This window comes from Pipistrellus kuhlii, unplaced genomic scaffold, assembly GCF_014108245.1.
Source record: "Pipistrellus kuhlii isolate mPipKuh1 unplaced genomic scaffold, mPipKuh1.p scaffold_m20_p_1, whole genome shotgun sequence".
Classification (NCBI taxonomy): domain Eukaryota; kingdom Metazoa; phylum Chordata; class Mammalia; order Chiroptera; family Vespertilionidae; genus Pipistrellus; species Pipistrellus kuhlii.
The window spans coordinates 167258887-167547244 of record NW_023425404.1 but is presented as its reverse complement, the minus strand read 5'-3'; the positions used below and the strand labels follow the sequence as shown (position 1 = coordinate 167547244).

Sequence of the window (288358 nt, the reverse complement as noted above, 5' to 3'; positions counted from 1 at the left end):
CAACCTTGGCGAAATGGGACGCTGCTCTAACCAACAGCTACCTGGCCAAGGCTCTGGCATTCCTTTTGTGTGTAGTAGTTGCTGTTTAATAAAAGTTGCTGTGTAATTTTTTCTATTAGGCATATAATAGATCCTTCATTAAATTAGACTGTGGGGTAACACATTTATAGAGTTTAGGGTCCTTTAATTCTCAACACAGAGTGACTACTGAGCTAACACCAAATAGTGTGTTGGTGATACATTTCAAATTGCTAAAAACATTTTAAAATTGTTTATTCAGAAATATATATATATATATATATATCACTACTATGTTGCAAAAACTCAGACTTGAATGGAGATTTTTTTTTAATATATTGATTTTTTACAGAGAGGAAGAGAGAGGGATAGAGAGTTAGAAACATCAATGAGAGAGAATCATCGATCAGCTGCCTCTTGCACACCCCCTACTGGGAATGTGCCCACAACCAAGGTACATGACCTTGCCCGGAATCGAAACCGGGACCTTTCAGTTCGCAGTCCGACGCTGTATCCACTGAGCCAAAACGGTCCCGGCTTGAATGGAGATTTTATGTATAAGTCCCTGAGGTCAGATGCTAAAGTAATGAAGAGTAGCCACTGCCACTTTAATGTGAAAAAAATCCTTAAGTACAGAAAATGACAGAATTGCCTAATGTAATGAGGCATTCATTAGAGTTTTGCATGAGATTTAAATACTTCTGAAGGACCCTACATTGTTCATCTAAAATAGTTACCATAGAAAATCTGGCAGGATTTTAAAACACAATTACTCCATCTTTTCTTTGAGCTACTAATTGGGGAAGGAAAAAAAAAACACAGAAAAGAAAAAGAGACCATATTAAGTTTGTGCTTGTTGCTTCACTCAAAAATAATAACTTGTAGTAGGCTCAAGATTTTAAGTTCTTTTTCTTTAAACTATTCTATTTCTTTAAACTATTTCTTAAATCTAAATTCTTACAGATTAACTTTTTTACTGATTATAGAAGACAAGGATAATAACTCTTGCCACTCAAAAATGTAGTGTTGGAGTGCTGAGTATTGACTGTGAAGGAGATCCATGTAATTATCCCAGCAATTCTGTATGGGGGGGAGGAGGATTGAAAAGTTAAAGAATGGTATTGTGCTTCATAGAGGAAAACCCTTCACAAATACAGTATTTGTGTTGTTGTTTTCTTAAAAGTTTCCATATCACCAGTCTTTAATGTATTGCAAAAGTTGAATAATATTAAGGAGGAAAAGAAAACTAAGAAAAATTAAAAAGATAGTAGTTATTGGCTTCCAGAAAAACAAAGTTGTTCAATAATATAAATATCAATAACTGATTTAATCAAAATTATGATTAACTGCCCTGACAGGTTTGGCTCAATGGATAGAGTATCGACCTGCAGATTGAAAGGTCCCCGGTTCCATTCCAGTCAAGGGCATATACTTTGGTTGCAGGCACATCCCCTGTGGGGGGTGTGCGAGAGGCAGCTGATCGATGTTTCTAGCTCTCTATCCCTCTCCTTTGATCCCCAGTAGGGGGCATGAAGGAGGCAGCCCATCAATGATTCTCTCTCGTCACTGATGTTTCTATTTCTCTCTCTTTCCTCTCTAAAATCAATTTTTAAAAAAATTTTTTTAAAAAGAGAAATTTAACAAAAGTTATTCTGAGACATACATCAGTGCCCTCCAACACCTCATATAGTGTTTGAGAATATTTATTTACTGATTGTTTTTTTTTCCTTAAGAAGTTCCCTTTGACTTAGTTATTAACTTTGAATGCAAGTTTTGGTAGCTATTCAGCAAACCTTAATGAGAGTTTAGAGAAGAGAAATAATGTTGCCACCGAGGCACAACAAGTTAGTGCACTGGCAGTTGCACTTTCTACCCGCCTCTTATGCCGAAGTGTCAAATGTTGATTCTGTGACACACTCCCTGTATCAGTCAGGGTCTAGTCTGGGAAACACAAGACTCACCAGGCATTGCACCAAAGAAATTTTACTATAAGAAATTGACCAAACCAGTATTTGGGAACTGAAAACAAGCAGAAAGGGAACAAGGAGGTAACACACAGAGATGGTAACTTCAGGATGTAGGTATCACCTCTAGGACAGAGGGAGCAAAGGATCAGCATTGTCAGAACCTAAGCACCTAGAAATTTGGAGGAGGCACCCTGGAAAGTTGGGGCTCAAACCCCTGAGCAGGGGTGCTGCCCGGCTGGTGCTCATGGTTCTGAGGAACACGATGAAGCAGTTCTGAGGATGTGAGACAGAGTGAGACTGGCACTGCCAGGTGGAGACATTGCTGGGGCACTGCTGACAGGAACAGCAAGCGTCCAGGGAGCAGGTCCCTTCTCCACCTAATTTTACATCCTCTGGGCAGAGCCTTCGGAAAGCCAGCTGGCAGAATAGAAATGAGTTCCAGCATCACCGAGTCTGACATGCAATAACCTAATGACTGGCACAGCTGCACATCCCACTACCTGACATCAGCAACCTCAGAGCTGGGGCAAGAAGACAGCATGCTGTTTTCAATTCCAGCTGGCACCACTCACAGCTGAGTTCTGGCTAATGTCCTGTGTGAGGCCAAAGGGTAAGGTTGGAATTGGTGTGAATAATTTTGAGTCACGTAATCTAGGTTCTTTGAACCAAGGTCATAAAGGAGAGATGGCTTCTTTTGCTGAAGACTTTCATCAAAGATTGATGGACATTCATAATATTTCCTCAACTTTGTTGGACTTCTGTTGCTGAGTAACACACATGCTTGCTTATAAACCTCTGATGCATCAGGGACACAAACTGAAATCTGACAGACTCTGGTATCATGCTTAGAGTTGGCTTCATAGGAATTTCAGCTTCAAAAAGAAAGCCATTTCTGCCCTGACCAGTGCATCTTAGGTAGTTGAGTATCGTCCTGTACACTGAAAGGTTGACAGTTAAATTCCCGGTCAGGGCACATGCCCAGGTTGTGGGTTTAAGGCAGTCAATTGATGTTTCACTATCACATTGATGTTTCTCTCTTTCTCCCTCTCCCTTCCTCTCTTAAAAAAAAAAAAATTTTTTTTAAAGAAAGAAAGAGAGTAAACCGGTTTGGCTCAGTGGATAGAGCATCGGCCTGTGGACTGAAGGGTCCCAGGTTCGATTCCGGTCAAGGGCATATATCTGGGTTGCGGACATGTCCTCAGTGGAGGGGGTGGGAGTGTGCAGGAGGCAGCTGGTCAATGTTTCTCTCTCATCGATGTTTCTAGCTCACTATCCCTCTCCCTTCCTCTCTGTAAAAAAAAAAAAAATCAATAAAATATATTTTTTTTAAAAAAGAAAGAAAGACATTTACTCCCCAAGATAGATTTGCTATAAATGTATGTGGATGTGTGTTGCTGCCTTTATATTATTTTGTTCCAAACAATTGATATTACACCTTGGAAATATTTTGTGCTATGATGCTTTTCCCATAGCCATGTAGAACAAGGGTTAACAAATGTTTTCTGTAAAGAGCCAAAGAGTAAAACCTTTGGACTGTGCAAGTCATTCCAGAGTGTCACAACTTGTCAACTCTGTCACTGCTGTGCAAAAGCAGCAGGGACTCCAGTCTATGAGTGAGCATGGCTCCAGGACAGCTTTACAGAACAGGCGCTGGGCCACATCTAGACCACGGGCCATCGTTGACTGACCTCTGGCCAAATGTGCCAAACACAGATGTCCAATGCTGATGATCGGCTTGCTTGTTAAAGGGAACACCAAGGTGAGCTAGGAGGTGTGTTCTGCCGTCAGTCCTGTGGTTGGGTTTTCAGTCCTTTCTTAGGTACACACTGCTGCCTTAGGTCTCCACAGTTCAAAATGAATGAAAACTTCCTAAGGTGTCTAGGCAATACAAAATTTTGTCAGCTCTATTACCTGGTCACTTCATTCAAAATCATTGTTTTGAAGAAAAAAAAAATCATTGTTCTTTTATGCTGAATTATCTTACTGATTGTGCCTATGGAGATCTTTTAACTTCAGTTTTCTGTCACTTGCTGCGGGTCTGCCTGTGAATACAGGTGCCAGCATGTCTTAAAATTACCAGAGATAGCTATCATCTGTGTGACATAGCAAACATCTAATCGCCAAACATCTGTTTTTCTTGTTGTCCTATAAATTTCCCTCCTCCCCCTGGAAGCCCCATGCCCCTGTCCCATTTCTTACAATGGCATATAAGCCTAACCTGACCAACTTGCTCTTGGGACTCATATTTTTTTTAATGAGGCTCTTGTATGTATGTAATTTATTTTTTAAATATATTTTATTGATTTTTTTACAGAGAGGAAGGGAGAGGGATAGAGAGCTAGAAACATTGATGAGAGAGGAACATCGACCAGCTGCCTCCTGCACACCCCCTACTGGGGATGTGCCCGCAACCAATATACATGCCCTTGACCGGAATCAAACCTGGGACCTCTCAGTCCGCAGGCCGACGCTCTAGCCACTGAGCCAAACCAGTTTCGGCATGTATGTATGTATGTATGTATGTATGTAATTTAATTTGTTTTTCACCCTAGCTGCTTTGGTTCAGTGGATAGAGCATCAGCCTGTGGACTGGAGAGTCCCAGGTTCGATTTCAGTCAGGGGCACATGCTCAAGTTGCAGGCTCAATCCCCCAGTGGGGGGCATGCAGGAGGCAGACAGTGATCCTCTCTCATCATTGATGTTTCTATCTCTCCCTCTCTCTTCCTCTCTGAAATCAATAAAAAATATATTTTTTTAAAAAGAAAAACAATGTTTTTCTTCTGTAAATCTGTCTTATGTTGATTTAATTATTAGATAAGCCAAAAGAACCTGAAATAGTAGATGAAAATTTTTTTCCTTCTCAACTGAGGCCTTTTTGAAATATTGGTAGGTACTTTGCAGGGTCACATTTAGAAGTTTACAGAGCCTTGGCCGTTTGGTTCAGTAGTTAGAGTGCTGGCCTGAGAACCAAATGATCTTGGGTTCGATTCCTAGTCAAGGACATGTACCTCCTTTGCAGGTTTGATCCCTGGCCCTTGTTGGGGTGAGAGTGGGAGGCAACCAATTGATGGGTCTCTCTCACGTTGGTGTTTCTCTCCTCCCCCCCCCCCCCACACACACCCTCCCTCTCTCTTTCTCTCTGGCACCCCTTCCTCCCTTCCACTCTGTCTAAAAATCAATGGGAAAAATATTCTCAGGTGAGGATTATAAAATAATAATATACTTGATGGGGTGACTCAAGATTGAGCATCGACTGATGAACCAGGAGGTCACAGTTCAATTCCCAGTGGAAGAGTGCAGAGGCAGTGATTGATGATTCTCTCTCATCATTGATGTCTCTGTCTCCCTCTCCTTTCCCTTCCTCATTCTGAAATCAAAAAAATATTTCAAAATAATAGTAATAATAACAGAAATTAACAAAAAAAAATCAAAGAAAAAAATGTCATTTCTTAAAAATAAGTAGGAATAGGTTTTTAGTTGTTGTTTTTTTAAATATTTTTACTGCTTTCAGAGAGGAAGGGGGAGGGAGAGAGAAATTTAAGCATGATTTTTGCAGAGAGAATCACTGATAGGGCTGCACCCTATTAGGGATCGAACCCGCACCCGGGCATATGCCCTGACCAGGAATTGGACCAGTAATCTCTTGATTCATGGGTTGATGCTCAATCACTGAGCAATATGGCTGGGCAATGTCATTATTTTTTAATAATCCATCCCTACTATCCAAAAAAAATATGTTCCTACCCATTTTATTCATTCATCCATTTCACAAATAATTATAAATGGCTATATATGCACTGTCCTAGGAACTAGGTTTAGCAGTGTACAAACATACTAAAACCCCTTGGCCTCGAGAAGTTTACATTCTGACTCTACCCGTTGGGCTCAGTGGATACAGTGTTGTCATGTGGACTGAAGGGTCTTGGATTCGATTCTGTGCCTCAGTTGCAGGCTTGATCTCCAGCCCCAGTCAGGGTGCACATGGGAGGCAACCTATTGATGTGTCCATCTCACATTGAAGTTTCTCTCTCTGTGTCTCTACCTCTCCCTTCCACTCTCTCTAAAAATCAATGGGAAAATCGCCTCAGGTGAGGATTAACAACAACAACAATAAAAATAATTCTAGTCTATCAGTGTTGTTTGAAAAATAACTAAAAAAATGTTTATTTGAAATAAAACCACAAGCAGATGCATCGTTCACTCATTTGAAATAACATATGCGCTCTCACCACACTTCAGTTTAGCTACAAAAGTGAGACTAGGTGCTAAACTATATTTGGTGGTGTCTACTGCCATCCAGTGGAAATGAATTGACATTATAACAAGTGCCTCATTTATGTGGTTGTTCTCAAAGTGCTCTAAATAGACATTATTATGCTAGTTCGTTTTGACTTTTAAGAAAAACTTCATATCACTGGGCTTACTATGATCCAGGCACTATACATGATCTTATTTATTCCCCATAACAATCTTATGTGATACATATGTATTGCCTGTGCGGTGATTACATTTACAGATGAGGAAGCTAAGGCCAAGAGAACTATAGAAACATATTCAAACTCTTATAAACATATTCAAACAGATTATGAGCAGGATCATCAGGTTTTAAACCCAGGCACACATCACTAATATAAATCATCATCATTATTCTCTTTGTCTTCATTATCATCTTCACTATCACAAAGTGTTGGGATTATATGCTAGGCATTTTCCTAAGCCCTTTAAAGAATTACAGTAACTTAACCCTCATAACAACTCTGCTATTGTTAGTTATAGTTCCCATGTTGTTCATTAGATTCCCAGAACTTGTCCATCTTATAACTAGAAGTTTGTACCCTTTGACCAGCATCGCCCCATTTCCCCTACCCTCACAAACCCCCAACCCTAGCCACAACAGACCCCGTTCTATGCTCTGTTCCTATGAGTTTGGTTTTATTCAGATTCCACATTTAAGTGAATTCATACAGTATTTGTCTTTATCTGTGTTGTTGAAGCCTTGATGGAAGCATATCAAAATGAAAAACAAAGAACAACCCATGCTAAGAGACTAAACAAGGTCCATCTGGTTTCTCAACGAAGAAGCTACTGATGAATGTGATGAGTACAATTTCTGTGAGTAATGGAAACTGACAGTGGATTTCATAATGTGGGGAATAGAGTGGAACTAGCTATTCCTCTTTTTCTAGAAAGACAGAGAAAAAAACAGTAGCTATGGCCGATGAGAGGGGGAAATGAAAGTGAGGCAAGGAAGATGACAGACTATGTGACACTTATTTGGTTTGGTTTGGTTTGGCATGGGCAAGACCCAAGTCTATGATTTATGCAGAAAGGGAAGGGTGTGATGGGAGACTTCTCTTCTAAATATACAAACATGTGTACTGAATGTCAACTGTGTGGCCACTCCAGGGATAAATATGACACAGTTTCCAGCTTTAAGGATCTCACAATCTTGAGTACTAAAGGACCTGTGTGGCTCTCCCTGAAACCTTGAGAAGGTAGTAAACTGAGCATGGATTAGTGATGAGCAATCTTTCTTCCATGAGGCCCAATTTGGGAAAGACATATGGTGTGTGTGTATATATATATAGTCCCCAGTTTTCTTTGCAATTATGTTTAAGCATTCTTTTTCATTTTTAATTTTGTTGTTCATTTGAGAGAAAGGGAGGGAAGGAGAGAGGAGAGGGAGGGAGGGAGAGAGAGAAAGAGAGAGATCAACTTGTTGTTCCACCCACTCATGCACTCATTGGTTGATTCTTGTCTTTGCTCTTACCAGAAATCAAATGCACTACCTTGGTATGTCGGGACGACACTCTAATCATATGAGCTACCCAGCCAGGGCTTAAGAATGTTTTCTCTCATAGCGTGTTGGCCTGCAAACTGAATGGTCCCGAGTTCGATTCCGATCAAGGGCACTTGCCTGGGTTACAGGTTTCATCCACAATGTGGGGTGTGCAGGAGGCAGCCAATCAATGATTCTCTTTCATCACTGATGTTTCTAATTTCTCTCTCCCCCTGCCTTCCTCTCTGAAATCAATATATATATATATTTCTTATATATATAATTCAATATATATATATATAATTCTTATATATATATAATTCTTATATATATATAATTCAATATATAACGTATATTATATATATATTTATTTCTGTCACTGAAGGGTCCCCATTTTTTGGCTAAAATTCAGGGAAGAGATTTGGCATCAGAAAGCCATCACTGACCAGGAACAATCACAAAAACTCTAGCCCTGGGGGCAAGGTCCCACTCTACAATGGATTGTCCACTGCTAGGCACCTGGGGCTTTCCAACCTGGTGACCTTCTGTGCCTGGTGGCAACTGGAGGAGAAGGGTTGCTGACTCAGTGGGAGCACAGGCCACGGTGGAGTGAAGTGACAGAGTGCAGGGCAAGAATGAAGGGGACAGGGATGCCTACGTAAAAGAGAAATTTCATCCTCCCCTATCTCCGCTCAGCCTAAAACCAGTTGACAGAGAATAAAAGGTTTGAGCCCCACCCAGCCCATCCTCTGAAAGAACTCACCACCACATGAAGTTGCTGTAGAGATTTCTGGAAGAGTTGAAGGTCAATCCTTGTCCAGTTCTGGTCCTGAAAGGTAACTATTATCCCCTTGTATCTCATTCATATGCAAATATTCTGAAGCACAGCAATCAAAGAACTAGCCCTGGGGAGTCAACAAGATTAAGACAAGCAATGAAGATGCCCCTTGCAGCTTTAAAAGGGCCTAGGAGATGCAGAATCCTGAAGATTCAGGGATGTCTTCTGCCACTTGGCTTTCTGGGAGTTCACCCCACCTACCCTTGGGCTAATGCTTCCCCTATTCTCAGAGACCTTCTTCCTCCCTGGGACAGTCTGGACCATCTCAAAGCAGCCATGCCCAAATGAAGAAAGAACAATTCTACTTGCTTCTTACAAGGGTGAGTGTTGACACCACCACAGATGGTGAATTGCTGTAGGCAGTTAGACAAGAGCAGAGTAAGGAGAAAGATGGACCAGATATAGAGGTCACAGGTTGGAAAGCTCCAGGAGCCTAGTAATTGTAGGGTGGGGCCTTGCCCCCAGGGTGACCTATCCCCTCCTACCTTACTGCTGATCTTGCAGTTTGGACCCGGAGACCTTTCCTCCATAGAGATTGCATCTAGGCCTCAGTTGTATTTTAGCTCCAGGTCCAGAAAAGCAACAAAACCAGCCGTGGCTGACCTCAGGACCAGCTACATTGAATAATGACCCCTGCTCTGGTGCCAGCCAACCAATCAGCGGAGGCCACACCCTGAAAGGACACACCTGGAAGGATACTCAGTATTTTATTGAGATCTTTCCCTGGGGCTGGCTGGCCTGGCTTAGTGCTTGAGCTTCATCCCATAAAGCAGGAGGCCACGGTTTGTTTCTGTGCCCAGGTTGCAGCTTCATCTCATTTGGGGCATGCAGGAGGCAGCCAGTCAATGATTCTGTCGTCATTTATGTTTCTATCTCTCTCTCCCTTTCCCTTGAGAGAGCAGGGCAGGGCGAGGCGAACTCCTGACTAGAAGCCTGACTCCACTGTAGGGCAGGGCGGAGTTATTCTCCATTTTGTGTAACTGGACCCTAGCCCTCACCCAACCAATCAGGGTCAGCCAAAGCAGTGGCATCACCACCGGAGTAAAACCCCCAGGCCGGGCTAAATTCGCTTTCTTCCGCCATGCTGCCGGCATGAGTGGGAGGAGCCCTTGCTAGCATGGAAGAGGCTCTTTTGTTAATTGCATTGGACTGGGCTCCCTGGTGGTCCTTGGGGATCATGAAGTCTGGGCATAACACCCTTACTTCTCTGAAATCAATAAAAATATATTTAATAAAATTATATATATATATATATATTTTTTTTTAATATATATATATATATATTTTTTTAATATATATATATATATATTTTTTTTTTTTCCTGGAACCTTTCCTTACATCTCCATCCTTCCATCCTTAAAACCCTTAAGATGGAGGACCCTGTCCCTCTCCCTTCAAGGAGTATGCCCATGCCTTTCCTTTCCCTCTCCATTTCCCTTTTCCTTCCCCTCCCCACTCGCTGGGCACATGACCAGTAGTTTCCTCTCTCACAAGCTCCAAAGGCCCTTTCTTTACCTCTAGAACTTTTTTCCTAAGCTCATTTCGTCTAGGAATTACTTTTTCTACCTCTGAAATTTACTCAATGTTTTCTTATAGTTTGGATCTGGACTCTGAATTATTTCCTAGCCAGAACCCTAGTACCGAGGTTGCTGAGCCCAGGTTTGGTCTGACCTCATGGGTCACATCACATGGATCACATCACATGGGTCATACACCTGCCTACAACACATTCAGAAGTGGCTCTTCTGGAGAATGGCCTTCTAATGGTCCCATCCATATGAGAAGCCCAACTATGTACTGTCTTCAACAGTTTTCTGATACCTTAATAATTAAGGCTCATGCACCTCAGCAAGGTGGGTTAAAAACTTTTATTTTCTTGAAAGTTTCCTGCCTGCAGCCACTCCTCAATCTGGGCAAGCTTCCCCCCCTCATCCTCCTCCTCCTCAGCTTCCCAAGCTCACCTTCACCTCTAGAAATCTACTTGCCAAGATGCACAACCTCTGCCAAGCCTGGGCCCTCCCAAGAAACAGGTCTGAAACGTCACATTCTCCAAAAGACACGCCAAGCCCTCGTGAATGACTTCTTTCTCTTCACTTCTATGGTAAAATGTGCAAAATGTCCTCATTCACACCGTCATTCAGAAACTATTTATGAAGGCTTATTGCGTGCATGCCTGAAGGTTTTGTAAGCTACACCAGCAATTCCAGGAAGGATAAAGTAGACAGTCTTTCCCAAGGAGCTCTAAGTTCAGTGAGGGAAGATGGCATGTAAACATATTACTATATGGTAGGTGCTATGCTCAGGTCCCAAGTACCACAAAAATCAACCCAGATTTTGGGGTCCTGGAAAGGCTTTCTGGAAGAGGATTGGGGAGGGTATTTCAGGCAGGTGAGTGTACAGGCAGAGGTGTGGAGAGAGGCCCTGGTCTAGGTAAGGAATACCAGTGAGTCAGCTGGGCTGGAGGGCAAGGTCAGGCGGGGCACAGGAAAGGCTGGATGAAGCTGGAGTGGAGAGCAGAGGCCAGAGCATGAAGGATCTTTTGAGCCCTGTTAAGGGGTTTGTCCCTTGATCTTTCAAGCAGACAGGCCATTTAAGAAAATTATTCTGGCTGGGCCGGTTTGGCTCAGTGGTTGAACCTCAACCTAAGAACCAAGAGGTCATGGTCCCATTCCCAGTCAGGCACATGCCCAGGTTGCAGGCTCCATCCCTATTGTGGGTAATGTGGAGGTAAGATTAGCAAACCAAGGCCCCAGGGCCCTTCTCTGTGGGAAGTGGGGCCCTGAGGTCCCAGTCTGCAATCCGGATCTCAGCACAGCCACAGGCATGGGAGGTTAGAATTCTCAGGTGTGCATTACATGGAGGAGACAATGACTTGGGAGCGGTGAAACAGGTCTCTACACTGTTATGCAAACTCTTCCATTAAGTTTCTGTCTTACCCTAATTGCAAACCCAGACGAAGACACTATAAAGAAAGAGAATTACAGCCCAATATCCCTGATGACTATAGATGCTAAAATTCTCAACAAAATTCTAGTAAATCGGATCCAGCTTACATTAGAAAGATGTAATGACCAAGTGAGATTTATTCCAGGAATACAAGGCTGGTGCAATATCCGAAAATCAATAAACATGATACATCACATAAACAAACTGAGAGACAAAAATCACATAATCATATTAATTGATTCAGAAAAGGCATTTGACAAAATCCAACACCCTTTCTTGATAAAAACTCTCAGCAAAGTGGGAATAAAAGGATCATACCTCAATATAAAAGCCTTATATGACAAACTTACAGCTAACATCATACTCAATGGGCAAAAACTAAAACCATTTCCCTTAAGAACAGGAACAATACAGGGATACCCACTTTCACCACTCCTGTTCGACATAGTACTGGAAGTGCTAGCCATAGTGATCAGATAAGAAGAAGAAATAAAAGGCATCCAAATTGGAAAAGAAGTAAAATTGTCATTAATCACAGATGACACAATACTGTACATAGAAAATCCTAAAGACTCCATCAAAAAACTACTAGATTCAATAAATGAATACAGCAATGTAGCAGAATACAAAATTAACACACAGAAATCTACTTTTTTATACACTAATAATGAACTCACAAAATGAGAAACAAAAAAAACAATCTAGCCAAAACCGGTTTGGCTCAGTGGATAGAGCGTTGGCCTGCAAACTGAAAGGTCCCCAGTTCATTCTGGTCAAGGGCATGTACCTTGGTTGTGGGCACATTCCCCGTTGGGGATGTGCAAGAGGCAGCCAATCGATGATTCTCTCTCATAGATGTTTCTAACTATCCCTTTCTCTTCCTCTCTGTAAAAAAATCAATAAAATATATATATATATTTTAAATGTAGAAGCTATGGCCGAAACCGGTTTGGCTCAGTGATAGAGCATTGGTCTAGGTCCCAGGTTCAATTCCGGTCAGGGGCATGTACATTAGTTGTGGGCACATTCCCGTTAGGGGGTGTGCAAGAGGCAGCTGGTCGATGTTTCTCTCTCATTGACGTTTCTAGCTCTCTATCTCTCTCCCTTCCTCTCTGTAAAAAATCAATAAAATATATTTTTTAAAAATAAAATAATGAAAACAATCCCATTTACCATTGCAACAAAAAAAAAGTTAAGATACCTAGAAATAAATTTAACCAAGAGGTAAAGGATCTGTACTCGGAAAATTACAGGATGCTGAAAAAAGAGATAGAGGAAGATTTAAACAAATGGAAGAGTATACCATGTTCAACATCATTAAAATGTCCATCCTATCCAAAGCAATATAGAGATTCAATGCAATCCCCATTAAAGTACCAACAATATACTTTACAGACCTGGAACAAACGCTCCAAAAATTCATCTGGAATAAAAAAAGACCCCAAATAACTGCAGCAATCTTAAGAAAGAAGAACAAAGTTAGACGGGTCACAATACCAGATATCAAGTTATACTATTGTAAAAGTCACTGTTCTTAAAACTGCCTGGTACTGGCATAAGAACAGCCATATAGACCAATGGTACAGAACAGAGAACCCAGAAATTGACCCAAACCATATGCTCAATTAATACTTAGCAAAGGAGGCAAGAAAATCTAATATACTCAAGAAAGTCTCTTCAATAAATGATGTTGAGAAAATTGGACAGATACATGCAAAAAAATTAAACTAGACCAACTTACACCATACACAAAAATAAACTCAAAATGGATAAAAGAACCATAAAAATCCTAAAAGAAGCCATAGGCAGCAAAATAGCAGACATTTGCCAATGTTATCTCTGATAAAGGTTTAACCTCCAAAATTATAGGGAACTCATACAATTTAACAAAAGGAAAATAAACAATCCAATCAAAAAAATGGGCAAAGGACCTAAATAGACACTTTTCAAAAGAAAATATACAGAAGGCTGAGAGACAAATGAAAACATGCTCAAAGTCACTAATCATTCAAGAGATACAAATCAAAACAACAATGAGGTAGCATCTCATACCTGTCAGAATAGTCAACATCAACAAATCAACAAGCAAGTGCTGGAGAGGATGTGGAGAAAAGTAACCCTCATGCACTGTTGATGGGTATGCAGACTGGTGCAGCCACTGTGGAGAACAGTATGGAATTTCCTCAAAAAATTAAACATGGAACTCCCATTTGACCCAGTAATCCCACTTCTAGGAATATATCCCAAGAAATCAGAAACACCAACCAGAAAGAATATACACACCCCTATGTTCATAGCAACACAATTTACAACAGCTAAGCTTTTGAAACAGCCTAAGTGCCATCAGCAGATGAGTGGATTAGAAAATTGTGGTACATCTATACAATGGAATACTACGCTGGGGTAAAAAAGAAGGAACGTTTAACATTTGCAACAATATGGATGGAACTGGACAGCATTACGCTAAGCAAAATAAGCCAGTCGAAGAAATAAAAATATCACATAATCTCACTTATTTGTGTAATATAATGAACAACATAAACTGATGAACAAAAATAGAACCAGAGTTATAGAAGCATCAAACAGTCTGTCCCAACCTATGAGGGAAGGTGAGGGGTGAGGGGGTAAGAGATCAACCAAAGGACTTGTATGCATGCATAGGAGCAAAACCAATGGGACATAAATGGGAGGGGTGGGGTGAGAGCATGTGCTGGGGTGTGGGCGGCAGGGGAGAGGTCAATGAGGGAAAAAGGAGAATAATGTAACACTTTAAACAATAAAGAATTTAAATTTTTTTAAAAAGCAAGCACATCAGTAGACTGGTGCCAGTCACACAGTAAGCCCTCAGGAAGTGTTAACCAGTTGGGATAGTTCACAGAGAAAACCTGAGGATGCCCTGATCTCACCTCTCAACATGAGATTGTGTCAGCCACTCAACCCTGAAGAAGCAAACTACACGGGACATCTGAAGTCTCTCTGATGGTGGTCTCGGCCTCATTCCTTCCCTGTGAGCCTCACCTCCCTGTCTAGGTCCTGGTGTCAAAGCAAAATCCCAATCCCCAGGCTCCTCTCCAAACCTTCATATAGTTCAGGGGCCCCTCCTCATCCTCTTCCGGGACCAGGAATTGCACTCAGTTTCCCCACAGATCGGCCCTTGTCCCAAGCTGGGACAGGAGAGAATAGGACAAAATAACCTGATGACCTCTTGAGTCAGGAGTTGACATGGAGCCAGGGTGACTGTGGATCTGCGCCTTTTTTAGAACAAAAACACTTTCCAGTGTTGTCTTTGCAGTGCAATGCAAGGTCAATATTGGTTAGGAGATATGAACTCTGACCCTGGGATGTCCCCCCCTGCATCAGAAGTTAAGATTAGCAAACCAAGGTGACAAGGCCCTTCCCTGTGGGAAGGGAGGCCCCGTGGTCCCAGCCTGCAGGCTGGACTCTCAGCACAGCCACCAGGTGTGGGGTGTTAGAATTCTCAGGTGTGCATTAGGTAGAAGAGACAACAGCTTGGGAGTGGTGAAACACACAAACTGCTACACAAACTCTGCCATTAAGTTTCTGTCTTCAGTACCTATATTTCCCAATTTTAATCTTTCTACAAGTTCCCTAAGTGCAAAGGGGAAAAGGAGCCCCTTTTTCATATTTCCATTCTCAAAGTTTGCCCACCACTGGATTAGAGCATTGTCCCAATACACCAAGATTGTGGGTTCAATCCAGGGTCAAGACACATTTAAGAATCAACCAATGAATGCATAAATGAATGGAACAACAAGTCAATGTTCCTCTCTCTCTCTCTCTCTCTCTCTCTCTCTCTCTCTCTCTCTCTCTATATATATATATATATATATATATATATATATGTATATTTGTATATGTATATCTTTTTTCCTCTCAAAGTCAATTAAAAAGCAAGCATACATTTATTATCTCACAGTTTCAATGTGTCAGAAATCCAGACTTCACTGGCCTCTCTATTTCAGGAGCTATCACAAAATGTCAATCAAGGTGTTGATCAAAGACAACTCCAGGTTCAATTGGACTAGTACCATCTTCAAGTTCACTCAGTGGTGTTGGTAGAATTCAGTTCCTTGTGCGCTATTGGTCCGAGGTTTGCTGTCAGTTCCTTGACAGGCAGCCTTCTCCATCGGAGCAGGCATAAAAGAAGAATAAAAAATACCAGTAAGATGAAACTCACAGAAGGAAACCAAAATGTCCCCCCCAAATATGGCCCTTTGATATAAAAATTATTTTGAACTGAAGGCAATTTAGAACAAATACTAGAAAACCCCTCTGCCCTCCCTGTATTTGCCTAAAAGTAAGACTAGTTAGTAAAGGTATCCCTCTTTTCCTTTCAGGAAGGACAAAAGTTTATCAGTTCATACTTGTATCACTTGGAGATGGCTCCTCCATAAGACACTTTACTAACTAGTCTTACTCTTCCATTAGTTTCCTACATATTTACCTTCCTACGCTTGGAAGGCTAAAATGACTTTTGTCCTATCATTCCTCTACAAATTTATAGCTCTTCCTGGAAGGTACTATATAGACCACAGTTATAAGCCACCTTTTTAAAAAATATATATTTTATTGATTTTTAGAGAGAAAATAAGGGAAAGGGAGAGAAAGAAACATCAATGTGAGAGCTAACATCAATTGGCTGCCCCCCTGCACTCGGCCTACTGAAATCAAATTTTTGGATTGGAACCCAAATTCTTAGTCCACCAGAATCGAAGAATAAATCCACAAACAGAAGATGGTATGGCAAAGGTGGAAATTTACTAAAGAACAAGTACAGACTCCCACGTGGGGAGGCGGAATGGGTCCCACGGAGTTCCTTTTCCCTATGGCTTATAAAGGCTGCAGATCCTGGTGCCTTGCTATCCCCTCTGATTGGTCACTTTTCCCTTACACTGGTTACTATAGTAACTGCTAGGCTCAAAGGTTGAACCTCACACAGGACAGGTGAGGTTCTCCCTCCTTCCTTATTGATTTCCTATTCCCTTTGGGCTTTCTTCTTCTTCTGGATGAAGGGCTTCTTCCTCTTTATTTTGTAAACATAGACCTTTTGCTGTTCCCAGCTTCCTCATTCTATGGAAATGTACCTTTCACAGCTTTTCAGCTTCCCTATTCCAGGGAAATATACCTTCTGCTGCTCTGCAGTCCTGTGTTCCTCCATTAATTTTGTCCCCTTAATTTCCAAAATTTCTAAAATTTCCTAAAACCTGTCTTTTTCACCCCAAAAAATTCCTGTTTCACTACCAGGGATCAAGCTTACAACCTAGGCATGTTTGTGCCTTTGACTGGAATTGAACTGGAAACCTTTTGGTGCATGGGACAACACCAACCAACTGAACCACTTCAGCCAGGGCCTAAGCCGTGTCTTTGACTTACTCTTTTCCTGAGTCCTTCCCATGTACACATAAGATATTGACATTAATATCTCGGTTTGTTTTTCTTTTGTTAACCTGTGCCTTTATTACAGAGGCTTCTGCTGAGAATTTAGAAGCAAAAGGGTTTTTTTCCTCTCCTACAGTAACCTCGTGAGAGAAGTTTCAATCCATCACTCTTGCCATATTCTGTTCCTTAGAAGTGAGTCATTAAGGAGAAAAGTCCAAGGGTCACTAGGAGCCATGTGAGAACTGTCTGCCGCGCTTATAAACCGTGATCCTCAGACACTTGAGCAGCCATTTCAGCCTTGCACAGAATGGCAAAAAGTTGAATTGGCTGATGTGCCTGTTGTTCCCCACGGAGACAGAATAAGGGACAATCTGCCTTCTTATTTTAGCTCTCATGCGATAAATAAGTGTCCTTTCCAAGATCTATTTAGTTGCACATTGTCCACATTTTTGTGTGTTTTTGCTGGTGATTTTTCTGTTTATGCCCCCCCCCAAAAAAAATACAAACAAATAAACAAAAAAAACACACACACATACACATCAAGTGCTAAGTATTGCCTATTGTTCCTACATGAAAAAAGATTGTACCAAAACCGGTTTGGCTCAGTGGATAGAGTGTCTGCCTGCAGACTGAAAGGTCCCAGGTTGGATTCCGGTCAAGGGCATGTACCTTGGTTGCGGGCACATCCCCAGTAGCGGGTGTGCAAGAGGCAGCTGATTGATGATGTTTCTAACTCTCTATCCCTCTCATCGATTTTTCTAACTCTCTATCCCTCTCTCTTCCTCTCTGTAAAAAAATCAATAAAATATATATATATATTTTTTTTTTTTTTAAAGAAAAGAAAAAAGACTGTGATGAACCTTAAGGAGAAAATACATGTGCTAGATGAGCTTCATTTGGGTATGAGTTATAGCATTGTTGGACATAAATTCAATGTTAATCAATCCACAATATATCTATAATAATAAAAAGGTGATATACTAATTACACTGGACAGCCGAATGACCTTCCAGACGAAGCTGGGGCTGAGGGCTAGGCAGGCAGTCCTGCAAGGGCCAAGCCCCTTACACAAATTTTGTGCATCAGGCCTCTCGTCTATAAATAATAAAAGCATAATATGCTAATTAGACTAGACATCCTTCTGGACCACCTTCCGGATAAAGCCAGGTGGGTGCCAGAAGGAAGCAAGTGCCAGAGGGAAGCCTATGTCCTGGTGCCAGAAGGAAGTGAGTGCCAGAGGGAAGCCTATGTCCTGGTGCCAGAAGGAAGTGAGTGCCAGAGGGAAGCTGGTGCCAGCAGCCGGGGGAAGGAAGGCCTACTCTTGCACAGATTTCATGCATCGGGCCTCTAGTATTAAATAAGATCTCAGAATTCTGATATGTAGAGTATGTCTGTTATTAACCTATACCGTCTGTCACCTTCAAACCCATTAAAAATTACTTTCCAAGTACCTTGTGTCCTATTTGCCAGTGGTTTTGAAAACTCCATGCTGAGCTTTGTGATGTGAGGATAGAATTCTTCAAATTACATGGCATCTTTGTCAGCTGGCTGCTGTTCGGTTCTGCAACAGGGGACACTAGAGGAGACTTGAAGGCAGGAGGAGGAAGCTGGAACTTTGGCCAGCAATGCCTCTTTGCCCTGGCAGGGCCAACAGCAGATGCCCAGAGCCTCCAGATTCTTTTCCAGGCTCCCTAAGCCGCCCCCTAAGCTACTCCCATTGAGTCTCCTCGCTGCCATAGTAGCTCTCCTGGAGTAAGGTAGCTGCTACTGCAGGCATTACCTCGGAGTCACCACCTTGCCCCTTTGCTTTTCAGTCCTTTACTGTCTGAATCACTAATTTAATTTCCAAATAAAATTCTCTCTGTAGAATTACCTACTATGGTTTCTATGTTCCTGGACCTTAACTGATATATAGAAATTCTTTAACTTTTTATTTTGAAATGATTTTAATCTTCTAAGAACAGTACAGAGAAATTTTGGATACCTTTTATACCCTTAACTCAAATCCATCCTTTGTTTTTCATTGAGGTGAAATTCACATAATATAAAATTAACCATTTTTAAAGTGAGTAATTAGTGTCAATAGTACATTCACAATGAATCCATCAAATTTTGACATTTTGCCACATTTGCTTTATAATTCACTATATATATGTATACATATTTATGCACTAGAGGCCCAGTGCACAAAATTCATGGCGGTTGGGGGATGTCCCTCAGCCCAGCCTGCACTTTCTCCAATCTAGGACCCCTCTCACAATCCAGGACTGCTGGTTCCTAACTGCTCGACTGCCTGCCTGCCTGCCTGATTGCCCCTAACCGCTTCTGCCTGCCAGCCTAATCACCTCTAACCACTCTCCTGCCAGCCTGATTGATGCCTAACTGCTCCCCTGCTGGCCAGATTGCCCCTAATTGCCCTCCCCTTGCCAGCCTGGTCACCCCCAACTGCCCTCCCCTGCTAGCCTGGTCACCCCCAACTGCCCTCTCTTTTCAGGCCTAGTCCCTCCCCACTGCCCTCTCCTGATGGCCTGATCGCCCACAACTGCCCTCCCCTGCCAACCATCTTGTGGCAGCCATCTTGTGTCCACATGGGGGCAGCCATCTTGTGTATTGAGAGACAGTCAATTTGCATATTACCTCTTCATTATATAGGATGTATAATTATGCATGCTTATTTTTTGTCAACCATTTGAGAGTAAGTTGCATGCACATTCCTTTACTCTTACTATAATTACGTGTACTTCTGAAGAACAATATGTCAGATAGAGCCATCGGTACATTACATTTATCTAATCTACAATCCATAATTTGATTTTGTGAATTGTCCCAATAATATCCTTTGTAATATTAATTTTCCTATTAGTGCAAAACCCAGTCCAGGAAGACATACTGAATGCAAATGTTATGTCTGTTTAGTCTCTTTTAATGGGGAACAGTCCGCTTTTCATAACATTGACATTTTTAAAAAATATATTTTATTGAGCTCTCTCGGGTCCTCATTTCCAAGATGACCAAGAAAAGAAGGAATAACGGTTGTGCCAAAGAAGCCCGAGGCCATGTGCAGCCTATTCGTTGCACCAACTGCGCCCGGTGCGTACCCAAGGACAAGGCCATTAAGAAGTTTGTCATTTGAAACATAGTGGAGGCTGCAGCCGTCAGGGACATCTCCGAAGCTAGTGTCTTCAATGCCTGGGCTTCCAAAGCTGTATGTGAAGCTGCACTACTGTGTGCAAGGTAGTCAGGAATTGGTCTCGTGAAGCCCGAAAGGACTGAACACCCCCACCCTGATTTAGGCCTGCACCACGACCTCCACCAAAGCCCATGTAAGGGACTAAGTCTTTAAAGAGTGAAGAAAAGTTCTCTGGGGGAAAATAAATGGAAGTTGTATTTCAATATATATATATATATATATATATATATATATATATATATATATATATATTATATATATATATATATCTTATATATATATATATATTATTGATTTTTTACAGAGAGGAAGAGAGAGGGATAGAGAGTTCGAAACATCGATGAAAGAGAATCATTGATCAGTTGCCTCTTGCACACCCCGCACTGGGGATGTGCCCGCAACCAAGGTACATGCCCTTGACCAGAATCGAACCTGGGACCCTTCAATCCACAGGCCGACGCTCTATCGACTGAGCCAAACCGGTTTTGGCAATATTGACATTTTTTAAATAGTACAGGCCAGTTATTAGAATTTGGATTTCTCCTTGATTAGAATCTGGTTTTATGTTCCTATAAGAGATTTGTGTCCTTTTCAGGGTACCACAAGATGTCTTGTCTGTCTCTGATTGGTGATGCTGATTTTGATCATCCCCTCAAGGTGTCTTCTGGTTTCTTCTATGTATACTCTTTTGCTCCTTGCAACTCATAAGCAATCTGTGGAGAGACACTCTGAGACCATAAAACTATCTAGAAATTTCATAATATCTACCTTCTGTACAGTTTGCAGTTTGGTCTTGAATCTTCTCCTAGATTTTTCTTTGATTCAATGTTATTGTAAAGAGAGCTTTAAAATGTCCAGGTGTTAAGGTGAGACATATAACTCCACAATTTTTGTTATTTACTATTTCATCAAAGGAAAAACAAATCATATTATTTAAAAAAAAACTATTGTTATGGGTTATGCTTATTTTGTTATAGCTTAATTATCAATCTTTTCAATTAAAATTTACCCTTTGAAATGTTTTATGTAGTTCTAAACACAATTGATACAAACAGCATACAGTGAGGTCTCCATCTTACCAGCTACTCAGTTCTTTGAAGTATCAATGTTACAAATTTCTCTGTGTTCTTCTAGAGATAGTTTTTATACATAAAGCAAAAACATATACATCCTAGCCCTACCCCCATACAAGTAGACTTTTGTCTATACTTTCCACACTGTTCTGCACTTGGCTTTTTGGTTTATCAATATATCATAGAGGTCATTAAATATCAATACATTAAATAGTAGCTCCCTAATTCATTCTGTTGAGTGAATGGTATTCCATTGCACACATGTTGTGTGATTTATTCAACTAGACATTTGTTGACATTTAGATTGTTTTCATTCTTTTTTGCCTTTTTATAAACTATGGTGCAGATCAGAACAACCATTTCATATATCAGTGCATATGTACGTATGTTTATCATAGAAATTCCTGGATGTGACATTTCTGAGTCAAAAAGTTTGTGATTTTGTGCTATAATTTTGATAAATGTTGCCCATGTGTCCTTCATCGAAGTTCCAGAGGGACTATACCAATTCATCAGGAATGCATTTTAGCACAAATGTCCCTTATCTCCTCGCACCATATGCAATGACATGAGAAAGGAAATTTGAAAATAGTAAGCAAGAAGATTCTAAAGGAGTGGCTTTTCCAAAAATGGTATATTTAATATTGCAAAATATAATTCTTAGATTTAAAAAACATACCTTTAGATGAGGCTGGAGTTTTAGTTTAATTCTTTTTTTTTTTAATATATTTTCTTGATTTTTTTTTTTTTTTTTTTTTACAGGAGGAAGGGAGAGAGATAGAAAGTTAGAAACATCGATGAGAGAGAAACATCAATCAGCTGCCTCCTGCACATCCCCTACCGGGGATGTGCTCACAACCAAGGTACATACCCTTGACTGGAATCGAACCCAGGACCTTTCAGTCCACAGGCTGACACTCTATCCACTGAGCCAAACCGGTTTCGGCTTTAGTTTAATACTTGTACTTACAAAGACTGTTGTCTCTCCCATTCTGAAGTTGTGCTATTTGGTTTGATTTTTTACTTCACTGATGCACATATTTCCAACTAAGTACAAACTCAGGAAAATAGCAAATAGTCCAGCTGTTGTACAGACATAAACCCGGGCAGTGGGGAAGAGGAAAAGGGTGGCTTCTCCTGCAGGTTTTTACTGTTCTTGAGGTACTTTTCTTGCCCAAATAAGAAGGAAAATTATTTTCCAGTCTTAAATTGAGTGCCAAAATTATTCTTGGAATTGTCCCCTTAATCTGTCAGTTTCGTTTTTTTCCCATGGAGGCGTGATAGAGATGACCAAACCTTCCCCGTCGGAATCAGGGTTGGAACTTGATTGCTCCCACGGACAGCTGGTTTGGGAAAATCCCTTGCAAGGGGCTAGAAACATCAGTGAGTCGGTGCTGGGATCTGAGAGTCTAAGGGTACATGTGACTTCAGTCTTTGTACAGTGCTGTTGGCTAACAGAGGCACAAAGGGATTAATTATCTCCAAGGATTTCTCAGGAACAAGAAGACTGAGTAATCAAATTCCAAGGAACTAAACTCCTCAGCGTTGGTCTCCAGCCTTTTCACTCTCTTTCCCAGTCTGGTCTAGTCATGAGTATGGGCTTTGGAGCACTTCAGTTCTCACACAGGCTTTTTGTCCCTCGCTGGCTCAGGATGGCAGAAATATTAACCTCCCAGATTGGGGTGGTGAACACACAATACAATATACAGATGATACATTAGAGATGTGTACACCGGAAACCTATATAATTTTACTAACCAATGTCATCCCAATAATTTTTTTTTTTTAAGTTGCCCTGGCCAGGTCACTCAGTTGGTTAGAGCATTCCCAATAGGCCAAAGTTGTAGGTTCCATCCCTGGTCAGAGTACATACAAGAATCAACCAATGAGCCAAAACCGGCTCAGTGGATAGAGTGTCGGCCTGCGGACTGAAAGGTCGTGGGTTCGGTTCCAGTCAAGGGCATGTACCTTGGTTGCGGGCACATCCCCAATGGGGGATGTGCAAGAGGCCGATGATTTTCTCTCATCAATGTTTCTAACTCTCTATCCCTCTCTGTAAAAAATCAATAAAATATATTTTTTTAAAAAGAATCAACCGACGAATGCATAAATAAATGGAGTAACAAATCAGCATTTCTCTCTCCTCCCCCTTCTCTTTCTAAAAATCAATAAATACATATTTTTTTAAGTTAGCCTCTCAAAGGCAAAGGGTCCTCACCAATAAAACTGTGGGTCAAAACAAACAAGCATTCTACCTTCTTTGTGGTGTTAATGTGAGGATTAAGGGAAGTCAAGTGTATGGGCATAGTGCCTAACACCGTCTTGACAAATAAGCCTCAGTAAGTGTTAGTTATTTTCCTATTATTCTCTTTCTACCCGTTTGATCAATGCCTAAAACTCATTCTTCTAGAGCTTATAGTCCTGACCACTATTAAATTAGGGGGGGGAAATCACTTACAGTAAGGCAATCTCAGTGGAAACACCAGGCTTAGTCTAAATTAGAATTCATATATTTAAAAAATATCCATTCCTTTCTAGGTGGTAAGGTTCCAAAGTCTCAAAAATATATTTGGCAGTGTTGACAGCCACATTATTAATAGAAAATCCATAGCCCTAACCGGTTTGGCTCAGTGGGTAGAGCATCGACCTGCGGACTGAAGGGTCCCAGGTTCAATTCTGGTCAAGGACATGTACCTTAGTTGTGGGCACATCCCCAGTAGGATGTGTGCAGGAGGCAGCTGATCGATGTTTCTCTCTCATTGATGCTTCTAACGCTCTATCCCTCTCCCTTCCTCTCTGAAAACAAATCAATACAATATACAATATTTAAAATAAATAAATAAAAGAAAATCCACATCTTTGAGGGTAACTCTGGCAGGTGTAATCAAGTCAAAACTATAGCTCATATTGAAATATTACACAAACTTACAAAGCCATTTAGATGCAAGTGGAGTTTTTACAACAATCAAATCGAATTTCCTCCTTTCTTTCCTCTCCCGGAGCTTATAAAAGGCATCTCTCAAGAACAGGAAATGGTTTCTTGGCTCGTTTGCCTCAGTGGTTAGAGCGTCAGCCTGTGGACCAAAGAATCTCTGGTTTGATTCCCAGCCAAGGGCACGTACCTCTATTGCAGGCTTTATCCTGGGCCCTGGTCAGGGTGCGAGTGGTAGGTAACCAATAGATGTATCTCTCTCACTGCAATGTTTCTCTCACTCTTTTCTCTCCTCTTCCCCTCTCTAAAAAGCAATGGAAAATACCATATATCCTCACTGAGGATTTTTTTAAAAAGGAAGAATAGGAAATGGTTTTAGAAAAAATTACAACTAAACTACAGAACAACCATCATTCAACACTGCCTGAAATCTAGCTAAACAAAAGTCTTACAACGAAGTGTTACCAGAGAAATTAGGGGGTCATATTTCTCATCTTGGAATACTGCTGAAATAAGCATTTTCAGAAGCCCCCCTGGGAGAATGAGATGGTAAAAGACTTTATTTTCCAGGGTGCAAGTCCCATGCTCCTAACCCAGTCCTGACAAAGGTGCAGCAGCGGTTCCAGCAGAGCCAAAAGTACAGCCAATGACCAGACTTCCCTCCATGCAGCCAGGTCCAGCCCAGCATCGGGTTAACTAAAGTCCATTAGTCCGTTGTGTGGCGTCTGCACGGCTGTGAGCCACACGGGAAAATGCAAGGGAGCATGTCCCCTGCAGCAGCGTCCCAAGAGGGTCGAGAGAGAAGGGAGCGAACTTCCTTTGTTCAGAAGTTTAAATATTCAGGTTTCCTGCCTTTGCAGTGGCCACACTTATTCTGGCCAATTACCTGTTCCCGGGTGTGGTTGACAGACAGGTAAGCGCTTTCCCACATCACTCAGACCTTGCTGGGCATGCGCCCAAACTGCCTTTGTCCAGCCCCTTCCCCATCAATCAGTGGGGAACAGACTTGGAGAGTGTTAAATTAGCAAAGCTGTAAATAGCATGCCTATATTATCTGGTCTTCTCTTTATTCCTTTCCTATTAAATAATAACAGGGTTATTAGAATGGTATCATAAGGATATACTAGTATAGAAGCCACATCGAGACTGCATTTTCAGCCATTTGTCTGTCTTTGGATCCACCAGCTTCTAAAGGTGCCACAGTCTGCTCAGCTGGTCCTGTGTGCCAGTGCAGATGCTCCCAGGCTTCCAGAACCTTCCAAGAGCAGCAAGAAGCATTTCTCTAGGCAATGTGTTTAAATGTGAGCCCAGTTAGCCACCAGGAGACCTTTTTGGTAGTTATCTTCTTTCTCATAGGTCTACATCTCTGGCCCATTGCTAAAGTCAGTGAGAATGTTAATTTTGTGCATAATTCCACAGGGAAGTACTTAAAATGAACAAAGATGATTTTCATGAAAGTGCTCATATTTTATTTTTTAATCCTGGATAATTTTAACATATCATCTGACTGGCAAGTCACCTATAATAAAATATAAACTGAAAATAGGGGGGAAAAAAAAAAAAGTAAGGAATGATTTTATTGTAGAGTAGAGGCCTGGTGCTCAAAATTCATGCACTCGGGAGGGGGGTCCCCCTACCCTGCCTACATAGTTCAGGACCCCTTGGGGGATGTCCCTGTAGGGACCAGGCCTAAGCCAGCAGTCGGACATCCCTCTTGCAGTCCAGGATCTCTCGCTCCTTATTTGCTTGCTACTCCTTACCAGTTGACTGCCTGCTCCTTATCACTTAGCTGGCTGCTCCTTAGCACTGCCACAAAACAATGCCTCTCCTGCCACCTCTGCTGAGCTCACCAGCCTTGAGCCTAATTTCCTGCTGAGCTGCGCTCCCCCTGTAGAAGTGCACTGACAACCAGGGGGCAGCTCCTGCATTGAGCATCTGCCACCTGGTGGTCAGTGCACATCATAGCAACCAGTCATTCTGGTCATTCCTCCATGACAGTTGCTTAAGCTCTGGCCTCCCTTTGTGGGAGACAACCCAGCTGATCAGGGGAAGGCACCAGCCCCATCACCCCGCTGCTGCAGCCACTGCCAGTTACCACAGCCACCAAGGTGTTTTCATCAACACGGACCTTGGTCCCTTCACCATGAAAAAATGACAACTTTCTTTAGGCATTTTCAAGATGTGTCTTTCATAGGATATGATCTTTCTTTCTTTCTTTTTTTCTTTCTTCCTTCCTTCCTTCCTTCCTTCCTTCCTTCCTTCCTTCCTTCCTTCCTTTCTTTTTTTCTTTCTTTCTTTCCTTTCTTCTCACCTGAGGATATGTTTCCATTGATTTTTAGAGAGTGTGGAACAGAAAGGGAAAGACAGAGAGAAACATCAACGTGAGAGGAACACTTTGATTGGTTGCCTTTTGCATGAGCCCTACCTGACCTGGGCCCCAGCCAGGGAGAAACCTGCAACTTAAGTACATGCCCTTAATCAGAATCTAACCCGGACCTGTGGTTGGCAAACCTAGACATTATCCACTGAGCCAAACCGCCTAGGGCAGGATATGATATTTCTTATCCCCTACAGCAGTGGACCTTCGTTTTTTGTTTTTTTTTTCTCCAGGTGTGTGGTGGAAAAGCCCTAGATCACCTTTTTTGGATTCTTATACCCAAGTTACTAAGAATATTACCAGTGGCATACAGGGAGCTTAGCCAATGAGCAGTCAGAAAAGGTGTTTCCTCTCTAGTTCACACCTATCTCCTCCAATCTCCGCTCCACCCCTGCCAAGGCCTAAAGCCTCTAGCTCTGGGCAGGGGACCCCCAGCTGGCTCTGAATCGCCCGGCTCTGCCAGCGGCCAAGGCCAGCAAGGGCAGGCGGAAAGTTTGGCTTCCTCCATTGCTGGGGAATCCCAAGCCTCCCTCCTGCTCTCTATGGCCACTGCCATCTTGGTTGGGTTTATTTGCATATTTGCTCCTGATTGGCTGGTGGGCATGACTTGTAGGTGTGGCTTAAAATGCTGGTATAGATGTAGCGGAGGTATAATCAATTTACATGTTACTCTTTTATTAGATAGGAAAGACTTTGGAAATTCTCTGAAACTTAATGGTTTCCAGATTTTATAAATACAAATATACAGTAGTAAATTATTTTACTCTAAACTCTTTATTTATAGGTATCTGACAGGGACCAAATTATTTAACCACAATAGCAGAGATTGGCTAGCCTTTCATCAAACCTCTTTTCTCCTCCTTTTAGGCTTGCAACGAGGCTATATTTATCAACCTGCCACTTAGGTATGCCAAGAGGAATGTAGTCAAAAGTGATATGTGCCATTTCCAGGCCTGGCCTATTAAAACTCCCATTCATCCCCCTATGTGCCCTTGAACCCTTCCAGCTGACAGGAAGGAAGAGGACTCCCAGGGAAACCTTGGGAGCCACATTTTTATATGGAAGGAGCCTTGATCTCCTAACTACCTGATGAGAGTAGTTAGGAGAATTGCCCAACCAGGAACATCAACATTAGACTGCTTTGAGAGTGAAGTAAGCTTTTTTTTTTTTTAATTAAGGTACTAAGATTTGGGGTGGTTTATTTCTTATAATAGCTAGTATTACCAATACAGTCTTAAACACAAAATGCATCTCAAAGACCTCAAGTATATTTATACAATTCCCCTTCTTCCTCTTCCTCTTCCTTTCTTCCTCTCTCCCTCCCTTTGTTCCTCTCACTGTCCCTCCTTTTCTCCCTTCTCCACTTCCTCCCTTCTTTCCTTCCCTCCCTTCTTCCTTCTCCAATACTAAATAATGCATTCCTTCTAGGCATACTCTAGGCACTGGGGATACTGGATGAACAAAACAGACACATCTTTGGGGGCAACAGCCAATAAGCCTGGAAACAATATTGTTTCAAGCACTGATAATTACTTAGAAGAAAACAAAAAAAGAATAAATGAAGTCAGAGAGTGACAAGGAGGATCTTTTAGACAGGGTGATTAGAAAAGGGCTTTCTAGGGAGGTGGCCTTTTACCAGATATCTGAATGATAGAAAGAAGTTAATCATAACAAAGATCTGAAAAGTCAAAGATCTCTTAACAACAATTTCCCTAGAAGCAATGATCTGTAAAAGAAAAACAAAGCTAACAACAGTACAAAGACAAAAAATGAAATGACTCAACTGATGAGTCAAAGAGAGAGATGAAACTCAAACCAGATGTATGTATTCCTAACCTGACTTTGCTCTTGTCAGAAATCCATAGCCTCATTAGTAAGCTCTTCCACTTTTGGCTGACTAGTTCCATACTTCTCAGTCCTTCAATCTGAAGTTTTCCCATGCATTCAGGCAATATAGTAATATGCCAGGTTCTCTCCTTAGACACCTATAAACACTATCTAAATGAAAATAATGTAGGAACTCCAGCAAGTTAATTAAAATATTTTTTAATATATTTTATTGATTTTTTACAGAAAGGAAGAGAGAGGGGCAGAGAGCTAGAAACATTAATGAGAGAGAATCATCGATCAGCTGCCTCTTGCAGCAAGTTATTTAACCTCTCCTGTCCTTAATTTCCAAATTGGAGACAGTTCTAGGAACTAAGTTACTGCATAGGTTTGTTCTGATGACACATGCCATTGTACACATAAAATGCTGGTATAGAGTAGGTGCTAAAGAAACATTTCATTGAGGTGAAATTAACCTGCACACCATTCAGAGTCCAAGTCTATCAGATATCCAACCAAGTCTATGTTCCTAATAAAAACAAGGTATTCCTGCTTCTTTAGGATCACATTTCAATTAAATACTGATTTGAAGGGGAAGTATAGTCTTCCCATAACTTTGTATGCATGGCAATTGGCTTTGAGTGAGGGATGCTCACTCATGAGCAGCTGACCTGAACTACCCACCTGGTTGTCTGGGCCAGGACCACCCTGGGCCATGTCCTGTACCACTCCACTGGGCACCATGCACATAGAATTGTGAGTCATAATCCCTTTGTGAGTTTGGAAATCAATCTGTGTGGCATGGCCAGCCTCTTTTCAAATTTTTTATTGAAGTACAACCTAAAAGCAGAAAAATGCACACCTCAAAAATGTACAGCTCAATATATTTTTACAGGATGAACCAGCCTGACATGAAGAAACAGAGCATTGTTAGTATTTGTTAACGTAAAAAAACCATTGAAACCTGTAAGGAATTTTTTTATTTGAGCCAAAATGTCAACATATGCTAGGAAGCAGAATCTCAACAAATCCGGAGAATGGCGCATTACATTTGTATTTATACATTGCAATCAAAGGAGGGACATAGGTGGGTTACATGAAATTCATTGGTGATAGATTAAGGAGGTAGGATAAAACAAAGTGGGGTGGTGGTGAGGGGGGAACCCCTGGATTGGATAAAAAGTAAAATGATGGACACATACTTAGGTGGGTGCAGGAACAATGAACATGATAATGAAGGAATTTGTGGTATCAGTCCTGGAGCCCACCACATTTGGTTGTGCCCCAAGGACTCCAGAAAAAGGGAAGTTACAAGTTACCCAGGCATTTCAAGGTTATGTTATCATAGATGCAAAAAAACAGATAGGCTCAGTTAAGGTAAAGGTTGACCTTGTCAGTGAAGATACGGGCGTAGGATGTAACTGCCCACCATAGCTGCTTTTAGTTAAAGTTTGATTTCAGACCATCCTTTGTGGTTCCTTTAGGTCTCTGAGTTTGCAAGACCGCCATGCAGGCCTCCCCTGAGCTTGTCAGGTCAGCATGTGGCCCCTTTCGTCCACACATTTCAGAAACCTTCCTCAGGTGCCCTCCCAATTGCTGCCTCCCACCAAAGCCAACCACTAGCCTGATTTCTAGCACTGGAGATAAGTTTTGTCCTTTGAGAATCTATTTACATAAAGTCGTATGGTGTGCATTCTTTCATATTTGCCTCTTTTGCTCAGTATTATATTTGTGAAGTTCACCGTGTTGTTGTGTGTATCAGTAGTTCTCACTGCCATTGACTATTCCATTGGATGAATATGCTGCTATTTATCTATTGTACTATCGGTGAACATTGTGTTGTTTTCAGGTTTGAGCCATTACAGAGCGTGGTCTAAAAGAACAGTCATGTCCTCGTGCTCACAGATTTTATGAGTCAGGAATTTGGAAAAGGCACTGTGGAGATGGCTTATCTCTACTCTGACGAGGTCTGAGGTCTGGGGCCCTGGCCCTGGCTGAAAAGACTCCATGATGGGAGGGGGTGGGGGTGGGGATGGGGGAGTTCATTGATGGTGACGTCAGCACATATCTGACACCTGAGCTGAGAGCACTCTAAGACTAAATACTGCCAATTGGGTCACCTATATGTGGACCCTCTGGGAGTGTGGCTTCTTCCCAGCATGGTGGCCTCAGGACAGTTGCCTTCTTGCGTGGTGGCTCAAAGCTGCAAGCATGAGTGTCCCCAAAAATGAGGTAGAAGCTACATGGCTTTTTCTGATATAGGAGAGAAATAAATATATTTTCCCTCTACCCACTTTACGTTCATTGGTTGGGCTCTGCAAATCAGACTGACAAAAAACCCACGAAAGAGAAAAACATGCAGCATTATTTACAATAGACAAGACATGGAAGCAACCTAGGTATCTATTGATAGATGAAAAGATAAAGAAGATATGAGATATATGGAATATATATTAGACTGAATGGAATATATTCGCTGATTAAAAAAGACTGAAATCTTGCCATTTATGACAACATTGATGGACTTAGTGGGTATTATGCTAAGTGAATTAGGTCCGACAGAGAAAGACAAATACTGTATGATTTCACTTATATGTGGAATCTTAAAAAAAAAAAAAGAAAGAAAAAAACAAAATGGAAACAGACTCATAGATACAGAGAACAAACTGATGATTGTCAGAGGAGAGGGGAATGGGTAGATGGGTGAAAAAAGTGAAGGGGAATAAGAGGTACAAAATTCCAGTTGTTATTAAATAAAGAAATCATGGGAATGAAAATATACAGCACAGGGAATATAGTCAATAATATAGTCACTTTTATGGTGACGGATAATTACTAGACTTACCATGATAATCACATTGTAGGGTATATAAATATAGAATCACTGTGTTGTACACCTAAAATGTAACATGATATTGTATCCTAACCATACGTTAATAAAATAAAACTTAAAAAGAGAAAAGCCAGCCAAAACCGGTTTGGCTCAGTGGATAGAGCGTCGGCCTGCGGACTGAAAGGTCCCGGGTTCGATTCCGGTCACGGGCATGTACCTTGGTTGAGGGCACATCTCCAGTGGGGGTGTGCAAGAGGCAGCTGGTCGATGATTCTCTCTCATCGGTGTTTCTAACTCTCTGTCCCTCTCTCTTCCTCTCTGTAAGAAATCAATAAAATATATATATTAAAAAAAAAAAGAGAGAAAAGCCAACAAGTTTATTAGCACACACACATGGGGAACACTCTGTGATGAGTAACTCAAGGGGTTATTAGGACTTGGGCTTCTTATTAACATCTTAACAAAAGAACTATAAATTCTTAGAGAGTGACAAGGCAAATAAAACGGACTTCAAGTGTTAGGAAGGCAAACTGTGGGAAGGTAAATATATGGGAGAACTAGTGGGAGGTAAGGGCCAGTTTTAGCAGGGTTTGCTATGGTGCCATCTCCGGCTGATAAGGTCTGGAGTTGTCTCTACTGATTTACTGCCCTTCTTCTTGGAAGGACAGAGGGAGGACAGCTTTACAAATTTATGTCCTGCATTTAGCCAAGTGGAGAGAAGACAGAGAGCTTTTATTATGGCTTCCTTTTTCTCAAATGCCTTCAGCTCAAAAGAATCATAATATCCAAGTGGCTTACTTTGGGATGACATATGCTGCAACCCTCCATTGGCTTGACTTTGAAAGTCACACAGCATCACTTCCACAGTTTTATTTAGTACAAGTTTTATTTGGCCACATGCTTGCCTACGTTTGAAGGGGGGACACACACAGCCTACCTCTCCTAGTGAGGACTCCCTACATTACATTAAAGGTACGTGTATCAGAAAAAAGAGACTGTTGCCCTAACTGGTTCGATTCTGGTCAAGGGCATGTACCTTGGTTGTGGGCACATCCCCAGTAGGGGGCATGCAGGAGGCAGCTGATTGATGTTTCTCTCTCATCGATGTTTTTAACTCTCTATCCCTCTCCCTTCTCTGTAAAAAATCAATTAAAAAAAAATACACACACACACACACACACACACACACACACACACACACACCATATTTTCCGGCATATAAGAAGACCCCCTAATTTTACAGTTAAAACATAGGCCTAAAACTATGTTTTAACTGTAAAATTAGGGGGTCATCTTATATGCCGGAAAATACGGTGTGTGTGTGTGTGTGTGTGTGTGTGTGTGTGTGTATCTGTGTGTGTGTATGTGTGTATATATATATATATATATATATATATATATATTTTTTTTTTTTTTTTTTTTTTTTTAAGAAAAGAGAGATCTTTGCAGAAAAGAGAGATTGTGCGTGGAAAAACACAATCTGCCCAACTGCTATGACCATTCTTAGACATTTATTGTGACATATGTACATTTACGTTGGGATGTACCGTGGAGTACTGTATATGTATGTGAAGTGTATATGTATGTGAAGCTTCAGTAGGCAATGCTACATTGTTTGTTTGTTTGTTTGTTTGTTTGTTTGTTTTTAGTTTGTGCCAATTTATAATCCTGACAAAAATTGTATGAAAGTTCCATTTTCTCTATATCCTTACCAACAATTAGCATTAGTTTTTCTCATTTTAGCCATTTGGCTAGGTATACAGTGGTATTGCATTGTGGTTTACATTTGCATTGTCCTGATGACTATTGAAGTTGAGAATCTTTTCATATGTTTATTGGCTATTTGAGTATCTTTTTTTGTGGAGTACCTGTTCTCTACTGGACAAACAGGAAGGGTTGACCAACCTACTCTTTAAAAAAAAAAAAAAAAAAAATATATATATATATATATATATATATATATATATATATATATATATAATTGATTTTTTAATAGAGAGGAAGAGAGGGATAGAGAGTTAGAAACATTGATGAGAGAGAAACATCCATCTGTTGCCTCTTGCACACCCCCTACTGGGGATGTGCCTGCAACCAAGGTACGGTGCATGCCCTTGACCGGAATAGACCTGGGACCTTTCAGTCCGAAGACCAATGCTCTATCCACTGAGCCAAACTGGTTTCAGCGATCAACCTACTCTTGCCACAGTTTGGGATGCTGCAGATGAGACACCTTCAGAATACGCTGTGGAATCAATTAAAGCCTCAGCTAGGTTGCAAGAGCTTCACAGTTCAACTTCTTCTGCTCAATCCCGTAGTTCTTTCACAGGTGCTGATCCGAGGCCTAAAGCCCTCCCCAGTAACCAAGCAGCATGCAATTCTCTTTCCAAAACACAAAGTACTCTATGTCTGTAGTAAGTCCTAATTATAAAATGCCTTTTTTTGCTGGGTGTCAATCCACTGGTAGAGTAGATATAATTTTTGCCCACGCAGTACTCTCTTCCATTAGTGACAGCATCCTGCTTCTTCTTCTTTTTTTCTTTTTTTTTTAATATTTGGAGATTTAAATATATTTTTATTGATTTTGTACAGAGAGGAAGGGAGAGAGATAGAGAGTTAGAAACAACGATGAGAGAGAAACATCAACCAGCTGCCTCCTGCACACCCCCTACTGGGGATGTGCCCGCAACCAAGGTACATGCCCTTGACCGGAATCGAACCTGGGACCCTTCAGTCCCCAAGCCGACGCTCTATCCATTGAGCCAAACCGGTCTTGGCTGCTTCTTTTTTTTTTTTAATTTTTAATTTAATTTTATTGATTATGGTCTCACATAATTGTCCTTATTCCCCCATTCCCATCCCAAACACCTCCCTAGATATGCCCCTCCCCAACCCCCATTGTCCATGGTCACTGGCTAGGCCCTTATGTATGCACACAAGTCCTTTGGTTTATCTCTTCCCCCCTTACCCTCATCCTCCCTTACTTTCCCTCTGAGGTTTGAGAGTCTGGTCACTGCTTCTCTTTCTCTGAGTCTGTTTGTGTTGTTCATTATTTCCTCTAGATGTGTTAGACATCCTGCTTCTTTTGGGAAATGTAACACTCCTCCAACTCAGATCAGAGATTCAATTTAAGTTCCTCCAATTTAAGTTCCCTATCCTCTGCCAACTTCCAATAATCATCACAGGAATAGACCTGTGACTCAAACAGACCAATTAGAATCCTTTCCTAGAATTTTTCTATTCATCATTAGAGAGAAGAAAAAAAAAAGAAGAAAAAAAAGATCTGTTCAAAGGCTCCCTATCCAGAGAAGTCAAGCTTTCCTGCCACTCCCAGTTTACATGCATTCAGTACAAAAACATCACTGAACTCTTGCTACTATTATACTTATAGATGCCACTATACTAGCACTGAGCCTCAAAGATAGAATGGTGTGCCACCTAGACCTTTAAGTGCGTTAGTGTTGTAGTGGGAAAAGCAGACCCATAGATACACAGTTACAATATGAAAGGGCAGGTGTAATGATAGAGATGTCAGAGGGCCCCTAAGAGGGGAAGTGTGTGTCAGGAGACTCCAGGAGGGTTTCAGCAGAATATGCATCAGTTTTCCAGGTGTGCTCTTTCAGGAATGTGGTCTCTACAGATTAGTCAGCACCAGGGCAGGGAGCCATTAGTCATTGCAGGTGGTCCTGGTGTTGCCCATCAGGTTTAGCTGCTTTTCTGGGCCCGAAGCTGAAATAGAACTGAGACTTAGATATTATCTGTAGGGAGGTGACCTCTGTATCTGGCTGTAAATTTCTCAGTTTGTTCAGCTATCTGTCTCAGTTTCCCTATTCCACTTATCTTGGCTTACCAGCCTGTCCCATAAGTGGATCCTTTAGCCACATTAAGCCTTCAGATGAGACTGCAGCCCCAGCTGACATCCTGACTGCAACTTCCTGAGACTTCCAAGCCAGAAGCACCTAGCTAAGGTGCTCCCAAATTCCTGAAATTGTTTCAGCTAGTTAGTGTTTATGATTGCTTTAAGCCACTCTGTTTTGACATATTGCAGAAATAGAGAACTAATACCAAGGATTTGTCTTCCTCCTGACTCCTGAGGTAAATATTAAGAAACCACCTGGCTGGTGTGGCTCAGTGGTTGAATGTCGACCTATGAACCAGGAGGTCACAATTCGGTTCCTGGTCAGGGCACATGCCCAGGTTGTAGACTCGATTCCCATCTAGGGCATGCAGGAGGCAGCCTACCAATGATTCTCAACATTTATATTTCTATCACTCTCTCCCTTGCTCTCTGAAATATGTATAATGGACTATAGCCTAGGTTTTTTGGTAAGTCATTTATTTGAATAAGAAATACATAAATAAATAAAAACTCACTGTAAAAGAGTCAAACAATAGAGAAATACAGAGATCAAACAAGAAAATTCCCTCACATGAATTCTCTACCCTCCTCTGTCCCACATCAACTGTCCTTGGAGGAGGTATTGACATTTTTGTGTACACTCTTTTAGCTCCTTCTCTGAGGCATAAGTGCCTATTGGCTGCTTTCTTTATCATTTCTTCAGCACCTTATGAATTTCTCTAGCATTTATTTCATTCCATTTTATATTAATGCTTTGCTGTTTTCTTCAGGGACAGCTTCATGGGTTTGCAGTCTGAGCAGTCACATGGGGCCCTGAAATTAGAAGGAGCCTTTGCTTGATTTAATGCTCTGTTGTCACTGTCTTGAAATTCTTTTTTTGTTTAATGTACTTTTATGGATTTCAGAGAGGAAGGGAGAGGGAGAAAGAAACTGAAACAATGATGAGAATCATTGATTGGCTGCCTCCTGCATACCCCCTACTGGGGATCTAGCCTGCAACCTGGGCATGTCCCCTTGACAGGACTCGTACACAGGACCCTTCAGCCCGCAGGCCGATGCTCTATCCACTGAGCCAAACTAGTTGGGGCTGTCTTGAAATTCTTAAAGACATTTTAACAAAGAACTTCACATTTTCATTTGTCCTGGGACTGGTTTTCAGATTTATCTTCCACACGATTATAAAGATAGGGGTCCATGGCCGCGATCCTGTGGTGATCATCCTGGATTTCCCCGAGTACCTTGAGAATGTCCACATGTAACAGTAAACATTTGTGAAAATGAAGAGTAAGTTTCTTATCTCTGAAGGGCCCTTTTCATTTTTTTTTTTTTTTTTTAGTCATGCACAGATATCTTTAATGATGATCAACAAACACAGAATAATCCAGAATTCTTCTTCTTATGCTTGAGCCTCACTCTCTCTCTGATTTTTTGCATGCTACTCTGAGCTTCCTTTGTTCCATGGAAGGAGCACAGGAAGAAAAAGGTCTTTGTTTTTCCTTTAGAGAGATCTAGAATCACATTCTCAAGGAGCAACAACTTCTGCCTCTTGCGGCCTGTAAGTCCCATGTTTCAACAATATCTGTACTCAGAGGAGGACTGTAAGCCAAGCATAAAGAAGAAATTCATGTTTTCAGGCAAGCAGTCAGTAGGCGCAAGTGAATATACAATGGAATCTATCACTGTGATTCTTAATATTTTGTCTTCTGCCCATAGTTCAGCCGGTGACATTCTGCTCGTTTCAGGTGTTCAATGTTCAGTGTTCAGTTTCTGTCAGGGGAAGATTGCCATGACTTCTTGAAAAGAACACATTAGATTTCAGTTTGTTCTAATGAATGATATGGGATTTTTGGACTGAAACACACAGTGTTCCCCTGGGCAGGATCCTGGCTTCCCCAGGCTCTTTGTCTGACTCAAAGAATGAAATCACGGACAGAAGATGGTAGAAATTTATTTAAAAAAACGAGCACAGTCTCCCACATGAAGAGGAGGAAAGAGTCCCTCCGAATCATTTTTTCCCAGGTTTATAAGGGCTGCAGTTTTTGTGTCTCAATGTCCCCTCTTATTGGCCACTATTCCCCTTTGGTTTGGTCACCAAAGCAACTCCTGAGCTCAAAAGGTCAAACCTCAGGTGGGACATGTGTGGCTCTCCTCTCTTATTGTTTTACTAATTCTCCTTCTCTGAATGAGGGGCTTCCTTCCCTTTATTTTGTAAATGTGTCTTTTGCTACTTCCAGCTCCCTTGTCTTGTGGAAATGTAACTTCTGCCTCCACCAAGTCCCTTGTCTTATGGAAAGGTAACTTTTTGCAGGTTGGTAGCCTGTGTTTTTTCTATGGACCCCTTTGATTTTTTTTTTTTAATACGTTTTTATTGATTTCAGAGAGGGAGAGAGAGATGGAAATATCAGCGATGAGAGAGAATCACTGATTGGCTGCCTCCTGCATGCCCCTCCTGGAGACTGAGCCCACAACCCAGGCATGTGCCCTTGACCAGAATCAAACCGGGAACCCTTCAGTCCATAGGCCGATGCTCTATCCATTGAGCCAAACCAGCTAGGGCTGGACACCTTTAATTTTTAAAAAAATATATATTTTATTGATTTTTTACAGAGAGGAAGAGAGAGAGATAGAGGGTTAGAAACATCGATGAGAGAGAATCATCCATCAGCTGCCTCTTGCACACCCCCTATTGGGATGCGCCCACAACCAAGGTACATGCCCTTGACCGGAATCGAACCTGGGACCTTTTAGTCGGCAGGCTGACACTCTATCCACTGAGCCAAACCGGTTTCAGCAAGAACACCTTTAATTTTTAAAAACCTGCCATTTCACTCCTAAAAATTCCTAGTTCATTAACTTTTTAGAACAGCTTTTTAAAATCAAATTTTCTACTTTTAGAGTTTGGATGGTGGTGGAGGGAGTGAGCAAAAAAGAAAAAAAAAAAGAAGAAAAAGAACTCATGGATATAGACAACAATGTGGTGATTTCAAGGGTGGAAGAGGATAGGTGGAAGTGGAAGAGGGCAAAGAACGGATAAATGGTGATAGAAAAAATAAAATTTATTTTTTTTTAAATGTCCTACCAAAATCGGTTTGGCTCAGTGGATGGAGCAACGGCCTATGGACTGAAAGGTCCTGGGTTCGATTCCAGTCAAGGGCATATACTTTGGTTGCAGGCACATCCCCAGTAGGGTGTGTGCAAGAGGCAGCTGATCTATGATTCTCTCTCATCGATGCGTCTAACTCTCTATCCCTCTCTGTAAAAAATCAATAAAATATGTATTTAAAGATAGTTTACCATTTTTTAAGCTTTACCCACCAAATATTTTTTTAAAAAATTCCCCTTTTTATATTGTTTCTTAATTTTTTTTTTATTTTTTTTTTTTTTTTTTTTGCTTTTAAGAGTAAATCTTCACTTGGTTGGCATGTGGATCAGTGGTTGAGCATCATCCTATAGAGTCGACCAAGAAGTCATGATTTGATTCCTGGTCAGGACACATACCCAGGTTGCTGGCTCGATCCCCAGTGTGGGGCATGCAGAAGGCAGCCAATCAATTATCTTCTCTCATCATTGATGTTTCTATCTCTCTTTCTTTCTTCCTCTTTAAAATCAATAAAAATATATATATTTTTAAAGAGTATATCTTGCAGAAACCGGTTTGGCTCAGTGGTAGAGCATCGGTCTGCAGACTGAAAGGTCCCAGGTTCAAGTCCGGTCAGGGGCATGTATTATACATTGGTTGCGGGCACATCCCCGGTAGGGGGTGGGCAAGAGGCAGCTGGTTGATGTTTCTCTCTCATCGACGTTTCTAGCTCTCTATCTCTCTCCCTTCCTCTCTGTAAAAAATCAATAAAATATATTTTTTTAAAAAGAATAAAGAGTATATCTTCTTCAGTTATTTCATTTATTTTTATACCTTTAAATATATATATATTTTACTGATTTTTTCAGAGAAGAAAGGAAAGGGATAGGGAGCTAGAAACATTGATGAGAGAGAAACATCTATCAGCTGCCTCCTGCACACCCCCTACTGGGAATGTGCCCACAACCAAGATACGTGCTCTTGACTGGAATCAAATCTGGTACCCTTCAGTCTGCAGGCTGATGCTCTATTCACTGAGCCAAACCGGTTTTGGCGTATTTTTTATACCTATTTTTTTGTTTTCCTGTCTTTCGTGGGGATTCTTCTATGGTTATTTTAAATGGTATAAACCATAAGTTCAGAATAGAAAAAATTTAATAAAAAAGTAGATGTATCTTAGCATTTAAAGTAAAATATTTTCATTATTCATTAAACAAATATCTATGAACTTCCTACTAGATACAGGCATTTTTTCAGACAGGGGGAACACAGTAAACAAGTTCTCTGCCTTCTGGAGCTTGCATTAAGATGGGAGAACAGCCCTAGCTGGCTTGGCTCAGTGGATAGAGTATTGGCCTGCAGACTGAAGAATCTCGGGTTTGATTCCAGCCAAGGGCACATGAGTGGGTTGTGGGTCTAATCCTCCGTAAGGGGTGTGCAGGAGGCAGCTGATCTGTGGTTCTCTCTCATCATTGATGCTTCTATCTCTTTCCCTGCCTCCCTTCTTCTCTAAAATCAATAAAAATATATATTTTTTAAAAAGATGGGAGGATGTAACAATCAACAGAAATAAGGAGAGGGTGATTAAGTAATAGAATATTTCATCTTAGCTAGTTATATGTATGATGAAGAAAAAATACAAATTTGGATACTTTTTTGTTAAAGCTTTAAAAAACATTTTTTTTCTTGATTTCAGAGAGAAAAGGAGAGGGAGAGAGATAGAAACATCAATGATGAGAGAGAATCATTGATCGGCTGCCTCCTGCACTCTTCCTACTGGGGATTGAACCCACAACCCAGGCTTATGCCCTCGACCAGAATGGAACCTGCAACCCTTCAGTCCCCAGGCCAACAGCCTATCCATGGAGCCAAGCCGGCTAGGGCAAGGCTTTATTTTTTTATAAATAGTGAAACATTCCTTTGTAAGTGAATCTTCAGTGAAAAATGCGCTGAGTGTGTGTGGGAAAGAAAGACTAGCCTGGATATTTATTGATATGAAAAGATCTTTAGATTACATTATTAAATGAAAAATGGGAGTTGCAAAACAATAAGGTATGGGGACCTCAATTTTAGGAATATGTAGGCCTATTATACCAAAAAAAGAAAGTTGAGAAATAGATAACACTAAAACAAAATGAGACCATTTGAATTTGGGATCTATTTTCCAATATCAAGAGGGGGAAAAAAGGGTGGGGGGTAAGGGGACTCACTTAATTCTCTGAGACCATCAAAACATCAGCTTTATCAGATTTTATGGTTAACTGGGAGAGGAATTTTTCCTGATGGCCTGGAGCCAACACTGACAAACATAATTGACAGGGTGATAATTAACGCGAGATCTCTGGTTTGCTTTAATGTGCTTGCTGCCCTGCCTGCTTCTGTGGTCAGAATTTCATACTACCTGCAGCAACGCTTTGCACATAGTAGAGACTACATAATCATTTGCTGTGAGCTGGCAGGAAGGAATGTATGAGCTTACTGTGAAATGGAAAACAGATGTGACCACTTTGGAAATGTAATCAAACAGCTTTTGAGGTACTGGGAAGGCGCGTGTTTGCAAACCAGGAAACACCCAACCCCAGGAAGCAGATGCTGGTAGGCTGTTGGTCAAAACATCTTTTTCATAGAAAGCTCTAGGCTCTCTTTCTCTCTCTCTCTCTCTCTTTTTTTTTTTTTTTTTTTTTCTTTTTTACTTCGGTGACTTTTAAAATTTTTCTAATCTGTCTAGGGAATTTATTTCTAAAATGACATTCTGAGCCACTGCCTCCATTCACAGCAAGCTGGGTTTTGCGATAATTGCCTTTGATGTCTGTTCTGTGGCCTTTCTTCCTCCCCTAACCTCTGTCGCTGTCAATTACCCTGGGAGGCCGCCCACACAATGGAGACTATTGCCTCAGTAACAGCTGTATCAGCACGACGGCTGAAGCCTGCACAGAGAGCTCAGCCTGCTTCCAAGGGTTTGCTCACACTAAAACAGACGATTTTCCTTTCGACGGGGTATGCCCAGGGTCACGTGGTTTTGAGCAGCAGTTACATCTCAGAGCTCCACTGGATCCTAAGCTGCCTGTACTGTAGGCAAATTGATTCTTTTTTTTTTTTAAATTGATTTCAGAGATGATGGGAGAGGGAGAGAAAGATAGAAACATCAAAGATGAGAGAGAATCATTGACCAGCTGCCTCCTGCACACACCATAATGGCGATGGAGCCTGCAAACCGGGCATATGCCCCAACTGGGAATTGAACTGTGACCTCTTGGTTCATAGGTCTACGCTCAGTGACTGAGCCACGCCTGCCAGAATCGAACCCAGGACCCTTCAGTCCGCAGGCTGATGCTCTATCCACTGAGCCAAACCTGTTTCGGCTCAAATTGATTCTTAATAGTTCGAGGTTGCAGCTGACAAATTCAGAGGACAGGTAGAAAGAGGAGGAGATCTTGGCTATGACGATGGCACTGCCCTAGAGGTTGTCTTCCATAAACCATTTCTACCTCCCACACCTAGAAACCTTTCCTTATAGGATTAGGGTATTTTAGGCAGTGCCAGAAAAAAACTTTTAGTGAGTAAAAGTTATGGACTGTACAGATCCATTTAATCGTATCTCCTTTAAGAGGTATTATCAGTCGCACTTTACTGATGAGAAAAATGAGGCTTCCTTAGGGTCTAATCTCTGATCTCTTGACTCAAGGAGCTTTGAGGGAGGGGTGGGGGGGATGGGACTCAAGATTACTGGCTTATTTGGGGCAGAATGCTCAGTAAATGGCATCAGGACTTTGCTTCATAGGGATGGGCCTAACATAGTCTAATCCAACATATGAGTTGAATTAGGTTGGAGGAAAATGCTCACATTTAATGCATCCTGATTCGGGGGAAATAACTGAAATTTGAAGACTATTGGAAGTATTATACCTCATTATGAACGTCTTACCAGTTTAACAGGTGTCCTGATTCCCAGCCCATCTCACCTCGATGGTTAGCAAGGACCAGAGGCGCCTTTTTCAGACCCTCGCTCTCCAGGTTTTCCCTGTTGGCCGTTTCCCAGTAAGGTACATTAAAGATGCCAGCCATACTGGATAAAGTCATACTTTGGGTTTCCACTGCCTTCCAGAATCATTACATTTCAGATATGACAAAACAGTGAAAGTTATGCCCATCGTCATGAACTCAATGTCTTTCTGAGCCCAGTCTTAACAATCTTTAAAATCAACATGTTGTTGGCCCTGGTTGAGTAGCTCAGTTGGTTAGAGCATCTTCTTAATACCCCAAGATTGCAGGTTCAATCCCTGGTCAGGACACGTACAAGTACCAACCAATGCATGAATAAGCAAGTAAAGCAAGAAATCAATGTTTTTCTATCTCTGTCTAAAAATCAATACATAAAAATAAATAAAATTAACAAATTGTTTCCAACAAATGATATTCAAGTCAAATGTCCTTTCAAACCTGACTGTAGGTAGAAGTGGTTTTAAAATTTCTATGTAGCCAAGAAGTTCACAGAGAGTAAAAGGTAGTTTCTCATTTAAAAAAAAAAAAATTTTAATGTGGGCTAGTGGAAGAACATATTGTCATAGAGAATAATAAATTGTCTACAAACTATGTAAGACGTGTTCTTTACAAATAGAAAAAAAATTTTAATGACTATAATTGATTCTGGAAGGAAAAAATATATATGGCAAGAGAAGTCATTTAACCTCTTCTATTGGACCTATGTCATTGGACATGACTTTGTCCCAGGCCAAGTCTAAAATACTGTGTCCTTTCCATGGTCTTTCTTTAAATCAAACTTATCACCATGAGATTCCAGCTGTATGAGAAAAGTTGAACACTTAAAAGGAGCTGAGCCCTAGTTGGTTTGGGGACTAACGGGTCCTGGGTTCAATTCCAGTCAAGGACACGTGCCCAGGTTTCAGGCTAGATCCTCAGTAGGGGACAAGCAGGAAACAGCAGAGTAATGATTCTCTCTCACTGTTGATGTTTCTATCTCTCTCTCCCTCTCCCTTCCTCTCGGAAATAAATAAATAAATAAATATAAAAAGGAAATATTTTTTTAAAAGGGAGCTGAAACTTTGTAGCAAGTCACTTGAGTAGGTATAATAAATGTCACAATTGGGTCTCAAAAGAACTGTTGGCCCAGAAAGAAGCTCACTACAGACTGATTCATTTGCCTCTCAGCATAACCATTATTGCTTGTCTCATTTTAGATTCTTGTAAGTATATTTCCAGTAGGACATGATCTCACTCATCTAGGGGAAATGGTGAACAACATAGACTGATGAACAAGAACAGACCCAGAGATAAGGAGCCATGGGTCAGAGTGTTGGACCTCAAAGGGAGGGTGGGGATAAAAGGGAGAGATCAACCAAAGGACTTATGTGCACACATATGAGCCTAACCAGCGGTCAAGGACAATAGGGGGGTGGAGGCATGGGTGGGGAGGTTGGGGGATTGGAATGAGGGGTTGAGGACAACTATGTGATACCTTAACAATAAAGAAATTTAAAAAATAAAAATAAATGTCAAAATTTTATTTTGAATTTGTAAATATACTTTTGGAAACCATTTATTTACATGGTAGGTTTAGTTTTAATATGTCCTATTTCTTTGCAAAAATTTCTTGGGCCCCAAAAGTCTCCCTAAGCTCCTTTCAGTGCTTCTTAAATTTTAATGTGCATGGGGAGCTTGTCAAAATGCCACTTCAGACTCAGTAGATCTGGGTTGGGCCTCAGAATCTGCATTTTTCACAACATCTCAGGTGATGACAATGTGCTGGTTCATAGACTAAATGAAGCAATACTGTGTTTTTAAAATATTTTTTAAAAATATATTTTTATTGATTTCAGAGAGGAACGGAGAGGGAGAGAGAGAAAGATAGGAACATCAATGATGAGAGAGAATCATTAACCGGCTGCCTCCTGCATGCCTTACACCAGGGATTGAGCCTGCAACTCAGGCATGAGCCCTGACAGGGAATCGAACTCTGAGCTCCTGGTTCCTACTGAGCCATGCCGGCTGGGCCATAAAGCAAGAATTTAGACCATAGAATTCTGAACACTCACTGGAACCAGGTCTCAAAAGCAGGAACCAAATAGGTTAATAAAGGTAGACTTTTCATAAGAGGTCATTTAAGAATGAAAGATATATTAATATTAGGTCTAGTAATAATTAATGTCGTTTTCTAATACTTTTTAAAATCAAATTTATTTAAACAATACAACAAAATTTAATCAACAATATAGTTGCCGTTGTTTTCTACTACTTGTGCCCAACGCTCAGGAAGCATTTTAATCCCTCTGTTGTAAAATTCTTGTGATTTTGATGCAAAAAATTCGGTCAATGCATTTTTGAGGCATTCTTCATTATTAAATTTTTTTCCAAGATGAAAGTTTTGCAAAGAACGAAACAAATGGTAATCAGAAGGGGCAATATCAGGAGAATATGCAGGTTGAGGGAGAACTTCCCATTCCAACTGGCGCAGTTTTTCAGCAGTGATTCTTGCAGTATGCGGTGGTGCGTTATTGTGGTGAAGAATTACGCCCTTCAGATTAATCAGCACGGGTTCTTTTTCTCTTAAAGCTTGGGCTAACCTTTCCAATTGGGCACTATACACTGCACTTGTAATGGTTTGGGTAGATGGTAAAAGTTCATAATGAAGAATTCCTTTAAAATTTCACCAAACACACAACATCACTTTTTTCGCATGCAAGTCAGGTTTTGGCATGGCCTGCGGAGCCTCATTTTTGTCCAACCATTGAGGCCGCCTTTTCAAATTAACATACAGCACCCATTTTTCATCTCCGGTAACAATTTGCTCTAAAAACGGCAAACGGTTTTGACGAGAGAGGAGCGAACTGCAAATCGTGACTCTTTGATTATGGTTGTTGTCGGTCAACTCATGAGGAACCCATTTTCCAAACTTTTGGACTTTGCCAAGTGCACGCAATTGATTGGAAATTGTTTTTTGGGAACAATTTAAAGTTGTTGCAAGCTCTTGTTGGGTAATTTGAGGATTTTGCACCAAAAGAGCTTGAAGAGCTTCTTGATCAAAATTGGACACACGACCTCGACCACTCTTGTCATCTAACGAAAAATTTCCCTCGCGAAATTTCTCAAACCAACGCTGGCATTTTCTGGCGCTAACTGCATCTTGACCAAGAGCAGTACAGATGTTTTTTGCAGCCTCACTTGCTTTTCTTCCTAATTGGAACTCATAAAGCATGCAGTGCCGAATATGCTCTTCATCCGCCATCTTCTTAGCCCTAGTTTTGCAACAAAAACCAAACCAAACACAAACTTTTTCAAGCAAAACTTGTTAATTGCACTTCACACGTTCTGTAGATACCACGTGTTTGAAGGTTATGTCAATACAAGTCAACGCCAAGCAAGATTTTAAACGAATGTTTTAAAACGACATTAATTATTACTAGACCCGATAGAAACTATCCCTAAAACTGGACTTTTTGAGGCCTTTACGATGGAGAAACATTGACAGGTTTTAAATAAAAAGGGATTTGGTCAAATTGGCTTATTATCACTCCTTTCCTACTAAGTAAGCACTAAACTTTGGTCCCAGAGTAGATATGAACAATACACAAGCCACCACTGGAGAAAGTAGCTACCCTGTTTCCCCGAAAATAATACTGTGTCTTATATTAATTTTTGCTCCCAAAGATGCCCTAGGTCTTATTTTCAGGGGATGTCTTATTTTTCCATGAAGAAGAATACAGTACACATTTATTGTTAAATGAAAATAAAGGAAATTTATTATCTGTATACGGTATGGTAGTACGGTAGTTGTCAACACAAACCAGAAACTGTGAATCCTACAGTATCAAGAATTTACTCATTTATTCAATGACAATCATGTCATCATCTTCTGGAACATCATTATAATAATCCAATTCCTGAATTTCCTGGTGAATTTCTTGCTACTCCATTTTTTTCAAAATCAGTGGACCAAATCTCTCATGTTTAGACTGGGGGGGGGGGCTTATTTTGGGGGAGATGCCTTATATTTCACTCAGAAGGAAACCTATAAGTAGGTCTTATTTTCGGAGGATGTCTTATTTTCGGGGAAACAAGGTAGATAAGAGAACAACAAAGCCTAGACAAGTCCTGATCTCTCCATCTCCCTCCTGCCCTTGCTGTCCTTAAGTGCAAGTTAACATCAAGAAATTCCATCGAGCAGAAGATAGGAGGTACAGTTTTTGCTCAAAATATAGATGATCTCAAAGCTGCAAACTCCCAGGCCTTTACAGTTTTGCAGAATTCAAGAAAAATTCTTTAAGGATGCTTTCCGGCTTCCATAACAAAATGCAACATCTGTTCTCTGATTCTTTCTGAACTTTGGCTTCTTTGTAAAATGTAGTATATCCTCACAGGTCATCATGAGAAAAAAAAAAATCATGGAGTCCAGATACAGATCAAGTCACCTCAATAGGGATTTCTCCTGGGCCTTTACTAGGCCAAGCAACTCCTCTGGGTTCTCATCATCTATATTCATGCTTCAATCATGACACTTAATACCTTGTATTTATGTCTCTTTAATAATTTTCTTTTTAAATTTTTTATTTATTTCCCTGACAGGTTTGGCTCAATGGATAGAATGTTGGCCTATGGACTGAAGAATCCCAGGTTCGATTCTGGTCAAGGGCATGTACCTTGGTTGCAGGCACATCCTCAGTAGGGGGTGTGGAGGAGGCAGCTGATCAATGTTTCTAAATCCCTATCCTTCTCCCTTCCTCTCTGTAAAAAATAAATAGAATATATTTTAAATTTTTTTAATTTATTTATTGGCTTTAGAGAGAGAAAAAGAGACACCTCAGTTTGTTGTTCCACTTAGTATTTATGCATTGACTGGTTGATTCTTGTAGTTGCCCTGACTGGGGATCATATCTGCAACCTTGATATACTGGATGATGCTCTAACCAACTAAGCTACCTGGTCAGGGCAATAATTTTCTTACTTAAACTAACTCCTTGGAAATGATAATAATAAAGGTAACATTTAGTGAGCACTTGCTCTGTGCCAGGCATTTTCTGTAAGACTTTTTATCTCTATAGTAGTCTATGAATTAGGCGCTATTGTCTCTAATCATTTTACAGATGAAGAAACTGAGACTCGGAATTGTAGTAAGTGCCTAAGTGAGAAACTGTCACAGCCTAAGGAGACATGATGGCTAAATGTAATGTGGTTAGGATTCTGGAACAGAAAAAGGACAATAGGTAAAAACTAAAGAAATCTCAGTGGACTATTCACTATGAACTTCAATTCATAAAGATATATAATAATTAATGAACCCATAATGGTTCATTAACTGTAACAAATGTGCATTTTAATATAAAATGTTAATAATAGAGAAAACTATGTTTTGGGGGAAGAGGTCTATATGAATTCTGTCCTATCTATTCAATTTTTCTGTAAATCTAAGAATGTTCTTAAAAAAATAAAGTCTAGAAACAATTTTAAATGCTTTCACTGTAAAAAAAAAAAAACCACAAAAGTTATTTGCTATAAACACTGAGAAAGCAAAACACACACACACACACAAAAAAAAAACAAAAAAAAAAACAGGATGTTTGTCGTTAGAGTCTATAAAACTCCCAAGAAAAGGCTCTCCTGAAGAAATCAGACACAAGATGAAACTTAGAACTTGAAAAGGAGTTGGCCAAGAAAAGAGAAAGTCAGGATCCTTCTAGGCAAAGGTCACAGGGAATTCTAAAAATGTGAGAAAATTAAAAACAAGTTCTGTGTGGCTACAAGAGCCCTAGGCAATTGCCTCAGATAAGCCTTGGATTCCCATAGCAAGTTAAGGATTTTTAAGATTATTTATAAAGCCAAAGGAGAACCATTCATTCAATAATCAATATTATCAGCTACTAGTGTATTAGGGGAAGCTCTGCTAAGCACTGGTCCTAAGACAATGAACAACACAATAAAATCTCTGCCCTCAGGAAGCCCCGTGACTGGAAAGGGTAGGAGAGGGTTGAGAGAAGATGGAGGGGAAGGATTGAGCCCTGAAGGGCCTTACTCAGCAATAGAGGTTTTGAGGCAAGGCATGGCTTGACCTTTGGCATTATTTATAAAACCTCACTTAGGCTATAAGCTATTCCCCCACCTCAGCCAAAGTGAGCTTTGCAAACATAATCTCAGAGCTGGTTATTGGGCCATAAACTCTCCATTGTTTCTCCTTGCACAGCAATGGAAATCCAAACACCTAAAACACTTAAAGTAAATTAAGCACTAAAGAAATTTTAGCAAAACATGTCCAGCTGGAAAGAAACTATGTCTGATTTGTTATTCAAACAGATTTCTACCGACTGTGTTAAAGTGTGAATAAAAAGAATTCCTCTCCAGACTAAACCAGGCATCTCCAAGGTCACTCTGAAGTGATCTGCTTATGCAGACCAATGTTCTTTAGTTTATCTATTCTACCAATCTCTTAGATCCATTTAGTGACAACCCTCCTAAAAAAAAAAAAAAAAAAAAAAAAAAAAGCTTTTATTGTATTCCTGAAATTCCTGAAGTTGCATACCACAGTACACCAAACATACCAGTTTGCGAAACATCTTAATATCTTCCATACTGACTTTTTTTTATACACCAAGATTTGGCCAGGTTTATGCTTGAGCAAATTTTGCTATAATATTTATAGGAAACACAACCCAGTGAAGATGTTAAGTACATGTATGTCATTTGATTAATATTCTGTAAGATTTTAGTTTTGAGATTGTGTATTTCTGTACTGGCTACTGCTTTCTTTTTTAATGAATTGTCTTCTTTTATTTATTGGTTTTTAAATTTTTTAATTTTCATTTTTTTAGAGAAAGAGAGACATTAATTTGTTATTCCACTTACGTATGCATTCATTGGTTGATTTTGTATGTGCCCTAGTTGGGGATTGAACCTGGAACTTTGGCATATTGGGATGACACTCTAATTAACTGAGCATCCAGCCAGGGCTTTTTGTATCTTCTTACAACTTTGTTTCTGATTAGTTATAAATTACACACACACACACACACACACACACACACACACACACACTATCACAAATTCTAATTTTATTAAACATATAATTATTTAGTATTTAAATTCATATATATAGAAATTAATAAAATAGAAGTAAATTGTAGAACTACCATAAAAAATAATAATAGTCAATGATAGCACTAAAACTCTCTTTGGGTGTGAATGACCCATTTCATTTTGACTTTTTTTTTTTTTAATATATTTTATTGATTTTTGTACAGAGAAGAAGGGAGAGAGATAGTTAGAAACATCAATGAGAGAGAGTCATCGATCAGCTGCCTCTTGCACACCCCCTACTGGGGATATGCCCACAACCAAGGTACATGCCCTTGACCGGAATCAAATCCCGGGCCCTTCAGTCCCCAAGCAGACTATCCATTGAGCCAAACCGGTCCCGGCTCATTTTGACTTTTAATTCAAGATGACTTTATACTTGCTGGCATTAAAAGTGATTATTCTGCCGGGACCGGTTTGGCTCAGTGGATAGAGCGTTGGCCTGCGGACTGAAAGGTCCCGGGTTCAATTCCGGGCAAGGGCATGTACCTTGGTTGCGGGCACATCCCCAGTAGGGGGTGTGCAAGAGGCAGCTGATCGATGACTCTCTCTTATCAATGTTTCTAACTTTCTATCCCTCTCTCTTCATCTCTGTGAAAAATCAATAAAATATATTTAAAAAAAAAAAAAAAAAAAGTGATTATTCTAACCCTAGCTGGTTTGGCTCAGTGGACAGAGCATTGGCCTTCGGATTGAAGGATCCTGTGTTTTATTCCGTTCGAGGGCATATCCCTCGGTTTCAGGCTCTGCATGAGGGATGCAACCAATTGATGTGTCTTTCTCACATCAGTTTTCTCTGTCTCTCTCTCTCTCTTCCATTCTCTTTAAAAATCAATGGGAAAAAATATTTTTGGGTGAGAATTAAAAACAAACAAAAACTGTAAGCAAATAAATGTATTTTTTTTAAAGTAAGTATTCTAAAAAAAAAAGTTTTTATTGAATGTCAACTATAATTTGAAAAAAAGTTATGCTGTCATTTCACAGTTTAAATAAAGAAAAAGTCTACCTCCTTCATTATAATTCCCACTCCCCTCTTTGCAAAACAAAGAGCTTGCCCAGATCATACCTATTTACTAACCCACCTTAGGACCAACAACTGCTCTGCTCACAACCCGTTCTATGAGTGGGAAAACATGGTGACTCCTGACCACAGGTCAAGTTAGTCTGGGGCAGTGGTCGGCAAACTCATTAGTCAACAGAGCCAGTACAACGATTGAAATTTCTTTTGAGAGCCAAATTTTTTATTTTTAAAAATATATATATTTTATTGATTTTTTACAGAGAGGAAGGGAGAGGGATAGAGAGTTAGAAACATCGATGAGAGAGAAACATTGGTCAACTGCCTCCGGCATACCCCCTATTGGGGATGTGCCTGCAACCAAGGTACATGCCCTTGACTGGAATCGGACCTGGAACCTTTGAGTCTGCAGGCCGATGCTCTATCCACTGAGCCAAACTGGTTAGGTCAAGAGCCAAATTTTTTAAAAGTAAACTTCTTCTAAAGCCACTTCTTCAAAATAGACTTGCCCAGGCCATGGTATTTTGTGGAAGAGCCACACTCAAGGGACCAAAGAGCCACAGTTTGACGACCACGGGTATGGGGCAAAACAAGTGGGAATGTCAGCATCTGAACATTCCTAAAAGGTCACTGAGCTGGTTCCTTACTGCACCCTCCCCACAGGCACAGCTCTATCAGAGGCTCATTGAATGGATTTCCTCCACAAAGCCACTCTCTTCTCCAGTAGACACCGGCTTAGGGGCCCTTTAGTGGATCCCATTGGCTGTTCTCCCATCCTAGCATTTCTAGAAATGCATTGTCCCGTTTCCCTTACTTTTCAGTCTGTTCTCCCCACTAAACTGTGACCTTTTTTTTTTTTTTTTTTTTTTTTTTTTTTTTAATCTCTAAGGCCTAGCAAGGAACTTGTTGCTTGTCCACAAATATTTATTTGAATGCCTATTTTGTGTCAGGCACTGTGCTAAGATGTTGGAATTACAATGATGACCAAGGTAGAGGAAAAAAGATACTATGGAATTTATAGTTTGGTAAGGGAGATCAGTTGTTACATAAATATATAAGTAATGAATTCATTAAAATAGTGTTTGGGGCCATTGCATCCAAACACCAGGTGCTAACAGAGCACATACAGGCTTAGTAGGACTGGATCTGGTGAAGGATGTGATCTTTAAGTGGATTCCTGAAGAGTGAGAACAAGTTGCCGAGCAGAGTTGGTCTGTGTTGGGAAGGGGACGGGTGCCGAATTGGAATAAGGCACTGGGGGAGCCTGACACTGGAAATGGCCATTTTGGTGCAGTTGGTGAAAGAAGGGCCTCAGCCCGTAGGCGCCTCCTGATAGGCCTGGCAAAGCAGCTTGAACACTGCCCAGAAAGTTGGATTTGTAAAGCCACTCGAAGAAGAATGGAATGTAGAGGAACAGGAAAGGACAACAGGAGATTAAAACAGGAGATAACGGGATCTTGTTGAGTGTAAGTTGACTGAGTGACTAAACTTTAGAATCTAAGTTTGGAATATCAGACCTGGAAGTCCCCAGAAATTCCATCTAGGTTTTATATCTCAGTTAACAAGGAAATTGAGTCCCAGGTGGCACTATAAATTATTCAATGCTACATAGCTTAGTCATGGCAAGACTAGGACTACAAACCAGTTGTGACTTCTGTCTCTTTCCACCATTTCTCATTGACCATTTTATGTGAAGCAGGTTTTTTAATTTTTAAAAAGTCATGCTTTACCCCTTGCCGATGTGGCTCAGTTGATTGAGCGTCTTCCTGTGTAGCAAAAAGTTGACCAGTTTGATTCATTGTCAGGGTACATGCTCAAGTTTTTATCGGCCTTTTTTAGGATATTGTTGAATAACTTTATAACTGTAGTTTTGAACTCAATGTCCAATCTTTTCTTTTCCTCCATTTCCTTCATTTGTGTCCTTCCTCTTGTCTGCATTTTAGTTGTTTCCCTGATTTGATGGAATGGTTTTGTGTGCTAGGTGTTCTGGTAGAGCCCAGTAGCACAGCCTTCTTAGTTACCTGCGGTGGACAGTCTTGGTGTAGCCCTTTGTGGGCTGTGTGTGCAGTCTTGTTGTTAAGCTTTGTTTATTGTTGGTATCACTGGGAAGAGTTGATCTCCAAGCCAATTGGCTGTGAGGATCAGCAGTGTCTCAGCTAGGAGGGTTTCCGTACTCTGCTTGAATGGGGCGGGGTCTCAGGGTGGCGCAGACAATCTTTGGTTCCCTGTCAGTCTTGCTTTAGAAAAGTCCTGTTCATGGTGAGTTTCGGAAGATTGGTTGCAGGAGCACGCACCTCTTTGGTAAAGGCGCAGACAAGCTTTGGATTCTGGCCAGTCTCTCCTTAGAGAAAGCCAGCCTCTGGGAGAGCTTCTGTGCTCAGCTTGGATGGGGAGGAGTCTCGGGTTGGTGCAGACAAGCTTTGTTTTCCCTTCGGCTCCTCCCCAAGTCCCACAGTAATGGCCCCTGGCTTCACACACCTCAGAGAGATCTCTGCCCACTGCCTGACAGTCTGGCCTTTCCCTGTCTGGGGCCGTCCATCAGAGCAATAGGGTGATTCTGTTTTCCTCTCGAACAAGAAAGCCAGCCTCGCGTTAGCTGTCCGCCCTCTCCACGCCGGAAGTAAGCCAGTAGTGAACTCAGCCCCCCGGCCCACTCTGCAGACCAGGAGTACTCCAGCAGAAATTTCGGTTCGGCCCTCCCTCTCCACACACCAGGAGTAAGCCAGCACCTTTTCTCACGCACAGTTCTCCATACCTTCACAGTTCCTGAGGTTCAGCGTGCCTTCTCTTTCCTTCCAAGATGGCAGAGCCTCCTCTCAGCTAGCCGTCCAGTGCTTCAGGGCAATGCCTCCCCTGCTTCCCAGTTCTAAATTAAATTCAAATTTGTTGTGGTAGGCTGCATTCGGGTGACTACCCTATGCCACCATCTTGGTTTCTCTCCAGCCTTCTATATCTTTCTATTATTGAGACAATAATCGGTTTCTGGAAGATCACTTCCCTCCTCTTCTGTTTTCTTGAAACATCAAGGCCTAATGTGAAATAAGAAACTTAGAAGAGAGTCCTTGCTGGTGTGGCTCAGATGGTTGAGCATCATCTGTGCCCCGAGGAGAGATCAGAAGCTCAATTCCTGGTCAGGACGTGTACCCACATTTCCTATTTGATCTCTGTTTGGTGTGCATATGAGAGGAAGAAATAGGGGGCAACTGATCTGCTTTTCTCTCACATTGATGCTTCTCTCTCCTCCTCTCCCTTCCTCTCTCTCTAGAAAATCAATTTAACACACACACACACACACACACACACACAGGAACTTAGAAAGTAAAGAACTGACATTCACTGAGCATTCAGTATGTGCCAGGTACTCTTCTAGGTGTTCTCCATCTGTGATCTCATTTTGTCCTCACATTAGCCCTGTTAAAACGGCATTATTATTCTGAATCACCAGATTAAGAAAGGCAGGCTGAGCGAGGTTCAAGAATTTGCCTGAGGTCTCATTCTAAGTGGCAAAGCCAGGATTTCCACCCGGGCCTGTCTGACTCAGCTTATACTTTCTCCCCAGTTATCTCTTTACTTCTCAGACATATATTGTTTTTACTGCAATTATAGAAGGTGAGGCTGAGGTTTCAGGGCAGGAGCCTGTTTATATAGAACCTCACAAGGAAAAATAACATCCTAGAGCAGTAAGGATCAGATGGAAATATACTGCAAGCCACATATGTAATCTAAAATTTTCTAGCAGCTGCAACTGAACATAGTAAAAAGAAACAAGTGAAATTGGTTCTTTAAACTTTTCTATTTAAAGTATTTTTAGATTCACAGGAAGTTGCAAAAATAGCACAGGGGTATTCTGTGTTCCCCCTTTCACATTCCTTCAATGAGAATATCTTATATAATTATAATGTCAAAGTAAGGAAATTGACATTGATATAATCCACAAACCTTATTCTGATTTAATTAGATTTACATGCATACAAAACTGTTCCATTACAAGAAAGATCTCTTTTGTGATACCCCATTATACTCACAAGCCACCACCCTGCATCTCATTCTTTTTTTTTAATATATTTTATTGATTTTTTAGAGAGGAATGGGAGAGGGATAGAGAGCTAGAAACATCAATGAGAGAAACATCGATCCGCTGCCTCCTGCACAACCTCTACTGGAGATGTGCCTGCAACCAAGGTACATGACCTTGACCAGAATCAAACCTGGGACCCTTCAGTCTGAAAGTTCAACCCTCTATCCACTGTACCAAACCAGTGGCTCATTCTTTCTTAAAAATATGTTTTTATTGATTTTTAGAGAGAGAGAAGGGAGAGTGATAGAGAGAAACATCAATGATGAGAGAGAAACATCAATTGACTGCCTCCTCCATGCCCTCTCCTAGCTATTGAACCTGCAACCCAGGCATGTGCCCTGACTAGGAATCCAACTGGATTCTGTGGTTCCGGGTCAATGCTCAACCACTGAGCTACACCAGGCCAGCTCACTCTTTTTTTGTAATTGAATTTATTAGGATGACATTGGGTGATAAGATTATATAGGTTTCAGGTTGTGTGTTCACCACCCCAAGTCAGGTCTTCATCTATCACCATTTAACCTCCCTTGATCCTCTTCTTCCTCCCCACAACCTTTCCCTCTGGAACAGCATAGATGGATCTAATGAGTATTATGCTAAGTGAAATGAACCAGGCAGAGAAAGACAGATACCACATGATTTTGCTTAAATGTGGAATCTAATGAACAAAATAAACTAACAAACAAAATAGAAGCAGACTCATAGGTACAGAGAACAGACTCACAGCAATAGGCTATGGAAGGAAAGACACCATACTGTTATCTATGAAGTTTGTTTGTTTGTTTGTTTTGCTTTGATTAATCCCTTCGCTTTTTTCAGCCTGCCCTCCAACCCCCTTAGTTAGACGGACAAGAGCCGAGCAAGGACGGTGGGCCAGGTACAGAAGAAGGTCACCAGGGCGGACAGCTCTGCGTGTCTGGCAAAGGACAATTGTAGGGTCCGACCCAGCCCCCAGGGTGTCTTTCCTCCCATAGCCTATTGCTGTCAGTCTGTTCTCTGTACCTACGAGTCTGCTTCTATTTTGTTTGTTAGTTTATTTTGTTCATTAGTTTCCGCATTTAAGCAAAATCATGTGGTATCTGTCTTTCTCTGACTGGCTCATTTCACTTAGCATAATACTCATTAGATCCATCTATGCTGTTGCAAAAGGTAAGATTTCCTTCTTGATTTATGGCCTCGGAGTACTCCATTGTGTAAATATACCACAGGTTTTTTATCCACCCATCTACTGATGAACACTAGGGCTGCTTCCCAGTATTGGCTATTGTCAATAATGCTGCAATGAACACAGGAATGCATATATTCTTTTTTTTTTTTAATCAATCTTTATTGTTCATATTATTACAAAGGTTCCTCATTTCTTCCCCCCTCCACCAGGTTCCCACCCCACCTTCTGCCCTTTCCCCACTCCCCATTGTCCTCATCCAGAGGTGCACAGTTTATGTTCAGTCTCTTCCCGCTTCCACCACTCCCCTTTTCCCCGAGAATTATCTGTCCACTCCCCTCCCGTATCTCTGATTCTATTATATTCAACAGTTAATATTGTTCATCAGGTTTTTAAATTTCCTTGTGTGTTTTTTTAATTAATAAACTTTTATATTTTTAAGAATAAATTTTAAAATCTAAACCTTGTTTTTTTTCTGCCCTGGGAACTGAGAAGCAAACTTGTTTACATGTAAACTTGTCATTAGGCTATCAAAAGGCGTAGCCATTCAAATGTAAATGGACACATTGTTTAAAGATAACTGCTGGCTGGAATTGGATTACCTGTTCTAGGTGGGAAAGGCTTGTCCTCCCCTTTCTCCATTGAAATTAAGGTATTAGCTTTAAAACCTCTTTTTGGCAAGAGACCTTAAACTTTCAGAACTTTAGATTTTTCAGGTAGAAAATCAATTACTTAGTATTTTCTCAAATCAGTAATACCTCCACATGCCCAAGGATACACTTACATGCCCAAGGATACACTTCACACAAAAGACACATCCAAATAGATCAACCAACCTCATCCAGACCCCACACAAGGCACTCAGAAATCAACACCCCAGGGCTATAATAACTCAACACATCCAGATCTAAGCCTTCATCACTTGATTCAGCAGACCCTCAAGTTCCCCCAAGTTTCCAGCCATGTCTGAGAAGCAAACCTGGGGCATGGGCAGGCGAGGAGCGAGCTGTTCTGGGCCCGGCTGCTTCGGGCCTGGCCTCTGTTGCTCTGGTCTACTCCACAACCAGCTGCTCCAGGTCTGGCCACTGCCGCTCTGGGCCTGGATGCTGCTGCTCTGGGCCTGGATGCTCCCCACCTGGCTGGGCTGCTCCGGGCCCGGCTGCTTCAGGCCTGGCCGCTCCCGGCCTGGCTGCTCCGGGCCTGGCTGCTGCTGCTCTGGGCCTGGCTGCTCCCAACCCAGCTGCTCTGGGCCCACCTGCTCTGAGTCTGGCTGCTCTGGGCCTGGCCGCCCTGGGCTTGGCCGCCTCTGCCCCAGGCCTGGCTGCTCCAGGCCTGGCTGCTGCTGCTCTGGTTCTGGCTGCTGCTGCTCTGGGGTCTGGCTGCTGCTGCTCCAGGCCCGGCTGCCACTGCCCTGAGCCTGGCCACTCTTGGCCTGGCCGCCACAGTTGCAACATTCTGTCTTTTTTTTAAAACACATTTATGTTACAATGTTGGCTGCTGAGTTGAGTTCTGTCTTAATTTTCGATTTTTCACGATTTTTTTTGTATTCTTTCTTAAGTAATTTTACTCTCTTTTGCTATAACTTGATTTCTTCACATTGAAAACTTCTTCGGTTTCTTCCTCCTGGTCCTGGAAGCTCAGCAGGTTGGCCTGCCGTGCCCCTTTGTCCTCCGCGGCCTCCTGTGCGGCTTCAGCCTGTTGCCGGGGTCGGCGCCGCCCAGGAAGCAGCCCCCAGCCTCAGCTCCATGGCCCACGATCAGCGGTTGAGGGCACAGCAGCACCTCCCTGCGCGCCCCCCCCCTCGCCGGGGCCCTGTCGCCTGGCTCCTTGATGGTGCCCAGCTTGCTGGTGCCCGGCAGCAGCTCCCACTCCTCATTGTGTTCTTCCCAGGCTGGAGCTTTTGTCTCCTTCCTGCTAGGGCAGTCTAGCATCAGAGTCAACAGACCATCCTCTGCGCGCAATGTGCGTGACTCCGGGGGCTCTGCTTTTCGCAGCTCCCCTGGGATTCCGCCTCACAGCCCCGTCTCCCTCTGTTTGAGCCTGGATCCCCAGGGTCTGGCCTAGAACTTGGGTTCAGCGCTGTTGATTCTGGGGTTCAGCAGAGTCTGGGGCTTTTATTTCCTTCCTGCTAGGGAACACCAGCAAGGTATTCAGCCTCCCCCTCCTCTCCGGCTCCGTCTTCTCCGTGCGCGCGCAGCATGTCTCCGTACCTTAGGCTTTTACAGCTCCTCTGATTTTCCTTCTGGTTTTCTCTTTCCTTCTTGTAGAATTTTCAGTCAGTAGACTTTCTGTAACTCTGGGCAATGTCCATTTTATATTTTAGTTGTATTTTATTGAAATTGTTGTGTGCGGCTGCGGTTAGGTGTTTACCTGTGCAGGCAGATAGGCGAGTGGTTGGGAGCCAACAGTCCAGGATTGTGAGAGGGATGTCCCACATCCCTCTAGGGGTCCCAAATTGGAGAGGGTGCAGGCTGGGCTGAGGGACACACACACACACACACACACACACACACACACAAATTTTATGCACCAGCCTCTAATATGTATACTGAGTGGCCAGATTATTATGTGTTCAGAGATCATAATAATATGGCCACTCTGTATTTGGGCCTTAGGCACCTGACTCTCCATTTCCCTATGTTTTGATACAAGCCACACCTAGCTTTTTTTTTTTTAATTTTTTTTTTTATTTGATACATCAGCACAGCCAGCACCTGCATTGCCTTGCCCCACTCCCACATTTTATCTCTTTACTCTGTCCTTTGCCATTGTCCTTCTTCCCAAATTTTTCCTTCATATGGTGTATAGACCATAAAAGGTCACAAATGAAAAAGATCTTGGGGTCCAAGCTTTTATTTTAGAGATGAAAGGAGAGAGGTCGGCAAGCAGTTGACTTGTCCAGGTTTGTACAACTAGTGAGGGCACAGCTAGAAGTAGAATCCGGAGGCTCAGGTTTCTAAACAGCCTGGTGCTCATTCCACATCTCTCAGACTCTTCAGTCTTTTCTCTTCTTTTCTCTGGCCCCAGCAGCCCTGCTTCCTGAAAATATATTTCAAAATAAAAATTTAATTTAAAAATAAAACACTGAAGACCTAGCACTGACCTATCTACAAAGCTCAACAAAGAGAAAAGGGTCTTGTTTCAAAAGACAGCTTCTAGCACCCTTTCTCTTTTGCTAATGAAAGGCAAAATGCTTCCAGTCTGGTCGCATAGTGCATAAGAAGTATATTCTCTCCCATGTCTTTCTCACTTGACTGTAAGAACCTGGAGATAAGGGTTATCAACATGATCATAATTCTGACACAATCACAAAATCAAACATCTGACAAAGCGTATCAACCTAGCCCAAGCTAAAACCAGGCACTGGTTATATCAGTAAATGTTTCTTGGATGAGTGAACATGTACATTTTTCTTATTTGTCTTCAAATTATCACTTCACATACTAGAATGGCTAAAAGTAAAACAGTTGACAATATAAAGTGCTGATAAGGATGCTGAGCTGGCCGGGGTGGCTCAGTAGTAACTGAGCTTTGACCTATGGACTATGAGGTCGTGGTTCAATTTTTGGTCAGGCCATATGCCCAGGTTGCAGGCTCAATCCCCAGTGTGTGGTGTATAGGTGGTAGATGATCAATCATTCTCTCTCATCATTGATGTTTCCTTTCTCTTCCTCTCCCTCCTCTCTGAAATCAATGAAAATATATTTTTTAAAAAGATGCTGAGCAAATGGAACTCTCATAAGTTACTGGTACAACCACTTTGGAAAACAGTCTTGCAATTCCTTTTCTCTCTCTCTAATTAGCCTAATTTTTTACAAAAAAAAATTATTTTTCACCCATTAGATTTAGAGAAGAAGGGGGAGAGAAAGAGAAACATCATTGATCTATTTTTTCCACTCATTCATGCACTCATTGGTTGCTGCTTGTATGTGTCCTGACCAGGGATTGAACCCACAACCCCAGCCCATCCAGATGATGCTCCAACCAACTGAGCCACCCCACCTAGGGTCTTTCAGTTTCTTATAGAGACGCTTAGCATATAATCTAAGCATCCCATTCCTAGATCTTAACCTAAGAGAATTAAAACTATATGACACACAAAGACCCTGCAGGGAAGTGTTCAAAAACTAGGATCAACCCAAAAGTCCAACTGGTTGAATGAATAAACAAATTTTAATATGTCCACACAATAGAATAACAGTGTCAGGGAATTAAAACTTTCCCTGAACTCTCTTAGTTTAAGTGATTGGGTCCTGGGAATCAAGATGACAAAAGACAGATTAGCAAAAGATAAAATTTCGGCACCATATTTTTGTTAAGGTATATAGATGTTACACACACACACACACACACACACACACACACACTGTCTCAAAGGGGAAGTTAGAATTTGGGGTCATATAACGACTTGATAAGGTCAGTGGAGAAGGGCACATGTTAAAACAAAGAACTTGTTTTTTATTAGTTTTGTGTTTATTTGTTTTTATTATATTTTTATTGATTTCAGAGAGGAAGGGAGGGGGAAAGATAGAAACATCTTGATGAGAGAAAATCATTGATCAGCTTCCTCCTGTATACCCCCTACTGGGGATCAAGCCCGCAACCCAAGCATGTGCGCTTGACTGGAATCAAACCTGGGACCCTTCAGTCCGCAGGCTGACACTCTATCCACTAAGCCAAACCAGCTGAGACAAACAAAAAACTTCAGAAGTGAAGGGAAAAGGAGAAAGAACATTTATGGAAAAACAATGACGGGAAAGATAACTGTGCCTCAGGAGAATAGATAGGAGATATAATAGTTTTGTGACAAAGTCTGGTTAGATGTAGTGTGAAGACTTCTCATCTCATGATAGGAGTGAGTCATCCCTGCTTGGAAAAGGGATTTATGACAATTGGTTTCCTTTTAGTTCTTTTGGGTGGTTTTGCTTTTAGGAAGATAAGAGCTTTCAGGAACTCAGATGCCTTCTACTGAAAAATAATAAGAGGTATTTTGGACCCTTCCAGTTACAATAAAAAGGAACTAGCTACTAATACATGCAACTATAATGAATCTCAAAAGCATTATGCTAAGTGAAAGAAGTCAGATACAAAAGGTCACTTACCTTTTAATTCCACCTATATAACATTTTGTGAAAGGAAAGTTATAGAAACACAAAACAGATCATCAGTTGCCAGAGGCTGGCAGTGAGGGAAGGAAACTGACTACAAAAGGGCACAAGGGAATTTGGGGGGTGATGTTAGTGAGCTATATCTTGGCTACAGTATAGCTATTCTATAAACTTCTCAACATTCATAGAAATCAACAATTTAGCCGTAGCTGGTTTGGCTCAGTGGATAGAGCGTTGGCCTGTGGCCTAAGGGGCCCGGTTTGATTCCAGTCAAGGGCACGTGCCTCTGTTGCAGGTTCCCTGGCCCTGGTTGGGGTGAGTGCAGGAGGCAGTCAATCTATATGTCTCTTTCACATTGATCATTGATATTTATCTCTGTCTCTCCCTCTCCTCCCACTCTCCTAAAAATCAATGGGAAAGTATCCTTGGTTGAGGATTAACAAAAAGAAAAAAAGAAGTAAACAACCTAAAGGGTAAATTTGATTGAATTGAGAGTTGTAAGTCTGACTTTAAAATGATAACTGTAGACAATAGAAAGTAGTTTGTGTGTGTGTTGTGTGTGGTAAGTCTTCAAAATCTACGATAAAATGTTATATCTGAAAATGATGATTCTTCTCCTGATAGTCTACCGATTTACACTAAAAAGTCACTTAAAGCTGTTTTATTTAGCAGATATTTATTAAGCACCTTCTTTGTTAAAGGTACAGGGTTGTGTAGGGTGGGAGACAGATAAAGATGTATAAAATGGGTTTTGACCTTGACTAGTTTATAATCTAGTGGCAGGAGGGGGCGAGGGGAGGGGGAGGGGGGGGAGAAATACCCTACTTAATAAAAGCACAGGCAGTGCTTTTTAGAATTTGGAGGGGAAATTGCTTCCAGCTAGGCACAGTTTCAAAGAGGAGGTGGAGTATGTCTTCCAGGAAATTAAGCAGCCCGTGCGCACAATTTACAAGGAAAGATTTCAAAGTCTAGACACCAGTTACCTTAAGGTTATTCCTAGTGTGTCATTTGGGAAGGGAAACTCGTCCTTGGCTGAGAGATAAAGAGGCAGGAGGAGGGATGCAGGAAAGAAAGTCGGATAAGCCAGGAAGGCAAACCAGCTGGAGTTGGAGCAAATGGGACTGAAGATGAAGTGCATGGCACAGTCAAGGACAGACACCCTTACAATACGGGCTCGGCTTGCCCTAAGAGACCGTAAATAAGCAGTGATGAATTTCCTCAGAAACAAAACCAGAGCACTGCAATCTCTTCACCATGGTGGTTGTCACACAATCTAACTTTAGCCAAGTCAAGCATATTGAATTGGATGAAGATAAAAATCTAAATTCCTATGCTGTGCTCAGAAGAAAGCATGCGTTCCATAAGAAGCTAGTCTGCACGTAATCTGGAAACAAGGAAAACGAAGGGGGTGGAGGAGTGTCTGCCCAGAGAGGACTGAAGCACTGAATCTGACAGACAGAAATGCATTCTCTAGGTTTCAGACAAGGATAGTTTACTCGGATTTTCCGTGGCTTAGAATAGATGTCTAGATGAGTTTACCTCCCCTGACTGTGGACAGAAGAGCGTCCAGACCTGTAGAGAATTCTTAGGAGCTTATTTGAGCCAAAACTGACAGTGACTGCCTGGAAGTAAGATCGCAAATGCTTCCAAGAAGAATAGTTTTGCAGTTTATTTTATTTTATGTATTTGAAATGAAGGAGGTTAAGGAAGGTTACCAGGGATGAGAGAAAGTAAGGCAGGGATTGAGTTACAGAGTAGTAATCAGAATTAGGTACTCTCTTGAGGATGGTCACGCCTTAGCCTTCGAGAGGTATTACTTGTGGCATTTCAAAGGTGTGTTAACCTAGATGCCCAAGAACAATGGGCAGGGCTTGCTTAAGAACCTTTTACTAAAGAAGTCATAGGCCCGAGGCATAGCTACACTCCATGACCTGTCCAGGAATTTATGATTTATTGCAGCAACTTTTTTGGCCACATGACATTAAGCCCATGCTCACAAAGCAACTTAATAGTTAATAATATACACCGCTTCCCCACGCTTTGATTTAAACCACAATTAAGTAATTTATTACCCTAGTCAGTGTGGTTCAGTGGATAGAACGTTGGCCCGAGGACCAAAAGGTCTCGGGTTCAATTTTGGTCAAGGGCACATAGTACCTCAGTTGCAGGCTCCATCCCCTACCCTGGTCAGACCCCGTGCAGGAAGCAACCAATCGATGTGTCTCTCTCACACCTATGTTTCCCTTTCTCTGCCTCTCCCCCTCCTTTCCACTCTCTCTAAAAATCAATGGAAAAATATCCATTGTGAGGATTAACAACAACATCAACAACAAAAAGTAATTTATCAACTGGTATTTTAACTTTTTCATCTCCTACTATTTCCTCCCTCCCACATCTCCTACACTCTTTCCTCCTTCTCTCACCCTCACTCACAGGGCTCCACCCACACACTCCAGGTATAGTTTGATCTCAAGGATTTTGTTGATGTAATTAAATTAAGGATCTTGAAATTAGATTATCTCGGTGTATCCCAAGTTTATTCATAAGATTCACAGAGGACAAGTTAAGGTGAAGACTGAAGTAGAGATTGGAGTGATATGGCCACAAGCCAAAGAGCTGGCAACAATTGGAAGCTGGAAGAGAGAGACATGGAATGGCTCTTTCCCTAGAGCAGTGTTTTTCAACCTTTTTTGGGCAAAGGCACACTTGTTTCATGAAAAAAATCACGAGGCACACCACCATTAGAAAATGTTAAAAAATTTAACTCTGTGCCTATATTGACTATATATAAAGTAATTCTCTTGAATAGGAATCAAATAAACACAAAGAAAGTATTTTATAATTACTTTATTATGAAATATTAAGTAAACAAAATAGTGAAAAATTATAAAATTCTTGTCTTGTCTGCACCTACGGCACACCAGGCAACATCTGTGCCGCAGAACAGCGGTTGAAAAAATGCTGCCCTAGAGGTTATTCAAAGGAAGACTGGCCCTCTGACACCTGATTTTAGACTCCTAGGCTCCAGAACTATGAGATAACACATTTCTGTTGTTTTAAGCTATTCAGTTTGTGGTCATTGGTTAAGCAGCCTTAGGAAACTAAAATACTGCATAATTACATCTATGTATCATCTCAAACAGACATAATTGTAGATATAAAGAATAGATTAGATGGAGTCAAGTTGTTAAGAATGAGATATAGCCGAAACCGGTTTGGCTCAGTGGTAGAGTGTCGGTCTGCGGACTGAAAGGTCCCAGGTTCGATTCCGGGCAAGGGCATGTACATTGGTTACAGGCACATCCCCGGTAGGGGGTATGCAAGAGGCAGCTGGTCGATGTTTCTCTCTCATTGACGTTTCTAGTTCTCTATCTCTCTCCCTTCCTCTCTGTAAAAAATCAATAAAATATATTAAAAAAAAAGAAAAAAAAGAATGAGATATAGCATAGTGACCCAGAGATTCCACTTCTGGGAATATATCTGAAGAAACCTGAAATACGAATTTAAAAGAATATATGGAGAGAAGATTTAAAAGAATATATGGAGAGCCTGCAAGATGGCTGCACAGGACACTTGTTTATCAACTACCAAGTTATAGGCATTGGAGGTAAAGATCAATTTCTCTGCACTTCTGGAGCTTGAGTTCTAGTAAGGGAAGATAAATATTAAATAAGGTAAATAAAATACATAACGTATTAGTGATAAATGCAAAACAAACCAGGGAAGGAAAGAAAGATTAGATATAAAGATGTGTGTGTGTGTGTGTGTGTGTGTGTGTGTGTGTGTGTGTGTATTTAGAGAGGTACTGGATAGTCTGAGAAAAGGAACAGCAAGCACAAGACACCTGAGTTGGGAGAGTAGTCAGGGTTCAAGGAGGCCCTTAGTGCTGAAAAAGAATAAGAATAAGGGGAGAGTAGTTCAAAATACGGCCTGGGCTCTGGGAGAAGGCAGAAAGGAGCCCAGCTCATTCTGAAGCTCCCTTGTTCACCTTCTTCTTCTCAACACTACCTTCATGGCTGAATAAGACACAGTGTGTTCCAGTTATCAGAACCCAGAACAAAAGGTCAGGAGCCAACTGGCAGCAAGGGTAGTTGCTGCTGCATTAAATAGACCTAGACTGGCCCTTAAATCCTTCTGTCTTCAGACATTATCTTGAAGCCAGTGCCTCAAGGCTTACTGACGGATCTCCAGGTAGGGCAAAAGAGAACTACCAAGAGAAGAAGAAGAAGGAGGAGGAGGAAGAGGAGGAGGAGAAAGAGGAGGAGGAGGAGGGAAGAGGAGGAAGGAAGGGGGAGAGAGGGAGGAGGGGGAGGAGGAGGGGGGAAAGAGAGCTATAGAAAAGAAACTAGAGAGGCCAGGTTTAGTGAACTTTTAATATATACGATTGTACTAGGAAATAACTGCACATGATTTGAAATTTCAAATAGAATAAAAAGCACCATAGATTTCTAAGTTCTTGAGAATTTTAGACATCACTAGTTCAAGCTCTGCATCCTACAGAGAAAACTCAAAAGAAGTTATTTCTCAAAGCAACACGGGGAAGGAGAAAGAGGTCTCTAGCTTACATGGCCAGTGCAATTTCTATTCTATCACAACGTTTTTACCCTCATGGTAAGCTTCAGAGAAAGCGAAATTATTTCAGTTGTGTTTTCAGTTCACTATTGACTAAATGAGAAATAGAAATCGAGCTCAGCGGAATTTCAGGGCCACAGTTCCATCACTGCAGGGTCAGTTCCATTGGCAGGAAATTCCTGAAGGTGTGGGCAGAGACAGGTTCTCCTGGAAATGTAGAGAGAATGGGAGAAAGGCCCTGTACATTGGTCCTTGACAGATGTGGAACTGAAATCTTTCAACATCAGGATGAAGACGTTGTACCTTAATTTTGAATCTAATAAACCTTTCAGATATCATATTTAACACAGAATTGAACTTCAATGTAACATTAGTGCAGTTCAGTCAGATTAAGTTCTTTTTTTTTTAAGTGTAAAGTTTTTTTTTTTTTTAATATATATTTTATTGATTTTTCACAGAGGAAGGGAGAGGGTTAGAGAGCTGGAAACATCGATGAGAGACATACATTGACCAGCTGCCTCCTGCACAACCCCCACTGGGGATGTGCCCATAACCAATGTATATGCCCTTGACCGGAATTGAACCTCGAACCCTTGAGTCCGCAGACCGACGCTCTCTCCACTGAGCCAAACAGGTTTTAGCTAAGTGTAAAGTTTTTAAATTATGTGTAGCACTGACAGAATTATTTTAAGTTAATAAATTTTTATTTAAGGAATTTCGCATGTAATTCCTCCCACTGCCTTAGTTCCTCCTGAGTTTGAGTATTAATCCCTTTAAAAAAATTTTTTTTTTTACTCAACCAACAGTTGTCATGTTAATCAGTTGGGCTTCTTTGACCTCTACTTAAATATGGACATACTTTAAAAATTTCCCACCTAGCCCTAGCTGGTTTGGTTCAGTGGATAGAGCACTGGCCCGCAGACTGAAGATTCCTGGGTTTGATTCTGGTCAAAGGCACATGCCTGGGTTGCAGGCTCAATCCCAGTGGCAGGATATGCAGGAGGCAGCCGATCAATGATTATTTCTTATCATTGACTAGAGGCCCAGTGTACAAAATTTGTGCACTCGCGGGGGTAGGGTACCTCAGCCTGGCTTGTGCCCTCTCGCAGTCTGGGAACCCTCAGGGGATGTCTGACTGACGGAGTGGGCCCAAGACTGCAGTTGGACAACCTCAGTGCTGCTGCAGAGGTGGGAGAGGCTCCTGCCAGCCCCACCGCCTCGCTCATCAGCCTTGAGCCCGGCTTCTGGAAGAGTGGAGCTCCCCCTGTGGGAGTGCACTGACCATCAGTGGCAGCTCCTTCATTGAGCATCTGGCCCCTGGTGGTCAGTGCACGTCATAGTGACTGGTAGTTCTGCAGTTCATCAATTTGCATATTAGCTTTTTATTATATAGGATGTTTCTATCTCTCTCCCTCTCCCTTCATCTATGTAATCAATAAAAATATATTAAGCTGAGCCAAAACCAGTTTGGCTCAGTGGATAGAGTATTGGCCTTTGGACTGAAAGGTCCCAGGTTTGATTCCGGTCAAGGGCATATACCTTGGTTTTGGGCACATCCTCGGGGGAGGGAGGGGGGGAGAGTGTGTGTGTGTGTGTGTGTGTGTGTGTGTAGGAGGCAGCTAATCAATGTTTCTATCTCATTGATGTTTTTAACTCTCTATCCCTCTTCCTTCCTCTCTTTAAAAACTCAATAAAATATATTAAAAAATACATATATATTAAAAAACAATTCCCCACCTATAATCATTGAGACCAAGTTTCTTCTAGGAATGTAGTTTAGGGTTAGAGTTAGGGTCAGAGTAGATAGAGCAGCCTGGTTTTCAATTTCAAACACCCTTTGAACATCAATAAGTTCACTCCTAAACTATCATACTCTAGAATAGTACAGATTTTTGGGATATACTAATACCTAAGATTAAAAAAAATTGACTATTAGTCTTTTCATAGTTTTAGCAGCTGTCTTTTTTCTTCCCACAGATCTAACAAATAGTTTTGTGCATGCATAAAGAAAACAAAATATTTCTCTATGGTATGTTTCCAATGGTGCAGGTCTACAGAAAATAAGCTTTTTTCCAAATAAAAATTAAAAAATGGTTAGGAATAAGAAGCACATGAAATTAAAAAAACTACATTTTACCAAATTTAAACAATAAATCTCTTGAGAATAATATTATTTAGAACATATATAATTAAAATTTAAAAAGTGATGAATTAAATATGTAGGAAATAATCCGTATTCTCAAAATAAGAAAACCAAAACTCATTCATATTTTTAAAGTATTTATCATACAGAAGATCTTAAATTTTGGATGCAGCGAGTAAAATACAGCCTCCTGCAAAAACAATTAAGAATTCAAGTTCTCCCGAGGAAATTTTCTATTGATTTGTAACCTGGCCTTGAATTTGACCTTGGTGTTCATGTCATAATAATTTGGGTCACCCTGAATATGCCATCTTTTGAACAAGGGCCTCTGCTAATTTTAAATGAACCCAGCTGCCAATTTGCATTCTTCTATTTGTATCACCGTAATTCACAATTAATAAAACATTTCCAGTAAGTAGTAAGAAGAAATGAAGGACATTTCTAGTAAGTTTAAAAATACATGTTTCATTTTTATCTTTTTGGACATAAAAAGGAAAAGAAAACAGTTTATGTCATTGAGAGCTTTGATAGAGGCCATGCAACCTCAAACTAGACAAGAGAGAAAGAGAGAGAGAGAGAGAACAGAAATTTAAAAAGAATAAATGTAGAAAAGTTTAGGCCTAAATTATTATTTTTTTGGCTCTTTCTCTTTTTTGCTCTTGTACTTTCTGTGTTTCCCTCCTTTTCTCTTTGATCAATGAAAATTAATACTTATCAAGTTTGATTCATGGGGAGGGCTTGTATTTCACAGTAAGTAGTAATCAAAACCTTTGGGTGTTGCACACCTTAAGGCCTACATTCCATCTTGCATCTGACGCTGAATTTGTCAATAATATATTGTCAGATACAGGAAATTTAGGAGTCTGGGAGTTCTTTCATCAGAGAAATAGTGAAGGAACTTAAAAGGAAAGAAACTGGGGAAACCAGGGTAGAGTTAGGAAAGTCCTAATAGATGGGTTTTCGTGCTTGCTGTTGTTTTGTTTTGTGTGTGTGTGTGTGTGTGTGTGTGTGTATAGAATGTTTCTTCACCTACTTTCACTTGTTGAAATTCTCCAAGGCCAGATTAGAAAACCTACTACTAGATCCTTTTAGTTAGGAACCACCTTCCTACTCTGAATCCCTATTTAGCACTTGCTGCTACCTCTATTATAATACTATTGGCAGTCCAATTTATCTGCCAGTAGAGAAGATTACTCAGGGCCTTGAATGCCACCCTAGGTGGTTTATGGGAGCCATTAGGCTTCTGAGCGCAGGCATGGTTTAAAGCAGGGGTGTCGAACTCAATCAGAGAAGGGGCCAAAATCTAAAATCCAGCCTAAATCGCGGGCCGAATGGTTTACTGAACAGTCATAAACTGTCATTGTGATGGAAACGCAGCGGAGTGCAGTGATGACAGCGCGGTGCGGGCCACATTGCAAGGCCTGGTGGGACAGATTTGGCCCGCGGGCCTTGTGTTTGACACATGTGGTTTAAAGTATCAAAGACAGACTAAGAAGGCAGTTCTGGTGTAAACTGAAGGAAAGGGGTGCATAAACCTCCCTCCCACAGTTCTGTGTGCCAGGCATGATGCATGGTCACTCCACAAAACGTGGGAAGCCAGGCTCCTTTCTGACCCATGGTCACCAGGCAGCCTCCACGTCCTCCTCACCCTTCCTTACCCTCTGTAATCTGAGGGCAACATCTGCACTGAAGTCGTGCTCTGAAGGCTCCGCAATGACCTCCTACATCTACGGATTTGTCCGCTCATTAACTCATCTTGTTTGGAGTCTCTCTCTCTTCTCACAACTCAAGAACTGACTACATTTTTTCCCCCTCGTGTACTGTTCAAAACGTAGAATGCATTTTTTACTGTGGAAGCTTAAAAAGCCGAGTTTAATTAGTCAAGTGGCTATGGGTGGAGCCTTGGAAGAGATTAGGAAGGGTCTTTTCGAGCGCTTTAAGACTTGAAAGGCGAGTGACAATAGTTCTCAAGGGTCTGGGTTAAGCCTGCAGATTTCTCTTTGAACAGCTCCATTCTCCAGCGTGCACGCCCGGGCTGGGGGCTGACTTCCCCGTTGTTTCTGTAAGAAGAGATCCAGGAGAGCTGGGCTTGCTTTTTATTTACTTTTCCCCCTTCTTTTTTGACCTAAGGGCCGAGCAGTGAGGGTCCCGGGGCGGATGAGGTGGGGTTGCCCCGCTAGGCTCACCCCATCCCCAGCCCCGCTCAGGCCCAGCACTCCCGGCCAAGGGGCGGGGCGCGCCCAGCGGCCACGCGCGCGGGCGGCGAGGGGGCGTGTCCGGCGGGCGGGCGCGCGCGGGCGGCGGAGGGAGCGTGTCCGGTGGCGGAGTGGGCGTGTCCGGAGACGGAGTGGGCGTGTCCGGCGGGCGCGCGCGGGCGGCGAGGGGGCGTGTCCCGCGGGCGGCGGCGGCGGCGGCGGCGGCGCGGGCCGGGTGCGCGGCGCAGCCTCCTGTGCTGGAATGTGCGGCTCCCGCGAGCTTGCGGCGCAGCAGCAGCAGCAGCAGCAGCAGAGCGAGCGCCGCCGAGGCCCCGGACCCCAGACCTCGGCGGCGGCGGCCGGGACAGCAGGGCGAGGAGAGCCCGCGGCCTGAGCGCTCCGCAGCCTCCCCCACCCCCCACTCTCGGGCCTTCGCGGGCCCCGACGCCCAACTTTTCCACCCTCCCTCCCTCCCCCCCTTCCTCCCCCGAAACTCCTGCAACAAAGAAAAGTAGTCGGAGAAGGATCGGCGACGCCAGGTCCGCAGCCCCTCCTGGCCGAGGAAGGCCGGTAAGCGCGGCGCGGGGCCGGGGGGCTCGGGGCGGGTGAGGGAGGGCCGGCCGGCCGGGCGGCGGCGGGAGGGGGAGGGCGCGGAAGGACGCGGAGCGAGGCGCTGTCCAGGGCTGATTTGCAGATACTGTGGCTCCGGCGGCGAACGGGGGCGGGCGGCGGGGCGAGATCGGATTACACCGGCGCGGGCCCCGGGGGGCTGGGCCGGGGGGCGTCCGGGGGGGAGCGGCGCGGCACCGGGACCCCCTCCCCACCCCGCCGCGGCCGCCGCTGCCCCCGCGCGGCCCGGGCGCCTGCGGAGTCGGGTGCGGAGGCCGCGGGCGCGGCGCTGCCTGGGGCCCCGGTCCTGAAACTTCCTCCTCGCCCTCCCGCCGCCCCCAGGGCCCGCCGCAGCCCCTCGCCGCCCGCCGCCCGCCGCCCCCTCCCTGCGCGGCCTCTCCCTCTCGCCGGAAGGCGCCGTGGAGCGCTGCGGGGCGGGTTGAGTCAGCCCGGGGCCCGGGCGGCGCCGCCAATGGGGCTGGACAGCGATTTCTGCGCTCGGGCCGTTTCCCCGCCGCCGCGCTCCGCGCCGGGCCGCCTGGCCTCCCGGGGCGGCGGGGCCGGGGCGCGCGTCCTCCCGCGGGGCGCCGCGGCCGAGTGAGTCCGCAAACTTCCGGGGGGCGGCGGGCGGGCGCGTGGCGGGGGGGGGCCCCCGGCGCTCGGGGCCGGCGCCGCGGAGCGTCTGGGCCCTCGAGGGGCGGAGGGCTCGCCCCGGAGCCGGGAGAGGAGAGGAGAGGAGCGGAGCGGAGACGCGGGCGACGCGGTAACTTTCCTCTTCCCTTTCCTCTCCCCAAACGCGGGTCCGAGGGCCGGGGAGGGGGCTGCCCTGGGGGAGACGGGTCTTGGCCCCACGGCGCCCCGTGTTGGTCCCCCCTTCCCTTTTTTGAGGGGAAGGAGAGGGGGGCCCAGAAAAGGCTTCGGGACGGGGGCTGGGGCCAGCTCCCGCCAGCGAGTGTGCAAACGTGTGCCGCGAGCGGGGCGAGCCGAGAGGAAGCGAGAGTTTGCAGGAGCCGCTTTGTGTTGGGTATTTGGAGAAAATGGCCGAATGCCGATTTCAGCCGGGACGCCGCCGCCGGGCCGCGCTGCTGGCGGCGGCGGCAGCGCAGGAATCCGTGCCGCACGCCGGGGTCCGGGGCTCCGCCGGGACGGCCTTCCTGGCCAGCGTTGGGGTTTCTTTAGGGGGGTGGGAGTTAGGGTTTTGGGGGGACTGTTAGGAAAGCCGATGTTTGGGTAAATGCCGATGTTTGGAAGCCTTGGGACTGGAAGGAAGCCTTTGCCCTCGGTTTGTGTTCTGTGATGGCATTCGAGTCCCAACTTTTGCGGGGACGTTAGAACTCAGCCCCGTTCGCGTTCATTACGCTTCGGGTGAAACGGATTACTTCTTTTTTTGTTTGTTTGTTTGTATTTTGGGGTTAAACTTTTTTCGTTCTTGCCACTTTTTTTTTTTTTTTTTTTTTTTTGTCTAATGTGCAAGAGAAGACCTACTTTGAGCCTATAGAGTGCCTTGGGAATGGGACCTGGTTTGAGACGAGTTAAAAGGCCCTGCTGCCTGTTTTCAAGAAGGTGATCTTGTAATGGCTTCCACTAGGCAAGTAGGCCAGGGCGAACACAATGCAAGAAAGTTGCTGGTGGTCGAGCTGGGTTGTAGGATGATTTTAAGGAGGTGGTTTGGAAGATTATTTTTCATTTGTGAAGTTTTGAGTACACCAGACTTACTTTTTTCGCAGGGAAAATAGGGTCCGTAATTTTTTCCCCCTCCCCTCAAACAGGTCAAATCAGCAAGAAAGTAAGAAACAAAGTAGTACTTTTACTCCTCTGGAGTTAGTTGAGGGAATGTAAGTTTCAGTTCAGTTGACCCGTGTATTACAGGCTTCTACTTGCTAGCCATATTTGCCTGGCTTTTGGATTTCTCTCTTTTCTGATCAGACCATTAAATGTTGAAGGCGGATTTGGGAGGCTAGTTTTTACTATTCACCTATTGAATTTAGAAGTAAGTTTAATTAACATTAAAAACGAAAGCTTCCGTTTTGTTTGTTTTTTGCACCAGAAAAAAAAAAAGTGCTTGCCAGTGGTAGACCTAGTACTTGGTGGACCTAATTATGTCACAGATTTGATAAAGTTTTTCAGAGGGGTAATAGACAATATTTTTTCGGTTATGCAGTAAAGAATTTGAAATTAACAAAAAGATTTTAAAGGCTTCTTTCTAGTAAGTTGATGGAATTCATTGAGTTTAGAGATTATATTGGAAATGTATTTTTTAAAAGATATGGCGAATTATGGTAACGTTTTGGTTTTAGACCAGTAAAAGTTGTGTTTAAACGGGTGCTTTTGTGTTTTGTCTTGTTTCTAATTCAGAATACAGTCATGGCCACCCAGGTAATGGGGCAGTCTTCTGGAGGAGGAGGGCTGTTCAACGGCAGTGGCAACATGGGCATGGCCTTGCCTAACGATATGTATGACTTGCATGACCTCTCCAAAGCGGAATTGGCTGCTCCTCAGCTCATCATGTTGGCAAATGTGGCCTTAACCGGGGAAGTCAGTGGCAGCTGCTGCGATTACCTCGTTGGCGAAGAGAGGCAGATGGCAGAGTTGGTGCCTGTTGGGGATAACAACTTCTCAGATAGTGATGGAGAAGGACTTGAGGAGTCTCCTGAAGTCAAAGGTGGACACAGTGGTCTGGAAAACATGGAACTGGAAAGTTTGGAACTCAGTGTTGCAGAACCACAGCCTGTGTTTGAGGTCCCAGCTGCCCCAGAAGTTTACAGCTCAAATAAAGAGCTTCCTCCCGAGACACCTGGAGCAGAGGACAAAGGCAAGACCTTGAAGACCAAACCCTTTCGCTGTAAGCCATGCCAATATGAAGCGGAATCTGAAGAACAGTTTGTGCATCACATCAGAGTTCACAGTGCCAAGAAGTTTTTTGTGGAAGAAAGTGCAGAGAAGCAAGCAAAAGCCAGGGAGCCTGGCTCTTCCACTGCTGAAGAGGGAGATTTCTCCAAAGGCCCCATTCGCTGTGACCGCTGTGGCTACAATACCAATCGATACGATCACTATACTGCTCACTTGAAACACCACACTAGAGCTGGTGATAATGAGCGAGTCTACAAGTGCATCATCTGCACATATACCACAGTAAGCGAGTATCACTGGAGAAAACACCTAAGAAACCATTTTCCAAGGAAAGTGTACACATGTAAAAAATGCAACTATTTTTCAGACAGAAAAAACAATTATGTTCAGCATGTTCGAACGCATACAGGTAAGAGGACCTTTGTAGGCCATACTTCAACTCACCTCCGATAGTTAATTGAGTGGGTAATTAACAATAATACTAAAAAAGGGTGGGTGGGTGGGTGGGACTAGGTTCAAACCCTGATTGGATTATTTGCTGTCTTTGTGACCTTTGAACATGTTATTTATTCCCTGTGCCTCAGTTTCTTCATGGAGGTAACTATACTATAGAATTAAGGGATCTAGTGAGGAACACAAATCAAGTACTGACTGTTATATGGAAGAACATTCAAGAGAAATTTTATCAATGTTCTTTCTAAAATACGTACTCTTAACAATTTGGGATAGACCATTTAGCCAGATGAGACTACTATTTTTGTTAGAAGATGTATTTAGTTGGGAGTGAATACATCTAGATGCATACAGTAGTTTTCCAAAGGAATTTTAGGACTTTGATAAAAAAAAGAAAAAAGAAAAAAAAGGGCTGAAACTGGTTTGGCTCAGTGTTTAGAGCATCGGCCTGCGGACTGAAAGGTCCCGGGTTCGATTCTGGTCGGGGGCATGTGCCTTGGTTGCTGGCACATCCTCGGTGGGGGGTGTACAAGAGGCAGCTGATCCATGTTTCTCTCTCATCGATGTTTCTAGCTTTCTGTCCCTCCTCCTCTCTGTAAAAACTCAATAAAATATATTTAAAAAAGAAAAGGAAAAAAGTAACCCTTGCATAATCACATTTATCAGAGCCTCAAACTATTTAAAACATTTGACTTGGGGTATTGAGCTCCTAAATGGAACAACTTGTCCCCAAAACACAGAAATGTGAGAAGTTTTTAAAGCATTGGTAGCATTATCACTCAAATTATTTTCTTAAGAAAGCAACCACATGTGGAAAATGTAACTATTTTTCAAATAAAAAGTAATGTTCAACTTATTTGAACTCACAGGTAAGAGGACCTTTCTAATTTATAAGTAAGTGCCTTCTTTCAAAAAAAGTGGGACAATCTTAAAAATATGAGCAATTGCAAATATCTCAAAATAAAGAGAATGCTACACTGCACCAACATATACCCATCATCTATACCCAACAATTAAAAATATTTTGTCACATTTTGCAATTCATTTAAAAAAACAACAACAACAGCTTTTTGAGATATACTCTACTGCCACACAATTCATCCATTTAAAGTTATGGCTCCGTGGTTTTAATATATTCACAGTGCTGGAGAGAATTATGCCAGGTGAAGTTAGCCAGTCAGAGAAAGGCAAGTACCATATCATTTCACTTAATATGTGGAATCTAATAAACAAAATAGAAAACAGACACCATGATAATTACCAGATGGGAAGGATAGTAGGGGAAGAAGTGTGGCAAGCATCAATGCCACAAAGTAACAGTACAAGAAGGGCAAGGATTCTCTGAATGCGCAGGGAAAGCAGCGTATGACAGGAAGTAGAGTGGCTATGGTGGGCAGACTAAGCCGATTTTCTGAAAAAGGTTAAAACTATAATGAAGATTGTGCTGAGGTTTGAATGTATTGAGCCCAACTGCAGATCTCAGAATGCTGGCTATTAAGAGATGCAAGCATTTTGAATTGGGAGGAGAAAAGAAGAGAAAGGGTCAAGTGATCCAGTTCTAAGCTTCATATTTTGTTTTATTATATGACAATAAAATCTTGATATGTTCACTTCAAAAAAAAAAAGGTATGGGGATGAATGGTAATGAAAGGAGACTTGACAGAGGGTGGTGAACATAATACATTATACAGTTGGTATATTAGACCTGGAACCTATATAATTTTATTAGCCAATGTCACCCCAATAAGTTCAATTAAAAAACGTATTCGCAGTGTTTTGCAGCCATCACCACTATCAATTTTAGGACATCTTCAACCAAAAAGAAACTTTCAGTAGTCACTTCCCATTTTTCTTCAGTACCTCTTAATTGTTGGCTTTCTCACGTGTTTTTTTTTTTTTTTTTTTTTTTTTTTTTTTTTTAATATATTTTATTGATTTTTTACAGAGAGGAAGGGAGAGGAACAGAAAGTCAGAAACATCTATGAGAGAGAAACATCGACCAGCTGCCTTCTGCACACCCCCCACCAAGGATGTGCCCGCAACCAATGTACATGCCTTTGACCGAATTGAACCCAGGACCCTTCATTCCGTAGTCAGACGCTCTATCCACTGAGCCAAACCGGTTTCAGCTCACGTTTTTCAAATAGATGTAACTATAGGTAGTTAATTTTAAAAAACATTTTTATTGATTTCATAGAGGAAAGAAGAGGGAAACTTCCGTTAATGAGAATTACTGATTGGATGCCTCCTGCACGCCCTCTACTGGGGATTGAGCCTGTAACTCGGCTTGTGCCCTGAGGGGAAGTGAACCCTACCTGACTTACTGGTTCATAGGTTAATGCTCAACCATTGTGGCCAGGCTAGTAGTTATTTTAATTTATATTACATTTTCCTGGTAAGGGTTGTTACATTTGAGGTCTGATTATAGGTCTGAACAATCTAGTACTGTACTCTTGGGTCATAAATGAAAAGGGACTATTGGGATGCTGTTTGGTTGTAGGAGTTGTCTCTGTAGAACTGAATTCCACAAGTAAAAGTGGGACACTGGGGAGGTAAATTGATGTTGCATTGCGTGAGTGGTAGATTTTAAACTTGGAGATGAAATTCCATTGAAGGAAAGAAGCCTGCACAAGATTTCTTTTTTTTTTTTTTTTTTTTAATATATTTTATTGATTTTGTACAGAGAGGAAGGGAGAGGGATAGAGAGCTAGAAACATCGATGAGAGAGAGTCATCAATCAGCTGCCTCTTGCACACCCCCTACTGGAGATATGCCCGCAACCAAGGTACATGCCCTTGACCGGAATCGAACCCGGGACCCTTCAGTCCCCAAGCCGACGCTCTATCCATTGAGCCAAACCGGTCTCGGCTGCAGCAAGATTTCTAAGCCCCAGAAGATTGCTTTTGCATTTAAAGTTTTAAAATCTGGTCAAGTAGCCCAGCCCGTGTTGCTCAGTGGTTGAGCATTGACCTATGAACCAGGAGGTCATGGTTTGGTTCCTGTTCAAGGCACATACCTGGGTTGCTGGCTCGATCTGGGGTAGGGGGGAGTGTGTGGAAAGGACATGCAGGAGGCAGCCGATCAATGATTCTCTCTCATTGGTCTTTTTTTTTTTAATTTAATATATTTTATTGATTTTTTTTTTTTTTTTTTTTTTTTTTTTTTTTTTTTTTTTTTTACTGAGAGGAAGGGTGATGGTTAGAGAGTTAGAAACATTGATGAGAGAGAAACATTGATCAGCTGCCTCCTGCACACTCCCCCATGGGAATGTGCCCGCAACCAACGTACATGCCCTTGACCGGAATTGAATGTGGGACCCCTCAGTCCGCAGACCAACACTATCCACTTAAGTCAAACCAGTTTCGGCTCTCCACATGAATTTGAGGTTGATATTTTCACAATAAGATTATACTTTACATAGCTGACACTAGTTGTGTGGATTTCACATTTTATTGTTAAACCGATTTGGTCTTTATATTTTCTAAAAAGATTTTTCCATCCTATTACCTTGTGATTTTTATTTTATTAAATTTTTTGGAAAATTTTTATTTGAGCCCAAACTGATGACAAAGACTAGGAAGCAAGATCTCCAGGGCTTCCTACCTTGTGATTAAAAAAAAAAACAAAAAACCCCCCCACACAATTTGGTGGTATATAAATGGAAGGTACATAATTTGTTTATGTAAATTCTGAGAGTATCTCTGCTGTTAAATGCATGGCTCTAAAAATTGTACTTATGAAAAAATAAATTTAGTGCTGAACAGTAGAGATAAGGAATGACAGCAGAATCACATTTCTAATTTTTCATAATGTAGCTGACAGTAGCCTAGTTTTCAGAGTAAGTGGGTTTCTTATTTTATTGAGTAATAAATGCTGGGTACTTTATTCTATTCTATGCTAATCTTCAGAACAATCCATTAGTGAAACGGGTTTGCCAGACATTAGCCTTTGATTACTTACTGAGAGGAAACTTATTGTTTAAAAGCTTGAAGTGCTGGGCCCAAGGTCACAAGAGATTCAAAATCCCAATCTCTCTCTCTCTCTCTCTCTCTCTCTCTCTCTCTCTCTCTCTCTTTTTAATTTCTTTATTGATTTCAGAGAGGAAGGGAGGAGAGAGAGAGAAACATCAATGATGAGAGAATCGTTGATCGGCTGCCTTCTGCACGCCCCCTACTGGGGATCAAGCCCGAAACCCAGGCATGTGCCCTTGGCCAGAATCGAACCTGGGGACCCTTAAGTCTGCAGGCCGATGCTCTATCCACTGAGCCATGTTGGCTAGGGCAATCCCAGTATTTTTATAGGTAATTAGTATAGTAGGGGCTGAGGATTGTTTTCATTAGAGTAAAAAGATTTTTAATTTTGTGGCTTAGGTATTTAACCAGTTCACAAATTGTACTTTATTTTTTATTTTATATTTTTATTTTTATTTTTATTTTTATTTTTTATAGAGAGAAAGGAAGGAAGAGAGAGATTAATTTGTTTCACCCATTTATGCATTCATTGTGCCCTGACTGGGATCAAACCAGCAACCTTGATATATCTGGACAACACTATAACCAACTAAGTTACCTGGTCAGGGTCACAAATTCTACTTTAAAAGATGACATTTTTGCCTGTATGTGTGACTGAGAAATCATTGTTTTGTAGATTGTGCCTATAGTATATAGAATTGCCCAGATAGAATCAATCTATTTTGTTATAAAGAATTTAAAAGAAAATTATCCTTTATTGACTCTTCATGTTAATCTACAGTAGTATTTAATTTTTATTTCGTTAACTTTTAGAATAACAGCTTGATAGAATTTACATATCATACAATTCACTATGGATGGGCCAGTTCTGGACATTTCATATATAAGGTATCCTCAAAAAATGTACACCCACTGAATGATTGCCACATAAATTCTTATGGGCACAAAATGTTTTTTTAAAAAAATTTAAATTCTTTATTGTTTAAAGTATTACATATGTCTCCTTGGGTGCACAACATTATTCATCAGTTAATGGGTGTTTGGATTGTTTCCATTTTCTGGCTATTATGAAAGATGCTACTATGAATATTTCTCGAACAAATTTTTGAGTGGACAAAAGTTTTCTTTTTTTTTTTTTTTTTTAATTTATCTATCTATGAAATTGCTGTGCCAAATGGATAACTATTGTTTACTCATTTGAGGAACTGCCAATTATTTTCTGAAGTGGCTGCATTAATTTTACAATCCCAGTAATGTATAAGGGTTCCAATTTCTCCACATCCTAGCCAATATTTATTAACATCTGCCATTTTGATTGTAGGCAACCAAGTGGGTGTGAAATCTCGATCTTATTTTGATTTTCATTTCCCTCATGGCTGATGATATTGTGCATTTTTCCATTTTCTTATTGGCCATTTGTGGATCTTGGATCTTCTGTAAAGAACTACTTTTAATATTTTAAAAAACTATCTTAAAATTCTTTCAGATAAATTCTTTCAGTCATTTAAATCTACGCTATGAGTTATTTACAGCTAATCTATAGCTACCAGTCAGTTACAGTTGAACAGTTACATTTACATTTCTCACTTATCACCACATTCTTCATTTTTGTTCTGTTCCTTAATTTTATTAGACACGTATTGCTATATCTTACTATGTAGACAGAAAGTAATAACTGATATTTATTGAGGGCTTTATATGTGCCAAAACACAGTGTTAAGTACACTGCATGTATTAAATTCTCACAATCCTAAGAAGTAAGGGTACTGTTACTTTTCTAGTTGCAGAAACTTCCTCAAGGTCATAATTATTATTTTATGGCCAAAGAGTAGATGAAACAAATTTTCAAACTTAAAAAAAATGTTGTGGTTGACAACCCACACTCAAAAACAGACACATTTCCTGTCTTTGTGTCTTAAATTCTTCAGTAGTAAATCACTGGCCTCTCATCTTCACTTGTTCTGTCCCTATGGCTTTATGAATAAACTTTGTTTTAACACTGCATTTCATAACAGCTGAATCTACCACTGGAAATTTTTAGCTAAACACAACAAAATCCCTGCTCAAAAGCATTCTTGCTTTAAACTATAACAATTTCAAATGGTAGATTTATCCTTTTTTTTTTTTTTTTTTTAAATTGATTTCAGAGAGGAAGGGAGAGGGAGGGAGAGAGAGAAACATCAATGATTAGAGAGAATCATTGGGATCGAGCCTGAAACCTGGGCATATTTCCTGACTGGGAATCGAACCTTGACCTGGTTCAAAGGTTGATGCTCAACCACTGAGCCACACTTGCTGGGCTAGATTTATCATTTTTACAAAGATTTTTAAAAAGCTAACCTTTAGCTGTTTTGGCTCAGTGGTGGATAGAGTGTTGGCCTGTGGGCTGAAAGGTCTGGGTTCAATTCCCTTCAGGGGCACATGCCTGGCTTGTGAACTTGATTCCCAGTAAGGGTCATGCAGAAGGTTTCTTCTCTTTCATCATTGATGTTCCTGTCTCTCTCCCAATCCCTTCCTCACTGAAGCCAATAAAAAAAAAACATTTTTAAAAAGTTAGCTAAAACAAAAAGAAAAAAGTTACCCAAGCCATAGCATAAAAATATTTGGGTAGATTTACTTTAAGGATAATTCTAAATAAAAAAAAAAATGCTCCTTGATGCCTTATCAAGAGAATTTCTCAGTAGTTAACATTTAATATAGTCTGGCCAGGTAGCTTCAGTTGGTTACCCAGCCTGTTAGGGCACAAAAGAGAATCAACACAATGAATGCATACAAAAATGGAACAACAAATTGCTCTCTCTCCCCTTCCTTTCTCTAAAAAAATCAACAACTTTAATGTAATAATATGTAGTATTTCTGTGAAAATTAAAAGTGCTTTAGAATTCAGAAAGCCAGTGAGTGTCAGCAAAGTTGAAGTGATGTAGTTATGTAAACCTTATATGAAATAACTTACTTTTTAAAAAAATATATTTTTATTGATTTTTTTATAGAGAGGAAGACAGAGGGATAGAGAGTTAGAAACATTGATGAGAGAGAATCATCAATCAGCTGCCTCTTGCACACCCCCTACTGGGGATGCGCCCACAACCAAGGTATAATACATGCCCCTGACCAGAATCGAACCCGGGACCCTTCAGTCCGCAGGCCGACGCTCTATCCACTGAGCCAAACCGGTTTCGGCATGAAATAACTTACATTTTTAATATATTTACATAAATTGACTATGTGCCAGGAATAGGAAAATAATTTTTGTTAGAAAATACACAGTATTGGTTATTATATATATTAGTGAGAATTATGCTTGCCTTATTTTATCATATTAAAAACACTAATTATATTTTTGCAGGAGAGCGCCCATATAAATGTGAACTTTGCCCTTACTCAAGTTCTCAGAAGACTCATCTAACTAGACATATGCGTACTCATTCAGGTTGGTAAGAAATGGGAACTTTTCTATCATTTATAGTAAACTACCATTATAAGGAAGTACTAGACCTGGAACTGGGTAATTATTTATGATTACATTTTTAAAATATAATTTAGAAACTAGTTAAAAATCAGTATTCTACTCCTGTGGAGTTGTATTTAAAGAGGAAATTCTTAGTGAGTCCATAGATGGAACTCCTATAAATGTAAATGTATGTGCACTTTTCTGGGAGGAGAGTCTTTAATTTTCATTAGCTCTTCAATAAGTTCAGTGACACACAAGTTGAACTGATATCGTAGACCATGGCTGGTTAGTGCTATTTGAACACTCCTACTTTCTCATATTTTTTCTTCAACACAGTATGACACCAAATTTCATAGTGTGTGGTTGCCAGGGTCTAGGGATTCCTTCTGAGCCTCTCAGGTCTTGAGTTTGGATTTGTTCTATTTTGAAAGTTGATAAGGCTTTTCTGAGGACTTATCAGAAAAGCCTACCTTTAAAGAATTATACATAACCTGAGATATTACAAAAGCCTACCTTTAAAGAATTATACATAACCTGAGATATTAACTTATTAGCCTATAATAGATCAAGTTCAGACAGTAACAAGTAGGAGATTCTTGTACTACAGTACAAGATCAAGATCACCAACCAGAATTGGACCCGATTATCAAGCTGGCCGAGTTAAAAGTATTAGCATAGGTGGTCTTGTGATTGGTAGTCATTTCATTTTGGCCATGATTGACCCTTGGTGAACTGCCATGTCTCTTCAGATTTAGAATATACGTATATGTACCCCTGTGGGCAAACTATGCTAAGTACAATTTTGTTGTTTACAAACATCTATGTAGACCAAGCATGTCAAACTCAAAGGCTAACATGGGCTAAATAAGTTTTAAGTTTTTGTGGGCTGCAAGAAAACAAAAGCTTCAATTTTCATAGAAACGTAGGTTTATTTTGATGGACACATACTGAATACAAAAGGCTGAAATAAATGAGTAATCATTAACAAAACAATAGAACATATAAGTAAAAATTAATATTTTTTCTTGAACATTAACCAGATACTGAATAACTGCACAAATTAAAAAGCGTAATGCAAATAACCTGTTTTTCTTGTTTTCTGAAAGCAAAATATTTTCTGTTGTGCACACCAAATAAGACTAATGATGGCAAACAGCTGCTAAAATATTTGCTGCTAGTATTAGTGGAGAGAAATGCTGCACTTGTGTGTAAGTCATGTAAGGGATATGAATGCAACATTATTATAGTAGATAGTTATTAGCAACATTGTAGTTTGTTATTGATAATTATGTATAACAGGATATTGTAAAAGTTAAGTTACAAAATTTTTTAAAAAATGTTTTTTACATACTGTTATATTGGCTGGACCACAAAAATATTCGTTGTGGGCCGTGAGTTTGACATGGTTAATGTAGATCTACCACCCTTAAGTTAACGGTTACTATAAATCTATGTGTCCAATTGGGTAGCCACGAGCTGCATGTGGTTATTGAGCTTGTGAAATGTGGTTGATTTGAATTGAGTTGTATAAAATTCAAACAGTATGGAGAAAATGCAAATACTCTTTTTAAAATATTGATTACGTGTTGACATAATATTGAATATATTAGGTTAAAAAGTAAATTCATTTTTACGTTTGTAATGTGACTACTAGAAAATTTAAAATTAAATATGTTGCTCACATTTAAAATATTTATATATATGTTTTTATTGATTTTAGACAGGAAGGGAGAGGGAGAGAGAAACATCAGTTATGAGAATCATTGATTGGCTACCTCTTACAAGCCCCACACTGGGGATCAAGCTGCAGCTTGTGCCCTGTCTGGGACTTGAACCATAACTTCCACTCATAGGTCAACACTCAACCACTGAGCCAAGCTGGTGCTTGCTTGCATTTTATTGTTATTGAATATAGCTGTCTTATGTCAGTGATAAGACTGATTATAGCACAGATTCTGATTTGTGTAATTATGAAGGGGTCACATAGTATGCTTGCTAGCCTTTCTTGACCCTCTATGCTTGTCATGTTAATATATTCTTTATGCCTTCTAAATTCCCAAAGCTATCGAGATGGATCACTTAACCAGAACCTGGCTATGTTACTTTGCAGCATTTCCTGGTTTCTTTCTTTTTCTTTTTTTTCTTTTTTAAAAAATATATTTTATTGTTTTTTTTACAGAGATGATAGGAGAGAGAGGGATAGTTAGAAACATCGATGAGAGAGAAACATCGATCAGCTGCCTCCTGCACACCCCCCACTGGGGATGTGCCCACAACCAAGGTACATGCCCTTGACCGGAATCGAACCCGGGGCCTCTTAGTCCGGTTTCGGCTGGTTTTGTTTTTTGAGGGTAACTTGGATGATATCTCAAGCTTTGTTGAGGCTTAATAGACATATGTCCTATTGGTAGACAGTATGCTCTACCCCTTAAATAAAACATTTAAGAGTTAATTTATATAACTATCCTACCTATATAATAAAACCCTAATATCCAAATTGACCGAACAGTGGAACGACCAATCGCTATGACATTCACTGACTACCAGGGGGAGGACACTCAATGCAGGACCTGCTCCCTGGTGGTCAGTGTGCTCCCACAGGGGAGCACTGCTCAACCAGAAGCCAGGCTCACAGCAGAGGTGGCAGGAGCCTCTCCTGCCTCCGTTGTAGGCGGATAGTAAGGAGCAAGGGGTCCCAGACTGCAAGAGGGATGTCTGACTGCTGGCTTAGGCCTGATCCTCCCGTGGACATCCCCCAAGGGGTTGTAGGCTGTAAGAGGGCACAGGCCAGGCTATTTCCATTTTACAAATGTGGAAACTAAGGCATTGAAGAAATGTGGCTATTTTTCTTGTAGGATGCCTGCCTTCTGGATTTGTCCTTATTTGATTTTTCATGGTGTCATTTAGTTTTTTCTCTTTCCCTGTGCCTTATATCATTTATAAGCCAGAAATTAAATGTAAATTCATGATGTAAAGTCATATATCTGGTTGACCCGTACTATTAGAATGACAAAGTGTTTGTATCTTCATTGAAATAGTTTTGTCATTGTATAAGTATCTATGGTGTTTTAAGAATTTTGCCTGAACAATTTTGAGTGTGCTAACTTGCTTTTGGATTTTCTTTCTATGTGTTTTTTTTAATTGTTTATTTTTAAGTTTTTTTTTTTTTTTTTTTTAATATTTTTATTGAATTCAGAGAGGGAGAGGGAACGAGAGAGAGAAACATCAATGATGAGAGAATCATTGATTGGCTGCCTCCTGCTTGTCCCCTACTAGAGATTGAGCCTGCAACCTGGGCATATACCCTGAATAGAAATTGAACCTTCACTTCCTGGTTATAGGTTTATGCTCAACCACTGTGCCACACTGGCCAGGCTTCTTTGCTGTTCTTCCTGAACTATTCTTTAAAGCAAACAAACAACTATACCATACTTCATCTTTTAAAAATATGTTTTTATTGATTTTGAGATTGGGAGAGGGAGATAAACATTAATTGGCTGTCTCCTGCATGCCTCCTACTGGGGATTGAATCCAAAACCTGGGCATGTGTGGACTGGGATTCAAACCAGCAATCTTTTGGTGCATGGGATGGTCAGCTGACTGAGCCACACCAACCAGGACTGGATTATTCTCGATAAGAACATGTATAACTTAATAAAAAATTCTTTCCCCCTTTGAATTTGCCATACACCTATAAATTAATTTGGGAAGAATACAATAGGTAATCTTATACATTTATAAAGGTGAAAAACGGGTAAATACAGATGGGGCAAAAGTAGGTTTACAGTTGTTTTGTGGAAAATAATCTCTATTATAAAAATCCTTTGGCCCTGACACCATCACAGTGTCATAACCAAAGACTGGTCACCAGAGGCTACATGCACAGCAAGGTGCACGTGGGTGGGTGGGACTTGACTCTGGGTCCTGCATCCATCCATCCTGGTTGCGGCGAGAGTCAGTCTGGGTCTGGTTCTCATGCGATATGGCACACTGGGCTCTGGTCCTGTATCATAAAAGTCTAATATGCAAATTGACCCAACAGCAGAATGACCCGTTGCTATGATGTGCACTGACCACTAGGGGGCAGACACTCAACATAGGAGCTGCCCCCTGGTGGTCAGTGTGATCCCACAGGGGGAGTGCCACACAGCCAGAAGCTAGGCTCATGGCTGGTGAGTGCAGCAGCGATGGCAGGAGCCTGACTCCTCCGTGGCAGCGGCAGTGCTAGGGAGCAGCGAGCTGAATGATAAGGAGTAACGAGCAGACGGTAGGTAAGGAGCGAGGGGTCCTGTACTGCGAGAGGGTGTAGGCCAGGCTGAGGGGCCGCTGTGCTCCCCCTCCCCCAACTCACCCCCAGTGTATGAATTTTGTGCACCAGACCTCTAGTAAGATAATAAATAATAAATACTGTGTTTTGTGAACTCACAACTGTAAACCTACTTTTGCTCCACCTTATATTACTAGAATTAGAAAAGGGAGTTAAGTTAAAGACTTGGTACAGGGCAAGGGGTTTTATATTAAGCTATAAAATTGGGTGAATAGGTTTCTAATACAAGCAGGATTTTATTACAATAGAAAGAAATTGGAGCAAGTAAATTATGCTGCCCTCAAATTTTAAACAGATTTCTACATCTTCCCATACCTTAACTAATGCTTGCTGTGTAAATACCCTCATTCACTAGGGTTTTCAAAATGGGGTTGTTTTCCTATAATTATCACAGATGTTTATACAGAGGTAGGGTTTATGTGGATAGGCAAGATATGATGATTCCACCCTTCCCCCTAATACTAAAAATTTAACCAGTTACTACAGGTAATGTATATAGGGTGCCTGGCTAACTCCCCATGCTAAGTGTTTATATGGCTAAATTATCTAAATATTAGATTAAGTGTATACCTGAAACCCATATAATTTTATTAACCATCAAGTCACAACAGTAAATTCAAATAAAATTTTGAAAAAGAAAAGAATATTTTATAGATGAGGAAATGAGCCTTTAGAGAGTTTTCAATACCATACTCAAGATCTCACAGAAGCCCATATTTGATCACCTAGATATTCTTACTCCAAAACAGTTCTTAACTATTAGGTCACCTATGTTTGCCTATTCTTGTCTGTATATGTAAAATAAATGCTTGTCTCCATTGAGGTGATTCACTGGAGAGAGAACAAGATACGGCCAAGCACTATGGAGTAATGTAGCATTTTGTAAAAACCTGTTTACAAATTTGTTAGTGAACTAACATGGAAGAGTTGTCCAATTAGCTACATGTCAAATCTGATGTACTTGGATACGTATTTATTTCTGTGATCAAGTGTTTTATCATCAGACATTTTCTAATCATGTAAAGCATGCCATCTACATCTACATTGTTTTACTTAATGTCTGAATAGCTTTGCTTCATGAAAATATTAAGATGTTATATGAATTTGAGAATGTTTGAGAGATGAATTTTTATAAATGTCAATTTCCGTTTTTCTACTATGCATTCCATTGGACCAGTGGGGTATGGATACCACTTGGTAATATTTGCTAATGTGTGATCTAGATGGGTATGTATTCAGGTAGAATATGTTACTCTTATGCCTTTAATTTGGGGTTACGGGTTGTTGTGGTTCTGTGATGTACCTGTGATTATTACTTTGTTTGCTTTTTTTTTTTTTACATACCATATCTATTTGTATGCTCCTTCAAATTTACCTAGTTTTTTTTGGCCGTTTTTAAAAAAGGTGGGTAAAAACCAAGGAAAGATTTCTAACGAGGCTGTATTTTTGCTTTTAAATAGCATCTTTGGCATTGGGAAAATTTGCTGAATGAGGTTTGACTCAGCTTTTGCCTTGATGAATAAAAGGGTTAAATTTAAAGGGGCAAAAGGCCATTTGCTTCCTGAGGCTAACACAGTGTTGTTGTTTTTTTAAATATATTTTATTGATTTTTTACAGAGAGGAATTGAGAGGGATAGAGAGCTAGAAACATCCATGAGAGAGAGACATCTATCAGCTGCCTCCTGCATACCCCCCACTGGGGATGTGCCTGCAACCAGAGTACATGCCCTTGACCAGAATCAATCCAGGACCTCTTAGTCTCCAGGCTGACACTCTATCCACTGAGCCAAACCAGTTTCAGCTAACACAGTGTTTAAAATTTGTATCAAAGGTCTGGGAGTGTAGCTTAGAGTATAAGTTATTTCTTTGAAGTCTCAAGACTTATCTTTAAAATATCTGAATTTTATATTCCACTCCATTAGACTTTTTTTTAACTAAACATAAAACATTTGAAGTTATTTTCTTTAAGAGTCCTTGCTCCAAAATTGAGAGCTGAGCTTGGCCAGTAATTGTTGTGTATTAACAAATATCTGCTCTTTAATAGTTGTCGAGAGCCCTACGTTAATGAAATTTTTAGGTGATGATGGCTGACTGTGAGATAACTATTTCTTCGTTTAGTTTCACAATCAATGTCAAGGGATGGAGAAAATATACAAATAAATATGGTAAATGTAAAGTGCATGAAATAGTCTTTTCAACATATAGTTTTTGTGGGTTTTTTTTTGTTAACATAATCCAATTCCTTATATTTTAATGATCTTGAATTCATTTCTTAATATGTCTTCAACGTCTCGTTTACTTTTAGGTGAGAAACCATTTAAATGTGATCAGTGCAGTTATGTGGCCTCTAATCAACATGAAGTAACTCGCCATGCAAGACAAGTTCACAATGGGCCTAAACCGCTTAACTGCCCACACTGTGACTATAAAACAGCAGATAGAAGTAACTTCAAAAAACACGTGGAGCTACATGTTAATCCACGGCAATTCAATTGTCCGGTATGTGATTATGCAGCTTCCAAGAAGTGTAATCTGCAGTATCATTTCAAATCTAAGCATCCCACTTGTCCTAATAAAACAATGGATGTTTCAAAAGTGAAACTAAAGAAAACCAAAAAACGAGAAGCTGACTTGCCTGATAACAGTAATACCAATGAAAAAACAGAAACAGAGCCGATAAAAGTAAAGGGAGATGTAGCAGGAAAGAAAAATGAGAAGTCTGTAAAAGTGGAGAAAAAAGATAATGCTTCAAAAGAGAAAAAGTCTAGTAATGCTTCAATCCAGGTGACTACCAGAACTCGGAAATCGGCGATGGAAGCTAGAGAGATGGATGTGCATTCAAGAACCAATTCAGAAAAAAACTGTAAAACCAAGAAAGGCAAAAGGAAGATGGAAGCTGAAGCCCATTCCTTACAAGATCCTGTTAATGATAAGGAACCTGTGACAAAAAAGAAGAAGAAGACAGAAAGCAAACCCAAAAATAGTCAGGAAGTACCAAAGTGTGAGAACAGAGTGGAGGAGAATAAAAAACAGAATACTTGTGTGAAAAAAAGTACGAAGAAGAAAACTCTGAAAAATAAGTCAAGTAGAAAAAGCAACAAGCCTGCTCAGAAGGAGACTGTTCAGAGGGGGCCTGCTCAGACAGAGCCGCTGCCACCCATGGAGCCGTCTCAGGTGGGGCCTGTTCAGACAGAGCCGCCTCCCGCACAGCCCGCTCCCATGGAGGTTCCGATGGAGGCGCCGCCTGCCCTGGAGCCTCCTCCTGCCGTGGAGCCGCCGCCTCTTACAGAGCCTCCAGTTCCCAAAAAGTCTCCTCGAAAAGATAATAAAAAGGAAAAGTCTAACGTGCAGAGTGAAATGGCAAGGAAGGAGCAAGTCCTTATTGAAGTTGGCTTGGTGCCTGTTAAAGAGAGCCAACTTCTAAAGGAAAGTGCAAGTGCACAGGATTTCTTACCACCGTTGCCAAAGGAAAACCTAAAAGAAGAGGAGTCAAAAGACCAAAAATTACTCACCGAATGTGAAGGAAGTCAAGAAGCCCCCCTTCAAAAAGTAGAAGCAAAAGAGGCAAGTAAGAGTCTAGCAGTTGTCAAGGAATCTGTCACTATTTCATCCTCAGAACAAAACTTGAATAAGCTAGAGGGTGAAACTTCAGATGGTAAACATCAGACTGACACTAGGCTTTGTGAAAGCGATATGGATACAGATGAGAACACAACGGAGAATCTCCCTGGGAAAGACTCAGCAGTTGAAGAATCAGTTTCACCACTGCTTCCTCTGCCAACAGAAAAACCAGAAGCAGTGTCCAAAACTGCTGTAGCATCACCTCCTGTTACCATGGCAGTGAATGAGTCTCAGGAAATGGATGAAGATGAAGGTATTCATAGTCATGATGGAAGTGACCTAAGTGATAACATGTCGGAGGGTAGTGACGATTCTGGATTAAATGGGGCCCGGCCAGTTCCACAAGAAGCTAATAGGAAAAATGCAAAGGAAGCCTCTACAGTCAAGGTGGCAGAGGGAGATTTTGTTTGCATCTTCTGTGACCGTTCTTTTAGAAAAGAAAAAGATTACAGCAAGCACCTCAATCGCCATTTGGTTAATGTATACTTCCTTGAAAAAGCAGCTAAAGGGCAGGAGTAATTAAACTTTGGAAAAGGCTTCAATTCTTAGTTTGTGAGGTCCTATCACATTTTATATACCTTTAAACTAGTAGACAACGATTTAATTTTAAAATTGCTTTAATTGGTGTCCAATGTTGATTTTAAGTGGCACTCTTTTTCTTATGACTCTACCTATTGTATCCATTTTAGCAAATCCAAGGGAGTTAGTGTACTAAACCAGCAGACACCTAAATCTGTTAGCTTACACATTTAATTGAAACTAGAAGGCCAAGGTGGCATAGCATTTTATTGCTTTGTCTATTATAACTTGTCAGTTTCCCTCTAATGTCTGTCTTCCTATTTCAGTTTAGTTTATTCTTAGTTTCTTCTGTAGCTCTATAAAAATTGGCATGCTTAAATAGCAAATTACTTGAAGAATTTGCCTGCTTTATATACAGTTAGCACTTTAAAAAATTTTTTAGAGATGAGAAGAGACATTCAAATTGAAGAAAAATTCTCCAAGCAATGGACATTGTTTCAGTCCAGGTATTTACTCCTGAGTTTTGATCAATATTTCTTATTTGTGTATGTTAATCGTCATAAAAACAATGATTTTGGTGTTTCTTTTATTTTTAATTTTGGTGCTTTAATGGCTTAAGATATTGCACATTGTGTTTTTTTTTTAACCTATGCAGTTAAATTTCTTCCTAGTAGTAAAGTAGCATTTGTGTTGAACAGTAACACTTTATACATATATATGCATGTTTATTTTGTCCTCTTTGGAGGGATGCTTTTAGTTTTGTTTGCAAAAGGGCAGTTTTTCTTTTGCTGCAGTTATCTTTTTTGCAGAATATTATTAGTGTGTGCAAGTTGGTGAGCAAATGAAACATACAGGTTCAAGTCATTGATTTTCACATCTTATATCTATACTAGATCTGTATTTCCTATAAGTTATTTATTTTAAATGGATGTAGTAAATTCACAGCTCTCAACTTGACCTTTGCAATAAATGAACCACTAGAATATATTGATGGATTTCTCTCTCAAATACCAACCATAAGTAAAATTTATTGGCCTATTTTAGTATACTACTACTTAAATGTACAGTGTTAAGTCATATTTTTGAGGAAAACCTTCTTTCATAGATGGTTGGTATCCTATGGCTACTCAGATGGGTAAAGAATTGTGACATTTGGGAATTATAAACAGAGACATAACATCTTCAAATTATACAGAATATCAGTTGTGAGATTACAAAGCCATAATAATTATACAAAAAACTTAGATGAGAAAAAGTTAGTATGAGTGCTGATAGACCAGCCACAACTTCCTATGAATACAATGAAAAAGGCTGGTGAACCTTAATTACAGTCCAAATTTAAAAATCACACTATCTCAGGGATCTCCACAAACATGAGTGGGTTTCCTGGCTGTCACTGTGACAGCCTCTTTGTACAGGTGAGGCCTCAAATGAATTGCAGCTATCTTGGTGTTCCTACTCTTTGTAGGAAAAAATGTGTACTCCCAAATTTATTTTGTTTTGATAGGTTCTTTGGCCAGTCGCCAAAGAATATGAAAGAATCCAACAGGATTTTTTTTGTCGATAGTAGTTATTCATTGCAGTAAAAATAAACTATGATCCCAATAGAGAATCTTAAACAATTCTGATCTTCCATTTCCTGTTCTGAAATAACCATTTTATATTTCATTTATTTTCTTCTCTCTGGTGATCTCTTTGAGGTGTAGGTTGCAGAGTGTGGTAGTGCAACATGAAAAAAAGATTAGGAAAAGCGTTGATGAAGTGTGGGTGGAAAACTTGTTAAAAATCTAAGAGTGAAGTTTGAGTTAAAAGATATTTGAACTTTGAATTGACTGGGAGGCCAAAGATTCAAAGAAGATGATTCTCTCAAGACAATAGGAGTAAATTGTGTGTTAATAGTGTGTTTTGTGTGCATGAATGGAAATTTGTAAATGATGTTGAATTCTAGGTGAATTCTTGGCTCCGACAATCATTGTCAACAGAAGATCAAGCTGCAAATATTTATGTTTTAAAATTTAAATTATAAAGCTAGTTTAATCTTTCTAACAACTAGTTTTGATGTTCATGGGTACATTTTATGTAAGTTACCTTTTACATTATATATGAAAAGATTCATGTTAAGTACAGATTGGAGATTAGGAATCAATTTGGGGGAGAGGTTTTTGTAGATTCTTCTGTACTAAAGAAAAACATTTGACTTCTTGGGGATTGACTTATTTTCTTATCTAGTTTTAAAGATGAGAATGCTAAACAAAAATATGAAGGAATTTAAAACCCCTTATTGTTAAATTGATCCGTGAAAACATTGTTATTAGAAATTGAGTTGGGCTTCTCAAGCCTTTCTTCCAGAAAACAAGAACTTGATTGTCAGGCCTATATTAGGTTCTGAACCCTAATGCCATGTATTTGTGCTTATTAAAAATTGTTTTAGTGAAAAACATATTAATAATACGAACTTCTGGTCTAGTTGGGAGTTCTTCCATTTGTAAAATGTGATATTTGCATGAAACCGAATCTTTGTGTTTTCTCCTCCACTGGATAGAATTTAAGCTAGACTTCCCTTTTGATAAAGGAAAAAAAAAAAAATGAACAAGTTATTTGTAAATTGATGTCTAGTGACTAGAGATAAACTTGAAATACTAGAATACATTATAAGCCTAATCCTAGGTAGTCTTATGAAAATGTATCTCTTAACTATCTTTTGAATCTATTGTTTTCAATATATTTTAAGTTATATATTTTTTCCTCTTTTTCAGAGCTGCTTCTTTCAGGCGCTTTTTTATTTTATTTTATTAAAGTATAATTTACAAGGGGCAACATTTTTTTTTTTTTTTTTTTTTTTAACAAGGTTTCTTATAACTATGGCAGGATGTTTTCACTAGTCTTCCAAGGAGGGTCATTTTATTTTTTAGAGTCACTTCTAAAGTCCTGTGGTCTTTAACTTAGGGACTATTTTTTATATGAATGCTAATATTTAAACCCAAGTAGACCTCATTACATGTCACCCTATGAATGTTGACAATGGAAGGGACTACCTTGTCTGTAGTGTATCAGTTCTGGACTGAAAAGCTGGGAAAGGAATATAATTTTCTTTTTTGCATAAGTCAGAAAAATAGCTAGTGTGTGGAGTTTCCTTCTTGACCTCAGCAGATAAACAGCTAATAGTGTTAGTTCAGATTCAGGAAATTATCTGAATCCTGGTTTGTGTAGATTTATAATCTACATGCAATATTAACTAAATCAAATACCTTTTCAGTTTCACATGTATACATAGACTTTCCCCACTCTTTTTAGCATCCATTAGTTAGATATTGAACTTTGTAAACTGGCATTGAAAAATTGCAACACTGTTTTTGTTGTACCAATTTTATAAACTTACAGTGCAATACGTGTTATTTTTTCAGACAAACCAAAGGTTAATTTCTCAAGGTTCTTGCTGCCTGCTTTTGCAGCTTTGGAGGATCTTTTATATACATTTGTAATAGATGAAAAATAAAACTGCAAATCTTTTTCTCTTTCTTTTTTTTTTATGTTTAAACTATGTACCAAGTTTTTGGTCGAAATCATGTAAAATAAGTTAAACTTAAATTGCATTCTATTAACCAATATGAGTGTATTTCTGTAAGCATAGTTATGTTGAAATAAAGTTTTAAAAAGCATGTTATGCCTTTGTTTATTATTGGTACATCAGGTATCAAGGAATCCAGATTTATTGTGCTGAAATTGCAAATGTATTAATAATTTTCTAAATTATATTTTCCAGACAACCCATATTATCTAAAAAGGTCATAGTCAATCTTTATTGCTTGGGGTAACAATCTAGTGGATGGTAGTTCAAAGCATATTTTCCTGTCTCTGGTTTCTGGAAGGTGGAGGTTGTGAGAAACAATGAGAGGACAATTCATAGAAGGTTTTATGTAGTGATAAGTGTCCTGGTGCATGAATTCATGCATATTGGAAGAAAATTCATTAGAAGTATTTTAATATCACTATTCCCATCTTGCTAATGAAAAGAAAATAGGATTCTACTGAGTCTCCTATCTCTACCTACTCCAGGACTTTGATGAGGATCAAATGAGATGAGGCACGGGAAAACACTTCACAGACATTTGGTTAAATTGCAAAATGTTTGCACCTGGCTATAAAGAAGGTCAGGTTCTTGAGCTGAACAAACTAGGATACCAGTCACTAGGGAGAGAAAGCTGGGTGTTGCTAGGTAACGTCATTATCTGGCGCCCACAGCAACTGTAGGCTGGGCTGTGGGCCACATTTTGTGCCATGGGGTCTTGGCAGCATTGGCTGCAATTTTGGTGGGTTGTTGCTCGAAGGTGATGGCAAGGCCTGTGTCCCACTTGGGTAAACTGGGACTTTTAAAACCATTGGATGTGGGAAAAATTGTTGAAAAACGTGACGATCTGGTCCCCTTACACTTGCGGGGAGCCAAGTTTTGGTCCATGGTGCCATTTATTTTAAAATGGCCAAAGCCCATCATGGCTGCTCTTAGGCTGAACATCTGCCCCCGGTGGTCAGTGCATATCATAGGCACTGGTCAGATGGATGGACACTTAGCCTTTTATATATAGAGATTCCTCCCCAACCACAGGTCATTTTAAGAGTGCACTGCTTCTGCTGAAACCAGTTTGGCTCAGTGGATAGAGCATCGGTCTGTGGACTGAATGGTCCCAGTTTCGATTCCGGTCAAGGGCATGTACATTGGTTACGGGCACATCCCTGGTGGGGGGTGTGCAAGAAACAACTGGTCGATGTTTCTCATCAACGTTTCTAGCTCTATCTCTCTCCCTTACTCTCTGTAAAAAATCAATAAAATATATATTTTTTTAAAAATGTGTCTAAACTTATAAAAAATAAAAAAAAAAAATGCACTGCCGAAACTGGTTTGGCTCAGTGGATAGTCAGCCTGCGGCCTGAAAGGTCCCAGGTTCGATTCCGGTCAAGGGCATGTACTTTGGTTGTGGGCACAGCCCCAGTTAGGGGGTGTGCAAGAGGCAGCTGATTGATGTTTCTCATCGATGTTTCTAACTATCCCTCTCTTTTCCTCTCTGTAAAAAAAATCAAAATATATTTTTTAAAAAGAACAAAAGTGCACTGCCTCTTCTCAGTGACGGGACTGGTATTAGTAAATTTTGACTTAAAAATAGGAAAGGATGCATTGAAAGGAAGGTAATTGAGATATGCTGTGTTCATAGAGTGCCATGACACTATTTTTGCTGTATTTAATGGAACTTGGAGAAGAAAATGAAACTCAATAGAAAGTGATAGACCATTTTGTTAGGAGGATTTTGCTGCTTTTGTTAATGGGGAAACACAATGGAGCTTATGTTTTTGTGAAGTTGAGAGAAGAGGAAGTTGAACCTCGCTGGCTATGCAAAACAAAGCTACTGGATTTGCATTCTGTCCTGATGCAGTGAGAGACCTGGAATATCCTGAGTCAGAATGGCTATTTTATTTTATTTTTTATTTATTTATTTTTAAAAATATATATTGATTTTTTACGGAGAGAAAGGGAGAGAGATAGCTAGAAACGTCGATGAGAGAGAATCATCGACCAGCTGCCTCTTGCACACCCCCTACCAGGGATGTGCCCGCAACCAATGTACATGCCCTTGACCAGAATCGAACCTGGGACCCTTCAGTCCGCAGACGGACACTCTACCACTGAGCCAAACCGGTTTCGGCAGCATGGCTATTTTATATTTGAATTGATGAGAGTTATTCACTCTCTTCTCCCTCCTGTAAGATTCTTTAATACCTAAGCAACAAAGCAAAATTAGTTTCTAAACATTTATTGACATAGTAGAATCAATGACAAAGAGCTTGGAAGTTTCTGTTTGATCAAGGGTATATGGGGAATTTATCTTAAATATAGAAATGTTATAACTGATTTGGTTTGTTTTCAAGGAATCAATGCTTTTAACCCCTTGCTGCTACTTTCCTAGAGGCTAACCCCTGGGATGTTTACATGTGACATTCATTCTCACTTTTTTCTCCCTATGTCTCAGGGTTTGACCCTAGTATAATATTAGGTCTAGTAATAACTAATGTCGTTTTCTAATACCTTTTTTAAATCGAATTTATTTAAACAATACAACAAAATTTAATCAACAATATAGTTGCCGTTGTTTTCTATTACTTGTGCCCAACGCTCAGGAAGCATTTTAATCCCTCTGTTGTAAAATTCTTGTGATTTTGATGCAAAAAATTCGGTCAATGCATTTTTGAGGCATTCTTCATTATTAAATTTTTTTCCAAGAAGAAAGTTTTGCAAAGAATGAAACAAATGGTAATCGGAAGGGGCAATATCAGGAGACTTTGCAGGCTGAGGGAGAACTTCCCATTCCAACTGGCGCAGTTTTTCAGCAGTGATTTTTTTTTTTTTTAAATATATTTTTATTGATTTTGTACAGAGAGGAAGGGAGAGAGATAGAGAGTTAGAAACATCGATGAGAGAGAGTCATCCATCAGCTGCCTCTTGCACACCCCCTACTGGGGATGTGCCCGCAACCAAGGTACATGCCCTTGACCGGAATCGAACCTGGGACCCTTCAGTCCCCAAGCCGACGCTCTATCCATTGAGCCAAACCGGTCTTGGCTCAGCAGTGATTCTTGCAGTATGCGGTCGTGCGTTATCGTGGTGAAGAATTACGCCCTTCCGATTAATCAGCGCGGGTTCTTTTTCTCTTAAAGCTTGGGCTAACCTTTCCAATTGGGCACTATACACTGCACTTGTAATGGTTTGGTTAGATGGTAAAAGTTCATAATGAAGAATTCCTTTAAAATTTCACCAAACACACATCACTTTTTTCGCATGCAAGTCAGGTTTTGGCGTGGGCTGCGGAGCCTCATTTTTGTCTAACCATTGAGGCCGCCTTTTCAAATTAACATACAGCACCCATTGTTCTTCTCCGGTAACAATTTGCTCTAAAAATGGCAAACGGTTTTGACGAGAGAGGAGCGAACTGCAAATTGTGACTCTTTGATTACGGTTGTTGTCGGTCAACTCATGAGGAACCCATTTTCCAAACTTTTGGACTTTGCCAAGTGCACGCAATTGATTGGAAATTGTTTTTTGTGAACAATTTAAAGTTGTCGCAAGCTCTTGTTGGGTAATTTGAGGATTTTGCACCAAAAGAGCTTGAAGAACTTCTTGATCAAAATTGGACACACGGCCTCGACCACTCTTGTCATCTAACGAAAAATTTCCCTCGCGAAATTTCTCAAACCAATGCTGGCATTTTCTGGCGCTAACTGCATCTTGATCAAGAGCAGCACAGATGTTTTTTGCAGCCTCACTTGCTTTTCTTCCTAATTGGAACTCGTAAAGCATGCAGTGCCGAATATGCTCTTCATCCGCCATCTTCTTAGCCCTAGTTTTGCAACAAAAACCAAACCAAACACAAACTTTTTCAAGCAAAACTTGTTAATTGCACTTCACACGTTCTGTAGATACCACGTGTTTGAAGGTTATGTCAATACAAGTCAACGCCAAGCAAGATTTTAAACGAATGTTTTAAAACAACATTAATTATTACTAGACCCGATGTATTGAATATAAAATGCTTACTCTATTTGAGCATGATCAAGTTGTATAATTAAAAAAAAAAAGTTGTATAATTCATCTGGTTGTCCTGCATGTCTTGCAAAAGAGTGGGCTTTTAATGTTAAAGTAGTATATGGGCTTTTGTGTCTGTTATGATATCCTTTAGAGTCAGTATGTGCACTGTTGTTTTGTTTTTTTCCAAGCACCTAAAACAGTATTGGTCCTTAGTAGGGCAAATACTTGTTAATTGCATAGGCCAAGAATTCTGTGTAAGATGTATATCTTTGTTTCAATGAATAAATATAGTAGTGGTAATTTTACTGTATTTTTAAAAATATATATCTAATTGATTTTTTCACAGAGAGGAAGGGAGAGGGATAGAGAGTTAGAAACATCAATGAGAGAGAAACATCAATCCCCCAATGGGGATGTGCCCGCAATCAAGGTACATGCCCTTGACCGGAATCGAACCTATGACCATTGAGTCTGCAGGCTGACGCTCTATCCACTGAGCCAAACCAGTTTCGGCAATTTTACTGTATTTTTAAATTTCTGGTAATGCAGATATCCCTTGGTTCATAGATTAGGGTATTTTTTCTGGATGTCTTAACATTGACAAGGCGAGAAGGGTTAACCCAAATAGCAGAAAATAGCAAAAATTTTAAGAAAGAGACTTGAATAAACTTTATTTTGAGGCGGTTCAAGCTTATAGAGAAGCTGAAAGAATGGTCCCCTTAAAGTCTTGTGAACCCACTTGGATTCACCATTCTCATTTACTTTCTATATGTATTACCGAACCATCAGAAATTATTGCAAGCATACCCCTTCCTCTTTGAATATATCAGGTTGTATCTCCTAAAGATATGGGCATTTTCTTGCACAAATCAAATTCAGGGCTTCTAAGATTGGTGTATCATTTTAAAAAATATATATTTTATTGATTTTTCACAGGGAGAGGGATAGACAGAAATATCGATGAGAGAGATACATCGACCAGCTGCCTCCTGCATACCCCCCACCCGGGATGTGCCCGCAACCAATGTACATGCCCTTGACCGGAACCCTTGAGTCTGCAGACCGACGCTCTATCCACTGAGCCAAACCGGTTTCAGCTAAGATTGGTGTATCATTTAATATACAGTCTGTTCGAGTTGTGCCAAATGACTTAATACTAAACAATTTTCCTGTTCCTAATCACCCATTGCATTCAGTTGTCATATCTTTCCAGTTTTCTTTAATTTGGAGCAATTCCTATTTTGTTCTTAATGACAGGAGTTTGAAGAGTACATGCCTGATGTTTAAAGAATGTTCCTTAATTTGGATTATTCTGATTGGTCCCTCATGCTTTTAGTTATGCATTTTGTCACAAATACTAACCTTGGTTCATTGATTACATAGAAGGCACAAGATGTCAGTTTATCCCATTGTTGGTTGTGTTAATTTCTATTTGTTTAAGGTGTCCCCCGGATTTCTGCACTGCAGTTATTTTTTCCCTTTAAAATTAATATTCTGTGGAAGAATATGTTGGAACTCTTATTCCTCAACAAAGCAAATGATCTTAATTTTTTTTTTTTAATCCTTACTAGATAATATTGTTTCCATTGATTTTTAGAGGGAGGGAGGGAGAGATTGGTTCCCTCCCACAAGTACCCCTACCAGGGCTGGGATGCAAATTTGCAACTTAAGATATGTACCCTTAACCAGGAGTCAAACCTTTGACCCTTTGTTGCACAGGCCTAAGCTCTGACCAGATGACCAGGGCAAACACAGTGCTTTTTGCCTGGCTCTTGTGCCTTCCAGATAAGCTGGTATTCTGATTGTTCCCTTCGCCCTGGAGACTCAAGTTCTTTTCATGTGTATCCTAACAATCATTTCACTTTTCCCCAAGTTAGCCAGTTGGGGGAAAGGGGATACCCTTTCCAACTCCCTAAATAAGACTTCTTACAGTCTGTTAATATACTAAAGAATTCTTTCTTATGACCAAATACTTTGGAATGCTGGCACATTAAATTTCTCTCTGCTTAAGTCATAGCAGTACTATAACATTTTTTAAAACTGCAAATGGATATTTATTAGTGGTCAAGATCTCCCCACCAGAAGAGGAAATTTTAGAGAACAATAACCTACTTCTTTTGATTTTGAAATATCACACCTTTTTCTAATTTTTTTTAAAATCACAATGTATACACTTCTACATTTTCATAAAATTCAAATAAAATCCATCTTGACTAGCTTTCTTCCTCTTCCTCTCAGTTTTTTACCTCTTACTCATTAGCTTCTTTAGAGTTCACTACTGTTGATGGTTTACTGGTAACTGTTTACCTCCATGTGTATGCATGTTGAAATGCATGATTTTTATGCTTTTTAGATAAATAAGGTTTTGATATCCTGCAATTTGTAAAATTTTTAATTTGAAGGTCATTCTTTATCTACTGCATAATTTCTATATTTAGGGATGTATTATGGTTTAGTCACTTTAATTCAGGCGTCTTCAAACTATGGCCCGCGGGCCACATGCGGCCCGCAGAGGAGTCTGATCCGGCCCGCCAGGTTTTTTGGGCAGTGAGCGCAGCCGAGGTGTTATAGTAGGAATTAGTAGTTCATATAGTCCGGCCCTCCAGCTCTCTGAGGGACTGTGATCTGGCCCCCACTTTAAAAAGTTTGAGGACCCCTGCTTTTCTGACATCCTTATTGCCAAAATTTGTTGACAATCTGGAAGTATTTGTGGAGTGGTTCAGAGGACCCATAATTCCTTAAAGTAAACCTTACAAGTTAGTTTACGCTTGTGTTATTAAGATAGAACTTGCAGATTTGCCAGTAGTAGTCAAGTCTTAGACTCTGTTTTATTTTATTTTTTATCACACAGAAGATGTATAATTTGGAATATTTAATTTAGTGTTGTTTAAAATAACAGTGAATATGCCGAAATTGGTTTTGGCTCAGTGGTAGAGCGTCGGTCTGCGGACTGAAAGGTCCCAGGTTCGATTCCGGTCAAGGGCATGTACATTGGTTGCGGGCACATCCCCGGTTGGGGGGTGTGCAGGAGGCATCTGGTCGATGATTCTCTCTCATCGACGTTTCTAACTTTCTCTCCCTCTCCCTTCCTCTCTGTAAAAACCAATAAAATATATTTAAAAAAAGTAAAAGAAAACTATGGTACATCTACACAACAGAATACTGTGCTGCTATAAAATAACAGTGAATAACATGTCCAGTAGCTAACGTTCACCATAGGTTTAGTAGGGGAATAGCACCTCGGCACTTAACATTACTGGGCTGAATGAATTACACACACACACACACACACACAATTTTTTATTACTGATTTTCAGAGGAAGAGAGGGAGAGAGAGATTATATCAATGATGAGAAATGGCTGCCTCCTGCACACCCTCTACTGGGGATGGAGCCCACAACCCAGGCACCTACCCTGACTAGGAATCAAACTGTGATCTCCTGGTTCATGGGTCCGATCAATGCTCAACCACTGAGCCACAACAGCTGAGCCCTCATAAATGGTGTAGTAGATCACAGTTTGATACAAAGTAGAGGCTCCTACGTGAGCATAAGCTACAACCTCACCTGGAATTCAGCCATGTCTAGTGGACCAGTGTGGGGAAATCCAATGCACGAAAGAACAAAGATTTTTCTGACAAGATACAGCTTACCTTAAAATACTGAGAATAAGGCAAGTTAACTCAGGAGAAAGCATGGGTCCTTGGAGTTAGAAGTAGCAGAGGTAACTATGGTGATTGCTGTACCTGGAATCCTGAGAGGCAAGGGCCGTAATGGTCAGAAGCAGTGTTAGAAGCACCGAGAACCTCTTTTGTAGGGACACTAGTGAACATGATAATCCTCCTGGTCAGTAATGACAGTAGATATGGGAGGCGACATTGCATGTGGCTGCTCTGTGCCCTGTGCACATAAGTGGGAAATTCCATTAAAGGGAACTATTTGGGAGGAAGAAAGTGGCTCATTTCATGAAGAGTAGGCAGACCTTAGTCATGAGTCAGGTGAGTCATCTGGGGATTCCCAGTATTGGGGAACATTTTGTATGAGACTGGAGAGCCTGCATTAACGTTACGAGTAATCCTAGATGTTCTAATTACATTATGTGAACTTAGACCCCTTAACATCCCGAAAAATAGGTTATCACTCCCACCTTGCTTCCTAAAGACCAGCTGCTTGATGTCACACAAGTAGGAAGTGGCAGGCCTGCTGTCACTGACAGATTAAGTGAAGAATATAATGTGGGGAAATGGATGCTAAAATAAAAGGAAGGACAGGATGGTTGGTCTAAGAGATTTCAGCCTAATCTGTTTTTAATTAACAAGGTTGATTATGTTAACATGATACAGAGGGCTCTCTTTAAATAACCTTCCCTCTGTAAATAGTCTTCCCTTGCCCTAACTGGTTTGGCTTAGGAGATGGAGCATCAGCCTTTGGACTGAAGGGTCCCGGGTTCCATTCTGGTAAAGGGCACATATCGGTTGCAGGCTCATGGCCCTGGTTGGGGCACACAGGAGGCAACCAATTGGTATTTCTCTCTCACATTCGTGTTTCTCTCCGTCTCTCCCTCTCCCTTCCATTCTCTCTAACAATCAATGGAAAAAATAGCCTCAAGTAAGGATTTAAAAAAAAAAAAATAGTCTTCCCTCGATCACAACATCTAACCAGTTAATATTTAATAAAGACCTTAAGAAGCTTACCAGCAGTAATATTACACCATTTTCAAATAAAAGTAAACTAGAGTAAATCAGCTGTGCCTTGATTCTGTTTATGACTACAACTGAATATAAGCTGGCGTTTTTAAACAACAAGCTATATTAATTATGAAGTAACTGTTTGAAAATGTTAAGAACTGGATTTACCTGAAAATGCCCTTGGTTCTGAGTCTGCTGTATTGGCATTGTCTCTTCTGATCAATTTGATTAGAGTATCAGTTGAGTTGCAGACACAAGAGGTTTATGTGTCTGTCTCCCAGAATTGATAGGTCGTGGTGGAGACATACCTAATTGAACAGGATATCCATTCTAGACAGCAGCATAGGTGAGAGCAACAACAGCCTTGACATGGTTGTGTGTCTGCTTGGAATCCACCAGACAGACTGATTCCCTTTCTCCCTCCACCTGCGCCCCCTCTCAACTCTCCCCCCCCATCCCCCCAACACACACACACACACACACACACACACACACACACACACACACCTCCTCCTGTAAACTGCACTAACACTGGCTGGAGTGCTGGCTGATAAGCAGATGGCTTATTGGCAAGCAGCCCAAGCAGATAGAGGCAGAGGATAGACTTATGTCAGGACTTTGGTGAAAGCCAGAAGGACCCCTTGTGGAGGTAGGTCCCCTGGATTTGCTCATATAAATGGGAATGTGCTTTACAGTAGAGCCTGAAAAATCAGTATATCCCCAGATCCCAAATTCTGCAAGAACATTTGGTCACTTTCACTAAATGTCAACTAAGTAGTTTTTACAAAGTTAACAACTCTATAAAAATATGAAATTCATATATATTTGAAAATCTGTCATGTTACACCTTTTTACCTCATTTTTTTCCTTCACTCTCCTTCCATTTTGATTTCACATTAAGTTGGTGAGGACAATTCAGTTTCTTTTTGGGTTTCAATCTTTTTTTTGTTTTTCACTTCCAAACCATGTCACCATCCCTCTTCCTTGGCTGTGGAGACAGGAAAAAAATATCTAGGGCCTCAGCTTGGATTCTTCCTGAAACTCCCATCCTTTTGTCCTTATAGAGTAAACTTTTTAAATTAAATTTATTGATTTTAGAGCAAGAGAGAGAGAAACATCAATTTTGTTGTTTCACTTATTTATTCATTGGTTGATTCTTGTATAATTCCTGATGGGGGATTGAACCTACAACTTTGGCATATCTGGTTAATGATCTTAACCAACTTCATACCTGGCCAGGGCACTTTTCTCCCCTCCTCTTCTCTTTAAATTTATCAAAGTAAGAATTTTGCAGCCTCTTCCTTCTTTCCTGTCTCATAGCTGCTCTGCATCTGATTCCTGAGGTAAATTTAAATTAGCATCATATTTCTTTTTTATTTTTAATTATGATTTTATTAAATTCAGAGAAGAAGGGAAAGAGAGAGATAGAAACATCAATGATGAGAGAAAATCATTAATCCGCTGCCTCCTGCACGCTCCCTACTGGAGATTGAGCCTGCAATTCAGGCATGTGCCCTTGACCTGAATCGAACCTGTCCACTGAGCCAAACCAGCTAGGGCTACTTATCTTTTCAGTCACCTTGTGAACAAGCCTGAACTAGCCTATTTGAGGACGAGACCCTAAATAGAGTAATGGAAAGAGGCCCGGCTGTTACAGCCATCCCAGCTAAAACTGCTGACATGGAGTGAGGGCTGCAAATGCATGTCTTCAAAGAGCAGAACCACCAAGCTACCAGCAAGCCCAGATTACACTGCCAAACTAAAGAATGGGAACAAATAAATGCTTGCTTCACATCACCAAGTTTTGGAGTGGGTTGTTCCTCAGCAAAAGATACGGATGCAAGCTTAATTATGCCCTCAATCTAGTTAATAAAAAGCATTTCCAAGTAAACTAGCAACTGCACCTAGAAGTGACCTACACCATGCCAAAAAGAGTTAATGGGTAAATGGAACTGTTAAGCATTATTTTCTTTTATTGATCAGTTTCATTCAAGTTCCTATGCTAAAAACTTTCAGCACATTTCTCAGAATTAGCTTTCTATGATAGCTTTACTCTGTGAAAAAAAATTTTTTTCTTTAGTGTTCCAATAAAATAATAAAATAATACTTTATCTGGCGTTTTAAAGGAGAGTAGTCTCCATTTCTCTAATTTTCACCCTATTGAGTATTTAACCATAGAGTTTAAAGTCAAAGACAGGAAAAAAAAAAAAAAAAAAGATACATCTTTTTAGGCCAGATGTGAAATGCTGAGGAAAACTGGAGATAATAGAAAGCTTTTCTTGGGCAACCAGGATCCTCTTTCAGTGAAAGTCTGATGTGACAAGGAACAGGAAAGAGCAGGAGAGCTACACAAGTAGGAGAGACAAGGCCATTTAAACAAGGTTTTTGAAGCTATTTAATTTGCCAGCACCAGTTCTTCTAATTCTATGTGACCAGGAGGGCCAGGATTAAAAATCAGTTTATTTTCTCTGATAGTCTAATGGTATAATACTTTAGATGTTTCCATTCCAAATTTCCTGTATCTTATAATTTTTTTTTTCTTTTTATAAAGTTTCCACTGAGCCAAACCTGTTAAGGGCAGTGGTCAGCAAACTCATTAGTCAACAGAGCCAAATATTAACAATACAACGATTGAAATTTCTTTTGAGAGCCAAATTTTTTAAACTTAAACTTCTAACGCCATTTTTTCAAAATATACTCGCCCAGGCTGTGGTATTTTGTGGAAGAGCCACACTCAAGGGGCCAAAGAGCCACATGTGGCTTGTGAGCCAGTTTGCTGACCACTGGGTTAGGGCTTATAATTTTTTTTTTTTTTAAAAGAAGGACAATACATCTTTTCCCTTGTTTTTTTTTTTTTAAAATATATTTTATTGATTTTTCACAGAGAGGAAGGGAGAGGGATAGAGAGTTAGAAACATTGATGAGAGATAAACATCAACCAGCTGCTTCTTGCACACCCTTCACTGGGGATGTGCCCGCAACCAAGGTACATGCCCTTGCCCGGAATCGAACCCGGGACCCTTCAGTCTGCAGGCCGACACTCTATCCACTGAGCCAAACCAGTTTTGGCTTTTCCCTTGTTTTTAAAAATATTTTCATTGATTTCAGAGAGGAAGAGAGAAACAATGATGAGAGGGTATTATTGGTTGATTGCCTCCTGGATGGGCCTCCCACTGGGGTTAAGCCCATAACCCAGGCATGTGCCCTTGACTGGAATCGAACCTAGGACCCTTCAGTTCACAGGCTGACACTCCATCCACTGAGCCAAACCAGCTAGTGCTACAATTTTATTTTGCAACAATTTTCTTTTTCTTTTTCTTTTTTTTTTTTTTTAAAGACAAATTTATGTCACAGAGGTAGTCATGATCAAATGGGATAATGTGGAAAACATCTCATATTTAGTACATGTTCAGTAATTAATAACAGTTTCCTTTTTTTAAAACTATATTTTCATTGATTTCAGAGAGGAAGGAAGAGGGAAATACAGAAACATCAATGATGAATCACTGATTGCATGTACACCCCTACTGGGTATTGAGTCCACAACCTGGGCATGTGCCCTTGACCAGAATCGAACCTGGACCCTTCAGTCCGCAGGTTGACGCTCTATCCACTGAGCCAAACCATGTAGAACAGGGCTATAATTTTCTTAATCAGAATTGTAGGTCAGGATCTCCACTCATGCTGTGATCTGTCCGTGGTACTTGGCAAACTCACTAGCAAATGTGAAAAGATTCCCAGACAGCCATGAAAGTACAGTCAATTTAAAGCTATCTGAGGTGGGAAAGCAGTGTGGAAATCACACTGAGACATTTGTTTAGGTTTGGGTAGCCCTGGTAAAGTAAGACTGCAAGGATATAGCAAAACACACACACCTTCCCAACTCTGTAATTTTTAGGGTGGAATTGTATATGGTAGGATTCGAAGGAAGCTAAAAAGACAATTAAATGGAAAAAGACAAGTGGCAGTTACAGTTGACAAGAAAATTGTGTCATTACATTTTTGAAAATATTTTTTTATTGATTTCAGAGAGGAAGGGAGAGGGAGAGATAGAATGATGAGAATCATTGATTGGTTGCCTCCTGCATGCCCCACACTGGGGTTCAATCCCACAGCCCTGGTGTGTGTCCTGACCGGGAATTGAATCATGACCTTCTGGTTCATAGGTTGACACTCAAACACTAAGCCATGCTGGCTGGGCTCATTACTTTTGAAGGTCTTCAAAGTGAGCTACCTTTCTTTTTTTGAGATAACATGTTTCCCTCCTGAGGTTGAAAAGTTCTGGCCTTTAGACTTGTGATGGGTTCAGAGAGGAAGTACTGTACAGTGGTTAAAAACATGGGTGGGGGCTGACGGGCTTGTTCTGTATTCTGATTATTAAATGAACCTATACAGATATTAAAACCCATAGGACTATATATCAAAAGGAAAACAAGCCAATTTTACTGTATAATTTAAAAAACCCACATGGATGCTGGTTTAAATCAATCACTTATTAGTTGTGTAACCTGGGGCAACTTATTTGTGTCTCGTGTGCTCATCTGTAAATGCAGGTAATAATACATCCTGCATGGGGTTGTAAAGATTCAGTTAATGTATGTAAAGCACTTTGAATAGTTCTTAGCTCAACACAAGAGCTAGCTACTATCCTATATAATAAAAGTCTAATATGCTAAGTGTCCGGTAGACCAGTCGGCTGTTCAACCAATCAAAGCATAATATGCAAAGGATATGCTAAGGCTGCTCAACTGCTTGCTATGACATGCACTGACCACCAGGGAGAAGATGGTCTGATGGGTAAGTTAGCTTGCTGCTGGGGTCCACTGATCAGGACTGAGCGAGATGGGCCAAACACGCTCTGGAGCCCTCATGTGGTCCCTCCCTGGCTGGCCAACCTCATGTGTCTCTTCCGGCCCTGATGAGATTTCTCGGCCTGGCCTGCATCCTCTCGGAATCCAGGGTCTATTGGGGGATGTCAGAGAGCTGCTTTTGGCCCAATCCCACAGGACAGGCAGATGGGCCTCACTGGTGCACGAATTCATGCACCAGGCCTCTAGTTACTATATAAAAGAATAATAAAATATGTGGGCTATCATGATTATTGAAACTATGAGTAGCCTGAAATATAACTATCATGAAGTACTACTGCCTTTATGCAAGAAAGGAAGAAACCCTAGAAAAGTGTAATTGAAATCTGTTCTGTTGCTATTGTCCAAGGAAGACATAATCTAACCAATCAATCAATCAAATTCCCTCATTCTCCTAATTCATTTATTCATGTATTCATTGAATGCCCATTTTCTACGGACATTCTGAAAAGAAACTATTTGGCAGGCTTTCACTGATAGTGTGTTCTTTAGCACATGTGTGTGTCTTTTTTGTGTGGCCTTAGTTTTCTCAAATTTACTTCAGCTACTGGCCAAAGGTACTGACAATGTCTGTTAGTAAGCATCATACCTATTGCATCTACCAATGAAATATTAAGACCCAATACATTCTTCCACTAGATTGATTCTGAGAATTATTTGGGAAGTAAAAGGAAGCTTTTGAAAAGAAGAAATTGCCCTAACCGGTTGACTCAGTGGATAAAGTGTCAGCCTGTGAACTCAAGGGTCCCGGGTTCGATTCCGGTCAAGGGCATGTGCCTTGGTTGCGGGCACATCCCCAGTGGGGGGTATGCATGAGGCAGCTGATTGATGTTTCTCTCTCATCGATGTTTCTAACTCTCTATCCCTCTACCTTTCTTAAAAAATCAATAAAAAATATTTTTTTAAAAAGCAGAATCAGGAGGTTCAAGCAATGGTTGTGTGTTTTTTTTTGTGTGTGAATATATATATATATATATATATATATATATATATATATATATATATTTTTTTTTTTTTTTTTTTTTTTTTACAGAGAGGAAGGGAGAGGGATAGAGAGCTAGCAACATCAATGAGAGAGAAACATCCATCAGCTGCCTCCTGCACACCCCCCACAGGGGATGTGCCAGCAACCAAGGTACATGCCCTTGACCGGAATTGAACCTGGGACCCTTCAGTCTGCAGGCCGAAGCTCTGTCCACTGAGCCAAACCGGTTTCAGCACAATGGTTGTTTCAAGGATGATCTAGATAAACTCAGAAATATTCATATCATGAAACTCCTTTACTACATATATTTTCAAAGAGAAAATAAGGATGCTCTTTGACATGAAGGGAAACCATGAGGCATCATTCCTAAAAAGATGTTTAAGTATTAGTCTTGAACCATTTCCTACTCACTACAGGGCATCGGTGGGGCAGACATGACAGAGAGACACTAAGAGCAGGCAGAGGTGCTGTCTATTGGAGTCACATGAGTCTGAAGTCTTGTTTTTAATGTTTAAGCATTACTCTTTGACAGTTGAGAGAAAACAATCCCCCAGGGAGAAGGAAAGCAGCCAAGACAAAATGGAACAGTCTGAGAAAGAATGGAAATGATTCTATGGCTCCAGGAGGCAGAGCCAAGTGGGAGGGGAGCCAGGGTAAGTGCTCAGAGGCTGTCTACGAAACAGCTCTCCCAGCACCGGTGACCACTCAGTGAGGCAGTAACAACGCTGCCACGGCTGGCACAGCTGAAGCTCCAAGTTAGTCATCTGCAGAAAACTAATCTTGATCTCCATTTTGAAGACGTGTCTGAATGATCAAAAAACACAAGCGCACAAGCTTGCATGTGTACTCCACTTCTTGGTGGCCATGGGAAGTGAGTGTCGAAAGGAACAAACAAATTTAGACTCTGGGGAAATACACAGTAAAGCTTTAAAGATCAGTACGGCTTGCCATTTATGGTGATTAAAAATACAAAATGAGTTAAACTTAATTTTGTCTCAGTGACCTAAAAGAATACTGCTGCTTTAAAGGGGGGAAAGGAGGTGTAACTTTAAAAAATAAAACTGACTTGAGCCATGCCGCGGTGGCTCCGTGGGTGAGTGTAGAACTATGAACCAGAACCAGGAAATCACGGTTCGATTCCCAATCAGGGCATATGCCTGGGTTGGGGGCTCAATCTTCAGTGTGGGACGTGCAGGAGGCAGCCCATCAGTGATTCTCATCATTGGTGTTTCTATTTCTCTCTCTCCCTTTCCCTCACCCTCTGAAATCAATAAAAATGTATTAAAACAAAAAAACTTCTGAGTTTAATATTACATTGGAGTAAAAAAGCTCTTTAGTGGCACATACTTTGTCTCTTTAGGTGTCACGAATACAAAGAGGTGACATATTGAACACCACAGGGCTGCAGAGCCAAGTAAATGACCTAATAGAAACTTGCTTTTTAGTCACTCAGAACAACCTATTCTGTGGAAGTGAGGGGGCTGTCCTGACAGCGTCAATGATTACTGATTCAAGGGAAGTCTTGATACTCCTACTAAGGGATTAAGAAGTATCAGTAAACAGACTAAAGCTAAGAAACCAGTATAATAACAGAATTTTCTTAAAAGCACAATCCACTGTGTAAAAGCACAATCCACTGTGTAACTGTGATCTGGGCTGCGTTAGGCTGGCAGGATATGAAGTAAATTAATGCCAGATCCCAGCAGAAGTCCTTGACCGTCTAGGCATGGTGTTTTTTGTGTGAGGTTTCAGAACCACCCATTTCCTGCCTTTTGACTGAGAATCATAAAAGGTTCAGACTGAGAAAAATCTGCCATTTCCTCACTTTATAGGTGAGACAATAACTAGGGATACAAACTTATTTAGTAGTGTTTGAAACTCCTAGCAAAGCACCTTGGAACACTTTAATATATGCCTCAGTCAGACTTTCTGAAACAAAAGCATTGAGTTTTAGAGGCAAAAGACCTGAGAATATGTTAATGTTTACAAATGGAATCTTTGGCCAGCTGGTGGGCTAATGGTCGTGCATGGACCCATGAACTAGGTCATGGTTTCATTCTCATGCCTGGGTTGCAGGCTTGATCCCCAGTAGGGGGCATGCGGGAGGCTCTTGATCAATGATTCTTATCATTAATGTTTCTAACCCTGTCTCCTCCCATTCTCTCTCTGAAATAGAACAAACAAAAAAAAACCAACAAAAACCCTCACAAAACTTTAAAAGCCTAGACAGAAGAAGAGAGAAATGTTTTACTTTTTGAAATATATACTTAGAAGTTATCAATGATAGCATCAGTTTTTAGGTTCTGTATTTCTCTGTAAATGCCAATTTTACAATATTTCCTTCATTTTACCTAAAGAGTCAGGCCTAAGCTTCAAACTATGAACAGTAGAAAGGAATATAATGCTATAATTGAACTTTTAAAATTCAATTTTACATTCTGTCCATAATGAAAAACTAGAGCCCTGACCAGTTTGGCTCAGTGGACAGAGCATCTGCCTGCGGACTGAAAGGTCCCAGGTTTGATTCCGGTCAAAGGCATGTACCTTGGTTGCAGGCACATTTCCAGTAGGGGGTGTGCAGGAGGCAGCTGATCGATGTTTCTAAGTCTCTATCCTTCTCCCTTCCTCTCTGTAAAAAATTAAAAAATCAATAAAATGTATTAAAACAAACAAAAATAATGTTCTCTGTCGATGTGTATCCTCTAGCCCCCTTTTCTCTAAGGCAGCGGTTCTCAATCTTTCTAATGCCGCAACCCTTTAATTCAGTTCCTCATGTTGTGGTGACCCCCACCCATAAAATTATTTTCGTTGTTACTTCAGCAGCGACCCACAGGTTGAGAACCGCTAGCAGGGTCACCTAAGACCATTGGAAAACACAGATATTTACATTACGATTCATTAACAGTAGCAAAATTAGTTATGAAGTAGCAACAAAAATAATTTTATGGTTGGGGGGTCACCATAACATGAGGAACTTTATTAAGGATCGAAGATTTTGAAAGGTTCAGAGAGAAGGGGGCTAGAGGATACACATCGAAAGAGAACATTGTGCTAAATCTGAGTCAACAGGAAATTCATGGATCTGACCGCAATTCAAGCCAATGTATCCCACTAGCATTTATCTCAACTCTGGGATCTGGGACATGACTCGCCAATTGTTCATTGTATTTAGCTAGGAATAATAAAAAGGCATAAACTTCTGATTAATGTAATATTATACAGTATATACAAATGTTAAAATAGTTAAATTCTCTGACAGTTGTAGAATAGACTATGGTTACTAGAAAGTCACAACTTGAATCCTTCTGTACTAAGATTTTTCAGACACTTTTAAGTCATGTAAGGTAAACCTCTGCTTGCTCTCGTGTCCATTCTCCTCTTAGGTAATAAAAATGGTCCCTATTTCCCCCTACATCTTCCGGCTTTCTTGTGGGTGGGTTTATGGCAATGTGACTGTTGATCCACCAATGGTCTATGTGAAACGAAGGATGCAACTGCCGGGTTTTGCCTGCTTCTGTTAAGCAGGGGAGCTGCCGGCTCTTCATCTCTGTTCCTCTTCCCTCTCCCTGGAAAAGGATGGCCACTTGAACAAGCACCAGAGACCTAGAGATGGGAGCCATGTAGTGTCTCACCAACTGGATCCTTGGATGACTACAAGGTACAGAGCCACCGACTCACTTGTATCTTATTTTGGAGAAATGGATTCTCTGCCACTTTTTCATATGCCAATTGCTAAGTGGTTCTCTCATTCAGATTCCAAATAAGAAATGACATCTGGTCTCAATAAAAAAAACAATAGTGAGAGAAACTTGAATGTAGCAGAACTCCTTTTTAGGCATATTTGGGTCACACATGCATACATACACCCTACAAAAAACACAAATAGGCATAGTTCTGAGTAGTTAAAAAGGATGGGCGCACAGGGCAGCTTTATTATAGCTATATAGTTAATATCAGCATGAGCAAGGTCAACTTCATATTTTCATGTTTTTCTTCTTCTGCAGATTGCACACAAGAGAAGGAAGCTTCTTGGTTTTATAGGCCACAGTTCCTTTGATGCGATCTCCTTTGATGTTAACGATATGTGGCAGGAGAGGTGGCCGGACCGTCAACACTGTTCCTTGAGGTGTATAGGCTCGGAGATGTAGTCTGTCTTTAAATTGAGGCGTTACTGCAACCCAACCTATGCAGGCACGCAGCAGAACACAATATGGTGTTAGCAACTCTCTCCCCTTGCCCCCACTGTCACAATCATGCAGTTGGGTTTCCCACATTTGGAGAAATCACAGGGGTCAGCACATCTGGAGTGCAATGGATAAGCCTCGCCCTGGGAAGACCACCTTTCATGATCATGGTATCTCCCTTGCCAGGTATATTAGTTATCTTATCGAAAACACTAAACTAAAGCTTAAAATGGAGCCTGGAAGAGGCTACCGTTCTTCCTTTCTTTTCTTTTATAAAAAAATATATTTTACTGATTTTTTACAGAGGAAGAGAGAGGGATAGAGAGAGAGAAACATCAATGAGAGAGAAACATCAATCAGCTGTCTCCTGTACATCCCCCACTGGGGATGTGCCCGCAACCAAGGTACATGCCCTTGACTGGAATTGAACCTGGGACCTTTCAGTCCGCAGACCGATGCTCTATTCACTGAGCCAAACTGGTTTCAGCAAGGCTACTGTTCTTTCACTCTGCATTTTAAAAAAGCATCCCATGCATTTGTGAAAGGTACAAATTTATTTTCAGAGAAGGTTGCATTTTATGAATTATCTAGCATGTATATCTTTTTTTTTATTTTTAACTTATTATTTTTTTAAATATATATTTTGTTGATTTTTTTACAGAGAGGAAGGAAGAGGAATAGAGTTAGAAACATCGATCAGCTGCCTCTTGCACACTCCCTACTGGGGATGCGCCCGCAACCAAGGTACATGCCCTTGACCGGAATCGAACCTGGGATCCTTCAGTCCGTAGGCCGATGCTCTATCCAATGAGCCAACCCAGTTTTGGCTAGCATGTATATCTTAAAATACTCACCTTATGTTAAGATACATTTCCTCAAAAATACAAAAAGGCTACTTCATTCATATTAAAAAAAAAAGTGCTTGGTGCCCTGGCCAGTATGGCTCAATTGGTTGGGCATCGTTCTGTGCACCAAAAGGTTGCCAATTTGATTCTGGGTCAGAGCAGATGCCTGGGTTTGGACAGATCCCCAGTAGGGGGCATGCAGGAAGCAGCTCATCCATGTTTCTCTTTCACATTAATGTTTCTTCCTCTTTCTCTCTCTCCCTCTCTAAAATCAATACAAACATTAAAAAAAAAAAAAAAAAAAAAAGTGCCTGGTATAAAATTACCTGCAGAGGAAAACTTGATGTCAGCCACTGCTTCCGAATTCTCAAGTCCTTCTTTTAATGTGATGTCTTCAGCAACAAGAGGAGGAAATTCTGCCATTCGCTCTTTTCCACCCATTGGAACCTTTCATTGAGATAAAATGAAGATGTTTGGAAGTACAAATTAAATTCCCTATAGCGCTAATATAAAGTAAAGCACTGACAAAGGTAATTTTGTACATGATCAAGAATAAAATCCTTTTAAACATTAATGGTTGAAAAAGCCCCAAATCACTTCTAGTTAAATGAAAAGCACAGGAAGCCTATAGTTCCCAGTGTCAAGGGTCACATGTGGATGGTGACTCCTGATAGCAAGATCTGCTTTATTAGTTTACACTATTTTTACAGCCCCCTATACAACTCTACAAAGAGTAATGTTGGGAAATTAAGGCAACATCATTCCAAATACTTTAGCGCTTAAGAGTCCTGTCTGCCCACAAAGATTAACCCCTGCCTCATGACAAGTCAAGATTACACATATAAAGATTCAGTGTCTATGCTTACAGATGTTTCCATAATTTGGAATTGACTGGATAGTAATCTATTTATATAAAAGCCTAAGTGACCAGACAACTTGCAGACTGTCCGGTACCTATGACACACACTGACCACCAGGGGGCAGATGCTCAACGCACGAGTGGAAACCACAGGCATGGAAACATGGAACAGACTGATGAATCTCAGAGGAAAGTGGGGAGGTGAGAGGGCAGGAAGAGATTAACCAAAGATCTTATGTGCATACTAGAGGCCTGGTGATCCCTTGGCCTGGCCTGGGGGGATAGGGCCAAAACTGGCATGGTGCATGGATTCTTGTACCAGTGGGGTCCCTTGGCCTGGCCTGCAGGGATTGGGCTGAAACCAGCTCTCTGACATCCCCTCAGGAGTCCCGGATTGTGAGAAGGCACAGGCCAGACAGAGGGACCCCACCGGTGCACGAATCCATGTACCGGGCCTCTAGTTTATTAATAGATGTCTCTGTGTTTAGCAGTAGGGACACAAAGATAGATGTTAGAGTATAGTCTCATGCCCCAAGGAAATCAGAAGGTGAAAATAATAAGTAATCTAAGTGCAAAGTAAGAAATGTGATGAGAGGCATAGTTTATGTATCATGATTGTGGAGGCAGTACTGACATTTTGGACCAGGTAATTCTGTGTTGTGAGGGGCTGTCTTGTGCACTGCAGAATGTTTAACATCATCCTTGGTCTCTACCCACTTGATGCCAGTAGCACCCCCCAGTTGTGAGAAAATCTGTAACTTCTCTTCACTCAGCATCATCCAATACAACTTTCTGCAATGATGTGACTACTGAGCAGTTGAAAAGTGGCTAGTGCAACTGAAGAACTAAATTTTAACATTTATTTAATTTTAACTAATTAATTTAAATGTAAATAGCCACATGTGGCTACCATATTGAACAGTATTGTCGGGAAAACACAGCTCAGTAGTTATTCTAGGATCAGTCCAACATCCCTTTTCTTTTCTTTTTTAAAAATTTTTAAAAAATATATTTTATTGATTTTTTACAGTGAGGAAGGGAGATAGAGAGCTAAAAACGTTGATGAGAGAGAAACATCGACCAGCTGCCTCTTGCACACCCCCTACCCGGGATGTGCCCGCAACCAATGTACATGCCCTTGACCGGAATCGAACCTGGGACCTTTCAGTCCGCAGACCGACGCTCTACCACTGAGCCAAACCGGTTTCAGCCCAACATCCCTTTTCTTAAAGGGTGCACGTCACTTCCTAGCCAAATCCTCAAGGCGAACAAGGTGAGGGGAGAGCTTGCTGACTGTATAACAAAGATGGTTCTAACAAAGGCTTTCTTAGCAGAGCTGTGGGACTATCGCGGTGCATGCTAACCTAACCATGCCATCAGCAGAGTGTGTCGCCTTACCTTGAGTAATGTGTCACCTGCGTGCTTCTGATATATAGCATCTGCCTTCTCCAAGCAGGTAATGTGCACAGGAAGGAAGTTGGAAGCAACTACTGTAAACCATGCTGACTGATTTCCCTTAAGAAAGAAAGAAGTTATTTTACACAATGAAAAACTTACAAAACCAGCAAAAGGCACAATTAAAAACAACAAGAACACAGCTCCCTTATAAGCATATTAATGTAATAAAACTATATTAATGCCTAAGAATAAGGGTACAATATGGCAGAAGCTGTGCATTTCAACAATTGATGTAAAACTATAATTCCTTCTCATAGGCTTATTGATAATTGTTTAAAGAAATGGTAATTTTATTTTTAAAATACATTTTTTTTTAATTTTTTTACAGAGAGGAAGGGAGAGGGAGAGAGAGTTAGAAACATCGATGAGAGAAAAACATTAATCAGCTGCCTCCTGCACACCCCCTACTGGTACATACCTTTGAATGGAATTGAACCTGAGACCTTTGAGCCCGCAGGCCAACGCTCTATTCACTGAGCCAAATCAGTTAGGGCAATGATAATTCCATTAAAAACAAAGGGAAATATTGTCTGCTTCAACTGTCACTGTTTAAAAAATTAACTTTCTATGAGCTTCAAAGAAATATATAAGGGTTTTAAGTGTGTAAAGATAAATTTCCAATAAATTATGAACAAACACCAAACCCAAGAAATGTACTAAAGCAATGGCCTGGAAATTGCAAAATGTGTTGTTGAACATATCCATGTTTCACTTTCCTTGTTCGGGGAGCAGTTCTATAGATACTCTAAAATCCCCAGAATGATGCGATATAAATGAACTCCAAACAAAACCATATGTAAAAGCATACATAACATGGGATATAAAGAAGTATGTACTTTATTTAATGCATATTAACCCTGTACTTAAAGGTTTGACCAATGATTTCCCCGTGAAACAATACCACAGGATAGGGCCAGTATCTTTTCTTAATGCTAAGCTGTATGGGGCCTGAGCATCCTATTGAAGATATAGTTTTAAGCCCAACTACTATATTTCCCCCCCATTGATTTTACCAAGTTTTTAGAATGGGTATTTAAAAAAAAAAGAGAGAATAGTATATCAATGCCCCACATAGTTATGATCAGCATTTTGTCAATCTTGTTCATAAATCTGCTTCCTTAAAATAAATCTGAAAACTGTCACACTTTTTAAAATTGATTTCAGAGAGGGAGGGAGAGAGATAGGAACATCAGTGATGAAAGAGAATCATTGATTAGCTGCCTCCTGTATGCCCCACACTGGGGACCAAGCCTGCCACCCAGGCATGTGCCCTGACCAGGAATCCAACTATGACTGCCAGATTCATAGGTCAACACTCGACCACTGAGCCACACCAGCTGGGCACTAAGCAACTTTTTAATGATACAGACTTCCCTTACCTGCAGAAAGTCTATGCGTCCTAAGGCACCCAAAAATAGAACCATTCCAGGTTTAAGCACAAAAGTTCGTGGAATAATGGAGTGTGTTGGCAAGACAATATTCACTTCTTTTTCTGTTAGAAGTTTTAAAATCTGTGAATTAAAGGGCAGATATATTGGAAGAATTACTTTTATAAAGATATATGATTTACCTAAGAGATAAACAGTGATGAAAGAAAATATTCCAGACTTCACAATAAACCAAAGTATATTATAATTTGCTGCACATTACTCGTTTCACTACTTTATCTTGAGTAACGACAAAATAAATTTATGAGATTTTCTTTCTTATGTCAGCAGAATCCCCCTAATGTCAAAACTGGCACGAACTCAAAACAATGATGATTCAATTCTAAAATAGAATTCCAAGGCTTATAGGGAGCAGTAGTTTTTAGCCAAAGGTAAGGTAATAAGTTATCTTATGTCCTAGTGGCAAGTATGTACAAGTTAAATGCAAAATGGTCACAGCATTTTAGGAGCAGGTTAAGAGCTTAAACAAGCTCTTCCTAAATTCTGGTCTTTGCCAAAGCTGGTTTGGCTCAATGGTAGAGCGTCGGTCTGCGGACTGAAAGGTCCCAGGTTCAATTCCGGTCAATGTCATGTACATTGGTTGCGGGCACATCCCCAGTAGGGAGTGTGCAAGAGGCAGCTGGTCGATGTTTCTCTCTCATCGATGTTTCTAGCTCTCTATCTCTCTCCCTTCCTCTCTGTAAAAAATCAATAAAAATATATTTAAAAAAAATTCTGGTCTTTAGTTTCCTTATTTCCCCCAAATATTCAGAAAGTTATGAATCCTCTGGCTTCTAAGGATGAAGAGTTCCAAACAGACTAGAGAAAATAGAAAAGGAAAGCCAGGAAGTACAATATTCCGGAACCAAAATTTGATTTAACAAGAAAAAGAATAGGGAAGGTAAAAAAAAAAAGGGAAAAAAGAAAACTTTTGTGAACTTGCTTAAAGAAATAGAAAGTATGGGCTACCATCCTGGCTAGGTGGCTCAGTTGGTTGAAGCGTCCTCCTATAAGTACAAAGTGGTGTGTTCGATTCTAGGGCATATACCTAGGTTGTAGGGTTCAATTTTCCGTTAGGGCATGTGTGAGAGAGAAGCAACCAATGGATATTTCTCTCATCCTTCCTCTCTCTAAAAAATTTTTTTTTAAAAAGTGATACCTAGAGAGGCTCACAAGAAAATACATAAGATGACTGCAATTAGTTTTCCCCAGCATTTGTGTTTGAAAAGCATATTAAAAGCCACTTGCAGCCCAGCTGGCATGGCTCAGTGGTTGAGCATTGAAATTTGAACCGGGAGATCTTGGTTCAATTTCTAGTCAGAGCTCATATCTGGGTTGTGGGTTCGATCCCCAGTAGGCGGTATGCAAGAGGCCTCCAATCAATGATACTTTCTTATCATTGATGTCTCTCTCTCTCCTTTCTTCTCTCAACTAAAAAAAACTACCTGCAGTAAAGAAACCTTTAAATTCTTTTTAGACCCTAAGACTTTCATTTCACCACAGAATTTCTTGGTTCGGTTTGGGAAACTGATTTAAGGCATCAAATAAATTAATCAAACAAAGTGACACTAGAAGCAAAGTACCTTAAACACCTTAAAGACCCTTTATATCTCAACACTTAAGTGTCTGATTCTGCTGGGCTAGAATATTTAGCAAATTCTTGCCTTTCTGACTATTTGACAAGTGAGTATGACTAAAGTAACTGCTATTCTTTTTTTATTTTATTTTAAAAAAATATATATTTTATTGATTTTCTTCCAGAGAGGAAGAGAGAGGAATAGAGAGTTAGAAACATTGATGAGAGAGAATCATCGATCAGCTGCCTCTTGCACACCCCCTACTGGGGATGTGCCCGCAACCCAGGTACATGCCCTTGATCGGAATCGAACCCACTACCTTTCAGTCTGCAGACCGACGCTCTACCACTGAGCCAAACCGGTTTCGGCAGTAACTGCTATTCTTGACCTGATTCTAAAAGGGAAACATGAGTTGAAGTTAAAGTGATAATACAATTCTGAGAATGAAACTCTTAAGTAATCCTGATGAGGCAAAGGAAGGAAAAGTACCTAAGAAACCAATGTTGTTTCACAGGGAGATACAGAGATTACAGAGATAATTAGGTGAATTAGATTTTGGTCAGTAACCAGATTCAAAGGAAGGTGATTAATACATCTGCAGTAAGGCTGTATCCTGGATGTACACTCGAGTCAACAAATGGACGATGATCATTCATGATATCAAAACTGTAAATAAATAAAAAGTGAGACTTAAAAAGTATGTAGAATATAGGTTGAATTTAATGATAGGATCAAAGCTGCTCAGGAGATACTGCAATTGGATTAAAAAGATGTACAAGGGGCCCTAGCCAGTTTGCCTCAATGGACAAAGCATTGGCCTGCAGACCAAAGGATCCTGGGTTTGATTACAGTCAAGGGAAAGTACCCTGGTTGCAGGCTCTTCCCTGGCCCGGGCCCTGGTCAGCATGTGCAGGAAGCAACCAATCGATGTGTTTCTCTCACATCCATAGCTCTCTGTCTTTCACTTTTTTTTTTTTTAAATATATTTTATTGATTTTTCACAGAGAGGAAGAGAGAGGGATAGAGAGAAACATCGATGAGAGAGAATCATCGATCAGCTGCCTCTTGCACACCCCTACTGGGGATGCGCCCGCAACCAAGGTACATGCCCTTGACCGGAATCGATCCTGAGACCTTTCAGTCCCCAGGCCTACGCTCTATCCACTGAGCCAAACCGGTCCCGGCTTTCACTTTCTTTAAAAAAAAAAAAAAAAGAAAGAAAAAAGAAAAAAGAAAAAAAAATCTATGGGAAAAAAATGTACAAGGGGAAGACAGGTAGAATTAATCCTGTTCTAAATTATGCTGAAATGAGAGCACTCATACAAAAAATTCCATTATTTTTATTTTTAAAATCCTCACTGGAGAGATTTATTGACTAGAGAGAGAGGAAGCGGGACAGAGAGAGAGAAAATACAGATGGGTTGCCTCCCATATGCACCCTGATCAGGAATAGAACCTGCAACCTTTTTGGTGTATGGGACGATGCTCCAACCAACTGAGCCACCCGGCCAGGGAAAGAGAAATCCCATTCTTAGAGTCATACTTTTAACAACAATCACAAATTAGAAAACATTCTTAAACGGGCCTGGTTAATGACCAGCTATCTCTCAGAGAGAAAATGTAGAAAATAAGGACAAATAACCTGGATTATGTCAGCATAGAAAATATTCAATGTTTGTTGGATGAACTAATGAAAGAACATAGGGAGGAAGAGATAGGACGTTATACTTTAAAATATTTCAAAGTTTTGAGGAACAACGGGTACAAGTTATAGGAAGACTGTTCAGATCAATACAAAGAGAAGGTCAAAATCACACAGGTTACCCTGGGAGGCAAGATGACATTGTTTCAGCTGATGAGGAGTCACTCCTTACTTCAGTTCAAGCTTGGTGCCCTCTGATGGATATGCTATAGAGGTACTTCAAGCATGAAATAGGTGGCTGGACTGTAGTAATATTTATAATTTCTTCCAACCTCAAAATCTAAGATTCTATAAATGTCTCCCTAACTAAGGTAACAAGCACAGAAACACAAGTAGGGTGTCAGTAGCAAAGCCCAACAAATTAAATATAGAACTTGATGGCATATAGTTTCATCCCTGAACCATTTCCATGAATGAATCAAAACTGAGTCTATCATGAAAATATATCTCCTTTTTTTGTGTTCTACCAATTAAGACAGTACTCATGCAACTGAAAGTTAATGTTCTTACAGTTCAAGTGCCTAACAGTTGAAGAGTGGATAAAAAAGCTGTGGTACATTTACACTATGGCATACTACGTAGCTGTAAAAAAGAAGGAACTCTTACCCTTTGTGACAGCATGGATGGACCTAGAGATTATATTATGATAAGCAAAATAAGCCATTTAGAGGAAGATAAATATCACCTGATCTCTCTTATACGTAGAATCAAAAGAACAAGATAGGACTAGAGGCATAAATAAATAGAATAGACTGACAGATCACAGAGGGGAGGATGGGAAGAGAGCAATCAAAGAATATATATGCATATATGTATAACCCATGGACACATACAATAATGTGGTGAAGGCCTGATGGGAAGGGGGGGTGGGCCAGGGTGGAGGGAGGAGGAAATGGGGGACATCTGTAATAGTCAACAATAAGAGAAAGAAAAGAAAATTAATGTTTTCAAAACACATCAAATACATACACAATTTTCCTTTGTAATTCCGGGGGTGTCATAAAACCAGTGGGCATCTTTCACATCTTCTGGGGTCAGTTCTACTTTTTTGGTGGAATTATCTGCAACCCTAACAGGTTCATTTCCCATGTCATAGGCAAGTGAATCAGCATCAAACTCAAAGTCAGCTTCATTCTTTTGTTTTTCTGAATATAAGAATGCAGCTTCATTCTTTTGTTTTTCTGAATATAAGAATGTTCTTCCAACTCTTCCTAGAATAAATTATATTGAAATAATTATTACTCCTTTAAAACCTTTGACTCCAGAGAGATAATTAAAAAAAATTTTTTTTTTATTGATTATGATATCACATAATTGTCCTCATCCCCCCATTCCCATCCCAAACCCCTCCCCACATATGCCCCCAACCCCCTGTTGACCATGGCCACTGGCTAGGCCCATATGCATGCACACAAGTTCTTTGGTTGATCTCTTCCCCTTACCCCCACCCTCCCCTACCAGACAGATAATTCTTATGTTTGCATCAAACAAGTTACTTAAACTATGAGGTATGAAAGTAAGACTACAATGATATATAGCTTTGGTTAAAAAAAAAAAAAAAAAAAAAAAAAAAGGCAGTGGGAGTTGGTGGGGGGTGGAGACATAGAAGCATTGACATAGAAGCATTGAACAGACTGTCCAATGGGACGGCCGGGAAGCGGGAGATAAGAGATCAACCAAAGCACTTGTATGCATGCATATAAGCATAACCCATGGACACAGACAGTAGGAGTGGGGTGGGGAGGGGTGAGGGCATGTGTGAGGGGGTGGGAATGGCTGGGGAGAGCTCAATGGGGGAAAAAGGAGATATATGTAATACTACACAATAAGAATAAAAATTAAAAAAAAAAAAAAAAAGTCAGGGGCCCTAGCCGGTTTGGCTCACTGGATAGAGCTTCAGCCTGTGGACCAAAGGGTCCCAGGCCGGATTCCAGTCAAAGGCACTTGTCAGGGCTCATGCAGGAGGCCACTAATTACAGGCTCCTCCCTGGCCTGGTCCCTGGTTAGGGCTCATGCAGGAGGCAACCAACTGATGTGTTTCTCTCACATCAGTGTTTCTCTCTGTCTTTCCCTCTCTCTTCTACTTTCCCTAAAACTCAATGGAAACATCTCCTAGAGTGAGGATTAATAACAACAACAAAGGCAGCTGGAGTCACACTCTTGCATTGATCAAGTATGTTCCTGGCTGTGTACATCGGGCATGAGGGAAATTACTGTAAATCAAACTGTTTTTAGTAACTGAACGTTGAAAAGAGATACCAGGAAAAGGGAGCATCTAATTTACTGCTGCTGCACGGAGTCAACAAGTGTGCTGGTCTGCAGGGAGGGGCCGTATCTCAGTGGAAGTGGAAATGCTTTTTCTGCTGTATTTCAGGTTGCTCAACAAAGAATTTTCGCATAGACCACACGAGAGTTTCTTGTAGGAGATGCTTACCTACTACATAAGCATGCTTTTTTAAGCGATTAAGTTGGTTTTTTTCTAGCTGACTAAGATCTTCTTCAGCTTCAGTTGCATATCTTTTCAGCCTTTTCCTCCTTTCAAACATTCTGTAAGGAGTTGGGTTGCAAATAGGAAACTTCAGAAGGTTTAGTGTAGTACCTGAAATACCAAAACGTATCTTTTAATAAACTTGCACAAGGGAATATGGGGCAGAAAAGTAACATTTCTGAGGAGCTACACACTGAATTGGGTACTGTGATTTATTTCACTTAACTTCATGACAAAATTATTCTTATTTTTTAGATAAGGAAATAGGCTCAGAGACTGGCTTACAGGCTCAACCAGGATGTGAATCCAAAATCTGCAGATCTGATTTTTCATTTTCACAAACTACCACCCTACATAAAAGCACTGATTTCGAAGGAAAAATGAGGCAGTTTTGTCAATCTTAAATACAAACAGGGTCAGAAAAGGACTCATTTTGTAATTACAGGAGTTTCTTAAAACCATAAATTCGAGCCCTATCCAGTTTGGGTCAGTGGATAGAGCATCGGTCCATGGACTGAAAGGTTCCAGGTTCAATTCCAGTCATGGGCATGTACCACAGGTGCAGGCTCAATCCCAAGTCCCAAGTCTGGGCTCATGCCAGAGGCAACCAATCAATGTTTCACAATGACGACTCTCTCTCCCTCCTCCCTTCCACTCTCTTAAAAAAAAAAAAAAGAAAAATCAGTGGAAAAATATCCTCAGGTGAGGATGGACAAAACAAACACACCACAAAATGGACATTTCTTTCAACAAAGCCACACATCATCTTACTGCATTAGTTGAGTTATTCAAAGGTTAAAGGTATAGAGTAAGTATACTGATTTATAACACGAATAAACTCAAGACAGTGGAGGTAAGTGTAGAAAGTCAAAGGACCTCCATGCAACCATCCAGAGTAAAGCTCCAAGGGAAACCTCAGAGAGAGCAGGAACTTCGTTGCCTCGTTTATCTCCAGGGCCTAGAACAGTGATGGAACATACAAGATCTCCATAAATATTTCTATTAGAAAATGACTGGCCAAAACCAGTTTGGCTCAGTGGACAGAGCATCCGGCTGCAGACTGAAGGGTCCCAGGTTCGATTCTGGTCAAGGGCACATCTCCAGTAGGGCGTGTGCAGGAGGCAGCTGATCGATGTTTCTCTCTCATTGATGTTTCTAATTCTCTATCCCTCTCCCTTCCTCTCTGTAAAAAAATCAATAAAATATATTTAAAAAAAAAGAAAAGAAAGAAAATAACTGCAACTACTACGTTTCCTGGCACTATGCTGACCCAGAAGAGAGGAGTTGTTAGAGGAGGGAGAGAATTATTAAAGGGAAGGCTACCGACGGTTCCTGGTGGACTTGAAGCATCTCGGAAAAAGAGTGGGATCTTGGCCCAATGCCAATCTCTAGGCATTTAGGGGGCGGACCTCCGAGAGAGAGCTCACCCGGCCAGGAGGAGATGGTGGCTCGGTCGATGGCCTCGGCGCCCTTGGCGATGCAGTAATCCGACTCCAGGAGCGTGTTGAAGAGGGTAGACTTGCCGGCGTTGGTGGCGCCCACCAGGTAGACGTCGCCGCGGTAGCGCCAGGAGCGCTGCAGGGCGGAGATGAACTCCTCCACTCCGTACCCGGTCTTGGCGCTGATGAGCCGCACGTCCCGGACCACAGGACCGGCCTGGGCCGGAGGACTCGAGTTCTCTTCCCCGCCCGGCGGCCCGCCCCTGCCGGGGGCCCGCTGCAGCCCGGCGCGGGCACAGTCGTCCCACAGCCGCTCCCGCAGCCGCTGCAGGTAGCCGGGGGCGTCCTGGGGCAGCAGGTCCACCTTGTTGCCCAGCACGATCAGCTGCTTGGGGCCGACCAGCGCGGGCAGGTCGGGCAGCAGGGCGTCGGGCAGATCGAGCAAGTCCACCATGTAGAGCACCAGGGCGGGCCCGGGCTGCCGCAGCGCCGTGCTCACCAGCTCCAGGTACTGCTCGCGGCTCACCTGCAGGCGCAGCGCGCGCCGGTGGTGCACCAGCAGCCAGCAGCGCTGGCACACGGTGCGCGCCAGCCCGGCCGCCTGCGCCCTCGCGCTGAGGAACTTCTCGCTGGGCAGGTAGCCAGGCACGTCCGGGTCCTGGCAGTGCAGCTCCGCCCCGCAGCCGGAGCAGCTCAGGCCGCTGGACGGCACGGTCGGGTCCGGGTGCCCTACGACCGGGTGCACCCGGAGCCTGGCGCGTAGCTTCTGCTGCCGCCGCTCCTCCCGCCGCTGCAGCTTCTGTCGTTCCTCCTCTTCCTGCCGCTGCCGCAGCTCCCGCAGCTGTCCTTCCACGGTCGGAGCGGCCTCGGGCTCCGGCTCCAGGACGTATTCGGGGAACAGAAAGTCCTCCTCCATCTCCATGTCATCCCTTCCTTCGTAACCCGCAGTCGCCGTCGGGCCCCGAGGAAGCCCGTGTCGCAGGCCCGATGCGTGCTGGAAGGAGGTGGGGGCCGCGCATCTCCTCTCGAGGAACGGCTCCCGGAGGCCATGGCGCGTTACCGTGGGAGCAGGTCCCTGAAGGAAGGGCCTGAGCAGTCTGCGGGCGAAGCGTGCAGGCAGCATGGGGAACCTGGCCCCCGAGCCAAGGGGCGGGGCCAAGGGCGCGCACGCGCACTGAGGCCCGAGATGCGCGCGCATCCATCCTCAGGCAAGCCCGGGACTACCGAACGCGGTCATTGGTCAGCCGCCACACCTCAGCTCCGCCTCCTGCCCCTCATCCAATCAGGGCTCAGGGGCTTGAGAGCCCGCCTAAAGCTGCGACCAAGATACCAGGGCCTGGATTGTGCTCCTGGGGCTAAGTAGGCTCGTGAAGATTTTGTCACTTTCAGGCTTCTTCAGCGCGCCACCGGTGGCGCAACCCGCCCATAGTCACGTTTCAAAAAAAGCATTGATTTTTGGCTTTAAAAGTGCAAGAACTAGAGCATTAAATGCTGCGGATTTTCGGCGCAATTTAAAAATTTTAATTAAATATTGGATTTTCCCCCCCCAGATGTCATTACTGGTGACACAATATTGAAAAACAAACAAAACCGTCATTGGCTGGAACCTATTCGCAAGGCCGTAGTTGAGGTTCCCGCTATCACGTGTAGGAGGCGTAGTCCCACAATCTGCGCCTGCGCATTTCTAACCGTTACCAAGCTAACCCACAGTACGCCCATGCGCGCGAACATTCCGTAGGCTTTGTAGGTGGCCTTCGGCGGAAGACGCAGAGTGTTCTGGGAACGCCGGATGCGGAAATCACTTTGTCTCACGCTCCGGGCGCCGGTGGTAGCTGCGTGCGTTTTTGTCTAATTTCCAGAGCTAGCACTTCGGGGACGGTTTGCCACCATGTATGACGCAGACGAGGGTAGGTGACCGCGGAGACCCATCTAAGGGGGACATGTGGGGGGACTGGACGAATTGAGGATTTGCGGACTTTCCCCAAGCAGCCGGCCATACAGGTGTCCCCAGTGTTGTTTCCCATTTACCCCAGGACCAGAGCGGGAGGGCGCAGGGAATGTAGCGTTAATGTTCCCGGTCGGGGCGACACTTGTGTTTTCACTGCTTGCTTCTTGGTGAATCATGTACATACTATTTTCTCGTATTGAAATAGCGTGCACAACCATACAGTCAAAGTCCGTTTTGACTTTGAAGTAAAAGGCTCTTTTTAAAATTTCCCTTAAAGCCAGAGTTAATGGATTAATTGGAGAGTTGAATTTTTGAGCGTCAACCTGTGCCAGACAACCTGTGCTGGGGCTGGCATTGTGTGTAGGGCGGGAGTGGGAGTAGGAGTAGGGGAGGGAGGTTTAGTTTGGCATTCTTTCATGCTGTCATATGTTTAAATAATTTTTCTTAAAAGATGGCCTTCTATCTCAGTAAAACTTCTATCTCAGTAGAAAAGAAATCCAGAAAAGAGTTTTTAGCTTTATTTTTTTGAGAAGGTAATATATTCTTGTGTCTCAGAAGCCAAAAAATATAAAAGTGTCAGGTCTCTTTCTTGTCCATCACCTTCCTGTATGAACCTCCTTCATGGCAGGTAGCCACTGTCCCTCGATTATTTTTTTTTTTAATTTCTTTACTAAATATATTTTATTGATTTTTTTACAGAGAGGAAAGGAGAGAGAGAGAGAAAGAAACATCAGTGATTAGAAGTGATTAGAGAGGCTCATTGATTGGGTGCTTCCTGCCTGTCCCATACTAGGCATCTAGCCTGCAACTGGGCATATGCCCTTAACCGGAATTGAGCCCAGGACCCTTCAGTCTGCAGGGCGACACTATAACCACTGAGCCAAACTGGCTAGGACTAGATACCTTTTTCTTACCCCTCTCCCCATGTGTAGGGATCAGTAATTCTATTCTATTTAAGAAGAGCTTATTAAATGACTTTATTTTAGATATGTATTCAATTTTGAATTCAAAAGTTAGAATATTAAAAAAATAGCTGAAACTTTGGTTGTGGGCACATCCCCTGTGGGGTGTGTGCAAGAGGCAGCTGATCGATGACTCTCTCTCATGACTCTCTCTCATTGGTGTTTCTAACTCTCAATCCCTCTCTCTTCCTCTCTGTAAAAAATCAATAAAATGTATTAAAAAATACAGTACACTTATTATTTAACATAAGAAGATGAGAGATATGTTAGACTTGATCAGTGCACACTGATTTTTCCAAGTGCCCTATTCAAATTATAATTGCCCCAACATTTGGCTGCCTAAAAGTTAATATGTTATGGATTGAAGTGGTCAGGAATTTGGGTAGAGCATAGTAGGAATGACTTGTCAGCTCCATGTCAGTAGTTCACCTGGGAAGATTCAAAGGCTAGGGCTGGATGATCTGGAGTGTTTACTCTTGTGTCTGGCACTTAGCTTGGAAAGACTCAAGGACTTGAATTGCTGACTGGAGCATCTATAAGTAGCTCTCCATATGACTTAGGCTTATTCACAGTACACAGTTTTCGAGTACTAGGACTTAATGGCAATTGAGGGCTCCAGAGGAAAGTGTTTCAACAAACAAGGTGGAACAACACTGTCTTTCTGACCTAGTTTCTAAAGTCACATAACATCGCTTTTGCTGCAGTGTTTTAGTTTTCAGAGAGTGAAAAAACCTGCCCAGATTCAAAGGAAGGAAACACAGCTGGTGTGGCTTGGTGGTTGAGTGTTGACCTATGAACTAGGAGGTCATTGTTCAATTCCCGATTGGGGCACATGCTCAGATTGTCAGCTTGTTAGATACCCAGTAGGAGATGTGCATGGGGTGGCTGATAAGTGATTTTCTCACATTGATGGTTACTATCTTTTCCTTTCTTTCCCTTCCTCTCGAAATCAATAAAAAAAAACAATCATATATATAAAGGGAAGGAAATATAGACCCCTATATCTTGTAAAAAAAACTTGTGAAATGTGATTGTGGCCATCTTTGGAAAATACAGTTCATGTAATTGACCACCTTACCTTAAGGTATTGCCCAACTATTGGAACTGTTTTCTGTCTCTATACCTTAATCTTTGACCCCAGTCCGAGGACTGTGAGCTTGCTCCTAGTCACCTACATAGATTCTATTAATGAATTGAATAAGATGAGAAACTTACAGATTCACACACTTATGCTGAACCTTTGTAATGAGGCCTCTTTGTGAGTGAATACCTGTGTGTTGTACACCTATGTGTACATAGATATTTACCCGTGTGTGTTATATCATTACAATTTAATTAATGTAATAGAAATTTTAGAAGAGTGAGGTAGAAGGATTGCTTTCTTAAATGTGTTTTTTATTGATGTTAGAGAGGAAGGGAGAGAGAGAAACATCAGAGATGAGAGAGAATCATTGATTGGTTGCCTCCTCTGTGCCCCACACTGGGAATTGAGCCCACAATTTGGATATATGCCCTGACTGGGAATGAAACCATAACCTCCTGGTTCATAGGTCAACACTCAACCACTGAACCACATTGGACAAAAGTATTGCTCTTTATTTAGCAGATTGTTACCTTTGGAGCATGATATTAATTAGTAGGGTGAGACTATGATTACTGTCTTTGTATAACAAGTTTGTGGAAACAAGACTTATACATACATGTTAATTTTTATTCCAGATATGCAATATGATGAGGATGATGATGAAATCACCCCAGATTTGTGGCAAGAAGCATGCTGGATTGTAATCAGGTAATTTAAGGCTAGACTGAATAAGCTTAAAAGGTACTATAACCTATAAAGGGATTTCCTGCTTATTCACTTATTGAAAACTAGATGTTCTGTATCAATGTGCTACATGAGAGCCAGTTTCTTTCTTTCTTTCTTTTAAAAAAAATATATTTTATTGATTTCTTTACAGAGGAAGGGGGAGGGATAGAGAGTTAGAAACATTGATGAGAGAGAAACATCGACCAGCTGCCTCTTGCACACCCCCCACTGGGGATGTGCCCGCAACCAAGGTACATGCCCTTGACTGGAATCAAACCCTGGACTCTTCAGTCCGAAGGCTGACGCTCTATCCACTGAGCCAAACCTGTTTCGGCCATGCCCCATCATTTAATCTTCATTCATTTGCTGAGTATTTTCACTTGAATGACTATCATATCATCTTTAACATATTCAAAATAGAACTAATAATCTTTAACCTGAAATTGAAATGCTTAATACATCCCATATTTTAGTCATTAATATCTTCTCTCTTATTCAAATTAGAGTTCTTATTTTTGTCTTTGGCTGGATTTTTTTTTTTATTCAATAGTTTTTGTCCTGGCATTTTTTCCAAGAAATATTTCCAAGAGTTTGGATGAAATTTATCTATAAAGGACATTTGTAAATTTTTTTTTTTTTTTACATTTGTAAATTAGTGCTCTCTTACTTTTTATTATCATTCTTATGTTTGCTTTCCTCTTTTAATCTTGATGGTTGAAAGTATTACATAGGTCTTCTTTTCTTCCCATTAACCTCTTCCAGCCCTCTCCCATCCTCCCCTTATGTTGTGCTTTAGTTATTTTACTCATATGTATAAGTCTTGTTTCCACAAACTTAAGTTATACAAAGACAGTATTCATAGTCTCACCCCTTTTTTGGATACTTCATAGTATCTTGTGTAGAGATGGGCATATAGTGGTTGGTATTTAATAACTGTTCGTTGAATTTAATATAATAAAAATGGGAAAATATATTAGAAAACATCACTCACTGTTTTGTAACTAATTATGAACTCAAATATTTTCCTAGTTCCTATTTTGACGAGAAAGGCTTGGTCAGACAACAGCTGGATTCTTTTGATGAGTTTATTCAGATGTCTGTTCAAAGAATTGTGGAAGATGCTCCACCTATAGACCTACAAGCTGAAGCCCAGCATGCTAGTGGAGAAGTTGAAGAACCGGTAAGATAATTATTCTAATAAAGTAACATAAGTAAAGGAAGACTGTTGACATGAAATTTCACTTCTCTCACCTGCCTTAAAGGCTAAAAAAAGTTAGTTGGTGTTTTTAGCAGAGTACTTATAGCATCTTCAATCAGCTCCTGATTTATTCTTATAACTGGAGAGAGGCATTTTTGCAAGTATAGTTGACACTTGAACAACATGGATTTGAACTTTATGTGCCGATGAAATACATGTGTTTCTTTCATTCTTGTACACAAACAATGTAAACTTATAGTATTGATAAATGCAGTGCAGTACTCTAACTGTATTTTCTCTTAACATTTTCTTTTTCTTAGCTTATTTTATTGTAAGAATATTGTGTTTTTGGTAATGTTTCTAGTCAACAGTAGGCTATTAGTAGTTAAGTTTTGGGGAGTCAAAAGTTATAAGCGTATTTTTAACTGCATGGAGTGGGATGTGGGTGTACAAGGGTCAACTAGAATCCAAAAGCCCAATCTTATAAAACCCCTTTATCGGATAATAGGTATTTGATAGTTGGGAAAAGGAAATTTAGAAATAAGATGAAGCAAGCCAGAAATAGTCATATTTCTTCAGAAAAAAACACTTTTTTTTCCTTTCACAATGTAAGGAATCAAAGAAAAATTATTTGAAGGACTTTTTTTCTTGATTATTTGTTGAATGGAATGCATTATAACAGTATAAGAAATTATAAAGGAAAATCACTTAAACATATTAGCTATTTTATTTTTTCGAAGTTCCTTAGTCTTTGTTGAAACAATGCATGTTTTTAGCATTGTTAAAATCATAGCGAAGATATAATTTTAATACTTTGGATTTACATGAATGATTGTAAGGAAGTATATAATCTAAAATAATGACTAGTTTTTCAGTGGTAGAGAGTCAGTGTGAAAGGCCTCGAGATACAGGTAAAACTGAGAAAGTGAGACAGGGAAAGCCTCAGATACAGAGGTACACTGAGGGAGAGGTTATTATTTTTAGTCTTTTTCTCTAGTTAGCTCCTAGGAGCTGATACATTATTCTCATTCTAGTTGGAGATGCTATAAAGATCTGCTGTTAAGAACAAAAATAATAGGCTCTTCAGGTAGTGTGCTGGAAAAATAAGCATAAAATGCTTTTTTTATACTTAAGACATCTTTATTTTTAAAATATATTTTATTGATTTCAGAGAGGAAGGGAGAGGGAGAGAGAGATAAAAACATCAAAGATGAGAGAGAGTCATTGATTAGCTGCCTCCTACACGCCCCATACCAGGGATTAAGCCCATAACCCAACCCAGGTATGTGCCCTGACTAGGATTCGAACTTCGACCTCCTGGTTCATAGGTCGACGCTCAACTACTGAACCACCCTGGCCAGGCCATTTTTTCTTTATTGTCTTTGCAAAACAAGAGAGAGAACAATGTAATTTAGCATATTAAAGTGTTAGTACTGTAAATACTGTTGGAGGAAAAGATCTCTGAAGCTGGGGTATCAGAACTTGGTGGAAAAAATGGAGAGACTTAAGCTGACCATGAAGGGCAGGGTAGAATTTAACTTAGTAGAGAAAAGATACGTAGGCATTTCAGCAAGAAAATGCTTGCTATATTTGGTTTGAATATAGTATGGGGACCACCACAGTCAGTGTATAATTTTTTTGTTTGTTTGATCTGTTTTTTGATAGGTATTAGTGGAAAATAAGATGGAACCAGATGGTCCCAGGCTTTGGATATCTTTGGGTGACATGGGGCATTGTTGAAATATTGTCAAGTGAAGTGAATATAGCATTATTTTAGGAAGATTACTTTGGAAATGGTAGGAAGAGATTGGAAGCAGGTAAAAATCTTGGAATAGCCTAGGTTTAAAATAATAATGGCCTATATTAGGGAAATGGTGGAAATAAGGATACAGATACAGAGGTGCACTGAGGGAGAGGTTCTCAGAGAAGGAGAAGATGGATGGCTTTCCTTTGGTTCATTATCATCACTGGTTCTCTGCCCTTTACCTACTCCATTTTGGGAAACTTGAATGTCAATAATTTACCTTCAGTAGTTTGGTTAGTCCCACCTTCCCCTTCTCTGAGATTTGATTTAGAGAGAAACTTATTATCCATTTATTTCTGGAAGTTCTCCTGGATCTTGCTTTATTGGGGAGCAATTATATCTTTAATTGAAAAAAAATTTTTTCTGCCGAGACCGGTTTGGCTCAATGGATAGAGCGTCGGCTTGGGGACTGAAGGGTCCCGGGTTCGATTCCGGTCAAGGGCATGTACCTTGGTTGCGGGCATATCTCCAGTAGGGGGTGTGCAAGAGGCAGCTGATTGATGACTCTCTCTCATCGATGTTTCTAGCTCTCTATCCCTCTCCCTTCCTCTCTGTAAAAAATCAATAAAATATATTAAAAAAAATTTTTTTTTCTGCTGTGGACTGAGCTACAGTCAACTAGAGTTGGTAGTTCTGGTCCTTCACATAGAATAATTAGAATTTTTTTGAAGTTTAATTTTAGAATTAAATTAGGTGCATTCTTTTTTCTGGTGTTCTGTTCATTAGAGGACAGCTCTAATTGTATGAATTTACCTTTTCTTTGTTTTCTGGTAACTTTGTACTTCTGACGCTAAGGACAGGGCACATGAGACTATATATATATTTTAATACAAATACTTTTTCGTTGTTTTATAAAAACTTAGAGCACATGATATGTCCATAGTCTTCATTTACTTATGATACATTAAGTCTTGTTTTGTTTTCTGCCTTAAGAATGTGATTAAGTATAAAATGTGACATCTTTGGAATATGAATGTTGACTTTAGAGAGTCCCTGTATTAGAACAGTGGGTTAATTTTGCCAGTTTCTGGAGCCTTTTCTACTAAAAATGTTAATTGAAAAAGAATCATTAAAACTTTTATGGAAAAAAATTATTTATCCTCTGTGATTTCTTTGGTTTTATTTCAGCCAAGATATTTGCTGAAGTTTGAACAGATTTATCTCTCCAAGCCTACCCACTGGGAAAGAGATGGTGCCCCTTCACCAATGATGCCAAATGAGGCCAGATTACGAAATCTCACGTAAGATTGTTTTTCCAGCAACTGGTAGTGAAATACAATTCAGAAAATGTAATTTTTAACTAGTTGAGAGTTTTAGCAAATAACCACTATTACTAAATTGTGTTCTACTTTTATTTTTGAAGGTATTCTGCTCCACTTTATGTTGATATAACAAAAACAGTCATTAAAGAAGGTGAAGAACAACTTCAGACTCAGCATCAGAAAACTTTTATAGGAAAAATTCCAATTATGTTGCGTTCAACTTATTGCCTATTGAATGGCTTAACAGATCGTGACCTTTGTGAGTTAAATGAATGCCCCTTGGATCCTGGTGGCTATTTCATTATTAATGGATCAGAAAAGGTATTGTATTAATTTTAAAAAAATTGACTTTAGAGAGAGAGAGAGAGAGAGAGAGAGAGAGGCAGTGAGGGAGGGTGGGAAGGAGTGAAAAAGAAACATCGATTTGTTGTTCCAACAAATTCATTGGATGATTCTTGTATGTGTCCTGACTGAGCAGGATCGAATCTGCAACCTTGGTGTGTTGGGATGATGCTCCAACGAATTGAGCTATCCGGCCAGGGTTAGTTGCATTATTTAAAAAATTTTTACAGAATGGTGATTAAAATTTGAAAGTTGAAATTAAAGAGTAAACTTATATACATAATAATCTGGAAATGGTAGTTGAAATATTTAGTGTGGGTGTCAGTTAAACTTATTTATTTTATTTAAAAATATATTTTAATTGATTTCAGAGAGAGAGGAAAGGAGAGGGAAAGACAGAAACATCAACGGTGAGAGAATAATTGATTGGCTTTTTCCTGCACACGCCCTACTCGGGATTGAACCCACAAACGGGGCATGTACCCTGACCAGGAATCAAACCCTGACTTCCTGGTTCATGAGTTGACTTCTTGGCCGGGCAAACAAAAATTTTATTTAGCTGTATTATATAATATGTCCTATATGGTCTGTTTGGGCTTACACATTTCTATGAAGCATTTATACAAAATGGAATTTGTAAAATTTAAGAATTGATGTTTCAGTGAGCCTATATAATTAAATTAAGATACTATTTCACTCTCCTTTCTATTTCAAGGACCTTGTGGGTTTTATGGCTATAACTTTTGTTATTGTCTATGTAGGTTCTAATTGCTCAAGAAAAAATGGCAACGAACACAGTCTATGTGTTTGCCAAAAAGGATTCTAAATATGCCTACACAGGAGAGTGTAGATCATGCCTGGAGAATTCTTCCCGACCCACCAGTACTATCTGGGTTAGCATGCTGGCAAGAGGAGGACAGGTATGGACTGGGATATGATGTTTGAGTTAATTCCTTTTTGTAGTTTCTCAGATTGCATTCTTAGAAAGTTTTTCTTGAACATATCATCAGTGTTACATGATAGACATTGTATTATTTACTTATTGCTCTTTAAGATTACTCCAATAGCAACCAACATATATAATTTTGTAGTTTCTGTAAGTGCAGACTCGGTGGTGTGGCTTAGCTGGAACATCTCTCACGAGGCTGCAATCATTGTGTTTTCCTGGACTGCAGTCATCTTAAGGGGTAATCCTGTGGTTGGTGGCAGCATTCAGTTCACCATGGGCTTTTGAACTGAGAGTCTCAGTCCTTGTTGGCATTTGGTTGGAAGCCTGTCTCAGTTTCTTGCCACATGGGTTCTCTCTATGCAGCAACTGACAACATGGCAGCTTGCTTCATCAGAGAGAGTAATCGAGAAGAGCCATATAGTGTACAAACAAGGTGGAAATCAGTCTTTTATAAAATAATCTTGGAAGCAATATCCTTTTTTTGTTGGATGCAAGTCAGTATCCTCAGCCTCGTACTCAATGGGAGGGGATTGCACAGGCAATAATAGTAGTAGGCTGGGATCGTCAGGGACTATCTCAGAAGCTGCCTATCATAGGCATGTTACTTAATGTAATCTAATAATAGGTAACATTTCTTGAATATTTGCTATGTCATTTATGTTATTCAGATTGCTTTATTTAATCTTTATAACTATCTTGGAAAGTAGTTGTACTAGTAATTACCTCTAATTTTATGTACATTTAAAAATATATTTTTATTGATTTCAGAGAGGAACGGAGAGGGAGAGAGAAATAGAACATCAAGGATGAGAGAGAACCATTGATTGGCTGTCTCCTACATGCCCCCTATGGGGGATGAGCCCCAACCCGGGCACGTAACCTTTACTGAAATCGAACTTGGGGTGTAACCTTTACTGAAATCGAACTTGGGGTCCTTCAGTCCGAAGGCCGACGCTTTATTCACTAAGCCAAACTGGCTGGGACTCATGTGTATTTTTTAATAAATTCTTATTTTTTTTATTGTCTAAAGTTTTACATATGTCTCCTTTTTCCCCCAATTTACAACCTCCCTCTGCCCCCCAGCCATTCCCACTCTAGGCAAGCCCCCAGCACCCCAGTGTCTGTGTCCATTGGTTATGTTAATATGCAATGTGCATTTTTTATTAAACTTTGTTTTTAATAAGTCATACATGCATGTTCAAATAGTTCAAGAATCACAAGAAAGGATATACTATAAAAAGTATATCAAAAGTCTTTGACTCCCAGATCTCTTCCTCATACGTAGCTGCCTTTGATAATTTTTTATGAATCAGTTCAGAAACAGTATTAATGCAAAAAATACAAGTGGGAGCATACCACATACACTTTGCTGTTATCTTACAAAGATAAACAACTTGAAGATTAGAGAGTTTTAACTGCCTGAAGTTAAATAGAATGTGTTAATTGAAAATGTTTTTATTAAATGGTGGTGGAATGGGGCCCCCAAAAGACCCCCAAGTGGTTGTGATATGCATTTATTTGCGAGAAGCATTGGCCTTGGTTGTGGAGGACAAAGATAAATGCAACGTGTTAGAGAGGATGTCATGTCAGCTATGGGTAAAATAAACTAATTAGAGGCAGAGAAAGGAAAATCATCTGGATTTAGTGACAGGTTTGCTATAGTATGAGGATGGATTACTTATTATTTCTCTCCTGAGGTTCTGGATAGAATAACTTTCAAGAATTTATTTATTTTTTTAAATTGATTTATTTATTTTTAAAATCAATCTTTATTGTTCATATTGTTACAAAGGTTCCTCATTTCTTCCCCCCTCCACCAGGTTCCCACCCCACCCTCCACCCCCTCCCCAACCCCCGTTGTCCTCATCCATAGGTGCAGTTTATGTTCAGTCTCTTCCTCCCTCCCTTTCCCCGATAGTAAATCCCTTTTCAGATAGTAAATCAGTTACTTAGCATTTTCTCATATTAATACCACCACATGCCCAATGATACATTTCACACAAAAGACATTTCCACATAGGTCAACCAGCCTCATCCAGGCCCCACCCAAGGCACTCACAGATCAACACCCCAGCGCTACACTAACTCAACACATCCAGATCTAAGCCTTCATCACTTGATTCAGCAGACCCTCAAGTTCCCACAAAAGTTTCCAGCCATGTCTGAGAGGCAGCTGTGGGGCAGGGGCAGGCGAGGAGCGAGCTGTTCTGGGCCTGGCTGCTCCGGGTCTGGCCTCTGTTGCTCTGGTTCATTCCACAACCAGCTGCTCCGGGTCTGGTCTCCGCCGCTCCGGACCTAGTTGCTATGGACCTGGCTGCTGCTGCTCCGGGCCTGGCCGCACCCGACCCGGCTGCTCTGGGCCTGGCCACTCCCAGCCTGGCAGCCGCTGCTTCGGGCCTGGCCACTCCCAGCCTGGCAGCTGCTACTCCGGGCCTGGTCGCACCAGACCTGGCTGTTCCAGGCCTGGCTGCTCCCAGCCTGGCAGCCGCTGCTCCGGGCCTGGCCGCACCAGACCCGGCTGCTCCGGGCCTGGCAGCTCCCAGCCTGGCAGCTGCTGCTCCAGGCCTGGCCGCACCAGACCCAGCTGCTCCGGGCCTGGCCGCTCCCATCCTGGCAGCCGCTGCTCCGGGCCTGGCCGCACCAGACCCGGCTGCTCTGGGCCTGGCCGCTCCCAGCCTGGCAGCCGCTGCTCCGGGCCTGGCCACTCCCAGCCTGGCAGCTGCTACTCCGGGCCTGGCCGCACCAGACCTGGCTGCTCCAGGCCTGGCTGCTCCCAGCCTGGCAGCCGCTGCTCCGGGCCTGGCCGCACCAGACCCGGCTGCTCCGGGCCTGGCAGCTCCCAGCCTGGCAGCTGCTGCTCCAGGCCTGGCCGCACCAGACCCAGCTGCTCCGGGCCTGGCCGCTCCCATCCTGGCAGCTGCTGCTCCAGGCCTGGCCGCACCAGACCCAGCTGCTCCGGGCCTGGCCGCTCCCATCCTGGCAGCCGCTGCTCCGGGCCTGGCCGCACCAGACCCGGCTGCTCTGGGCCTGGCCACTCCCAGCCTGGCAGCCGCTGCTCCGGGCCTGGCCGCACCAGACCCGGCTGCTCCGGGCCTCGCCGCTCCCAGCCTGGCAGCCGCTGCTCCGGGCCTGGCCGTACCAGACCTGGCTGGTCCGGGCCTGGCCGCTCCCAGCCTGGCAGCCGCTGCTCCGGGCCTGGCCGCACCAGACCCGGCTGCTCTGGGCCCGACTGCCCCGGGCCCGGCCGCTCCGAGTTTGGCCGCTCCCAGCCTGGATGCTCTGGGCTTGGCTACTGCTGTTCTGGACCTGGCTGCTCCCAACCCGGCTGCTCTGGGCCCGGCTTCTTCGGGCCCTGCCACTCCGGGTCTGGGTGTTCCTGGACTGGCCTCCCTGGGCTTGGTTGCCTCCACCTCAGGCCTGGCTGCCACTGCCCCAGGTCTGGCTGCTCCAGTGCTGGCTGCTGTTGTTCTGGTTCTGGCTGCTGCTGCTCTGGGGCCTGGCCGTTGCTGCTCCGGGCCCGGTTGCCATTGCTTTGTGCCTGGGCACTCTCGGCCTGGCCGCTGCTGTTCCAACATTCTGTCCTTTTTTTTTTTTTTTTTTTTTTTTTAACGCATTTATGTTGCAATGTTGGCTGGTGAGTTGAGTTCTGACTTAGTCTTTGAATTTTCAAGATCATCTTTGTATTCTTTCTTAAGTAATTTTACTATCTTTTGCTCTCACTTGATTTCTTCACATTGAGAACTTTGGTTTCTTCCTCCTTGTCCTGGGAGCTCAGCAGGTTGGCCTGTGGCACCCCTTTGTTCTCCGCAGGCTCCCGCGCTGCTCCAGCCTGTTGCCGGGGTCGGTGCCGCCCAGGAAGCAGCCCCCGGCCTTGGCTCCATTGCCCGCGCTCAGAGGTTGATGGCTCAGGGGCACCCCCCCCTGGGGGCCCCGTTGCCTGGCTCCCTGCTGGCTCCTGGCTGGCTGGTGTCCGGCAGGGGCTCCTGCTCCTCGTCACGTTCCTCCAGTCTGGAGCTTTTTTTTTTCTCCTTCCCGCTAGGGGAGTCCAGGATCAGAGTTAAGAGACTGTCCTCTGCGCGCAGTGCGCGCGACTCTGGGGGCTCCGCTTTTCGCCACTCCCCTGGGATTCCACCTCACTGCCCCGCCTCCCCCTGCCCGAGCCTGGGTCCCCAGGGTCTGGTCCAGGACTGGGGTTCAGAGCAGTCTGGACTGAGGCTCAGTGCCGCCGGAGGCTTTGTTTCTTCACGCTAGGGTAATCCAGCATCAAAGTCAACATTCAGTCCGACTCCAGGGGCCCTGCTTTTCGCTGCTCGCTTGGGATTCTGCTTCACAGCCCCATCTCCCCGGCCGGAGCCTGGGTCCCCAGGGTCTGGCTCATAACTGGGGGTCAGCGCTGCTGGTTCGGGGGTTTAGCCCAGGCTGGGGGTTTTATTTCCTTCCTGCCTGGCAACGCCAGGCTGCACCCAGCCCTCTCCTCCTCTCCGGCTGCGAACTCTCCGCGTGCGTGTGCGTGCGAGCACACAGCATGTCTCTGTACCTTAGGCTTTTTTTCAGCTCCTCTGATTTTCCTTCTGGTTTTCTCTTTCCTTCTTGTTGTAGAATTTTCAGTCAGTCGACTACCTGTAGCTCTGGGCGATGTCCACTCTACATTTTAGTTGTATTCCATTGAAATTGTTGTGTGCTGCTGCTGTTAGGTGTCTACCCGAGCAGCCATCTTGGATCCTCCTCCTCTCAAGAATTTATTTTTATAGAGACTTTATTGAGTTCATTTTTAGACAAAATTTTTTTTTGGTTTGGGGTGCATCTTGTAGGCATTATTTCTTAGTGTTTGAAAGAAATCTATAATGAAACAAATAATGGACTAAATAGAATAATTGATAGAATCAGCCAAATGGTAGTTGGAGATATGAGGGATGAGGTTACAGGAAAAAGATCAAGATGAAGATTTAGGTATCATTTATGAAAAATGGTTAACTGGACACCCATGAGATGGGATGAGGTTTCTAAGGAAGGAGGCCTGAAGTAGGAGGAGGAAGACAACAGAAACTGTTATTAGAGGGATATGATAATGTAGGGTTTTGAGGCCAAGGGAGGGTTGAATTTGATATTGAAGGAAAGTAATGTGATTAAAATTGAGAAGCCACATCGTTGTATACCAGTGTAGAATAGTAACTTTTATTTCATTACTGTGTGTGTGTATGTGTGTGCAATTAAAGTGAGAAAGAAATTGGAAAAAATGAAAGCTTGTGAAAGAAGCTGTTTGTTTATTCACCCAAGAAAATATCACACAGACCAGCTCTGAGCTAATACTTCTTTCTTATTCTGTGCTTAGCTTTTTCAACATTTGTCTGTCCATATCTTTCTCTCTCCTTCTCTTTTTTTCATATTCTCTCCTTTTGAGCCCTTCTCTATTTCTTCCAAATATGTTTTATTTTTGTTTCCTTGGTGGATGGAGAGGGTGAGGGGTCAATGTTCATGTTCTTTTGCAGCCAAAAGCCATTTCCAGATACAGTATTGGGTAATTCTGAGAAAATCTTGGCAGGCAGACAGTAGAGAATGGAATTTTTTTCAGGTCTAAATGACCAGCCTGTCCATAAAATTAGTAAATCTGTTGTAGTGGCTTTGAAAAGCAGCCATTAGAGTATAAGAAGCATGCTTCTTTTGAAATCCATAAGTGATGAGCATATATGTAAAATGGTTCTCCTGATACTTTTCTATGGCTGGGATCTCTGTACACTCATACTCTAATGTTATTTTTTCCAGGGTGCAAAAAAGAGTGCTATTGGTCAGCGCATTGTGGCAACTCTACCATATATCAAGCAAGAAGTTCCCATTATTATTGTGTTCAGAGCATTAGGTTTTGTGTCTGACAGAGATATTTTAGAGCATATTATTTATGATTTTGAAGATCCAGAGATGATGGAAATGGTAATGTATAAGCAAAATATATTCATAATGTTTTATAAGAGGTTTAAAGTTACTGACTGTTGCTAATCTTTTTTTTAAAAATATATTTTATTGATTTTTTTATAGAGAGAAAGAGAGGGATAGAGAGCCAGAAACATCGATGAGAGAGAAATATTGACCAGCTGCCTCTTGCACACCCCCCACTGGGGATGTGCCCGCAACCAATGTACATGCCTTTGACCGGAATCGAACCTGGGACCCCTCAGTCCGCAGGCCGACGCTCTATCCACTGAGCCAAACCACTGAGCCAAACCGGTTTCGGCACGTCCCACTTTTTAACAATTTGTCCCGAGTCTTTCCAAAAATCGGGACTTTTTTAAACTGCTGCGGGACGCCAGACAAATTGTTAAAAAGCAGGACTGTCCCACCAAAGGCAGTCTGGTCACTTTAGTGAAATTGGAACTTTAGAATGTTAGAAAAAGAGTGGAATTTAGAAATTATTTTATCTAGCTTCTTTGTAGATGAGGAAACTTATTACATGGCTGCTCAGATTGCAGAGGTATGGAATGCAGGGCTCCATAGCAATGTGTCTTTAAAATATTATCTTACAAAAAAACTGAGTGTTTTTATTTATAGGATAAAAACTTCTTAAACCAACTTTTTGTTGTTGTTTTTAAAACATATTTTTATTGATTTCAGAGAGAAAGGGAAGAGAGATAGAGAGATAGAAACATTGATGAAAGAGAAACATCATCAATTGGCTCTGACCCCATGTCCCCTACTGGGGATTAGTAAGCCCCCAACCCAGGCATGTGCCCTGACCAGGAATCAAATTGGTTTTCTTTTTGGTTTATGGGTCCACAATCAACCACTGAACCATACTGGCTGGGCCCTCATAAAATAAGGTTTAAAACCAATCTGGTCCATTTATTCTTAGGTTAGTGAATTTTGATTTGACTATTAAACTTCTCTAAATTGATTTTAGATATTTGGAAGGAGCTTGTTTTGCCATTACTTATTAAAATGTAAATAATAAACACTATTCTTTTTATAATGGAATTATTTATATTTTTCTGGAAAGTGCTGATCAATGGATTTTGTTAGAGATCTCTAGATATCTGAAGTGTCTTCAAGGTCGATAAGATTTTTTTATTCCTTAATTTTCTAAAAATATTTGTATAATCAATTTGGTTCATCGGGATAGTTAACATCTTATAAATTGATGTGAATTTTAAAGTAACTTATTTAAATTATCTGATAGGTTAAACCTTCTCTTGATGAAGCTTTTGTCATCCAAGAACAAAATGTTGCACTAAATTTCATTGGCTCAAGAGGGGCAAAGCCTGGTGTCACTAAAGAGAAAAGAATTAAATATGCAAAAGAAGTCTTACAGAAAGAAATGCTCCCTCACGTTGGTGTCAGTGATTTTTGTGAGACCAAAAAAGCTTATTTCTTGGGGTATGTTAACTTCCATTGTTTTAAGTTCTTTGCAAAATATATATCTGAGATAAAAATTTTCTTAAAGCCCAGAATGTCAAACATGATGTTTGCAATATATAATTTTTTTTAAAATCCCAAAACCATGTGTTTTCTCACCTTTTTTTTTTTTTTTTTTTTTTGTTAAAGGTATATGGTGCATAGGTTACTTCTAGCAGCTTTGGGTAGAAGAGAATTAGATGACAGAGATCACTATGGAAACAAAAGACTGGATCTTGCTGGACCACTACTTGCATTCTTATTTAGAGGGTAAGGAAAAACATTATTAAAAGTAGAGAGATTTCACTTTAGATTGACATTGTACATTGAAGGGCTGAATTATCTTGGCATTCATATTGGGTGCATATGAAGTTAACTATGTTCTCTTTGCCACTTGCCCAGATTTAATTTTGCTTCATATCTAAGAATTTCAAGTTTGTGAGGACAATTTATTATAGTCCTTACATTTTCTCTATTCCTCTGGTAGTTTTGCAAGACATTTGAAAAAGCCGGATTACTGCTTTAATTTTTGGAGGTTGATATTAGAACTTTCGTTATTTCTGTTTTATATTTTATAAAAACACAAAGGCTGCAGGGAACTCTATCAAAATATTAGCAGTGGTTTTCTCACAGTATTAGAGTCATATGTGATTTCTATTTTATTTTAAATGTTTTTATACTTGCCATAATGAACATATATTTTTATAATTAGAAACAAGTTTTTTTAAAAATAAAATATGTAGGCAGTTTAATAAAAAGATGTTAGCAATGTTTTATACATGTTCTGTTATTTACAATTTGCAGATAAGTATTTTTCAAATTTATTTTTGTTATCATCCCACTAAAGAACCTCTTGACACTTTCCCCTCCATTTGCTCTACCCATATATTTTTATGTTCTGTATGTGCATCTATGCTTTATACATAAAAGGAGTAATAACTCTTCTGTCTCTCTAATCCAACCACTTCTTGTCCCCTTATGGGCAATATTGTCCCTGTTGAAAATGTATGCTGTAGACCTTCACATGTTTAAAACAGTACCATTTTATTTGGCAGCATGTTTAAGAATTTACTTAAAGAAGTACGGATCTATGCACAGAAATTTATTGATCGAGGAAAGGATTTTAACTTGGAGTTGGCAATTAAAACAAGGATTATATCTGATGGCCTAAAATACTCCTTAGCTACTGGAAACTGGGGTGACCAAAAGAAAGCTCACCAAGCCAGAGCTGGAGTATCTCAGGTAAAGATGCCGACTGTGATTACAGGCCTGATTGCAAAATGTTATGGGACTAACAGATTCTTTCATTCGTTAAATATGGGTTATTTTGCTTCCCCCCTCCCCGCTTGGTCAGATGTAGAACATTGGAGACTTTTGAATTATGAAAATGAAATTTTTCTTTTTTAAAATACTTTATTGTTAAAAGTTATTACGTATGTCCCCCTTTTTCCCCATTGACCCCTTCTAGCCCACCCCTACTCCCCCTGAAATTTTTCTTAAATTAGCTACTATTATTACTAATAGAGACTTAGAGTTTTGGCATGCATCAAAATAGTTAATAATATAGAATAGCCATTTGGAAGGTGAGATAGTTCATGTTAGTGAAATTTTTATGTCTTAAAAGCTTTATATTAGAAGTTGACTGAGGAAAATAAAACACTGATTTCTTTGTCGGCTGGTCCTTTGTACAGGGACTGCAGTAGCTACTCTTAGATGGAATAATAGGGAATGTTTCACAAGGCACTTTAGTTTTTTCTATTTATTTTTCATAGAAGATTGAAAATCTACATGCATATGTCTAGCTTTATGGAACTTTTTCTTTTGGATCTTGGCCTCTGCCTTTCTTTCTTTCTTTTTTTTCTTTTTTTTTTTTTTTTACTAACCTGTATCACCTGGTTAATTTGGCATTCAGACATCAACTTCAAATGCTTGATTCCTAGAAACCCAGAGGCTCTGAGAAATAGCAAAGTTAAGTTTCTAGTTCCTTTTAACTTAGCAAGGATTTATTGAGTATACTTGGTGTTTGTGATGCTAGATTCACAAACATGAATGAGATACTGTTCTAGCTTTCAGAGGAGACAGATTCATCTGTATACAGCCTACTAGGCTGTGGGCTGCATTATGATAAATGCCATGTTGCCAGTTCAGTTCAGTGGATGGTTATTGGAACTTTTGATGAGCCAGTCACTGTGTAACACACTTGAGTTGCACACATGAATAAAACATGATCCCTGATCTGCAGTAATTTGCCATCTGTACTCATAGATAGATGTAAACATAGTTGCAACATGGTATAGTAAGTATTATAATGAAGGATGTGCACAATCTACTGTGGGAATGCTGCAGAAAAGCACTTTATGCAGCTTGAGAGGGTGAAAAGTCTTTAGCAAGTAACACCTAGCTGAATCTTGAAGGGTAATTGGGAAATAGTCCAAGCCTGGGAGGAGTGGAGAACCAGTGGTTCACAGGAAACTTGGAGAAAATTTCTTGATATCCTGAACAAAGGGATGGAGAAAGGAGCGAGTGAATGTAGGAAAATCTCCTTATTGGATTTAGAGGTCTCAGGATGGATTAGAGATGTCTGCTATAGTCAAAGGAATGTGATTGGATAGCATTTAACACTCACTGAGTGCATGATGTATGCCAAGTGCTGTTTATGTACTGGGATGCAACAGAGAATAAAATAAAAAATCCCCACCCTTGTGGAACTAATGACCTAGTGGTTAGAGACAGACCATAAAGAAAACATGTGGTATGTTAGAACTATATGTTAAATATTTACCATTCCTGTTTAAGTTATGGGAGTTATGGGGGTGAACAAGATTATCCAGGGAAAGATGGAGAAAGGAGGGATGGGCTCCATTTGAAGCTCAGTGGATTATCTGTAAAAATATGACTTTGCCTCATTCTAGTATTTGCCAAAAAATGTGATAGTTTTACAGAAATGCCCAAACATTAAAAGATTTGCCATTGTGTTGTATAGGTATTAAACCGTCTGACATTTGCATCTACTCTTTCTCACCTGCGTCGTTTAAATTCTCCAATCGGTAGAGATGGCAAGCTGGCAAAACCAAGACAGTTGCATAATACCTTGTGGGGAATGGTGTGTCCTGCTGAGACTCCAGAGGTAATGCATTAAAATTTATGTTCAGAACAAAGAGTCTGCCAATAATTATATAGGATAGAATTATTTTTCAGAGTGAGTTTTTATGTAATCATGTAGTGTGGTTTAGAACTAAGATAATTTTGTTCTTAGAAAGTAGAAGTAAATCCTGAAATCAAATTGAAGGAAAAGTGTCTATGGAAAATCGTTTTGGTATTTACGCTGAAGCAGTGTGGCTAATACTCTGCTTGTCATTTTAAGGGCCATGCTGTAGGACTTGTGAAGAATTTAGCCCTGATGGCTTATATTTCAGTTGGATCTCAACCTTCTCCAATTCTGGAATTTTTAGAAGAATGGAGTATGGAAAATTTGGAAGAAATTTCTCCTGCAGCTATTGCTGAGTGTGTATGATGTAATTTTTAAAAGAGCTATTATTAATCTTTGGTTATAGCGTAATATAGAGTTACTAAATGCAAACTTCTTTTGGTTTTGTATTTTAGTGCAACCAAGATTTTTGTTAATGGCTGCTGGGTTGGAATACATAAAGATCCTGAACAACTTATGAACACTCTAAGGAAATTGCGGCGTCAAATGGACATCATTGTGTCTGAAGTAAGAGTCTTTCATTAAGAGGACAGACAGAAACTCCCGGATTGGAGAGGGCAGGGCGCAGGTCGGGCTGAGGGACCCCCTCTCCCCCCACCCCCGTGCACGAATCTTGTCATATTTAGGTGGATATTGAAATGTTTTGGGATAAGGATGGATTAAAAAAAAATCATTAAAATATAGTATGTACTTTTTCTCCAAAATAGGACTTATGCTTTTAGTGTACTGTATTAGGGATATGGCTCAGACTTTTGATTCTCTCAAATCTACCCTTGGGGTCTGTTTAGGTGAAAGTGGACTTGAAAGGAAACTACAATACACTTAAGCCAATAGTTGGCCATCGTTTTACCCAGCAAAGCAGAGAAGAGAGTTTTGTGGCTCCAGACTTTCCTCTAGAAGGCAGACACCCTAGGTTTTGACCCAGGCACCAGGCATTTTCACAGCTTGAAGGCAGGAAGAGCATGTTTCATTTGAGGGCAGGCAGGGCTAAGAGAAAGCCTAAGAAACAAAATTGGCTGTATTTTTATGATTGAGAACTTGGTTACCGCCATGTTTTTCTGCTAAGAGCCTCCTTTAGATGTTCTGTAGTCTCTGAGGTAAAGTTAAATTCCTCATGCTTTTTTAGGCCTTTTTACTTTCAATGGACCCATACCTTAAACCTTGAATATTTCTGCTCCCTGTCCCCCAATGGCTCCTCAAAAACAGGCTGAAGAGAGAAAGGTTGCTTATTTTTTCAGGTAAATCTCACTTATTCTGTAAAACATATGTTAACATCATCTCCTTCAGGATACATTACCTGATCTCCCAGTTTGACTTAGATCAAGACATACATTTTCTATAAAGGCCAGATATTAAATATTTCAGGCTTTGTTTACTATACAGTGTCTTTGTGTATTCAACCCTACTGTTGTAGTGAAAAGCAGTCACAGACAAAATGGGAATGAATAAAACTTTATTTACAAAAGCAGATGGCAGGTGAGGGCAGATTTGACCTGTAGGCTGTTTTCTGACCCCAACATTAAGATATCTGACTCACACACTATGCTATTAACTCAGAGACAGGAAATATGTCTTACTGTGACTGTTATTTTCCACTTTGAGCATGGTGCCTGACATATAGTAGATTTTTTTTTTTTCTCCAGAGAGGAAGGGAGAGGGTGAGAGAGACAGAAATATCAATGGTGAGAGAATTATTGATTGGTTGCCTCCTGCACACCCCTTACTGGGGTTTAAGCCCGAAACCCTTGCACATGACCTTGAACGGAATTGAACCCGGGACCCTTCAGTCCACAGGCTGATGCTTTATCCATTGAGCCAAACCAGCTAGGGCATATAGTAGATCTTGAAAGTTTGTTGAACATTGTAAATGGACCTGTGTAGGCACCTTAGAAGTTGTCTGGTACTTTTTCTTTTCTTTCACATTTTCTGATAACCAGAAGTTCCGATTTTACCCATTTCTAACTTGAATCATCTATTGGGCTTGTTCGGCTTTCCTGTCAGTAGTCCTCTGTATACCTATAAAAGAACACCTGTTTCCTTTGGAATGTAAGATACTGTTTGGCCTTTGGGAGGACACACTCACTTTATGTCCTCCTGGTAAGTTAATAGAGCTATATTCTTCTAGGAATTCTCTAAGGATTCAAGGCAGTGCATTGAAAGCAAGGTCTTTTCTGGGACTTGAGAATGCCACTCATCATGTTTTGGTCATAGACACAATGTTTCTCCTCAGATTGTTTTCTAAGGACAGGAAGTGGGTTAAGAACTTGGAACATTTTCTTTTTATTGGCTTTGACTCTAGTTTTGAGGAACTTGATGTTTTTGATAAAGCTTTTATTATTTTTACTATTGTTTTAAACCGAGTAATCCAGATCTTTTCCTTTCTTAAACAGACCCAATCTTTTCTTTAATAAAAGTATCCAGATGTGATTTCACTTTTTAAAAGTACTTTTGTGGAGAAATAATAGCAATCTGTGTTTCCATTTTTCAACTCATTGGCAATTTATTTCATGGTTGACTTCAAGATTACTACTATATATTAGATTTAGGCAATTCACTTGAAAATCTCTTTTCCTTTTGACTTATTTTTAAATAAATGTATGTGTACTTCAAGTTCTGCATTGCTTTTAATAATTATGTTCTTCATTGATAATTTTTTATATTGTCTGGGAATGTATTTTTAGCATTATTCAGTAGAAATATAATTTGAGGTACATATTCATTTAAAATTTTTTTAGTTGCCATATTATAAAGTAAAAAACAAATGAAAATAATTTAAATAATATGTTGTTTGACCAGGTACATCTAAAACATTAAAATTTCAACATATATTCAAAATGAATATTAATGAAAATTTTTACTTTTTTTTCTGGTATTACCTTTGAAATGCAGTGTATAGTTTATACTTATAGCCTATCTCATTTCCCATTGGTCACATTTCAGGTGCTCAGTAGTCACATGTGGCTAGCAATTGACTACTGCGTTGGATGGCTAGACTGTAAGCCATTTGTCTAATAGGTGACTGGGAGGAGTCAAGCTTATTCCTGGGAAAGTATTGTCAAGGCAGAGTGATACAGGGCTGGTTATTGAAAGGTTACAGAGTGAAGTATATGTGATTATCAAAGAAGCAAAATAAAAAATTGTCATTTATTAGTGTTTGTGATACCTGAAAGTTTTTTTTTCTTTCTCTGAAACAGTGTTTTGTTTTACTTTATCTTGCATGACATTATTACCAGATGGTGTTGTTCAGGTCTATAATTACCAAGGTTAGACATTTGTCCTTTATAAAATTTTAAATTATACCTAACCTTTTAATGTATTAAACAATGGATATCTGTTAAGATTTGTCTATTTTATTTGACAAGTGGGTACTTCAGGAATTTATTAGGAGCTTTATTGTATTTTTAGCTAAGCCTTAATGATAAAGAATATAACAGTCCATTTGATTTTTGTCTTTTTACATCTAGGTTTCAATGATCAGAGATATTCGAGAGAGGGAGATTCGGATCTACACAGACGCAGGTCGTATTTGTAGACCACTTCTGATTGTGGAAAAACAAAAGCTTCTGTTGAAGAAGAGACATATTGATCAATTGAAAGAAAGAGAATATAACAACTACAGGTAAGTACATGCAGTGAGAAAAAAGTTGAGATACAATTCACATACAATAAATGTGAATGATTTTCAAGTATATAGTTCATGGTTTTTAGTATATCACAAGATTGTGCAACCATCACCGCTATCTAATTCCAGAATATTTTCATTGACCCAAAAAGAAACTATTCATGAGCAGTGATATTTAAAAATATACATATTTTTTATTGATTTCAGAGAGGGAGAGGGAAAGAGAGATAGAAACATCAATGATGAGAGTGAACCATTGATCAGCTGCCTCCTGCACACCCCACACTGGGGATTGAGTTCAAAACCTGGGCATGTACCCTGACCAGGAATTGAATCCTGACCTTCTGGTTCATAGACTCCTAACACTCAACCACTGAGCCATGCCAGCTGGGCGAGTGATGTATCCTCTCTATCTATATATATATAAAGCCAGTGAATCGTAAAGCCAGAATGACCAGTCGCTATGACACCCACTGTGGCCAGCAAATCAGCCTAACCAGAGGGTGGGGCTGGTGGCCAACCTCCCACTGCCCCTCCCCTTGGCTGGCTTGGCCCACTATGATAGGCCTGCACTGCAGCCCTTTCCCCTGACTGGCCCTGCCCCTTTTTGCACCCCTCACCCCAACAGGGGGCAGTGCCAGCCGGATAACCTCTCACAGCCCCTCCCCCAAGTTGGTCCCGCCCCTGATTGCCCCACCCCAACGGGATGGGGCTGGCTGGCCAACCTCCTATAGCTTCTTCCTCCCACCCCCCACCTGGCCCCACCCCAGATCTGCCCCCATGTCCTGATCAAGGCAAGGCCGGCTGGCCAACCACCCATGGCCCCTCCCCTAGGCTGCGGTCCCCTGATGGGCACCCCTAACCCCAATTTAGGGCGGGGCACGCCAGCCAATTACTCATAGTCCCTCCCTCCAGCCAGCCCAGTCCTGATGGGCCTATTTGGGACTAGGCCAGCCAGACCCCACCTGTGCATGAATTCATGCACTGGGCCTCTAGTTCTAGTAATAAGAAACCACAATCTCTTCTATACTTTTGGGATACTCTTTATTAGGTAGAATGCCTAGTTAAAAGAGTTCAGGAATTAAGAGAATTCTTTTTTAGTTGGCAGGATCTTGTGGCCAGTGGGGTAGTGGAATATATTGATACTCTAGAAGAAGAAACAGTGATGCTGGCAATGACTCCAGATGATTTACAAGAGAAAGAAGTAGCTTATTGCTCCACATATACACACTGTGAGATTCACCCATCAATGATTCTTGGTGTCTGTGCATCTATTATTCCATTTCCTGATCATAACCAGGTTGGTAGCCATTTTTAACTTCTTATTTGTGAGGAATTGGGGGTAGTAGAATAAAAGTTAGAGATTAGTCTGTAGTTTTACTTTTTTTCCCATTTTTTTTTTATTGATTATGATATCACATAATTGTCCTCATTCCTCCATTCCCATCCCAAACCCCTCCTCACATATGCCCCCACCCCCTTGTTGTCTATGGCCACTGGCTAGGCCCTTATGCATGCACACAAGTCCTTTGGTTGTAGTCTGTAGTTTTTAAAGAAAAGCCTTTTAATGAAAGGCTGTGAACTCCTATAGAATTAGCATTTAACATGCTTGTTCTTGTGTTTCACTGTTAGAAGCCATAATTACCTGTTCCAAAGGGTTATCACTTACTTACCTTTCAGAAACCCCCCCCAGAAACTTTACCAGTTCTTCTGATTTATGTCATTACCTGTAGAGTATATTCTTTTAGGAATACTTACATTTTTATTGACTCTGCTGTTCATTTCTATCTTTAGTCCCCTAGAAACACATATCAGTCTGCTATGGGTAAGCAGGCCATGGGTGTTTATATCACCAACTTTCACGTCCGCATGGATACATTGGCCCATGTTCTCTATTATCCTCAAAAACCGCTTGTGACTACACGCTCTATGGAATATCTACGATTTAGAGAGCTGCCAGCAGGTTTGTTCATTATGTACATTTTTTTAAGGCCCTGTCATGCTTAAGGCACTTTTCTGGGTGCTTGGGAAGGTTAATAAGATGCATACGACATAGTCTCTTTTTCCACGGAATTTATGATGTGATTGGAAGCATGAACATAAATAAAAATGTATTTACATCAAAAGTGTTATAATGGGGGTACAGAGTCCTTTGGTAGCACAGAGGAAGGGAATGTGTTTTCTTATTGAAAATCTAGAGCCAATTTCATGGGGAAGGTAGCATTTTAGACTAAAGTTGATAAAAGGATATTTGAATTTGAGAGAAGGTTTCAGCAGGGCCTAGATCCAGGAACACCTGAGGTATGGGAACAGTCAGTAGTCACATCCTTGTAATATGACGAAAGTATAAGTGCATGTGAGGAAAGCTTGGTCTCACTGTGGAGGAGAGCAGGTTGAATTTCATTTTGAGAATGAAGACCCTTTTGAGCAAGGAAGTAATACAATTAGAACTATATTTTAGGAATATCATGTGGCATTCATCTGAGGAGTAGATCAGAGTCAGATACAATATTAGCACAGAGATAATTTAGAGTTTTTGGCCTCTAAGTGAGAAATGGTAAGGTCCTAAAGAAATGAACAAGACTAAGGGGTGATACAGGTTAGAATACACTTGATAGGACTTGTTGACGGATTGGATGTAGAACAATGAAGAGATGGTTCCTGGCTTGGGTGAGCAAGGAGAGAGAGGTACTACCGTGTTTCCTCGAAAATAAGACATCCTCCAAAAATAAGACCTAGCGCATGGGAAGATAAGACAACCCCTGAAAATAAGTCCTAGCGCAACTTTGGGAGAAAAAATTAATATAAGACACTGCCTTATTTTCGGGGATACAGGGTATTAATAAAATTGGCGCAGATCAGAAGAAGGAAGAAGTTTTAGAGGTAAGATAAATTCAGTTTTTGACATGTTGATTTTGAGTTGCTACCAGAGTATCTAAGAAATGACCTTCCAATAGTGAGTTGCAAACATGGTTTTGAAGAAAGTCAGATCTAGAGCTGTTAAGTTTTTGATCTATTAATGGTAAGTATAGATTACTATGAAACTGCTGAGGTTAAATTCAGAATTAGAATACAGCTAGAGACAGAACTTTAGGCACCAGGAAAGGAAATCGGGAGAGGGGTTTTGAGACATAGCTGATAAAAGAGGAGAATCAGGAGTTTGCCAGAGGAGATTTCTCAAGAAGACTGGACTACAGGCAAAAGGGTGCTGAGAAGGCATGTGTTGAATATCTAAGGAGACAGCATAGTTTGGCACAATTGTCTTGATGGTATTATTAATAGAATTTTGTCTTTGGGGGTAATCTTTATTTAATAAAGTGTACCTTGTAAGTAGTGACTTTTAATTAACTACAATAAAGGATCTAGCATTTTAATAACAGATTCTCACAGGTTAGTATTTTTAAAGTCCTCCACAAGGGGTTACTCTTGTCTAGAAAAACAAAATGATAGGTTTTCTACAATACACTCATATCCTTGGGCTTACAGTGCTGTGTTTTCTTCAACATTTAGATACTAGTTTCTTTATATCTAGAGAAGAAGAGAAATATAACTAAAGGGTTGGATTTGAAATAAAATGTTCCTTTGGTACTGAGATGAAGTGTTGAGGGCATGGCTGGTAGGAACTATATGCCTTTTAGTTCTGTTATTATTTCATGCCTTAATCATGTTATCTATTTTAAAAGCTTTTATTTTGAGATAATTTCAAACTTAAAGAAAAGTTGTAAGATTAGTACAATTAGCCCTAACCGGTTTGGCTCAGTGGATAGAGCGTCGGCCTGTGGACTCAAGGATCCCAGGTTCGATTCCGGTCAAGGGCATGTATGTACCTTGGTTGTGGGCATATCCCCAGTGGGGAGTGTGCAGAATGCAGCTGATCAATGTTTCTCTCTCATTGATATTTCTAACTCTCTATCCCTCTCCCTTCCTCTCTGTAAAAAATCAATAAAATATATTTAAAGAAAAGATAGTACAAATAGCTCCTATATACTCTTCATCCAGATCTCCTACTTCACATTTTACCACATTTGCCTTATTCTTTCCCTTTCCCTCTCTGAACTATTTGAAAATAAGTTGTAGACACGAAGCCACATCACTCTTTAATTCTTCTGTGTATGTTTCTTAAAACAAGGATGACTCCATACTGCAGTCTTAAAAATCAGGTGGTTAACATTGATACCCCTCTAGTCTGCAGTGCCTAATGCAAATGTTGCCAGTTGTGCTCTTAATGTCTTGATTGGGTCTAGGATCTAATTTAGAACTGTGCGTTGCAACAGTTGCATGTCTCAGTTCCTTAGTCTTTCCTTGTCTCATGACCTTGATGTCTGTGAAGAGTTCAGGCAAATTACTTCGTACATTATCTCTCACATTGGGTTTGACTGTTTTCCCTCATAATTATATCAAGGTTATGAATTTTTGGCAGAATTAGCATGGGAGTGATGCTGTATTCTCAGTGCATCAAAGAAGGTCCTATAGTGATTTTAACTTTTATCATGTAGTCAAGATGGTATGTGTCAGGTTTCTCCATTTTTCATTAAATAAAGTATTTTATACTTTTAGTAAGTAATAAGTCTTTTGTGAGGATACACTTTGAGGCAATGTAAATATCCTATTTCTTGTCCAACTTTCAGCAATTAGCTTACCATGATGATTGCTGCCAAATGGCAATTTTCTAATTCCATCACTTCTCCCATTTGGAGGCTGAAATTGTTCCAGATTTTCCAGTGGAAGCTTCTTCAAGATAACTCCTCATTATTCTTTAAGTACTTCCTTACATTTTTCCTCAGCTGTGCTTTCCTCAGCTATTTCTCCTTTTAGCGAGGATAGTATGTAGAAACCAGAATTTGGGTGTGAGGTATGCTACATGTTATTAGAATGTCATACAGGTTCTCTCAGCTGACAGAACTAGGAAAAAATATATATACATATGCCCCATACACACCCTATTTTCTACTTTTTAAAAAAAATGTTTTTATTGATTTCAGAGAGAGGAAGGGGGGGTGGGGGGAGAGGGATAGAAACATCAGTGATGAGAGAGAATCATCAATCGACTGCCTCCTATATGCCCGCTACTGAGGATCAAGCCTGTAACGCTGATATGTGCCCTGAGTGTGAATTGAGCCATGACCTCCTGGGTCATAGGTCGATGCCCAACCACTGAGTCATGCTGGCTGGGCCTTTTCTCATTTTTATATCTCTACTTGCTGGGGTTCTTGTTCCAGCATTAAGAAGGGTTCAGCAATCTGAAGAAAGGCTGTGTGTAACTGAAGTAAGAGTCCAGAGACAAAAGATAATTTTAAAAGGCATTGAGGGTAAGAGGAGCTTTAATTATAGGAGCTAAGTTCTCCTTGTCTCAGGACCCCTTGCTTTTTATTAGCACAATTTGTCCTAAGGCAAGATGGAGCTATATACTTCAAAGGCCAGGATTTCCATATAGATTGGGGAATAGCCTATGGCTGTTTAGGTGTTTGGACAGTAGGAGACAATAGCATGTAGATTAATATGCCCTGAGCTGTCTGGCAGCAAACAATCATCTATTCAAATCTTTTTCAGTTTGGGGAAATGCCTTTAGCCATTCCAACAGGCATAACATATGTGACTCAGCCCTTGTTGAGTCCCCAAGTTTCATCAATTTTTTGATGAAATTCTTGCAATTATGACATGCTGGAACTGGCTTCTGGCATCTTCCAGAGGCCTGGTGCACGACATTTGTGCACAGGCGGAGGAGGGCGGAGGGTCCCTCAGCCCAGTCCGTGCCCTTTCACGGTTCGTGAGCCATTGGTTGGACTACAGGGGGCAGACACTCAATGCAGGTACTGCTGTGGAGAAAAGAGAGACTCCTGCCACCGCTGCTGTGCTTGCCAGCCATGGGAGTGCATTGACCACCAGGGAGCAGCTCCTCCATTGAGTGTCTGCCCCATGGTGGTCAGTGCGTGTCATAGCGACCAGTGGTTCTGCAGTTTGGTCGATTTGCATATTACCCTTTTATTATATAGGATGTGTCAAAGAGTCATGAGTTCACACTAGTATCTCCCATCTCAATCCAACACCATAGTGTTTATTTTAGACTGCATTCTCCAACAGTGACAAGCCTGGCTCCTATTGTCTTAAGTGTATATACTTCTTTGCTCAGTGTACTGATGGATCCAGTCTCCTGACCATCCTGGGTCAATTATTGGATCTGGCCCCTGCCTAATACACCAGCTGGCAGTGGCTAAATTTTGAGCCCTAACCAATGGGAATAGACCAATCTGTTTATTATAAGGAATGTCTTTTTAAAAAAGTATATTTTTAAATTGATTTCAGAGGGAGAGAGAGATAGAAACATCAATGACGAGAGAATCATTGATTTGTTGCCGCCTGCATGCCCCCTACTGGGGACTGAGCCCACAACTTTAGGCATGTGCCCTTGACTGGAATTGAACCCGGGACCGTTTAGTCTACAGGCTGATGCTGTATCCACTAAGCAAAACCAGCTAGGGAGGAATGTCTTTTTGATTAGTATCATTTTTATTCCTGTAGAGTACTGTTATCTTGATTTATATCTTCTGGGAGCAGAGATTTTTGTGACAAGTTCACCTTGACTTACAGTGGGTCGGGACTTAGAGCTGAGGCTTGAAGTGGGTGAGAACAAAGTGGCAGGAAGTATTTGAACTTGGCTGGCAGGTGGGTTGCAATCCCAGATTTCAAATGTTTATAGTCCTTGAGCTGACAGATATTTTTAACAAAGTTATTAATATTTATTGAGCATTCAGTTTGGGTGAAACACCATGTAGGGTGCTTTCACACATGTTATTTCTAAGCATCATAAAATCTTTGTGATGTTTCTTCACCTGCAAAATGAAAAGGATAATAGTACCGACATTATAGAGCTTTGGGATGATTTAATGGTTAAATCCACTTGGAACTCGTAGCTTAGTGCCTAGCAATAGGGGAGGAATAAATGTTAGTGGATTAGTAATAGTAGTGGTTATGTCATCTCTGTTTTATAAATGGAGATGGGATCAGAAAGGTTATTTGCTTACAGGTACATTACTTAAATATATAAATACAGAATTTAAACTGGCCTATTTTTGTCCCTTTTAACCAGTTGTGGCCTTGACTTGAACCCCATCCTTCCCCCATCTTTCTTTCTTATGCTCTTTCTTCTTCACTACATTGCTTCCCGATTTGGGACTTTTAAGGGAAGAAAAATTATTGGATACATAATTCAGAAGCTCACTGTTTTTAGCTAAACTTAGCTGATCTCTCATACCTGCCTGAATACCACGGATAAAGGTTGTAGGATGGAGGATGTTGCCCCCTCGGCTGTTGTGATGTGGCCTATGCAGGAGTCTGGGGATTGTCACACAAGAGGCAGGAAAGCCTCACAAGGGCAAGACAGTTGAGCGCCTACAGGCTGCGTACCTGGAGGAGAGTGGCCGTGGAAGTGCTCCATGGAAACGTGGGGACGTGCTGGGGACGTCTTCCCAGGCCCTTTTCACAAGTGCCACATATCTCCTAGGATCACATCATTTCTACCCAGGCCCCGACATTTCTGAAAGTTCGCAGTTCTTTTTAGGAACCCTCGCCTCCAGAATCCTACATTATGCTCTTGACGGTGTGAAACTTAAAATTATTCTAGCTCTCCCAAAGAATGCATACAAAAGGATGACGACTAATGTGGATGTTATTAAATAGTTCTTAGAGGAGGAAATAATTTAGATTTCCAGAGGAGTTTTTATTGAAATTCTGAGAAGTGACTGTTTGACTTTTCTGATCTCTTCTTGACTGCCTGCTACTGGGAGCTTTATCTCTGGCCTTTACCGAGAAAGGCTCAGCTTCCCTGACACTGCCCTTCTCTTGGAGAATTTCACTCCCCGCTTCCTCCCTGAGCAGAGGATTCTATGTTTTTCTGCTCCCAGTGTAAATACACCAAGCTATTGCTCTCAGAATGATAAATGTACTCTTGTTTCAATGATCCTTTTTCCTTAGAGAGCGGACAGAATTATATTCAGCCCAGTATTTAGTGTTATCTGTTAAATGGGTTTGCGATCATAAATTTGTACAAGGTTAAGCCGGATGGGTGAGTAGCGGGTGAGTGGAGAGAGGTTTTGCCTTTCTGTTGGGTTTAGCCTTATTAAGCTTCAGCTGTGGTTGTGATGTGTATGTGCAGACCCAGTGATCTGATCAGAGCTGATCTTTCAAGTAAAGTTTGAAATCTAAGCTTTTGTGTGAATTTACTTTCTAAAGTGTTAGGAAGGAATTGAGGTTTAAAACTAACTGGAATCAGCTACCTTGGGCCAGTGTGCTTAAAACAGCTGGTAGAAAGCTTTCTATGGCAGAGCAGCCCTTAGCATATATCTCTTTCTCCAAACCTGTTTCTAGTTTGGGTTGGGAATTAGACTTGGAGGAGTGTGTCTAAAGTGTCCCAGACCCAGCCAGGACCGGTTTGGCTCAATGGATAGAGCGTCGGCTTGGGGACTGAAGGAACCCGGGTTCGATTCCAGTCAAGGGCATGTACCTTGGTTGCGGGCATATCCCCAGTGGGGGGTGTGCAAGAGGCAACTGATCAATGACTGTCTCTCATCGATGTTTCTAACTCTCTATCTCTATCCCTTCCTCTCTGTACAAAATCAATAAAATATATTTAAAAAAAAAAATAAATAAAGTGTTCCAGACCCAGACCAGCAGCACTGCCACCCCTTTACTGCACTCCACTGGTTTAAACTTACATTCCTGCTGTACACTTAAAGGAGTAAAGGAATGGTATGTCTTTCTATGAAGGGTAGGTTGTTTGAGAATTGAATTTAGCTTTAAGGAAACAAATATATAAGATTTATTATTTCAGAATTCAGATAAGCAGAACATCTGGTCATCCAGATTTTGGGTTCTTTATATTCATAGTTTTTATTCCATATTTGAAATATTTAAGTCACAATATTATGTTAACTACTAGAGGCCCAAAGCATGAAAATTCATGCAAGAGTAGGCCTTCCCCTGGCACCAGCTTCACTCCGGCACCTGGGACCCGGGCTTCCCTCCTCTGGCCACTAGCAGGCACCCAGGACCCGGGCTGCTTCCCTCCTCCAGCTGCTGGCAGACACCCGGGACCTGGGCCGGCTTTCCTCTGGCCCCGGCTTTGTCAGGAAGGACGTCTGGAATGACATCTGTAAGAGGTCCGGACTAATTAGTATATTACCCTTTTATTATAGCTTTAGAGTGTATTTTCATTTTTGGAAAATCTCATGATTCACAAATATGTGGATTATATTAATTGAAACCCCACTCACATTGAATAATCATTTCTTTTATTATAATCTAGTGTGTTTTCAACTTTTTTCCTTCTTGACTACTTGATCAAAAGTAGTCTTGGCAGCAGCAACTAAGAGTAAGATTGTGGTGGCTAAGATACAGTGCCATTTTTTTGGTGGTGTAGGGAGAGGATCTAGAGTCAGAGTAACACTGGAAAGAAGTAGTACCAGGTTCAAGCCTAAAACCAGAAATCATCTTATTGCTTTTTAACTTGGATCACAAATAAATTACTTAGTGCTTTTTTTTTTTTTTTTTTTTTTTTTTTTTTTTTTTTTTTTTTTTTTTTTTTTAATATATTTTATTGGTTTTTTACAGAGAGGAATGGAGATAGAGAGCCAGAAACGTCGATGAGAGAGAAACATCGACCAGCTGCCTCCTGCACACCCGCTACTGGGGATGTGCCCGCAACCAATGTACATGCCCTTGACCGGAATCGAACCTGGGACCTTTCAGTCCGCAGACGGACGCTCTACCACAGAGTCAAACCGGTTTCGGCTAATTAATGCTTTCTGATAATGAGAATAATAACAGTACCTTGTTTATGGCATAGGATTACTGTGAGAATCATGAAACTTGGTTTGGGGAGTTACTTTATAAATCAGAGGTAACCTGTATGTATAATCACTAATTATCAGAAAGGATACATTGGGAATGACCGCTCTTAGGGTTTGCTTGTGTTAAATGTTAAGCCATCAGACAGATTGCTATTCTAGGAGGGGATGTATTGAGTAAAAGAGAGGGGCAATTTTTTTTTGTTTCCCAGATGATGCTTTAATGAATGTTCTTCAATGCACCACAGGTATCAACTCAATTGTGGCCATTGCATCATACACTGGATATAATCAAGAAGACTCTGTTATCATGAATCGTTCAGCTGTAGACCGAGGCTTTTTCAGGTCAGCTATTTATAAAAGTTGCCAAACACATATACAGTCGAAATACTAATATTTTAATTTAAAAAAAATTCTCTAAACATAGGTTTGACTTTTATATGTTCAAACTTTTTGGTGATTTTGAAGGTCAGCTGGAAGAAATTTTGATCTGACAGCAGATACATTTTTCTGTTAAGAGACCTAATCTTTTGCCTCAATTCATGAAGCTTAGTGGCAGTCTGGCAGGCACATGCTGTAGTGTGGATGCCTGTGTAGAGTTTTGTGTGTGAAATTAATTCCTTACCCAGAAAGCAGATGGCTTGGTTGATGGTCATGCTTCCTGCATCTCAGGATTTTCAGATGCTAATATTTTGATCCCACCCCCACCCCTTTTATAAGCAAATAACATGTTTGCATTTAGATATAATCGAAACGTCTAAGAAGTAAAAATAAACCTATAATCTTAGGACCATAAATAACTGTTAAAATTATTATGTGGTTTTTTTTTTTTTTTTTTTTCCCCATCTTCTTTTCTATTATGCTGTTATTTTATTAACAAGCAATTCAAATCCACGGCATATGAAGATTGGTTAAAAAACTGGGAATTTAGAAGAAGATGGGTTTTTTCTTTCTGTGTGGTTTCAGAGAGCACTAGGACCAGAGGGTGGAAATTATAGCTTAATATGTCACATTTGACTACTGGAACAGATTCTGGGTGACCATCTCTGGAGGTCCTATGGAAGGGTTCTTATTTTGGGTAGGAGGTTGGACTCAGTGACATTAGATCCTTCCTGTTCTCACATATAATTCCAGCTGTGTTCAGGTTATGGGTCAAGTGCTACATGTATGACCCATGTGACAGCATTTAGGACTTCACTATGACCTTTAATATAGTTAAATAACTCTCGCCCTCGATTCATGATTTAGATTATTTTCCAAAAATCAATTAAATAAAAATTGTTGGTTATATTCTAAGTCCTACCATTAGAGGAAAATAGAAGTTACCTTCAGAACTGTGTGTTTTTTAGATCTGTTTTCTATCGATCATACAAAGAACAGGAATCCCAAAAAGGATTTGACCAAGAAGAAGTTTTTGAGAAGCCTACACGTGAAACATGCCAGGGTAAGTGATATTGGCATTTAAATTATGGAATTCCAAGTTAACTTAGCATGGTTTTCCTAATTCTTGTTACTCTCCCCCTCCCCCCTTAACTTTGTGCCGTGTGGGAGTATGTTTTTATGTCATTCTTAGAACTCATTTAAAAAAAATTTTTAAAATTATTATCTGTGTACACATTTTAACATTGCCGCCCCGACCCCCGACCCCCTTCCCCCCACTCATATTTAAGAAAATATGTGTGTTTGCCAAAATATTTTGTTCCTAGGAGTGGGCTTGGTACAAGTTCTTCTATCCTGGTAGATCCTGCTTTGAGGAGGGTATTTGGAAATCAGAGAGGTTGTGTGATATCATGGGACACACCTCAGCTTCATTTTCACTTGCACTGTGTGTCCTGTCCTTTAGTTTATGTATTGCATGGGAACCCACTCCTTTCTTCACATTGTGGTGTGACCATATTTGTCTAGTCACAGTATTTGTATACATTTAACAAATAAATGAGAGGATACCTAGCTTTTTTTCTTTCCCCCCCAAAAAACTCCTTTTCTAGTTGTTGTTATTTTCATGGACATCTAAAAATATGTATATGGTATTATGGATAGAATGTCCTAGGGAAATCGGATGTCTTTGCTTCAATTTTGACTTCTAATAATAGTATTGCATGAAGTACAGTGGGTTTTGTTTCCCTAAGCATCTTCCTATTATTCTGTTTCCTGGGATGGTTCTATGCAATAGTGAATTGGTGTCCTGATTTACATAAGATAACATTGAAAATTTCTGTGGGAAGATGTGTGTAGAGGCCATAGATATTTTCTCATGTAATATAGAGGTCAGAAGATGGCAACACACTTTCCAAAGTCACCCAGCAGGTGGAGAATTTGATTTTCCAGTGCTTAGTCTAGTGCTTTTTAGAGTTCAGAATTGTTTATAATATTTGGAACTAGCAGACCCTGTGCACAAATTCATGTACAAGTGGGGTCCCTCTGCCTGGCCTGCAGGATTGGGCTGAAACCAGCTCTCCAACATCCCCAAGGGGTCCCTAATTGCGTGAGGGTGCAGGCCAGGCTGAGAGATCACATTGGTGCATGATTAGAGCCAGGGAGGGATACGGGAGGGCTCTGGGGCGTGTCTGGCCTGCCTCGTTCAGTCCCAATCAGCCAGATCCCAGCAGCAAGCTAACCTACTGGTTGGAGTGTCTGTCTCGTGGTGGTCCGTGCACGTCATAGCGAGTAGTTGTTCGGTTGTTCCGCTGTTCGGTCTATTTGCATATTTGCCTTTCATTATATAGGATGGTCATGGTATGTTAGAGATTCCTGTTAACTTCTCAGACTTAGAATTGATTTATGTATTTGGTTTTTAATCTTTGTGGAGAGGATTATGTGACATTTTAAATACTTTTCTATGTGGTAGTACCATTCTAGAAATGCCATGTCTGTTTCTTTTTAGGTATGAGGCATGCCATATATGACAAGCTGGATGATGATGGTCTGATAGCTCCCGGGGTCCGTGTATCGGGAGATGATGTTATTATAGGCAAAACAGTCACCCTGCCTGAAAATGAAGATGAACTGGAGAGCACTAACAGACGCTATACGAAGAGAGACTGTAGCACTTTTCTCAGGACTAGTGAGACAGGCATTGTGGACCAGGTCATGGTAACTCTCAACCAGGAAGGATATAAATTTTGTAAAATAAGGGTGAGTATAGCTTTGTCATATTGCTATTTATGGAAAATAAACCAAATTGATTTAACTAACCTATGTTTATATGAATTCAGGTACGCTCTGTTAGAATTCCACAGATTGGAGACAAATTTGCCAGTCGACATGGTCAAAAGGGTACTTGCGGTATTCAGTATAGACAAGAGGTAGGTATTTTTTTTTATCTGCCTCACTCTTTTTTTTTTTAAATAAATTTTTATTGTTCATATTATTACAAATGTTCCTTTCTCCCCCTTCTCACCCCACCCTCTGCCCTTTCCCCACCCCCCATTGTCCTCATCCATAGGTGCACAGTTTATGTTCAGTCTCTTCCCACATCCCCCTCTCCCCTTTTCCCCAAGAATAAACAGTTCACTCCCCTTCCATACCTCTGATTCTATTATATTCAACAGTTCCTCAGATTTTTTTTTTTTAGTTTCCTTGGTTTTTAGATTCACTTGTTGATAGTTACGTATTTGTTGTTCATAATTTTTATCTTTATTTACTTTCTCTTCTGAAAGAACCCCCTTCAGCAATTCATATAATTCTGGTTTGGTGGTGATGAACTCCTTTAGCTTTTTTTTTTATTAGTGAAACTCTTTATCTGACCTTCGAATCTGAGTGATAGCTTTGCTGGATAGATTATCTTTGGCTGTAGGTTCTTGCTATTCATCACCTTGAATATTTCTTGCCATTCCCGTCTGGCCTGCATGGTTTCTGTTGAGAAATCAGCTGACAATCGTATAGGTGCTCCTTTATAGGTAACTACCTTCTTTGCTCTTGCTTCTTTGTCTTTTGCTCTTGGAATCTTAATTATGATTTGTCTTGGTGTGGTCCTCTTTGGATTCCTTTTGTTTGGAGTTCTGTGCACTTCTTGGACTTGTAAGTCTAATTCTTTCACCAGGTGGGGAAAGTTTTCTGTCACTATTTCTTTCAGTATGTTTTCGATATCTTGCTCTCTCTCATCTTCTGGGACCCCCATAATTCTGATGTTGGTTCGCTTGAAGTTGTCCCAGAGGTTTCTTACATTATCTTCAACTTTCTGGATTCTCTGGCCTTCTTGCGTCTGCGGAGGAGTGTCTTCTGGCTCTTTATGTTCCAAATCTTTGACTTGATTCTTGCGATCTTCCATTCTGTTTTTAGGACTCCTTAAAATATTTTTTATTTCAGACAATGTATTCTTTATTTCTTGTTGATCTCTTATTATTTCTAGTTGATCCCTTTTCATATCCTCATAGGTCTTGTTTATTTTATCGGCCTTTTCTAGGAGATTCTTGAACAACCTTATAAGTGTGGTTTTGAACTCTATATCCAGTCGCTTTTTGTCCTCCATTTCTTTCGTTTGTGATCTATTTGGTTTAGGCGTTTTCGCAGGCAGCTTTCCTGATGGGGCGGGGTTTCAGGGTGGAGCCTACAGCCTTGGCTTCCGTCAACCCCGCCCTATGCTACTCCTGAGACTCAGGGTCCTTCAGTACTTGTTGCAAGCGCCTCTGAGAGAAAGGTGCCCTCGATTTTCGCCTGCTGCCAAACTGTCTATGCTCTCCCCCAATGAGTCCGGTATTGGGGTTCAGTTCAGTTGGTATTGGGATTGGAGGTGGCGTTCAGAGCAGTCTGGAGCCCCTGTCTCCTTCCCGTCAGGGCAATCCCGCGGCACAGCCAGCCGGCCCTTCTCTGCGCGCAGTGTGCGCGCCTCCGGGACCTCCTTTCACCGCTTCCCCGGAGTCCCGCCTTACAGCCCGGCTCCCTATGGATGAGCCTGGGTCCCGGGGGTCTGGCCTAGAATTGGGGTTCAGAGCAGTTGGAGCTGGGCCCAGCACAGTCGGAGCTTTTCTCTCCTTCCCGCTTGGGACCACCAGCCAGGCACTCGGCCTCCCTCCTCTCCGGCTCTGTCCTCTCCGCGCGTGCGCCACGTGTCTCCGTACCTTGGGCTTTTACAGCTCCTCCGCGCTTCCTTCTGGTTTTCTCCTTGCTTCTTGTAGAATTTCCAGTCAGTCGACTTGCCTGTAGTTCTGGGTAATGTCCATTTTATATTTTAGTTGTATTTTGTTGAAATTGTTGTGTGCGGCTGCGGCTAGTTGCCTACCCGAGCAGCCATCTTGTATCTGCCTCACTCTTAACCCAGAGTTTTGTTGAACATTTTATAAATCAAATGATTTAACATAAGAGTCCATAGGTGATAAAGGCTTGACTTTTAATTTTAGTGTTGAATAAATATACGAGCATACTGTATTGAACAGAATTTAGGACACAGAAAAGTTCAGATAAGAGGGATCAGTTCTTATTCCATAGCTAAGAGATTTAAGTTTAAGTTTTTTTTTTTTTTAAATTCATTTATAGGATATGCCTTTCACCTGCGAAGGAATCACCCCTGATATCATCATAAATCCCCATGCCATCCCCTCTCGTATGACAATTGGTCACTTGATTGAATGTCTTCAAGGGAAGGTAAGAGGTTTTCTTTAACAATATGGGTTCCAAACGATGTTCTTTCCAAAATTATCATAGGTGATTTCTCTTATATTTGACTCAAGATACTTTGGAAAAAGCTAATGTGGCATAATCACAACCAGTCACAAATTGTTTATGATTAATTATGCCTTTTTTCTTTTTGCAAAAATTTGCAGTTATGGCTAAGTCAGAATTTTTATAATATTTACTATATCAAAGCAATATATATATACACATAGATATATCTTGGTTACCCTTTTTACTGGTTCTTTTCTATAGATAAGAGTTAACTCATTGGTGGTTAGTTTGTTGAGAACTTAAATTTATAGCTATATTATTAGCTGTGTTTGCACTTTTCAGTAGAGGTTTTTCTATTTTTTAAGTATCTTGTTAGGGTAGAATGGCTGCAGCCTAACAAGTAGAGGACTTGGTTTTAGGGCATTAAAATGTATTTTCCTTGAGACATAGGAAGTGTTTAGGAGTCTCTCTCTTTTTTTTTTTTTTTTTTTAACTGTTCTCATGGATGGCTTCCTATTTGAAGAGTTATAATTGAGTTTTTATTTTTTAGGTAAATTAATTATAAACACTGTGTTAATAAAATGAACCTACTATATTATATTATAGCTTTCCATAACAGATTTTTTTAAAGTTCAGAATGATTTTTTTAATGAACATATTTTTGATACAGCTTTCTAAGGGAAAATTGAAGGAAACAGCCTCTTAAAGATTACTTTTTTTGGTAAAGGTTTCAGCTAACAAGGGTGAAATTGGTGATGCCACTCCATTTAATGATGCCGTTAATGTGCAGAAGATTTCTAACCTTTTGTCTGATTATGGCTACCATCTCAGAGGAAATGAGGTATGTTGGTGCTTATGTATTTTTTAGTATGTGTGTAGTTTCATTATTTTTTTTAAAACATATTTTTATTGATTTCAGAGAGGAAGGGAGAGGAGAGAGAGAGAGAAACATCAGTGATGAAAGAGAATCATTGATCGGCTGCCTCCTGCATGCCCCTTACTGGGAATCAATCCTGCAACCCTGGCATAAAACCGTGACCTCCGGGTTCATAGGTTGACACTCAACCAGTGAGCCACATTGGCCAGGCCCTTATTTTGTATGCTTACATTTTATTCCATTGAATGGCTGTATCAATGTAGTTTCATTTTTAAAGAATTTAAACCTTTTATTAAACTTCAAATATGTGTACACATTATAAATGTAGAGCTTGTGAACATACCCATGTGACTGGCCTCCACATCCTGAAAATTAAATGACCAGAACACTTTTATGCATAGATGCCCCCTCTTGTGTCTCCCTCCAGTAACTAGCTTCCCCCCTCCACTCTATTGACATCTAACAGTATAGATTATTTTTTCTGTTTTGATTTTTATATAGATGGAATCATACAGTATATGTCCATATATTCTTTGAACTTGTTCAATATTTTTAAGTTTATGCTTCAAAATCTGTTTCAGGTCTTGTACAATGGATTCACTGGTAGAAAAATCACATCACAAATTTTCATTGGCCCCACTTATTACCAGCGTTTGAAGCATATGGTGGATGATAAGATTCATTCTCGTGCTAGGGGGCCTATTCAGATCCTTAACAGACAGCCCATGGAGGGTAGATCCCGGTAAGAGAACTGCATCATTATCAGTGACGTAGTTCACATAGTAAAGGCAAGATAAATGTTTGTTTCTTTCCCTTTGTTTATCAGTTAATGAGTTGGTTATCTAGCATCCTTCAAAGTTGACCAGTGATTTGTTTTTTGGTAATAACATTAGAAACTCAACTGATTTCATGTTTTTGTGTATTAAGAATACTAAGGAAGCTATCACCATCCATCCACCAGTGTGGTGATCTGAACAATTTGTATTTCACCCCCATGCTGGGAAAACCTTCCATTCACTCGTTCTTTCCACTCCTTTTGCCACCAGCAGTTTATTATTTCAGGCTTGATTGCCTGGAGACTCATTCATTGAAAAGCTACTTTATTGAGATCAAATTTTGTTACTCATTTTTGAGTACAGAGTTGAATTCTAGTAAGTTAAATGATAGCATAATGAGACTCAATTCTGAATTTCATTGTATTTTATGAGGAAAATTGTATTTATAAAAGGCTAATATGGCCGAAACCGGTTTGGCTCAGTGGATAGAGCGTCGTCCTGCGGACTGAAAGGTCCTGGGTTCGATTCCGGTCAAGGGCATGTGCCTTGGTTGCGGGCACATCCCCAGTGGGGGGTGTGCAAGAGGCAGCTGATCGATGTCTCTCTCATCAATGTTTCTGGCTCTCTATCCCTCTCCCTTCTTCTCTGTAAAAAATCAATAAAATATATTAAAAAAAGAAAAAAGAAAAAAAAAAGAAAGGTTAATATGCAAAGTGCCCCCTGGGGAGTTCGACCAGGAGAATGGGAGCTCATTCGCTTGCTATGATGTGTGCTGACCACTAGAGGGCAGTGCAGACCATGGCGGGGTGCTGAGGGAGTAGAGGAAGGAGGAAGTGGGGGGAAACAGTGTTGGGGAGGCGTTCAGGTTGTGAGGGAAGGAGGTGGAGAGGCAGGGAACCTGATCGCCAGCCATGCCTAGGGATGGTACCTGTGCACAAATTTTATAGTAGAAAATAATACAAAATAATCTTTTTCTCTTAACAGGGATGGTGGCCTGCGTTTTGGAGAAATGGAACGAGACTGTCAGATTGCCCATGGGGCAGCCCAGTTTTTAAGGGAAAGACTGTTTGAGGCATCAGATCCATATCAGGTTCATGTTTGCAATCTTTGTGGAATAATGGCGATTGCTAACACCAGGACCCATACGTATGAATGCAGGGGCTGTCGGAATAAAACCCAGGTGCGTATAGACTTTCTGGCCAGTTGTTAACTGTTTAGGATATAACCATGTTGGGCTAATTACGCAAGCAGATTTAGTGTGATGGGACAGATTGGCATTTTCACAATTTTGAATAGCATGCCTCTGTAAGATTCCTAGTTTTAAATGAGAAAAAAATTTGTCTTTTCTAAAAATCAGTTTAAACTTTACTGTGTTAAAATCGCTAAACTGTTCATTTTTTCAGAAAAGGCCTGTACAAGAACTTTTTAAAAGTGGGTTTTTAAAAAGCCTTTTATTTAAGGAGGGTGCTTATGTCTGGCAGAAAGGGTCAAATACCAAAGCCTATTAGGAGAAAGAATCACCTTGGGCCAAGTTAGTAGAATAAGTTTTATCAACCTCCTCATTTACTCATCATCTTCAGCACCAAGTCTTTACCTTTTTCTGGGGTAGGGAAGTAGGCTCATTTCAGTATAACTTTGCTAATTACTTTTTTTCTCTTTCTTTCAGATTTCTTTGGTGCGAATGCCTTATGCATGCAAACTGTTGTTTCAGGAGCTTATGTCTATGAGTATTGCACCTCGAATGATGAGTGTTTAGCTCTTTCAAAAGATTCTCAAAAAGACCCTTATAAATGCCTTTTGTGTCTTATTTTTATGATACGGCTTTTAAAAATAACAAATATGTGTTCCATTGTGAGAAAAAGCATTTTATTTGTTTTGTTTGATGATATGCATGCTTTTCTTCTGTAAATAGGTAATAAATTTTTGTAGATAGTCTTGATGTGTTATCTTTATGTAAAGTCGGTGAATATAACTAAGGTGTTAGTGGACTGGATGAAAAGAAACTGGTTATTAGGCAAGAACAGGGTAGTAGTTATCCATGACTACATTTAGCTATGTAGACTAATATATTCTTCAGGTTTATAGCTTGGCACTTTCACCTGTTTAAAAAAAAAGAAAAAAAAGTTACATATATATATACATATAACACATATCTAATTTTTAGGTAGCTTAGTGTTTCCAAATAAATGATATTAAAATGTGGGGGATAAAGAATATGTAACTGTATAGATGACAGGTGGTGGAGTGCTCTTTAGAATTTGAGCTATACGGTTTTAAATGTGGGAAGACAATTTTGTTGTATTGGTCTAGGTGTAAGAGTTGGACGTTTTTATATTGATTTCAGAATGGAAGTGAGGGGGGGAGAGAGAGGTAGAAACATCAATGATGAGATAGAATCATTGATCGGCTGCTTCCTGTACACCCCCTACTGGGGATTGAGCCTGCAACCCAGTCATGTGCCCTTGACAGGAATCAAACCCCAGACCCTCCAGTCCGCAGGCCGATGCTCTGTTCACTGAGCCCAACCAGCCAGGGCGAGAGATGGACTTTATAGAATTGGCAGAGCACATTTCACAAACCAGCAAGTTGAAATCCAGAGAGGCTAAGGACCTTTCCTTTGTTATCCTGCTGTCTGTCATTCACAATGTAAAGTGGAATAGTTAGGGGCAGAGCTGAGACTCAAACACGACTCTTAGCTCTTATCTGTTTCATCTCCTGGTTTTACACATCTTGGCCAAAGAGAATCTGATCAAACATCTTTACTTATATTTCTTCTTTTCATACCACAGATAGAGTGATCCACACAGATGAATGGTTTGACAAATGCTGATGATTTTTTTTCTTATTTTTGGCTTAAGGAACAGCCAATCCAGACAGCAGTCTAATAGAACTGTATACATGTAAAGTAGTATCATTCTGATATTACTAGGATGGGTGCTTAAGAGGAAGCTTTGACACGAGAGTGGATAGAAGCAGAACAGATTTGGGTACTTGCCAGTATACTCTCCTCTCTGGCTTTTTAAAATAATGAGCTCAAAGGGAAGGACCCACAATCATTTCCTTTTAAATGGGAATTTAATATAATAGTCAGAACACCAAGGAAAAATGCCATGTGGATAGTCATGGGGAATGGAAGCCATCCCAGTCAAGTTTAAGTTTTTGTCTCATGTATAAGCTGAAAGCATCTGAGTCTACTGTAATAACAGCATTCCATCACCGGCCCGGATGTACTTCTGGAGCTGTGTGCTCTAATTTGATTATACACTTAATGCCCTTGTGGATTCCTGACATTACAGAATCTCATTAAGGGCTGTTGGATACTTTCTAACTTGGTTCTGTTCTTCATTAAGCAAAAGCACTAGTCCTTAAGTGGCCTTGAGGTTAGTACCTACCTTTATTCACTGGTATTTCATGTAAGCTGTCGACCACTGTAATTTTTGCTGATGCTGAAGCTTGTCCTTGGGAGTTGGATGCATGGCACTCATATTCTCCAGCATCTTCCTTACTGAGTGGAGATAGCTGTGGATGGGAAAGAACCTTCAGTGCCTCTGTGCTAGTCCTTTATCTCTAGTGGTCTCAATGGAGTCGTTTTATTTCCCAAGATGACTAGGGAATTCACAGCAAAGATACTGCTAGAAATAGTGCTAGTCCCATCCTAGGAGAATTACACAACTACTGGATTTGGTCTGCTGGGGAGATGCTGAGGAAATGCTACTGATAACTTTTGGTCACGTTGCAGAGGTTAACAACTGGAGGGGTGCACAGGGCAGTTGGAGGAAGACCTTGATAGGGTGGGTGTATGATCTTGGTACTACACAGTATCTACAACTATCAAAGGTTTAGTAAAATAAGTATTAATCAGTAATTGATTAAAGTACTTAATGCATGGGTCAGGTCTGTGAGAGTCTAATTCCAACAACGAGAGCCTTGCCAGCTCCTGCTACTCACCAGCACCCAGCCCGTTACTTCATGCTTTTCTGGGCCGCCTCGTGTCTGAATGGCCAGGTTGTCCCGGTCACCAGGCAAGAGTTCTGTCCTGTGAAATCTGTTATCGTCCTTTTTTACCTGCAAAAAAGAGAAATAGTCTGCATCCTCTGCCCTGAATCATCCACTTGGAAGTGGCCACATTTCTATAATGGCACAGGGACTACATCAGACCTTTTGGCTGGATTAAAATGAGCACTTTTCATATTACCTTTTTCTGAGCAGGTACATAAAATACAGATCCCCATTTCTTCCTGTCCGTTTCCCTCCCTATATTTTAAATTGTATAACCTTTATGTATTAATGTATTTTTCTGCATGCTTGGGGAATATACAATACATCATACTCCTGCCACTGGACACCATCGTTCACCCATGCCCTTATAAGTCCTGCTTCTCTGTGCTGGGCCTTTTCTTGTTTGCCAAGACGTGTTTGAGCCGAAACTGGTTTGGCTCAGTGGATAGGGCTTCAGCCTGCAGACTGAAGGGCCGCAGGTTCAATTTCAGTCAAGGGCATGTGCCTTGTTGCGGGCACATCCCTAGTAGGGGGTGTGCAAGAGGCAGCTGATCCATGATTCTCATCGATGTTTCTAACTCTCTATTCCTCTCTCTTCCTCTCTGTAAAAAATTAATATATTAAAAAATATATATATATATATAATATATAATATTAAAAAAAAAAAACACAGACGTGTTTGAATGGCAGTGGTATTACAATAGGTAGGTTTGGTGCTTGGGATCTTTTGCAGGAGCCCAGGTGTCAGGGGTTCTTTTTGCAACAGTCTCATCAGTGAAAAACAGTAGGTTGAGTTAAATACAGAACCAAAAGATTGAGGGTTCGGTTCCCAGACAGGGCACATACCTACGTTTCAGGTTAACATCATAAGATAACTACTGATCAGGAAACCACAGACCACGCATCAGGCTGTGACCACCACGGAAGTGTTGCTTCACCTGGTGTCTGGAGAGAGGCGTGTCCTGTTAGTTCAGGTGTTGCTGAGAGTCCGTGAGCATGAAAGACATGCCACCTCTGAACCTCCGTGTTCTCCTGCTCACACCCCCAAACCAGTTCTGTGCTTAGAGTGGAGTGGGACATGGGAATGCATAGAAAGCCTGTATTCTCAGCAGTTTGGTTATTATACAAGGACAGTGGGGAGAAAACAAAAGTCCTGTTCAATTGTTTAAGTCATGACTTTTAAAGTGAATTGACATGGCTCAAAGTAAGAAATACATTTTGCATTGTGATGTGGAACATACAAAAGGAAGGTTTTAGGACATGATGCCTTTACTAAACATGATGCCTTAAGATATTTTCTGCCCTTTATTTTTAAGAAAATGCTGGCTGTGATTCCTACATTACACTCAGAACTCGCTGGTGGTTCATGACCAGCAGGTTGAAACAGCTGCTTTATGCCACCCATGTGGCAAATTACACGCTGAAGACAGAGGGAAATCAGCAGAGCCTAGCAGCTGCGTTTTTGCTTGTTTCTGGCAAGTTTGTAGAAAATTATTTTTTCCTGTCCCCCAACCCCCGTTCCCCCCAGTTGACAAGCCCTAAGGAAGCCCATGGGATCTGCCCCACACAATCCGGGAAGCTTAAAGGAAAAGATTCCCTGGGCAGATGTATTCCCCTGGTATGTGTCCGTTAGCTGGGGAGGGGCAGAGAAAGGGCTGGAGAAATTATTTTGCCCGATTTGTCAATAGGTCACACGCCTTGGGTCACCCTGGCTTCCACTGTATAATCCCTCGAGCGCTGCAGAGCTTTGTATGGACATTCTTAGGAAATATTGTTCCTCTGCCCCCCCCCCCCCCCCAAACAAACCAGTAGCCGCCTAACAAGCAAGGAGGAACAGCAGCAGCTTTCGCCATGAAGGCCAGAAGGTACATGCCCATCAGCTGCATTTTTGCTCTTCATTGCTTCCCACTCCTCTTTAAAAAAAATAACTTATTGAGGTGAAATAAATTTCACTGCTTCCTTTAACAAATTCCAGCTGCAAAAGATAGTTGTAATGCAGCTGGTGCTGTCTCTGCCCACCCCCAGGCATTTTCCGGAAAAAAAAGCTCACTTCATTCCCACCAGAGGGTCCGATGGGGGCGGTGCAGCCTTCTGGCCACATGGGGGCGTCAGAGGTTGGCCAGTGACCCAATGTGAATCAAGGCCCTCCAGGGGGAATTGTACAATGCAGTAGAAGGGAACAAATTTTCCTCTGGGACCACGAAGCCGTGATCATGTGCACTTGGCGCTCCAGTGACAGTATTGCTCCCAGTGTGGAGGAAGCAGAGAATAAAACCAGAACATTGGGAGCAGAGTCCAGAGCCAAGAGGCTGGGCTCACTGTACCTGGATCCAGCTGCCCTTGAAGTTGGAGTCACCACCCACTCAACCTCCTCCCACCCACCGCCTTATTTTTGCCTAGACTAGTTTGAAATGAGTTCTACAACTTGCAACAAAAAGAGTTCTGGTGCCAAAATCTCTCCCAGAGTTCCAGAAACTGCTCCTCTGGTCAGACACCGAGCAAACAAAATCACCGAGGTACCATCATTCATCTTAGAACTTGCTGGAGAAGTAAACCTGCTACAAATAAGTGTCTGGTTACCCTTTTATACAGAAATAGATTTCCTTTTTGTTTGCACTAGTCTGATGAAATTTACTTAACAGGATTTTTGTGGGGGAGGGGGTTGCTAAAAACAAGTCAAAATACACAAATAGGGAAATATAAAATACTGTGCAGTGCAATTGTTAAGTATTTGACCTTCTACAGACATGCTAAGAATATGTTGTCCTTCAAATCAGAAGATAGTTACACAAAATAATACCACCTGAAGGGAAACATTTCCAGGAATAGTAACTAATAAGCAGTTCCAACGACATATCTGACAAACCAAGTGATCTTACCTGCCTTTATATAATCTTTTCAAGAATTATAATATAAGCTACTTTCATGACACAGTGGAGGAAACAGAGGCTTAGGACAGTGACTCTCAAACTAGGTAATTTTTCCCCCTGGGGGGAATTTGGCAATGTCTGGAGACCTGTTTGTCACAACTGAGGGGGTGGGTGCTACTGGCATATAATGGGCAGAGACCAGGGATACTGCTAACCACCTTACAAGGCACCGGGCAGCCCCCACAGCACAGAATTATCTGTCTCAAAATATCAACAGTGCCTGAGGCTAAGAAACCCTGACTTAGAACTCAGCTGACCTGGCTAAGGAAATCACCCTCCAAGGAGCACCGCCCCCATGCACGCACATGCTGACATGCATACTGAAGCACAGGCATGCTCACACATGCACACACATGCACACCTAGGGTGAGTTTGGGCGTCCAGCATTATAGTTTCCCGGTTCCCTTGGCTCCCTGCTCCAGCACTGCTAACAAAAGCAAGAGCAGGGGCTATTTGGAGGTCAGTAAAAATGTTGGTTTGAGCCCAGGGACGTTTCTAGAAGATTGCCATGGTTTCATGGAGGAGCAGCAGGCAATGGAACCAGCTGAGGGTTTTAGGTTAGTACCGTCCTTATGCAGTGAGAGGAGCAGGCCAGTCCAGGGTGTGTTCTTAAAGTCTGTGTCACTGACCTTGTTCCAGATGAGCACAGGGGTTGGGATTCCGATGACCTCACAGCTCAAGTACACCTTGGCACCAGTGACATTCCAGATGTTCTTGGGGGGAGTCACAATGGAAGGACCTACAAGAGAGGGCACAAAGCCAAATGAAATTTTAAACAACCTTCAGCGTCAGCATGCTAGGAGATCAACACTTGATTATGTTCATGACGCTTTCCCCTCTGCAAATGATCTGAAGCACATTTCAAAGACCAGGCCGGCAAACCTTGGCCACCAGCATGACTGTAAGCGATGGTTTGAGAATGTGCACATCCAGACGAACACAAAAATAACTAGGAAGAAAATTCTATTGTTCATAAGATTTTCTACTCTCAAATCATGCTTAAATGAACTTACCAGCTGTTTTGCATTACTGGGTCTTTCCAGTTAATACAGTGAAAATTTAGTTCCAAAATGTTCCATGTTTTTCTTTCTTGTTTACCAGTATTTTTTTGGGGGGGGAGGGGAGGAAAGGGGGGCGGCAACATAGACAATGTACGAAGATATTTGAAAATGTGCTGAGTACCCGGAGAAGATGGTAGGTGGTCCCTGCCTTATGAAGCTTGGGGTCTGAGTCAGTGGTGATAAGGCAGGGATGGTAACTCTCATCAAAGAGATTAATATGAGGTGCTGTGTACCCTGGGAGAAACTTCTGAACGGTAGTGGCCCAAGTGTTAAGGAAGAAGGTGGAAGGAGGAGGCAGTGGGTGAAAGGGAAGCGGTGACAGAGCTATTGTGTGGGACCAGGGCCCCCACGGAGAGGAGTCTTTCTAGGATTCTCAGGTTCCAGGTCACTGGCAGCGGGCATTGGCAAGTGGGGGCACCTGTGGAAAGCATTGTCTGATTTGAGTCCTGGGTGTGGGACCACCCAGGGAGAGCCCAGAGTGACACCTCTTATCCCCTCGGTCCTGGCACACGCCCCTCCCCTCGGCCTTCTCTATCATATCCCTGCCAGTAAGAAGGTCCTTAGCACCAACATCAATGTATGCACCCTTTTTGTGATAGAAGAAGTCTTGGGGTTGGCAAACTCTGGCCTGTGGGCCAAATTTATCCTGTTACTTGTTTCTACATGGCTTGTGAGTGGTCTTTACAGCTTTACGTGGTTGGGGAAAAAAAAAGAAAAAAAGAATCCTATATAATAAAAGCATAATATGCAAATTAACCAAACAGCCAAAGAGCGGAACAACTATCTGGACGACCATGTGGGACCACACTATGACACCCACTGGTACCAGGTCAGCCAAGATGGGCGTGATGCGATTGGTTGGGGGCCTGGCCATCACCGCATGATCTCCCCAAAGAGGAAGGCCCAGACCACCAACCAGCGGGCTGCAGTGGGTAGGCGAGGCCTCTCTGCGCGGGAAGCCTGAGTCCCGGGTGCCAAAGGGAAGATGGTGCCAGCAGTCAGGGGAAGGAAAGCCTACTCTTGCACAAATTTCATGCACTGGGCTTTCATAATGTGAAAAAGTTAAGAAATTCACAGTTCATTGTCCATAATATCAAATGTTACTGGGCCCTGGCCCGTTTGGTTCAGTGGATAGAGCATTGACCTGCAGACTGAAGGGTCCCATGTTCGATTCTGATCAAGGACACATTGCAGGCTCAATCCCCAGTTGGGGGCATGCAGCAGGCAGCCAACCAATAATTCTCTCTCATCACTGATGTTTCTATCTCTCTCTTTCCCTTGCTCTAAAAATATATTTTTAAAAATGTTATTGGAATACAGCCATGCTCAGAGTGGAGCATTTGTGGCAAAGACTGTTTGGCCTAAAGTATTTACCATTTGGCTCTACACAGAAGACGTGCAATCCCTGCTTTAATCAACTGAGAGGCGACCAAACCTAGATAAGACATTACTGGAAAGTCTCAGGACTTCAATGTGTTACGCGTTACCCAGAGCAGATGCACATAAACTCTGTGGATGATTTCTGGTTCAGCTCTGAAATGCAACACCTTTCAATTTAAATTTATTTTTCATTGATTTTAGAAAGAGAAGAAGGTGTGTGTGTGTATGTAGAAACAAGATTTATTGTTCCCCTTATTCATGCAGTCATTGATAGGTTCTCATATGTGCCCTGAGGGGGTTCGAACCCACAACCTTGGCACATTAGGACCACGTTCTAATCAACTGAGCTCTCTGCCAGGGTGAAATGCAATGCTTTGGAAGCCAACGGACACTGAAAGATCTGGCCTCCCTGCTCTTTTCTTACTGAGGTGCCAGCTCCGCAACGTCTGCAGGAGAGACAGGCACACCTATTTTTATCAGGTGGGACTTGGAATTTTCCTTCTAACTCTGAATGCCAGGTTTCAGGCCCCCAGTGCCCCAGAGAGACCAGGGACAGTCCACAGAGGAGGGAGCGGAGTTGGGGGCCTGGGCTCCCAGTCAGACAGCCACCACTCCGGCACCAAACCTATCAGGCTCAGTGCACTTCTCAAGTGAATGAGTTAAGAATCCCCTCAGAAAGCCATGCCGGTGTGGCTCAATGGTTGAGCATCATCCAATGAACCAGGAGGTCAGGGTTTGGTTCCCCGTCAGGGCATATGTCCGGATTGCAGGCTCAGTCCCCAGTGTGAGGTGCAGGAGGCAGCCAATCAATGATTCTCTCTCAGCACCGATGTTTCTATCTCTCTGCCCCTCTCCCTTCCTCTCTGAAATCAATTAAAAAAAAAAAAAAGAATTCACTCTGAACCTCAGCTCTCTGTCGCCTTGTGTCTTGCAGCCGAATGTCTAACCGCAGGGTCAGCGGGCCTCAGAGTCCTTAGGCCTGGAAAGTTTTCTGGCATCATCAGCGTTCAAGGGACACGAAGTCTCCCCTTTTGCAGCAGGCTATTTCCAGCACACCATTAATTTCTCGAAACAGAAAGGAAATGCTCCCAGCATGTAAGATTTTCCCCACTCATCTGAAGTATTAGAAGCTGATATTTTTTGTTAGCAATCCCTGGGGCATTTTTTTTTTTCCTCCCGCCTCCTCTTTGCAAGAATGTGCAAAACAATCAGAATTTTGAAAGCCCAAAATATATTCCATGCTTCCTTCTCTCCGCACCATAGGCCTAAAGAGGAAGCCTCTATGCTGGCCCGGGGGTTTTGGCTTTTCTGTTGCAAATGTGGATGTGGTAGCCCGGTGAAGCTGTGTTTATGTGTGTTTCTGGCTCTGTCTCCGATGCTTCCTCGTCTGAGGGCACCAACACAGGACCCTGCAAAGCTCTGGGCCGGGCCTCACCACACCCCAGGCTTCCTCCCGGGCCCTGGGACGGCAAGGCCTGGACACCAGAGGACCGGATCTGCTGGACTTTGAACTATTATACTTTCGCTCACCTCTCTGAGGGCCCCCATGTGGCTTTGTCCTCTTTTCCACACGAGGATTTAGCAGGATGACATCAAAGCTCAGGGGATCTCAAGGGACTGTTCCGAGAAGGGATTTGGAGGGCTTGGAACAAAGCTGCCTTTCACGAATCAGAGCCACACGAGGATTGTAAGGCGTCTTCACTGGGAGGTCTCAGCCTCACAGCAAAGCCCTGAGTTTAACCTGCATGTCTCCCTCCAGTCAGGCAGTTAGTCACCTGTCTCGGTCCAGTCAGAGAGGGCGCAGGGAAGCTTTCCTGCCTGATTTCCCGCCAGGGCATGCTATGGATTCTTCTCAGGGCATAAAATTAAAAACTAAGATAGTCTTTGTTTTAATGTAGTCCAATTTCTCATGTTTCTCTCTCTTCCGCCCCCCTCCCTCCCCACCCAAGTTTTTTCACTTATGGTTTGTGTCCGGTTAAAGAAATTTTTGCCTAGCCCAAGTCCGGAGAGATCTCCTGTTTTCTCCTATAACTTTATGGTTTCACCTTTCGCTTTAGGTTTGTGACCCATCTTGAATTAATTTTTGTGTGTGCTATGAAGCGGAGGTCTAGGTTCATGCACTTCCCCCAAAGGACATCCACTTGCCTTAGCATCATTTGCTGCAAAGACCATCCTTTTCCTATTCTATGTAATAAAAGTTTAATATGCAAATTGACCCTAATGGCGGAACGACCAGTCACTATGATGTGCACCGACCACCAGGGGGCAGATGCTCAATGCAGGAGCTGCCCCCTGGTGGTCAGTGCGCTCTCACAGGGGCAGTTCTGCTCAGCCACAAGCAGGGCTGACAGCTGCAAGCTCAGTGGCAATGGCAGGAGCCTCTCTTTCCTCCTCAGCAGCACTAAGGGATGTCTGACTGCTGCTTAGACCCAATCCCCTGGGGAGTGAGTCTGAGATGGCAGGTGGACATCCCCCAAAGGATCCTGGGCTGTGAGAGGGCACAGGCTGGGCTGAGGGATCTCCCCCCCTCCCGAGTGCACAAATTTTCATGCACTGGGCCTCTAGTTGAATTATAATCGTGCCTTTGTAGTAAATCTGTTAACCATACATGAGTGAGTCTACTTCTGGAGTCTCCATTCTGTTCCACTGGTCTTGTGTCTATCCTTACACCAACAATCATAGTATAAATTTAGAATGAATAGTATTAAAACTGAAGCACTGAATAGAGGGGATCCATTATATTCACCTCCTTCTAATCTCTCCCTTATTTCAGGAATCCGAACATTTAAGGAGGAGCAAGAAGTATTTTAAAATATTTAAACTCAGGGATAGGTTTTTCTTCTTCTTTTTTTTTTTAAAGAATAGTTTATTGATTTTCTTTCTTTTTTTTTTTTTTAGAGAGAGAGAGAGAGGAAGGAAGAAGAGAGGAACATCGATGTGAGAGTGCAATGTTGATAGGCTGCCTCCTGCATGCCCCTACTGAGATCCAGCCCGAAACCAGGGCATGTGCCCTGACCAGGAGTTGAACCAATAACCTCTTGGTGGATCAGACAATACCCAACCAACTGAGCCACACCAGCCAGGGCAAACCCACAAATACTTTCAATGAGAGCCATCACCAGGGATTCAAGATTAGGACAAATTATACTATGGCTTCCTCCTCTCTCCCAACCTCTGGAATACATATAACACTTTAGGTTAATGGGCTGAGTCAATATTCGGTCCATTCTAAAGTCATAAATGAGTCTGTCAATTCTGCTACCAGGCTCTCCCTAGAATTCTATAAAACTTCTAAGTAACAAAAGTCTGTATTGCCCAGCCCTGTGGCTCAGAGGTTGAGTGGTTGAGCATTGACCCAAAGGTTCTGTTCTACCGCAAGAGAGTGCTCAGCAAAAATGACTCTTTACCAAATGACTCCTACTTCTTTCCACTCTGCCTTCTTTCCAAGAATGCCAAACCAGGTCCAGAATTTATTTCTGTTTGTAAGAATAAAGGAACTTTCAGTTCCTGAGCTCATTTTCAGGCAGAAAGCTCAAAATCAATCCTGGAGGTCAGGCCAAGGATAATAATAAACACTACCATCTAAGCCATGCTCTGTGTTATGGCTTCTACTTAAAACAAGTCTCAACATATGTACATGTACAGGAACAAACAGCAGACTAGGCTCCACTATTTATTTATTTATTCTTACCCTTGTTCTGATAAAGACCTTAGGCTGCTCGCATACACTTGTGTCTAGCAAACATCCTGTACATAGAATTAAATGACTGCCCACTACCTCCCTGCTCCCCTTTCCCACCCTGGGGAACTCTAGGCAGCAACCAAGCCATGTGCAGTGCCGCCTGATGTCTGGTGTGAGAATGTCTATTCCAAAGCTTTCTCCACCTCAAACCACCCATATCTTTCTTTCTGTCTCAGATGACTGTACCCAAACTAAGTTACTCCATTTTCTTACATTTTAAGACTCAGCTCTTATTCAATCTCTTTTGATTTTCTCAACTCTTTAATTTCATGTAGCAATCCCTTATTATTCTAAAAAATATAATTCTTGTCTAGTTTCCTTAGATGGTGTCTTTTTTTTTTTTTTTTTTAATCATTTCTTGAAAGAAAAGAGGAAGAAGAAAGAAGGAAGGGAGGAGATGAAAGAGGAGGAGAAAGAAAGAAACAAAATGAGAAAAGCCAGATCCTAAATAAAGATGTAGCAAGGAAGAATAATGTTTCAAATTTGGAAGAAAATCAAAATTTATTTTAATTTAAAAGTACCTAGAAGGAGTTAGGTGTCTCTTGCACAATCTCCACCTATCTGCATCCCACTCCTCAGGCCCTTCAAGTTGAGTTCTGGATAAATGATCCAGAGACTAGCAGAGGACTTTTGGAATATTTGATTATAACCCAGAAATAACTACAATCTGAGAAATCACTAAAGCTATAAAAAAGGAAGAATTAGAGATAGATTTTAAAAATTAAATTTATAGGGGTGACATTGGTTAATATGGATGGATTTAAATCTGGAATATTTTGACTTGGTTCTCAAGAACTTAAAAAGGGCAGTTATCACAAAACACACAAATGCCATGAGGAGAAGACCCTGAAATGGAATTAATTTTGAACTTGACCAGCAATTCATTAATTTATGGTTTTACATAAAATTGTAATAAAGAAAACAGAGTGAAAACTTATCATCCTATCAAAACATGGGGGTAATGTAAAAGAAGTATGTGAACCATTTCCTAGCCTCCTACAGAGCATAAAACACTCTCCAGACATGACCTAAGATGTCCTTACTATGTTTCTATTAAAAACACACAAAAAAACACAAAGCACTCTTGGGGACAGAAAACTTGGCTCTGGAATCTTGTCTGCCAATTATAGCCAAGTGACCTTGAACCAGCCACTTACCTATTTTTACAGAAGAGGAAACCAGAGCAGGTCTGAAAATCTCTCTGGGCTTGGAAGTGAATGTCCCTATCATGAATATGTTTGAGAGCACAGTCACAGGGCACCTTCCACGTCCATGAAGTGCTGAGATTCTAAGGTTGTACCACCTGGCTTTGGGGCTCTCGTCCCCTGTAAACCAGCCCAATGTTCCTCCTTATCTCCCAAATGTAGGTACTATGGTAACCAAACTGTAACCAGATTCCTGATCCACGGAAACTATAAGATAATGTTTATTTTTAAAGTCACTATGATTGGGACAATTTGTTACACAGCAATGAAAACTAATACATGGGCAAGTCACCTATTTTTGCACTTTGGTTGAAGGTGAAAGGAATTTTAGAGACAGAACAGGCAGGTTTAGGAAATAAAGACGGTCCATGGGGGAGGAATGCATATGTGAAGGACAGAGGCGTCTCTGGTCTGAGCAATTAGAGCAAGTACTAGTACGTGACTCACAACGAAGTTCTTTCTTTCTCCCAGTGATGGAAAGAAAAAAGAGCTTATCAAGGTGTCAGCTGGCCGAGACCGGTTTGGCTCAATGGATAGAGCATTGGCTTGGGGACTGAGAGGTCCCGGGTTTGATTCCAGTCAAGGGCATGTACCTTGGTTGCAGGCATATCCCCAGTAGGGGGTGTGCAAGAGGCAGCTGATTGATGACTCTCTCATCGATGTTTCTATCTCTCTATCTCTCTCCCTTCCTCTCTGTACAAAATCAATAAAATATATTAAAAAACAAAAACAAAAACAAAAAGCAAAACAAAACAAAAAGGTGTCAGCTGTTACTTAGCCAATTGCTTTTTATCTGAAAGAGCTACATAGGAGCTGTTAGGAGAAGTCACGTTTTGAGGTTGAATATACTCCATCGAGCTTGGGAAATAATGAAAAGTTGAATTCTCTTTAATAGTCAGTTTTTGTCTAATTTTGTTGTTGTATTCAACCACATAATGGTTTTTGCTTTGTCTCCTTCGTTTCCCCCATCATCTCTTCTACTTCCTTTCCTACTTCCACAAATCCACTTTCTTTCCTACTTCTCACTTCAACCCAAACTCATGCTCTGATCCTGGCAATCATGCTCACCTACCATTACCTTCTCATTACCACTCTGTGTATGATGATGTCCTTGCTTACTGGGTTGTCCTCCCTGCTTTCATCTATTATCCATGCCCTATTCTTGACTTGAAGCTCTAAGCCTCATCTCCTGTTGACATTTTGAACAGCTCCATTTCCCACTTAGTTCTCCTCTGCGATCCTGCTGGGTTCAGAGTTAGTGCCACACAACTTGGAGCATCTTTGTTCTTTAATGCGTTCCCCAGCTGGGCTAAGGATGCCAGTGTCCTGATGCAGCCAGACTGAAGCCAGGAAATCTGGAATCAGATGTCCTTCATGTTTATTGGGAGGACGGACAGCCAAGAGTGTATGCAGTGGGAAAGGGCATCAGTAAATCAAGAGTAATGTAACATTACTAGGGGCCCAGTGCATGGATTCATGCACATTGAAAGGAAATTAATTAGAAGGTGGCTGGTTGGGTGGGACTGGGCTAGATGGGCTGGACACACCCTGGAACCAACCCCTTTCCTCCTCCGCATTCCCTCCTTGCCCGGGTGCAACTGGGGTGGTGCTGGGCTTGAAGGGCACCTGCAGAGTGAGTGGGGTCCCTCCAGCCGGTGGGGTCCCTTGTCCTGTCCTGTGGGGATTGGGCCAAAACCAGCTCTCTGACATCCCCCGAGGGTCCCGGAGTGCCAGAGGGCACTCTATAAAGTTGCTGTCGCTAGGCAGCTCCTTCATTGAGTGTCTGCCCCCTGGTGATCATTGCATGGCATAGCTACTTGCTGATTGTTTGGTTGCTTAGGCATATATATATATATATATATATATATATATATATATATATATATGAGGCCTGATGCATGAAGATTTGTACAAGAATGGGCCTTCCTTCCCCTGGCTGCCGGCACCACCTTCACTCCAGCCGGAGCTGCCTTTTTGCCTTTGCTCTGGCCCGGAGCTGCGTTTCTGCCTTCCCACACCGCCCAGAGGCCTGGAGCTACTGGGGGGTGCAGAACGCCTGCTTCCCATCCAGTCCCCGGCCGTTTGGCATCTGCATATGCAAATTAACTCATAATCTTTGTTGGGTTAATTTGCATACTCACTGCTGATTGGCTGATGGGCACTGAAAATATAGCCACTATCCTGAAAATGCACCAGAGTTCACAATGCCAAGGTATTTAGCCAAAGTGGGGTTATAGCCACCCCCCCCCCTTTTTTTTTTTTTTTTTTATCAGCTGGAAGATCATTCATTGTGATTTTTTAAATCCTCCACTTGACTTTCTCTTGTTGTAAGCAATGATTCTTGGCCACCCACCAACCAATCAGTGTATGGTCAGGGGATGAGAATTAATTTAAATATATAGTAGTCAAGTGAATCCTAATGAGTAGATCTGCTAGGGAGAAAAGATAATCTGTCATCCTCACATATGCTGACTTCTGCTATTTGCATTAGAGATCTCCCTGAGTATGTATTAATATGGCTAAGGCAGCAGAGTACAAAGACTTCCGTAAGTTACGGTAGGCTTGTAAACCACACCCATCTGGACTCTCAATATGCCGATTATGTGTGTTCACACCAAAAAAGGAGCATTTAGGAAAGAGCCGAGATACCACATATGGAGGTAAGAGTCCACTCAACTTGGCAAAAACCCGCAGATCGAGTTCTGATAACACATCGAAGGGAAAAGCACCAAACAACAGAACAAAGTGGGAAAAGAATAGTAGGAAAGCCCCAGGGCCAAGACGGGGGAGAAGATGAGACGCGTGCAGACTTCCTGATGTTAAATTAGGGGAAGCAGTAACGGGATGGCTAATAAAAGAGCAGAGCACTTGCCAAGGCAGGTCCTTCTGGGAGCTTCCGGTGATGTGGCAGCTGGACCTCGGGATGGAAACCCAGCTCACCGTCTCGAGGATGTCAGCCGAGGACAGCAAGAGCAGGAGGAAAAAAAGGACTAAACCCGCAGCAGCAGAGTTTAGGTTTAATTTCAGGGCATTAGTTTAAGGAGACGTTACCTAGTCATGGTAGCTACTGTTCGTCATTTACGCTTTGGCAGGAGTGAAAAACCAATAGTTTATCATGATGGGGCCTTGCCAAACACTGGCAGGGAAAGGTGTAATAATTGCTTCCTCTTTTCCAAATATAACCTATTTTGGTGGGGATGGGGGAGGTTCAGCACATGTAGATTGAGAATAAGATGCTGGGGAGGGATTCTGGTCTGCAGTGAGTTTGGAAGCAGGGATTCTGCACTACCACATCTGAGTTATGTAACATTGTACAAGTTATTCAACTTCTCAGTTTATTCATCTGTGAAATGGGGCAGGAACACCGAAGTCTTTAGACGATCAGGAAGATTAAACATGATACAGCCATCAGCACAGTCCCTGGCCTGGGGTACATGCTCAGCAAGTATTAGCTATTGTTTTTATTTCAAAGTAAATTCCTTATGACTGGCGCTGAGACAAATTGCTCATCCAGGGAATGGAGGCCACACATCCCTTGAGCCAGGGGTGGCTGGGAAGAGGAGACGGCATCTGGGCAGGCCCTGCAGCTCGGAAGCAGGCCTCTGCCCAGGAAGGTTTCCCCTGGAGACAGCAGGGGTGCAGGGACAGGAAAGCACCACCCTGCCGGAGGAACAGCGAGGGAGCCCACCAGTCTGGCTCGGGCGGAGCGCTGCGTCAGGGACAGAAGCTGGGATTCCAGCGTCTCTGACTGCTGGAGAGACATGACTCACGTGGCAACTCCAGAGGCCTCTGCAGCAGGACTGAGACAGGGTGGGATCAGGAGCCCGAGTCAAGTTCGCAGCAGTGGGACAGAGAGGGAAGAGGCCGGCTGGAGGGGCTGCTCAGGAAGAGCTACCACGACCTGGGAACGGATAGGCTGTGGGGACGGCGGGAATGAGGCCACCGCGGTGGGCCGAGGTGAGAGGAGGCTGCCACCCCATGGACAGGAGCAGGGATGCCAGGCTGAGGGATTGGAGAAGGGGGGAAGGATGGATCTGGGCTTAGATTGGCTGCATTTGAGATACCTCCTGAGCAACCCCATGGAGAAAGGGGAGAGGGTATGGATGGGGCAGTGGTGCTAAGGAAAACCTTTCAGCCCTGGGTAGGCAGGTGGGTTCTTTTGTGTGGAAGGAAGACAGCTTTGACGCTTCTTCCCCCCAGCAGCTTCTCTAGAGGGAATCCCATCAGCTTGCTGGTAACCCCTGGTCCATCCTCCCCCTCCCCACCCCCACCCAGGAGAGGCAGAAGTAGACAGCTAAGGCATTGCTTAGCCGCCAGCCGCTTATTTACAGGGGCAGCCCATCTGAAAGCAGACTTCCCAATAGGATACCAGCCTGGAGATGGCCTACACGGACTCTGTAAAGACATTCCCGACCCGTCGTTGTCTCTGGGTTAACGAGACACCCCACGTTGGCTCCCGTCTCTGATGCTGAGCATCCTCCTGGAGTGGACGGGCTATTTTTCCATATAACAGACCCCCCAGCACTCAGACGTCTGTCCAGGATGATTGTGAACCGTGCCGTGCCTCAACATTACTGCCCTGCATTTGGACATGTCACGGAGCCTGAACAGAAAGCTGATGCTTCACAATTTGTTGCTTGCAAACCAATCCCTTATGGGACCCTGTTTTCTTATTCCTTTGCTCTCCCGTGAATGGGTCTAGCACAAGAAAGAGTAGGATACTGACCAAGGGTCTGACACCAGGGCGTGGTCCCCACCCCCATGTGACCTGGTTGTCTAGGACCGTGGTTGGCAAACTGCGGCTCTCGAGCCACATGCGGCTCTTTGGCCCCTTGAGTGTGGCTCTTCCACAAAATACCACGGCCTGGGCCAGTCTATTTGGAAGAAGTGGCACTAGAAGAAGTTTAAGTTTAAAAAATGTGGCTCTCCAAAGAAATGTCAATCGTTGCACTGTTGATATTTGGCTCTGTTGACTAATGAGTTTGCTGACCACCGGTCTAGGGCCACCCGTGGAGGGGGCCTGCGATAGGCAAGATAAATCGATGGAGGGTTTAGGTTAAGTTCAGACGCCTGAGGTGGAGCCATCTCTGGGCTAGCCACATGGGGGATGAGCTCAGCGGGCTGTGCCAGCCACCCTGCCAAGGGATGAGCTCATTGACTCAGCAGCACTGCCATGGGTGCCAAACTGCCATCCTAAACCAGACTGGCTGACGTCCACACCAGTCAGCCCCGCCGGCTGGATTTTTATTTGGTTTGTGCACAATGGAAGCACCGGCGTTCCCGGGAGCACCTTTATGAAGGGAAACGCCCTGGCTGTATGAGTGTATCTTGTTCACGGCACCACAGTCTTGGAAATGCTTTTCACCGCATCTCACGGGCTAGGACACACCTTAAATTCAACGAATTACAACCGAGGGCCACCTCTTCCTGTCCCACAAGCTCTGGTTTGAGTGGGGAAGTGACCCCAGGAGGGACGTCCTGCTACCTCATTCTGGGATTCCTAGAAGCCTGGACAGTGAGTTCCCGGAACACTTATCTTTGAGATCCTGCCCGCCTCCCCCTGCGCACACCCGGTGCGGCCTGTCAGGCGTCAGGAAGTGTTTCCCCCGTGGGCTGTGAGGGGAAGTCTTCCGGAGCCTGGAGCCCTGTGGCCTCAGTCTGGGTCCGGGGGCCTTGTCCTATCACCAGGGCTGCCGTCTGTGGGGTCCCAAAGAAACAGATGTTCTTGAACCCGCCGCCGGGGGGAAGGATGTGAGGGACTCCCACATGGCCTTCAACTCCAGGAGGGTTGGCCTCACTAAACCTAGTGCCTAGAACAGTGGTCAGCAAACCTGTTAGCCAAAAGAGTCGATATCCAAAGTACAACGCTTGAAATTTCTTTTGAGTCAAATTTTTAAAACTTAACCCTTTTTTTCTTTTAAATATCTAGTTGTCTGTATATTTTTTTATACATTTTATTGATTTTTTTTTTTACAGAGAGGAAGAGAGAGATAGAGAGTTAGAAACAATGATGAGAAAGAATCATCGATCAGCTGATCCCTACTGGGGATGTGCCCGCAACCCAGGTACATGCTGCCTTTGACCGGAATCGAACCTGGGACCTTTCAGTGTGCAGGCCGACGCTCTATCCACTGAGCCAAACCGGTTTCGGTTAAACTTAACCTTCTTCTAACGCCACTTATTCAAAATAGACTCGTCAGGCCGTGGTGTTTTGTAGAAGAACCACCCTCAAGGGGCCAAAGAGCTGCATGTGGCTCTCGAGCTGCAGTTTGCCGATCACGGGCCTAGAACATCTTGGAAAGCTGAGGAAGGCCGAGGCCTGGACTCCCAGGAGGCCTCCCTCGGGGGGCTTCTGCTCTTCCTCGTCCAGTGGGCAGCCCGGGTACCCGGGTACCAGAGAGCTTCCCGCCTGGGTCTTTGGTGGAAGATCAATGGTCTTCCCCTCCCTGAGAGCTGGGTGACATTCAGGTCCACTCTCTGACCAAGGAAGGGCTTTGACTGTAAGATAAGGTGACCAGACGTCCCGCTTTGGGCGGAACAGTCCCGATTTTTAACAATTTGTCCCGCGGCGTTTTAAAAAAGTCCAGATTTTTTCCAAAAATCTGGACTTTTTTAAAATGCCACGGGACAGGGACAAATTGTTAAAAATCAGGACTGTCCCGCCAAAATCGGGACATCTGGTCCTTACTGTAGGAGTCCTAGCAGATCCTCAGGCCAGGCCGAGGGCCCCAGAACAGCCTGTGGAAACTGGCCGCATGGCACTGGGTCCCGGTTAGACTGGGAGCTTCCAGAGATGGCAGGTCTGTTCGGTCTCGTTATGCATGTTGGAAAAGACCTTGCCGAGGGGTGCCAGCAGGAACAGCAGGCACCAGACACTCCGAGCCAAACAGGCGAGCTCCCCACCTGGAAAGCAGCTCCCCGGAGGAGCCTGTCTGGCAGTGCTTGCCAGTCCTGGCTGCGCTCTGGGCTTCCAGCCTCTACCCAGTGCCTGGGCCCGGGCTGCGCTCCCAGTTTCTCGTTGGGCTGGGTGTGGCGTCTGGCACTGGCATTGTTTAAAAACTCCTTGGGAGGAACCGCTTAATTAAAACAGAGCAGGAGCTGGATGAGGAGGAAGGCGGGAGAGTGGAGAGTAAAGGGAGGAGAAGAGGAGAGATCTGAAGACATAATGTTCCCAAGTGTTTTTAGCGAGAGTCTAGATGCGCGGGAGACACAAGCAGTGAAGGAGAAGAGGGAAAAGGCCCGGGAACTGGGGTGAAGAGTGATGGGTACAGAGGCCTGATGACAAGAACAGCTCTGTTATTGTTACTATCGTTGCTTTAAGCCTCGTGGGGGGAACAGTGAGTCTTCACAGGCCTCCTGTGCTCTTTTCCCTTTTCCTAAAAATAAAGCCTTTGGGTCACATCCTCAGCCCCGCCCCTGTCCCTCTCCTGCCTTCCCAGTTCCTTCGTCAATGGTAGCAGTGGGCAGAGATGGGGCTGTCTCCGGAGTCTGTGCGTTTCAGTTAAAATCCGACTAAATCAGGACCCTTTCCTTCGCCTCTTCTGGTGTCAGATCGCCTGTGTGTTAAGGACCAGGAGCAGGAGGAGCAGGAGGAAACACTAGGGATCTGTGTGTGAGGACACGGCCCCCGGGAGGCGGGAGGCTGGAGCAGAGCTGGGCTCACTGTGCTTGCGCCTGGCATTTCTGCTGGGTGATGTGATTGCCCGAGGGCCCCCGCCTCCTTTTCACTTCTCTCTTGGTTACTGTTGCCTCCTTGGCCCACAACCCCAGACACGAATCAGCCCAGCCGACATATAACAGCTCCCCTGTTCTCTCCCAGTGTTTTTCCCTCTTTCCCCTGTGCCCTCCAGCTATTTTCTGTGCTCCTTTGTGATGTCCACAGACTGGAGAGCTCTCAGCTGTTTACCCCAAGTCTCATCCTTTGTTTATCTCTGCTTTGCTGGGTGTTCTCAGATTTCCTCCCGGCTCCCTAGGAGGACTGGACATTTCTTTTCTCCTGTTCTGTGTTCACTCATGCTGTCCCTCAGGCACAAACAGAACTCCTCCTCACCCCGTCGCTATCTGTGTCCTGGGCGCTTATGACGCCTGGGACTGTGCCCTCGTGTTGGGCACCAGTGTGAACATCCCACTCGTTCTGGCATAATGACAGAGCTTCTTCTTTTAAAAAAATGTATTTTATTGATTTTTTTTTTTTTTTTTTTTTTTTTTTTTTTTTTTTTTTTTTACAGAGAGGAAGAGAGAGGGATAGAGAGTTAGAAACATCGATGAGAGAAAATCATCGATCAGCTGCCTCTTGCACACCCCCTTCTGGGGATGTGCCTGCAATCAAGGTACATGCCCTTGACAGAAATCAAACCTGGGACCTTTCAGTCCGCAGGCTGATGCTCTATCCACTGAGCCAAACCGATTTTGGCTACAGAGCTTCTTTCTATATCTGAGAGGAAAACTCACACCAGACAAGATGCTGGCTGGGGGTGCAGGGAGCCATCCAGGAAAAGAGCGAGGTGGTTCAATGAGGCTCAAATGGGAAGGCGTGACTCTCTGATCACAGGGGAGGAGGCCCTGTCTAGTGGGGACTGGGGGACTCTGAATAAGGATTTTGTATTTTTCACTAGTGAGGTAAGTCCCACTGGCTCTTATCCGGTTGGGGACAACCTGGCGTCCAGCCTGCTGGGGGTGAGCTCTGAGACATGAGAAAGCCACACCCACAGACGGGGGGGGGGTGTTGGGGTTGGGGGGGGGTTGGAGTTGGGGGGGGTGGAGGGTTGGCGGGGGGGGGGGGGGGGGGGGGGGGTAGCTGCCTTAGAATAGAGGCCCCGAGCCTGGGCTTGCTCTTTGCTGCTCGTGCTGGGATTACAGGACCAGACATTTTCACTTTGGCACTTAGGTTGTTTTTAGGCAGTGATTACTTTTCTGTAATTATGGCGCTTTTTTTTTTGGTGTCCCTTGGGTTGCTAATTCCTTTTACAATGCAAGAAGCAGCCAGGAAAGGGGTTTTTCTGGTCGAGTGGGTTTGAAAGGTGAGGATGTAGCATCTTTGCAAGAACTGGGAGCAGCTATGTGCAAGGTCTCCCCAGGGGAGCCCCAGGGAGAAAACCCGGGCCCCTTGGAGAACCTCTCCCTCCCTCCGCAGGCCCTCCTGCCAGGCAGCCATCAGCCCCAGCCCTGGAGAGTCTCTTCCTTTGTTTAAGCAACGGGAAAGGGAAGAATTCCTCACAGAGCAGCTGGGCTCTCTGAAGAGGTGCCAACACCTCTTCAGAGCAGCCATGCATAAAAGTAGGAAACTCGTTCTTTATAGAACTTGGAAAGAGAATGTCCTCCATCTTCCTGAAGTTGACACGGAAGCCGCAGTGTGTGCCTCCTCAGTCCTTTGGAAACATTTTCAGGGACTCTCTGTAGCAAACGTGTGACTCCTTTGGGAAGCCAGGGGCTTTGGAGATGATGCTTTTGACAAGGGGGGATACTGCTCTGCTTGTGAACTAGGGAGGAAAGATCCAGGTTTGTGTGTCCTTGGGAAAGGATCACGGTCTCTGGGCCGGTAAATCAGTTATATTGACACACAAAGAGAAGGAAACGTCCAGGTAACTCAGATAGGAAAAATAAAAACAAGACCCCTGGGGCAAGAATGATGTTGGCTAAACACGCAACCTGTCTCCAGTCCCGCCCACACATCCATGGGAGATGGGTCTGCATGAAAACTGAGGGTCATGATCTCTGGAGCTGAGAGAGATGAATCCCATTCACAGACAGTTCTAAGCAATTTTTTAAAATGAGAAAGCAGCATTTTTACCTGCACAATAATAATGAATAACAAGTCCACAAATGGTCCATAATGTCAGCACTAGATAGCTTTCCCAATGTCATGTAACATGCTCAGAAGATGATTAAAAAAATGGGCTGGAACATATTGATCACCAGGTGTAACATTGGGCTGGCCAGACATTTAATTCCTAATAACTAGGGGATGTCAAGAGAAAAATGTCATCCATTCATCACTAATTTTAATGTCTATCTCTTAGTTAGACTAACTTCCACTATTGCCCAGCTGAATTTATTTTTTAATGGAAAGGCTCTATTGGAAATGGTATAAAAGTTGAGAAAGATCCACAGGGATACTAAGTAAATAAAATTTCAGCATTGCATGGCATTGAACAGATAAAACATGGAGCAGACTAATTTATATATATTTTTAAATCCTCACCTGAGTGTATTTTTCCATTGATTTTTAAAGAGAGTAGGAAGAGGAGGGAAAGACTAAGAGAAAAATCAATGTGAGAGAGGCACATCAACTGGTTGCCTCCTGCATGGGCCCTGGCCAGGGACGAGGCTGGAGAGGATCCTGCAACTGAGGTACATGCCCATGGCTGAAATCAAACCTCAGACCCTTTAGTCCATAGGCTGATGCTCTTTCCACTGAGCCAAACCAGCTAGGCCACAAATTGGAGCAAGTTAATTCACTCGGGTCCTCCCTGAACTGAGTGCTGTGCTGGGTGATGTGAGGGATGGAAAGATGTGGTTGGACTCCTTACCTGATACAGGTTTACAATCCAGGAAGTATAGACAAATATACAAGTACATAAACAATTATAATATACTAGAGGCCCAGTGCATGAATTCAGTCATGGATGGGATCCCTTGGCCTGGTTGGTGATTGGGGTTGATGTGGGGGGAGGGAGGGAGGAGAGGGCTGGCAGCCGGCTGGGGAAAGGGACCACCGGAGGTTGGCCTATCAGTGGGCCAGGGGAGGGACTGTGGGAGGTTGGCCAGCCATGGGAGGTTGGCTGTGGGAGCACACTGACCACTAGGGGGCAGCTCCTGCATTGAGCATCTGCCCCCAGGTGGTCAGTGCACCTCATAGCAACTGGTTCACTGGTTATTTGGTTGCTTAGGCATACATATATATATATATATATATATATATATATATATATATATATATATATATATATATATATATCCTAGCCAGTTTGGCTCAGTGGATAGAGCCATTGGCCCATGGACTGAAGGGTCCCAGGTTTGATTCTGGTCAAGGGCACGTACCTCGGTTGCAGGCTCAATCCCCAGCCCTGGTCAGGGCACGTGCAAGAGGCAACCAATGTGTCTCTCTCACATTGATGTTTCTCTCTCTCTCTCTGTCTCTCTCCCTTCCTTCCACTCTATAAAAATCCATGGAAATATATCCTCGGGTGAGGATTAACAACAAAAACAAAACATAAACAATTATAACATAGATATATTATGACTGATAAATATAAACATAAAAATATTTTGACTGAGTAGGTCAGAACTGAACCATGGGAGAGAAAAGGGCTTTCCAAAGTTAAAGATGGTGGGTGAGGCAGGTAAAGATATTCCAGGCAAGGGGATCAGCATGCTCAAACGTGAGATGCCACCTGGGATGTTCCTTATAGGAAAAATAATAATAGTTAATATTGGTATTGGCCTTTACACCCCACAAAGAGTTCTTATGTCCATTACTTCATTTTTATTTTCCCAACAATCTCGTGAGCTAAGGTAGTTATTTTACAGACAAAGGAACTGAAGTTCAGTGAGGTTAAGTATCTTGTACAAACTAACCTAGACTGGGAGTGGAGTGGCCAGGACATGAATCTAGGTCTTCAGAATCCAAACTCAGAGGTTTCTCTGGGCTACTGAGGTGCCTCTTTACATAACCAGCTGAAGCATTCTGTCTTGTTTTGTTTTGTTGGAGGGAGAGGTATTTCAAGCAAAGGAAAAGAACTCTGGAGAACTGGAGGCCAGCTAGATTGCAGAAGTTTTCAATATCAAGCCAATGAGATTAGTTATGTCTATCGGTTATTATTATGAAAGGAAAACCAAGAGAATAAAAACATTAGCATGTTTTGGAGAACATGTTACACAATTGCTGGGAACATCAAATAGAGGTCATGGCTCACCATTCACACTCTGGGCCTGAAAAGTTTCAGAGGTGTTATCTCACTGGCTCTGGGTAATTTGGACTTGCAACTCCAAATAGGTGAGCATTATCCTCCTTATGAATAATGCTGGGACAGTGCTTGTCCTACTATGACTATATGGGTAGAGTCCTACCCACATCTTAGAAGAATAAAGACAATCTGCAAACTCCAGCCCTTTTTTATTGGGTTTTAATGGTTCCAGTGAATGTTTAATGTGAAAATCAGTGTTTGAAAATATGCTTCATGTTTTTTCTTGCAAATGACTAAGATGATGCCATACTCTTAGAAAGTACCTTATATAGGCAGGAATCCTGTGAGAACTTTAAAAGTCAATGTTAACGCTGAGTAAACATTCCCGGGTAGAGCCAAGTTATCTTTATATTAGTGAAAATGTTTCCTCTCTGAGATTAGATATGGTTTAGATCTGTATCTTCATCTGGAGGAAAATAAATTCAGAACTGCCAGAAAAGAAATAAGAGTCCTAAAGGAATGTATTTACTAAACTATAAAACCCAGAATAAATAAGACCTGGCCCTGAGTATCTTCCCAGCCTGGTTGCTTGTTGCATCCCTCCTGAACTTGAGCTCCAGCCGTAAGGAACTTCTTGTGTCCCTCAAATGTGTCCTGCTCTTTCTAGATCCTAGTCTTTGCATGTGCCATTCCTATTTCTAGGATATCCCCCCATTTACCATACCCCCCCCCCCCCCCACTTTTGCCTGGTTAACTCCTAGATATCCTTTGTCTTGGTTTGGTTACCTTTTCGTTTGGCAAACCTCCTTTGACAAACCTTTCTCCATCACTTTCTATTCTTCATCCCTTTGTTGAGCCCTTTCCCCCTAATATAGAATGGTGGCTTCCTTCCTGCTTCTATAGTTCTCTGCACTTATCCTTATTACAGCATTTCCACAAGGCACCATCATTGTGTCTGCAGAGCCCACTAGACTGAGGGCTTAATGCTGGTAAGGACCAGTCTATTTATTCTTTCTACTTCTCTGTGTGCCAATGGCTAACACTGAGTGGACGGTTAACAAACTGCTGAGCAGCTGAGAGACGAACGCTATTTATCAACATATACACCAGGTTCAAGGTTTTTATGTGAAGGTTCAAATAGTAAGAGCTTGGGAACCATTCCAAGAAACTGTCTTTCTTTGCTGTTGATCATTAAAGACTTTGGGGTCTAGCTAGCTATAACTACAGTTAATCCTTGAACAACGTGGGGTTTGGGGTGCTGACCTCTGCACAGTTGAAAATCCACATATAACTACAGTCAGCACTCCGTATATGCAGAGTTGACTGTTGAACAAAATTGGCTTGAACTGTGTGGGCCAATTGACCTACACAGGTCAATTGAAAAAAATTTCATGTACAATGGAATCGCGCAGTTCAAACCTATGTTGTTCAAGGGTCAACTGCAATTTTATCCCACAGTTTGCACAAGGGCATATTTTAGCATTTAGGAAAGGTTGAAGTACAGAGATTTTGATTAACTGTGGCCTATTTAAAAATTGGAACTCAGCTGTTCCTAAGTACAAAGAGGTCAATGTTCAGGTATGTCCTTCTTATGTCCCCGATTCAGCTACTCAACAGGAACAGTAAAATGTCCAAAGGTGCTGATTCTGTACTTCTACACTTATACTAACATAGATCAGATGTTAAAAACCTATAAAGAAATAGCTATCCCATTAAACAATGTAGATACAATCCACAAGGAGACAAAAGATAAGGATGGAACTCTATAGCAAAATGCCCCCTTATTAGTCAATTTACAAGGTTTAAAAATGGGCGGTATGCCCTAGCCGGTTTGGCTCAGTGGATAGAGCTTTGGTGGTCAAGGGCACATGCCCAGGTTGCGGGCTCAATCCCCAGTAGAGGGCGTGCAGGAGGCAGCCAGTCACTGATTCTCTCTCATCATTGATGTTTCTATTTCTCTCTCTCTCTCTCTTTCCCTTCCTCTCTGAAATCAATATATTTTTTAAAAAATTAGGGGTCATTGGTCATACTTATTTATTTATTTTTTTTCTTTCTCTTTTAAAAATATATATATTTTATTATTGATTATGGTATCACATAATTGTCCTCACCCCCCCATTCCCATCCCAAAACACCTCCCCACATATGCCCCAACCCGCTGTTGTCCATGGCCACTGGTTAGGCTTATATGCATGCACACAAGTCCTTTGGTTGATTTCTCCTCCTTACCCCAACCCTCCTCTACCTTCCCTCTGAGGTTTGAGAGTCTGATCGCTGCTTCTCTTTCTCTGGGTATGTTTTTCTTCATCAGTTTATATTGCTCATTAACTGGTCAGACTTTTAGTGGGAGAAATTACAGCTAAGCTTTGGGCAACTAAAAAGTACAAAAGTGCAATTCTGTGTTACCAAGCAACAATAGTACATTGGAAAAATTGGATTTAAACGAAAACTGGCTTCAGATCAGTCCCATTTGTGCAAAGATGTTAAAACCATTTATAAGGGTCAATTGAAAATCTGTTTGCAGACACGAAAGAAGACTTGCTGATTTCACATGCAGAGGAAACACTCCCCCAAGGGACAGGCCCTTCCTAGTGGGATGGGTGAAAGGACCGTATAGAGATTCTTCTCTCTTAGTATGTAACCTCTCCCAGTTAAAATACTTTCATATTCCTAGATTATCACATAGCCAGTGAACTTTTAAAGAAGAACCCTAATATCTACGTTGTCCAAATTCTCATTTTATAGATGAGGCTTGTGGGGATTAAACATTTTGATGAAGCTCCTTCCTGGATGTTGGCCGAAAAAGAACTGAAAGTGTTTGAATTCATCTCCTTGTGCTTTATAAATAACACAGAAACAACTATTATCTCTTCCCCATCAGCTGGCTACCACTTAAACAGTGTGAAACGGAGAGATTAGCAAGGCACCGAGCAGAGCCAGTAGGCACCCACAGCTCCGTTTCCCAGGCAGAGGGGCAGCAGGCAGCACAGTTGTGGGACTATTTCCAATTTGCATGAATGGAACATGGACAAATAAGATAAGGCCAGCTCCAGGAAAGCAATTCCCCCAGTTCCCCGGAGCCTTGGATTTGGAAAACTGTAGCCTGCTCTGGAATTCAAGACCATCATTGGGTAGAACTCCCCATGTGACCTCGGCCCACGCATGGAGGCTTGTCAAGGTCCCAGGTGCTGGCTCGCCCACGGGCTGTGGCTGAGACAGAAAAATAAAGAAAAAAAAAAATCCTCCCCAAAACACACACATAAGCAAGAACCGTCTTCCTGTGTCCTCTGCCAAGAGAGCTGGAGCCAAAGAGATGAGTTTGCAACTCTGATTCATCCATCAAGACAAATAAGCTCGTCTATGGAGGTTAGGAGGCCAATTTAGGAAGTAAACACAAGCTCAGCTTTGGGAAAAACACAGAAGCCATCCCTGGAATCTAACCCGACAGTGAGAAAAGGGCTCACTCTGAAGGCGTGGAGCTCTGAAAATGCCAACAGATGAACCGCTTCAAAGAAGCAACTCCAGAGGCAAAGAGCACCAAGACGTGAGTGAGCCTTCCTCCCCCTGCACAGATGCATGGAATCAGAGCTGAGGAGCACTGCTGGTGGAGGAGGGGCCTCATGGCATCCTAATGGCAGCAAATGGAAGCCCGAGGGGTGAATAGCACTTCCTCTCTCCAGGAGTGGGCTGGTTTGGAGCATCCACTTTAGTTCCATGAGCAACACTGCCTTTACCTGCACCTCTTCTCTGCTCCAGATAGCTAGTTGTTCCCCTCATTCTTTAAAAAAAAAATATTTTTTAAATTATTTTTTTACAGAGGAAGAGAGGGATAGAGTTAGAAACATCGATGAGAGAGAATCATCGATCGGCTGCCTCTTATACACCCTCCACCAGGGATGTGCCTGCAACCAGGATATATGCCCTTGACTGGAATCAAATCTGGGACCTTTCAGTCTGCAGGCTGACGCTCTATCCGCTGAGCCAAACCAATTTCGGCTCCCCTTGTTCTTACCCAACTCCTACCCCAGCCCCCAGCAACCACAGGTGTGAGCTTGAGCCCACATTCTCTTTGTCTCCCAGCATTACTAGGGTATCTGGTCCAGATCCCTTCTGCTGCACGCGTCTCCCATACCCTTACTAAATCCTTCTTATGGAGAGCCCGATTCTGCTCCCCTTGCGTGTGGGCGGGACCTAGTCACTCACTTCTAACGAACAAAATATGGTAGACATGACAATGTGTGACTCCTGGGACTAGGTCTTTAAAGGCATTGCAGCTTCCTTCTTGCTTTTTCTGGGACCTGTTGCCATGGGAGAAGCCAGCTTCCATGTTGTCAGGATGCACAGGCAGTGCAACCCATAGGCCTGGGTGATGAGGAACTGAATCCTCCCACCTGTAGTCATAGGAACGAGCCCATGTGGAGACAGATCCTGCAGTCCCAGCCAAGCTTGCAGATGTCAGTTCGCGAGATCAGCTGGACAACACTGTGCATATAGATAATAATACTGTACTGTACCCTTTTTTTAAAATAATTTTTTAAAAAAATATATTTTATTGATTTTTTACAGAGAGGAAGGGAGAGAGATAGAGAGCTAGAAACGTCGATGAGAGAGAAACATCGACCAGTTGCCTCTTGCACTCCCCCTACCTGGGATGTGCCCGCAACCAATGTATTATACATGCCCTTGACCGGAATCGAACCTGGGACCTTTCAGTCCGCAGACCAATGCTCTACCACTGAGCCAAACCGGCTTCGGCTGTACTGTACCCTTAAAAACCCAAGAGGAGACATTTCATGTTAGGGTTTTTAACTACAAGGAAAAGAAACAGTGAGATCAAAATGACCTTTCAAGAATTCCAAGATTCACAGCAATGATTCATTTTTTTGGCAATTTTCCAGAACTGAGTGCCATACTGATTCAAAACACCTCAAAAGAAAAAATACAAACCCTTATTTTCACATTAAAACAAAAATGTTGCTCCCTTCTTCCCGGAGGATTGGCTGGGCAAGAAGGGAAATAGGAGGGCAGATAACCAAACATAAAAATAGAGGTTGTAATTCCAAGAAGTCTGGGAATCACTGATCTAGATTTGAGGTTTCAAAAGAAATGGGCTTAAGGAAAACACCTGGTCATTTGAAAAGACAAATTCCAATCAAAGAACTGACATCACCAGTTTTCTCTCTAATTGTTCTCACAATACCCAAGGAAAAGAGGAGAGGGCAAGATGGAAAACTCAGATAAGCAATGAGCTAATGCACAGATAAGAGGTGTATACATTACATCAGCAAAGGCAGAGACAAATAAAGTAGACTGACATCTATTCATTAATATGTGACTGGGTCAAAAATGAAGAGCATATAGATGGCAAGTTTTTGTTATCTCCCCCAAAATTAGGGAAAAAAAATTATCAAAAGAGGGGAAAGGGCACATGGAGGGTTCTTTTTATGGTGCATATACTTAATTATCATTGCCATATAGAAAACTTGGAATGGGCTGAAACCGGTTTGGCTCAGTGGTAGAGCGTCGGTCTGCGGACTGAAAGGTCCCGGGTTCGATTCCGGTCAAGGGCATGTACCTTGGTTGCGGGCACATCCCCAGTAGGGGGTGTGCAAGAGACAGCTGATTGATGATTCTCTCTCATCGATGTTTCTAACTCTCTATCCCTCTCTCTTCCTCTCTGTAAAAAATCAATAAAATATATTTAAAAAAACAAAACAAAACAAAACAAAAACTAGGAATGGGATTGGTAAAAGGCATGTGGAGATGTGAAAGGAAACTGGATATTATCAGGACATGGAGAAAGGGTCAAGTTCTCATAAAATTTAGAACATACATTAATGCTCTCAAAGTTGATTGACAGTTGAAGTTTGCTTTCTCTTTAGTTATTCCTCTGTCTGCTACTTTTTTTTTTTTTTTTTTTTTTTTTTTTTTTTTACATTAAAAGCTAATTCTGCGAAGCTTTTCAATGACCATGCTTGGGTGCAGGCCCCTTTGGAAGGACATGAGAGAAAAACCAAAGCTCTAAAGAAGTCTTTCTGGTTGAAACCGGTTTGGCTCAGTGGATAGAGAGTTGGCCTGTGGACTGAAGAGTCCCGGATTCGATTCTGGTCAAGGGCATGTACCTTGGTTGTGGGCACATCCCCAGTGGGGGGAGTGCAGGAGGCAGCTGAATTGATGTTTCTAAATCTCTATCCCTCTCCTTCTCCATTCCTGTAAAAAATCAATAATATATATAAAAGAAGTCTTTCTGGCCAAGACTAGAGCACTGTTCTGAGCCCCTTTCTTGTCCAGACATTAGTGGGGGTCCAAGGTAGGTGACTGAATTCTGGGCTGCCTCCCCCAGACCTACGGTTCTCAGGCCTTCCTCTAAGTGAGCTTCCAGGAGTCAGGATGTTGTTTCAAGACAGAATATTTCCCTCAAGACACATTGACTTGCCCAGGAAGGAAACAAACTGGTATGTAGGTTGGGATGCCCACCAGAGTCTCTTGGGCCACCTATGGGGCTGGAGCGGGCAGAAGAGAAGAATGAAGATAGAAAATGAACAGAGAGAAGTTAAGCAGGAACCACCAGCTCCCAATCAGCGAGCTTTCTATCTCTCTAGGTTGCTTATGGTTCCTTCCCAACAAAACACACACAGAAGCTCCTCCAGCAAGAGCCTCTCGGCACCAGGAATTCTCTCTTGATTTCCTACGGGATCCAGAAGTGAGTCTTTCTCTCTTTCTTCTAGAAGACCTGCTAGAGCGAGACATTTCTCCATCAAAATGTTGATCAGTCTCACAATACATTGTTGTCCTATTAAGAAACTCATTTCAGCCCAGCCGGCATGGTTCAGGGGTTGAGCGTTGACCTATGAACCAGGAGTTCATGGTTCAATTTCAGTCAGGGCACATGCCCTGATTGTGGGCTCAATGATCCTGCAGAAGGCAACCAATCATCACTGATCTCTCTCTCTCTCTCTCTCTCTCTCTCTCTCTCCTTTCCTCTCTGAAATCAATTCAGATATATTAAAAAAAAAATTCGTTTTATAAAGAGATAAAGAGGAGGCTGGTTTACATAAAAATGAAAACCAAAGACATACCCATTTCAAGTTTGACAGATTTTTCTTGCTTTGTTCCCTGCCTCCAACCCCCCAAAGTCTGATTGACTTGTTATATTAACACAAGTTCTATTTATGCATTTTCATTGTGGACAACAAATTAAAAAAAGCACATTTCCCACTGAAAGGAAATCACATTTTAAAAAAATCCCTTTAGGGACAGGAAAAAGTGCAAACCATTTAAAAAGATTAATTTGTGGGAGGACGAGGTCAGCCCCAAATCACTCCCTTCCATTACGCTCTGGCTCAGCGAGGCGGATGCCCCAGGCCACATTTATAATGAGGGAAGGCTTTCTGTCTCTGCAGGCCTGAACCTCTCTGAGGCCATAAGCATGCTCAAATCAGAACATGCAAAAATGTAAAACCAAAAGCTTAAATAAGAACAGCCTTGTTTTTCTCATCTGGATGCCCAAGACAATGCAAGCCAGCTCACAAATCGGGTAGAGGGGTAACAGGCAACGAACATGGGGGGCCTCGGCGCACATTTTTATTTGATTAAGACTAATTCACCCCAAAAAACAAACGTGATCCATCTTGTAGATCAGTGTTGAATGGCACATTGCGCCCATTTCAATGTACTAAGTAATTTATTGAAATAAAATGGCTATTTAAAAAGGCCAGTTTATCTGTATCCGGGCTCTCCCCACCTGTCCATTTTTTACTGTGCCCTGTTTCTTCTGCTCTGAACACACCTGGTCCGCCATGTTAAGGAAGTCCCTCTGGTCCACGTGCATATGGCGGTAGTGAAACCTGGCTGGGAGAATGATGGAAACTGGTACAAGGTGCAGCATGAGTAAATTCTGGCCAAAAGTGATGGCCATCAATGAGCAACTCTAGGTCCTACTGAAGGCACTGTTTTGTTTTTTTTCTTTATTGGTTAAGGTATCACATATTTGTCCTCAACTTTCCCATTCCAATCCCCCACCCCTCCCCACTCATGCCCCCATGAAGGCACTGTTTTAAAAAATATATATTTTCATTGAGTTTTAGAGAGAGAAAGAGAAATAGAAACATTGATGAGGGAGAAAAATCAACATGGATTGGTTGCCTCCTGCACGTGCCCTGCCAGGGGTCGAGCCCGAAACCCGGGCATGTGCCCTGATGGGGAATCAAACCAGCGACCTCTCGGTGCATGGGTCCAAGCTCACCCACTAGCCGCACTGGGCGGGCTAAAGGCCTGTATCTGCGTATGAAACACTAGCAGAGAATTTAAAGAATGCCCCCCTGCTACAGCCTTTGGGAAGCCTCTTCTAGCCAAGCACTACATTCCATGCCGTCACTGAGAACATGTCTCAGCAAATCAGGGGACTTCTGCGTGCCTAAGGAGGGCGGATCAGTCAGGAGGAGGTCCATCTGGGACTCTCACATCTAGCATGCCTATTTCCTTTCTCCATCTGTGCTGGGGAAGGGGGCAGGGGGGAGAAAGAAAAGCTTGCTTTTGGTCTGGCATTGTACTCAACTCTGGACCACTCAGGCTTTAGCTAAGCAATCCCAGATCTTCAGCACTGGCAAGTTCCCGCACACACAAGGTGAGATGCCGCTCTCTGCTTCCCCCTGGATGGTCACTGAGTGGACAGGGTCCTAATGGCATATGCTGGGTCCTCAGGTCTCATCCACAGTCCCAGGCTCCGCCCAGCAGAGGGGCCAGGCCTCGGTCAGCATCTCACACGTCTAAGGAAGCCACGTTGATATTGTGCCGTACGTGGCGTGGAGGATATCAGGGTACTCAGGAAGGGAGGTCCACAATGGCTTTCAAAATGTTGGGTCTGCTTAGGAGGGCTTGAAGAGCTTTTCTCGGAGTATTGGGAACCCTGGATGGGGAAAGGGAGGTGGATATAAAGAATGCCCCAGAACTGCCCAAGATTACTAGGATCCCCAGATCATGAGGGTCTCCAGACTTGGATGGGCCTTTTATGTGGCCGATAAACTTCCACGGCTACTCAGTAACTGGCCAAGCCATAAGTCAGCCCAGTACAACACCACCGTCACCACCCCCACCCCCAACTTCCCTACCATTCCTGGCCGTTTATGGGGAGCTCTCTAAAGTGTGCTTTATACTCAACCATCAGCACAGCCACCATGACCCCTATGGCGCCGAGGTGAGGATGGGGGCGGGGGAAGGGGTGAGGGAGGACTTGGTAACCTGCCTGAGGCCAGGGGCTCACACAGCTGCTCTCCTGGTGTGAGTACGCAGGTCCCAAGACTGCCTGGCCCACTTCCTCTTTGGAAAATGCCTCTCTAACCCAGAACATAACCAGCCTATTGTTTCCCTTCCTCCTCCTCTTCCTCTCTCCTATTGCCTCTGAAGGGAGAAAAGGGGAAAGTGAGCCATCACTGGCACCTGGGCTCCGCCTGCCATTCAGCGAGTCTGAAAGCACTACAGGCTTCACTCAGGTGTCCCATGACATGAGGGGCCTGAGTTTACTCTCCAGCCTTCCTCACTTCGGGGGCTAGGTCACCCTTGCAAAGTTCTCCATCCCTCTTCCTTTACCTCTTGAAGTTGAAGGAAGGCTCCTCTTCCACAGTACCACTTCTGTTCTGTTCTATTCTATTTATGGCTTCTAACACTGGGCCCTCTATTTCTTTTTAATCCTCACCCAAGAATATGCTTTTTCATTGATTTGAGAGAGAGAGGAAAGGTGAGGGGGAGAGAGAAACATTGATGTGAGAAAGAAGCACTGATCGACTGCATCCCATAGTCATCCCAACTGGGGATTGAATTTGCAACCCAGGTATGTGCCCTGACTGAGAATCGAACACATCACCTTTTGATGTATGAGACGACACTCCTACCAATTGAGCCACACCAGCCAGGGCCTGAGCCCTCTTTTTCCAAACACCTTTTCAGATGGCTTGCTTCTTTTAAGTACTTCAATTTAAGAAGGACTAAATAATAATAATAATAATAATAATAATAATAATAAGTCATCAGCACCCAGTTACTGTCACGTTTTAGGGACTTAAACATTCCTTCATTTGCTATAATCTGTGTTAAAATAATACGGTATTATACTTTGAATGCACTAGAAGCCCTCAGGCCACATTTTTTTGTATAAGATATTAAACCTGGTTGAAACCCAACAAGAAACAGTCTCATGTGGAGAAATCTATGCCTATTGGACCCTTGACTGACCACATTTCAAAGCCTAGAGCTTTGCTAAAAGGCATCTTTCATAAAAAATAAGCAATCCTGTTCCTCAGCGCCTTCTCTGCACACCATAGCTTTGAAGGAATTTGATCGTTTGCAAATTCAAAATTGAAGATTAAAAACCCACAACTAAGACTCGAGTCCATTTATTCGCGGTAAAGTGAATGCAGCTTTGAAAAGTCTTTCCTCGTTAGGATCATTTCCATGTACTCTGTAACCTGGGGTGAGGCTGCTCAACTGGTCTCTTGTCCACGAATGGAGATCCATTTTCTAATATGAGCTCTGTCTTCAAAGGACTCAGGAGACACCAAAGAATAAGAGTAATTTTAGGAGATCCAAGATGGCTGCGCCCAGGTGAACACCTAGCTGCAGCCGCACACAACAATTTCAATAAAATACAACTAAAATATAAAACGGACATTGCCCAGAACTACAGGAAGGTTGACTGACTGGAAATTCTACAGCGAGAAGCAAGGAGAAAACCAGAAGGAGGCGCGGAGGAGCTGAAAAAGCCCAAGGTACGGAGACGCGCGGAGAGGACGGACCTGAGAGGAGGGAGGCCGAGTGCCTGGCGGGCGTTCCCCAGCGGAAAGGAGATAAAACTCCGACTGTGCTGGGCCCCGGACTGCTCTGGACCCCAGTTCTAGGCCAGACCCCAGGGACTCAGGCTCAGCCATAGGGAGCCGGGCTGTAAGGCGAAACCCCGGGGAGAGGCGGAAGGAGGTCCCGGAGGCACGCACACTGAGCGCAGAGAAGGGATGGTCGGCTGTGCCGCGGGATTGCCCTGACGGGAAGGAGACTGGGGCTCCAGACTGCTGTGAACGCCACCTCCAACTCCACTTCCAACTGAACTGAACCCCAATACCGGACTCATTGTGGGAGAGCATAGACTGTTTGGCAGCAGGCGAAAATCGAGGGCACCTCTCTCTCAGAGGCGCCGGCAGCAGCGAGCACTGAAGGACCCGCATAGGGCGGGGCTGACAGAAGCCAAAGCTGCAGGCTCCACCCTGAAACCCCGCCCCATCTGTAACTGCGAAATGAGACAACAAAATAGATCACAAACGAAAGAATTGGAGGACAAAAAGCGTCTGGATATAGAGTTCAAATCTACGCTTATAAGGTTTTTCAAGAATTTCCTAGAAAAGATGGATAAGACCTATGAGGATATGAAAAGAGATCAACTAGAATTAATAAGGAGTCAACAAGAAATGATAAGGGATCAACAAGAAATAAAGAATACATTGTCTGAAATAAAAAATATTTTACAGAGTCCTAAAAACAGGAGGGATGATCGCAAGAATCAAGTCAAAGATTTGGAACATAAAGAGCCAGAAGACACTCCTCCACAGAAGCTAGAAGGCAAGAGAATCCAGAAAATTGAAGATAATGTAAGAAACCTCTGGGACAACTTCAAGCGAACCAACATCAGAATTATGGGGGTCCCAGAAGATGAGAGAGAGCAAGATATCGAAAACATACTGAAAGAAATAGTGACAGAAAACTTCCCCCACCTGGTAAAAGAATTAGACTTACAAGTCCAGGAAGCGTACAGAACTCCAAACAAAAGGAATCCAAAGAGGACCACACCAAGACACATCATTATTAAAATTCCAAGAGCAAAAGACAAAGAGAGAATATTAAAAGAAGCAAGAGCAAAGAAGGTAGTAACCTATAAAGGAACACCTATACGATTGTCAGCTGACTTCTCAACAGAAACCATGCAGGCCAGAAGGGAATGGCAAGAAATATTCAAGGTGATGAATAGCAAGAACCTACAGCCAAAGATAATCTACCCAGCAAAGCTATCACTCAGAATCGAAGGCCAGATAAAGAGCTTCACTAATAAAAAAAAGCTAAAGGAGTTCATCACCGCCAAACCAGAATTATATGAATTGCTGAAGGGAGTTCTTTCAGAAGAGAAAGTAAACAAAGATAAAAATTATGAACAACAAATACGTAACTATCAACAAGTGAATCTAAAAACCAAGGAAATTTAAAAAATCTGATGAACAATATTAACTGTTGAATATAATAGAATCAGAGGTATGGAAGGGGAGTGAACTGATGATTCTTGGGGAAAAGGGGAGAGGGGGGAGTGGGAAGAGACTGAACATAAACTGTGCACCTATGGATGAGAACAATGGGGAGAGGGGAAAGGGCAGAGGGTGGGGTGGGAACCTGGTGGAGGAGAGCAATGGTGGGGGGGGGGGAGGAACATTTGTAATATGAACAATAAAAACTTATTTAAAAAAAAAAAAAAAGAGTAATTTTAATATAGTTACTTTCCAAGAGTATTTCATTGTTGTCTTCATCAGGGATATTTTTATTTTGCCAGGTTGAGAGTGTCTCTTCCCCCTCCCGGCCCCTGCAGGAATGATCAAAGCTTCCCCATCCACAGAGGAATGTCCATTCCTCTGAGCTGGGAGGTTTCCGAACTAATGAGGTAGAACACTGTCAGACATCTGGTGGCCAAGTCATGTATTAAAGGGCCTTTCGAATGAGATCTCTGCGAGGTAACCATAAAACAATAAAAAGCACACAGCTTCAGCGAAGCAAAGAACGTTAAAAAAATAACAAAATGCCTTTAAGGGAGAGAAGAGTTCAACACAGCGGTTAAAAAGCTAAAGAGAATTTGACACGTGGAAAAATGAAGTCCAATAATCTCACCTCTGAGAAAAAGGGTGGACACAAAGCAGAGCAGTATGGCCGTTAGATCATCAAGGATTGGACTTTAAATAGCTCTCTTTCTACGCCCCCGTGTCCCTCTGTAACACGAATGTCCCTGTTTTGAAAAGAAGGACCATCTCTTCACTCCTAGAACTCGTACCTGAGAACTTAGGAAGAGTCTACAAAAATCTTGAATACCAAGCTTCCCCATTCACAGAGGCTCTCTTGGCCAGAACCCATATAATGAGACATCCTCACTTAGAATACAAGCAGCAGCAAGGACATGAACCCTCAGCCAGGGAGCACTCTGCAACAGGTTTTGGAAGCTCTTCCTTTTGCTGGCTCATCATGGCCTCCAGTTATCTATCTGTGGAGCCCACCAGGACATTCCAGAGGCGGACGCTGGAGGCCAGCCCGCTGGATCTGTACTGGTGTGCGCCCACGGCCACTGTGTGCTGTACTGATCCGAGCTGCCATGTAACCTTGGGCCCCATTCAAGGGATTAAGAGTAGCACTGACCCTTCAGAGTAGGGGTGTCGAACTCAATCAGAGAAGGGGCCAAAATCTAAAATCCAGCCTAAATCTCCGGCCGAATGGTTTACTGAACAGTCATAAACTGTCACTGTGATGGAAACGCAGCGGAGTGCAGTGATGACAGCGCGGTGCAGGCCACATTGCAAGGCCTGGCGGGACGGATTTGGCCCGCGGGCCTTGTGTTTGACACATGTGCTTCAGAGGATGGGATGGGGTCTGAAAACCAACACAGACGGTATGTGGGTGTGTAGCCAAAGCAGAGAAGCCTGAGGTGGGGAAGGAAGTACCTGTTAAGTATCTTTTTGCCCTGACTGGTTTGGGTCAGTGGCTACAGCATTGGCCTGTGGACCAAAAGGTCCCAGGTTCAATTCCCGTCAAGGGCATGTACCTTGGTGAAAACTGAGGCACAGAATGGTTGAGTATTTTGCCTAAAGTCACAAAGCTAAAAAATGGGATAGCTGAGATTCATTCAAACTAGGCATTCATTACCACTATTCCATATCACCTTATTGCTAACCAAAAATTCTGCCTTGACCAATCAATTAACCAACATACTTGTTTCAGTTGATGGAAAAGTGGTAATAGATCCAGTGTTTGCTTTCAATCTCCTCAGTCTTCAACATAGTTCTTCTAGCTTGAAATTCATTCCTAATTACCGATTTTCCTCTCTATTCCCTCAAAACACCGTTACTCTTCATGGATCAGTGATAGAAATATGCATTTCTCATTCACCTGTGGGCTTAGAGGTTTTTTTTTTTTTTAAAGGCTCTACCACATTCCTCTGACCTTTGCTTATGATACAGACTGGCTGTGTGGAGGGCTGGCTAATCCAGAGCTTACGGAGCCCTGAGCTGTCAGGCATTTCAGAAATGCACTTGTATGATGACCAGGAGATTTCTCTAACAATGGAAAGTTACCAGCAGAGCTGTAGGGCTCTAGGCAACCAGCTTCACCACCTCCCCGCCAGCCTGCGGGCTGGGCAGAGCTGGCTCCCGCACACAGGGGCCTCCGTCCTCCTGTCTCCACTCACTGCCTCCTGCAACAGCTGCTCATTTCTCCTTGTCCCGAACATTGTTCTCCGGCCCCCGTGATCAATGCCTTCTATAGAAGGTGAGAAAAATGACCTTGCCACCCCTGCAAGTGGCCATCGTTCATTCCGTCTACAAGAGAAGCACAGAGCTACTTGGTTCCACCAGCTCAGTGTATTCCTCTTCACTGTCTCCTTGCTGAATACCATCACTTCTTCAAGCAAGGTACGACACTGCCTTGCAATTTACTTTTATTTTTAAAACAAAAACAAGTTGCAGGTGATTCACGGCGTCTTGTGTTGCCAAAATTCGCATCCCACTGTACTTCATTAGTAAAAGCCTCTTCTTCCCCACCCTCCAACACTGCTCGATGAGATGCAAATAAAAACCATTTCAGTTTTCCGCCTGAATGACTATGAAAAAAGGAAAAGAGCAGTGCCTTGCTTATCTCTGTGTTACACATTAACACAGTCCTCCTCTGCAGAGGTTCTCCAGGGTGAGCACACTTTAAAAAGTCAAATAATTGACAGAATAATAACTCTGGCACTCCAAGGTCAATGCAGACGCTGGGATGGAGCCTTCAGTTGAATGTGCTACCAAAGCTGCAGTCCTCAGGAATGGAATAGAAAATGTAGTGCAAAGGGAAAGGGAGGCCCCGACTTCTCCACTAAGATGTGATTGAGAAGAATAGAGCTCAAATGAAAGAAAGCTAGCAAGTCAAATTACCTCCTGTCCTGCAATCTCTGCCCCACTGATACATTCCCTCCCCCACTGATATTTCATAGTGCTTCACGCCATTACTCTTACGATATTCGTCTCATTACTAATAACTATTAATCATAAAAATTACTACTACCTTTACCATCACCACTAATACTACCGCTGCTCCTACCATTCTTGAGCTTATTATATGCCCAGCACAGTACAGGCTATTTCTAATGTTACTTCAGATAATTCTCACAAGAATCCAATGAGGTGGTTATGCTCATATTAACCCCATTTAACAGATGAGAAATCAGAGGTTCTGAAAGGTTTATGAACTTGCATAGATTCCCAGAGCTTATCAGTAGGCGGGCCAAGATTCTATGGTAGGTTAAACGCCAGAGCTTTCATCCTGACTATGACTCCCATTTTTCTAAGTCATGGCCCATTGATAGGACTCTTTCCATCCCCATGAATGAATGAATGAATGACTACATGGACAAACAAACCAACAAACAAGTGAACGTGTTTTTGAACACTAGCTTTTAAAAATAAAATATGCTCTCTCAGAAAAGTGAAAAATCTCTAAAGCCGAGTATGGGAATACTTATGATTTCACAAGGTGATCATCTCTTTGCCTGCTTAAAATTCAAAGGGGAAGAAGTGGCAGAAATGCATTCTGTCTTGAGCGCTCCTGGCCACAGGGATAATGGCTGACATAACAGACAGGCAAAACAATCTTGATTTTTGGATACATGAAGGGTTTTATTAAAGTTAACATCAATGTCTTTCCTTCCAAGACATTTATATTTTTTAATTTTTATTAGAATTGCTTAAAGAGAATGCCAGTCGGTCTTACCCATCCTCACCCATCCCCCCATTCCCCACCACACACACCCTTCCAGGAAACATGAGGAGACAAACCAAAGGACCCATGGGAAAGAAAGTAGGCAAAGACATTAATTGGATCAATACTACCAATGAAAGCGCTTCGTGTCTCAGAAACCATGCTGCTTTCCTTTCCCTTGCCAAGGGGCATCCATGTTGGCTCTCTGCTCTTGGCTCTCCCTCCTCCCCATCCTGGCCCAGTGCTCTCGGAATTCCTTGGGTAGGATGAGAATGCTGAGAGGTGCCATCCGCTCCCCCTCACCTTTCCTCCCCTGGAAGTCAACACCCATTTCCCCTCCAGAGCTTCCCCCCTTTGTCAGCACAGGAAGCGAGAATCCCAACGTAGGTGCCTCAAGTGGGCCTGAGTGGACACCTTCGGGAGCTTTCCCGGCCTCGGTGTGGGAACCAAGAGACTGGCCCCAGCATCCAGCTTCATTTTAAACATGCTTGGTAATTACTTTGGAATTTCCCGTTCTTCACAGATCCTATCCCTCTTTCTGTGGCTCGCACCCAGCGGAGTGGTACAAGTATGAGAGCCTGTCAGGGAATTAAAAATGGCTGTTGCTGACATACTTAAGAATTATGAAAGGAGGAAGCTGATGTTTGGATTTATTATCCTCCATCTCCTCCCACTCACACCCTAGACCACATAGCTTCCCCCCTCAGAAAGGAAAACATTCTTTACTTCTGTTTAAATGTTTATCAGAAGTTGTCTGGACTTGCAGCGTCTCTGAAGTCACATTTTTCTTAGTCACATCCTTCTTGGTGTGTGGTGTGACCCCCATATCAGACGGAGGAATGCTGGACCTTGTACAGAAATCATTTGGTGTGGGAAGCACCCACTGCTCCCCAGGGATTTTCACTTGCTCAACACAAGCAGATGCTGAGCAAAGAACCCGAGCTTCTCCATGGCTTCAGTTTTGAATAAGTATATACATTAAAAAAAATCCCTCTTGGTTCCTAGTCTTTGGGGGGGGGGGGGCGGCTTGATTTTAAAAGGAAGCCCCAGCATGGAGCCTGGAACCAGAGAGCGGAGAGTGGAGGTTCTGTCCTCGGCACAAAATGAGGAGCTGTTCAGGGTTTTATCCTGGCCCTGAAACACTAATAATTTGCCTTCCTGGGCCTTCTACAAAAATAAGGTAGTTTATACTTCAGACGTTATGGAAGGGGAATGCATCTAACAGGCCTCGTATCAGTAAGTAAAAGACCTGTGTGAAGGAACTAGAACAGTGGTCAGCAAACTCATTAGTCAACAGAGCCAACTATCAACAGCACAGCGATTAAAATTTCCTTTGAGAGCCAAATTTTTTAACCTTAAACTTCTTCTAACGCCAATTCTTCAAAATAGACTCTCCCAGGGCCATGGTTATTTTGTGGAAGAGCCACACTCAAGGGGCCAAAGAGCCACACGTGACTCATGAGCCGCGGTTTGCCGACCACTGGACTAGGGCAACAGAAAGTGCACTGTGGTCTGAGAGAGGGAAGTGGGTTTTGGCACTGGTTCTCAACCATAGGCAGGTCCCACGTTCTACTTGGTTCTCAGTTTTTTTCCTTCTTTAAAAGGGGAAGGCTGAAGCCGTCACATAGGAGGTCCTTTTGAGGCCAAGGATCATTTCTGATTCTTTGTCACTAATGTCTGAAGTGGAGGAAATGGGTGTAAGCTTCAGCCCAAAGGATATCAGTCACAATAAGAAAGACTTTCCTGAGAGTAAACCTAAGTTTACTAGGTACAAAGGATACTCTGGAATTTTTCCTTCTGGACCAGAGTGGGTCCCCACCTGTGTTCTGAGAGAAAGGTATGCATCTAACAGGCCTTGTATCAGTAAGTAAAAGACCTGTGTCAAGGACAGGAAGTAAAAGGCCTGTGTGAAGGAATGTAAATTAAAAAAAGAAAATGTGATACATATATAAAATAAGGTATTATTCAGCCATAAAAAAGGAGAAAGTCTCACCTTTTGCAACAATATGGATGGACCTTGAAGGTATTACATTAAATGAAATAAGTCCGAAAGAGAAAGGCAAACGTTGTAGATTCCACCTATATATGAAATCTAAATCAATCAAACAAAAAAACAAACTCAAGGATATATAGAACAGATTGGTGGTTGCCGGAGGTGGGGGTGGGAGGGGTGAGAGAGGGCCAAATGGGTGAAGGGTGTCAAAGGGTACAAAATTCCAGTTATAAATAAATAAGTCATGGGGACGTATTGGACACCTGATGACCAGTTAATAATATAGTATTATCTATTTGGTAAGAGAGTAAATCTTAAAAGTTTTCATCACAAGAAAAATAATTTGTAACCGGGTAGTGAAGGATGTTAATTAAACTTACTGTGGTGATCATTTCGCAATATATAAAAATATCAAATCATTATATTGTATATCTGAAATGAATATAATATTATATGCCAATTATCTACACTAATAAAAGAGAAACATGCAAATTGACAAACCCATGGCCATGCCCACCAACCAATCAGGAGCAAGTGTGCAAATTAATCCAACAAAGATGCCAGTTTATTTGCATCCACAGGCTCGGAGTGAAGACTGAAGACAGGTAGAAGGAAGCCAAGCTCTGCAGAAGGGAGCGAAGTGCTGGAGAAGGGATCAAAGCAATGGAGAAGGGAGGGAGCGAGGCAGCGAGCAAAGCAGCAAGCAAGGCAGAGGAGAAGGGAGCGAGGCAGCAGAGAAGGGCCGCAGGAAGCCCTATTTTTGCAGGAATCTTCCTACAATGGGCCTCTACTATCTTAATAAAACTTCAATAAAATGATTACATGCCTTGTTATGCAATATGATTAAGCTATTATAAAAACTGTTGGTGTTGGAAGGAATCTTAGAGCCATATAGTCCAGCTTTCAAACTAGATACAAAATTCTTCTCTCCAACAGCTATGGGTCCTGCTTGAATACTCCCAGAAACCCTCACCAAATCTCCCAAATCCATTGTTGAATCACTGTTATTGTTATAAAGTTTTCCCTTAGATGAACTAAAAATCAGCCTTCCTGAAACTTCTACCATTGATTATAGTTCCATCCTCCATCATGAAATAAATTGTTTTTCCATCTGATGTTAAAAAAAAGTATTTGCTCATTGTAATAATTCAAACAATATACAAGGATATAAAGAGGCAGTAAATTGTCCTCTTTAATCTCACGATAATCTTAAACCCCAAATGACCTATATTAACTGTTTATACATTTTCATTTTTAAAAAAATATGCTTTTTATTGATTTCAGAGAAAGGAAGGGAAAGAGTGAGAAACATCAATGATGAGAATCATTGATCAGCTGCCTCCTGCACGCCCCCTACTGGGGATTGAGCTCACAATGGGGACACGTGCCCTGACCAGGAATCAAACCGTGGGACCTCATGGTCCATGGGTTGACACGCAACCACTGCACCACTTGGCAGGGTTATACTTCTTCATTTTATTTTTTAATTAAAAATTTCATACCAATTATCCTACAAATTGCCTTGTTGGTGAACAATCACTATATCATATATTGATCTTATTAGATCAATACATGTAAATAAAATTCATTCTTTCAAAAACTATAAAATATTACATAATTTGGACATACCTTTTAAAAGAATATTCAGATGTTTCATTTCTTTTCTATATACAAACTATGATATAATAAATATTTTATACCTATTTACTTATGCATTAGTGCTTTTGTTTCTATAGGATAGGTTCACATTTCTGGGTCAAAGGGTATGAGAATGTTTAATTTTAAATAGACACTCCTAGTATCTAGTAAATAGATACTCCTGCTACCAAAAAGATTGTTAGGAATTCTTGGACATGTCACTAGTGTGTGAGGGTACTCATTTCCTTGTACATTTCCCAGCAGCAGGAGTTAGAAATTTTGAAAAATGAGGTCACACTAAAGGGGGAAACACTTTATGTCACTGTTGTTCTAATAGCACTATTGGGACTACTGAGGTTGAGCAATTCTTCACATGTTTATTGGCCATTTGTAGTTGCTGTGTGTGTGTGTGTTTGTGTGTGTCTGTGTGTGTGTCTCTGTGTGTGTGTGTGGTTGCTCTTCTTTTAATTTTCTATTTGTAACTTCTACTCATTTTCCTCTTGGGTTAGCTATCAATTTATATAAACTCTTGTTTTTTTTTTTGTTTTTTTTTAAATAGATATTTACTCTTTATCATATATTTTGCAAATAATTCTCCAGACATCACTGCCTTTCAGTTTTGTCTATGGCCATCTGTTTATGGTATTGGCTGCCATAAGGCATGTCGGCTTGATGAGAGCAGTGACAATAGCTGTTTAGTACACTGCTGTATCCTATCCTGGGTATCCAGAACAGTGCCTGGCACAGAGTATCTTCTCAATAAAAATAATGAATAAACGAATGAGTGAATACATCAGCTTAAAATTTTTCATGTAGCTAAGTCTGTTAATCTTTTCCTTTATGGTTTCTGGGTTATCAGAATAGTTCTATTTTATTTAGTTTTACTTTTTTTGCAATTAGTCCTTTAATCAATCTTTAATTTCTTTTATTTTTTAATCCTCACTGGAGGATATGTTTGTCACTGAATCTAGAGAAAGAGAGAAAGAGGGAGGGAGAGAGAAACATTAAGAGAGAAACATTGATCAGTTGCCTCCTACACATGCCCCAACCTGAGACAGAACCCGCAACTGAGGCATCTGCCCTGACAGGGAATGGAGCCTTGATCTCTTGGTTCCGAGGTTGATGCTCAACCCCTGAACCACACCAGCCCAATTAGAAATTTATCTTTACTTAGACCTGAGGATGAAGTGAAGCTTCTTTTTAATACAATTAGTGAAAATCAAAGTATGTTTGTTTTCTAAGCATTTTATAGCACTTATGTGTATACAAATAATATAAAAATTTTTTTGTATTGTTTGAATTAATTTCAAATGATCCCTTTTCACATAGTAAAGCAAACATGAAGGAACCCTCAAATCTGTTGGCTATCATTTCTGTTAAAGAAACAGTTAAGGAGTGAAATATAAATTCTTTCAAAAATGGTTTCTGTGAAGATCTTTGATATATTTTAGAAAGGACTTCTTCCCTCTTCCCACGAAATTTTGGAAATAGCATATTTTGCTACAAAGCTTGTTTCATCCCCCCCCCTCCTTCAGCCATATTTTATTTTAATTTTTATTGATTTCAGAGGGGAATGGAGAGGAAGAGAGAGATAGAAACATCAATGATGAGAATCATTGATGGACCACTCCCTATTGGGGATAGAGTCTGAAATCTGGACATGTGCCCTGACCAGGAATTAAATCATGACCATAGGTTGGTGCCCAACCACTGAACAACACTGGCCAGGCCATGATCTCTTTTATCATCTGGTTTTCAAAAGTGATTGATTACTATTCTGATGCGGTCTGTGGATTCTATGATACTAAACTTCTAGTCATCCTTTAAAATTGCCTTCAGCAACCATTTCTGAAATGTAACTAAAAACAGAAACTGCTGCCCATGGCAGACACTGTGGCTAGGCTGACTCTGCCCTAACCTCCACCCTCTTTCTTCTCAGTCTTTCTTGCTGCTGGGGTAGCTCAGTGACCATTCCTGGCCAGCGAGATTAGGCAGACGTTTGCCGAGAGGTGAGCTTCTGAGAAACTTTCGCTCACCTGATAAAATGGGCCGCGTGATTGGCACGATCCCTTTCGCTGTTCCTCTAACCACTTAGAATTAGGATTCAGTCCCACCCTGGTGGCTCAGTGGTTGAGTGTCAACCTAAGAAACAGGAGGTCACAGTTTGATTCCTGGTCAGGGCTTATACCCGGGGTGCAGGCTCCATCCCCAGTGTGGGGTGTGCAGGAGGCAGCAGACCAATGATTCTCTCTCATCATTGATCTCTCTCTCTCTCTCTCTCTCTCTCTCTCTCTCTCTCTCTCTCTCTCTCTCCCCTACCTCCCTGAAATCAATAAAGATATATTAAAAAAAAAAAAGGAAAAAAAATAGGACTCAATAATAGGAGGGGCACCTCCCTTCTTTTGATCATTAAGTTTGGGTTCCCAACAGCACTGTTGAGTGATTAATTATAGCAGCAGTCTACTTCTGGACTCCTTGTTCTGCAAATACAGTTGGCCCTCCATATCTGTGGGTTCCACATTTGCAGATTCAATGTATCATGATTGCAAGTGTTTTTTATAAAAATGTTAATGTTGCTGATGTGTATCATGTACTTAAGCTTAAATGGTTGCTTCTGTATAGAATATGCACATACGTTTCCCCCCTTTGTCATTACTCCCCAAACAATAAAATATAACAACTATTTGCATAGCATTTATATTGCATTAGGTATTGTAAATAATCTAGGAATGATTTAAAGTATACAGAAAGATGTGCATAAGTTATATGCAAATGCTACCCTGTTTAATTTAAGGGGGTCCTGGCATCGATGCCCCTCAGATACCGAGGGGTGTCTCTAAGCCCCTCTTACCTCTTTTGGGGTGAACCACTGTAGCCAGATTATATCACCTGCAGCCAAACACATTCCTTCCTGGCTGCCTTTTGGGTGATCATTCTTTTCTCTCCTTCCCCAAAATTCAACCATCCCCTTACACGCTGAAGGAACCAGTATGGAACAGCACTCTCGCCTCAGGCACAGACATACTTAAAACAACTTACAAACTAAAATATAATCCAAATTACCTACAGAATCAATGACGTGACTAATGCAGAATATTGCTGAGAAGTGTTCCTTCACCTCTTTGTCTACAAATTTCCCAGAGTCTAAGACAAATGCCATGCTTCCATGAGAAACTCACCATTTCCTGCTTTCTTTGGCAGTGTCCACAGCTAGGCTTTCTGGTCCTTATCAAACACCCTGTTGGTTTCAAGGACTTTTCAGTGGGTCACATGTTCATTCCACAGAGATGAAACACGCACAGGAAAAAATCAAATCTCCCTCAAACTCAAGTTTACTCAAATCATTTTAACTTGTCTTTCATAAAGGTTTCTTTACACTCTTTTTAAAAAATATATATTTTATTGATTTTTTTACAGAGAGGAAGGGAGAGGGATAGAGAGCTAGAAACATCAATGAGAGAGAAACATTGACCACTGCCTCCTGCACACCCCCTACTGGGGATGACCCCGCAACCAATGCACATGCCCTTGACTGGAATCAAATCTGGGACCCTTCAGTCCATAGTCCGATGCTCTATCCACTGAGCCAAACTGGTTTCGGCTCTTTTTACACTCTTCAATTATGTTTTATTTTTAGAAAAGATATGTACAAGCAGCAATTGATCTGATTTACCTTTTCTAATGTATTTTGCATTTTACTCAGGAAATGTAGGTCACCTTGGTTATTTTACTGAGTGAAGTTAACAGGTCCAGGCTGTGTGTGCACTTTGGGAGTTGGACTTAATCTGTAATTAAGCAAGTGAATCATGGGCACTTGGAGAATGATTTTATCATGCTACACTAGACAACTGCCATTGCCCAAAGCTGGAATTTAAGTTATGTTAATTTACTAAAGCAACATCTTCAGATTCTCTGGATATTTTTCTTCAAACACACCTATACCATTTAGCAAAACAAGCACAAGCATGTGCCTACCCACACATTCATTACAATCAGAGTAAATGGAGATGGTGAAAATGTAGTATATTAACAATAGAGGAAATTTAATGAAGGAGACACAGATTTAGAAATGAAGACAAAATCCACTGACTAAAAATTGGAACGAGGCATCTCATGTTTAACGGCCTCTAAAACTCAATATTAGCGTCTTGTGGCTTTAATTGTGAGCACACATGCGTGAGCACCTATGTACACGGCAGTTCATCCCAAATCCCTGCTCCAGCTTCCCTGGGTTTCCATGAATTAGGGCACAAAAATGCACTGAATCCTGGTTGCTGATTATATAATGCAGGGATAACACTTATAACACAGCATTTTTGTGAGGATTAAAATGGCAATCTATGTATGAAAGTCTGTGAAGATTTTTATAAACCATACTGTGCTATGTTAATTTAAGGCATGGTTGCATTCCTGTCTTCTGGTCAGATATGGGAAAAATTCTGCCAGAAAAATCACCTGTGGCTTCTTTGCTTTTCTAAATATACTAGAAGCTCAGTGCACAAAATTCATGCATGGGGTGGGGAAGAGGGGGAGGGCCCTCAGTTCAGCCTGCATCCTCTTGCAATCTAGGACCGCTGGCTCCTAACTGCTTGCCTACCTGCCTGATCACCCCTAACGGCTCCCCTGCCAGCCTGATTGCCCATAACCACCTCTGCTTCGGCCCCTGAACCCAGGACTGTGGGCGGCTTCACCCGGGCCCGGCTTTGTCAGGAAGGATGTTCAGAAGGTCGTCCAGAAGACGTCCAGTCTAATTAGCATATTGCCCTTTTATAAGTATAGATCCTCAGCACTGTCTAGTTACTTTGTTACTGGGAATAACTGCCTAACCAAGAACTATTATTGCTGAATATGCTGGAAATGAAAGATCTGAGCAAAACAGAAACAAAGCCAATCTCTTTAAGGACCCAAGGACACGTGCAGGAAAAGGTTGTGAGCAGATTCTCCTCCAGTTGTAATAAGTGGAGCAGGCCAGAGGCACTCCCTGAGACCTGGAGGGTAGCAGTGCATCTCACACGCTCAGATGAAACAAGTGGCGGAGCCACGGTGTCAGCAATATGCACGGAGATGCTGAGGATCAATGGTGTATTTGACTGTAGTCAGATCCAGTTGGAGAGGTCATTATTTTCTTCTGTGAAGAAATGCTAAAGAAAAAACCTCCAAATTGCACAAATTCTTTACTGTTCACATCTCACGTAAGTGGCTGCCATTACAACGGATGCTTTCAAGCTACTCTAGCAGGGATGCACATGTTTTTTATCAGCCCCAATAAAATGGTGTATAAAGGCATATTCTCCATTTCCCTATTCTTTTTGAAATATTTCAATGGACTCTAACAAAAGGAAAGCATAATACCCTGTTTCCCCGAAAATAAGATAGTGTCTTTTATTAATTTTTTCTCCCAAAGTTGCGCTAGGTCTTATTTTCAGGGGATGTCTTATCTTTCAATGCGCTAGGTCTTATTTTTGGAGGATGTCTTATTTTCGGGGAAACACGGGTAGCAAACACATAGCCTTTTTGTTCTTGCTGGAAGAGTTGTGGCTGATCTGGACCACTCCCGATGGCTGGCGATCTTGCATGCAGACTAGGCAATTGGCAGAGCTCTTGTTTTTTTTTGGCTAGTTATTAAAAATTTTATAAATAGGAACTGAGGTGAAAACACTACTCTCAATGGTCTCTATGCCATTGTGGAAGGATAGTTGCAAGTATAATCCAAGTCTGAAGATAATTAAGAAGTAATTTTGACTGCATATTGGAATGCTTTGCTTTGGCTTTTTTATGTTTTGGAGAAAATGTGTCTAACTTATTTAGAAGAGGCTAATTTTTAAACTGGAATCACCAATGGCTACATGTATAAACTTAAAAATAAACGTTCATAGCTTTGAATCAGTAATTCCAATTTGGGATCTATTCCAAAGAAATAATGCAGAAGAAATAAGATCTTAATGCTCAAAGATATGAATTCAAAGGTTATTTGTGACAGAGGAAAACTAGAGTAAATCATGGCCCATTCAAATCAATATGTAGCATTATAAATATTATTTTAAATTATTTTAAACACATAGAAAATATTTATAAATTAAAAACAAGAAGATCAAAAAGATATAAGTATCACTACCAATTATATGTGCCTAAAAAACACTAGATTAAAATACAGTAAAATATGGAGGGGGTACAATAAAAATATTAATGATTGTCCTTGATTTCAATGATTTCTACAAATTTCAATGGCAATTATCTTTTTCTCCAATAACAAAAAGGTCTTTATTGAAAAGGAAGTTAAATTAGTTCATATTCCCACAATACACAAAAACTGCATGGCAGCTGAAATTAATTAACAAGGATTTGTAAGTCTAGAATTACAAACCCACTGTGGTTTGTCCAAACAGCTAAACATCTGACAATGGATCACTAATTGCAAAATAGTATCCTCATGGTCTCAACAGGTCATTGTGCCATTAAAAATTTTGCTTTTACGCATTTTCTGGGAACTAGGAAGAGCAAAGTAAATTTACTGCATATTTTCTCCTTAGTGTTTGCTGAGTTAAACACAATCTTTATTGTTTATGTTCCATATTCTATCTTTAGTTCAATTCTGAGCAAACAAAAACAAAATTCACTCATCTCCACTCCAGACTGTCACTTTGGGCAAAGTAATAACCAATTCATTTATGTACCACATTCTAGTCATAGTTACATTATTTATAAGCTCATATAGTCTATAATTAAATGATAATGTATTGATAGGCCACAAATGTAAATGTACCGTTGTTCATTTCTCCCTTCCAGTAAAAAATTCACAGGAAATATATGCTTCAATGACTGAAAACAGTTGAGGAGTGTACATATGTGTACACTCTTTGCTTGGATGCATTTTAAAAATATGTTTTTATTGATTTTAGAGAAAGGGGAAGGGAGAGGGGTAGAGAGATAGATACATCGATGAGAGAGAAACATTGATCAGCTACCTCTGCACGCCCATGACTAGGGATGGAGCCTGTAACCCGGGCATGTGCCCTGACCAGAAATCGAACCAGTGACCTTCTGGTGCATGCTCAACCACTGAACCACCCCAGCTGGGCTTAAATGCATTTTTATCAACTTGACTTACTGGGGCTCTTTTACTTTAATCTAATTGATTCTTTTGCCTTCACACACTCCAGAAACCACCAGATGGACCACATGTTTGCAGGCTCCTTAGAGAAGGGGCATTATCTGTTTCATCACTGTCAGATCTCCTTATGGCACCTAACACAGCATTTACAAAAAGTGACCATTTGACATGAGTGACAGGGAATCATCACAATTTTCCACTTCTAATGATAATGAGAATCCAGCTAACCTTTGTTTCCTGAGCTACGTGATGGGTATAGACTTGGAGGAGCCTGGACAGAGTCTAATTGCTGAGCTTAAACCTGGAGAGAGGTGAGAGGCCTGGCTGTGGGCTTGGTGTGAGGGAAAGGCTACCAGGAGACTCTAGCTGGTGGGAAGACTGGAGAGAGAAGTGGGAGGGGCCTTCCTGCTGCTCCTATGAAAGATTAGAAAAATCTATACTTTTCACCAATGCGTGTGGATTGGGAGCCCTGGTAGCAGGTGGGTACAGGGCAAAACAGAGGCTCCTCATAGAGACAGTCAACCCAGGGATAGTACATGCGTTTATTGATTTGGGTCATAAATCCAAAAATTATCTACTAAGCACCCACTCTGTGCCCGGAACTGTGTTAAATGCTTTGGGATGTCCAAAGGAAGCATAACTCATACATGCTCTCCGTCCTGAGAAATCCTGGTAGTTCCCTAGTACTTGTGACAGATCTGACCATTTCCAATACAGTCACTCTTCATGATTCACCGATTCATATTTGCAAATCCACCTACTGCTAAAATTTGTTTGTAACCTCCCAAATAAAACCATTCTTGGACATGCAGAAAGTGGCAAAAAAAAGTCTCAGGTCCTAGCTTGGGGGTGGCTGGGGATGGCGCGGTGAGACAATGCACTACCTTCTTATTTCAGCTTTCATACTGTAAATAACCATCCCTTTCACTGTCCACTTAATACCACTTTTTTTTTTTTTTCATTTATGTGATTTTGGTTGGCGATCTTGCTGTTTAAAATGATCCCCAAGTGCAGTGGGAAGTGCTGTCTAGGATTCTTAAGGGGGAAAAAGGCTATAATGTGTCCTAGAGAACATATGTGTGTTAGATCATCTTTATTTGGGCATGAGTTAGAGGCTATTGGCTTTGATTCTCCTCTGTACTCGCTAATTGCTCTGTATTCTCTAATCCAGTGTTTGCAAGACTTTATAGAGCATAACTACCTTGAATAATGTGAATGGATTGTATTTGTGCCTTCCTCTATTGCTGTTTAACTAAAGGGGGAAGTAGGCTTGCAGTAACCTTTATTAAATACCGATTGTGGGTCAAACACTGTGCTAAGCATTTAAAATACAGTAACTCATTGTAGTGATGTGAAAACTGAAGCCCAGAGAAGTTAAGTAAATTTCTCAAGGTCACACAGCCAGTGGTAGAATACCATTCTCAGTGGCTGGGAAATGATTAGGGGGAGGTGGTAACTTTGAGTGGAACATTTGTTCTCAGTCTCAGAGTTTTTGTGATAGCGGAAAGTAAGTATAAGGGTTCATGGGAGAAGATGCAAAGTAACAAGAAATTCTCTAGGATGGGGGACCTATAAGCTGGTCAGAGCCATCTTTCCTTATCAGAGATCACAGAGTAGGTAATGAGAGAGAGAGAGAGAGAGAGAGAGAGAGAGAGAGAGAGAGAGAGAGAGAGAGAGAGAGAGAGAGAGAGAGAAAGAGAGAGAGAGACAGGGAGGAAGGGGAACCTTCCACCAGGTTCCCCTTTCCAACAGCACACACTGTAATCCACTCTTAATTACTCATTCACTTACTCAACAAGTATGTATTGAGTACCTACTACATCCCAAGGACTGTTTAGACAGGGGGATCAACAGTGAACAAAAAAAATAAAAAACACTGGGTGTGTGGAGCTTACATTCTATTATAGTAACATAAATGAAAGATTATATTGTTGTGGCTTTAGATGAATACTTTCTTAAAGTATTGTAGTACTCGAACTTTTAGTAACACTCATAATTCTGATAGATGCAGAAATATTACTAGGATTAGGATCCTAAGACATCTGTAAACACTTCATCCTAAAGTAGCATAAAAAAAAAGAAGATGCTGAAACCAGTTTGGCTTGGTGGATAGAGTATCGGTCTGCGGACTGAGAGCTCCCAGGTTCGATTCCGGTCAGGGGCATGTACATTGGTTGTGGGCACATCCCTGGTAGGGGGTGTGCAGGAGGCAGCTGGTCGATGTTTCTCTCTCATCGGTGTTTCTCTCTCATCGATGTTTCTAGCTCTTTGTCCCGCTCCTTCCTCTCTGTAAAAAATTAATAAAATATATATTTTTTTAAAAAGAAGAAGAGACAGCCCTAGCCAGAGTTTCTCAGTGGTTAGAATGTTGGCCGTGCACAAAAGGGCTGAGGGTTCAATTCCCTGTCAAGGGCATGTACCTGGGTTGCAGATTTGACCCCCAGCCCCAGTTGGGGCGTATGCAGGAGGCAACCAATATATACATCTCTCTCACATTAATGTTTCTCGCCCCCCTCCCTTCCACTCTCTAAAAATCAATGAGAAAAATATTCTTGGGTGAGGATTAACACACACACACACACACACACACACACACCCCAAACAGAAGGGACAACCATCTCCTGGATGATGTGGACTGAGCGGGCTGCCTCTCAGGGGTGGCATGCCATGTTTGGGGGCAATGCCAGAGGCGGCTCTGAGTCTGGGGGTGGCGCTGGAGGAGCTGGCTGAGTAGAGCTCACCATTTCTAGAGTTGCTGGCCAAGCCTTGTAACTGAGAAAGGGTTGGGGTGGAAAAGAAAACCACATTTGTGCTCAGTTAGGAAAAAGGGGATGAGAGGCATGAGAGGCCAGGCAGGCAATGAGAGACCAGGCGGAGCGGGTGAAAAGCAGGAGGCCTCAAATGAGGCAGAGAACTGGTAACATGTCCACAGCACAACGGGGCCCCGGACAGCCTGCTCCTGCCCTGGCAGTTATCTGCTAGTGAACCAAAGGCTCCGCGGTGCGACAGAGCCTGCTGGGAGCTTCTGCCTTCTGCCCTGCAGCTCTGATCTGCGACACTTCTGAGCGGAGAGGGGCCTCTGGAATCTTGATCTGGGTCCCAGCCTGCCCTCTCCAGCTGCGCTGAGCACCTCTAATTCACAGCCTCACTGCACGGAGCCCCTCCGCCAGCCTTCTCTAACTCAGAGCGGCACTGTTGCCTAAGCATTTCATTTTCTTTCTTTTCTTTTTTTTAAAGCGTTTCATTTTTTTTTTTATCACGCGCTCTATGGCTTCCTGAGGTTGGGGGCGGGGCAAGGTTGCAGAGTAGTAGCTGCAGCTGCTCTGGAAATTCACGTTTGGGTTTCTGCTCTCTGAGCAGAGTTCTGAAAACTCCCACGGAGAAGGAGCAGGCTTTGCATCCTGCAGAATTTGTCAGGCTACCCTGACAAATTCCTAAAGCCTCGTTTCTGTGTGGTCTCTTTCAAAACCTTCTCAGTGTTCCAGGAGATCTATTTCTTGATAAAATTTTCTCCCTTGCTTGGGGTCAGGCCAGAGGAGAGCAGAGCAGATGTGAGAGCTAAAGCTTTCCCAAATCCAGCCACTTGACCGCTGGCCCATTAATCTGCCGTGATGTAAATGAGTGTCTTTGAGCCTTTCTCCACTCAGGGGAAGAGACAGCCTCCCCCCAAAGCTGGTTCTTCAAGAAGAACAACAAGAAAGAGCAGGAGGATGGGGAGGCGGCTGCCTTTCTGCCTGAGAATATGAAAATGCTCTCTCCCCTTCCCCCACCCTCAGAAAGTCCAGATGGGTTATACTTGAGTTCTCAAATCCCTACCTGGATTTCCCTTCCCCTGGAAGTTGTCACCTAACAACACATATGCTTCAGTCCCTAAAAATGCAGATTCCCTCCCAAGAGTGGCCCAATAGTGAACCTCAGCTTAGGTGTGGAGTAAATATTATCCCGGCTGGGAAAATGGATGGTAGCGTGGTGCTTAGGACAGGGCTCTGTCAGCACGGTGAAAATGAGCACTTGAGCACGTTGACAGTTATCTGAGTGATTTTCCTCCCCCTTTACCTTACTCGGAGTCACCTGAAAGGCCTGGCAAATGACCAAACACCACACATAAATGTTATGCCCCAAGAAGTGTTGCTTGGGAAAATATCCATGCCTGCTGCCCCCAACATACTGGCCCTTCAAGGGCCTGTTGGTTGTGGATGAGGGGACTGGCTCTCGTAGTTCCAATCTGGCCCTGGAGGGATGGATGCTACATGGATCAGGGATCTGTCCAAAGAGACATTCATTCCTTTAAGAAATACCATCTTTCCCAGAATGGAATATGACAAAGTGTACCACATTATCACAAAAGCCAATTAAACTATGACATAAACTTTGTTATCATATTGAATTTCACTTTGTGTTAATTGAAAGAGCTCTTTTAGAGCTATTTAGTCAGGAATGCATCGTACACCCCCCTTGTCAATTCATCAAAAAGAAAATATAAGCAGGATAAATTCATTAGGATCTTTCTAAAACTTTTCACATCCAAGAGTTTGACTCTTGTGAATCACTTTTGTTTTATTTATTTATATTTATTTTATTGATTTTTTACAGAGAGGAAGGGAGAGGGATAGAGAGTCAGAAACATCGATGAGAGAGAAACATCAATCAGCTGCCTCCTGCACACCCCCCACTGGAGACGTGCCCGCAACCAAGGTACATGCCCTTGACCGGAATTGAACCTGGGATCTTTCAGTCCGCAGGCCGACGCTCTATCCACCAAGCCAAACCAGTTTCGGCTCACTTTTGTTTTAAACTGTTAATTTTGTTAATCATCACTGGAGGATAATTTTCCATTGGATTTCAGAGGGAGTGGTAGGGAGGGGGAGAAGCAGAGAGAGAACATCGATGTGAGAGAGACACATTGATTGGTTGCCCCCCACATGCACTCCCGACCAGGGCCAGGGATCCAGCTGGTAACCCATGTACATGCTCTCGACCGGAATCATAACTGGGACCCTTCAGTCCACAGGCTAATGCTCTATCCACTGAGCCAAACTGGCTAGGGCTAAACTGTTTATTTTGGAACAGTTTTAGGGTTATAGAAGAGAAAGATAGTGCAGAGAGCCAGTACTGCTGGTCTACCTGCCATACTTTGAATAGCAAGGCTGTAGCTCAAGACCTACATTTACGTACCAGCACTGCTATTTACCTGGCTGTGTGATGGGTGGCCTGTGGTTTTCTTATTTGGAAGCTGGGACAGTAATTCCCCTTACTTCCCCAAAGTGTAACAAACAAGGAAACGTCCGAAGAAGCCCCCAGCAAACTGTAAAGTACTACAAACCTCAGTTATCATGATCACCATCTACAAGGTACTACCTGGAGTTCTTGCCCCAAAGTAGTCTCCAATCCAGTCAGTAAGAGTCTTCGCATTTATTTTAATTGTAAAACAACATCTTATTCTCAGCAACTGTCTTCACATCTGTTTAATAATGTGACCTTTGGCCCTAACTCGTTTGATTCAGTGGATAGAGCATCGACCTGCATATTGAAAGGTCCCAGGTTCTATTCCGGTCAAGGGCATGTACCTTGGTTGCGGGCACATTCCCAGTAGGGGGTGTGCAGGAGGCAGCTGATCGATGTTTCTCTCTCATCGAGGTTTCTGATTCTCTATTCCTCTCCCTTCCTCTCTGTAAAAAAGTCAATAAAATATATTTAAAAAAATTAATGTGACCTTTGCAAAAACCTTGTGAAGCAGACTAAACTACCTTCACTTATAATACATATTATCCTTAAGTTTGGAGGGTGTTGCTTTTTCATAGGGGTAAACTCTACTTTGAACATGTTTGCTTGTCCACAGCCTTGTCAACACTCCTACTGTAAATAAGAAACTTCATGCCAAATGAATGGGGCCTTGTCAAAATGAGGTTACTAGATCTGGCTTACCTGGTCTGAACCTTTCTTACTTTTCAGACACAAAACTTCTTTGCAACCCTGGCCTGCTTTTGGGCCCAGCGGGTCTCAGGGCAGCACCTCTCTCTGAGAACCCACTGCGTGGTGGAGGCATTCAGGGGGCACGTTTATTGCTAGCTCCAGCTATTTCTAACTAACTCCACCATACCTTTTGCCATTGATTCAACTATTTAACACATCAATTTTAGGTAAAAAATAAACATTCCCCCCTCCACATTATCAACCACGGCTTTCTCCACCTGACCTCACTTTATCTTTGAGGCCATGTGGGGTGGGGTCCTCTCGGAGTGATGGTCTTAATCAACTTGGAAACCCTCTAGAAAGCTTGGGAAAGCTTTCCTGTGACATTTCTAGCCCTTATCACCCTCCTACCCCCTCATAAAAAGGCTCCACGGGGAAATTTTAAAAATTGCCTAAAATAAGCACTTAGCAAATTGATCTACTTCTAAGTCTTTTTCCATCTCTAAGCTGTAAAGGTGCCACTCCTGGGTTTAAATTACAAAAAAAGTTATACACATACATTCTCTGGCCTAAAAGTCTTTCTTACACCAATTCAGGGTTTCCTTTTTTTTTTTTTTTTTTTTTTTTAATATATTTTGTTGATTTTTTACAGAGAGGAAGGGAGAGAGACAGAGAGCTAGAAACGTTTATGAGAGAGAAACATCGACCAACTGCCTCTTGCACACCCCCCACCGGGGATGTGCCTGCAACCAACGTATATGCCCCTGACCAGAATCGAATCTGGGACCTTTCAGTTGGCAGATCGACGCTCTAGTGCTGAGTCAAACCGGTTTCGGCCAGGGTTTCCTTTTTAACAGTTGCTAAGAATAAGATGCTATTTGTCTTACAATGAAAAACACTGTACAGATGAGGTCAGATCAGTTGCAGGCTATTTCGAGGTTGAAGGAAGCATCCTAATCTTATACACTGTGGGGGAGGAATTTAGAACGCGGGAAGGCCGGGCCTGGCCTTGGGATCTACCCAAGGAAGTTCTGTCACTAAACTATTCGAAAGAGACTTATAAGGCAGTTTCTTCAAGAAGGCAAGTCTACAGTCAACCGGAGGGCAGGCTCTGTGGACAAGATGCAAATTATATTTAAGGGTGATAATAAACACTTGCTCAGCTTAACCATTCCATCTAATGTCTAGAGCGTAAAAGATCTTGAAGGTCCTCACGTCCTCTCCCAGCTTCCCCTCCTCACTTAGGTTACCCCTCAGCTCTCCCACAGAACATCTCAGAACAAAATTCTCCTGGCTCCCATATGAGCAAATAACGGTATTCAACAGTTTTTACCTACCAGTTCTCCCTGGTGTGTAATCTAACTGTGCTTTGTGGGGTGGACCCTGGGAAAGAACATACCTACCAAGAAGGGCTCCCAATGGTTTGACGGGGCTCACATTTAAAACACCGCCTAGCAGCTGTTTCTGCACAGGGGCCTTTCACAAAACGGCACTTCAGGAGAAGCCTGCACGAAGCTACCGGCCTCTGCTCTGAACTGCCTGCCTGTGCTGTATTCCTGCCACTGGAGCCAGCTCTTATGGAATTCCTGGAAACCTATTACAACCAAGAGGACCGAGATTTTCCCCATCCAATTGGAGCTGCACAGGTATATCCCCCCATTAGCATCTCCACCAACCAATCGGGGCAGCTCCATTCTGACCAATCAGGACAGTGCCCTTTGGACTAATCAAATGGGGAGGATTTGGAGTTCTTATTTGCATGAGGATGGACCAATCAGGAACCAGGGATAGTCTAGATAAGCAGGTTCCCCCAGGGAACTTTTCCTTTCCACCCAAAGGCTGAAGATGGCATTTCTCCAGCTGGAGTTGAAACACCAAAGATATCTTCCCGTAGCAAAGGAGCAGCGTGAGGCAGATGGGCGCAGGTGAGCAGACCAGAGCCGCCTAGCCGAAGAGGGGCCTCACTCCCTCCAGGGCCACCTCCCTCCAAGGCTTCTTAGAGCTATAACATGATTGAGTTATTCCACAGCCGTGCTGTCTCCCAGTTGAGCTGCCTGCACTGAATAAAGTTTCCTTCTTCACCACATTCCAAATTGGGGATTGCTATGGGCATTGAATTGGCACCAATGACCCTTGATTGAGAGTGGCCATTTAATTCCAGGCCTTTGAATTCCGTCTCCTGAAGAATTGTAGAAAAGTAGGTCAAGCACCTTCCATTGAATAACTAATTCCCAAACCATGACGAAACATAAACTTGTTCTTTGGATTATTTTCCTTGAAAAGAATCCCAAGTCCTTTAAGGTCCCTCAAGCCTGCCTATTTCCTTTTCCAGAGAAAATATAACAAATATTTAACAAAAATGTTAATATCCCTAATAATTCAAAATAAATATGGAAAGTACAAATAATGCACGCACAGGAAAAAAAAATGGCAAGGCATAAACAGGCAATTCACAGAAGAAATACAACATGCTCAATCTCAGGAAATTGCAAACTAAACAGGAGATACTGCTTTTTAGCTCGACAAGAATTAAAGAGATTGATAATCCCCATGTTGGCAAGAGTATAGAAAAAAGGATACTCCATATACTCCATATACTCCATATCAGTTCCTGGTAAGAAGGATTAGAGAACAAAGTTTTCAAACTTTTCTTAAAATGCAGGGATTAGTGGTAAGAAAGAACCGGTGATTCACTCAGCATTCTAGAAGTTTCTGTGTTTAACAAGGGCAACTGAGGCTAGAAGAAAAAACTTGAAAGCATTTCTATGGGGTTAGGGTAGATGCTTCGGGATATGGCTTTTTCTGTTTCTGATCTGAAAGTAGAGAGAGGGAGGAACGGGGCTTATGGGGGAAAAGCCTCTTGACATGAAATGAGCAAGTTGGCTGTAATGTGGGAGCTGGGCTGGCTAATGAGAGAGTGATGCCAGGGCACATTGTGAGGGGTCATCTAATAAGGAAAAAGCACAGTTCAGACTTTTCCAGTAATGAACAGCTTGCCGTGGCAGGTTAGGACCCGGGGCTCACCAATGCTTCGAAGGCCTGAAACAGAAAGTGAAGGTCCTGTGTCGGAGGAGGAGTGAGGCGTCTCTTGCTGGGATGACTGTAACAGCTTCCTAATGAGAATCCCTGATGGCGGTCTTGCCCCTTCCAATCCATCCTCCTAAGGGCGGTCACAGAGGTTTTTTTAAAAGCACAAATCCCATTACGTCACTCCATGGCCCACTGCTCTCGTGACGGTGTCTAGACTCCCCAACGGGCCACAAGGCCCTCGGTCACTATGCCCTGTTAAGTGTCCGGCGGCCCCTCTCTGTGGGACAGCCCCATGGAACCATGTGCTGTGCTTTCTGTGCTCTTCCTTCTAGCTCACTCGACACGTCATGCTAGCTCTTCTCCAGCCAATTCCTTCTCACCCCTGTCTCAATCAGGACAGCACCACTCTTCGAGGAGGTTTTTCCTGGCTCTTCATAAACCCAGGCGAAGGATCCCCCTGGGGGCTCTCTGTGTGTCTGTGTGGTGTGACAGAGGTAGTTTTACAAAGTATTGCACTGACTTACATTGCCCCACTCCCCAGCCCTTTGCCACAAGATAAGCCAGACCAGTGGTCGGCAAACTCATTAGTCAACAGAGCCAAATATCAACAGTACAACAATTGAAATTTCTTTTGAGAGCCAATTTTTTAAAACTTAAACTTCTTCTAATGCCACTTCTTCAAAATAGACTTGCCCAGGCCGTGGTACAGTATTTTGTGGAAGAGCCACACTCAAGAGGCCAAAGAGCTGCATGTGGCTCGAGAGGCGCATGTGGCTCGAGAGCCACAGTTTGCCGACCACGGAGCCAGACCATTAAAATTTCATTTAAAATTGGAACACTCAGCCAAAACTGGTTTGGCTCAGTGGATAGAGCGTCGGCCTGCTGACTGAAAGGTCTCAGGTTCAATTCGGGTCAAGGGCATGTACCTTGACTGCGGGCACATCCCCAGTAGGGGTTGTGCAAGAGAGAATCATCATTCTCTCTCATTGATGTTTCTAACTCTCTATCCCTCTCTCTTCCTCTCTGTAAAAAAAATCAATAAAATATATTAAAAAATAAAACTGGAACACTCTGTATCAACTTTATTTTTTGCTATTTATTTATTTATTTATTTATTTATCTTTTCCTTCTGTATCAGCTTTCAATGACGTTCTACCATTCTGACACCAGTTGCTCATGTATTTTCTCTCACATCCCCAAGCAATTCTCCAGCACCAGCTGGGTGTCCTACAATTCTGACACTGTCTACCTTGGGATAGCATCAGATCACACTGGTTAAGGGATCAGTCCAACAAGCCTTCCCCCTTCACACCTCCTCACACACTTTTTTTTTTTTTTAAGATGACTTCTGACTTACGTTTATTTTCTTTTTTTTTTCAGATAAAAATTTTTAAATTAAATTATTATCTGTGTACATATCTTACCATTCCCTCCTCCCATTCATACCCTTCTTTCCCAGAGTTTTGTGTCCATTGGTTGTACTTGTATGCATGTATACAAGTCCTTCGGTTGATCTATTATCTCCCCCAGATCTCCTTACCCTCCCCACTGTAATTTGACAGTCTGCTTGTTGCTTTACTGTCTCTATATCTATCTTTTGGTTCATCAGTTTATAATGTTCTTTATTATCCATAAATGAGTGAGGTCACGTGGTGTTTCTCTTTCATTGACTGGCTTATTTCACTCATCATGATGTTCTCCAGTTCCATCCAGGTTGCTGCAAATGATGAGAATTCCTTCTTTTTTATGGCAGCATAGTATTCCATTGTGTAGATGTACCATGGTTTTTTGATCCAATCATCTGCTGATGGGCACGTAGGCTGTTTCCAAATTCTAGCTATTGTAGATTGTGCTGCTATAAACATAGGGGTGCATATATCCTTTCTGATTGGTGTTTCTAGTTTCTTGGGATATATTCCTAGGAGTGGAATTACTGGGTCAAATGGGCTCACACACTTCTTATGTCAATCACAAGTCCATGCTGTCATCTGTGCTTCTGACTGACTGGCTACAGATTGGAGGCACCAACAACTCCCTCCCGGGGTTCCATTAATTTGTTAGAGTGGCTTACAGGACTCAGAAGCATTTTACGGACTTACTAGGTTACCAGCTTTTATAAAAGGATGTAACTCAGGAGCAGCCAGATGGAGGAGATGCAGAGGGAAAGGTGTGAAGAAAGGAGCTCCCATGGGCACTGTGTGAGCCACTCTCCCAGCACCTCCGTATGTTCACCAGCCCAGAAGCTCTCCAAACCCATCCTTTTGTGTTGCTTTAAAAAAAAAAAATTTTTTTTTATTGATTTTAGAGAAGAAGGGAGAGGGATAGAAACATCAATGATGAGAGAGTCATTGATCAGCTGCCTCATGCACACTGGGTGTGTAGCCCACAACCTAGCCATATGCCCTGACCGGGGAATTGAACCGTGACCTTCTGGTTCACAGGTCGATGCTCAGCCACTGAGCCACGCCTGCTGGGCCCTTTTGGGTTTTAATGGAGGCTTCATTACATAGACATGATTGATTAAGTCAACCCAATCACTCAATCATTGGAGACTGAGATCAATCTTCAGCTCCTCTTCCTCCCAGAAGGTTGAAGGGGTAGGATTGAAAGTTCCAACCCACTAATCACATGGCTGGCTCCACTGGCAATCAACCCCTATCCTTAGGGGCTTTCTGAAAGTCACCTCCCTAGTTTAAAAAAAAGACACCTTGCCTAAACCGGGTTGGCTCTGTGGATAGAGTGTTGGTCTGTGGACTGAAGGGTCCCGGGTTTGATTCCGGTCAAGGGCATGTACCTTGGTTGTGGGCACATTCCCAGTGGAGATGTGCAGAAGGTAGCTGATTGATGTCTCTCTTATCGATGTTTCTAGCTCTCTATCCCTCTCCCTTCCTCTCTGTGAAAAATCAGTAAAGTATATTAAAAAAAAGAAAGAAAGAAAGAAAGAAAGAAAGAAAGAGACACCTTGTTACTCTTAGCACTTAGAAAATTCCAAAGGTTTGAGTAGCTACATGAGATGAAGATCTAATATATATATATACATACATATATATATATATATATATATATATATATATATATATATATATTTCTTATTATAAATCACAATATCACAAATTCATGGAAAAAAACAGTAATAGAAAACAGGTATTTAAATAACATGTTATTAACATAAAAATGAGCATACAACGATATTCAAAAAGAATGAATGTTTAAAGTCCATTAAAATGAGTTTCTGAAAAGAAAAATAGTCACTGAAGCTTTTCCCATTTAGACCTAATTCTAACCAGCAAGGGGATGGGGAAATGTTGAGATTTGGGTGTGTGGGAGGGGTGAAAATCTAATGTTAAGAGTTCAGGATAGCAGAGGATGGGAAGATGAATCAGTGTCAGATGTATTCCCTGGCCTAGACTTCGTAAAGGCAGAAGATACAGGGAAAGAGAGAGCAGACAGCCCGGAGAGTCCATTGCCTGCATTTCCAAAAGGGAAGGCACTTTCTTAAGAGATTCCCTTGTTTAATCAACAAATATTTATGAAGTGTCCAACTATTAGCCAGTGGGAGCTTCTCTGTTAGGAGGCTCCCAGCCTGTGCAGAAGACAGACATTCAGAGCGTACTTCAGAGGCTGCGGGAGGCGCTGTACTAACGAGCAGAGCTGTCGTCACCTCTGCCTCTTTGCTGAAGTCCCCACATGGGTCCGTTGCATGGCTTGGCCCACCCCACTTACTGCTGCTCCTCCACCTCTGGTTTCTATCCTACTTCCCTGTTGCACATTCTTCACAGCACATATGACTATGATATTATCTGTTTACTTATTTCTGTGTAAAGCTTACAGTAATTGCCATCAGAGAGGGGTCAATCCTGCCTCTCTTCTTATTCTAGGCTGAGATTAGAACAGTACCTGGAAAATTCATTCATTCACTCACTCACTCATTCATTCATTCATTCAACATATATCTAGAGCACATGTGTCAAACACAAGGCCCGCGGGCCAAATCCGTCCCGCCAGACCTTGCAATGTGGCCCGCACCGCGCTGTCATCACTGAACTCCGCTGCGTTTCCATCACAATGACAGTTTATGACTGTTCAGTAAACCATTCGGCCCGCGATTTAGGCTGGATTTTAGATTTTGGCCCCTTCTCTGATTGAGTTCGACACCCCTAATCTAGAGTATCTACTAGTACCAGGCACTGATCCAGGCCCTTGGGGATAGATGAGGGAGCAAAAATTCCCTTCCTTCATGGAGTTTACTTGAAGGTTGAATGATGACAACAATGAATATTCATTAGGTTATTTCTATGAATAGTCTTCAAAATATTGACTCTTCACAACTCTATGAGAGAGGGCTGATGATAGTCCTTACATTATAGGTGAGGAAACATAGGCCCAGAGAGGTCAAGTAACTTGTTCAAGGCTAAGGAAGTGGCAGAGTTAAGATACACACCCAGGGAGCCTGGTTCCAGAGCTCAGCATCTTAACTGTTCCGCTAGAATAGCTCTTGTTTACATGTACACAGTAAGTGTGCAATAAATGTTGTTGAAAAAATGGCTGGAAGAGACAAAGGACAAGGACATCCCTGGGAGGTGGGAGAATCAAGGAGCTTCACAGAGAAAGTGACACCTACTGATCCTTGAAAATTAAGAGTTCAAAGTGAGGGTGGAAAGTGAGGGTGAGAGTGTGGGTATGACTGCCAACAGCAGCAAAGAGCAAGCCTTGTGGCTGGACTATAAAAGAGTTGGGAAGAAGAGGCCAAAATAACAGGGTAGAGTTATTGTGCAGAGCCTCATATTCCCTGCTAGGTAATTTGAACTTGGTCTTAAAGGTATAATAAGGCAGACCTTTAAGAATGAATTCTGATTTCACAAGTGAAAATTAATTCTGAGGGGGGAAAAGAGAAGATGGGATTCAAAGGGACAAAGGGGGTTGAAATGGCATTACCCAGGGGCTCAGATTGATAGGGCCATGAACAGGAAGTAACCAAGAACTGGAATAAAGGCAATCCGTGTTCTCTGCCAACATGAGATCTTATTATATATCTCAGCTTCTCTATATTAACGTTTTATTAAACTGATCTCTCTCTTCCAATTATTCATGACTTCAGGGACCTTGATAAGATCTAATGGCAGTAAATTCATGATGACAGGTCTAAGATGTGCTATTATAAGCTCATTACCTTTCAAACAAATTTTCAGAAGATGGCTTTGCCTCTTATCACAGAGGTACAGCAAACAAGCAGACGAAGTTCCTCTACAGAAGGAGGGTAAATGGTGATCTCATAAAATAAGGGAAGATTTGGGAGTGTCTCCAGGGCTCCAGTGAAAGTGCTCAGGGAAGTGAGTTTGCAACTTGTATGAATACTTTCTTAGTCAGCAAGGCCAGTTCTGTTTTGTCTGGCTGGTGTTGCTCAGTGGTTGAGTGTCAACCTATGAACCAGGAGGTCACGGTTTGAGTCTAGGTCCAGGCCACATGCCTGGGTTTTGGGCTTGATCTCCAGCAGGGGGTTTGCAAGAGGCAGCTGATCAATAATTATCTCTCATCATTGATGTTTCTATCTCTCTCTCCCTCTCTCTTCTTCTCTGAAATAAAAATATATATATATTTTTAAAAAAGGACCAATTCAGTTTTATGTATTCCTTGTTCCATAGCACCTAGCACAGTGCTGCCACACGAGCTAGAATGGATATTACTTAAACAATCACTAAGCTAACTTTCTTTTTTCTAAATTTTTATATATATTTTATTGATTTTTTTACAAAAATAGAGAGAAACAGATGAGAAACTTCGATCAGCTGCCTCCTGCACGCCCCCTACTGGGAATGTGCCTGCAACCAAGGTACATACCCCTGACAGGAATCAAACCTGTGACTCTTCAGTCCCCAGGCCAACTCTCTATCCACTAAGCCAAATCGGTTAGGGCCAAGCTAACTTTCTTTAGCTAACCTTCTACTCCGATCAGGGGGGAAAATTCCCCTTATGGTGTTTAAGAAAATTTTAACACATGGAATAAACTCTTAAGCTATGGACATTTCTCTTTCATGATAGGACTTTGATCCAAAGGAGCAAACGACTGTTTCTGTTGGAAAAGGATGGGTTGTGACTTTCTAAGTTTCAGTGATAATAAAACAAGTACCAGTAAGTTACACAATTTAAGGCTTTTCATAGTGAACTCTGAAATTGGTGACATACGACCTCTTAGCACATGGACTTCTGGGAAAAGCTCTAAAAAGGAATCATTTGGAAAGTTTGGGGAAAGTCTGAGCTGTGAAAGAAGCAACTGCTTCTGTCCTTTCAAGAGAATGGCCGCACTCCCACATCCCAGGAGAAGGTCGCTAGGTTGGATTTCTAACCTTTTTTTTTTTGAAACTGCCCATGGAAAATGTTATTTCAGGCATTAGAGTTAAAATCTCTGTGTGTTTTTTCCCCCAAGCCTGAACTCTAGTTATTTTCCACTTTCATTTATGGCAAGATTGGACTTGTGTGAAATAAAATAAACCATTAAACATAACCTCAAAGCCATTCCTGCTGAACAGTGCATCCTGGGGACATATAACACAAAAAAGGGAATAAGAAAGAAAAACAAAATGGTCATAAGAGTCATGGCAAAACTACATCATACAGATATCCTTCAAAGAGTCTGTATTTTTTTCTCTCCCAGAAATAATTTGCTACATTGCTGTTTCAGAATCTGTCATTTCCAGTAAGTGAATTATTTTCTCAATATTAAAGAAACCACGAAATCTTGGCTTTATAGTTCTGACGATCTAGCCATCTAAAGGCGGGACAAACAACTTCTCTCTGAAAGCCCTTACTTCGCATTTCGTCGTCGAAAAACTTCTTTCCCCCAATTTCTTGACTTCACTTCCATCTATATCCCCAGGCCAAGAAAAAGATGATGATAACATGACATGCTTTGTTTCACCAAAGAATGAGGGCACTGCTTTTGCGAATTGACTTGCCAGCTGTTAGCATCCGTTGGGTGAGTTTTTGGGATGGGAAGCGGGAGTCTGAAATATCGCTAAATCACACACACCACACACCACACACACACACACACACACACACACACACACACACACACTGGCCTTGCAAGTCCCCACTTTCTCGGTGCACGCAGCAAACGCTAAAACTAAGACCTCTAAAATAAGAATAGAGGAGGCGTCTCCCTTCTTTGCTGGCATCCCCGCGGCTGCCAGTTCCTTTCATCGCATCCGATCCCTGGGATGCCCACGGTAGGCATCTGACCCCTGAGATGCCCACGGGAGGCATCTGACCCCTGGGATGCCCACGGGAGTTATCTGACCCCTGAGATGCCCACGGGAGGCATCTGACCCCTGGGCTGCCCACGGGAGGCGGTGCGGGAACCTGCGCGGGCGCATCGGCGGCCGCCGCCCTGTCGGGTCTGAGCCGCCAGGGGGAGCCCGTCCTACAGCCGCGCGGGCCCGGGGGCGGGGTCGGAGGGGAAAGCGCCGGTGCCCACCTTGCTCGCAGGTGCCCTTGCTGACCTGGGTGACGGCCTTCTCCCCGCGGCTCTCGGCCCTCAGGCTGGCGGCGCGCAGCTGGCACGCGGTGGGGTAGGTGTTGCCGTCGCTGCCGCACACCGGGTAGCGGTTCTTGCACAGGCACACGCCGCTCACGCCCGGGCCCCCGGCTGCTGCCCCGGCTTTACCCTTCCGCCTCTTGCGGCTCTTCACGCACTCCATGCCGGGCGCGCAGAACCCCCTGCCCGCGCCGCCGCCCCCGCACGGCTCGCCCTCGCCGCGCGCGCACATGGGGCAGCAGCCGCACGCGTCGCGGGTCTCGCCCAGCGGGCAGCCCCGCGGGGGCAGCGGCGGGCAGGAGGCCGGCGCGCAGGGGCCGCAGGCGTCCGAAGAGGAGGAAGAGGAGAGGGGCAGCAGCAGGAGCAGCAGCCCGGCGGCTCCCAGGAGCAGGGCGCGTGCGGGCGGCGGTGCCATGGCGGTGGCGGGAGCGCGAGTGAGCCGGGCCCCGCGGGCCGGCGCCTTAAACGCGGGGCCCCGCCCGCGCCGCCCGCAGGAGCCACACCCCGGGGCGGGAGAGCCGGCGCCCCGCCCGGGCCGACCGGGGCCTCCGCGCTCCTGCCCGCGGGGCGGCGCTGGGCTCCGGGCTCGGTTCCCCCATGGCCTCTTGCCCCGCAGGCTGCGCCCCAGCCTCTCATACTCACCCACTGCACCCTCATATCTTTCTCTCTCTCTCTCTCTCTCTCTCTCTCTCTCTCTCTCTCTCTCTCTCTCTCTCAACATTTTATTGATTTTTTACAGAGAGGAAGAGAGAGGGATAGAGAGCTAGAAACATCGATGAGAGAGAAACATCGACCAGCTGCCTCCTGCACCGGGGATGTGCCCACAACCCAGGTACATGCCTTTGACGGGAATCGAACCCGGGACTCTTCAGTCCGCAGGCCAACGCTCTATCCATTGAGCCAAACTGGTTCCGGCTGCACCCTTGTTTTTCCTAGCCAGATGTTTGTACTTCTTTCTTAACTACAAGAAGTTTGAACGGAACCAGTGTTCAATGTATGTACTTCTAAGTGGGTCCCGGAGACCTGGGTACTGATTGCCCCGCGGTTTGGGAAGCTCTTCCAAGCACAATGGGTTTTACAACCCCACAGGGGGATTGTGAGTCCCCAGGCCCCGCCCCCCATGTGGTTTTGGGGGCTAAAAGGGACAGATCGTTGTCAATCATTACTCTTTTGGGAACCTTGTAACTGCCTCCTCCACCTCTGTTGTCTTATGCCAAGTCAGGTTGTAAGTGTGAGTACTGGACTCCGTCCAGGAGCGCGCTGTGCCATTGTTTTTCAAGCCTACTGAATGGCAGTGGATCTCCCATCAGACTCTCCGGAGAACTGAGCGGAGGTGCCACTGAGAACCTTTTCCCCCAGCAACTCGGTGCGGCTTCTTACGGAAGCAGCGGACAATTCCTCCTTCATCTTTCTGTAAAACTCAACTCCAAAGCCTCTCTTTCCAAGAATATTGGTCCTTCAAACTCCTCCTTCAAAATCCAGACATCTAAGTTGCTCCTATTTTTTTTTTAATTGAACATGAAACACTGCAGTGTACGTGATTCTGCATGTCATGGTTTAGTTATTTTTTCCCCCTCTTAGCATAAATACCAGGATTTATAGGCATTTGAGCCAACCCAAAGGGTGTGGTTTACAATGACATCAGCAATACATACATGTCACTCTCACCAGAGTCTTCCTAGGATTAGTATTGTAAATGTTTTTGAAAATTAACTAATCACAACATTGAGGGAATAGAAAAACCAAGCACCTTCCTATTCATAAAACCTGGTACTTCTTTTTTGGCCTTTCCTTAACATGCTCTTAAAAAAATGGTACTTTTAAAAAATGTTCATATGTTGACATTTGTTTAAAAAACAATGAAAAGTCTTCAGAGCAGGATTTTCCTAAGTATTGTTGCCTTTGTCCCAAGGAAGAGATACAATTTACAGCCTCAAGTTGAAACAAATACAGAGTGTACTCTTGGTATTTCCTATTCTACTCTATTTCAATTTTATTAATTTGCTGGTCAAAGTTCACGAAGGACCTACTATGATGATCTGTCATAGTGTTAGGTTCCCCAGAAGCCAAGTGCTAGACAAAGATCCCAGGGCAAGTAGCTTACCTGAGAGGCCAGGTCAGGATACACCATTGAGAAGTAGGTGTGAGCAGAAAGGGAAGAAGATGCTTATCAATGGGCTTCCAGACAAGACCTCAAGCTCTACAAATTCTGTGTGTGTGTGTGTGTGTGTGTGTGTGTGTGTGAGGGAGCACAGGGGTACTGACAGCACCACTAATAGCTGCTCCCTCAGTGTTTTTAAAGGCTGCATGGGAACCAGCAGTAAGAACACAGGCAGGTGGTGGGACAGTAGAGAAGGGACCTGGGCTGTGTGATACTGGAAGCGTTGAGAGAACGCTAGGAAGAGAACACCTTCCTTCCAAGAAAGAAGACATTGTCACCCACTCATCTTCAGCGAGATGAAGAGCCTGGATATGGAGACAGGATATGTCCTCTGTAAATATAATTTTACTTCTTCCTGTTTAATCTGGATGGCCTTTATTTCTTTTTTCACCTAATGGCAAGAAAAAGGTTAGAATCTCCAGTATAATGTGGAATAGAAGTGTCAAGAGTGGGTATCCTCGTTTTCTTCCTGATTATAGAGGGAAAGCTTTTAGTCTTGCACCATTAAGTATGACTAGAGGCCTGGTGCATGTGCACTGGGTGGGAGGCGGGGGTTGGTGTCCCTCAGCCTCTCCTGCGCCCAGGACCCCACAGGGGATGTCTGTCTGCCCACTTAGGCCCCACCCCCCCAGGGATGGGCCTCTTGCTCCTTACTGCCTGCCTGTAGTGGAGGTGGGAGAGGCTCCCGCCACTACCGCTGCACTTGCCAGCCATGAGTCCCACTTCTGGCTAAGTGGCGCTCCCCATGTAGGAGTGCGTTGACCATCAGGGGAAAGCTCCTGAATTGAGCATCTGCCCCCCTGGTGGTCAGTGCATGTTATAGCGCCATTTGGTTGATATGCATATTAGCCTTTTATTATATAGGATATTATCTGTGGGTTTTAAAAATATATATTGTATATTTTATTGATATTTTACAGAGAGGAAGGGAGAGAGATAGAGAGCTAGAAATGTTGATGAGAGAGAAACATCGACCAGCTGCCTCCTGCACACCCCCTATAAGGGATGTGCCCGCAACCAAGGTACATGCCCTTGACCAGAATCGAACCCGGGACCTTTCAGTCCGCAGACGGACGCTCTACCACTGAGCCAAACCGGTTTCGGCAATCTGTGGGTTCTTTATAGATGATCTTATAAGATGGAGGAAATGCTTTTCTAGCCCCAGTTAGTAAAGTGCTTTTATCATGAAGAGGTGTTGAATTTTTTCAAATGCCTTTTTTGCATCTATTGAGATGCTGTATTTTATTATGTTGATATAATATATTACATTGATTGACTTTTGAATGTTAAACCAAATTTGTATTTCTGGGATAAATCATACTTGGTCATAGTATATAATTTTCCCCCCCATATGTTTCTGAGTTTGATTTACTAATATTATGTTGAGGGCTTTTCATCTATATTCAAGGAGATATTGGACATCCTTATTGTGACATCGTTGGTTTTGATGTCAGGGTAATAGTGGCCTCACAGAATGTGTTAGGAAGTGTTCCCTCACTTTCTCTGTGTGTATTTTTTTGTGAATAATTGGTATTAATTCTTCTTTAAATGCTTAGTAGACTTCACTAGTGAAGCCATTTGGGCCTGGGCTTTTCTTCATGGGAAGAGTTCTGTTTACTACTTCAATCATTTTATTTGCTACTAGAGGCCTGGTGCACAAATTCATGCATGGGTGGGGTCTCTCAGATGGCTGGTAACGGACCCCAGCTTGTGCCCCCAGCCTTGCAGCCCTGCAGCTCTGCTTGGCACCCTGCCATGGCCTGGTGCCGCCCCCTCACCTGCTCCACCTTCTCTCCTGTGAGATGATTGATTGGGGCTGCTCCCCAACCTCCTCCTGGCCCAGCCCCCTCAGAGTCTGGGAGTTGGGTCACTGGTTGACATCTGTGGGGTGGTCACCAGGGTGATCAGAACCTTGCTTATACCCACCTTGACCTAGTGCTGCCTGCTCACCTGATCCACCATCCCACTGCTGTCCTGCTCTTGTCGGGGCCCATCGGGGCCAGCAGTGCCTCCACTGCTGCCCGCTGCCAGAGCGTCGCCAACACCCACAATGTTCTGAGCTGCCCCCTGGTGATCAGTGCATGTCATAGTGAGTGGTCAAACTCCCTGTCAAACTCTTGGTCAAACAATTTGCATATTAGGCTTTTATTATATAGGATAGATCTGTATTAGTTTGCTGGGAATGACAAAATACTAACATCCCACTGGGTTACTTACATAATATTTTTATTTTCTCATAGTTCTGAAGGCTGGAAGTCCAAGGTCAAGATGCCAGCAGGCTTGGTTTCCTCTGAGGGCCATAAAGGCCAGATCTCTCCTCAGTTCAGACAAGGTGCAACCACAAAATACCTCTCTCTCTCTCACTAAATAAGACTGCTACTTTACCAATCTAGCTTTCTACTGCTTGAGTCAGCCTTTACTACAGATAAGATTTAGTGAGATAATAATAGAATTATCCCCATCCAGCGTGAGTTCCTGCTTCATTCGAACTTCCCCCAAATTACTCAAAGCCCAAACCCCATAATAGGTTCTTTCCTCTCACTGAGGCACCCCACAGTTCCTTATGGAGTCCATTCCCTCTTGGTACGATGAGTAATACACCCAATTTATTTGACTACAGGTATGTTCCTGGAGGTCTTTGCTTGAAGGGCAATGACACATGAGAGATCGGCTATCAGCTTCTTCTCTTCTATACCACTTCATCTCAACATTCCCCGCTCCAACTCATAATACACTCCAAAACCCTTTGCTGACAAGTACCCTTCTTAGTGGGACATCTCCAAGACTTCTGAGGCCAGAAAATTTCAAAGGCATCTGTGGAAAACGTATGGCTTCATGCAACCTGCCCCTCTGTGTCTCTCTGAGTCCGGCCTCCCCAGCAGATGTCTAACTGGGGAAGGGAATGTATGTCTCCCTTTATCAGGGTTTTTCATGCAGACATTTCAAGTATGTTGATTTCTCCCTGTTCACTTGGCTATTTGACTGGGGTGGGAGAATGGGCCTGGGCAAGCCCATGCATCCCTAACCCTAACCTAACCCTAACCCTAACCCTAACCCTAACCCTAACCCTAACCCTAACCAAGTCTAACCCTAACCCTAACCCTAACCCGGGTGCGTAGTGTGCCGGATGGGATTGATTGTGGCAGGGCCATTGAACTCTGAGAAACACTCTGTTCCAGTGCTTGGTGGCTCTTTTAGAATGTGGCAACTCATAGTACCTGTAGTTTTGGGTTGTGTATCCTAGTGCCATTTCCCAGCAAAGGAAAAATTGTTCTATTCAAAAGTTGTTATGGTAGTTACCATTAAAAAATATATTTTTTATTGATTTAAGAGAGAAAGGGAGAGGGGGGGGGGGAGAGAGAGAGAGAGAGAGAGAGAGAGAGAGAGAGAGAATGAATCATCAATCAGCTGCCTCTTGCAAGCACCCCACTGGGGGTTGACCCACAACCTGTGCATGTGCCCTGACTGGGAATTGAAGCGTGTCCTCTTGGTTCATAGGTCGATGTTCAACCACTCAGCCATGTGGCTAGGCAGTAGTTATCATGTTTATCATCAATTCATTTTTCCTCCTTTCCTTCTTCCTTCATCATCATCAGCCAGTAGATTGCCAGATGGTGGCGTGGTGTGTGGATGATCACCCAAGCTCAGATAAACAGCACGTGGAAAGGAATGAAGCCAGTGCAAATCATTTGGGCACATTCTAGCAACCGAAAAAAGTCCAGCACAGGTGAAGTAAAGTGTGTTTGGGGAGAAATGAGTCTAGAGAGAGGGCAGATGCCAGAGGACCAAGGCCCAGGACTTTGGACTGGAGCTTATAGGTGACAGTGAGCAGGATGCAGGAGAGAGGCCAGAGCTGGCTGGCAATGTAGGAAGGTCAGTCAGTACAGAAGAGAGGAATGGATTCTAACAGGGTCAGGTTTGACAAAGGAATGTAACTTCCACAAGGTCTTTTGTGAGTTAGGAACCTCCCCCCGCCCCCACCTCAACTGGGCAGATGCAGCAGAGAGTGCAAGGCTCACAAGCAGATGGTGCTCCGCCTCACTCACTGCCTGGGCTGGGTGCCCTGGTGCAATGGGCAAACTGCACCATCTTGTAGGGAAGCCCGACCCGGTGCCAGCGTTGTGTCTGGTCCAGAATTAGCACTCAATTCAGAATTTAAAATAGTGAATGGATGAAAGGGAAGATCAGTTGGGTAGCTACTTCCCTTCGTTATTGCCAACTACGGCTACCATCCAGGTGGGAATCAATGAGAAGTTGTGGTCATGGGAATGGGCCATATTACTTATTGTCCATCGTGAACACTTGTGGGACAACAGACATAAATATAGGTTGTCCTGGACAATAGGGATACAGGGTCACCCTACAAAAAAGGTGAGGAATGGATGAGAGATCTATTAATGTAATTAATGTAATTAATTAATTAATTTTTATTGTTTAAGGTATTACATATGTCTCCTTTTTTTCTGATTGACCCACCAGGACCAGCTGAGAGATCTTTAAGAAATAAAATATATGAGCCTTGGAAAGTCTCTGAGAAGAGATCAAGAAAAACCTGGACAGTTTTTGCATGGGAGACTGGGGAAAAACTGAGGTTAATGCAGGTTTGTGTTGGGGGAAGGTGACAAGTTGGATTTTGGACATGCTAATTTCTCTTACAAAATCAGGTCTGCCCCATTTGGAAGGGAAGAGGGCTCCTTAGTGATCATAGCGCATTGTTGTAGAGACATGGCTGGCCATTTGTCTTAGAGTAAACCCTTGATGTTTATTCTCTTGATATATGTGAAGTCCCTCAATGATACAGTCCCACTGTTTAATAAAGGACAGAAATGGGTTTCTTAACAGCATTCTGTATCTGATCTTTTAAAAGAGTTATGGCCATGCAAGGAAATAGCTAATGATAGAACTGAGACGGCATTAAGAGACTATAAAATTCAATATTTAGGGACATAGGACTTGAAGGACTGTCTGGGGGTCACTTAAAGCTAGGTGGCGCTGGAGCGCACGGAGATACTGAAGAACTCTTAGGGATCATCAGGGAAGGTGATCTCTCTTGTATTCTGCCATGTTATTCAACAGCCTTTCACGATTCCAGAAGGTCACTGAATAATAAGCCAACTTCCAAACATATACAGTGGCAATTTAAATTTAGATTTAGACTCTTATCCTCACTATGCCACACATATCATGCATGCCAGGTTGTTAAACCTCTAGAAGCTTCATTTCCTGGCTTTAAAAAAAAACATCATTTCACTTTAACTTTGAATTAACACAGACTTTTACATTTATATTCTCCTATAAACTAAACTAGAGAGCACTGCTTTTTGTGACCATAAATGGAAAGAGATCTCTGGGCTATTCCATAATTAGGCCTCATCCTTTTCTGTTATGGGGGAAATGATATGATCATTTGGTGGTAAATGATGCAGGGCCCCCATATTAATCTTCCAGTTGCCTGATTGCATAGTTCACCTTGGCAAAGGAGACAAATAAAAAAGAAAACGTTTCTCCGCATTGTTATCAGGGGCCTGGGAGAAGAAACTAGGATGCATCAGTCATTTTCAGGGAATAAGTTGTCATAAACTTAACTGAGTATAAAACTTAGTGCTAGTTTGTGAGTGTGTTTATCCTGAGAGTGTTGAATCCTTCCCATCGGAACAGATCATCAGTTGAGATGTTAGGTGTTGAGTAACAGACTGATGCTTTTTGTTTAAAACAGCTTACTAGGGGATTAGAATAGCAATTATTCCTTTCACTGATGCTAAACACTTTAAAAAAAAATTGATTTCATGGTCTGGTGCGGCCAGGCCCGGAGCAGCAGCTGCCAAGTCCAGAGCAACTAGGTCGGGAACGGCAGTGACCAGACCTGGAGCAGCTGGTTGTGGAACGAACCAGAGCAACAGAGGCCAGGCCCGGAGCAGCCAGGCCCGGAACAGCTCACTCCTCGCCTGCCCCTGCCCCACGGCTGCCTCTCAGACATGGCTGGAAACTTTTGTGGGAACTTGAGGATCTGCTGAATCAAGTGATGAAGGCTTAGATCTGGATGTGTTGAGTTAGTATAGTGCTGGGGTGTTGATCTGTGAGTGCCTTGGGTGGGGCCTGGATGAGGCTGGTTGACCTATTTGGAAATGTCTTTTGTGTGAAGTGTATCATTGGGCATGTGGAGGTATTATTGATATGAGAAAATGCTAAGTAACTGATTTACTATCTGAAAAGGGATTTACTATCGGGGAAAGGGAGGGAGAAAGAGACTGAACATAAACTGTGCACCTATGGATGAGGACAATGGGGGATGGGGAGGAGGTGGAGGGTGGGGTGGGAACCTGGTGGAGGGGGGAAGAAATGAGGAACCTTTGTAATAATATGAACAATAAAGATTGAAAAAAAATAAAAATAAAAAAAATTGATTTCAGAGAGGAAGTTAGAGGAAGAGATACAAATATCAATGATGAGAGAGAATCACTGATCGGCTGACTCCTGCAACCACCCTTCCCTTCCCCCTCGGGGATTGAGCCTGCAACATGGGCATGTGCTCAGACCAGGAACAGAACCCTGACCTCCTGGTTCATAGGTCCATACTGAACCACTGAGCCACATCAGCTGGGATAAACATTTACCTTTTATTATTATTATTTATTAAAAATTTCAGAGAGGAAGAGAGAGATAGAAACATTAATAATGAGAGAGAATCATTGATCAATAACTGCCTCTTGTAAACCTGCTGCTGGGGATTGAGCCTGCAACCCAGGCATGTGCCCTCGACTAGAATCAAACCTGGGACCCTTTAGTCCGCAGGCCGATGCTCTATCCACTGAGCAAAACCAGTTAGGGCAAACACTTATTTTTTTATTTTTTAAATAAGTCTTTATTGTTCAGATAATTACAATTGTTCCCCTCCCCCCCCCCCCCATATCTCCCCTTCACCTGGTTTCCACCCCACCCTCTTCCCTTTCCACCCCCATCCCTCCACTGTCTTCATCCATAGGTGTATGATTTTTGTCCAGTCTCTTCCTGCCCCCCTTTCGCCTGATAATTATCAATCCACTCCCTTTCTTTGTCCCTGATTCTATTATATTCACCAGTTTATTCTGTTCCTCATGTTTTTAATTCACTTGATTTTTAGATTCACTTGTTGATATATATGTATTTGTTGATCATAATTTTTTTCTTTACTTTTTTCCTCTTCTTAAAGAATACCTTCCAGCATTTCATATAATACCGGTTTGGTGGTGATGAACTCCTTTAGCTCTTTCTTTCTTTCTGTGAAGCTCTTTATCTGCCCTTCAATTCTGAATGATAACTTTGCTGGGTAGAGTAATCTTGGTTGTAGGTTCTTGCTGTTCATCACTTTGAATATTTCTTGCCACTCCCGTCTGGCCTGCATGGATTCTGTTGAGAAATCAGCTGATAATCGTATGGGTGCTCCTTTATAGGTAACTAACTGTTTTTCTCTTGCTGCTTATAAGATTCTCTCTTTGTCTTTTGCCCTTGGCATTTTAATTATGATGTATCTTGGTGTGGTCCTCTTTGGATTCCTTTTGTTTGGGGTTCTGTGCGCTTCCTGGGCTTGTATGTCTATTTCTTTCACCAGGTGGGGGAAGTTTTCAGTTATTATTTCTTCAAATAGATTTTCAGTATCTTGCTCTCTCTCTTCTTCTGGGACCCCCATAATTCTGAGGTTGGTTTGCTTGAAATTGTCCAGAGGCTCCTTACACGATCTTCAACTTTCTGGATTCTCTTCTTTTCTTGCTTCTCTTTTTTTTTTTTGCTTCTCAAAGAGGAGTGTCCTTTGCCTCTTTGAATTCCAAATCTTTGACTTGATTCTTGAGTTCCTCTAGTCTGCTGTTGGGTCTCTGTATGATATTTTTTATTTCAGGCAGTGTATGTTTAATTTCTAGTTGATTCTTTTTTCATATCCTCAAGGGTCTCATTAACTTTATTGGCCTTTCCTAGAAAATTCTTGAAAAACCTATAACCATGGTTCTAAACTCTATATCCAGTTTTTTGTTCTCCATTTCTTTCATTTGGGATCTATCTCCTTGTCTCCCCATTTTCGCTGCTTCCCTGAGTTGGTAAGGTGGCTTTGTGTGTTTGGTGTCTTATCTGGGCTGATGGGTCAGCTTTCCCAGTTACCTGAGGTAGACACTCTTGGTGCTCCCCCTGGCACCTTCATAATTCTGATATTGGTACACTTGAAGTTGTCCCAGAGATTCCTTACACTATCTTCATATTTTTGGATTCTTTTTTCTTTCCTTTTTTTTTTTTTTCCCCTGGTTGGGTGTTTTTTGCTTCTTTGTATTTCAAATCTTTGACTTGGTTCTTGCGACCCTCTAGTCTGCTGTTGGATCTCTGTATATTATTTTTTATTTCAGTCAGTGTATGCTTAATTTCTAGTTGATCCTTTTTTATATCCTTGAGGGTATCGCTAAATTTATCAACCTTTTCTATAAAATTCTTGAAAAACCATATAACCATGGTTTTGAACTCTAGATCCATTTATTTCATTTGTGATCTGTTACTTTGTTTCCGCATTTTGGCTACTTCCCTGAGTTGATAGAGTGGCTTTGTGTGCTAGGTGTTCTATAGGACCCAATGGCTCAGCCTCCCCAGTTACCTGAGGTGGACACTATTGGTGCACCTTTTTGTGGACTGTGTGTACAGCCTTGTTGTAGTTAAGTCTTGATTGTTGTTGGTATCACTGGGAGGATTTGACCTCTAGGCCAATTGGCTGTGAGGATCAGCTGTGTCTATGCTGGGAGAACTTCTCTACTGGAGACACCCTTATGAGACAAGACTTGCAAAAGCCTCTGTGCTTAGCTTGGATGGGGGGAAGTCTCAGGGCAGAGCAGACAGCAATGGCTTCCTATCAGCTCTGCCCTTAAGAGGCCCTTGGTTCTCAGTGTCATTTGGTAATCACTGCAAGCAGTTCTGAGAAAAAGCTGCCCTCGAGTTTCACCTGCTGCCAGACAGTCCAGTTTCTCCCCAGATGAGTCAGGGTCCCCAGAATCTCACCGGGAACTGAAGTTGAGAGCTGTCAGGAGCTTTCGTCTCCCTCCTGATTGAGAATTCCTGCTGTGTACTCAGTTGCCAGCCCTCTCCACATAAGTGCCTTCTGCAACTCCTCTGAGTCTCAGTGTGCTTTTCGTTTTCCTTTTAGTTGTAGAATTTCCACTCAGCCAGCCTTCCTGTGATTCTGGATGTTTTGTCTTTTAGTTGTAGTTTTGAAATTGTTATGCAATGCAGCAGTTTAGGTGTTTACCTATACTGCCATCTTAGTTTTTCCAAACATTTACTTTTTAAATGACATGATTGTTGGTTTATTTACTCCTGAAATGGCTTCATTTACTCCTGAATAGGGTATCAGCCTCTTAGGTGAATAACAAACGAATTCCAATATTGTTATAATCTATAGCTATCGAGCCTCCAATCCAAATTCCTTAATGCCAAGCTGCATCCCTCATTAGAGCCTTCTCATGGCATTCATATTTAATAGAAATGCTTGCTTTTTAAGAGAAACAAATGATGTGCCAGAACAGAGGTAATGCTGGAAAAATTTAAGTCCCCCTTCTTTTTTTGATTCTTGTTGAGTCAAGATTTGAGTATATTGTTATACCTTATTTAGAAGCAACATTTTTTAAAGTTTTCTCTAAGGTTCAAAGGTGAAATTTTGGTCCTCCTGTTACTTGACCTTGCGTCCTGGGAGCCCATGAGATGCCCTGGTGGTTGGCTTGAAAATTAGGGTCTTCAGGGGCAGGGGAGGTGATTCTCTTCCTGCAGAAAACGTAAGTTGGAATGAGATAGTCAAGAGAGGGGAGAGAGGATACACTTGCAAGAGAAAGGAACTAGTGTTCCCTTGGCCCACAGTGATATCTCCCATAGTTCTGTGTGTCATCTGTCCCAGGTTTCAGGAATTCATGGGACAGGCTAGCACATGGCCGGGGAGCCTAGTGGAGGCTTGAACAGTTTTCAGGGTGGGAAATAGAACCAATTGGGGCGAGCTGTTAGGTGTGCAGCAGGAGTGTTAGGAGGGGCTTTGGTTTGACAATGATGCCTGTGTGGGAAATCGTCCACCTCCTTAGCCATGGCAATGAGGTGATACACATTCATAAGTCCAGGAAGTTGGCTTAATGGGGAAAGTGATGCTTCAAGTGCCTCTCAGAAACCATCTTGTTAAATCACATCATTCTTTTTTTTTTTTTTTAATATATTTTATTGAATTTGTACAGAGAGGAAGGGAGAGAGATAGAAAGCTAGAAACATCGATGAGAGAGAGTCATCGATCAGCTGCCTCTTGCACACCCCCTACTGGGGATATACCCGCAACCAAGGTACATGCCCTTGACCGGAATTGAACCCGAGTCCCTTCAGTTCCCAAGCCGACGCTCTATCCATTGAGCCAAACCGGTCTCGGCAATCACATCATTCTTAATGTAATTCTGTACCAATAGCATTTTCAAGAGACTCATTGGGGACTGAATAAAAGTTATTACCAAGTATAATGGCACCAAACCCCAATTAGAACATAGAGAATTCTTTTTTTAAAATTGAATTTATTGGGGTGATATTGATTAATACAATTATATAGGTTTCAGATATACAGTTCTACAATACATCATCTGCATATTATATTGTGTTTACTATCCAAATCAAGTTCCTTCCATCGGCATCAATCCCCTTTTACACATTTCTACCTCACCCCACCCTTCCTTCCTTTTTTCAATCGCTATACGTTGTCTATGTCCATGAATCTTTTTTTTTCTTTTTTTTAAAATATATATATTTTATTGATTTTTTACAGAGAGGAAGGGAGAGAGATAGTTAGAAACGTCAATGAGAGAGAAACATCGACCAGCTGCCTCCTGCACACCCCCACAACCAATGTACATGCCCTTGACCGGAATCGAACCTGGGACCTTTCAGTCCGCAGATCAACGCTCTACCGCTGAGCCAAACCGGTTTCAGCAGAATCTTTTTTTTTTCTTAATCCCTTCACCCATCTCACCCAACCCTTAATCCCCTCCCCTTTGATAGCTGTCAGTCTCTTTTCTATATCTATGAGTCTGTCTTCACTTTATTTTGTTCAATTCCACATATAAGTAACTGGCTTATTTCACTTAGCATAATGCTCTCCAGGTCCATACATACTGTGGTAGAAGATAAGATTTCCTTCTTTTTTATAGTTGAGTAGTATTAATTGTGTAAACATACCGTGGCTTTTGTATCCTCTCATCTACTGATGGGCACTTGAGTGGCTTCCAAATATTGGCTATTGTAAATATGCTGCAATGAATATAGGAGGGCATATATTATTTTGAATTAATGTTCCAGGTTTCTTCAGATATATTTCCAGTTAAATTTTTAGTTTTTTGAGGAAACTCCAACTGTTTTCCACAGTGGCTGCACAAAATCTGCATTCCCACCAGCAGTGCATAAGGGTTTCCTTTTCTCTACATCCTAGCCAACACTTGTTTGTTGATTTATTGATGATAGTCATTCTGACAGGTGTGAGGTGATATCTCATTGTAGTTTTAATTTTCACTTCTCTAATATTAGTGACATTGCGCATCTTTTCACATTTTTATTGGCCATCTGTGAGTCCTCTTTGGGGAGTGTCTGTTCAGAACCTTTGCCCATTTTTAAACTGGATTGCGGGTTTTTTTTTTATTATTATTTTTTTAATATACCGGTATATACATTTAGGATATTAAACCCTTATCAGATGTATTGAGAACATAGAGAATTCTTAATCTTGGCCTCTTGAGGCCACTCTGGTTAGTTGGGGGTTATATGGAAAAAAATGCTATTGATTTACCATCCAGTTTGATAAGAAGAATGATGGACTTTTTACCGTTTTCTTTATAAACCACTTTAAAACCTGTACTACAGCTGCATCCTCAACTTCTCCCGTTTGACCTAAATACTCTGGTTCCCTGGATGTGCCATCCTCTCTTCATGTTATTTATTTTTTGAAAATTCGTAAATGTTATTTATTCTCTTTGGAATCCTCTGGAGAATTTACCTTATTCCCAAGACTCTGTTTCCTCCGTCTGGGGTGCTTTGCCTCCTTTGCCCATTTCCCTTCTGGAAGTTGTCTTTCTTCTGAACCACAGCCAAGTCTGGACTTCTGCAGTTGTTGTCAGGTGTGGATAGAAAAGGGGCCATAGCTTAACCCTGACAAGCTCAAGGGAGTCCTGCAAGGCAGGGCTACAAACTCAGAGACCTAAAGTAATGACATAGGATGGTCTGAACATAAAAATTTCTAAGTAAAAGTGGATCATGGTGGGTAGTCATATCCTAGGCCTGTAGCTTTCTTGCAAAGGTCAATGTTTTTCTTAAAGAGCCCGTCTAATCTTTTCCTGACCACTCACAACACACCTACCACACCAGAACACAAGATCACAGAACCCCTCACTGTTATCTTGTTCCCAGAATATCATCTCTATGTGCTGTAAATGCTAATTGTTAGCTATCCTGTATCCACCAATATAAAGGAGGTTTGGGTCTCTCCATTTTACTCTTTATCCAATCTCAGAGATTAGCTTTCTCCCACCCTTTTCATCTACCACCAATGGATTTCAGGTTTGCTTCCTTTCATGTTTCCTCCTTAGATTCTAATATATAAAATAAGCTGTAAAACTGCCATTCTCTGGAGCATTTTGTCAATCCATGGAGATTCTACTTTCCAACAATTGTCAGTTTGGCTCAAATAAACTCACAAAAAGTCTCTACAGATTTGGACATTTCCTATGTCAACACAGGCCTAACTAATGCTCGCCTGGCCATGTAGACCTCTGTGTGCTGTCTACTCCAGAATTCCAGTTCCTTCTTACTGGACCTTTCTGCGTTGGCTGTTCACATGGCCTACTCTGGTTAGCCTGTGTCCTATTCTCCACACGCATGTCCATACCCCAGGCATGTTCTTCCACAGCTTCTGTAGCTGCATTTGCCTACAAGAGCTTCCTTCTTCCTAGACTTTCCCAGTTTGTCTATCCTGCCCTGCTCTGCCTTTGTCAAATCCTTTCTCTTTCCCTGGAGGTTTTTAGGGTAGGAGGAAAAATAAACTATGACTGGGCTCATGTGGAATTTGGCTGTCGGAATCTTGTTCTTCTCTTCTTTTTGGGTCTATTTTTAAAACATTGAGGGCTCTGAGGAAGCAAACCCTTCTTAAAAGGCCAAGGCACTCATCTCTGACCCCAGAGCATTCTTGCTCCTCCTCTAGCTCAGACATTGTTGTCTGTAACCCTCAGGTCTGGAGGATGAACCCCTCTAACCCTCAGGTGGGGGGGAGAGGCCCATCCTGGATGCATTTTCCATCTTAGAGTTACTAACCACCAGATTGTGCAATCTCAGGAAAATGACTAGCTTTAAAAAGTGATTTACTGTTTTTTCCCCCCAGTTTTTTAGTATTTATTATATATATATGTATATATATGTGTGTGTATATATATATATATATATATATATAGATATATATATAATTTTTAAAAGTAAGGATGGAGCAGAAAAGTGGGGGTTGGTATACAAAACGTGAAATTCTTCATAGGTAAATTTTCACTTTTTTTTAATCTTAAAAAAAAAAAGGTGATTTACTATTGTTGTATCTCTAGTATGGAGCCCAATGGGTGAATGTATGCATGCATGAGTAAATAAATGGGTGAGTGAATGAATGAGTGAGAGAGTGAATGAATGAATACGTTATTTCCTACCAGTTAGCTCTCTGTTGCCTAAGACATCTTAGTTGCCATATAATTTTCAGATTTTTTTTTTGTGTGTGGGAAGGGGGAACCTGTTTCTTCTCTTATTCCAGTTTCCAGCCTAACTGTATTACCTTGAGTAAGTAACCTCTCTGTGCCTCAATTTTATGATCTTTATTTTGATCTTTAATTTGAGAGTAGTACCTGCCTCACAAAGTTGTAGGGGCCTTAAGTGATCTAATGTACATAGAGTACTTGGAGCAGAGCTTGGGACATAATTAACCCTCATAAATGTTATTCTATATAATAAAAAGGTAATATGCAAATTGACCATCACTCCAACACACAAGATGGCCACACCATGTGGTCAAAGATGGCTGCCCCCATGTGGTCACAAAATGGCTGCCATAAGATGGCCAGTAGGAGAGGGCAGTTGGGGGCGATCAGGCCTGCAGGGAGGGCAGTTGAGGGTGACCAGGCTGGCGGAGGAGGGCAGTTGTGGGTGATCAGGCCATCAGGGGAGGGAAGTTGGGGATGACTGGGCCAGCAGAGGAGGGTAGTTGGAGGTGACCAGGCCTGCAGGGGAGGACAGTTAGGGGTGACCAGGCTGGCAGGGGAAGGCAGTTGGGGGTAATTGGGCTGGCGGGAGCAGGTAGGCATTGATCAGACTGGCAGGGGAGTGGTTAGAGAGTGATCAGGCTGGCAGGTAGAGGCAGTAATCAAAGTGTGGCCTGCGAAGGGCGGGCAGGCAGGCAGGCAGGTGAGTGGTTGGGAGCCAGCAGTCCTGGATTGTGAGAGGGATGTCTGATTGCCCATTTAGGCTTGATCCAGGGCAGTTAGACATACCTCGAGGGGTCCCAGATAGGAAGGGTGCAGGTTAGGCTGAGGGACACTCCCCCACTCCATGCACAAATTTTATGCACCAGGCCTCTAGTTATTTAATAATTGTGTGTGCTTTCTTTGGTGTTTTCACAGAACTACTAAACCAATGATATTTGACACAATTGATTAATAGAATAAAATAGATCACTTGTTGGATATTCCCCTCTCACTAAGTTAGAGGGAAATTATGTAAATACAGCTTTATTTTCCTTTTCCTTTGCTCCCCTGTTTGATTCCTCCCATGTTTTTTGGAGAGACTCGGGGTATTGAAGAGGGTGGATGGTGGCCCTTAGGATTAAATATCTTCGCAGGCCACACTTTGATTATGAGAGATACCTGATGTTTGCCCTAAGTTTGAAAATCTTCCAATAGTTTTACAAGGCCATTTTTTTTTAAACCATGCAAACACATAAATGTGAAATGGTGACTGGTACAAAACAGAAACTCGTTTGCATATGGCTGGTCTTTCTAGCTCAACTTGCAAAGACGTCCAAGCTGGATTTCTGAGCTGTGGGCTGATGGGAAAATCTCAGGGAGAACAGCACTTCTTGAAAAGCATGGCCTCCTCTGGTCCCATGGAAGCTTCAGTTTCACAGTTGCTGCTTTAGGACCTACCGAGATTTGGGAATTCTCTTTCCTCATTCTTTAAAAATAATCAATAAGGCAGAGGTTCCAAAGCATCAAAGGGTTTTTCTATTACTCCTTCATTCTCTGTCTCAAAGAATGGTAAATGACACATGAATATACCCCATACTGGTTTCAGGCCCCTGCTAGTGAGATACCTTTCCCTCAAAAGGCTGAGCAGTTCTAGTCCTTCACTTGAAAAGAAGTTTTTATTGATTTCAAAGAGGAAGAGAGAGGTAAAGAGCGATAGAAATATCAATGATAAGAGAGAATCATCAATGGACTGCTTCCTGCACTTCCCCTACTGGGGATTGAGCCCCAAATCTGGGTGTGTGTCCCAATGGGGAATCAAACTGTGACTTCCTGGTTCATGGGTTGACACTCAACTACTGACCTACATCAGCCTGGCTAGTCCTTCACTTTTAAGAGCAAAGTGGACACAGAGGGTCCTGCTGATGATCTGGAGATGAGTCAAAGGGGATGGGACTGTTTTATTCCCTTTTACTATCTCCCGTGTTGCAGAAGAGATGGTCAGTGCTAATATCTAGTCTGAATAGAATCATTACACTTGAAGCAGGTTCATGGTTAATTCTGCCTGTGCTCCAAAGTAGCAACACTGAACAGCAAACTGGCCAATTTTGTGGAGAGAGGTGTCTCCCAGGAATCTCACAAGTATTACCTATTCTACCAGTTGCAGTGTTTGTTTTTCTGGACAAGGTTTGTTCATATCTCAATGTAACTTGCTTAATAGTCATAGTTCTCAATTCTATTTTTTTTTCCTTCCCAAGAGAAGAAATATTATTAATTTCATGTTGAGGGCTGGTCTTAAGAATTTGATCAAGCAGAACCTTGATAAGGAAAGCCAATAGATGCTTTGGAAATGTCCCACCATTCTGGACTTAATGATGGAGGAAATGATGGTGAATTTCGTTTTCTATTGCTGCTTCACAAATGAACACACGTTTAGCAGCTTGCAGGGTTGAACGGGTTCTCTGCTTAGGCTGAAATGAAAGTGTGGGATGGATTGGGTTCTTATCTCAAGGGTGTGGGGGAAGAATCCACTTCTAAGATCATCCATGTTGTTGGCAGAATTTACTTGCTGTGATTGTAGGACTGAAGTCCCCTCCTTCTTGCTGGCTGGTGGCCGGACGGCTCTCTGGCCTTTGCCTGTGGCCCTCTCTCTCCATCTTCAAAGACAGCAAATCCTTTAAGCATCTCAGAGGTCTCTGACTGCCTCGTCTGCTCCAATCAGAGAATGCTCTTTGCCTTTGAAGAGTTCATTGGATTAGACTTGGCTCACCTGGATAGTCTCCCTTTGAGTATCTCAAAGTTAGTTGATCAGTGAGAATTTAATTATATCTGAAAAATCTTTTCTTACTACCTAATGTAGCTTAATTATGGACATGATATCTTATCATATTTAGGGTAGGAAGTCTTGGGTGGTCAGTTTAGAATTCTGCGAATTATAATTGTCAAATATTGTCTTCTGAAATTAATTATTCACTGCAGCCAAGCTCTGTCACTCCCTTTCTTGCTTTTGTGAGCCTGTGTCCCTCACAGTTTGTTGCCTAAGTTCTATATCTTCATCCAGTGGTTGGCAAACTGCAGCTGTGAGCCACATGCGGCTCTTTGGCCCCTTGAGTGTGGCTCTTCCCCAAAATACCACGTACCCTAATTAAGTTAATAACAATGTACCTACCTATATTGTTTAAGTTTAAAAAAATCTGGCTCTCAAAAGAAATTTCAATCGTTGTACTGTTGATATTTGTCTCCGTTGACTAATGAGTTTGCAGACCAATGTCTTAATCAATGGACCTTTTCATGTGTTTCAAAGTGGGAGAGGGGTTCCAGTCTTCCAGGGCACTGATTCCTATGTTGGCTTTGGACTTTGAGGTTTGGTGTCCCAAGCACCCATCTCTGCTTGGACTACACAAAGGAGAGTTGAGAAGCAAACAGCAGCCGACAGGACTCTGGCCAGCCTGCAAACCTGTGTGTTTTAATGTTCCAAGCAAATAAGAAATTGCTGTTGTATTCACAGACCAACAATTATCTCATTAAATAACTTCTCAGACCTTGATTTAGCCATTAGGAATGATGTTTTGATAAAGAACATCTGGTGTTGTTTTCAATGAATATTATACCACTAAACCTTGATTAAAAACTGATTTAAAAACTTAATAGCCTCCTTCTTTAGAAGATGGCTAAGTGCAAAAAGAAAAATGTCACTTATTTAAATTGTTTTTCATCCCTCCTGTGTTGCTCTGTTTGAACCGGATTCTCATTAATGACTATTTAAAACCCACACAATTTTGGATACAGTAAATCTTAATAAATAAGATTACCATACCAATACTGCTGTTCTCATTCTTTTACTATCGATACCTCATTTTATTTTTATGCTTTAATTAAATTGAGCATACTTTATGTCTCAGTTTGCTTTAAAACAACTGCAGTGCATATAATTGACACTATTTCATCCTTGTTAGAAAGTGCTGAGTTGAATTAAACACACCAGTTCCATTTCCTTTTACATTTAATTTGTGTAAAAGGCAGAAATAATATCAACTGTATTTCTCTTCCAAGTTACCCTGATAGGTGAAAATAGCTAACCACCTAGTAATTACTAATAAACACTGAAATGAAATCTTTATCATTGGCATAATTCATATCTATATAAGAATAGATATTTAGTGGTTAAAGAAATTTTACTTAGTAATTTTTCCAAACGGTATGTAACAAATAATAAACATGTTGTTGCTATTCCACGTACTACATATAAAGCATATATCTTCAAGCACATATTTTAATATATTTTTACTTAAATTGTCATGTTTAGACTAAGTATTTTGGGTGGAGAAATGATACTATGCCATATTTCTATGGAGCAGACCTCTGCAAACTTTTTGGTAAAGGGCCACACAACAAATATTTTCCACTGTCCAGGCTTTATATGATCTTGAAACTATACAATTCTACTGTTGTAGCATAAAAGCAGCCATAAATGATAAGTAAACAAACGAATGTGTCTGTGTTCCAATAAAACTTTATTTACAAAACCAGGTAGTGAGCAGGATTTGATTGTGGGCCATAGTTTGATGACCCCTGCTGTCAAGGATAGTGACCAAACACTGGCTAATGTTGACAGCTGAGAAAAAACCCCCAATAGGTCAGTGCATGAAAAAGGGTCCTGATTAGTTTGCTTTTGTTATCATAGGTTATTTTTTGTTTGTCTTGCAAGGGTTTGTCTAAATTTAATCTGTTGATTCCCATGTTGGAATTCCTCCCCACATTTTTATTTTCAAGTAGGAACATGGGCTCATTAGTATTTTCACAAGCATAAGTCAACAAATAATTACCCTGACGAAAATGTACTATTTTCTCTCCTTTAATGTTTTTATGGATTTTTTTTAGAGAGAGAAGAAGAAAGAGGGAGAGAGAGAGAAATACCGATTGAGCCCACAACCAGGGCATATGCCCTAACCAAACCTGTGGCCTCTCGGTGCATTGGATGACACTCAACATGTGAGCTACAGTGTCCAGGGCAATAACATGTTTATCTTTCACAGAGTTCATAGGCTTTCAGTTTTATACAGGTGTATTTTTTTTTTATTTCATTTCAGTTTGGGGTGGAAAGAATGTTAAGCACAGTGAAAAAGCCAGGAAGTGTTTCTTTAATGGAACTTGGAAAATGGATATTATGATTTTGCTAATAAAAAACAGGAAAATGTGAGGGCACAGGGCAAAGGCAGCCATCTGTTATTTAAGAAGAGTGGCCTCAGGAAAAACAGCCCTGCTGACTCCATGATTCTGGACTTCAGCCGCCAGAACTGTGAGAAAATAAATTTCTATTGTTTAAGCCAGAATAACACAACAAAACAAAAAAACAGGAAAGTTATTTCTCCTTGTCTTTTGCATGATGATCTCCCCCCCCCCCCTCAGATACAAATGTGCCTGAAAAATGTGATAGGTGCCTGGCCAGAACATGTGATGTTCCCGCAGTGCCTTTTCACACACGGCTTTTTTTGAGTAGGCACAGCATTCCTACTCAAGTTGCTTTGTGGCAGGATAGCTGCCTCTGGTCTGAAGTTGCTGACACGAGTGGTACTTATTAAGGGCCTTTTCCCTCAATGAGAAGTCAGAGTCTGGGTGATGTTAATATTCAGAGAGGCATCCATCCATCCCGCCATGCAGCTTTCTTCTATGACTAGGCTCAGGTGGCCCAGGCAGAAACAAAGCAGTTCTTTTCCTCATAGCATGATTGTTTTGTCATGTAGGCAACATAGCCTGTGTGTAGAAACCATAGAGTACTAAGTATCATTCTGCAACAGCTTGTGGAGAGAGGCATTAATAATACTTATGCCTGGCCGATGTAGCAGAGCGGTTGTGCTTCGACCTATGAAGCAGTAGGTCACGGTTCAATTCTCAATCAGGGCAAATGCCTGAGTTTCGGGCTCAATCTCCAGGGTGGGGCATGCAGGAGGCAGCCGATTAATGATTCTCTCTCATCATTGATGTTTCTATCTCTCCCTCTCTCTCATTTCTTCTCTGAAATCAATAAAAAATATTTTAAAAAATAATACTTATATCTACCATTTCATTGAGGGCCTATTGTGTTCCAGTAATGTCTACCATGTTTTATCTAATCCTCATAATAACCATATGAGGTAGGAACTGTTGGCACCATTTTATTTGCATGGAAATGGAAACTCAGGGAGCCCCAGGGACTTACAGAAGCTGGTGAGGCTGGTAAAGGGTGGGGTGGGGCCTCGTGCTGAGCCCACTTTAAAACCAAATCCCCTGTCTTTCTCTTAGGAGATGGGTTTTGGTATAGCTCAAGGCCAGTGGTTCTCAATGGCCACGTTCCGACTCAGAGCAACTAAGTCACCATCTCTAGAGTGGGCTCTGGGTGTGGATACTTTTCAAAAGCACCCCAGTGACATTAACCTACCAGTGATAACCAGTGATCTCAAGGGTAAAATCTGGAGAGAGCCTGCATTTGGGTAAAGACTGGGCTTATCTTATATAACCCACAAAACGTACCCTGTGACCCTCGCTGCCTCCTTCCGCGTCATGTGGTGCTGCCTCGTCACTCTCCAAAGCCCACCTTCGGGAGCCCGTGCCCTCCGGGTGCACACACTCATGGTGGCCTCCTGCGCTGGCATGGGTGCCGCCCTTCAGCCCCATCTTTCTGTGCATGAGGCTGTAGGCTGTGTTTATGTGGCATTTTGTATCAGAGTCTTAACCTTTCTCTTAGAAAGAAGCCGGGAGTAGGTCCCTAGCGGTGGTTGCAGCAAGGTGATTCCTGGGTTTGGGGAAAGGAGTGACTAATCCCCAGTGGCAGGATCTGGGAGAGGTGAAGCCTGAGAATTCGGAAGTGAGGCTATCACATCCACACACTGACAGAGGGTGTGGGCTTAGTTGGGGGGAACCTTTCAGGGCAGAGAGGGATCAGCTTGAGGCAAGATCTAACTACACCCAAAGGCCCCACCTCCCAATAACATCGCAGAGGGGTTTGGTTTCAACATGTGAATTCGGGGGGGGAGGGGGGGGCACAAACATTTGGTCCATCGTAATGATAAAGGCAATGGAAGAGATAAAACAGGGTCATCTGACACAGTGTAATTGGGGGAGCCAGATATCAAATAGGAGGGTCGGGGAAGGTCTTTCCAAGAAGATGACAGAGCCAGAGCCTGCTCAGCCTGGGGGCCATGGCAAACAAGGAGGAAAGTAGTTGCGGGAAGAGGAGGGGGAGATGGGTGGGGGTGGGAGAGGGGCAGTGAGGAAACTGGAGGTGGGAGGGGCTGTGTGGTCTTAGAGATTTAGGGAGCCAGGGGTGATTTCTGGGGGTTTCTGGTTCCTTTGAGCCCTGGAGCTATTCCCGCTATTTCCTCCCTTGCCTCTTGCATTTCTTCTTTCTTCAAGAATTCTCTCTCTCTCTCTCTGTAACAGAGATAAAGTGAGGATCTTCTGAATGGCAGGCTGCAGGTTTGGACTTGGTTTTGTCTCCGGAAGAGCTTTTGAGCAGCTACAGCAAGTTCACATCCTGGTGTCAGGGTAAACATTGCTTTTTTCAAGGATGGAAGGCCACTGATAGCACGGAAGCATGCATTCCTCTGCCAACTGCTGGAACCAGCAAAACAACCACCACCTCCCTGACTGCCAGCGATCTGGCCAGCCACCACCTGCTCTCAATGCTGTGCTTGGCAAGGCAGCTCCCCCAGCACCTGGGGTGCAAAAACATTCCGAATTTCTCCAAAAACACCGCAGCAGGGCTCTTTAAACAGCACGACATTCAGGAACTAGTCATTATCTCCACACCTCCTGCATCCTGTGGGCTGGATTATTGGATGAGCTTCAGAGGCTTGAGCTCCAGCGAGTGCCAAGCCCTACCGGTCCAGACCTCTCATCCGCACGGATGCCCTGCAAGCCGGGCAGCAGAGCCAGGCTGCCCCTCAGTGTTGCTGGAGGGGGACTTGGGCTTGATTCTGTCCACCTGTGTGAGATCTTCTCCGCCCATCAAATGAACTGCCTGCATCAGCACAAAAATTAGGTGCAGATTTGCAGGAGAGCGGAAGTGACTGTTGACGTTGCTCGTGTTTTCCACAGGGGGCTTGGGCCCATGACAGGGGAAGAGAGACTCATCTCTTTTCACTTTGGAGGGGCGGCAACACCGTCAGCCGTCAACTGGTGTCAGCCATCTTTCCTTCATTTTTCCACATCTGGCAGCAATCCAAGCTGACCCTCAGAGATGAAGCAATTTTTATCAGCCGGGGCTGGGTGAGGGAAACAGAGGTTGGTAGTCAATAACTACATGAAACTTTGCAAATACTCCTTATTTTCAACTACATATTGTAACTCTCTAGTGCCCCCTATTATAGATGCGCACACCTATTCTTTTGTGGGTTTTAAACTTTACTTAAAAGCCAAACCCTTTCGAGTGAATTTTGTAGAGCCGGATTAAGAAGCAGGGTTAGGTGAGCTGCTTCCTGGGGAGGCAACTTCAAGGGATTCTGAAATAAATCAGAACTATGATGCTTTTATATGATGCTTTTATTTGTTTATCTATTTATTTAAAATATATTTTATTTACTTTTACAGAGAGGAAGGAAGAGGGATAGAGAGCTAGAAATGTCGATGAGAGAGAAACATCACCCAGCTGCCTCTTGCACAACCTCCATCGGGGATGTGCCCGCAGCCAAGGTACATGCCCTTGACCAGAATCGAACTCGGGACCCTTCAGTCTGCAGGCCAATGCTCTATCCACTGAGCCAAACCGATTTCGGCAGAACTGTGATGCTTTTATTTATTTTTATTTTTTATTTTATGGGAGAACTGTGATGCTTTTAAACTCATGCTTCCACCTGCTATTATTTTTAAAAGCATCAACATGCATATTGTTCCTAATACTAATGAAGTAGAGGCCCTCATGTGGAAATAAAAAATGAAAACAAAGACAAACACAAAACACGCTTCGCTGATGGTGGCCAGGTTTGTTGGACTGGCTTCATGATTCTAGGACGTGTGGACTTCATCAGCCCAACCAACCCTCGAGCTGGCAGCCGGAATCCGCTGACAAAATCCAACAATACATCACTTAGTTCTGCTGACGAAGAACAAAGGATTTATTTTGTTGCATACATTTTAAGCCCTTTAATGTCTACTAAAATGTATCTGGTTTGGATACACCCCAATTTACATTCTAAATGAGACAAAAAATTTCAGAAGAAAGAAAGACAAAACCAAACTGGATAAAAACACCAGAAAGACAAAACAAAAACATGATAAAAGCAACAATGAAAAAGCCACGTCAGTTCTTCCATCCCAGTGAGCTTGAGGGTCTGGGTGTGAAATTCAGTGAAGTGAAAGACAAATAAATTAAAATATATGTGAATGATAAGTGTAAGTAACTGTCCCTTGTTCTGAACTTAAAAAGGATATATAATTTTTATCAACAGAAGACAGAAGTCAGTTTCTTTCTCCTGTCACCATTTGCTATTTGTCTCTCAATATTGAAAGAATTGCTCCAAACCGTTAGCTGGCGGAGAAGAACCCCTGCATCCCAGACTAGGCTGATTGGGTGGATGCCCAGGACAGTGCGCTGGATGAAAGGAAGTCCTCTGGTTGAAGTGGGAGCCTGGACACACATGGCTTTTGGTTTTTTCCTCCTTTCCTACAGCGGCTCTACTGAATCATTGTCTGATGGTTCCTAATCCTCCTTTTTTTTTTTTTTTTTTTTTTTTTTTTTTTCCTTCTCTGCATTCAGTAGTCAGCCCAGACTTCATTCTTATCATTTCCACTACCTTGATGCTGGTAGTTCTCAAATGCCAGTGCTCAGAGCAGCTCTGGCCCTGACAGTTCACACTACACAGTGGGTGGTGAAAGAAAACAGCTTAGTGAGTTTTTGCAAAGCCAAATTGTTCTATTTGAAATATCTTGTTTCATTATGAGATAATGTCTACCCTACTTGTATGGCTGTTAAAGTTTTTAAAATTATTTATTTATTTGTTTATTTATTTATTTATGTATCCATCTTTAGAGAGAGAGGAAGGGGGGGGGGAGAGAGAGAGAGGAGAGAAACATCAGTTTATTGTTCTACTTATTTATGCATTCATTGGTTGATTCTTGTATGTACCCTGACTAGGGATCAAACCCACATCTTAGCATATCAGGATGGTATTCTAATTAACTAAACTACCTGACCAGGTCCAAATACTCTCTCTCTCTCTCTCTCTCTCTCTCTCTCTCTCTCTCTCTCTCTCTCTCTCTCTCTCTCTCTCTCTCTCTCTAATGAAATGATGAGGATTTAAAAGTAATCCTGTGTTTGGGAAAAATATAAAGTTATTATCTCTAAGTTAGTCCTCAGGATTAAAAAAAATATATTTTTATTGATTTCAGAGAGGGAAAGAGATAGAAACATCAATGATGAGAGAGAGTCACTGATTGGCTGCCTCCTGCACACCCCACACTGTGAATCAGGCCCGTAATCAAGGCATATGCCATGATAGGGAATTGAACCTTGACCTCCTGTTTCATAGGTCGATGCTCATACACTGAGCCAGGCTGGCCAGGCAGTCCTCAGGACATATAGATAGATTTGTTTATAAAATTCTAAATCTGGACACCAGTGTTTTATGGTACATTTTAAAGATGCTCTATTGAAAAAAGAAAAATGATTTTTTCTGATTGCAAAGTTACATATGTTCACATCTGATAAGGATTTAATATCAAGAAGTTATAAAAACTCATACTACTGAACACCATAAAAACAAACAACCAAATTTAAAAATGGGCAAAGGATCTGAATAGAGACTTTTCTAAAGAGGACACATAGATAGAGGCCAATTCACATGAAACAATGCACAACATCATTAATTATCAGAGAAATGCAAATTAAAACTCACAATGAGATACCTCCTCACACCTGTCAGAATGACTCATCAATAAATCTACAAATAACAAGTGTTGGTAAGGATGTGAAGGAATGGGGACCCTTGTGCACTTTTGGTGGGAATGCAGACTGGTGCAGCCACTGTGGACAACAATATGAAGTTTCCTCAAAAAATTAAAATAGAACTACCTTTTGACTCAATGAATCCATTTCTGAGGATTTATCCAAAGAAACCCAAAACACAAATTCAAAAACAATATATGCACTCATATGTTCACTGCAGCACTATTTACAATAGCCAGGATTTGGAAGTAGCCCATGTATCCATCAGTAGACGGGTGGATGGACCTAGAGGGTATTATGCTTAGTGAAATAAGTCAGTCAGAGAAGGACAAACACCATGTGATTTCACTTATATACAGAAGCGAAAGAACGAAATAAACACACAAAATTGAAACAGACTCATAAACACACAGAGCAGACTGATGATTGCCAGAGGGGAGAGAGGTTGGGGGGTTGGTGGATGAGGCGAAGGGATTAAGAAGTATACATTTGTAGTTACAAAATAGTCACAGGGTTGTGAAGTACAGCACAGGGAATATAGATAATAATACTGCAATAACTATGCTTGGTGCTGGGTGGGTACTAGAAATATCTGGGGGATCACTTTGTAAAGTACATGATTGGCTAACTATGAAGTTGTACACCTGAAACTAATGCCATTGTATTCATCTGGTTATTATTTAACAGGTAAGGAATAGAGGGAAGACTAGATAATATATTGATAGACATGTCATTTATACAGCGTTGCCAAAAAGCCACATTCAACATTCTCCAAGTCTGCTCTCCGCTGATCAATGGGGATAGGGACCATTTAGACACATGCCCAGTAAGGTCTGAGTGATGTCAGTCAGTCCCAGTGGAACCCAAAAAATGTCAACTCCAGGCCAATAAAATCTTCTTTCACACCTCATCTTCCTGTGGGTTCTTCTAAAAATTCTGATTTTAAGCGGGGCCCCTAGAGCCTATACCTCGCTCCCACAAATGACAAGGGAATTTAATTCTTTGGTGGCAAAACCAACACAAAATAAAATTGCAAGGAAAAAAATTACATTTCACGCAATTAAAAGTTATGCATGCTCCATTAAAATGAAAAACAGATATGATAGAATTGGTGACATTAAAAAGTATTAATGTATATAAGTAAGTAATCTACAGCTTTCCCCACTGCTAGTCTAGTCTCTCTCTGTGGATTCTGCAGCCTCACGCATCCTTAGGCTAGGATCTGGTGCTTTCTGTGCAAATTGAGAACATGTGAGGTTGCAAAACCAGAAGACTACTAGACTGATTTTTAGTGGAAAGAGTGCAGACCTATTGGAAGAACAGAATAGATTTGAGAACAAGTGGTTGGGGTGGGAGGAGAGGAAGAAGGATGGAGTTTTGTATGGAGTTGCCAAGGAGACGCCCCCCACCCCCAACATTTAAAGAAGTTTCCCCAAGTTTCACTCCATCTAATACCCTTTTCCCATTATTTTCAAAAGATTTCTATATATACATTTAAATTGCTTCTCAGTGTCTTTTTTTGTGTGTGATTATTTTGCATGCAAAACTGTGTTGAAACTGATCATGAAATATCCAGTTTTATTTGGGTTACAAAGAGAAAGAACAAAGAAGGAAATATAAAAAATTCATAATCCCATCTTCAGAATGTATTAGGTTTTCAAAACTTGTGGTAAAGATAGTATTTCACATTTATTATCTTTTGTTCCTCCAAGGAGAGCAAGCATGTGGGAAAATATGTCATGTTTTCTTCAAGTAGGTGGGAACTTACTACCCCCTGGCTTCTCTTGATAATGGGACCCTCGTGCCATCATTAGCTGTCTCCATGATGTTTCTTTCTCATAAAGGCCTTTCAGCTTTTGGATCTTGTGATCAATGAAAAAGTTTTAGGAACAATCTTTGAGGACTTAAGACATGGACATCTTCCTTTCCTCCTGTGAAAGAGAATTCTCTTCCATATGGAGAATTGTTGATCAATCATCTTTACCTTACATGATTACATGGAGCTTTTAGTTTCAAATAAAATATGGATTCCTTTCTGCGACCCTCTATACACTTTCACACACACACACACACACACACACACACACACACACACACACAAAAGGCTAAAATTTTGGCGTATAAAGTGCTACATGATTTCAAAACATCAAAGGCTAAAATAGGGGCAGATCCTTACTCAAGGATGCCTTTCAAAAGAGTTGGAAGGGACCTCCCCTAGAGAAGCTTTCATCTTTCTTCTCTCTGGATCTAAGATGAGGTATTTTTTAGTTTCTGGAATTCTATGCCCGAATGATGCTTTGATGTTCTTTTAGATGATTAATCCTCTCTCCAGTTTCTTCTTCCTCTTTTCCCTGCACCCAACCCAAATAAGTTTAAAATTCTTGCTGTTTTTTTTTTTCAACAAAAGAAAGTATTGACAAAAAATACTGTATGACTGAAAATACCCATAGAGATATTGTGAATCATTCAAAAATTTTAAAGAAATGTATTATTGGTATTATTTTTAGAAAGGAGTAGAAAACCAAATGTCAGAATCCCTTGTTCTGACAATCTTTAGTTTCTTACCTCCCTCTCCCCATTTCGTGGTGATCAAGGCACCTCCTGCCTTACCTTTCTCTCTTGTCCATTTCTAGATAGTTGCTCTTGAATTCCAGGAGTTTCTTATTTATTTATTAAATACATTTTTATTGATTTCAGAGAGGAAGGGAGAGAGAAACATCAATGATGAGAATCATTGATCAGCTGCCTCCTGCATGCCTCCTCCTGGGGACCGATCCTGCAATCCAGGCACATGCCCTGACTGGGACTTCCTGGTTCATAGACTGACATTCAACCACTGAGCCATGCCAGCTGGGCCAGGAATTTCTTGGCATTTCTGAAAATCCGTTGTTTCCTCCCCCCCCTCCCTCTTTCATAGTTCTATGGCATCTGGTATTATCTTTACTATCATCTCCAGTTATCTCTGTTGCACGTTTAACAGACAGGAAGTAAACAGGTTTCATCTGCTAGGCGTGTCTCTTGGGGCTGGAGATAGGTACAAAGATCATTGAGATCCTGGCTCCTGCCCTGGATGGTGGGAGAGGGGGAAATCCCACTTGATTCACTATGTACAATGCCGCCACACTGTCCACAACCCACAGCATTAAATAGATACGATGGTAACTGGGGGAGCTGGGAGGGACACCTACATCTGCTTGGTCCTAAAGAGCTGTCTGTGCTCTTTCACCGTGTGGCACCGCCCAGGCTTGGCTGGAAGGCTGAGGAGTGAATCCATCATGAGTTGGGGGTAAAGAGTGGCAGTGTTTGGAGCCTCCACAGTGTGACAGGCATTTTAGATATGAGGCTCAAAAGACATAAAGTTTAGTCATTGAACTAGTCTTTGCACTGGTTATGTGGAGAGAGGATTGGGATGTTCTTTTAATTGGGTGAGTCAGGTTTATATGAGAGAGAGAGAGAGAGAGAGAGGGGGAGAGAGAGAGAGAGAGAGAGAGAGAGAGAGAGAGAGAGAGAGAGAGAGAGAGAGTAAAAGGGTGGAGGGAGCATTTATGATGAGGTGGTGGCTTGGAGGAGAATGTTAATGTTTCAAGATACAACAGAAGGAAAATGGACAAGAGTAAGGGAAAGCTGATGTGTTTTTCTCCAAAGGGGAAGGTGGTGTAGAATTTATCTTGAGACTGGTTTGAAGGAGGAATGGTGGATAATGAGATGAGTGCATTCCAAGAGTGAGAGTAGAGAATTGGGAGGATTTATCCCCAGCCGGGTTTTCTCAGGGGCTGGTAGGTCCTTTGATGAAGGTTGCATTGGATAATCTCAGGTGAGTTTGACCAAAACCACAAGAAATAAACTGTTATATGTGAAGTAGGTGGGCTGGAAGCGTCTACATGATCAGTACCACCTCTGTCTGTAAACGTCACATAAAACAAGCCAGAAAGCAAGTGAATGTGGGGAGCTCTGGGAAGTTATAGGAACCTTTTAGAGCAGAAGAATGTCAGTCAGTAGAGACCTTCCTGAAAAGAGATGACAAAGAAGTCTCAATGAGTATCAATTGAGAGTGTGGGGAGGAACTGATTCTGCTTGCACTTGAGGGAAGGAGAAAGATGATTAAGTCAAAGAGGGAGAGATGATTAAATCATTCGTTAGACAAAGCAAGAGCTGACAGCAATGATAAAGCTTTGGTATATCTAAGGAAAAAAAAATTTTTTTGTGCCGCTCTAAACTGCAATATTTTATACTTTAAAAAAAGGTGAAATCAACTAATTTGTCTTGCTGATTGTATTAAGCATTAAAAACCTATTTAATGACACTCTAAATGATGTGTTTCTCTTCTTCAAATCCTCCATGCTGTCATGTCTTCCCAGCGTTCCTGTTCCCCTCATTAGGTATCTGAGATCAACTGATGAAGTGAGTTATAGAGCTGGGAAGGTGTGAAAATCTTCTCCTGGGACTTACTGAGGTTCCAGGAATTTACTGTGCAATCCTGCCCTCACCATAGGACATTTCTCCTATAAACTGGACTCATGTTTTACTCAAACTGATCCTGGCTACCTTTGGAGAGTAGATATCTGTGGTGTCTTTCTGATTTTCCCCCCATGATGCTCTTCTTCTTCCTCACATCTCTCTAAGATGGGATGATTCATGTTCTCAGAAAGCCTTGTGGTCAGTGCCTGTCATCTTAGAAGACATTTCTGAGAAGGCGGAGGTAATATTTAGCCCTCTCGGTGGTATTAGCGTTTTTACAAGGGCCACTAAGAAACCCTAATTTGATTGAGTTCTAATGCAATACATTTTTAATGGTGATATTGTAGGTATCACAGGTTGATGAGGAAAGATTTTTGGGATGAGGGGGAACTTTTGGGAACCTTTGAGTTCTGTCATTCTTATCCTGTGATAAACTTTGTACTTAGAATCTCTGAGTTCACCAGACCTTGAGGTCCTGGGTTGTGAGTAGGACCATGTTAGAGTTTGTGAGTAGCATGAAGCTGAGGCTCAGACAAACTGTTCTTTTCCCCTGCTGACCAGCAATGACCAAACAATGACCTCTGTGCAATTGGAAAGTATCCTGGCAGCCACGTTAGCCAACAATCCTGAGTGTGTTTGAGCATCAGAGAGTGATGACAACAAACAGCTACTGCTGGATGTGAGCAGGGAAGATGAAGTCTGGTCTGGCTTGGGGTGAGATGAGGACACCATGTGTGCGCTGTTTGGTCCCATTCACCGCCAAGCGTAAGGTGTGTACAGCCTGGGGTAGGCCTAGCTATCAGAAATATAAGTTGTTAAATAGCTGGGCCTGGGAATATGGGGTGACTTTTGAGAAACTCAGTTCTGAAAAAGATGAAAGACTGTGAACGTGCCTTCATCTGAGTCAAATGGGGCAATGAGTCTGCCTTTTGCATGCAACCCACGGGGACCTTCGAAGAGAAGATCAGATAATCCAAGATGGAAAATGGGCTGGAGACCATCCAGCCTGACCTGGATGTGGACATTTCCCCTGTCTTGTCTTGTCTTCTGCTACAAATCATCCTGCAAAGACGAGGCAAGAGCAACTTCAATTCACCTACATTTGAAGGATGGTGACTTCTGCATTATCCATGGTGAAATTCACAGCCACCAATCAATATGTGTTCTTCAGGCAAAGGACCATCACTCACTCCTGTTATTGGAGAATCTCAGGCTGAGATCATATCTCTTGTGACTTGAAGGAAGAGCATTTCAACTGCTTTTTTTTTTTTTACCGGTATGAGAGCAGGCGTTCAGCTGCTGAAATTTTCTGAACTGGCACTTGTGTTTGGGTATCGAGGACGTGTGTGAGTTTTCATCATGTGGGTGAAAAAGGGGCCACATATTAAGCCCGAGAAGCTCAGGGGAGGTGGGCATGACAGGCCTTACAAACTCAGAGACAGGAAGTAACCACCTAAGATGCTCTGAAGATAAAATTTCTAACTGACAGTGCATCGTGGCGGGTAGTCACATTCTAGGCCTGTAGCTTCCTTAAGGAAGGTCAAACTTCACCTCAAAGAAGCCTATCTTTGTCTTTTTTCATCTAAGCTAGCAAACCTTTGAAATGTCAGAGTAATCTCCTTTTCCAGACTGATCAGGGCACACCTTCATACTAGAGCACATGACCAAAGAATCCCTCATTGTTCTCTTATTCCCCATGTGGTATAAACATTAATTTTTAACTGTCCTATACCCACCAATGTAAAAGAAGTATGTGTGTCTCCATTTTAATCTTATCCAATCTCAGCGATTTGCTCCGCTTAGCTTTCTCCCACCCTCTTGATCTACCAACAATGAATTCCATGTAACTCCTATGTCTCCTCCTTTGATGCTAAAGTATAAAATAAGCTGTAAAACTACCATTCTTTGGAGCATTTTCTCAATCTGTTGAAACTTTGCTTCCCGGCAATTGTTGTCCGTTTGGCTCAAACAAACTCATAAAAATTCTCTCCTGGTTTGAACGTTTCTTACATCCACCGACAGTTAGCTTAGAGCTGAGTAATTTGTTATCATTGACTCTGAGTGTGATGTTGATTTAACTTTCGCATTGGGGCTATTGATTTTATAGTGAAATGCCAGACTCCAGCCATTGTCTAACAGTGACCAGCACGTCGGGTTTTCAGACCCAGCATGATATAGAGGAGGAAAGACTGCCAGGAGATAAAGGATCTTGTCCTGGCGCTGATGAATTGGCTGGGTAACATTAGCCAAGTCCTTTTACCTTTGTTGGCTTCAGATTTTGCCTCTGTCAGAAGGTAGATGTAGAATATGTGACCTAAGGTGCCTTCTCGCTCTGAGTCTGTGTTTCACTCTTCATTAGAAATGCATAAAATGAGGCAGGGTTCTGTTGAATGACACTAGGCTAGTACCACCTCTTCGCTGCAGCAAACAATGCTTCAATGACCTTCGTGACTGTACACACACGGGGAAGTGACTAAAACATGGGGGAACGAATGGGAGCTACAGCTTATTTAATAAGGTATGTTTAGGTCAACTCTTCTCAGTGTGATAAGAATGCTTTTCTCTTCATGGAATGGGATTTGGAGGGGAATACCTTCACCTTTTTATTTTTGTTTTTGTATGTGTTACTGAGATAATTTATGAGGTGGTACTCATGATTCCCCTTGTGCTTCTGGGGGGAGAAGGAAACCATTGGGCTTTACTCTGCAGATGAGAAAACAGCACATGCCTGCGGCTGCTTTGTCAGTCCATGGCCTGCAACTGGTACCAGCACCCTGGAAGAAGGCGCTGGAAGCCTCACTTGCAGATGTCCAAGACCACTCTGGGCCCGAACCACATGGGCTTGTTCCTTTTCCCTCTGTTACCTTTCTGAGAGCTATAGAGGCTGGCGGATCATGAATGGGGACATGGATTGGATAACCTTTGGCAGGAGGTTAATGTCAAGGGAGCTAGGAAGTCAGTGCAGAAATCAGAGACTAGGAGAAGATGGTCGATTTCTAAATGCCTCTGACATTCATAAGCTCTTAGGGAAACCTGAAGGTGTGTGCGCAATGGGATTGGACGCAGCTGTGAGGGCCACAGCTGGTGTGTCCTTAATTGTCTTACCCATGTGACTGCTGCTGGCGTCATTGCCTGCAGGTGTCCCTGAGCTCCTGGGAATGTTCCAAAACTGGCAGAGAGAGGGAGAGCGAGTCTTTGCTCACACCACGGAGAGTGGGCTGATTCTGTGTCCCCGCAGCTGGTTTGTTCTCCGTGAATCTCCTGTGTCTTGACCAGAAGCTCACGCTGGAGACTGAAAAGGGCCACAAACTCCCTCCATGGACTGCACCTTCTCACTTCTTCTTTTTAATATATTTTTATTGATGTTTTACAGAGAGACTGAGAGAGGGATAGAGAGTTAGAAACATCCATGAGAGAGAAACATCGATCAGCTGCCTCCTACACACCTCCCACTGGGGATGTGCCCACAACCAAGGTACATGCCCTTGACTGGAATCGAACCTGGGACCTTTTAGTCCGCAGGCCGACGCTCTATCCACTGAGCCAAACCGGTTTCGGCCCTTCTCACTTCTTAAAAGGTGCCCTTACTATTGGCTTACGTTAGAGTCGCCTGCCTCCCCCAAGGACTTCACATGTAGCCTCTGCTTCTCACTTGACATCACTGTTCCCCGTGGGCCCTGGGAGACCCTCTGCATGGAACTGGACAAGTTGGCAGATAAAATTCGCCAGCCCAATGTCCACTGCCCCTCCTGGAATATAAGCTCCCCAAGGCCGGTGACACTATCTTGTTCCCGGACATAGGCCCGGAGCTGGCACAGTTGTCCATCATCAGGAAGATGCTACATAAATCTTTGCTGAATGAATGAGGCATGACCCGTAGGCGGCTTCTTCACTGACACTGAACTGCCGAGTCCCCTCGGAGTCCCTGTCAGTGGCCAAGCTTACCTGAGTGTGAAATAACACTGATGGCGAATGTGCCGAACATCTTGTCATGTGCTTACTGGCCATGTGTGTGCCGTTTTATTATTAACGTATGCAAGTTTTTAATACATTTTACACACAATTTTCGTATCAGATACTTGATTTGCAAATGTTTCCTCTCATTCTTTTCACTTTTTTAGAGAGTGTCTTTCAGAGTGTCCATCCAATAGGTCCAACTTATTTATTTTTACTTTTGTTCTTTGTGCTTTTAATGTCCTACCTGAAAAGGCATTGCCTAGCCTGAGATTATGAAGATTTGCTCCCATATTTTCTACTAAGACCTTTTTAGTTTTGGCTCTGGTGTTTAGATCTATAAACCACGTTGGATTAACTTTTGTATATAGTGTGAGCAAAGGGTCCAGCTTCACTGTTTTACTTGTGGATATCCGGTTTCCCAGCATTTGTTGAAGAGGCTATGTTCCCACATTGAATTTTCTGGGCATCTTGGTAAAAAATCAATTGGCCATAGTGTTAGGTTTGTTCTGGGCTCACCATTTCATTCCATTTACATGTCAGTCCTTGTGCCAGCACCACACTTATGCCGCGGGCACCACAGATTCGCAGTGAGTTTGAAATCAGGAAGTGTGAGCCCTCCACCTTTGCTCTTTTTCAGTATCCGATATTTTGGCACCGAAACCACATCCTATCGTCAAAGCTCTGGGCAAAACATCAAAATAGGCAATTTTGGGCAAAATCCCTCTCTTTCTCTAGCCCTTTCCTTTTCATTCAGACTCTTTATGTGTGTCCTATCCATCTCCTTATCAAAAGCTGCTCTGGGGGAAGAGTGTAATAAACTTGTTCTGACTTAGGGTAAGTGACTAAAAACATATTGCCATTCTCAGGAGAGTTTGCTTTTCCAAAAAGGGAACAGAGCTGCCTTATCTGAGAGGAATTATTCTCTAATGGTCACATTTTCTCTATAGGCAGGCAGGGAAAGTGCTTCTTCTTTTTCTTCTTCTTCTTCTTCTTCTTCTTTTTTTTTTTCCAGGCAGGGAAGTCCTCATTATTGTATCTAAAATGATGTTATGGATGGCTCCTTCTGCTGCCGACGTCCAAGGCTGGCTTTGTTCGAAGTTTCTTGATTCCCTCTCCCCCAATTAAGAGTTTACTGCTCATCACTTACGTGCTTCGTGACCTTGAGCAATGAACCTCCATGCACCTCAGTTTTCTTCTTTGATACGGAGAAAATCATGCACACCACAAAGACACCTAGCGTTGGTGTGTTTAGCTGTTAAAAATAAGACCGAGATATACTTTGAGCGGACAAATTCTACTACAAAAACCAAACGCCTTCGCCATTCTCTGGTATCTGTTCTTCAGGACGGAGGTATGCTTTTTATTTTTATTTTTTATTGTTGATAGTATTACAGACGCCCCCCACCCCCCGGCCTTTACCCCCTTTCTACCAGCCCGTGCCCCCAGGTGTTGTGTTTTTATGAAAGCGACTTAACAATTCTTTACATTACAGTGTTTCCCAAACTTCTCTCATGATGAGAATCACCCGGTGGAGTTGTTAAAATACAGATTCCTGAATCCTATTGGCTTATGTTTACAAGCTTACTAGTTAACTATACAAGTTTACCTATATGTTCCCAAAAATTCTAGTTTATCACTTCTTAGTCGGGATTCAGGAATCTGTATTTTAACAACCAGGTGATTCTCATCATGAGAGAAGTTTGGGAAACACTGCTTTACAAGATCCTTAGCGAGGGTATGGGAGGACCATCCGGAAGCCAAGTTTTGTTGAACACAGTATGGGGTGAAATAGAATGGAGATTCGCAAACTCTCTCTGCAACACTGACCACTGCCAGATGGCATCTCGCTCTGATTTGGAAGGAGAATTGGCACTCGGTCTCGTCCAGGGACACCGGGCTTTATACTTCCCACAGATCAGTAGATCTGGTCCTCAGAGCATTCCGGTGCGGCTGACTTTATTGCCATGTTACAGACAAGAAACGGAGCCCAGGGAAGCTAACAGACTGAAGATCTAGACCCCTTTCCCACGTGCTTCACAGATCTGTGTAGCTGATACCGACCCTGGGCCTTAACACTACCACCCACACCTCCCAGACCCAAGACAGACGTGCTTTGGTTTACATGCACTTATTGGAGATGTTTGGCTATGGGAGTGTTTCTTTCTTCTTCTTTTTTTTTTAAATATATTTTTTATTGATTTCAAAGAGGAAGGGAGAGGGAGAGAGACAGGAACATCAGTGATGAGTCAGAATCATTGTTGGGTGGCCTCCCACATGCCGCTCATTGGGGATGGGGCCTGCAATCCCAGGACATGTGCCCTGACCGGGAATCAAACCGTGACCTCCTGCTTAACAGTTCAGCTGGGCTGTGGGAGTGTTTTCTGCTTCCAGAAGCTCCTCTGTGGTTGCCATAACATGGAAAATCGAAATCCCACGGACACAAAACACCTGCTTATTTTCCTGAGTTGCTAGGCGAGCTAGTGCGTGCCTGCGTTGTTAATCCCGAAAACCGCCCGCTAACAACAAGTCCCCGAGCTACTGCTGAGATGGACGCGCTCCCACTGCAGGGACGTGCCATGGCCACAGGGGCGCTCCGGGCAGGCCGAGCATTCCCGGGGATGGCCGCTAGATGGCAGCATTGTGCAGCCGATGTCCGCTTGCCCCCGCGCAGGCCGGCTGCTTTCCTCGCCTGTTTCCAGGGCTGGGCTGCAAGGCGCAGGTAGCAACGCCTCTCCCTCTGCAGATGCTCTGGGCCTGGCCGGTCACAACACGTCTGAATCCACATTATGGGCCTGTCTCAGACTCGGTTATTTGCGTGGCTCCGGCATAACTGTTGCTTTGGCTAATTGGCCGAGCTTTCTTGAATTTTTTTTTTTTTTTTTTTTTTTTTTTACCCCTTCACGAAGTAGAAGTGCAAGAAAAGCTGATAAACGCCCCCATCCAAATGGTTTCTTCCCCATTTTTTGGGTCCTGTGAGGCCCTCTGGGCAGCCCGCCGTTCAGGGTCCCAGGTCGCACCTCTTGCTGGGGGGTCTCCTGCCAACCCGGGCTCCGCGTGCCCTGCGATGCTGACTGTCACCACTAGAGGGCACCGTCGTCCCGTGCTGCACAGGAGCCGCCGGGGCTGGCAGGACCCTGGGGCCTGAGACTGCCCATGGTGGAGGCATTCCCTGTTGCCAAGTGTGATCTTTCCCTGGGTGCTTTGGGTCCCAAACCCTCAGTATAATCTCATTCTACTCACCTTCTACTCTCATTTGTTTCTCAGCCTCTCTGAATAGGTTGGTTTTTCCCCACCAGGTTTTAAACATTTTCAAATAAACCGCATCCAGGGGAAAAAAGATTCTCTGGGACACTAAGCTCCCCTCTGCTGCCCACCCCTGTCTCCCAGGGCATGCCTCAGTCCCCCTGACACCTCTCCCCCTCCTCCCACCTGCTCCCCTCCACTTCAGCAGTTCATCCTGACCTCATGTGATCTCTTTACAATGCACACCCTCTCCCTTGCCTCCACACTCTGTCCCACCTTAGCTGGGTTCTGGTTCTCCATCCCACGGGGATTTTCTTCCTTTGCCAGCCCTAGAAATATCCCAGCATCCTGTTCCTGGCGTCCCCTCTCCCTCCTCAGCCTTCCTGGGCATCTGTCTATGTGTTCACAGCCCAAGCCCACCACAGCCTTCCCCACCCCCTCCAGCATCAGGGGACCGCTTCCCTGGTGACAACCACGTTTTACCTCCAGTTCAAATTTGTCTTGTGAGCCTCAGCCTCTTTCCTCCATTCTCTGGGCTAGCAGGGGCTGCTTGGAAATTGCGTAGGGAGTAGTCACTGGGCCAAGACCGGAGGGTGGTCAGTAGGGTTCTCCTCCTGTGTGGCTATGCTCCCCCTCCAAACAGCAGAGCTCAGGGCTTGTTCGGGATGGAAACCTGTCCTTGCCTCACTGGAGGCGCCGTCCCTACACCTGGCTGTTCTCTCCTCCTCCTCCTCCTCTGTCAGCAGGTCACACCCGCCCTGTGAGCTGAGCTGCCTTCCCCGTCCTGCTGACTGGACCAGGGCAGGACACTGGGCCAGGGCTACAGTGGGTGGCAAGGGGACCATCGGAGTCTTCGTGGAGATTTTGGGGCGGAAAGGAATGGTCTAATTAAAATATGGAGTGCCGAGCCCTGGCCAGATGGTTGAAGTGTCGTTCTATGCACAGGGGGTTGTGGGTTCCATTCTGATCAGGCGTGAGTGAGAGGCGACTGATGGATCTTCCTCTCTCTCTCTCTTTCTCTCTCCAATGAAAACAGTGGCTGTGGGGTGAGGGGAGTTGGTGGGATGTAAAAGATGATTAAGCTAAGTGGGAAGAGGCAGAAAGCAGTGAAGGTTGGATTGCCCCAGAATGCCTCCTCTCCCAGTTTCTCAAGACACCCAACTGTACTCTCTGCCTTTGGTTTCTCAAGGGCTTTCCATATTCTGGCCGGAGCTCTGCACCCTGAGCCAGCCCACAGAGGTAGCTCATTGAGGACAGCGTGCAGAGCACTGGAAGCAGAGAAAGGACAGGCAGCGGAGAGGATAGGGGATGGAGCAGGCACCCCCATGGAACTCAGGATGGGGCAGACTGGCAGGCGGTGGAGGAGCAGAGAGACTCTGCCTGCCTGTGGACTTCAGCACCTACCCAGAGTCTTAGCGGGTGGGCCAGCCTCAGCTTCCCAGTCTGTTGTTTTACAAAGTGTCTCGAGATCTGTGGAATGGGAGAATGCCCAGGGACACAGCCACACGGAGCGGTCGCTGCCTGCCTGCTTTGTGTCAGGAACCGCCGTGGTTTCGGGGGGGGGCTGGGAGTCAATATGATATGGTTCCTGTCTCCCAGGAGCCTGCCACCCCTCCACCATATGGTGAACGGCAGCCCAATGCTGCAGGAACAGAAGAAGGTTTATCAGTTCTGCCTTCCATGGGTGTGGGAAGCAGGTAGGGAGACTTGAAAGGGAAGGCGAACTTTGACCTGGACCTTGGAGGATGAGGAGGAGTTTGCCAGACGGAGGGAGAGGGGTTTGCCTTGTAGGGAGAGAGAAAAGGCTGGGACATAGATACATCAGCACCTGGTTATGCAAAGATGTGTGGCTTGGCAGTGTGTGTGTGTGTGAGGGAGGAGGTGGGTGTCGCTGGCAGCAGGGGAAAGGGAAATTAAAGCCAGGATGTGCAGGCTCTCCCGTGTCCTGGAGCTTGGACCTGATGTCCGGAGGACACTGTGAGCTTTTCATCAGGGAGTCAGCGCCATCAGAGCTGCCTCTGGACGGATGCCTGGAGAGAGGAGCCAGGCGAGGAGGTCGATCTCAGCAGCGTGATGTCCGCCGTGTCTGTGACAAACTCTCCAGAGACAGCCCGAGGCTCGACAGGAACCCTGGGCAGGCCATCAACTGCAGCTGATTGGAGCCCGGACCGTGCACGCTCCCTCAGCGCAGGGCCCGTGCTCTGTGGCTGTGCCGTGGTGGCTGCAGTCCTTCTTTAGCAAAAATCTTCACCGAATGTCAAGCCCAGAGCCAGGTTCTGGGGATACCTGGGGAGAAGGCCCGTGGGGCGCCTCCTGTCACAGAATCTATTGCTGAGTACGGGAGAGCTGCTCAGTCTGTGCATTTTGTGACTGAATGCACCCTTTTTCCACTCGGAAGGAAAGGAATGTGGTTCTGCGCGCTTATGACAAAGAACGCTGACCTCAGCTTGAGCTGAGGTGCAAAGGGGAAGGGAGGAGGCGTCAGGGGGGGCAGCATGTGTGGAGGCCCTGAGGCCCCGGGAGCATGGTGCGGGCGAGGAGCTGGAGGCCTCAGTGCGAGAGGAACTGGTGGGAGAGGCAGGAGCAGGTGCAGGAGTGGGTCCGGTCCAGGCCGAGCTCTCTGGGCGGCGAGGGATACCACGTTGGGAGGGACGTGGAAGAGTGGAATCGCAGGGTTGAGATCCAAGAAAACCTCACCGATGAAATGAAAAGTGATGGAGCTCAACCAATGGGACGTTCTACACTTAGGCTGAAAATTTTAATCGCCTCCTCCAAGATTTATGTTTATCCCTGCACATTTATAATAGTGAAAAAAAAAACAAACGGGGAAAATGGAACAGCCAGCTCTAGGAGAGTGATGGACTACCCCCTGTGCAGAATTGGGTTCGGATGCTGGCTTCTCCACAGCAACGCTGTGTCACTGGGCGAGTTACCTGACCTCTTTGGGCTCGGTTTTCTTATCTGGAATATAAGGTTTTTATTTTATTTTTAAAAATATTTTTTATTCATTTTTTTACAGAGAGGAAGGGAGAGGGATAGAGGGTTAGAAACATCAATGGAAGAGAAACATCGATCAGCTGCTTCCCGCACAACCCCCACTGGGTATGTGCCCACAGCCCAGGTATATGCCCTTGACTGGAATTGAACCTGGGACCCTTAAGTCTGCGGGCCGATGCTCTATCCACTGAGCCACACCGGTTAGGGCTCTGTGGATAGAGGGTTTTTAATACCACCGCCCATGTAAGCACCACACAAGCACGGGGTGTGCTAGCTGATGTCCACACCTACTGATGCTGCTTCCAAATACATTGAGTGTCCTTAGAACACATGTGTCAAACACAAGGCCCGCGGGCCAAATCCGTCCCGCCAGGCCTTGCAATGTGGCCCGCACCGCGCTGTCATCACTGCACTCCGCTGCGTTTCCATCACAATGACAGTTTATGACTGTTCAGTAAACCATTCGGCCCGCGATTTAGGCTGGATTTTAGATTTTGGCCCCTTCTCTGATTGAGTTCGACACCCCTACCTTAGGACATGCTCATTAGATAATGCTGATTGAGGAAAAGTGTACACGATGCGGTCTCTCGCCTTTGGTTGCACCGGGTGCGGGTTTGTGGACTTGTGTAGTTTAGATCTCCTGCCTTGTCCGTATGGGGCAGAAGGTACAGTCCCAGGCCTCCAGGGAGCTGAGCCGAGTCAGAGAGAACACCCTCTTTCCCGGCGGGCTCCTTCTCGTGGTGGCGTGCAGGGTCCTCAGTTCCGGTGTTTTCGGACGGAATGACGGGCGACACTCCCCGGTGCCTGTGGAGTCAGTCACCGGGGCTGCGCCTGCTGCTCCCACACCAGGGCCCAGGGAAGGTGGTTGCCACGGCCGCTGTGGGCCACCCTGGCTGTGCCATCACAGCTGGCCAGGGGTGGCTCTCCTGGTGCCAGGAAGGGGAGATTTCTCCTCACTGTTCTGGACCAACCATGGCCTGGGCTCCCAATGTCTCAGGTTCTTGGTTTGCCAAAATACTGTTTTTTTTTTTTTTTTTTTTTAAATATATTTTACTGAGTATTTACAAAGAGGAAGAGAGAGGAATAGAGAGTTAGAAACATCAGTGGGAGAGAAACATCAATCAGCTGCCTCCTCCTGCACACCCCCTACTGGGGATGTGCCCGCAACCAATGTACATGCCCTTGACTGGAATCGAACCTGGGACCTTTCAGTCCGCAGATCGACGCTCTATCCACTGAACCAAACCAGTTTCAGCCAAAATACACGTTTTTGTCAGACTTGCCTTTGGTGCCCCCGGGGCTGCTGCTGGAGAAGGTTCCTGTGTTGGTCCCACGCTGTGCCCAAACACCTGCCTGCAGCACCCACAGTTCAGGGAGCACCTGAACTCACCAGACGTGCTGGACGTGAGTGGGCCCAGGGAGAGGGAGCTGGGGCCTCTTGCTTTGCTCCCAGGAAGCGCCTCGGCCCTCTCTCCGACGGGCGCCCTGACTTCCCAGTGCCGCTTGGTATTCGTCCCTTGATGGGATGGACAGCCTTTGTCAGGAAAAGCACTGCCCTGTGACTGACGTTCTTGCCTCTGGGGGATGGGTGCCTCTGCCTACATCTGCAAAACCAGACGAAACCGCCCGTGTGATTGTTTTCAGGACCAAAGTGCGTCCCAAGATGTCTTGCTAGACGGAGACATGGAAGGGGCTGTCTGCTTTTAACGTGTAGATTTTCCTGCTAACAAACAACAAAAAGATGTCACCCTCTGTCTCAGCAGGGACAGTGCTGTATAGTGACGAGAGAGGAAGTGACTGGAGATAACTGTAGGGCAGTATCGGCCACACTTACCGCTGGGCTGTTTTCTGTTTTATACATTTTCTTACATTTCCCAGGTTTTCAGCAGCGAGCACGTAATACTCTCACAATTAGAACCATAGGTCCTGCCAGTAATTTATTTAAAAATAGACCCACTCACACGGATGGATACCAGATGGCGAGGTCTGTGTGAGCGTTTGTCCCTGTCCTAGATCCCTCCCAGTTATTCTGAACGACAGCCCCGTTTTCTGCAGGCGGAGCTCCTGCCCGTGTGACAGGCCGGTGGGCCTGTTATGTAAGAGCCCCATGTGACTCCCCTGGGGAGGTCAGGGGTTAGTCTTGGTGCCGGGTTCTAGGCCTGGTTCCAAGCCTCCCAACAGCCACCCCCTCACCAATTCTGCCATTGTGAGGTCTGTGTGTGGGGTCCCTGGGCTGACCCTCAGGTTTGACAATTTGCTAGAAGGGTACACAGAACTCAGAAAAGATGGTTATGGTTCATTACTGTGGAAGGCTAGAGATTGAAATCGGTCAAGGAGACAGGTGTATGGAGTGGGGTCCGGGAGAAGCCAGGCATGCGCTTCCATTGTCCACACCCAGGGGAGTCGAGGGGACAGCATGTACTTTCCCCAGCCTGACCCCTTGAGCCTTGGTGGCCGGGGTTTCTGGGAGGATCTGTCCCGTAGGCATGGAGTGATCCTGGGACGGACCTAGCTCTTCAGGCTTCTGCCTCCCCAGCGGCCAAGCTGGTAGAGTCTGGAGGCAGTTAACACATCTCTCACTGTTACTATAAGCCAGTGGTTGGCAAATTGCGGCTCAAGAGCCACATGTGGCTCTAGAGCTGCAGTTTGCCGCTCTGTTGACTAATGAGTTTGCCGACCACTGGTATAAACTATCTATCATGGCCCAAGGCTCCAGGTACACAAAGATACTCTTTCCAGCAGGCTATTCCAAGGGTTTGCAGGTTGTCTCCTCATAACTGGTCTAAGGGTTACTCTTTGGACTGTGCAGCTCTAAGTGCCCCCTGTCTGCCACGTTACCCTTACCACCACAGAAGGTCAAACTCAACCAGCTTGGGCCTAACTCCCTGCTGTCTGGATCTTGGATACTTTGCATTTGTTCTGTTTTTCATGCCTTTCTAGATGGTGGGGCCTGAGCCAGGTGGGTAAAGCCTCGATTTATTCTTCTCATGGCTCATCCACGATTCTCTGAGGCTCTATTGGAGGCAGAACTTTGTGTAGGACCTTGGGTTAGCTTGACATTCTCATGGTCAATAGTTTATAGTTCTGAAGCTGGGTCCCTGTCCCATGTCCCCACAGGACTTGCTGAGACCCTGGCAATGGGCTGCGTTGGCTGTGTGTCTACTTGAAATAGAGTTTGGATAATCGATGGCCTATCATGGGGCCATAACTCTGCCCACACAGCCTTGACTCTTTCCCTGCCTGGTCTAGCCCCTTCCTCCCAACATGCCTTGCAATGAACACTCCACCTGAAAATCACATACTTCCTGCTGGGTGCAAATCCTTAAATATGTGAAGGTGAAAGAGGCTGGGGATTGTAGTTAACCACAATTTTGTTTTTCCAATTACAGGTGACTGTCAATATTAATTTATATTAGTTCAGGTGTTCAGCACAATGGTTAGACGTTGATATGATGTATGAAGTAATCCCTCTGATAAGTCTGGTACCCACCTGGCACCATGCATAGTTATGACGGCGGTAGGCATTATGGTCCCTATGCTGTACTTTATATCCCTATGGCTACTCTGTAACTACCACTTTGTACTTCTCTCTCCCTTCGCCTCTTTCACCCAGCCTCCCGACCCTCCTCCCCTTGGGCAACCAACAGTCCTGCTCTCTGTATGTATGAGTCTGTGTCCATTCTGTTTGTTTGTTTATATTGAGTTAACCACACGTTTTAATGAAACAGCAGGTGTGTACTCACTAGGAACATACTCGGCAGTGTGAACTATTGCGAAGGGTGACAGCTTTGGAGTCAAGCACGGCTGAATTCGAATCCCTACTTATCTGTTTTCAAGTTCTGTGAACATGAGCACGTTATTTGCTCTCTGAGTTTAAGTTTTTTTTTTTTTTTCATTTGTAGTTTGGGAATATTAAAACTGGCCATGGTTATGATTAGAAATAATGTATGCAGTTGGCCAACCCAGTATCTGGCATGCAGTGGGCTGCACTGAGTAGTAACCACCATGGCTGTTATTTGGCTGTCTTAGCAGAGTAGGTATTTCTACGTTAAAGAAGGCTTTTGTCTAGGGACCTGTGTTCCATGAAGGGCACCCACTCTAGGATGTGTGTGTGTGTGTGTGTGTGTGTGTGTGTGTGTGCGCGCACACGCTCGCGCACGTGCATTTGTGTGTACATGATTAAACATGATTGAACATTGACAACCTTTTCAAGGACGCTGGTCAGGAAGGCAAAGAGTCTGGAAAACATGTCATATGAAGAAAATGGGGATCTTTAGCTTAGAAGAGAGAAAGCTTTCCTTTTGCTGCCTTTACATATTTGCTGAGTTACCAGGTAGAAGTAGACACGCGCAGTAGAGCTGCGAAGAACCGAACCAGACAGGGAACCTCTAGGGAGGCCCTCCCCCACAGGATACAATCCCAGCTGTCCAACAATGGGAGCTGTGACTGCCCTCGCATTGCCCTGGCCCTGGAATTGTGCACGGGGGGATGTGTGTCTTGTGGGAACATGGAGAAGATTTCGACTTCGGGAAGCTGGTTGAGAGTGAACTCCAAGGCCCCATGTCCTTTGTGGCTGTCCTGCCCGTTTTTCTTGTTAAGCCCCTGTAGGAGGCACTTCTCTTAAAGCCCCTTGACATGAAACACCGCTGTGACTCTGGAGGAGCAGCAAACGCCCAGGGAATGTGAAGAGCCAGGCCCTCTGCTCCTGTACGTCGTTATCGCCCCAGAATGAAATTTCAACGTGGTTTAGGGAGAGATCGTCTCGGCAAGTGTTTCTCTTCAGGATGATTAAAATCTCCGGGTCCATCTGGGCTCATTCATTTTAACTATTCCATTTCCCAAGAATATCATCTCATTACTTTTTCAATGACCCAATATTTCCAGCACAAGTGAATGAGCCCAGAAAGTCATTTCGGCCATTGATTATTTTTGGTCACCTTCTGATCTGTTCTGAATCCCTCTTAATTTCCATTTACGTCCTCCTGTCTCGTCATCTGTTCTGAGCTGAAAATAGCAACTTGGCTTGACCTTATTATCTGCCATTTAAGATTTTATAGTCTTTGGTTAAATCTAATCTTAAGTGTTGCCAGGCTGTAGACTGTAGTTTTCCTTTTTTTTAAGGCTGCTCTTTGCAGCTCCTATCCGTCAGCACAGGACTTCACTGTCCTTCTCGGTGCATGCCAGAATCTCACTTCATCTTTTTGATAAGAGCTAGCTTCAAAGTCAGCCTCCCTAACATATTCCTGCTTGCTTGGGAACACCTCCTCGTTAGCCTTGAACTGTCTCCTAAGTCTGTTTGTGAATATTCAAAACATCTGTTTATGAAGATACGAAAAAATTCCTCCTTACACGGATTTAAAATGCTTCTGGGAGCAGGGCAACCCTCTAAGTGGTGTTAGATCTTCATGTGGCTGAGTTTATCAGCTCCTTTCGAAGGAGTAAATGATGTGGCAGAAGAGATAGAGCGATAGAACTCTGGGCATTTCTTTGGCTAACCAAGATGCATTTACTTTATTTTATTATTTTTAAAAAAATATATATTTTTTTATTGATTCCAGAGAGGAAAAGAGAGATAGAAACATCAATGACGAGAGAGAATTATTAATTGGCTGCCTCCTGCAGGCCCCCAACTGGAGATCGAGCCCACAACCCGGGCATGTGCCCTTGACCGGAATCAAACCCAGGAACTTTCAGTCCGAAGGCCGACCAACACACTTTCCACTGAGCCAAACCGCTAGGGCAAACAATAATTTTTAAGCAAACATTAATTGAGTGCCTGGATATGATTTGCCAGTTAAACACGGGAATAAACGTGGAAAAGACCCTATGGCTGACCTCAAGGACCAGGGCTACAGGGCTGTGGGTAAAATCTCGTAATAAAACATACAGGGATGTTTCAGAGCCTAGTAGACAAACTTCAGCTTTTGAGAAGAACAGGATCTGGGTGACCTAACCTGGCTTTTATACTCAGAAGTGGGGGGAAAGAGGCAAAGTGTTGGAAAAGAATAATCTTCTTCCACCTCCTGGGGGTGTTTTTTTCATTGAGGAATAAGTGTTTCTGTAGATTTTTAATTATATTTCTAGCGTGTCCTTCCTGGTTGGGCACCACTAAAAACCCACCCAGCCCCTGGAGGTTGGGCAGACTTCTGATGCACGTCCTCAGGGCTGGCAAGTCCCATTTAAAAGGAGGCATCGAATCCACAGGCAAGGAAAAGAGTCTCTTTTCTTCATGGCCAAAGCCCTCCTCCCCTTCTCGGTGTCATCAAGTCCTCTTTGAGTTCCCAGACCCAGTCTGTACCCCACCTCCCCCGGGGGCCTTTTCTCACTTTGCAGCTGGAGTGCAGCTTTGCTTCATCCATCCACCATTCTCAGCGTCTCCGCATCTCACTGCCCACACTGCCAGTTGTCCTCTCCCGCTTAGAGGGGAAGGCTGGCCATGATCCCATCACCCTCATCACTCGCAGACAGCGGGAGAAGGGCTACAGGCCACGGTGGATGCTGCGGGTCCCATAAAGAACAACGCTTGGCCTGCCCTCCGTCAAGGGCTTACGCTCTGGTACAGTCTCTCCAATCAGGGCTCGCTGCTATTCTCTGAGTCCTGTAAATTCTGTGAGAACTTTAAAAAATGATGCTATCATTTAAAAAAAAAATATATTTTTATTGATTTCAGAGAGGAAGGAAGAGAGAGAGAGAGATAGAAACATCAGTGATGAGAGAGAACCAGTGATTGGCTGCCTCCTGAATGCCCCCCAGTGGGGATTAAGCCCCCAACCCAGGTATGTGCCCTTGACTGGAATTGAACCTGGAACCTTCAGTCCACAGGCAGACGCACTATCCACCTAGCCAAACCAGCCAGGGCTAACCTTTCAGTAGTAAAAACATACTTTTATCAGTTATAAGGATTGAAATTCTATTTTGCAATGACAATTTGCTACTGAGAGATATAGTCAAAGAATAAGAATGAACTTTCTTAAGGTTGTATTATATAAATGGTGGTTTTGTATTATACATTATTTCTGGAGTTCAGAGACAATTATTTCTTCAAAAAAGATCCTTAAGGGCATGTACGTTGGTTGCGGGCACATCCCCGGTAGGGGGTGTGCAAGAGGCAGCTGGTTGATGTTTCTCTCTCATCGATGTTTCTAGCTCTCTATCTCTCTCCCTTCCTCTCTGTAAAAAATCAATTATATATATATATATATATATATATATATATATATATATATATATATATATATATGGATCCTTATGTTATACAAGTGTGAGGTACATTGGTTAGGTGACTTCATTCACTCATTCAGTGAACAGATATGGCATGCCTATGTGTTATGTACCAGGCACTGTGTCATTCACGTGGGCTGGTGGTCAGGATGTGTTCTAGGCTCCAGAATCCTCCCTGCTGTTACTGACTAGCAGGTGGCGCCTCCTACATGGGTGAGGCTGTCAGTTTCTCTGTTTTCTTTCTCTGTCACTACAGCAAAGGTGAGAGTATTTTGTCTATTTCTGTTCTCTCAGAGGTGGAGGAAAAGGTACCCTGGTATTATAAAAATACCCACAAAGAATTACTTGTATCCAAATTCGATGTTTCTAAATCGGCTGCAAGTGCTAAGCCCACAGGTCTTCCTACCTCCTGCTCGTCCCCGCGGGAGGGATCCTGGCCACGGGCGGCCTCACCAGCCCCCGCAGGAGCGGGTTCCACACGGCGCAGCACGTTTTCCACAAGAGCTATTCTCAGATTTGCCGACCCTGCCACTGACCTCCAATTTCACTCACCCCTTGGGGGACCCAGGGATGACACCCTAGGATTCTCCTCTGCTCAGCAGGGGCTCCAGTGCAGCGTGCCTGCTCACAGGTCTCCTGCTTAAAGAACTGTCTGTCAAAAGCTAAGGGGCTTATTGCTCATTCTAATAGTGAGCGCTAAATAAACATCAGACTAGGTGGAGAATAACCCAGGATCTTTGAAACAGAGCTGATACGAATAACCACCCAAGTAGCACATTTGCAAACCCACCACCCATGGAAACGGTTCCTGTTAGAAATGCCTGACCATCGGCACTCAGAGGCAATGCTCTCAGCAGGAACTACAGCATGATGCTGACCAGGTCCCAGGAAATCTCCAACAGGGCACTCACTCTGGCTCTCTGCTGCTGGAGGAGTAGGTGGGGTGCACTTTGCTTCAAAGGGAGAAATTATCTTTTAAGTATTCTAACACGTGTGAATACTGGATACTGGATCACTCAGCCCTGGTGGGCAAGGTTTTTTGTTTTTAAATATATACATATACATATACATATACATATACATATACATATACATATACATTATTGGTTTGAGAGAGAAAAGAAGAGAGAGAGAAACAGCAATGATGAGAGAATCATTGATCAACTGCCTCCTGCAGGCTCCCTACTGGGGATTGAGCCTGCAACCTGGGCATGTGCCCTTGACCAGAATCGAACCCTGGACCCTTCAGTCCACAGGCCATTGCTCTATCCACTGAGCCAAACCAGCTAGGGCAAAACTTATATAATCTTAGTAACCAACGTTATCCCAATTAGCTTAATAAAAAAATATAAAAACAAATAAAAAAAAACAAAATCCAAAAAACAAAAACAATCCCTGAAGTAACCTTTTTCAGTTGGAAGGTTTAGCTTGCTTGGTTGAAGGCCGTTTAGAAATGAAATGATGGTGTCTTTTCTTGCTCTAAGTCAGGGTGAGAAAGACGTCACATGTGAGGCCAGTCATCGCAGGGGCTTTGACCTGGTATTTGCTAAGCTTCCAAATGCTCAACAGAAAGTTCGTTTTTTTAAGAAAGAAAGTTACCAGGGAGACTTGGTATAGACACAGAAGGAACTGTGCCAGAGGGATGCCAGGAGCGACTCTCACATGTGAATGCCAGACAGCGGAAGGTGAGGTCGTGCAGAAGCAGACACTGTGGTCCTGTGAGTAGGCGCGTGACTGCTGTGTGATGAGAGGGGTTGTCAAATCAAGACAGCAGATGTATTGATAATTAACAATAAGAACAATATCACGTCTTGACATGACAGTTCAAATGCTCAAAGGATGTGGCGATAGTTAAGATATTGGCTCAGCGGCTGTATTAAGAACAAAATAACAGTGGATTTAATAAAATAGGAGGATTATTTCTTTATTCCTTAGAAAAATGAGCTGGTAGGTGGCCCAGGGGTAGTAAGGAGATCTGCTTCGTGAGGTTGTGCAGGACCCAGACATCTTTTATGTTGTTCATCCACCATCCTCTAAGGTCAAATATGACTCATCACCACTAAGTCCAAATCTAATTTGAAGGAAGAAGGAAAGGGTAATGCCGGAAGCTAATTCCAGCAGGGCTGAATCATCTGCAATGGCTGAAAGCATTTCCCCAAACCTGAAAAGGATGCATAAATGATTGCTTGCTGCCAGACAGACAGCTGAGGGCATTTCAATCTACATGTGATTGCCTCCTGCTGGTCAAACATCTGAACAGCCGTAGGCAGTTCCTCCAATCTGACAATGGATTCTGTATACTAAACCTTGCCTTGGATATGTTTATCTACCTTACTTTAGGACGATTTATATTAATACAATAAAAAGCTAGGGGTCCAGAGATAAGGAGGACTTGGTTTCTTTAGCTAAGTCTTCTCTGGTCCCCCAAAATGCCTTCCAAAATTATGTTTCATCTCTGGACTCTTGATTAATTTACAGCAGCCCCTTTTCCAGATTCCTGAACCCTTCTAGATGCTGGACAAGACTCCTGGCAGGGTACAATAGGGCAAGCAGCTCCTTTTTAAAGGTATGGCCTGAGAGGTGCAGATGTCATTTCTCTTTGTATTGCATTGGCAAGCAAGGGTTGCTTGGCTCCATGTAGCTGCCATGAAGGCTGGGCGCAGTAGTCTCTGGCTGGTCAGTGTGTGTTTAGCTGGAGTTTGGAGTGTTATTGCCAAGGGAAAGAGGGGAGAATGGACCGAGAACAGCAATCTCTTTCATGGATGTTTATTTCCATCATGTTATTGGATCCTCTCAAAAACCTTGTTAGAAAGGAGACAGAATATTTATCCTTCTGTTGTCTGTGAGGACATTAAGATGGAAAGATCAAGGGTCTTGGTCAATATTTTGCATCGTAGCCACGTGGCACAGTAGGACAGCTGTGAAGAGCTTGGTCGTGAGGTGCCATGGTAGGTGCCACACTATTAATCACCAAGGCTTCTAGAGCTTAGAACTGCCTGGCTGGGCTTGACAGGGGACTTCAGGCTGTGGGCCCCCCCCCCCCCCCCTCAACCAGTGGGGCTTGATGGGGGACCTCAAGGTGCACTCTCGGGGCTGGGCTGGGGGAACTCAGGCCACGTCCCTGCCTAGCAGGGCTTGATGCGGGACCTGAGGCTGCAACCCCCCTCCCCAACCCCCCCCACCTGGCAGGACTTGATGGGGGACCTCAGGCCATGCCCCCCTCCCCCCTCAGTGGGGCTTGGCAGGGAACCTCAGGCCATGCCCCCCATCCTAGCACCAGGCCAGGGGACCTGAGCCTACACTCCCTGCCCTGCAGGGCTTGACAAGGGTGGGACTGGCTGGGTCTGGATCTAGCCCAATGGGGGTGGGCTGGATGGGTCTGGATCTAGCCCAATGGGGGTGGGCTGGATGGGTCTGGGTCTCACGTGATTTTGAGGTGGATGTGGGTGGGCGGGGACTTGACTCTGGGTCCCATGATGAGTGCCAGACTCTGACAGGAGGAAGGTTTTCATATACATTTTATTTTCTTTCATCTCTGACACTCTTATTATAGAGAAAGGACAAATAGCAATATTAAATTATTTCCTCTAATAATGCACACACATAAAGCACACACACAGACTCACACTCTTGCTGATGTAAGAACAATAAACGGGACAGATTTACCCTGGGTAGGTAGCAAGGGTCCATTGGTTGATCATCATTGTCATTTCTTCTGTGTTTTTTATTTATTATTATTTTTAAAAAGACACAGAAGAAATCTAGAATATGAAGTTTAACCTCTGTCATTGAAAACATACATTTTTATTTATTTCAGAGAGGAAGGGAGGAAAGAGAGAGCCAAACAATGATGAGGGAATCATCGATCAGCCACCTCCTGCACACTCCTCACTGGGGATTGAACCTGCAACCCGGGCATGTGCCCAGACTAGGAATTGAACTATGACCTTCTGGTTCATAGGTCGACGCTCAACCACTGAGCCACAATGCCTGGGCTCTCCGTCCTTTTTGAACACTGCTCACAGGCACAGAAAGCAAAAACGATTTTGTTTCAGCATTTATCGTAGTATTCATTTTAAATGACCACCATAGAAAAAGCTCTTCCTAGAGCTTCATTTGCAGTCCTCACCTCTGACCTGATTCAAAGCTCATGATCCGAGCTCCCTGCCTTTCCCATTTTCCCTGCCCACTCACCCAGTGCTGGTCCTCTTTCCTTTTCAGACACCTCGGTGACAAGTGACTCCAGAAACATTTTTCCTGTTTAAGCCTGCTCCACGGGCCACTTTCTTCCCCGCTTCATTTCTCATTTCTCTCTCTATGGCTTCCCGAGACCCTGACATAGAGGTAATATAAATTTGCTAAGTATGATGATGATGGAACAACTTTCGCAGAAAAGCAGAGTTTACAATCCAGGAGCTTTGCCTGGCTGGTGTGTCTCAGAAGCTGAGTGTCAGTCCATGAACCAGGAGGTCACTGTTCCTGGTCAGATCGCCTGAGTCGCGGGCACCAATAGGAGTGTGCAGAAGGCATCGAAGTTTCTCTCTCATCGATGTTTCTATTTCTCTATCCTCCCTTCCCTCTCTCTAAAATCAATAAAAATATATTTAAAAAATATACCCTGGTTTCACAAAAAATAAAAAATTCAAGAGAGGTAGCAGGGGTCCATTGGTTGATCATCATCGCCATTTCTCCTGTGTCTTTTCTTTATTACTTTTAAAAAAGACACAGAAGAAATCTAGAATATGAAACCTAACCTTTTCCTTGCCTTTATTTTATGGGTACCTCATGGAGGTCTTTGTCCTGTTCCCACCGTCCCCCTACCCATTGTGAATACTGCAGGATCGGACGCAGCTGTCACAGCCAGGGTGGTGACTTCTATCTCTTCCTAGGAGTCGAGTTGTGGGCGGGATCAACCAAAGTCACCAGGTTCAGATTCAGCCTGGCCTTCCTACCCTCTCCCCCTCCATGTGGAACTTGGCCCTCCCACCTGTACCCTGCACCGGACTTTCCCATTCCCTAGCCACGGGGTAGCATTGGGCGGCTGGAGCCCGGAGCGGGAGGTTGGGAGGGTGCGGGTTCATCCCTGCCAGGGACCCTGTGAAGGAGCTTCCTGGGCTGCTCAGGGCAGCCTCTCCCTCCATCCTTGAACCTGGGCCTCGGCAGGCTCTGCCCTCTCCGTAGTGCGCGCTTGGAGCTTTCCAAAAGTCAGCCGTCAATGTGTCACTGCAATTAACAACCTCCTTTCCTGGCACCCG

The 288358-nt window shown here is 42.6% G+C and overlaps 4 protein-coding genes, 4 long non-coding RNA genes, 1 other non-coding gene and 1 pseudogene across 24 annotated transcripts; 5 read left to right on the top strand and 5 right to left on the bottom strand.

Annotated features, from left to right (window-relative positions):
* Positions 1 to 19951: 19951 nt before the first annotated feature.
* LOC118710757 lies at positions 19952 to 20341 on the top strand (annotated as a pseudogene).
* Positions 20342 to 69672: 49331 nt separating this feature from the next.
* On the top strand, positions 69673 to 92933 carry REST (RE1 silencing transcription factor). 6 transcript variants are annotated; one of them, XM_036415341.2, is made up of 5 exons: positions 71340 to 71405; positions 72438 to 73341; positions 80703 to 80786; positions 87440 to 88269; positions 88360 to 91374. In XM_036415341.2, the coding sequence occupies exons 1-5, from the start codon at positions 71379 to 71381 to the stop codon at positions 89272 to 89274; spliced, it is 2760 nt and encodes a 919-aa protein (XP_036271234.1). In that variant the 5' UTR covers positions 71340 to 71378; the 3' UTR covers positions 89275 to 91374. The 6 variants fall into 6 exon arrangements, with proteins under 6 accessions (XP_045428154.1, XP_036271215.1, XP_036271225.1 ...); XM_036415322.2 differs by lacking the exon at positions 71340 to 71405 and adding an exon at positions 69674 to 70043 and having other exon boundaries at positions 87440 to 91374; XM_036415332.2 differs by lacking the exon at positions 71340 to 71405 and adding an exon at positions 70733 to 70845 and having other exon boundaries at positions 87440 to 91374.
* A 7364-nt stretch (positions 92934 to 100297) lies between these two features.
* On the bottom strand, positions 100298 to 124536 carry NOA1 (nitric oxide associated 1). 7 transcript variants are annotated; one of them, XM_036415376.2, is made up of 8 exons: positions 123355 to 124532; positions 121874 to 122038; positions 120599 to 120650; positions 120409 to 120562; positions 116113 to 116244; positions 114674 to 114790; positions 112743 to 112863; positions 111197 to 111570 (listed from the first exon to the last, which is right to left on the bottom strand). In XM_036415376.2, the coding sequence occupies exons 1-8, from the start codon at positions 124487 to 124489 to the stop codon at positions 111362 to 111364; spliced, it is 2085 nt and encodes a 694-aa protein (XP_036271269.1). In that variant the 5' UTR covers positions 124490 to 124532; the 3' UTR covers positions 111197 to 111361. The 7 variants fall into 7 exon arrangements, with proteins under 7 accessions (XP_045428182.1, XP_036271269.1, XP_045428164.1 ...); XM_045572208.1 differs by having other exon boundaries at positions 120409 to 120573; positions 120604 to 120650; XM_045572226.1 differs by lacking the exon at positions 111197 to 111570 and adding an exon at positions 100298 to 101096 and having other exon boundaries at positions 120409 to 120650; positions 123355 to 124536.
* On the top strand, positions 109590 to 109768 carry LOC123651289. The gene is made up of 2 exons (XR_006739908.1): positions 109590 to 109631; positions 109662 to 109768. It is a non-coding gene; the product is annotated as an uncharacterized LOC123651289 (long non-coding RNA).
* Positions 111566 to 112990, top strand: LOC118706160. The gene is made up of 2 exons (XR_004983915.1): positions 111566 to 111757; positions 112725 to 112990. It is a non-coding gene; the product is annotated as an uncharacterized LOC118706160 (long non-coding RNA).
* On the bottom strand, positions 111598 to 111765 carry LOC118709560. The gene has a single exon (XR_004985045.1). It is a non-coding gene; the product is annotated as a U1 spliceosomal RNA (small nuclear RNA).
* Positions 124537 to 124927: 391 nt separating the features above from the next.
* POLR2B (RNA polymerase II subunit B) lies at positions 124928 to 166888 on the top strand. 5 transcript variants are annotated; one of them, XM_036415293.2, is made up of 25 exons: positions 124928 to 125185; positions 127996 to 128068; positions 129116 to 129266; positions 132217 to 132329; positions 132452 to 132671; positions 133454 to 133612; positions 139405 to 139569; positions 140810 to 141006; positions 141175 to 141294; positions 142080 to 142266; positions 144008 to 144151; positions 144389 to 144528; positions 144628 to 144739; positions 147697 to 147851; positions 148956 to 149154; positions 149649 to 149817; positions 157909 to 158041; positions 159046 to 159140; positions 160581 to 160831; positions 160912 to 161001; positions 163172 to 163279; positions 164028 to 164141; positions 164759 to 164919; positions 165938 to 166133; positions 166620 to 166888. In XM_036415293.2, exons 2-25 carry the CDS (start codon positions 127998 to 128000, stop codon positions 166707 to 166709), a joined length of 3540 nt encoding a protein of 1179 aa, XP_036271186.1. In that variant the 5' UTR covers positions 124928 to 125185; positions 127996 to 127997; the 3' UTR covers positions 166710 to 166888. The 5 variants fall into 5 exon arrangements, with proteins under 5 accessions (XP_036271186.1, XP_045428129.1, XP_036271176.1 ...); XM_036415283.2 differs by having other exon boundaries at positions 124929 to 125273; XM_036415301.2 differs by having other exon boundaries at positions 124930 to 125273; positions 157945 to 158041.
* IGFBP7 (insulin like growth factor binding protein 7) lies at positions 166801 to 234871 on the bottom strand. Its single transcript, XM_036415429.2, has 5 exons — positions 234359 to 234871; positions 172512 to 172621; positions 168902 to 169018; positions 168346 to 168472; positions 166801 to 167052 (listed from the first exon to the last, which is right to left on the bottom strand). The coding sequence occupies exons 1-5, from the start codon at positions 234831 to 234833 to the stop codon at positions 167033 to 167035; spliced, it is 849 nt and encodes a 282-aa protein (XP_036271322.1). The 5' UTR covers positions 234834 to 234871; the 3' UTR covers positions 166801 to 167032.
* On the bottom strand, positions 205385 to 209682 carry LOC118706164. The gene is made up of 2 exons (XR_004983918.2): positions 208686 to 209682; positions 205385 to 208461 (listed from the first exon to the last, which is right to left on the bottom strand). It is a non-coding gene; the product is annotated as an uncharacterized LOC118706164 (long non-coding RNA).
* On the bottom strand, positions 228978 to 229918 carry LOC123651288. Its single transcript, XR_006739906.1, has 2 exons — positions 229846 to 229918; positions 228978 to 229591 (listed from the first exon to the last, which is right to left on the bottom strand). It is a non-coding gene; the product is annotated as an uncharacterized LOC123651288 (long non-coding RNA).
* Positions 234872 to 288358: the final 53487 nt, after the last annotated feature.

Coding starts and splice junctions, on each gene's coding strand:
- REST (XM_036415315.2), top strand. CDS start 71,379: ATGGCATTCGAGTCCCAACTTTTGCGG. Junction 71,406..72,437: donor TCGAGTCCCAACTTTTGCGG/GGACGTTAGAAC, acceptor TTTCTAATTCAG/AATACAGTCATGGCCACCCA. Junction 80,787..87,439: donor ACATATGCGTACTCATTCAG/GTTGGTAAGAAA, acceptor GTTTACTTTTAG/GTGAGAAACCATTTAAATGT.
- NOA1 (XM_036415367.2), bottom strand. CDS start 124,489: ATGCTGCCTGCACGCTTCGCCCGCAGACTGCTCAGGCCCTTCCTTCAG. Junction 114,791..116,112: donor GACGCATAGACTTTCTGCAG/GTAAGGGAAGTC, acceptor TTCTTTCTTAAG/GGAAATCAGTCAGCATGGTT. Junction 111,571..112,742: donor CATCAAGTTTTCCTCTGCAG/GTAATTTTATAC, acceptor GTGCCTGCATAG/GTTGGGTTGCAGTAACGCCT.
- POLR2B (XM_036415283.2), top strand. Junction 128,069..129,115: donor GCATGCTGGATTGTAATCAG/GTAATTTAAGGC, acceptor ATATTTTCCTAG/TTCCTATTTTGACGAGAAAG. Junction 160,832..160,911: donor ATAAATTTTGTAAAATAAGG/GTGAGTATAGCT, acceptor ATATGAATTCAG/GTACGCTCTGTTAGAATTCC.
- IGFBP7 (XM_036415429.2), bottom strand. CDS start 234,833: ATGGCACCGCCGCCCGCACGCGCCCTGCTCCTGGGAGCCGCCGGGCTG. Junction 168,473..168,901: donor AAGTAACGGGCTGGGTGCTG/GTGAGTAGCAGG, acceptor TCCCATCCACAG/CTATCTCCACTCAGTAAGGA. Junction 167,053..168,345: donor TGAAATACCAGTGAATAAAG/GTAGGTACTAAC, acceptor TTTTTTAAACAG/GTGAAAGTGCCAAGCTATAA.